The sequence below is a fragment of the Gymnoscopelus braueri genome, assembly GCF_963280865.1.
Source record: "Gymnoscopelus braueri genome assembly, chromosome: 4".
Lineage (NCBI taxonomy): Eukaryota > Metazoa > Chordata > Actinopteri > Myctophiformes > Myctophidae > Gymnoscopelus > Gymnoscopelus braueri.
The window spans coordinates 24,557,268-24,845,625 of NC_137605.1; the positions used below are offsets into that span (position 1 = coordinate 24,557,268).

Sequence of the window (288,358 nt, forward strand, 5' to 3'; positions counted from 1 at the left end):
AGCTACAAGTGAAATGCCTGCCAGGTGGGGCCAACCGCGATGCTTCTTACCTTTTGGTTGACGCCCGATGCGTTGAAAGCGTTGTGTCAAAACGCTGCAACAGGACGCTCCATCCCTTGCTCCCATAGAATGGACCGTGCCCTAACGGTGCATCCCAGAACATCTCTGTTGGGGTCTTGTCCAGTTATAAAGGACCATACTGCCATCAACACACATGTCATTGTCTATCCCTATTTTTGTCTTGTCGCATGCACGCACACACACAGACAGACAAACAAAAACATGTGTGTGTGTGTGTGTGTGTGTGTGTGTGTGTGTGTGTGTGTGTGTGTGTGTGTGTGTGTGTGTGTGTGTGTGTGTGTGTGTGTGTGTGTGTGTGTGTGTGTGTGTGTGTGTGTGTGTGTGTGTATATATATATACAAATACATACGCACGCACACACACACACACACACACACACACACACACACACACACACACACACACAGTATATAGTGATGGAACATTCTGTGAACTTGTGGATCTGCATTGTTTTATTATAACATGCCCATAATAGAGATACATGCTCAGTGCACACAGTACGAGGATGAATTGGTCTATAGTGAAATCATTTAAAAATAATCTCCAAAATAACCTCTTTTTACCCCTGACTGACATAGGAGCTACTAATTCACTGTCTGCACCAGCAGTGTGGAGAAGAGATCTTTGAGGTTAAAGAAGTCTTACCACTTTAGTCATCATAAAAGCCTCTACCTTTCTGTTTCAGTCAAACCCAGACACATATTTTGTTCCTTCCCAAAGAAGAATTGTTTAAAATAAATAATACAATTCAAAATATTATTCTCAAATCCACCGTGGTGCATCCGGCTTTGTCGAGTGTGTACACAAACACAATTGGCCCGTGTTCGGGGGAGTGAAGCCGGGCGGGGAGGGGGATAATTGTCACTGCACGTAATCCTACGGGACGTGGGACGAAGGCTCTACCTCCTCCCGGTGGGGGCTCCTCATTGGTAGGTGAGTCAGTAGGATACAACAGCAGTCTGTGTGGGGAGAAAAAAGGGGAAAAAATGAAAAATATATATTATGATTAGTATAATTCTTTAATGTCAGGAAGCACAACAAATCATGGAATGACTTGATGCATTTGAAATGCACAATTTTTACACATAACATGCACCATTCTGCTAAGAAAAATGTATACTAAATAAAATATGTGCATAGAGCTTGGTGCACAATTGTGCGGTATTAATGCATTTTGCGTTAATATGCAGCATGAATGCATGATTAGGTCTTCTGCAATTGAGGTCTTCCTCCCTCATTCTGACTTGATACTGCGTAGTGAGCATTTCAGCGTTCTCGCCCATCACCCTTCATATGCCGAAAGCATCAAAATGTATGCAGATCTCATTGCGGTTTGCACCACATGAAATACCTCCTGGTGGGCTGTTCTTTCAAGATGGCAGTGAATATCCTAAGATTGGCACTTTCCACTCATGAAAAGGTGAAGGGAGGGGGGGACAACTGGGGTGCTGATGGAATGCTAGAGTCTCAGGCACGTTCTTGGTTTCTTTCAGAAAAGCACCACACAGACGAGAGGCACGGCAATAGTACGGGCTTCAGAGCGGGGGTCGGTGGTTGGGGGGGACTCGAATTGTGCTGCTGCTGCATGTGTGCGACTGTGCGCTGATCCAGACGATGGGGAGGGATCGGATCAGGGAGAGAATTGGGAAAATCTCCTCAGTACATGTTAGCAGTTTCCCACTGAAAGGGCCTGGGGGCTGACAGAACTGCGTGCAATTTATTCTTGTCACAATGTATAACATATGCACAAGATGTAAAATGGATATGACAACAAAACCCAGCCGGTGGGCATGGGACGACTTGATGTTTTCATGTCACCTGAAACAGGGTTGGTGTACTAATAAATAACTTGTTTGGAAAGAAGTGTGCAACCTTTGGTAATTCATTAATGGTCTCTGCACCTTTATTATGCATGTGTGCTCTTCAGCTGAATAAAATAATTCTAATAGTGGAGAGGAATAGATTTTGAATTAACATTGTGGCAGGCAGCTGGAGTATACTGTATCTACTCTTGCTAAAAAACTAAAATTGGAGATGAAATTCCTTATTCTCTCCCTCGCTTCTTTAACATTGCCAGCGGCAGCACAAAAATCAATAACTCCAAAATAAGGCTGCTGTTCTTCCAAATCCACTATGATTACTCCCACGTCCCCCAATAACAACTGCAAACCCCGTCCTTATCCTGCATGGCCTCAGATACGCTGATACATCGTTCAGAATGACCCGCTCAGAATATGCACCCTCTCCAGAGACTGTAAGAGCCTGTGCTCTTTCTGTGGGGAAAAGTCTAACACGGTGAAAACATTGTTATCTACAATGCACCACACATCAATTTTTCCTCCACCTTCATGATAACATGATGTAACCCAAATGCGCAGTACTGTAAATCTTCCCGGGTATTGTTGGCTGTGGAGTATTCTCTGGCTGACTTTTTGCTTCCTTTATCAGGGGTCCCAGAGCAAAGCAATTGGCCAGGTCTCATTCCTAAGCTGTTTCAGCTGCACGGGTTTCAGAAGGATTGCAGAGGGCGTGGTTCCCATCTTGCAGACAGGCATATGCTGGCTGGCAACACTCGCACTGTGGGATTCTGGGAGGGATTGTTCTGGCAAGGAAAGGTGGCAGTAGTTCAAAGAATGTGGAGGAAAATCCTTCACACCTTTTTTGTTTTTCAACACCACATACAGTACATATGTCGAACATCAGCCTTTATATAAATCACAGCATTTGTGTGAAGAGATTCAATTCAAATGGGTGAAATATGGCTAAAAGTGATCTTTTGTTTGCTATATCATTTGATTCTCAAACTCTTTCTGCCTTTTCCCTACACCTACCCTGAATTCTGAATATCAATCATACCGCATTGGATTTCATGAGTTGCTCATGCGTTCATGCAATTCCTCTCTCCAATTTTTGGAAGGAGGAGTGCATTACTGTGATTAGCAGGTGGGCCTGAAATGTTGATAAATTGTAATTTGATTCAGGGAGATAATTTTGCGCTAATGCCTAATATTTAGTCGATCCAAAAAACAATGGACATTAATTTGCATCGTTATAACGGCTCTTGGCATGAAATGTTCTCATTACCCATTCCCATCCAATTTAACACCAGGGAAGGCACACAGAGAGAGCAGAAGAGAAATGACAAGAGAGAGAGAGTAAAGAAGGAAGACAGACAGCAGAAAAGAGAGTGTGTGTGTGTGTGTGTGTGTGTGTGTGTGTGTGTGTGTGTGTGTGTGTGTGTGTGTGTGTGTGTGTGTGTGTGTGTGTGTGTGTGTGTGTGTGTGTGTGTGTGTGTGTGTGTGTGTGTGTGTATCATGGCATGGGCAGAACAAACGTTTGAGGATTTGTATGTGGGACTGTGAATAAGGTATAAAAAAGACATGTGCCCTTGCTCACTAATGCCTGAGTTAGTATTTTGAGAGTTTTTAATTCGTTTCTCAGCTCTCTGCCATTTCAGACTATACATACAGAAGGAAGCATATTTGGTCCCTGTGTTTAACCACTTAAGCTCTACATACTTTGTTGTACGATGAATAGCAAAAATGGCCGATCTACAAGCTCATAGCGCATTTCTTATAGATCAGCTATTTCTGACAATTTTGAACGAAAAAATAATTATATACTTAGATATATAGATCATTTAAACTAATATATAATGTATATATAATTTGTTGAAATAATCTAAAATTGTTAGAAAATGTTTGAATTGATTTGATTTCTTTAAGTTTGCCTACATGCCCAAATGATGGAGGCCAGGTTGAAAGGGGAGTGGTTAATTATACTAACTACTAGACTAAGGCAGTGATTACATTGCATTGCATTTTAAGTTTTCTCATATCCATGACATCACATCAATCGAGGTTATTGTATATGTCATCAAAAGATAACTTAATGAGTAATATCCTGGACATAGTGTGCCTGACAACTGGAGTGCCTGGAAAATTATAGATGAATGATATTTTTGACATCCCGTATTCAAACAAAAACTATTTTTTAGAAGACAAAATAAATCATATTTGGATGTTCCTGAAAGGCGATGGGTTTGTCTCTATTCTCATCACAGGCTCATTTTCATATCCCATTTCATAGAGCTCACATTGGGACTTCTATCAAAGTCTCACCTGAAAGAAGAATAGCAAAAACTGTCATTTTTTCTTTCCTGCGAAGGTTTAAATTTAAGCACTGATCTAATGCATGTTTTGTGCCTGTCATACAAGTCATAATGTTTGGTTAGACAAGGAGAGCTTAGGAAATGATAGAGGACCTGTGTGATGTTTTTCCTGTGCATGCTAAATAAGAAAACAATAAACAAGCCTATAGGGGGTAGACTGAGAGACTGATAGGCATGCAGCTTTGATCACCCAACCAATAGAAGCTGCCACTTTCACTATGCTGCGCTTTATGCGTGTTTGTGTTTATGAAATTGCAATCGATTGTTTCAATTACATGCGCGGCTGGCCCAGGCCGTTGTCACAACTGACATGCTGCTGTGCTCTAAGCAAGCCCTTTTAAAATAATCATCTAATAAGTACACCTCTGTACAAAACTGAGCAAAGTTTCTTCTTTTACAGGCAATTGTCATAGCTTGTAATGTTACCTTGTAGCTTTCATTGTATCATGCTGCAGATGCTTGCTTTCCCAAATACACTTAGTTGCTGTCTGTGGCATTTGAAGCAGTTTGCAGATTGTGCTGAAATTATGGATGGGGAAATGTTTTTGATGTGTTTTCTCAGATGACGTTGAAATCCTGCTTAACCCTAACCCCAATTCCAAACATAATTAATGATTATGATATAATGAGAACTGTTACATATTGCTACCAAATATGTTTTGCTTTGTTTCTCGGCTGGTGCAGAGGATTACTGCCTCTGCACCTGTGTTTGAATACTGTATGCTGTGGGTGATACCTACCAAGGTTGATTTGATTTTAGTAAAAGGAATACGAGTAAAACAATCCAACAATATAACTTAAACCCAGGATATACACATACAAGTGTAATAAAACATGTTTCCAATGAAGTTAATCAGCTTATTAATGTGGCCTGTCTAAATATCAGATATGGCGAAACAAAATGTGAACTGACTGCACAGTCCATAAAATGCAGTCCTGTTCCCATTACACTGATCACCGTATTGTGAATTTTGCAGCTTCGTTCGGAAACTGCATACCTAACTTGATAGCTAAATATTGGACAAGGAGGCCATGCAGTTATTAAATTATCATGTCTTGCTCTCTAAAATGTAATAGAAAATGTAATCAGTGTCAGTGAGTGTAACCAACCAGGATACTGCATGGTGCCTCTTCAATGCAATGACAAAGCATTCTGCCTGTACACAAGCTCCAAAATGCCGGCAGCAGTTCATCCGACGTGGATAGCATGACCGAAACAGTGCACAGTGCACCATTCATTTAGCCCCTCTATCCAAGTGTCTTTCAAATGACAGATTACAGTTTGTCTTCTAAAAGTGTGAACTGAAATTCCATTGACTACACAAATCCCTGGTGTCTAATCCTTATAATTCCACCATATTGTATTGTCATTAGCCACTCACTGGCGGGTAAATACAAATCCCTTCACCTTTCACTTTGCAGTCCATGGATAATTACTGTATTCCCTCCTTAGAAGGGTTCCCATGGGAACAACAAACCAGCACATTTGAGCTAGACACGGTAATGTGGAAGCTACCTGTATACAGGAAGGAAGGAAGGCCTTGTACAGCTGTTCTGCTGCTGACAGCACAGACACAATGGTTAATTGGACCTTTGCAACACCAAGGTGGTAAAAAACTTAAATGCTTCGTATTTGAGCTGGAGCTGTGGTCTTTAGGGCTGCTCCCTTGTGGGGTTTATCGATCAAAATGGAGGATGCTCTTGTAACCAAAGCTCTACGGAGGCGATAATGGTGGCGGAAAGGAGCTTGAAAGTCGTTTATTACAAATCCATGGATTATAAAATGTGAAGTTGAGACAGTTTGAAAGCCAGGCAAATTAATGGTGTCAAAATGCCACAACCAAGAGGTTCACATCAGTCTGCACAGCAATGAACCAACAGCTGGGGCGCTTTAAGCCATACCGTGTAACTTTTTCAATTGAACAAAAGTTTTTTTGATATAATTACTTAACTTAGTTATACTGTAGTTATAATGAACTATTCCACATGTATGTGTTTTTTGACAACTTCTCTAAACACTATTACATAATACTTTTGTCTGGGATGTCGGCCCCCAGACACTCTTAATCTTATTATGTATTTTAGCGTTAATAAATACAGTTTCTGACTATGTGTTTTTGCGTTTCAAACTATCCTCGAGCGATAGGACCCCGCAGCATTCATTTCCCTTCCATATCGACAAACATTGTAATGACACGGAGCTACAAGGATGTGTCACCAAAATAAGACTACTGAAATGAATGTTACACAATATGGCTTTTAAAAATGACAATGAATGAAGTGACTATTTCTGAATCTTAAAATGTGGTTCTTTAAAAAGAAGGTTTACAATGAATGGAGATGGCACTCTATTCCTGCAGTGTTACATTCATGTTGGGTCATCCACTCATCCTGTCACAAGTGTCTGTCTTTTAAGGAAGTACTGTAGCAGCACTCAGTGGCACCACTTCCCAGAGGGCCTTCAAGGGACGGGACGCCGGGTGTCATTCCGAACAATAAGGGTTAATTAATTCCTATGAGAGAATGAGCGGCCCGATTTTATTTCAGAGGACCTTACGTAACAATGCAACAGAACCAAATAAGCTTAGAAGTGATGCTGATATTCTTCTGTGTAGCCCTAGGAGCACCGATGGGAACAATGTCTTCTTTCTAGAGGAAGCCAAAGTATTTCCTCAGCTCCGGTGGGACAATCTCACTCAATGATTTCAGTTCTCATTCTTTGATCTGCATTGCCATGCGTCTTTGTTTTTAGCTTTCCAAGAGGCTGTATCTCAGCCTATTTACAATACAATTTACTTTAGAGTGAAAAGGTGCAATGCTGTAAAGGGTAAGCAGGAATTCCAAAGCCCTATTTAATGAGGTATTTTTGCCTTGTGCCTTTATGTCAGACCATATACTGTAATTCCCTTTTTTATGATTTCAGTGGATTATTGTTTCAAACAGTGCCATTTTCTCACTGTAGGCATTTGAACAAAATGAACTCCATAATCGCCTTGAAATTTCACGGTGGTCCTCTGCTGAACGGAATCAACGTCAAACTGTAACCACATTGAAGCATGATAAACGGCTTGACGCAAGCATTAGGAGGCCCTTTGATGTACTTGGCTCCTTGCAGATAACATCACAAACATGATCCATCGTATATCGAGTCTGAGTGAGACTGACTCCTGTTACTCAATATATGCAAATGTCAGCCAGGCAAGGTTCACTTGTAGCGATTATCCATGTACAAGATCTTTGATTAAGCCGGTGCCTTGCTGTGTGGATTGATTGAGAGAGCAAGTTTCCGAGTGACCCTTTTCACTTCTTGTTACATTCCCATTACACCCCCCCCTCCTCCTTTAAACTCTCGCTGTCATTACTTCAGTGAGTGTGGTGGTCATTTTCCACTCTGTCTTCCACTCATGGAGAAATAATCGGTCAAGCATTAAATAGGTGTTAAATACTGATACAAGAGCGTACATCAAATTTCACGCCTCGTGATCAGCCTTATTTAAATATCCATAATACATCTAATGAATCCTCTGTAAATTATGTGTTTTCTATGTGTGTGTGTGCTAAATGTGACAACCTATCTGAGGCAGTGAGATACTGAATGTAGAACACAACATATTCACATCTAGCCCACTATTCCATGTATCTTTTTATGTAGCCTAATTAACCACGTAAACCTTTGTTGACTGCAAGTCTCCCAGGGGTCTATACAATTGGTCCCCTACTTTATTCGTTCCAAATCTTTTCACAGATCTACAAGCTCACAACAGCATCTGGTGAGCTTGTAGATCGTCTATTTTCACCAAATGTTCACCAATTATAGACTACTGATCACCTATTATGACATGCCTGATGCTTCAAATGGTTAAAATCAATATGAATAAGAAGATTATTGTTATAAAGCTCAGTCTGTTTCAGTTGGCACTATTTTTAAATGAATTGTCATCGCTTTAGAATTAGAATATGAATGGTCTTTAATGACTAAAACAATGTCTGCTGAACACAAGTGAGCAATAGAAAATATGAAAAAAGCCTACCTATAATAAAGGAAAACTAAATTCAACAATCAAGAGGTGGATCTACAGTTTTGCATTGGCCAAGATGTGTTTCTTCCATAAAAGCAATGGTGTTGGCTGTGGCTCATTATATAATGGACCAAAATGGGTTGAAAAGCAATCACACCTACGGGTGCTCCTTGAATCACACGTGTGACACAAGTCAGCTGAAGGACGTGCCCAACATGAAGCTGTGAGTGACATGCCGCGGGTAGGAGCGTGCTTCACTTCACACCCATCTGCTTCTATGATGATAGACAACACACACACACACACACACACACACACACACACACACACACACACACACACACACACACACACACACACACACACACACACACACACACACACACACACACACACACACACACATACTGTGTACACACACACACACACACACACACACACACACACACACACACATACTGTACACACACACACACACACACACACACACACACACACACACACACACACACACACACACACACACACACACACACCCCTCCACAGGGACAGCAGTTCCAGACACAAGCCATACAAGACATAAATGATCTATGGTGCCTGAGGAATACTATGTGTCACTGGGTTGCACCATGTTGACAGTGGACCCACCCCCTTCACAAACCTCTCTATTTCCCCCTTTTCTCCCTTTCTTATGAAACACAGCCCCACTGTGCTCCATAGCCGTCCTCTATGACTCTATCCGTATAGTGGTACAAGTACTAAGGGTATGCTGAATTCAGCAAATACTACCATCAGAGTTTGTCCACAGATTTTAGAAACAATACTAAACAAAAATTAACAGGGAGTTTCATAATTCAGGAAACAATGTAGTCTACAATACGCAAGTGAATACATTAACTCAAGGTTCCAGTTCAGCAGAGCAGTGCACTTTGTAACATAATTAAAAGTCGTCCAGGGGTAAGGAATGCTGCAGGGTACAATTACTTATAGCTGCCAATGTGATAACATGAAAGTCAGAGGATCACTGTATTGGACAAATTCAAGAACAATTTAAATTATGAGTTTAGGGTGGGTGGCAGAGTTGGCAATTTAGCAACTTTTTTGAATACCCTAGCAACGTTTGTTTCAAACAGTAGTTACTTTTTAAAACTAGACCCGTGCCCATTGGACAGCGGCCTACTCGGGAATGATGCAAGTCGGTAACGACCATTGTATCCATTGTCAGAGTACCATTGTACCCGTCTGTTTGTCAATATCCCTTTTATGGCCCTATGGCAATTTCGTTATCTGTTATCATCTGACTGTGTCCTTTTATGCTCATATTTGGAGTTACGTTGGGCATTCCCAATATGGAGTCCTGGCCAATGTATGACGTCAGTACTATGACGTCATATTGATGACATAAGGGTCCTCCATATATGGGGAATGGTGGATACATACACATACAGTAGCGCAGGTATCTATTTCATAGTACGCACAAGAACCACCCCGGGTGCATGTTCTGTGCGCACTATGTGTCCCATGACATGTGTGCAGTCACACATGCAGTCTACTCAGCGAGCGAGTTCATGCTATTCTTCCCCCACTAACGTTACCGATAGAGTACAACAACTCCATACTTCTGATTAGCTACCTACCACACATATCTATTTCAAAGACAACTTCCAAATTTTTTTTACCAGTCAACAGGTTTAAAACTTTAAAACTTGCCATCTACTGTACAACATACCACAGAGAAACGTGCAACTCATTAAACATAAAGCCAATGGATTCCCTCATTTAGCAATATCGTAATAATAACACCTAAACATAGTACCTATATGCAACAACAGCAGCACCAAACCAAGCTGCAACAATAAAAAAGCCAGATGAGAAAATCTAATATGAAAAATATATAATAAATATCAAATATTTATATTTATAAATATTATTATTTGAAGTTAATTCTGCATCTACCCATCATAGCATCAAACTCTTGCAGTTTAACGGCGTCCTCATCAATTCTCTTATCATGATTCATCAGCGCACGTCCACTCAGTGGATACAGACATCAATGACATTGTTGTCACAGATACAACCCACCAATACTAGACATGGCTATGACACAAGACAGGCTATGGGTGGTCAATTTACTTTGGCTTTAATACCTAGAACTAATGCACTTAAAAAAACAGTAATGTATAGAGCAGGAACATATTGGAATGGGCTACCACCACATATAATACGGATAGACAATAAATCAAGCTTCAAAAAGAAATTGAAGGAAGCCGTGATTAGTCAAACAGTTAGATTTAGTTAGTTGTTTAATGTTTGAATTATGATTAATTGTATATACTATTTTATTTAAAAAAAATTGAAATTATTTTTGTTTTGTTTAATTTCTTGATTTGCAAACTAAAAGGTGCTATACTATGTAATCATTTATAGAATTTGTGAAGATCAAAATCTTCAATCATTTTTTTTTTTGTTGTTTGTTTTTAACTATGCAATGGGAGAATTACATTGTATTATGTTTTAATTGTATTGTAAAGTGTGAATGTTTGGACCCCAGGAAGAATAGTCTTCACTGTGGTGAGGACTAATGGGGATCCGTAATAAACTAAACTAAACATCGTTAGGAGAATCTTCTTGACAGTAGTGTTTGTTTGGGTAGAACTCACAGAGTTCAATGGCAGGTGTATACCTGTTGTGCAGACTCCATAGTTCAAGCTCCACAATTGCACTGTCAACACAATGGGCATCAAAGCACCTTTATCTTCTGCATGCCACGCATGTAGCTGGGCTGGCTGCTTGGTTCTGTTGTAACGTTAATGTTGCTTGTGTTGCTCTCGACAAGATAACCACTGCTTGGTATAGATTGCTCTCCGTTTTTCAAAAGCCTGAAAATAGGTTACACAAATCACCAACTTCTCTATCAAGAACCAGAAATGTTGAATGACCTACAGGCTACAGTCACACATTTGCATGAGACGTGCCCTCACAACATGTTGCGTTGTGAGCTTGTAGATCGGTTATTATTGCAATTTTTTAAAACGCTTTGGGGAACCAAGTGAAATATACCCCCCCCCCCCCCCCCATCCTCCATTGATTATTTTTATTCAACTCGATTATCGATTAAAAAAAAAAAAGTTATCAATTGATTATTTCGATTAACAGCTTTTCAACATACTGTAATGCTTGAAGGTTGGATCTGTTACAGTAGCTCCCTTGCCGGTAAACAGTCATGGGAGGTGTCATGAGATTACCATGGCTGTTCTCCCGTGAGTGCTTGTTTGTATGCAAGCTTGATAGTCATGGTCAGTCACATGGTCCACAGAAGTTGCCAATGCATCTTCATTTGCGCTTATTACATTAACAATGGTAATTACTAGTACACAGGAATGCTGCAGACCGAGAACGTGACAGCCCGCTGTTTATCCAACATATGTACTTTTACGATGATAGTGAAGTTTGACCTGTGCCAAATGTCAGTGTCCTTCAAGCCATACATGAAGGAAAACCTCACTGCCATGTGATCTCATTACATAGCACAATGATGCTTTGTATGAATGGCAGCTCCATACCAAAGTGTTCCGCAATGGTTATATCATAATCCATCTACCATTAAACCAGAAAGTATCCATTCCAGATTAATAATATACATCAAATAGAGATTCTCACTGGCTCTGTGCACCATCCTGACACCTGTTTCCTGCCCGATGGCCATTTTTCACAGGCGTAGATTTTTTAATGGGCCATTGATTTGGCAGACGCGAACGAAAACAAAGTGGAAATGCATTCTTAACCATTTATAAGGTACTTTTGAGCCCACTAAGCTTGTCTGGGAAGGATGTTGCATATAATTAATTTCTCATTGTTTGTGTTAGACAGGGTCATTCAGGTTAATTGAGTCTTACTTCAAAATCCTGGCTGGGAGCCACGCATGCAGTCTTTACTGTATATCCATTTTAATTAATATAAAAGGAGTAGGCAGCCAGCCTTGCCAAGCCCTAATGATGGGCGAACGCTGTGTAAACAACAACAAAGGCTGGCCCTGTTCAACTGCATGGGTTATATTAGCCAACATATTGGCTAATCGGACTGTGGCTGTCACTGCCGTTCCCTTTTGGTCACTGACAGATAGGCTACTCGAGTGAACGGAGTGGGGGAGTGAAGATAACCTCCAAAACAAAGCCGTTGGGGTATTGGCTGCTTGAGTATTTGCTAGGCATGTCAGGAACTCAGGATAGGGGCCTGCTTTTGCTCTCTTTCGCTTTGAAGCACAGAACGGAATCTGCAGAGATAGTAAACACAAATTAAGGATGCTTTACACCAATGACTTTTTCTGTCAGTTTTCAAATAAAAACAGTAATTATCCATATCTTTTTGGTTCAGCAGCTTGTCGTCCTGTCAACTCCTCCTACTCCTGATACATTAGCTCCATGACACACCCAAACGCCCCTAAGAAGATACATATGGTGGAGGATTGGCAGCAGTACACTAATGTACATTAACTCCCTGATGTTTGGCTTGTGCTGTTTTTTTATTTCAGCACAGTACCAGTATAGGCTACTTTATTACATGAGCATCTGTCATTATGTGATAAGCCTTACTTCACAGTTCAGCCTAATTTTATATTTTTTTATTTTACACGTTTCCATTGTATCTGACAAATTCATTCATGTCCCTGCTTGCAGTAATGCATGGCTGGGTATTGTAATTTTAAGAATCATAATTGTGACAACTTTGTATCTGATTTAAAGATACAGTGTAAAGAAGTGGGTGACATAATGTTTTTCATTATTGTCTCTGCCAGGCCGAAAGGCATGGCGAGAGAGTATGTTTTGCACCCTGTCTGTCCGTCCTTCTGTCCGCCGTGTGTCATTGTCTCCACCAGGCCGAAAGGCATGGCGAGAGAGTATGTTTTGCACCCTGTCCGTCCGTCCGTCCGTGTGTGTGTGTGTGTGTGTGTGTGTGTGTGTGTGTGTGTGTGTGTGTGTCATTGTCTCCACCAAGCCGAAAGGCATGGCGAGAGAGCATGTTTTGCAAGCTGTCCGTCCGTCCGTCCGTCCGTCCGTCCGTCCGTCCGTCCGTCCGTCTGTGTGAGTGTCATTTTGACTGTGTACAGCTAATCTCCGGCACCGTTGTTTTGATCGCAGCGAAACTGTGCACACACACTCCCTGGATGCCAATTCAGAACCTCTGCCCCAAATTTTTCACATATATAGCGCCACCAGGAGGCCGCTTTTTGCTAAACAATTTTTTTGACAGTACTCCGTCTCCTACAGATTTTGTCCAAACATCACGCAAATCGGTACACAAAAAAGTGTATTTCAGATTTTTCATATTCCATCCTGATTGGCAAAAAATGTCTTCCAAAGTTTGTAGGTGTGCTCTGTTTTGAACAGAATGCCTCAAATCATGAACAAAGCATGCAATTTCCGCATTCCCACTAGGCCGAGGAATAAATGCCACTTAATTTTTTTAAGTGGCAAGGAAAAACCTTTGCCCTGCATTTTTTACATCTGCCTTTTATAGCGCCACCAGGAGTCCGACTTATGTAAAAAAAAAATATATTACTCCTTCAGATTTGATCAAAATTTCACGCAAATCGGTACACATGATCTCTATAGTCATATGATCAAGACCGATCTGTTATATTTTACATATCCCATCCTGATTGGCTAAGATTGACATCTAAAGTTTGCAGGAGTGGCTTGTTTTGGAAAAAAAATCTGCAAATCATGAAAGCAGTTCGATTTCGGTGAAACTTTGCAAGCACATTCGAACTATGTTGAGGAACAAATGCCACCCTTTTAACATTGCCCTATATAGCGCCACCAGGAGGCCAATTTTTGCAACACATTTTATTTTATATTATTCCCACAAATTGTGTCCAAACATCACAAATCGGTACACATTATCTCTATAGTCAAGTGATGAAAACGGATCCGTCCGATTTTTCATATTCCATCCTGATTGGCAAATTCCGAACATTGCTGGCCCACAATAACCTACCTGATCTGGTGGAGACCTGCTCCGAGGAGCACTTTTTCTAGTTTATAGTTTGTATTTTTTAGGAGGAGGATAGAGATAGAGGAAGAGCAAGGAGAAAAACACAGGGCAGAAACAGGTCAAACTATAAAAAGTGCTCCTCGGAGCACAGGTCTCCGCCAGGTGAGGTATAGGTTAGTGTGGGCCAGCAATGTTTGGAATTCGCCAATCAGGCTCGAATGTGAAAAATTGGACGGATCGGACCAGTCTTGATGACTTGACTAAAGATATAATATGTACCAATTTGCGTGATGTTTGGACAACATTTGTAGGAGTTATATAAAAAAAGTTGTTTAGCAAAATTCGGCCTCCTGGTGGTGCTATAATAGGGTGGCATTTGTTCCTCAATGTAATGCCAATGTCCGCAATCAGACGCTGCATTCATGATTTTGCATTTTGTTAAAAACGGGCCACTCCTGCCAACTTTAGATGTCAATCTTAGCCAATCAGGATGGAATATGAAAAATCAAACAAATTCGACTTGATCACATGACTATAGAGAGCATGTGTACCGATTTATGTGAAATTTGGATAAAATCTGAAGGAGTAGTATCCAAAAATGTGTTTTACATAAGTCGGCCTCCTGGTGGCGTTATAAAAGGCAGATGTTGAAATTGCAGGGCAAAGGTTTTTGCTTGGCCTCTAAGGAGTGCACATATAAAGCTTTACACAGATCGGTGCAGTTATACTGTAGGTAAAAACACAAATCGGCCTGTTATAGCGCCACCATGAGGTTGATTTAAAAAATGTCAAGTGTGATTTCTTCCTCAACCTAGTGAGAATGTGCGTGCAAAATTTCACGGAAATTACATGCTGTGTTCATGATTTGAGGCATTTTGTTCAAAGTGGCCTCCTGGTGGCGCTATAACAGGTCCATGTGAAAAACTTGGGGCAGAGGTTCTGCTCTGGCATCCAGGGAGTGTGTTTGCACAGTTTCTCTGCGATCAAGCCAGCAAATTAGCTGTCCACAGACGGAGGGGGCGACGGACGGACGGACGGACGGACGGACGGACGGACGGACGGACGGACGGACGGACGGACGGACAGGGTGAAAAACATAGTCTCGGCCATGCCTTACGGCCTGGCGGAGACAATAATCAAAAAGATTTACATCATAATCATGTAGTTGCTGGTATGTACAGTATGTGTGTTTATGTGTTAGGAAGATACTTTGAGAAAAACCTGCCCCGAAGACGGGCTACACCTTTTGGGTAAAAAAGGTCAACGGTCACAATGAAGGTCAAAGTCAAAATTGAGAACAGATGAGTGTATTTTTGTGAAACGGTCATTGTCACAATTAAGAGATGATGAAGAAGCGATGTTTGTGCAGGCAGGGTTTTCAGTGTTTTGGGTGACTTTGCAGCATGTTGTCCATTAAATAGTAAGTTATTCGGTGTACACATCACAGAGGGCCTGTCCTGGAAAATTTACAACACAGAGTCTGTGGCAAAGAAGGCGAGACAGCGGCTGTACCACCTCAGGCAGTTAAGGAAATTCAAGGTGTCACAGAAAGTCCTGAAGTCCTTCTACTCTGCTTCCCTCCAGAGCATCTTGACGGGGGCTATCACTGTATGGAAATAGCCATTTCTGGGATCTGCAAGTTTTACAGAAGGTGGTGCGTTCGGCTGAACGTACCACAGGGAGCTCCCTCCCGACCTGTCCCTGCTGGATATTTATAACATGCTTGAGTAGAGTAAGAAGGATATTACGAAGGACACGCACCACCCCTTTAACGGACTGTTTCTAATTATGCAGCCTGGCAAGCGTTTGAGGTGTCTATATCTATATCTATATATATATTATATATATAAAAGCCTCACTCACAACAAATACATCAGTCAACGGCTCCAATTCATTTTCAGTGCAGAGCACGCAAAATCTGACATTTGGTTGAATCCAACCAAATTGAAATTGGGTGAGTTCAATGGAACGCAGCCGGCTCCCCGTGAAGTATCATTCATAGTCGGACGTAAGGATACGTAACGAGCGCCGGCGCTCCTTACGTTGTCGTTTTTGTCTCCCCCTCCGTCACTTACGGCTCCAGGATTTCCTTCCGTGCAGTCGACATTCACCGTCAGGCCGACGTGCACGTTGACTGTAGTACCACTGGCGCCCGTTGGCAGTATAAGGGGGGAAAAGTTTCCCTCTGCCCCTCTTTCTCCACGTTGGTGGAAGTACTTGAGTAAATGTACTTAATTACAAAAATACCGTCGATCCATTGTCTGTGACAAAATGAACCCAGCCATTCCCTAAAGTTAAACACACACACACACACACACACACACACACACACACAAATAATATAGAGCACAGTGCAGTAGGGGTCGAAACTCACGTTTTGTAGACAACCATTGTTTTTGTCTAGTTTGTGGACAGCTCTGAAACTTTTATTGCGTTGTTTTGGCTAGATGCTACAATGGTAGCTTCATGTTGTTAGCTGCGCTGCGCTGTTGCCAGGTTTTGTGAGAGAAATAAGCAACCAGGTCTATGAAGACAAGCCCAAAAGAATCGACTATGCCACATCACATGAAAATAGCAGATCTACAATATATGTTTGTGAATCACTGGTTTAAATAATAATTGGCCCAAATAAGCAACTACATTTTAGAAACAAGCCCAAATAAAACCGCAACCACCAATACAAAATTGGTTGTTTGTTTACAAGCAACTTTACCGAAAAATAAGCCCAAAGTCGCTTATAATAAGCAGACATGGCAACATTATGGGTACGTACATAATCTCGCAACTGCCATCTAGTGGATGAATAGGTGTATTACGCCTGTACACTTTAAAATAAATAAAATAACCCCTAAATAACGTGAGCGACTATGCATGTGTCCGTAAAGAACGGACGGAATCCCTCACCCTGTGACGCACGTTTCAGACCCATCTAGGGACTTTGAACGGGCCTTGATCTGGTCAAACAATCAAAGTAGAACGTGTTCAAATATAATTCAAGCTTGTGTTTCTCACCTCAAATGTTTTCACACACATAATGTATGGTATTGTCTCTTGCACACCTACAAAGGCGACAGGTGCATAGGAGAAGACCAAACGAGGGCCCAATGCACTGAAAAAGAAAAAAACTCCTCTTCAAATACAATTAAAAGGTTTTGATGGGAAACAACCATGACAGTCCATGACAAACAAAACAAAACACGATAATAATAATAATAATAATAATAAACTTTATTTATATAGCACCTTTTTAAAGTGCTTAACAACGTAAAATCAAACAGTGAATCAAAGATCACAGACAATTACAACAATAAAAACAACACATAACAGTATCAGTGAGTATAGATGCACCGAATTTCTGCTGTTTAGGAGGTGAAGAAGGCCTTTCTATAAAAATGGGTCTTTAATTATGATTGAAAAATTGTGATGGAACTAGCAACCCTGAGGTCCAATGGGAGGCTGTTCCAGAGCCAAACAAAACAAAAACACAGCCCAAAGAGACATACTGCACCGCCCTCCAGCCAGATTATAGGGTAGTCTGATGTGTCTAGAAGATGTGTCATCAATGCATTTTGCCTTATTGTACATTCTACATGCTAAACTACCGCACTCCCCCCACAGCTGCTAAAGGTATTCCTCATGGAGCTTTATCTTTATCTCATTCCTTGTTGGTATTCCTTTGAATTCAATTGTTGTTGTTGTTGTTATTATTATTATTATTATTATTATTATTATTATTATTATTATTATTATTATTATTATTATTATTATTATTATTATTATTAATTATTATTTTGGTTTCGCTCCTGTCCTGCCGTTAGAACAGATTCTTGATTCTTGATAGTGGAAGAGTATTTTTTGTAAAGCAACCAAAACAGGTTGGCGGTTGGTATATGCAGTTTCATAAACCATTAATTAATCTAACCCATCATAACCTTTTCCACTAATGAACTAAGATTTCACTATCTCAAAATCTGCTGTCTGACACTGTTAAACATTTCAGTTCAATAAATCATACTTTAAACAAAGCAAACAGCAGAGCAAAAGTGTTTCATTAGGGTGTGCAGACTGCAGCCATGGTTTCAAACAGTAAGTACAGTATGTAAATGAGGTGACGTCACATCACCATCAGGTCAAACTCAAGGTGGTATCCCTGATGGCATTCTGATGACAGCCTGAGGGTGGTCAATTTCAGCAATGCATACACAGTCAAATCAGTGTTCATTCAACTCTGAGAGTGTACCAAGTGGTAGTGCTGTATTCAAGACCACCTAAAGCGAGACCGTGGGGTGTGAAAAGGGGGGGGGGGTCAAAACCGAATCAAGTCAATCATGTCCCTGACCAAATTATTGTTTTTCAATAGAAACATTTTAAATACAATAATACAAATAAGCATTTTATAATAAAAGGCAATCCCTTCAACTGAAACACTGCACTGTGTTAAACAGCTTAATACTGCTATATATAATACTGATAACTGACAAAATGACAACTAATACAAATATGTCTGTATTGAAACAAGCACAAAATAGATTACACATAAATTACTCAAATAATTAAGTCATCAATATCTAGTAGTTAAGCAATTTGAAAATGAACCAAAACTAAAATAGCACTCTTAGTAAATGTCTTACAGCTGCAGAAGCCAACTTTGGGGAATTGTAAAATAAAATAAAAGAAAAAGACCATTCTGAGTCCTCTGGTCCAAGAGGCAGAGAAGAGAATGAGACTATAAAAGTGTGGTCTTGAGAGCCACAGCCACTCTCAGAGTTAATGGACAAATGAACACTGAGGATTTGACTGTATATCACGAGCAAATATAAAGAGGAATGTAAAATAAATAGTGAAAATAGATCTACAAGCTCACATGTCATGACGCGAGCTTGTGGATAGGCTATTTTTTTTATTATATTTTATTATTATTTTTATTATCGTACAATAAAGTATACAGTATATAGGCAGGGGTTCCCAAAGGTGGGGACACTGACGTTGGGGTCGCGAATTTATTTTGGGTCATTATTATTATTATAATTTTTTTCAATAGAATGGATGAAATACAATCTAAAAATGATTACAAATAGTACATTTTACCATTTTAATACATTAGAAATGCGCACCGAACGTGCAAGTTTATGTGCATAAATTACTTCCAGGGTTAGGTTGGGTCGCGAGTCAATGGACGCATTATTTTGGGGTCGCAGGCTGAAAAGTTTGGGAACCCATGCTGTAAGGCATAAGCGGTTAATCAGTCCTGATTACTCCCTATATATAGGTGTTGAAGTGAGCTTACAATTACTCATTTTCAACCCATTGACCTTAGAGATCACTTTTGAATACAAAAAAATATTAGATTCGACACACATGTTTAACCTTGTTAGCGAATACATCCAAACATAACTTATATCACAAACCTAAAGACATGAATTACAACGATAGAGGTTCATGATGAGTCATACTATGAGATAAAAGGGTCGGAAGACTGTGACTGTTTTCCCCCCCCCTCTTTTTTTCCCCACAGAAGCACATAAATGATTCAACCATTGTAAGCTGGCATTCGATTGTTATCAAAGATAGATGGTAAGGATGATAAGGATGATAATAGTCATCTTGGAAAAGATAAATCAGGATGGTCAAGAATCTATTATTACCCTGTCTCCTTCTCATCTATAACCACTAGGCTTGAACCCCACGAGCAGTCATTTCCCCATCCCAAAGACTGCCTGGATGACTGATCAGGCTTGTGATTGTCTCCTCTCTCCCTCTCTGGGCACCACCACATACAGTACGTCAGTAGCAGGACATACATCTCGAGCCCCGCTCTCTAACTCTGGGCTAGAGCACACAGTCTGGAGCCACGGTAAATGTTGTGATCAGCGCCAGAATTGGGCCAATTCCTCATAACCTTGTCTGCACATGGCACCTGGCCTTGAATCATATACGAGTCTGGGGCAAGTGTTCAATTTGTCAGAAAAGCAGCAGTATTGCCCCCGTATAGCTGAAGAGGGTAAATCGACATTTAATTATCTGTGTCTGCCCACTAAAGCATCAAGGACGTTACAGCCCCAGTGTAATGGAGTTGCCATAAACTGTCATGACAACCATGTACAGTATGTACAAATAACGTTGTGGCTCGCCTGTGGAACCAATGCAATACAGACATTTAGAATAACATGCAATTTCAGGACACGGCTAACAGTGGACAGGTGCAGTGAAAAGGGTACTGTATGTTGAAATTGCTGAATTCAATTCCAAAGATCAAAAAAGTAATAAACAAAACAGAGCCACACAATGAAGTCAACAAAATGGAATATCAAAACATATTGTCTCTTTCTACAATACAGAACTTCTCCATCATTTAAAAAGTTTACTGTAGCCCTGTGATAAGACTTAAGATTTTGTTTGATAACTTTGTCATTAAAGAAGTGACTCTCTTCAAAGAGTGCTGAAAAAATACATCTTATTCATAAGCACATTAGACTTAGAGACAAGTTCCTATTGACCCTTTGTTGTGGGGGAGATGTTCGATCTTAATCATTATGTTCAAGCCTGGTGGCAGTGTCTTTTATATTCCTTTTGAAGCGAGAAGGAAAATCAATGTAGAAAATGTTTCGCATGATTCATTCAACATGTTGGATTGCACATCTTCTCCTGGCCAATCATAGGTGTAGATTATAGGCAGCCACTGAAAGGCATCTTGTTGGACATTGATTGTCTCTTCTTTCTCCTTTCATACCAGTTCTCGGAAAAGAAACAAAATGCACTGATCAATCGGCTCAACTAAGTACACCACTTGCCACATGTCTTCAGTTTTACAATGGGGACTTGATGTTTTCTGAACCATTACTTATGACAGACTTGCTACAAGCCATTGATCGCTGGAAGCTTGTAAATGTAACAGCAATCATTTCGCTGTGGGAAAAAAAGCTGAGTTGACCATGTCATCATGTTGCCAGCTTAAAAACAAGACTAGGTCAAAACCTAGTATATGGCTGGACTGTGCATTAAATGCCGTAGGGCGACAGATACAGTCAGTGATGTTCAGGTTTTAGTGGTATCCTCATAGAGGTTTGGCCAGTTTAATAGATCATCCAGGCTGACTGGAACCAAGGGTCGTAGATACAGCATGTACTCCATGGCCGCACATGTAGCAACGGCTGACCAATGGGGTAACTTCACCACTCAGGAAGAGATTAAAAAAAGGCAGCTTGAATTACCTTTTTAATTTACTAGAAAGTAGAGCTTGGACTGAGTGAATGCAAAATAAGGTATTTGGACAGGTAAAAATATACTCGGAAGACAATGCTCTTTCACCCTTGACCCTTTGTATTCGGTACTTGGCCCGGCGAGGCTATTATCTGGCAGTAACTCCTCCACGCCTCGCTTGATCAGGCTGGGTGATGTTAAATCAATCAACTGGACAGTTTTTACTACTGTTTGGACTGTTTTAGTACCATATTATAATGATTTTAGATGTCTATCTAAAAATGTCTAAACCACTTGGACCCCAGCATCCCTATTCTGGGGGGAACATTCGCCACAAATAAGCAGATCTACAAGTCCATACTAGGTCGCAAGCTTGTAGATCGGCTATTTTGGGCGAAGAGATTTGGTGTAGACAAAAAGCTTTAATAATATGTATATTCAAGTGCACATTTTCTTCGTATCATCCTGGACTGTATAATGTCAGTATAATGTCAGTTTCATGGACAGTATCATGGACAGTATCATGTCAGTATCATGTCAGTATCATGTCAGTATCATGATCAGTAGCATGGTCAGTAGCATGGTCAGTAGCATGGTCAGTGTCATGACAGGGATGTCAGGCCCTGTTACAGGGCTGGTAACATGGTAACATGGTTAGTAGCAGGACATACATCTTGGTCACCCTGAAGAAGGCAGCTTAGTCTGTCTGATAACCGAGCATAAGGTTAACACGAGAGGGGCCTGATGTGACAGGGCCTGAAACCATATATAATTGTACATAGGACCACAATGGAAACAAGCCCTCAGCGCTTTTTGTGTTATCCTTTTAGCATTATTGTATAACTGTACCTCTGTACTTTTTGCAAACTGTTAATACAGTATTCAATCAATCAAAACTTATCATTGTGACAGGCTTTTTTTGTTTCTCTCCTGGGGAAGTAGGGTATTAATAACATAATAATCTCATACAGTGGACAGTCCAGTTAATCTTATATTTGGAAATCAATTAGATGTTTTTGGAATGATCTAAGCAACACAATACACAAAAATACAGCTTGTAAACATTTTAATTGGTTGTATTTTATGATACCATTTTAGTACTGTATTATACGTTTTTTTAGACATCTATTTCTTCTTTGTTGTTTTGATGTAACACCTTAACTTTACCTCTGAATGAATAAAATACCTACTTACCTACCTAAATTATTATAGTCCAGATCATATTCTATACGCTCTCACATTAATCATGCTTTTTTTTGTTTACAGGCAAAAAGTAACTGCGAGTTACAACTGCTCCTTTTATTCAGCTGATACATTTTTGACAATCCTGCCAATAATGCACAAAGAGAGATTTGCACATTGTTGCTCCCACTAGTGGTTCAAATCTCCCATTTGTACTTGTCTTGGATATTACGGTTTACTGTACATATAAATGTTAACATGTGAGTTTAACCGCCCTCACTGCATCATTTAAAATGCTAGATATAGGGGTGTAAAATAACCAAACACATCTATAAAGTATAGCACTTAGACGCACAAACAATTCAGACCCACTTTGATTCACAAGCATCCCAAATTGTAGTGCTTCTGTGACTGTCCAGTGTACACTGTAAATTCCCGGGTATTAATTCGACTCTAATTTAAATCTGAGAGTGTACAAATGGAGCCAAATGGACCCACTGATTTGTAAACCCTGAGTTCAATTAAAGTTCCTATCTGAAACGTATTTAAAAAAATAACACCAATTAATAATGTAGAGCATGTTAATACAATATAGGCTACATCTGCAGTGGTTGGAGGTGATCTCCTTACTCTTCCACTGACAAAATAGACTCTGGTCTCGGGTAGGACATCTACTGGTTGACAAGTAGTACTGCCTGAAAGTCATAAGTGCAATATCTCCCCATGTCATACAAATATGTGGTAGAGAAGTTTGGTCTCCCACAAGGGAGACCATGGGTTTGAATCCCAGATAGGACATGAAACCTTTGAGTCCCTGTGTGTGGATTGCAGCTTTAACACTGAGGATTTTTCTGTGTATCTCTCTGTGTGATACAATGACTATACTGTGACTCACCTGCTCTAGACATTGATCAGCTTCACTGACCCATAGATTAGCCCAAGTGATTGAGAGCACAGTCACCCAGTCTCTGTATAGAGGGCACCCATATATACCCCCAACGTCTTGTTTGCTAGAGCTGTGTACATTTTGTATTTGAAAGAGCAGCAAGTCAATGAATCTCGATAATGCGAGAGCCGGGCCACATAACTCAAGTTGATAGTCCTTACATTGTGCCAAGAGGCCATAAATCTGCTCTGGGAGACATGAATATGCAGTGGCAGTCAGTTTGTCTTGTTCTTGCTTGCATGCCCCCTGATACACACAGTGTGTGTTTTTCTTTTTTGTCTTTCTCATTCCAAATAGGAAAATAAAACCAATGAGCCACGACACTGTCTCAGCGGCATTGATCTGTGCTCATTAACAACAAATAATTATAGCCTTACAAGGAATACAAAATGTTTAATGATTCCAAATCCTCACTAATTAAAATACATATTTTAAAGTTGTAGATATTTGGGGAATAGTCTTTTCCAGAATAGCCTACTTTCTCACATATCTGTTTCAGTAGTGAATGTTATGTCAATACAATTGCAATGAAAAATATATCAGGATACATTAAAGTCACATGTTATTATGCTAAGGGAACTAAAATGGATATATAATACATTAGCCTACTAGAATTCATAACTTGCAGAATTCATAATGGCTTTTTATGAAACACAAAATGGCACAAAATGCACAAAATGAATTCTATTGTTAAATGATTCCATATTTCCACTCACCACTTTCACTGCAGTGGTGGGGGAACTGTACCAGAGGAAAACACACCATAGCCTACATGGTATGATACAGTTAGGAGGTCTTAATGCATGCATTCACTGACACAGACAAAACACCCCCAATAATCGGAAGCCTGTTTTGTCAGTGACCCAAGCCAAGCCCCAGCTGACTCTTATTCCCCCCTTGGAAATAATTAATTCTATTGAGAGCCTGGTAGGCTACCTGCAGTTTATATATATATTTTTCCCCCTGTTGTTTAGTAGTGAACTGATAAACTGCGTGATACTTTGCAGCACAGGGATTTAAATAAAACATTACTAAACGCAATTGCACGATTTTCCTTAAGAATCTTAAATCATGCATTTTACAGTCTAAATGAAAGAATGGGGGGGGGGGGGGGGATAACATCTTACAGCAATAAGCAGCTCAGACTAGAAACTAAAAGCAGGACTCAGTTGGTCTAACTCAGTGGTTCTCAACTAGTGATCCCTGAGGCTTAATGATGGAGATGGACCCTTATAGACCCTTATAGATCTTTAACTTGAGACTGAGAGTGTAAAATGAAACCAAATGGACCATTTGGTTTGATTTACGCTTAATTTTATGCTGCTTTCATTTTACGCTTAAATTATTGTTAAACATAATGCATTAATTACTTAATTCACAAGAAGTCTACACAATTAGATAATGTAGAGGATTTGTTATTTTGATCAACCTGTCAGTGCCATATCTCTCCTATGGTACCGTACCACATAAACACAGCATGGAATTGTGGACAAAATCTCATCCAACAACAAGTCTTGGGTCTGAGGGGCTAAATCAATGTCATCAAATGGTGGTTCCGTGGCTCAAATGCCGAAGAAATAATGGACCTTGATATGAAAAACGGTTGAAAACCACTGGTCTAACTCCTTCTTGGACAGCTGTCAACGATGCGTAACGACGCGTGCCTCTGCCTCTAGTGGCACCGTGGTGAAGAAGGGGTGAGGGTCGTACTCATATTGCTCTGGACTGGACCTACCGCAATCTCCAATATCTCTAGATTGAATAATAATCCGACAAAGACCCACACTGGAGCAGGTTTGAGCATTCTGCAACAAACAGCTCCGTGCCATTGCCGTGCGCTATAGCAGAGAGAGAACGATTTATCTTCTCCAAGCATCTGATCTGCGACGGGAGCAGCTTTCGTTACCGGGGCTGATTGTTTTAACAAAACTTGCATTACGCACATGATGATTTGAGCGTGTGAAAGCATTAAGTTCAGGCATGCATTCTCTGGCATTTATTGTGTAAACGTGTCTTTTTGGGGGCAACTGTATAACGCTTCGAGGTGATCGCCAAAGTTCCGCAGGCGCAGTTCCTCTCCACAGTGGGTACGGAACGGGTTGTTGTGGTGGTGCACAGATAGCATCGACGGGTATAGGAGGAGGAGACGCTGGGACTCCTGCGGGTCTGATCGTTCGCAGGTGTATCAGTGATCCGCTTGTGACGGGACTGGAGCTTCATCCTGATCGAGCCGTTTTAAAAGACTTGACTGTCAGTGAGAGAGAAAAAAAAAAGAGAGAAAAAAAACACTGGGGGAGAGAATGTTGCACCAAGTACAATGAGAGCAAATTTGTCGCAGCTGACTCCAAAATCCACATATGACATCCGACGAAATCAAATTTGATGAGCAGTTCTGAATCGTCTTTGGAATTTTAAAAAAGTGGATCCCACGACTTTACAATCATGCGAAACACCACTTGGTTGTTGTCTCCGCGGAGTTCAATTTTGGAATACTGGACATCGCTCATTGCGTGTCTCTTTTGGATTCAGTACTCTTATGGGATGCCTAATGTTATTCGAATAGGTAAGTTATTCACATTTACACACACATTGTACGATTGTTCTTTAAAGTTGCATCCCATTCTTCTGCAATATAGTCCCCGTACGTGTGCGGCGCGGGAATGACTGGTACAAATTTCAATATTCCATTACCACTTTGCGCATAATTAGTATTTCACGTGAGTGGGAATCAAGATTAAGATGCACATGTGTTATAGTAATTTCTTTAGTCAATGAGCTCCACTCAGATGTGTGAAATACAGGTGTTTTAATTTGACCTCTGCATTATTGTTGCTTTCCATTTTCAGTCAACCATTTGTCTATTTGACTAAATATACTGCCGTTTCGTTTGTATACAACCAACACACTAGGACTATATTAGGCTTATTAGGCTATATCTCTCGAGAGTAGCCTGCAGGCCTATGTTCTTTTAAATCAGCATTAAAACCGCAATTAACAGGCACAGGAACGGATCAGCGACCTTCAGAAAGTTCTTAAATGTTACAAATGTGTCATTTTCCATGCGGACAAACAGGACAGCATCCGCAGAAATAGGATAAAGTAATGTAAAAGTGAGATAAAGTATAACAATTGCTGTCAAAACGCACAGATGCAATCAACAGGGTCACTTGTGACCACTTTCTGCATCCTTTTTTTTAACAGCCGTTTCTCTCTCATGTGAAAAATAAACACGTGGTCGGTAGATTCTGTCTTTTTTTTTTCTCCTTCAAATAACTGCGTGAGAGAACAATGTGAGAATTGTCATTCGTAGCCTGACGATGCGTTGAAACATTTGGTGCCACTGGGAGACAGGAGCAGAATTAGGATCAATACGTTTTTGTCTCGAGGCAAATCGTTTTTGACATTTGGCAGGGTGCCATGCAGGACAATTACTCACAATGGCATTGGCCCACATTAACATACACCCGTACAAATCCCAAAGTATAGGCTACAGCTGGGGAGATGTCTTATATTATTTGAAAATAAGGACCTAGTCTAGTGAATATTCTTCATTCACAAAATTATTCAGAGGGGAATGGACCAGCCAGCTGCTTCTTTCACTTAAGATCAGGAGCATCCCAGTTCCCACTGACATTTTGTACTCTTCATCATTAGGACATACTGTCAAGGCCAGGAGATGGTAATTGAAAAGGCATTGATTAAATTAAAATGTATTAGATTTCTGCTGAATAAACCACTATTTATTGTATTATCTTTACAGCCTGCATCAATACCTCTAATAGGCTATATGCAATACAAGAGAAATGTCAAGAAAAATATGTAGTTGTAGTTCTCTTCTCTATCGCACATCACCCTGTGATTGACTGCTTCACTCTGAAAAAGCTATGACTTCTCTGACCTTTGGTGATGTCTTAGGAACTGCATAAATGTCACCATGCTTTGTTTTGCAGTGATGTAAACTGAAAGGTTTTAGTCGAAGGGACATCTTTTCTTTTTCGTACAGCAGCAATGAAGACATGAGACAGAGTTTGACAGGCTTTAGTTTTGAAAATGGCAGAATGCTGAGACACATTTACCTTGAAATATTCTACAGTCACTGCTTTTTTTAAGAAACTGTCTTTTGGTGCAGTACAGGTTAGTCAGATTTATGTGTTCTTAAGATTTGTCTTTTTGACAACTGACTGCGGAGAGGGACATGTTAGAGCAGGCTGCTGGATTTGCCTTGATCTCTTGCACAAACAAATTCAAAGGCCCACTGAGGAATACATGTGCATATGATCTTCGAAAAAGCACAATATTTGTGTATGCACAAGAGCCCTTTTTGTGTAAAAATGTTTTTGCACCATTTGTCCTGTGTAGCTGAGAAGTGGACTCACAGGGATGCAATAATGCGTGAATCATCTTAGAATTTAAAATATCGATATGGATTGGATTGAAAAAAATAATTTCAAATTCAATTTCCTGTAAGCATGTAAATAATGCTCATAGCCTATATGAAAGTGCCTTGCAAGTAGTGTACAACCTTAATTTGTGTGAGTGCCAATTGTCACCAACAATGTGTTAAATTAGGAGGCATATTCTATTGATTTGTACAGCTATACCTATTTTTGTATGTATGTATTCAGTGGATATGTTTATGTATCTATTTGTTTAATTTGTATTATTTAAATAATGTATTTTCTTCCAACCTGGTACTCCAGGTACTGTGTGTGTGTGTGTGTGTGTGTGTGTGTGTGTGTGTGTGTGTGTGTGTGTGTGTGTGTGTGTGCGTGCGCGTGCGTGCGTGCGTGCGTGCGTGTGCGTGCGAGTGTGCGCTTGTGTGTGCGTGTGTGTGTGTGTGTGCACGTGTGCGCGTGTGTGCGCATGTGCTCCGTGTCACAGCAATAATGTTGACTCCAGCAGAGGGCTCCCTCATAGTCAGTGCAGTGTTTTGCCCAATGTAAAACCTTTACACTTGCTTACCAGCTCAAACAAACCAGTAACAATCACTGATGTGGGCGGTGGCTTTAGTTCAGCAGGATGCTCTTGTGTTTCGTCTGTGCTGTGGGACTGCACTCGGTTTAGGTATCCTAAAAGCAGTTCTCCAAGTACACCATCTGGGTAATGGTGGGTATCCAAGGTGGAGTTGATTTTAGTGATTTTACAGTGCACCGCTCCAAGTTGAGGCCAGATGGTCGATCAGACCTATTCTGCAAGCTTGAGTTTCAGAGGGAGAAAAAAAGGACTATTCCAACTGCACTTGTATCCACCCACCCGCTGTGGTTTTCCCTCTTAACTATCCTCTTTTCACACCTTTATTTTCCCTTGATGGTTTAAGGAGAGATGTTTGAAAACGCGCTGTCATTTCTCTGAGCCATTTCAGCAGATAATGCTGTTATATTATTAAAAATACTTACTGGTGTGCTCAAGTGCTCTGATTTGGCTTTCACTCACATGAGTGTGAGTATAGGTTCATTGTGATCCCTGTATTTAGACCATTGCTTTGTAGGGCTTCATACAGAAATGTACTGAAAAATCTGCCTATGATTTCAGTTATTTTTGCTACTTTGGCATGACACTGTCATGTGACAAAATCATATATAGAAGGGCATTCATTTATGAAAAAAGGTGAAATATGGAGATACAAGTTTTCTTCCCAACAGCGTTGGGAACAGTTACAATAAACAGTAAGAGTGACTATCAACTCTATGTTCTGCATACTCCCTGTGGATGGCTTTTTATTGGCAGATTTCATTACCATCCCCTCTACGCGTTGCTTTCTACTCCACCAGAAAGGAACTGAATGATATTGCTGTGAAATGAACCTGAAAACTCCCAAATGAAAAGATAAAGCAATTCAGCTTCTAGATTGGGTTACTATTCTTAACAGTACTACTCCATTATTTGTTACAATTACAGCACGACAGTTGGAATGCAATCAAGACAATCTCACAGAGTACTTTTTAGCATCACGCAGCCATGTAAAGTCACTTTCTATGTGTGAGGACTGGAGGACATGACAATCCAGAAATAATGCAAAATTGCTATCCAGACAGCGAGGTGCTATCACACACAGTACAGTACAATACAGTACAGTGATGACATTTCATCTAAGTTCTTTATTTGAATATTAATATATTCAAACATTGAAATATTCATAACAGCCGATAGTTATGCTATGTCTCTCTGCCATCTGTGAAATGATGAAACGAATCTATCGTTTCTTGTCCCTTTCCCTGTGATGGTATTCTCTGCCTGTTAGAGATTTATTTATTTATTTATTTTAGCTAATAATTTAAAACACTCAATCAGTGGCTGTTCATCAATCATATTTTCAAGTTGTTTCATTCTCCTCACTCCTCAGTTTGTAATAGCTGGTCACAACATTCTCATTCAGTCTCCTAAAAAGCTTTTGTAGTGGGTGGGTGCGGGGGGTGAAATAGGCTATCGCAGGGTTTCCCAAACATTTCTATACCAAGGACCCCCACATAGCCATAGCTTCTGGCTGTCACCCCCATTCCCCCCACACCCACACCCACACCCATTGTGAAATGTTTTTATTTAAAAACAATTATGAATATAATGAAAATAGACAATCTAGAAGCACAATGAAAATGTTGGATTAATATAAGATTTTGACATTAATGACATGCCCAAAACAGGGATGCCATGATTACATTGTTTAAACAGGCACCATAATGTCATGAATTGAATTTGATTGGATTTTGTTCCCCAATGATTTTTGTTTTCCTCTCCTTTCCTATTGCCCCCCCCCTGAAGCCTCCTGGCGGCCCTGGCCCCCGCTTTGAAAACCACTGGCCTATTGTTTCAGAGTAAGCCCTCAGCTGTGAGGTACTGATAGCTGGGCGAGATGTGAACTCTTGGAGGCTTCAGTAAGAGGAATCGGCCCGCGCTCACTGCTGTGTTGAAGACACACAGACCCACATCAGAGAGCTGCCTTCAACCCTGCAACATCACTAGGGATGGAGATGGGGAGAGGGAGAGAGAGAGAGAGAAGGCTAGAGAGAGAGAGACAGAGAGAGAGAGAGAGAGAGAAGGCTAGAGAGAAGGCTAGAGAGAGAGAGATGGAAGGAGGTTGAGAGGGAGAGGGAGAGACGTGATTAGCTCTCGCAGCAAACTGGAATGAGTGCACTCCCAAGTTGCACACTCCCTGAGATCAACCTCGTCTGGGTTTGTGCAAATGTCTGTCATCTAAAATGACAGAAATATTTCAGGACCACGACGATGCCGTAATTCTAAGAAGGTCAAACCCAGTGGCCGGGGGAGATGGTCTACAAGTGTTGCAATGAAAGACAACAACGGGGAGGTGCTACATTAAGAGTTGTATCATATTAAGATGAACATCAGTTGCTGAGTAGAGATGAATATTTCATTTTCATCTAAATTTAATCTATCCCCAGACGCTAGCAGCAAGCAGGGAGAAGAAGCCTGTCGGATAGGGGCTCGAGGCTGGGGAGTTGTCGTGGTGAATATGAACAAAGCCTGGGAGAGGTCGCAGAAGAATTGGATCCAGGGAGAGACTTCTTTGATGTGTAATTCCATTATCTCTGTTAGAGGAAGCAGAGATTGAAGGGGGAAGGAAACAGTGGTTGTTTTACCTGTGCTAACACACTCCCCTTCATCCAGTTGTATAAACATGTAGGCATAGAGCAGACTGGAAGGAAAGAGTAGTGTTGCTTAATGTTGCCCTTTTAGTCCAGGAGCTCAGTGCTTTCCAGTTTACATTCATGTCTTAAAATATCTTGAAGACAACACACACACACACACACACACACACACGCACACGCACACGCACACGCACACGCACACGCACACGCACACACACACACACACACACGAGATACACACATACAAGGGCATGTGCTCGCGTGTGTACGTACGTACGCACGCACGCACGCACGCACGCACGCACGCACGCACGCACGCACGCACGCACGCACGCACGCACGCACGCACGCACAGACATGTGCACACAGCCATACAAACCCATACTCCATCCGCTAACGTTTTCCAAAACATATGTCTGGTCTCACTGGGGCTCTTGTACACAATCCAATTCCATTCTCTCTGTCAGCACACTCGCCGCTCGTCATTAGCTTCAATCTAGCTGATGAGGAACGGCAGATGTTCGTTTGGTTCTGCAGAGGGCCTGTCTCTGTACGTGCCATTTTCTGTACTTGCCTGTCATCCTGTTTATACACAAAAGGAAGGAGCAACGCTCTTTTTGTAAAAAAAATACAGTACATGCTTCAGCTTTGACAAAATACTGTCTAGTTATGGCCAAAAAGTGATTTGTTCAACTGATTTTGATATCATATTAACTCATTTTGCTGCGGACCCCCTGGAACCCCCTCAAGGACCCCTGGGGGTCCCTGGACCCCACATTGAGAACCACTGCTATAATTAATGTGTAAAATGAAGCCAAGGCAAAGCGCGATAAATGTATAATGCGCCATAATGTCTGCTCATAATGCACTTGATTACTAACACTAATAAGACTTTACTGTACAAGGGAAAGCACAGGTACTTAGCTCCTTGTTCAGTCACACATAATAATGATCATCCGCTAATCCAAGCCACTAGGGGCTAATAGAAAGGATCTACCAACCGGCAAGATAATCCTATGACACAGCAGGTCCTGTATATAACCCAAGCTAGTTTAGCCTAGCGACCGCTCGCACACCAGATGGTGTTTTCACATCATACTACAAAGTGTGTGCTCTACAGCGAAAAGGTCTGCTGTAAGCATATGCTTCTGATAAACATTTGAATAAATAAGGTGGTGGTTGTCATATTTTGCATTTTTCTATTCTAGTGAATCCCAGTGAGGCAACAACTTTCTGTCACAGTCAATCTTTCCTACAGTAGGAATTTGATTTGCAGATACAGTATTAATTTTAGGCTATTGAGCAGCAGCAGTTGTTCTTCATAACTGTCTCAGTCGGTATGGTGCCTGGCAGTTTTTATAGCACTGCATAACTTTAAAAAAAGAAAAGTCTCTGAGAACAACAGCTTGATTGATTGGGTCCGCAATCTGTGTGTGAGTGCCCCCTGGGCCCCTGGGGACTCAATGTCATTATAGCAGGATGTGTGCTTTCCTGGATTTGACAGTGTTTTGAAATTCATGACTTGTCAATGTTAGCTATTTCCCCACGAATGTTTCTGTACCAAGGCACTGAATCAAATTTCATGCTCTAGCCATTTGTCTTTATTATGTGCCCTTGTCCTTTCCATTTGACTCTCCCATCTCAGGCTCCTCGGGGCTCTGCTGGAAAAGTCAAATAACATGAAAACAGTTGGAAAAGGGAACGCGCGATCACAGCTCATTTTACTTCCCCGGTCACGCTATAAATAGTTAATTAGAATGATCTTGTTGGAGGTAATTTGGCGGGTATTTGTTACGTTTCAGCAGGGGGGGGATTTGCTTTTCCAGATATACATAACGTATATGACAGAGTAGATACACAAAAATGCACACAAAGTGTTGCAGTGAGGGGGAGAGAGAGAGAGAGAGAGAAAGAAAGCAAGAAAGAAAGCGAGTGAGAGAAAGAGGGAGTGTGGTTGTGTAGATGAAGCTTGGGGGACTCTTATTTAGCTTGTTAATTAGCTTGAACCTTTTGATCCCAATTTTAAAAACCCGCCACGCTGCGAGCCTTTTGTGTGTTGCCCTAAACAAGATAAAACAGAGCTCTATTCCTGCACCTTTCAAACACCATGGCGTTCAAGGGAGCAGTGTTAGTCTTGCCATCCGCAAGACCTCATCCTTATCTATCCCCAGACACTGTGTGTAAACTTCGGCACCTTTGACACTGCTGTTACATGCAGTTGCACACATGCATTACAATAGCGAGACCTTTTCTTCTCACTGCTGTATAGTCATCAGGAATTTGACACTAGGTATCAGTGGCCATGCACAGGTTTAAAACCTATTTAGTCTCGGCCCCAGACAATGAGCAGAGGGGTGGGACCAATTCATTCTGCCCTTTTTTAATCAAGCTCTCATTGTTATAGGCGCACTGGAAATGTCAGGTCTCGGTCGTGCTCGGTGACTGTAAGGAGTGTGTGTGTGTGTGTGTGTGTGTGTGTGTGTGTGTGTGTGTGTGTGTGTGTGTGTGTGTGTGTGTGTGTGTGTGTGTGTGTGTGTGTGTGTGTGTGTGTGTGTGTGTGTGTGTGTGTGTGTGTGTGTGTGTGAGAGAGAGAGAGAGAGTGTGAGTGAGACACTGTCGATGTGTACGTGTCGGAGTCTATTTTTTGGTGTGCAGGCTTCTCCATGTATGCGTGCCAAGGGGTTATATAAGGGGACCTAGCTCAGAGTCCCAGGGTGCAGGGGTAGAGCAGGAGTTACTAATCTACAGTGAGGGAGTGGACGAGAGAATACCCACCTCCCTCCCCATAGAGACAATGAGAAGGACCAGATGAGACAAACATCCACAGGCTACAACCGCTGCAAATGAATGACTATCACCAGGACATATCGGGGGTCATTTCCACTACTCAGTGTTGATTTAACTCTGAGAGTGTACAAATGTAACAGAATGGACCCTAGGGGTCCATTTTGTTACATTTGTACAATCAGTATTACAGTACAAATGGATACATTAACATTAAGGATTGCACCATGGCATGTACATTCTGCCTCGCTCCTCTTTTTGTTTTGTTTTGCTTTGTTTTGTTCTTATCCTAGCAATAAGAGCTACACACTACACGGCATGGCAGCTGTGGAGAAACTCTCCACCCCAGTGTGCTTATCCCTGCGCTGATAGATACAGGCAGGCAGTGAGCCACCGTCAATTTATTTAACACAGCCAATACCCAGAAGATTCCACACAGCACTTCCTGCTGTGTGCAGACAGGAGGAGCCGGGGATGGTCCGCCTTGACTGACTGAATCTTTTACTTTCTGTCGATCTGCCGTCCAAACTGTCCTCCTGGGAGCACCGTGGCAAAACCACAGAGTGGACACTGTGAATCATCTACAGACAACTTGTCTGCATAGAATCAGGTTCGGATATATGGACTGCAAGATGGAGGTTCTCGTGGATGCAGTTGAGAAGGGAGAGTTGGATAGTGCATAGCTTGGGTAGCTCTAGAATTGAGTGGAGCTATTAGTGAGATAATGGTATGTATAAATTAGGCTATTTAGTGTGCAGACAGTAGAAGTATCCATTGTAGAAGTCCCACTTTCCACTGCATGCTTGGCGAAATACTGCTGCACATTTACTCCAGCTTTAAATGGAATGCATGAGAGAACGGAATAGTTCACCACAGAAAATGAAAATGTGTCTTTGTCCACATAATTCAAAAGGAGTTTGCTAGCAAAACATCTCAGCAGCTTTCTCCAAAACAACTGAACTGAAGACTTGAAGACTTTTAAAGTCAAGGACTTTAAAAGATAAAATAAATAAAATACCATGAAATTACTCCATTCACCTTGTGCAGCATAATCCAATACAAGTCTTGTATTGGAGGGGGGGGGGGAATCCCCCTTTTTCTAAAGGGTTCCCAGATTGACCGTAGTGTGACAGAAAATGTATATAAATTAACATTGTAGGTACATAACGAGCCTTGGACACAGCAACTGTGTCACGCATGTAGCACAACTCACGCCAGTAATGCAGTGAATGAAGCCAACCGTCTCATTATGGATAAAGCCTACAGGCAAACAGCATTCAAACAGGGCTGCATGGGCAATATATTAATCTTATATTGATATTGTGATATTAGACTATTGTCTGGGATTTGGGATATCCTAGTTTTACAGGCTGCATTACAGTAAAGTTATGTAATCTTCTAAACTTACCTGCCTGTTCTATAGCTGTTCTATTATTTGCCTTTACCCACTTAGTTATTATATAGGCATTAATGATGATTATTTATCAATATTTATTGTGAAAACCCTAATAATCATCCCTACAATATCATTTGGTCAACATATTTGACTTTGTCCATATCACCCAGCCCTATATCCAAATAAAGTTAAACAGTTGTCTGTCTTCCTGGAAATGTTTTCCACTGCCTTGTAATTTCCTAGTCATCTCTTTTTTATCAGCAACGCCTTTCATTTACATATGGAGACCAGGCCATTAGATTAAGAGTGAAACTCAACAGGGGTTTAGAATACAAAGCTTTTAAGTTAATATTTCCTTTCCGAGGGAAAACCAGGGTTTCCACTGTGTAGAAAGGACCAGCTAACCCAACGATTATGCATTCATGCTCTAATCAGCGACAATGTGAAATCATTTGGCTTCAGAATACTTTTGCCCTTTTGGTAATTTTAAAGGCCTGTCACTGTTGAATCGGTTGTGATCGAGAAAGCTGCAACAGCACAAAGATTTGCTCGTAAACTGCATGTGTGTTATGTTGATAAAGAACATTATCTGTGTTTTAAATGGAATGAAGGTTAATAGATAATGACATCATTTCCATTTTTCTCTTTTCAGCAGTGCCATGTCATTAGTCCGACGGCCCATTATTCCGACGTCCTGTTGCTCCGACTGGCCCCATTCCCTAACCCTAACCTCACACTAACCTAACGTTTGTTGGACTATTGAGACTAATGGGAGGTCCCCTATGAGCAGTCCCCCTTTTCAGCTATCTATAATCATAACAAATAGTCTGCAAACTAACTGCTCAATGACAGAGCTTTATGCTACAAAAAAAAATCTATTGTAATTTTCCAGGAAGAATTGGCGGCAGCACTTCTTTGGTCAGATTCAGGTTCAATCCATAAATCAAGGGAGATTCTTACATACTGTATGGCTGCCACCGTACTGACAGAAAGGTTGCAATATCCTTCATGTTATAGCCCTTCACATGGGGTTTGTGGAAGCTCACGTGTCAATGGCAAACATGAACGTGATTGACAGGGATGATAATGACCCCAGTGTTTGATTAGTCCATCGTCTAAGCAGCGGGTAGATGTTCCAAATCAATTCTCTATCACAGAGAGTTAATGAAGTATTAGACTGCTGGTTCTTTGGTAACCAAATCATGTTTTTCCATCACAAATGCTTAAGTATGTGTTGCTCGTCTTTCGTTTCCATGGCAGTTTTTATGTTCCTTTATTGTCATTATTATTATTATTTAGTTATTTGTGGTTGAAGGCTATACCTCCTATAACATCACTTATTTATTATGCCTTCTGTCCCTAAATTAGACTCAGGTATGTGTTTGTTTATATGTGCTTATTTAACCAGTCATCCTGAGGTTTTAAATCTCTTCTTGCCTGGCCAAGAAATACTGCAGAAGCAGCAGAAACTGATGTATAATAGTACTAGTATAGTTTCAGACATTATTAAAGCACACAAAACATCAATGTAGGATAATCTAATTTAATCTAATATGTCTAGTTGTACACATTATACACATGTTATTTCAAATGACTTGCATATGCCCCTCAGCATAATGCATCTTTCATCAAATCCATTTTAGGTGTTGCATTTTGTTCCTAGATGTAAATCCATTCTGGTTATGTCCTCCCAAAGACATATAAAATAAATAAATAAGCATTATTAAATAATAAATGAAGCATGTGCCGAATCCTCAGTATGGGTTATGTCCGGTAATATATAAACTTCAAACTGTCTTTCTAGTACAGTGAGTTTTGTTTGTAGGAATACAAATGAGTACAAATTATTGTAACAAAATATTGAATTAACAAGATATCTCCTCTCTTGGAGAGAAATGCTCAAACAATAAACAACCTCAGAGATGTACAGTATTGTGGATACAATCTCTCCAGAATGTATAGCTTTAGCAAATGGTGAACACTTGCAATTATCTGTACGTTTGTTAGGAATAGATAATCAAATACAACGTGCCGTTTTGTGTCAATCCACCCATGTCCAGTGCACCATGAGAAAGGCCAAACATTGGCTTCTCCCCAGCAGTTACGTCTAGACGTATAAGTCAATTAAGGAAATTTACAGAGCATCACAGTTTAGAAATGTCAATATTCTGTAGGAGATATATAGGTCACATGCTGTTGGTACAGAGGGGGAGCTGCCTTTCTTCTATTTTCCGGTGATCTTTTTTTGGTTATAAATACAGGCATATTTCAGTATTATTAGACTGCTACTGCATCTCTAAGCTTTGAATTTCTACCTTATGAGAGACTCCTACACTGTCTTACCTAGATGTTTCTTTGCTTTTATTTGGTTTAAACTATACAGAATAAAATGTTCTGATAATGTACACAACACAATAGATTAGCCATTAGTAACGAGATGTGTGGGTTTGCTTTGATTGATAGGCCTAAGAAAATATGACCACCAAAGTAGTGCCACACTTAAAATGATTGACAGCAAGCTGATGTCACTGAATTAATGTCCACTTAATGTCAATTTTACAATTCAAGTATTCAGCATACACTTACTACTTACTTATACACTTATCCAGAGCGACTTACAAAGTGCAAGAACGGAGTAAATGGCATGAACCCTAGTCAACAAACGACATGATACATGTTCAAGTAAGCAGAGTGCAAAGTAAGCTTATAAGAGCTACACAGGCAAACACCCTTAGAGTGGACCACAAATTGGACCAACAGAAAATGTTATTTTTGCTTTCACATTGTCAGTTATTTGACAAAGGACTCTGTTGTTTTTCTTATCAACTTCAGCTCTGATGGGGTCTCGGCCATCTTTCTGTTATTGTTCATTTTTATGGTTGGCACAGGCGGTCTATGGCAAACCTAGAGGTCTAAAATACAATGGCAAAGGGTGAAGCAAACCTGGAGCACTTTGTGTTCACAATAACTAAATCCCTATACTGAAACTTCCATCGTCACGTCCTCCACTCCCATCGTTTCCTTGCGCCGCCTCCGATCGAGGAGTTGAGGAGGAGAGGCAAGGACAGAGGAATCGATCAGGGTCGACTTAGCCAAATTCTAATACTCACATTTCCACCTCCTCATCTCCTCCATCCTCCATCCTCCAGATGGTTATGGTGTTATGATTAAATTGGTGACTTACCAACGCTCCTCGCTCACTGAAATGTCATTTTGAAGCGACATCAATTACTTATGACGTTAAACAGCTGGATCACTGGTAGCGGAAGGTATAGCTTATTGCTCAGATGTCATGCCGCGTTCTCTATAATGCTTATGACTTGAGCTGTTTGACATGCATTCTCTCCTAGATCCAGCCATGTTACACAACAAACTGCAGGATTGTGTAAAATGAAACCATTATTGAATGAAGTGAATATTACATTCTCAAATGTTTATAATGAAAGGTGCAAAATTGTGAAAAAGAACAGAGGAATACAAAGGGGGAATAGGCTACATTTTATTCATAAAAATAAAGACATGAACAGTGTGCAACAAACCACAACAAACTTGTAATAGTCTGTAGGACTGAAACTTTCAACTAAAATCTGTGGAATGAGACTGCTTCAGCAGCTTTGATCGCTGTTATTCAGAGATAGGATAGCACAAGCTACATTTTTGCATTATTAGTTATTAATACGAGCAGATCAAACGTTTCGGCGGCTCTAAATCATCCCTTTTAAGTCTGCGGCATGACACAGCTTTTGGATCCCATGAAGGGTACACTTCATGTTTTCTTGTTGATCCTCGCTCTCAGCTCCTCCAAAAGCAAATTAAAGGGTCTACACCATGAAAATCACTTTTTTCTTGGTTTTTTGTATTTTTTGGGGTCCCCAGTGTCTCTTGTACCCAAAAAAATGTTTTTTTTTAAAATTCAGTCATTCCTTCTCATTTCATGGATTTCCAGAATGGGCGTGTCTGAACAGGCGATCTCAGAATGGAAATGTTTATGATGTCACAAACATTATTGATGGCAAACCCAATGTTAAATGAAAAGTGCCCGAATCGCTCCGAAACTTTTTCTACCCCCCCTAAGTGGGGGTCTACGAACAAATACATCGGTCTCGGATTTTGGCTCCGCCCCCCGGAAGTGGGTGAAACAGGCACCTCAAACACTTGGTGGAATTGTTCAAAAATGTTCAAAGTGTTTTTTTTTCGATTTTGTATTTTTCTTAGATGCTTCTTTTTATGCAGAATTTTTCCATTTTTCCCCCTTTTTTTTAATAATTATTTTTAATATTTTTTTGTATTAACAGACAGAATTGCTCAGTAGCCCCCCCTGCCCAAAAGGACGTTTTGGTATTGCAGCTGAAAGCGCTGTATAAGCCAGAGACAATTGACTTGGGATGAGTATATCTGAGTGATGATTTAGGCTCAAACCTTTTGAAAAAGGTTTGAGGGACATACACCATATGATATTAAATATCAAATATCTTTTTTAAATTCATGGTGTAGCTCCTTTAAGCTTTGGGACGCAAACTATTTCTGGGTCATGCTGGAGGACGGAGGTGCCGAGAAGGCAGATACTTATGTTTATGTTTGTTCAGCTTTAACATGATCACAGGTTTAAAAAGACTGGTGCCATTAAAAACACTGAATTATTTATCTGATTACAATATAAAACTTCAATCTCAATAATCAAAAGTTCAGAATCTAAGATTTGGCGACCAGAGAACTCCTTCCTGAGGCGGGGTAGACAATTTCTGAAGTTGGACTTAAACAACTTCCTGGCTTTGGAAAAAGTTTTGGAATTTAGCCAATGTACTGGTTAAGCGAACCGCAACGCAGACTTGAAGCAGAATGTACTCTGACCACCTCCTGAGGAGGCCTGTGTATTGTTTGTTTCAGAGGCAGTTCTTTTGGAGTGCTCACATACTGTATGTGCGAAAAATAGCTGAGTCATGGTCTGAGCCACTTCAGAGGCTGAAAGTGTCCAAGTGTGAACTGAGTTTGGTTTGTTTAAAAAGGCTATAGGCTATGTTAAAACACCCTAAATAGCATACATAGCACTAGCAGATATTGCACCTGTACCTCTGCCATATATAGCTGAGCATGTACAAAAATAGGTAACAACACAGAAGGAAGAGGGCTAGGGGTGAGGTAAAGTATTTTCTGCGGTGGAACATTTTGGAGTGAGTCTACAGTCCTGAATGGGGGAGGGGGAGGGAGGGGGTGGGGTAGTGACTGTATCTCCTGAGTCACCGCCACCATGTCCTGCTCCAACACTGTCTCACCCCCAAAAGTCATATTGTGACTTATTGACCAAACGTTAACATGTGAATTGAAGGGGGGGGGGCACTATATGCCTTTTCGGGACTTCCGCACTCCAGGAAAAGTCCAGTTTTCGTCGTTTTTGACGGTTCGACAAAAAAAAACTGTTAAAACGATGGAGGCGAGTCGTCTCAGCCGGACGTGAGTCACGGGAGGCACCGCCGAGCTAGCTTAGGCGAGCGAGTCGCCGTGCCGAACATTGCGAAGTCCGCCTGAGCCGACTCAGCACTGTCCGAGTGGTGTCAATAGTGAGTAATATTCTTCCAGGAATAATCTGTCATACTGAAGATATAGAGCCTGGCCGATGCCTCATTTTTGGGCCTGATGACGACCCCAAATTTGGAGAGTCCTAGAAGACCACCGATTACCAATGTTTTTACTGATATTTAGAAGAACAGAAGAAAATCAGAGATGAGACAACACGACTGTCTTTCTGCTGGCATGAACCTCTCTCACTCTCTCACCCTCCTGACCGAAACCTGTTTATGCAACGAAGAATTGTAAAACATCACTTCATTGGGATATTCTTTTCAGGAGTAGGCTAAGATCACAGCAATAAGAGTAGATGAAGCAAAGTTCAAGTAGAGACTAGATCCTAGAGTATAGCTACAGTATGAACCCTTGACAGCAATGATGTTGGAAAGTACACACCATCCAAGTTTCCTCTTCACCTAAGTATTGTCTTTTTGATAAGACGGACAATAATAATAAATCCCTCTCTCTCTTTATCTCTCTCTCTCCCCAAAAAGGGCCTCGCAAAGCGCTTGTGGCAGCGAAAACCCGATACTTGTTGCCTATTACAAATCGTACCCTTTGATTGACTGTTGATATTGATATAACTGACACAAGGAAGACCTAAACATGTTAGCGTTCTTGATAAATAGAAGAATGTACATCTGAGCCTGTCTTGCATCTATTATTTTGAATTGCCTCTTTTTCCACTTGTTGTTTTTTGAATTAACAACCAAGACTTTGCGAATTAAAGAGAATTTGAATGACATCAATCAGTTCAGAAATACAGAATATAGTAAGAGCAGGATCAAGAGACCCAGGAATTACCGTGTTAGAAACAGATTATATTAAATCTACAAGCTCAATCTACAAGACCCACACGGTGAGTGTGTGTATCAGCTAATTGTGAAAAAAAATGTAAACTTTAGGACGCTAGGTGGAGAGTGGTTACAAATCAGCTTCATAATTGCTGATATCGATGTCAAATAATGGCCAGTGTATCGGCCAAACAATATATCGGTCTGGCTCTGCTACAGAGAAATTATAAAAGAAAATCGTTCTTCTGACTTTTTCTGATGGAGGCTAGCGGTCAATTAGCAGTCCATGCATGCTTTATTTCCAGTTGTTAATGCACATTCTGTGTCAATATTCTACTCAAGCAGTGGAGTCCTGCACACTACAGAGATCACAGGATGTGTGTGTGTGTGTGTGTGTGTGTGTGTGTGTGTGTGTGTGTGTGTGTGCGTGTGCGTGTGCGCGTGCGCTTGCGTGTGCGTGCGCGTGCGCGTGTGCGTGTCTCGTCTCGTCTCAGTGTGCGTGCGTCTCATTGTGCGTGCGTCTCATTGTGTCTGTGTGTTCTCTCCAGTCCAGATAATTAACTCAAAGAGTTTCTTAGCCGCTGTCAAACTCAAAAACGAGGCCAGAAGACGATATTACCTCCAATTATGGGCGTTAGCGTAACTGTGAAGTCTGGAGCTCTATCAAGCCGTCGGGCTGTCAGACGTTTGTTCATTTATTAATTAATTTACGCGTCACTTCATATTAGAAGTGCGGTGATGATAGACCAAGACCTCCCTTTCTCCCCCTCTGTCGTCCCCCTCCCCCTCCCCCTGCCTCCAGTCTCCAGTCCCCGTCTTCCCGAGACGAGCAATACCTCTTCGTTTGATGTTCTGGACGTTTTACACGGTGAAAGATAAGCTTTTGTTTGGATTTCATTCACTTTCGCTGTACTGTATTTCTCCCTTTCTGCTCGACGAAAGACGCCACCCATGTTAGACATGGGCTCATTGGGCTAATCCTTTTGCCGGGGTACAATGAGAGCTCCCTCCCTCTCACCTTCCTTGACCCATGGTCCCTCTGCCTCAGCTGCTCACTGTATAATGGGGATTACATTTCAATTTTCTAGATCAATCAGAGAATCTTATGAGCAAACTGGCAATTGAGCCCCATTCAATCCCACCCTGCACATTTCCAGCTCATTCATGACCATTTAAAGGATTTAAAGGCCTTGAATGAATCTCTCGTCGAGGCCTGTCCCACCCTCACCCGCCACCCCAGTCATCAGACACTAAAGTCATTCGGCCATTACAAACCATTCCAGACGATTGAAAAATGTTATACATATTCTTTTATGTCACCATTCCTCCTTATAACGAGTAATTTATTCATTTTTTTCGCCCTTTTAATTGCACCATTTCCTAACACACATTGCCTCCATCTGATGCTTCCTTGGAATTTTGCGTACCTTGATTTGTGAGAAATTATGCTGGGAGGGGGGAAAGAGAGAGGCAATGAATAACAGCACATGAAAATGGGCTAGTGATTGCCTTCCCTGGGTGGTAATCGAGAAAGGCTTGAGTGATCCCACCCGCAGATGGAGCCCCCTCCTTGGGGGTTGATTAGCTACGGAGCCCCGGAACTCAGACTGACATGCTGGCTGATCAGCCACCTGCCTCAGCCTGTCAGCGACCCATTGATTGCAGGGTGCTTCAGAATCACCCCCTGCCTTTTTGCTGCTTTAGTATCCAGGGTCTAGCAGGGGCTAGCATCCCATCATTACATGGTGGAATTGTCCCTGAAAGCCCCCCCCCCCCTCCCACACACACATCTTCTGAAAATGTATGTGATTTTTTTTCCCCCCACATAAAGCTAATGCACAATGAACAGGCCATCAAGCAAGTTTGAGTGCATTTGTGCAAGCACAGGTTTTTATACTATGAGGTACTATGAGGATGCTCTTTGAGACAGTGCTTTCAATGTATAGGCTATTCATCACACAGCTCTACCATTCTTACAGTGCCTTGCTGGTCTGGAATAAGAGCTGCAAATCACACCATGATGTCGGTTTTGGGTTTGAGAGAGTGTCTCGGAGACTCCACCGCACATACAATATTATGATAGGCCTATTGCATTGTATGAGCAGAGAACAGGGTTGAAATGGTACAGTAGTTGTCAGCCAATTGTGTGAGGCTGAGGAATGGATGTTAAAGACTGCTGTCTCGCTCTCCCTCTCTCTGTTCGGCTGCACCAGCATCTGAAAATGGGACCTTCTGTAATGACTTTTTTTTTTAGCAAGGCAATTGGAATGGAATATCCATAATGGCATTCACTATTTTGGTCGACAGACATGATTTAAATCATTCAGGAAGGGAGAGTTTTGGCACAGGTTATTTGTTCATATTGTTCATTGGGCAAACCACTGGATGAAAGCAATACATTGAATCACAGATTAAGTTAATTTTGCATTGGATTCTTCATCAGTTTGTGGTAACTCCTTGACTTGTGGTTATGCTGTAAGCGCTACTATGAGTGCCAAGCTAAAATATGTTGGTACTACTAGCTAGTACATCAAATGTAAATCAGACAAACAATTTAGCCCTATAATAATACAGTATGTGTCTTGACCCTGTGGGTAACTGCTATATTTACCATGGATCAGGATGTTATCTGTTATCCTACATCTGTTCATGTCAATAATGGGATATTGCTTTATTATTATTATTATTATTATTATTATTATTGTTTTAATTATTTCTGAAAAACTGTTTATGAATGGACATTTGTGCTTTATTCTTGAAATTGGGTTGGGAAATGAGAGGCTGTATTTTATGTTATTGACCCGAACCTCTGTTCTGGACTGAAATCATTGTACAGGCATTTAACATACAGAATCCCACTGTGATGGCTTAAAGGGGAATACCACTCATTTTCAACATTGAACTATGTCTTTAATACACCTTAGAGCTGTTGTGTGGAAATAAGAAAAACGTCTCCCCCCCCTTCTATGTTGCCTAGAACTGGATAATTGATTGAGGTCATGTGATCAGTGACAAATATACTCAGGGTGTACTTTTGTCTCCGCCCCCTCAGCCAAAAGTACACCCTGCGTATGTCACTGATCACATGACCTCAATCAATTATCCAGTTCTAGGCAACATAGGAGGGGGGGGGGACTTTTTTCTTATTTCCACACAACAGCTCTAAGGTGTATTAAAGACATAGTTCAATGTTGAAAATGAGTGGTATTCCCCTTTAACCGGTTATAGTAAGCCTTTGTACAACGGTATTGTACAAAAATAGCAAAAATAGCCAATCTGCAAGCTCACAAGGCACCGTGAGTTTGTAGATAAAAATCTAATTATTTCAAAATCCTTTGAACTTTTTTGAAATTGTTTGCCTTTTACAAGCCCAAAATAAGGCCGCCAGGTTGAGAGTGGTTAAAAACAGCAACACACGTTCAATTTCAAGCTGTTATCGTCCCCCCCCCAGAGAAAGTTGTTGTACAGTAAAGTAAAATGCATCACCTGGCTGCACTCAATAAGCAAGATAAACTGAAACATATTGGACAAAACCCCTACGTTTTATGTGGTACCACAAGCAGAAACCTGGCTCTGTGCTCGGCCTAGCAAGACAGTTATCTGCTGCCCCGCGGTCCATCCTTCTGCCTCGAGTCGGGGGCCCAGCAGGTCTGCCTTGGCCACGCACCCACCCACCACTGTCAGGCTTGTCCGCCAACCAGATAGCTGGGACATCCTCCAGTCACTCAGCCCAGCTGCAGGCCTTCGCTCAAGCAAGACTGCTCCCCCTCTGCTTTAAGTTGCTGTCAGGCAGGAACCTCTAACTGATCTCCATATTTGAACACACTTTTTTTGACTTAAGTATCAATACTGCAATGTAGAAATACTCAGTTACAAGTAAAAGTCCGGAATTAAAAATGTACTTTTGTAAAAGTACAAAAGTATTGGTATCAAAATGTACTCAAAGTACCAAAAGTAGAAAGTACTCATTATGCAGAATATTCGTTTCACAAGTTTTTAAATGTATAAAAATCTTTTGAAATAGCTGAAAAAGCTCACAATTTGACGCATTGTGAGCTTGTAGATCGTCTATTTTCAAATGGCCGAAATATAGCGCTGGAGTGGGTAATGTTTGTTTTGTAATAATAATGAAAATCTACAAAGTAACCAGTAAACTAGACCATACCCGTCTGGGGATATGAGCACCCAAAGTATGTGACAGTATATCAGGGATCGAAAGTGACACACAAACACCTGCTCATATACAGTTCCAAGACACACACACACCGTTGCGGACACACACACAAAACACCAGTAAACTGAGCACATGTGCTCCCATAGGCTGGGGGGCTGTAACCATGACGACCCATCGGCTGAGCTCAGAATGTCCGTCGTTTACAGCAAAACGCAAATAAACATGTTAAATTGTACCGAAGAGAAGAAGGGGCTCCCTCACGGTGTGCATATGCTAATGATGGCCATGTGCAAGTACAGAGCAATTGCTTAAGCCACTGAGGAGAACCAAGCAAGACTGATGACTTGATGACTGACTGACTTATGACTGACATTCCTAAAATTATAGTGTAGGATAAAGTTTTCAAATAATTGTAGCGGAGTAAAAGTACAATATTTGCCTCTGAGATGTAGTGGAGTAGAAGTAAAAGTACTGGAAATTGGAATTACTCCAGTAAAGTAAAAATACCTCAAAATTGTACTTAAGTACAGTATTTGAGTACATTTACTTAGTTACTTTACACCACTGCTAAACAGTGTCACACAGAAGTAGCAAACATGTACGATGTACAAGCTTGAGCTTGTAGATGGGCTATTTTTGTTATTTCTTTCATTTGAATCCTGAAAAGTAACAGTTTTGGACACATGAGTTTTCCACCCGACAGCAACGTTTTGCTCCTGAGAATCTCGATCTTGTGCTCACACAATATAGGGTCAAAACTCTGGGAGTGAGTCTTCTCTGTTCTTTGACGTGTGCACTTGCATTTAAATTGCCTGTCAGTTAAATAAATAAATAAACATTAAAGTGGCGACCGTGGTCACGTATAGCTTCATGTCTAGACTTTAGACTCACAAAACAGACTTTGGCTTGTTGTCAAGCATGCAGTGCTAAGTGCTTTATTTATTTTCTACACCCCATTGTCTTATTTCTCTATTTTCTCAAGGAAAAGTGTGGCGTCTGATACGGCTGGGGTTCAATGCCAGCGTTTCCCACCCCCTCTGGTCTTGCTCCTTTTTTAAATATATACTTTATAGTATATCGCCTGCATCTGCAGTGTTTTGCATACCCGTTGGAGTGTTGGTGATTTCAAACGTCTCTCAATGCCAAGGTTGCTGTGCGTGTTTACCAGACGTTCAAAAAGGGCAGCCTTCTCTCCCTGGTGTCTCATTGACGCGTGCTAGAGTGTCACAGCTGTCAGATGGAACGGGGCTCTCCATGTCAGACTTGTGTCGACTTATAGACTTACAGAGCGGGGAGTGGGGGAGGCTGTTCGAGGCCGGTTACTGTAAAAGGAATCCGCGATCATATTCAGGCGTGAACATTTACATAAGAAGTACGTGCTGCAGCAGACGAGAGGCATGTGGTGACATTACACATTTGTTCTGTGGAGAATGAGCGAAGGTGTACGGCATATGTCAAACGGGAGAGCCTGAGAGGAAATATTGGCTTTGTCAAGGGCCCAGGAAGAGTGCTGTAATCAGTTGGAAAATAGCATGCCTGTTCACGCCACCACTGCTGTGTGTGTGTGAGTGTGTGTGTGTGTGTGTGTGTGTGTGTGTGTGTGTGTGTGTGTGTGTGTGTGTGTGTGTGTGTGTGTGTGTGTGTGTGTGTGTGTGTGTGTGTGTGTGTGTGTGTGTGTGTGTGTGTCTTGATCTGAGATGAGACACAGCAAGACAGAGATAGTGTGGGTGAAAACATGTCACTTTTTGATATATAGGTTGTGGACCTTGAATATGCTTGTTTGTTGCTCTTGCAGTTGGCAGGTAATGGAGGCCGTGGTACTGGCATGCAGGCATGGATTTCACAGCCTTTGGTTTGAAGACTTTTAGTATTCCTTGGTGTAAAGAGCATCTTCGTACGCACGCACGCGCACACACACACACACACACACACACACACACACACACACACACACACACACACACACACACACACACACACACACACACACACACACACACACACACACACACACACACACACACAGCATAAGTGTATACAGTATGTGTATCTTGCTCAAAGTGTCCTTGAGCAATTGAATTGAATTGAATACTTTATTAACAGTTTGCAAAGACAAGCACAGGGAAGTACAGTTCAATACAAGGTCTGTTAAGAGGATTTTAAACCCAAGAAAGCACTATGGCTTGTTTCCATTGGGGTCCTTTGTACTCAATACTAATTGAATAGAAGTGGAAGAGTAGCAGAAAGGAAGCTTTCATTAGCTGCTTGTCCACACAGACAAGCAATATTCCTGTCCTTACCTCAAACCTGTTTGTACCTCAACCGTTATTATTGACTTGGGTCATGTCTTTTATCTTTTTTTATTTATTTAACTTTAACTTATTTTTTTACTCAAGGATTTATGACAAGGGGACACTGGTCTCTGCCACCTATACCTGAATAGTCAGCTAAGTTGAACTGCTTTCATGTGCCCCACCTTGTGTTGTGCTGACCAAAGCGTGGATATTCCACAGGGATACAAAGGATACAGAAAGAAATATTCTGCACGTAGAATTTAGCCTGTGTCAGTTACTCATGCTCAAATACAGCGGAACAACGATCGTGAATTCATCAAATAAGGTTGGGTCACCCTAGAACATTCCAGAATTATGTGGGCTATTGTACAAATCACAAGGGTTATTTATTTTATATATTTATTTATTCCTTTTTATAACTAACTCTCTTATCTTTCTGTTCCCTGTGGTAAGGATATAAACATATTATTGTGTGTATTTAAAATGTAATGGAAAATTACGCATACATACCTGTGTGAGGTGAATGCTGTATATGTCTCACTCATTCATGGTAATGCCTCCCTGGAGACAGCTCCACACTTTCATTCAAAGCAAAGCATGTCATTTTGTTGACAAGCTGTAGCTGGGTGCCTGTACATTCTGGTGACTGGAACGACATGTTGTTCTACATTCTTGGTCAACAACAGCCAAAGGCATGCCACTGATTCTGTCTCACTCGTGTGTTCCTTGTCAGACTCATCTTCCAGGAGGGTCTGCTGAAATGTAGATGACTTTGTCAAGGCAGCAAGGGCCGATGACAGATTTGAAAGAGAAACAGTTGCATGCGGTGGTACAGTAGCTGAAAGCCAGTTAAAGAGGGCAACAGAGATGGGTCGGAGAGAAGAGCTCCATCCCATGTTATATCATGTACCGATACTGTATACGCAGTTTAAGTTATAGGACCTCACTAATGTTCCTATGCCTCGTGTCCTTGGTCTGGAGGACCTGGAGCCAGTTGCACCACCTCACACTAAGTTTAAACTGAGTCTAGTTATAGCTTAAATGGCTTTTAAAAAGCCATTTAACCCATTTAGCCGGGAAAGTATCTGTGTCATTTTAGATTTCTTTCACAATTCAAAAATAGCAGATATACAAGCTCATAGCGCGGCATCGAGTGCCGCGCTATGAGCTTGTAGATCTACTTTTTTTTTTTTATGTGAAAATTTGTGCAAATCTTTAAATATATTTACAAAAATATATATATTCAAAGATTTGCACACATTTTCACGATTTTTCAAAAAATAGCAGATCTAGCCGCGCTATGAGCTTGTATATCTGCTATTTTTGAATATCTAAAATGACAGAGATGCGTCCCCGGATTGAAGGGGTTATGCTATAACTAGGTTTGAACTTAGTGTGAGGTGGTGCAACTGGCTCCTGTTTCTTATTTTACCAAAAAGATGGTTGTTGGGCAGATGGGCACACATGCTCTTTTTCAGCAAGGCTTGCAATGTTTCATCAGCAACTGGATGTAGTCTTCTACTTTTGGCCAACAATCGCCTCTACTACACATACGGAAGATGTTGGCCAAATATCATGCTCAAGGGCGGCTCAGACTTTCTGAAGGATTTGAACAGTGACCTCCTGGTCACAATGTGCTCTGCTAACCGGAGGCCACTGCTATACAGTATGCACACTTTGTCCCCTGATGTTTGTATGCTATAGAAATGCTGCAAAACAATGCAAAATAAAATGCCTGGTGGTCATTCTGCACATGATGACCTTGTCCCCCATGGAATGAAAAGCAGAAATTGCCGGGTTGTGACACCATGAAATCTCCTTAGCAACATGGAGACCAGTTATCAGCTGGGGTGGCTGTTGCCATGTGAGCATTATGATAAGCATGTCCGGAGGCTTGAGGAACCACATGGAACCTTCATGCCCACGTTTGTATTTAGTTTTATTTTTTTAGTTTTCCGTCTCATCTCAGTTCAAATTTTCTCATGATTCTTTCTAAAACTGGCTGCTTTTCTGTTCTGGTAGCAGTGTGCTAAAATGATCATGTGAACAAATGTATTACCAACTCACTGTAGGCTAGCCTTTCATGATTAGATACGATTGTTGGCATTTTTGAAAATCAAATAAAAAAAAGAGCCAGATATTTCTTTAAAATTGTAAGCTTGTAGAACTGCCATTTTTTGGACAATTTCTGATAATGTTAAATCTCTTGTCACACTATGTGTGGCACTCTATGGCTGACAGTATCTCAGCATGCTCAGGATACACATGATACTGTAAAAGCAGCAAACTGTTCAACTGTAAAGGTCAACAGAATAGACATTGAAATGCCAGGCATAATCATCTTTTGTCTTCTTTATTGGTTCCTTTCATTCCACGAAGCCACTGAAATAACGTTGCCCAGCTTTACTCAAGATGATCCACAATCATTTAGCATCGACTTCACATGAAAAGCCCATAGTAATAGTCATATTCCCCTGTGTACCATGCATTTAAGTTTCCTTTGTTCCAATCAGTTTGTCGCTGCTGTTTCCTCTTAGGTTCCCCTTAAATCATATAGTTAACAAGTGAACAAGCATAATGCTTTAAATCCTCGTTCATATCACCCTCTGGTCGTAATGGTTTTTGACAGTGTGTAATTGGAAGTCAGATGTCTGTAAATTCATTATCCAGTTTATGTTCTGCATTGGCCTCAAAGTGTCTTGATGGAAAGTCAAACTTGCCAAAAAAATTATTCTTGGAACACACACACACACACACATACACATACACACACGCACACGCACACACACACACACACACACACACACACACACACACACACACACACACACACACACACACACACACACACACACACACTCCCAATCTCACACACTATTAATGGGGAATGTGCCAGGTTTTATCTCTCCCTGTCTCTGTACATACAGTACAGTATAACAAACCCCCCCCCCCCCCCCACACACACACACACACACACACACACACACACACACACACACACACACACACACACACACACACACACACACACACACACACACACACACACACACACATTGGTGAATATGAGACAAACCATCCATTATAAAAGCTAGATTGGTTCTGCAGTGGCAAATATGGGCCCTGTTTAATTATCCCACCACCACCACGCATGCACGCATGCACGCATGCACGCAGTTCAGCCCCGTTACCTGGCCCAATGGCCCCCTTTTCATCATTTTCTTGTAAGGCATAGCCGACAACCTAATGTGAGAGGGCATGCGCAGCGTAAACCGTGGACAGGTTTTTGATATGCCAGTGTAATAGAGTAATTACCCCGCAGTGGGGAGCCGCATAAGGCCGCTAAACCAACACTCTGGTTCAACTATAAGGGTGGAGCCTTTTGAGGATCTAAAGGAATCTTCAGATATGGTATTTAATTTTTAATCAACAGCGTGCTTTGGCCTTCATGTTTTGTTAAGCATCTGGTAACCAATGGGCAGATTTTCACTCTCAGTTTTCATTTCCAGTGGAAAGCCTCGGCTATAGGGAACGCAACAGAATCTCTAGGCTGCTCACAGTCTGCGGCTGCAGCTGTATTGAAAGAGGATGATTAGCTTTAATGGTATGTAGGGAAGAGAAAAGCAATGAATAAATAAGAGGTCATACAGTGGCGCTATTCAAATCAGCCGCAGATTCAATTTGTCGATGAAATGGTAATAAGGAGGTCAGAGAGTGCAGGCAGAAAGTGCTGTGTGATTCTCCCCACCTGCCTGCAGTGCACCGTGCCAATTCATGTTTCATGCTGTGTAAAATACAGGCCAAGCCATTCTTTCTCTACCCCTGTAACCGTTCTGGCCTGCCATTAGGCTGGCCTTTTTTTTTTCAGCTAGTTTTTTCGAAATGATTCTTCCCCCCAAAGAGCACCCCCACTTCGAAAGTATTAACAGCGGGTATGACTGTTTCATGAATAATAGTCAAAATCCGATCAGCCATTCGACAAGTAGCCGCACAAGAATGTCGATTGGCTAAAGTGGCTGGATCATCTTTGTGATTTCTGCACAAAGATGGTTCTCTTCAAAGACCTAAAAAAAGTGTGTGAGTGAGAAAAGCAGTGTAAATGGCCCTCCTAATGACTCTCAGCAGGACTACCCCTTGTATCTTTTATGAGGCAGGAAGAAAGGCGCGCATCATTATACAGAGCCCATCTGAAATCCACCAGCAGCATGATGCTCAACAAAGAGAATCCCCTCCTGGCAAATCGGGCGTAATGGGACACATTAGCGTATCATTAGCCTGTTAGCGTGCCTGGAGGTCAGGCACTGGCTGCCATGTTCCTGCTGCTGCAAGAAAAAGAGCAGCTAAACACCAGATAAAACAGCAATGCAGACTTGTTTCTCATTTGTAGGTTTGAACTGTTTTCTCCTCGTACAGTTTAGTGTGGGGGCGATAATTGGGAGACACGTCCACGGCTGTTGTATGTCCAGACCCATCCTCCTACTCATCTTGAGTCGCCAGTATCCATCAATGCATCCATAGCATGCCGCCATCCATTGGATGAAAGCGTCGCAGCATCAAATGGCAAAATTGTCAGATATCTCTCAAAGTAAACACAGGCTCCTCAGTGTAAGAGCTTCTCCGCAGGAAGAATGATACACAAAAGCTAGGCAGTAAGGAATATATTTTTGAAGTAGCTCATGGTGTACAGTACACAGTTCTGCTTGGCCTATAGATAACATTACAATAAATTCTACTTTCTGTTAGGCCAGCCCCCTAAATCAGGAGCTCAACAGAGAAAAACAGTAATATAAAAGTATTGGTGGCCATGGTGCTCCTATAGGATCAGCAGGTCTCACTTTGCCCTGGTGAAGATCAGTAGGCCGAAACAAGTAGGTGTTTAGCCAGGCTGTAATAAAGGCTTTTAAGATTCACGTCCTCTCCTCCCGCTCTTTGAGTGGCTGGATCTCCCCCCCACCCACACAGTTTTCTTTAAACAAGTCGACAAATTGAAATTCTTGTTCAGCAATTCATAGGTTCTGGGTTTGTAGTGCGCCCCCCCCCCCCCCCATCCAGTTATTACACTGGCCCGGGGCTCAGTCCGAAGAAAGAGAAAAGAAAGAGACAAGAGAAAAACATAGGACAAGATAAAGAAGACTAGACTAGGACAACAAGACAACAATTGTGTCTAGTATGGAATGCTACAGGAAATAACAGGGGACACAGTGTCAGAGCAATGTTGAACGGCAACACCCTGAATTTCCCCCACGGGGATCAATAAAACTCTATCTATATACTAATATACAGCATGAAGGAGCACTAAAGGTCTTTTTGTCAGCAAGAGGGATGCAGATTGAGGCACGGGACGGGAGAGGAAGATGGATGGAAACCACGGCAACAGATGATGTGCAGATGGGTGGACAGTGCCAGAGATAGATGGTTATGGCTGGAGAGAGGTTCCTATACACAGAGAGAGAGAGAGAGAGAGAGAGAGAGAGAGAGAGAGAGAGAGAGAGAGAGAGAGAGAGAGAGAGAGAGAGAGAGAGAGAGAGGATGGGAGGAGGGGAGGGCGGCTGTCAGTGCAGCAGCCACCAACCACCATCTGTCACTGACTCTGTGAGTCTCTCATGATGGGGCCGCGCATTCCAAATATCATCAAATTGAACTTGCCTTCAAAACGATACGCACCACGAGAGGCATCATGGGCTACATTATATGGCGAAATGAATTCAGAAGAGCAAAACCAATAGGTTTCTGGGATACTGTGTTTCTATTTGCCAAGGAGTATAGCCCAAGAGGTCCTTCAATTGCCATGGAATAAATAGTGGTGCTTCAAAGTGCCGCTGTGTTATAACAGCATGGGTAGAGGGGGCGAGTTGGGATTCGTAAGGCTAACAAGTGCAAGGGCTAGTTAGTGGATAATGGGAATGTCTATGAGAGATGAGTATCAATTAAAGGCACTTAAGGTGCTAATGATCAGCAAAGGGATCCTAATGAGGAGATGTGAAGGTGGGATCACATTTCTCGGAGTCAAGTGCAGCAGTTGCTCTACACACCACACCATCAAGGTCATTTGACACTGTGATCAACTTTATCTATCACCGTTTCAAGGGGAAATAGAAGTGCTTTGCTATATAATGAGAGATGGAACAAAGCCCAGAAGTTTATCCCACTTTGTATCAGAAGTGAGATAGCAATTTGCATCTGAGTGCCTATCTTACATGTGCTGATGCCTTTCATGCCTTGTAGGAGCACGTTCATTAAGCGTGAGCAGATGACTTGTTGGTTTAAGTGGGATCTAGAATAGAGCTTTTTCATTACCTATTCCCAGGATCTCATACACAGTAAAACCCTGTTAATTTACCCATTTCTTAGAAATTGTACAAGATAATTGAATCAAATGGACCCTTACGAGTCCATTTGGTTCCATTTGCACGCTCTCAGAGTTAAATTAACGCTGAGGATTTTACTGTGTATGATAGAAAGATCTCATATAATTATGACTAAAGAATAGCAGACCTATATAAGCTCAAAGCGCGTCGCGTTTTGAGCTTACCGGTTGGCTATTTTCGGCGCGCGACTCGTGCGAAGAAGTATGAATCAGGCTTTAGTGTCCAGGGTAGGTTGAGCCCTGCTCGTCTGTGGCTGTATGACGCAGACGTGTGTGGACAGGTCAGGGTTGCGCTCTCAGTCAGCGCTTGCGGTTATTTGATCGTCTCCATAGAAGCCTCCTCACTCATGACCCCCATTACCCCACTTGGCGCCCGGGTCAGGCGAGCGTCTCGTCTAATAAAACGAACTTCCTGACAATCTCACACGAGGCCACAGAAGGACACAGAGAGCCAGAAAGAGGGTGCCCAACGCTCAACAATGGGAAACAATTCAAACAATTCAGTGGAAGGCCTATCACAATTATTACATTATCGCCTAATCGCGATTGTTTGAGATAATCGCGATTATTTTGCATAATCGTCATAATCGTTTCCATGTTGAAAAATGTTCATTAATTTTCAAATATTTTCCCAAAATGGCAGAAATGGCAGTCAGATCTGCAAGCTATTTCAACACGCCTTTTCTGGATCAGGGCCCACTTCAAAATCTCGAAAGGGGTCGCGGCCCACCCATCTGACCACTTTGCATGGCACCTGATAGAATAGTGATCAGATGGGTGGGCAGCGTGCATTTTCAGAGCATGTTTATTTTAATGATCAGTCAATCAGTTGTGTTCAAGCTTGGATCAAGGGAACTAACATAGTATGATTTACGTTCCTATTTATTGGTATCGCAATGAAAACAATTTTTCAAGGTTTTAATGAAAAAAATACAATGACATTTTTCACACACATTTTTCTTTATGTTAATGTTATATTATCATTAAAATGTATGAGTGTTTTGACAATTATATGGAGGCCCACTTGCATTATCCCAACCAGTATCCCAATCATCACAGATGACAGATTACCATCCTGCAATTGACATACTGTATAAATTATAATCATTTTGATTACTTCATCAAAGTAATGTATCCTGATTACATTTAATCACATTTAATTACATTACTTTCTAAATTAATGTTTTAAACAGTGTCCTCGTACAGTACGTGCAACACATATTGACAGGAGCACTGAAAGTTGTTTACTCTCAGGATTATTTTGCTCAAAGTTCTTTTGATGAAACATCAATGAAGGTTGTCCAACAAACACAGAGAACATTCCTGTCTGAGGACATCATATTTTCGAAGTTACCGCTACCCGCCTTGAAGTCTTTGCTGCCTGCATAAGCGCTTCCCTGACCTTTCCCTGCAAAGATACAGCAAGCACAAAAATGCGTAATGGCTTTTACATTAGCAGAGGGCACCATTAAACCCATTACTTGGCAGAAAGGGGGTTGTTCTAAAGTGCAGTAAGATTTGAACAGTGGTCTTTTCATATGTCTTGTTGGGCTATACTGCATTAGGCATTAACTAAATGATTCTGAATGAATAATTCAAGTGAGTCAATTGGCTTTTGTTTTGAGCAGCGCTGTAATAGAAGGCAGATTTATATCCTTTTTAGTCTTTAGTGTGATGAAGGGGTTCTTTAAAATGATTATTTTGTCTGATTGAATCATAGACAATGGACAACTCGGACAACTTGGCTGATGGAGCCTATATTATGTTCTCTATATGAGTCATTGATGGGCTTTTTAGCATTCAAGACGAGAAGGAATCGGTTCCTCCAGCTAATTCCTTCCCATCTCCTGCATCTTTTTTTCATGCAGTACCCAGAGGAACTGCCATGCTCGCAGCTTCTATCACGCATAAGACACCTGAGGTATTCCTTTTCTGAGCTGCAGTGTTCTGCGTCACCCAGCATGAAATATGGGGGCACAGTGGGTTCTGCCGGTCCCAGATAAGTGACATGCTGTCTTGTATGTGGAAAGACCTATGATGGAGGCGTATGTGACCACGGGTTAATTGTGTCCACGCAGGAATATGCCCTCCTCTATCGCTGGCTCTGATATGCCTGCATGTCACAGGCACACACACCTCGTACCCCAGAAGTAGGACAAAACGCAGAGAAATAATAATGACAGCAGGAAGACGTGGCTCCCCCTGTTGGCACAAGCAGAGTACTGTATCATCTGACCGAAGATCAGCGCTTCCACATAACGTCAAACTGTGTCCTGAGAAAAGGAAAAAACACAAAAAGAAAAAAAAAGGGAAATCAGGCAGTGATTTGTTGTGAATCATAATGATCACTATATCTTCCACTTCGTTTGTCTTGACAAAATAAAGTGGCAAGTGCAAATGTCTGTCATATGGCTGTTTTGGAACAGACGCAAGTCTCCACATGCCAGGCAGCACTGTGGTGATTGATGATGCATTATGTGTTAAAACTGTCCTTAGTGACAGCAAAATAATCCATCTAACATCCTTTGTATCATCCTAAACGTAGCCACATTATGTATTGCACTGGTTCTCAAAGTGGGGACCGGGGACCCCCAGGAGTCCTTGGGGGGGTTCCAGTGGGTCCCCAGCTAAATGACTGATAGGGAACCAAATGGACCCTTACGGGTTTGTACCAATGGAACCAGTATGTATACTCTCAGAGTTAAATTAATTAGATTTGGACTAGATTTGGATTTTACAGTTTACAGTTGGACTGTTCAACAACAACCCGGGTATCTGTGTATTGTGTCTGTTTGTATGTTGTTTTTAACCACTGCACAAATGAAGTTCCGAAAGGAAAATATAGTAATTTGATGTTTAAGAAAGAATGTATCAAACGGGGGTCCGTTGTCTAATGCATATCAAACTTCGGTCCTTGAAATTAAAAAGAGAATGAGAATCATTGGCTTGTGGAGTCCCAGAATCATGAGCAGGTTTGCTGTACTGCAGCCCTCCTGAATATGAACCTACTCCATGGCCCTCCTACAATGGGCTCTTAGGAGGCCTCCCTACAGTAGCACCCTCCCACACCTGCCACTGACAGGCTTTCCTTCGCCTGCTTCTCTTCTTCCTCCTCCCACTGGCAGCAGGGTGGGCGGTAATTAATTTCCACATTTAACTGGGAGGCAAAACGCTAGCGTCCTGGGACTCAGGCGCATGCCACTAGCCTGCATCCTGGATTCCAGGGATTAATATAATTAGCCCCCGGAAGAGTGGGCAAACAGATGGAGAGAGGAGATGGTGCACTGCGCAAAAAACCCAAGAATCCCTAGATATCGTTGCCCGAATATTACCAGATATGATGCAAATATGATGATATCCAAATGGGATACTCTCCGAACAGTATTTGAAATATATTTCATGGTCGGAGCATATCAACTACGGATGTGGGACCACTTTTATTCTTGATAGAATATGGAGTGTATCATCCCAGATACTGTATATTACCACATGCCATATTCGGGAAATAATTCTAATCAGTGTCTAAAATATCTCATCAGAAATGGACAGCTGTCATATGTGGAGATGATTAGTTACTCATATCCAATGTCAAGATATGACCACTATCCATATTTGAAGTCCAAACACCAGTTGCAGCTTATGTCAGGATATTGCATTGATACGATCTGTAACCATATTTGAAGTCCAAACACCACTTTCATTTTATGTCAGGATATTGTATCGATACGACCTGTAACCATATTTGAAGTACGACCTGTAACCATATTTGAAGTCCAAACACCACTTGCATTTTATGTCAGGATATTGTATCGATACGACCTGTAACCATATTTGAAGTACGACCTGTAACCATATTTGAAGTCCAAACACCACTTGCATTTTATGTCAGGATATTATATCGATATGACCTGTAACCATATTTGAAGTCCAAACACCACTTGCATTTTATGTCAGGATATTGTATCGATACGACCTGGAACCATATTTGAAGTCCTAACACCACTTGCATTTTATGTCAGGATATTGTATCGATACGACCTGTAACCATATTTGAAGTCCAAACATCACTTGCATATTATGTCAGGATATTGTATTGATACGACCTGTAACCATATTTGAAGTCCAAACACCACTTGCATATTATGTCAGGTTATTGTATTGATACGGCCTGTAACCATGGCCGATCTACTTTGAAGATAAATATTAAGCTAAAAATGACAACAAAAAATCACTTTCAAATGAGCAATATTTATTTTTTAACAGAGCTGGGGCCAAGACCTCCAAAACACACACACACCTCAAAACTCTTCTCCACACACACACCTCAAACTCTCTCTCTCTCCACACACGCACTTCCAAACTCCCTCTCCACAGAACTAGGAACAAGGTAGGAACGACGGGTCAAGATTGGGCAGAAGTCTCTGGAGAACTGAACTGACTTTTTAAACGGAACGGGGTGTGAGTGATGCTAAAAAAATATTAAAATAAACATCCACACACACACACACACACACACACACACACACTACCCTAAACTGTTCACAACTGTACTCCTAAAAACAGTATTAAAATAAAAACATCCACACACACCACCGTTAACTGTGCACAACTGTACTCCGAAGCTTTTGAAAGGGTGCATAAATGTTTCGTGTTCCAGTTCAGTTCCCCATAGCTTTGTTTGATTGGCTCAGCATCAGATTTGAACCAGAAACATAATGACACCTTCACGTGTTTCCAGTCCAAATCTGCCGCTAAGCCAATCAAACAAAGTAAACTGAACTGGAACCATTTATACTCCCTTCCAAAAGCTTAGGAGTCCAGTAGCCTATACACAAATCCACAGAGCGCTGCCCTGTAGGTGGCGCAGCTCCAGTGTCGCCTTCTTCCTTCTCACTCTCCTGCAGATAGTGATGCTTGCCCTCTGCAGCAGGGGGGTTTGTCTGGTGAAGAGTTCGTAGTTTGTGCGAACACGGTTGGACTTCGGCTCCACACACTTCCTTCGGTTTTCATCCAGGGCAGTTTGACATGAAGCCATTATTTTGGACAGCCGTCCGGCGCGCCACTTTGGTGAAGTTATTTTAAAGGCAGTCTTGTCTTCATCACTCTCGACAAAGTTCGCGTCCGCACCACTGAGGTAGTCCAAGTCCTCTCTCTCTCCTCCCTTCTGCCCAATCTTGACCCGTTTCTTGAAAAGCTGTGTAACAGATGAGAAGAGGAGGTTAGACTTTTAAAGCGATCAACAAAACTAAATAAGTAAATACAGTATGAGGGTTATATTATGGCTAGCTCTAGTCCCGAGCATTAGAAAGTTCTCGCTAACCTCTGGACCAGGAACAGTGCATTTTCCATTGACTGTAAAATGAACAGGTGTACATTATGACAAGGGCTCCCAAGCTTTTCAGGCTGTGACCCCCCTTCATAATATTTGAACTGGGGACCCCCCACCCTGACAAGCACTTGGAATTTTAGGAGTTGAGGCATTACATTTAGTTGACACGGTTCCACAGATAAATGTTGTGAAAATAGCTGATCTACAAACTCACAACTTGAGGACGTCCTCAGAGTTACTACAGGGGGTCCGCCAAATCTTTGTTTGATATGATTTTTTTTTTTTACATTAACCACTTGAACCCTAGCATCCCTTTTCTGAGGAGAACTTTAGCCAGAAAAAAGATCAGCAAAAGTTTATCTGAAACACAATTTTATACAATATAGAGGGGGTCCCTGCTTCAACTCTCTCTCAGCTTGGCCTGAAAACGTTGAAGACCCCTGCGTTAAACAGTATGTTGGTTTGTTTACTGTCGAATGAGAAAACAATGTTGCACTAAAGTAATTAAAAGGTCCCCGACCCCCAGTTTGGGAACCATTGAGAGTAGGATCACTACATTTGAGAAAACCTAAGTATGATTTTGATATTCACTGAAACAAGGCAGTTTTATGATGCTGAAAGCCTATTGTCTATGGTGGGAAGCCTTTTATAACCCCACCTTTTGTGTAAAATGCACTTTTTGGCCAGGAAATAAAACGTCCTGACAGAAAAGCTTTGATTCACTCAAGTGTGCCACCGATCTGGACTGGACAATAAAAAAATGCTATGACAGATCTGTAGAATAGGCTTAAAGGTAGGGTAAGTGATTTGCTTTGGTTAAAATAAGTGTTAAATAGCTCTATATTGTGATAGTACTCATTGCTATAGAGTGTTTGTTCAGTAACAGGAGTCTCCTTGTCTCTCCACCTCTTTATTAAACAGAAAATACATTTTCGTTTCAGTTCAATTTTATCCAACCAGGACAGAGAACTCAATCAGGATACAGATTAGGATACAGATTAAACAAGTGAAATGTGAAATGGAAGTGATGACACTAAGAAATGAGCAGACAAAATTGGAACTGGAACACTATACAAATTAAGCTAAAAAAATTGTACTTTCTCCTGATTGGCTGAGATTTTGACACCTACCGAAAAATGTATTTTCTGTTTATTAAAGAGCTGGAGAGACAGGGAGACATCTGTTACTGAAAAAACACTCTATAGCAATGATTACTATCAGAATATAGTATTTTAACCTTTTAACAAAATACTTTTAGTTTTAACCAAAAAATATCACTTACCCTACCTTTAAGATCAGAAACCCATGTTTTTGTTTTGGCGAGTAGTGAAACTAGTATATTGTTTATTTTTTACTACTAATATAGCTCTGGACCAGAGCTATATTATGGCAGCTACACAACCCAAGCTATAAACATTTGGACTGTATGACCCCTCTGCTTTGTCTCCTCCAGTGTATTTCTCAGTAATTACCACCTCACTGTTATATCCCTTACATAAAAAAGGTAATTGATAATTCACGTGATCAATAAAATGCAACAGTAATAGAGCAGGGCAATAACTCACCCGATCTTTCCTGCTGGTATGGGTCTTTATCCAGTTCCATCTTCTGAGCGGCTTTGATGTTCTCATAAGCCCTGTTGCAGGCTCCTAGTGAATGAAAATTACAACACAAATACCAAGTTATGAACTCTAAATGTATTATAGTAAGGCATCTCAAAAGGATAGTGATCACAGATAGTTTACATTTTGTCTGCTCAAAGAAATGAGCAGACAAAATGTAAACTGGCAAACAAAATGGGGGTACTCTCCTGATGAACATTTATTTTCTGTTTATTTGAGAGCAAGAAGAGACCCCTGTTATTTAGCAAACACTATAGAAATTACCATTTGAATAGAAAACTTACCTTTTTAACAAAAACAACAATATAACATTTTGCAATATTAGATGGTTAGTGTGCCATCTGTTATCTTTAACAGTGTCAAATCAACACTAATCTACAATGTAGGTATTTAGCAGACGCTTTTTATCCAGAGCGACTTGCAGTAAGCAAGGTAACGCATACATAGAAAATACCTCACGATCACAGGTAAGCAGCAGGTCATCCAATTGTTAAAATTACAAGCAATTTAAGGACATAAGTCCCCAAATTAACGTGATATCAGACTTACTTCTGACTAGGCTGGTGGTCCACTGGGGCTCTGAGTCGTGAATAGCCTGCATCACAGCCTGGGTCACCACCTCATTGTGAGCAGTACGGAAGCTGTGGAAAATCACACTTTTAAGATACCCCTCATTAAGCATAATATAATTTTTTTCCTAAAATGTTTATCCCACGATTTTGTAACCCCATTTTTTACACCCAGTGCCAATTGTCTATGTAATCCTGGGCACTACCTTCCCTCTGCCAACCTAGGGAGGCCAGGGCCGAGCTCATGCCTCCTTCAATGCATGAGAGCCAACTGACCTTCTTATCACCTGACAGGGGAGAGTTTCCCTGGTTGGACGTAGCGCGTGGAAGGAACACGTTATTCCAACCAGTTCCTTTCCCCTCCATCAGGCGCCCCTGGCCAGGGGGAGGCAGTATAGTGACCAGGATTACTGCATGTTTTTGTGAGGGTATCTACCCTAGGAGACACGGGGAGAACATGCAAACTCCACACAGAGAGGCCCTTTCGCCAACCCCACCTAGGGTATGGGCACTGATATTTTCAGCATAACATGATACAAAAGTGTTATGTTATTTCACAAACAGAGGCATTTCAGAGGTGGGGGGGGGGGGGGGGGGGGGGGTGGGAACATACCTGTCCTCCGGCTGGACCTGCCATCTCTCTCCGAGGCTTCTATAGATTTAACGGACGGTGGTCTGTAGGGACATTAATACAGTGGTGTCAGTCTAACTGTACTTTTCAGTTTTCAGATTTCACAATATTTGCCTATTTTTTACATAATATTTGGCCAATTTGGTATTAAAAGGTCTTAAATTCCTTAAATTGTAACTTTATAAATGTGCAGATACCCTGTATACTCTGTATGTTGGTGTGTTTACTGTTGAGTGAGAAAACAATGTTGCACATTAAGCTAATCATTTTAGATCGGCTATCGAGGTATTAAAAGGTCTTAAAAGTCCTTAAATTGTAACTTTATAAATGTGCAGGTACCCTGTATACAAATTTACTGTATGTTGGTTTCTTTACTGTCGAGTGAGAAAACAATGTTGCACTAAGGTAATCATCTGGGGACCCTCCAAATCATTTGGGGACCCCCAGTTTGGGAACCATTGCAAGTATGATCACTACACTTGAGTAAACATAAGTATGATTTTGATATTCGCTTAAACAAAGGCAGTTTCATGATGCTGAAAGCCTATTGTCTATGGTGGGAAGCCTCTCAGACCCCCACATTTTGTGTAAAATCCACTTTTTGGGAAGGAAATAAAATATGTCCACCAGACAGAGAATCTTTGATTCACTCAAGTGTGTTTATTCAAGTCCTGCATCACCCTGTTAGCGTATTTCTCAGTAATGACCACCTCACTGTTAATTATCCCTTACATAAAAAGCCAATTGATAATACACGTGATCAATCAAATGCAACAGTAATAGAGCAGGGCAATAACTCACCCGATCTGTCCTGCTGGTAAGGGTCTTCGTCTTTTTTATGTCCTCCGGTCCCGTCCAGCTCCATCTTTTCACTGCCTCCTAGTGAATGAAAATTACAACACAAATACCATGTTATGAACTCTAAGTGTATTATATTAAGACATCACATACATGCAGAGAGACAGTGTAGTGCCTCAGTAAAGTAGGATCACAGGTAAGCCAGGTCATCAAATTGTTAAAATCACAACCAATTTAAGGTCATATTACTACTCAGATTAACAGCCTGATATAAAACTTACTTTGGAGTTGGTGGAGGCTCAACTTTGGTGTCTGAAATCCTCTATTGTCTGGATCACAGCAGTTGTAACCTCCTCCTTATGAAGCGTTCGGAAGCTGAAGACAGACACACACACACACACACACGCACACGCACACGCACACGCACACACACACACACACACACACACAAACAGATGCATTTAAAAACCAAGACCAGACCAAGGTCAGTGGACAGTGGTGTCCAAGGCAATTATGTGCTGTGGAAGGCAGATAATGTTAATTATAATTGGATGCTTGGTCAAACATATCACTAATAATTTAGAAACAAATATAGTCTGGGAAAGCCAGACGATCAGAGATCTCTGCCTACTGACATGTCTGTGGTCATCTAAATTCAAAATGGTCACCATTATGTTAAATATAGGACTCAAGGCAGACTGTCTCACGATTATAAACATTTTGATATTGACCATTTGAGTACATACTGTACAGCTACCTTCACCAGTGGAATGCAAGTATGGATTAAAATTGTAAATACTAGTAGCCCACCAATTTGGAATGAGTAAAATTTTTCTCAAAATCTGCTGCCTTTTAAAATTGACATGTTTTGGGGGGTCTTTTTTGGATTGAGATGGTCCAGGGGCTGGGTCTGGCCCCCAGGCCCATGTAAAGACTACGCAATAAAGAGTGTATGATGGTACCAATAAATGGACTCAATTACGCCCCATCATAGGTGTGCGCTGGTGTCACACAAAAATAGTTGATCTACAAGTGATGCAACACATTGTGAGCTTGTAGACCAGCCATTTTTAATACAGGCACCTTGTGCAACAAAGTATAAACCAGGCTTTATGGTTCATTTGTATCTCTGAGTTAAATTGTGTATCAACGCGTTAATCTTTGTATACAGTCAAATAAATTATTATGACATGACATCACAGAAATGTAACAGATGCCTGTTAAGTTGCACTGACAAGACTATTCATTCATATTCACACTTGTAAATATACTCATAGTACTGAGTATATTCACTGCTGATGGTTTAACACAGCCACAATTGGCACAGTGTACAGTAGGCCACAATAATTTAGATTACATTAGTAAAGGTCAATTGTAATGGTATTTGCCTTATTTTCTCACTGTTTGCATTTGCCCAGATTATTACTATCTCTATTAATTACCTGTCTCTGCACCAAAAGGTAGACACAAACAAGAAATAGCATAAGAGATTGGATGACAGCTCATTTTGGTTAAAGGTAGGGTAAGTGATATTTTTGGGTTAAAACAAACAATTTGTAAGGTTAAAGTACTATATTGTGATAGTAATCATTGGTACTGTATAGCAGGGGTCTTCAACAGGGGGTCCTCAGAGTTACTACAGGGGGGCCAACACATGTTTGTGTGATAGGAACTTTTTTTTTTAACCTGTTGAAACCTAGAATTCCTTTTCTGAGGGGAACATTAGCCAAAAATAGCAGATCTACAAGCTTGTAGATCGGCATTTCGGTTTGGTTAACAGTTACTGAACAAAATCTCTATAGCAATGATTACTGTCACACAATATAGAGCTACTTAACACTGTTACTGAACAAACACTATAGCTACTATCACAATATAGAGCTATTTAACACTGTTACTGAACAAACACTCTATAGCAATGAGTACTATCACAATATAGAGCTATTTAACACTGTTACTGAACAAACACTCTATAGCAATGATTACTATCACAATATAGAGCTACTTAACACTGTTACTGAACAAACACTATAGCTACTATCACAATATAGAGCTATTTAACACTGTTACTGAACAAACACTCTATAGCAATGAGTACTATCACAATATAGAGCTATTTAACACTTATTTTAACCAAAGAAAATCACTTCCCCTATGCCTTTAATTAAGTAAAAATACACAGTAGATTATCAAAGTGGGGTCCAGGGAGGGACCACCAGAGGTTTCTGAGGGGGTTCCCTAGCTATATTAGTTAATATAGCATGAAAAAAACAGTTTAACCACCCTATTACATCAGCTATTTGAAAATAGCAGATCTACAAGCTCAGGTTGCAAATATTTTCAGAAGGGGGTCTGCAGCCAAATAGCCTCTATTTTGGATTTGGGGGTCCTTGACATGAAGGACCACTGCATTTTCATGAGAAAATATAAAAGCTGTGCATTACCTGTAATATTATCTCACTGCTCCAACCTCTGTGACTGTGCATGCCAAAAGTCTCCAAAAGTCTCCACAAATATATCAGCAGCTTGTAGAAACTTACTTTCTTGTCCAACAGTCACAGAGCCTGCATCCTGCATGAGAGTCACTGACTGCGCGCACTCAGAGTTCATTCAAGGTTCACTGCTGCTCCAATGAGTCAAGAGCCAATAGCTGCCTGCAACGTCATGGCACTTTAGCACACAGCCAATCGCATTTCGTTTTTTCAAACTGAAATTTGGCGGGCATGCACCCACAAAGCTAGCCTGGTAAACCCTCCCTCCGGAAATCTCTATTCTATTTGATTCCAGGAGTGAGTCTGGGCTGATCGCCCATTCTGCAATATTGGCTGCAGGCTGAGTTGGGCGGAAGTAATATCGTTGACTGACAACCCCTTCAGCCAATGATATTTTTTCCCCTTCAGCCAATCAGCAGTTCACCAGTCTAATGTGACGTCAACGGGACTTTTGAGACAGCCAAGCCCAAAATGGGTTGCCTTATTCGGGTACATGGGTGTCACTGCCCACCCCTACCGGTTCTCTAAATTTTTATTTTTAAATAGGCTTTGTCATGATTAATTGACCACATATATGAAGTTAAACAACTAAATTCTATCCAAACGATATCTTATAAGTAAATTCCGTGCCTCAAAATAGAAGTTAGAGAGCTTTTTGAAGTCAAAAAATCGCGGAGATTATAGCGGACAGAAAAAGATGGCTGCCGTTCGTGTTTTGGGCTCACTCGAACTCGCCACCTGATTGGCCAACTGTCGCTGTCAATCACAGAACGATGTGCGACGACGCTGATAGGCTCGGTTAGCTGGTAATTCCACTAGAAACCCCCACAATGGGCTATCAGGCCAGACTCACTCCTGGAATCAAATAGAATAGAGATTTCCGGAGGGAGGGTTTACCAGGCTACCACAAAGCAACAGACGTCTGCAATGCATTGTGGGACTTGTAGTTAATTTTGGAAGTGCTTTCCATTGACACGCTGTATGTGTCGTTTTTTTCAGAAACTACAACATGGCGTCTACATTCATTCACTGTTGATATGCAATATATTCAGTTAGTTTTGGCATTAAAATGTGTTTAAATCAGATTTCATTACAGCTGATCATTTGCTTATATAACCTGTCAATGAATATATGATGTCTGTTGTATGATGTCGTTTTTTTTAACTTATTTCAAGCATGATTATTTGTGTTAGGCATTGATGAATACAGTAAATTATGTTTAATATCTGGTTGCCATATATTGTTCCAATTTTTTAAGTATTTTACCCATATTTGCATATTTATTTAAAAGGATTTATTTATTTTTTTTCTGTGCCACTTTTCCCCAAAACAAGTGTATGTTGGGCTGATATATACACTGTAACAAGTTCTGTCACATCTATAATGTGAATTGTAGTTTTTTCATTACATTAATATATTCCGCATGTGTGTGCGTGTGCGTGCGTGCGTTTATCATTAAATGGGTGATAATTGCCCCCATTTCCATAGTCCCCCATAGATGTTTAACAATGACCATACCTGACAGCTGAGGTCAAGACCTTTGCATAGTTTAATCATGGAGTCTGGGTTCAAGACCCGAGGTCATTATTTCAAAGCAGTATGCTGCTAGTGCTGTATACTTTGTGCAACAAAATAACACCTTGTACAAGCGGCATGCACCTATTTTGTATGTTTGAAAAGCATCATACTGTGTACTCAACCACTGTATGTGTTTTGTTTACACACACTGTCTGTCTGTCTGTCTGTCTGTCTGTCTGTCTGTCTGTCTGTCTGTCTGTCTGTCTCGCCATTGCAGTCCCGAGTTTAGGCCTGCATTGGGGATTGTGTTCCATTACTCCCCCCACTAGAGGAATATAGGCCTATCCCTACTTGTCCTCTCAGTTTCTATCATTTCAGAATAGATACACTAGCCCTCCTATTTAGGATACAAAGCTAGTGTCCTCATGGAACTTATCAAGGAACTTTGATGTTCTTGCTAGAGGCCTTGATCACTTAGCATGGTCCTTACCAAGAGAGGGCCATAGACTCACTGATTATACACTGGTCTCGTTCACGTCCAAGATGATTAACTGAATGCTTACACTTACCTAATACCTACCATTAAATTCAAGAGAAACGCTGATAGAGTCCAATGTATGCCTTGATCAACATTCAGACTTCCCTAAATATAATGACAGCTTGCTGTCCCATAGCCAATTCAACTGCATACTTTCTGGGGGTCTTTAGTCTTTACCCAGAGATGTTCTGTTTTTATCCAGTTACCAGCAAAGCAGAATCATTTGCAATGCATACAGAAATAAGGACATGTACAAGCTTGCTGCCTCTGTGTTGTTTATGAAAGGTAAAAACAACAGATCTGCATGCTTAGCTTCCCTGGTAAGGATCCTTGGGCTCTGTGAGCCCCATCCCATTTTGACCCTACCTGTGAGACAGACTGTATCCACTTAAAGCTCTTGAGCTCGACCCATTGCATAACTTATACATCAGTTAAATATTTTACATAATATGAACCCAAGATAATTGTGACACACAAAGATATGCCATAGATGTAATCAGTACAGTACTAGTCCATACCCGGGGATGTGAGCACTGAAAGTATTTGCAGACTTTGGGTTATGCACTGCGTACACAGTATGCTTAGATCAACTAGGAGAGGAGGTTTCTCATTTGATCATGGCTGTGTGTAACAACTTGTCATTTACCTGACATTGAGTAGTCTTTACCATAACCTGACATTTCCAGACCAAAGGTCATATTTGGAACGCATATATGACACAAATAAGATGTAGCTGGAATCCTAGTATAATATACTATGTCCTCTGTAGGATACTGGGTCTATATTTGACTAGATATCATATGGCACATATCAACAAAACTCATTTGCATCAGCATTGGTCCGTATTCTGTAGAGAATCCAAGGAAATATACATTGTTATAAGTTAAGGATTCTGGACCTTTTCACTTAGTGATATGCTATGGATACTGTCAGTATTCTACACAAATTAATACGAATATCTTAATATTTTTGTATCAAAACATAATATGACAAGAATAACATATGTGTCATATGAAAAGGTTTTATATACCTCCCAAAGTCATATATTGAGTCAATATTTTATCAAATGTGGAGCCTACCGACAAAACTTCAAATATGTTCCAGAAATTATCCATATTCTCAAGATAATCAAGAAAATAGAAATCACCAGATTAAGATGTAACTGGTATTATTGGTATTTTGACATAATATATGTCCTCATGATGTATGTTGGGTTCACATTTGACCAGATACTCAGGATAAGTATCGGAAATGGTCCGTATTCTACAGAAAATCTAATGATATTTCTGGATAAATATTTTGGGATTTCACCTGGTAAAAATTACCAGATTCTGTCCATTTTCATGACCTATCAATATCAGGTAAAACTCTCACCCAAAACAGGCCCAATGGCAACATCTTTGGTATTATGTTATGACAAAGGGTGATGATATATGCTACAGATATTGCCATTATTCTACTCAAAATAGGGTATCAATATATTCCGGTATACTTAATTCTCTAGTGGCTCCAGAGTCAAGATATGACTTTAAGTGATATGAGCTTAACATAGACTGTATTTGTGACACATTCAGATATGCCATAGATTTGATCCGTATTCTAGAAAAAAAATTGTGCTCAGATATGTCCAGATAGGATATAAGGTGATATTTGGAACACACAGATGACACAAATAAGATGTAGCTGGTATCCTTATATAATATATGTCCTCATGAGGTATCTTGGGTTCATATTTGGCCAAATATGGCATATCAATAAACTCAGGATATGTATCAGAAATGTTCTGTATTCTACATAAAATCCAGTGACGTAGCCAATGAGATATTTTCGGATTCTGGCTCAATTTCCCCAGTATAAATCACCAGATTCTGTCAATTTTCATGACCTATCAATATCAGGTAAATATCTCACCCAAAACAGGCCCAATGGCAAAATCTTTGGTATTATGTTATATATGACAAAGGGTGATGATATATGCTACAGATATTGCCATTATTCTACTCAAAATAGGGTATCAATATATTCCGGTATACTTAATTCTCTAGTGGCTCCAGAGTCAAGATATGACTTTAAGTGATATGAGCTTAACATAGACTGTATTTGTGACACATTCAGATATGCCATAGATTTGATCCGTATTCTAGAAAAAAAAATTTGCTCAGATATGTCCAGATAGGATATAAGGTGATATTTGGAACACACAGATGACACAAATAAGATGTAGCTGGTATCCTTATATAATATATGTCCTCATGATGTATATTGGGTTCATATTTGACCAAATATGGCATATCAATAAACTCAGGATATGTATCAGAAATGTTCTGTATTCTACATAAAATCCAGTGACGTATCCAATGAGATATTTTCGGATTCAGGCCCTTTTTGCCCAGTATAAATCACCAGATTCTGTCCATTTTCATGACCTATCTATATCAGTTAAATATCTCACCCAAAACAGGTCCAATGGCAATATCTGTAGTAAATATGTTTTATATGACAAAAGATGATGATATATGCTACAGATATTGCCATTATTCTACTCGAAATAGGGTGTCATTATATTCCTATATACTGCGTTACGTCATATTCATACATTGTGTATGACAAGCAGATGAATATTTCATCCATATTTGTATGAATATGGCTTATGTCAACAAAACTTTCAATATGCATCGGAAATGGTCTGTATTCTTTAGTGGTTCCAGAGTAAAGATATGACTTTAAGTGATATATGAACTCAATATCTGACACATCCAGATATGCCATAGACTTAATCAGTATTCTAGAAGAATATTGTGAACAGATATATCCAGATATGATCTAAGGTCATTTACGGAACACATACATGACAAAATTAAAGTGTTGCTCATATCCTAGTACAATATATTATCTTCATGATGTATATTAGGTTAATATTTGCCCAGATATGTTGCATATCAACAAAACTCAGGATATGCATCAGAAATTTCCGTATTCTAGCGAGAATCAAAAAACTGATATTTGGGGATTCTGGCTCTTTTCGCCCAGTGGTGGCACCTTGTGGCCAGGGAGGATGATCCCCCCCGTTAGGTCCACGTGCTTACAGATGAAAAAGAGACTGTAAACAATAGTTTTCCACCCAAGAAATAGAGCATAGAAGAGCTCAGCCCAAACAGATTGCCAAATGGTTTTACCTCAGCATAATTCAGTGGTATGTTTCGTCTTTCATAGCCCAGCGATTTGGATAGATTTAAAACTGGCATTTCCATGTGGAGGAAAACGTTCTGTGCAAACTTGTTGGAACGCTGGAGAAAAACGCTGTGTTTGTGTGTGTGTGTGTGTGTGTGTGTGTGTGTGTGTGTGTGTGTGTGTGTGTGTGTGTGTGTGTGTGTGCGTGTGCGTGTGCGTGCGTGCGTGCGTGTGTGTGTGTGGTATGAAGAATTTGAGTAATAGATATTGTGAGGAGGACCATTTTCCTGGTTCTCACCAGAAATGTTTTAGTTATTATGGTTAATACAATTAGGAAGAAGTTAGTTATGCCTGATTTATACTTAGCTTCACATCAGTGACATGTACTGAAAATAGCCGATCTACAAGCTCACAAGTACAATGATACAAACATTTGAGAGCGTGCGTGCGTGTATGTGTTCTTGTGTGCAGTACACCCATGCAGAGGCAGTACGTGCTTGTGTGTTGGATGGTCAGACAGGCCCCATTTTGACAGCAGCTCAGCTCTTGCGGCCACTGCCCAGCCTCCAGAAGCCCTCAGTCGGTTAATGAAAAAGAGAGTGGACTTGTTGCAAGTCGGCGATGCAGAAAAGAGATTAACTTGGTCCGGGGCACCGGCACCGGCCCGACACAGAGTGGCAGCATCGCCGGCGGTGGGCGCGTGGAACAAGAAAGAGGAAGGCAGATGAGGAAGGAATTGAGGGTTGGGGGGGGGGGGTAGGTAGTTTGATGGCTGCGAGGTTGAGGTTGTGAATTCCTGTCAGTGTGTAAATATTAAGGCCCGCGCCTTTGGCTCTCAACTCTCCCTTAGCATCGCCGCATCATTGAGGACGTTAATGTTACAAGCCTCCGGACATGTGTACGCATTAACAATTTCCAGCACTGCCGCTGACTGACAGGTTTGACGGTTGCTTTATTTTCCGCTTCCCGTGGCCATACACAGTCAAATCCTCAGTGTTAGCTAACCACATGAACCTTACAGTATACCGTCCCTATTCAAGGGCAGATATTATAGATATAAAATAGAACTTAGCAAAAATAGCCAATCTGTTGTACAAGCTCTCAGCGCTGGGGTTACGTTGGGGTGTTGTGAGCTTGTAGATTGGCTAATTTCAGTGAAGGGATTTTTTGTAGAGGGAAAAAAGTACTTATATACTGGTCAACTGGTCAACCGAAGTATATGGTATACAACGACGCGTAACCACTTAACCACTTAAACCCTCTAGACTTAGTAAACTGGACCTGAGTTGGCACTGTACTTGGACCGCTTCCTTCCGTCTAGGCCTACGCTCTACACCAAAAATAGCCGATCTACAAGCTCACAACGTATGGCGTTGCGACACACGTTGTCAGCTTTTCTTTGGGCTAATATCCCTCCAGAATTTGGATGCTTAGGTTCAAGTGGTTAAGGTTTAAGTGGTTAAATCAACTCTGAGGGGAAAATGAGTGACAACGCTCCAGACTCGGTACACAGTGCACACAGTGCACAGTGGTGCACTATGTAGGGGGCCTGCGTTTGTTCACAGGACTGACTGGGTTAGCAGGAGGACTGAGACGTGCTTTTGACAGGTAAACAGCAGGTGTGAGTAAAAAAGGGAAACGCCTGTTTCTGCACAAAGTGGGTTGTGTCACTCAAAAGTGTTATCGATGCCTGGGGCTACTTTTTTTTTTTTGTACAAATAAATCTCTGCACCGTTAGTATACTGGTGGAATTTAAATGTGCTTGATGTGTGTGTGTGTGTGTGTGTGTGTGTGTGTGTGTGTGTGTGTGTGTGTGTGTGTGTGTGTGTGTGTGTTTGGCGAATTCCGAAAATTTTGTGTCCTACAATATCCTACCTGACCTGGCGGAGACCTCTGCTTCGAGGAGCACTTCTTCTAGTTTTATTTGAGTTCACATATTAAGATCACGCATTAAGATCAAAGCAGGTTGCTCTTAATACCAGGATTGTGGTATTAAGTTGATTCAAGAAGTCTTGTAGAAAGGATTAGTTATTTAAACTCACTTCCATTTTAGTGAATACATAGCTCCTTAACTTGCACAGCAATAACGAGCATTGCAAAGTATTATTTGCTAAGTGTGGGCTAAGAGCTGAGTGAGCATTTTACCATCTTTACTTTGTTCTGCAGTCGAGTGCTCTCTAAGGCAGAGAAAGTTTGCTTTCAAACAGTTAAGTTCATGGCTGGTGTTTAGGCTAAATGTGGGTCACCAGAAGGCTGGATATACAGTCTTGCTGAGCCAGCTTAATTGCTTTGTATCTCTTACTGTAAGGTCTGTAGGGTAACAGAAGAGAGATTTGCTGTACTTTACATTAAATGAATTTAAAAGAAAATGTGGTTGCACTTAATTGCACAACACATAAGGGATCCAGACGATGATTAAACATTTGTTGTGTCACACCTGTCGTAAATCTTCCAGGGACATGAGAAACACCGAACATATGCATCTTATTAACGTGCTCTCTAGCCCAAACCTTTTCATCTTTTGGGAAATCTAGCTAGCTACAGTATGCCACTACCCACAAAAAAATATTGGTTCTTTAGCATTTCTTCAGGGGTTCTTTTGTTTGGGTGAGGTGCTATAGCATCGCTGCCATACAAAGAACCTGTATGGTTCTTTAGACAATATCTACTGGTTATTCAGCTTAGTTTAGGGACTCTATTGGCTCTATAGCAACATTTCACAAATATGCACCTTTAAGATGGGTGCTAGTACCAAAAGAGGTTCCCCTATGATTACGTGCCAAAGAACCACTTTTAGTGTGTGGTTTAGCATCGTTTGTTTTCATAGTTTTGTTTTTTGTTTTTGCCTCAATAGCATCAACTGGTTAAAGCGAAGTTAAACCCCAAATAATTTCTCACCTTAAAGGTTTCATGACATTCATTCAAAATTACACCCCAAAGAACTTTGAGCATTCAGTGGATCTTTTGTGGTCTGGGGTTTTCTGAATAATTAGGCTAAAAAAGGTGCTGGGATTGGCCCCTGGACTTGATGTCACAGTCCATTAATCCCGCCCCCTCTCCTCCCCGTCCCTCCCCTATCCTTCTCCTTTGGGGGGGGGGGGGGGAGCAGAGGCGATGATTGACAGGCAAAATCCCTCAACAGCGACACCCGCAGGCAAATAGTTTTTCTTTCATTGCAGCTGACAAGCCCTCAGAATTCACACAGAGAAAAAAACCTGCCATGGCTCACTGGAGTGGATTTTTCAGTTAAAACCTTTTAATACACGTTTGAAGGACCATGATAAAGACTTTTAATGTTTTGTAAATCTGAATGTCATGAAACCTTCAACCAGTTTCTCCAAACAAGGAATAATTATGTCCAAATGACCTAGTAAGCAATAATTTAATCCTCCTTATCTCCAACGAATAAGAATTAATTTGCAGGCAAATATTACATGATGAATAATTAAATAACTCATCTCACAAGCCAAATTAATCATGAGGATTGATAGTGTGGATGGAACCTGTGATTAGAGTAGTATATTACTTGAGTCACTGGTGGCGCCCTCCACATTCAAAGGGGCAATTCCAAATCAGCGATGACATGATCTGACTGTCCCCAGTCACATACAAGTTATATAAACAAGCAGGGGATGTCAGTACGGCAGTGGGCCGAGTTATGATTGCACAGTCACTCAGCCTGTTAATTAAATCAGTTAACAGACTATGACAGTGTCTGAAACACTTTGCATCACACCAAATGAGTCATGAGTCATTCCTTCTTGATTCCAGACAATATAAAATAGGGCAGGTTCTTTTCACAGTAACCATGTTTCCATTACATGCAAATCTTTCAAATATCACAACAATACGTTTTATAACCTCAGCAGAAGCTAATCAAAATACATAGCTAATTAGAACAAACATTTAATGCTGACCACCTGAAAGCAAAGGAGATATAGCAGATAGTTCTTCAAGAAGTAATTATATTTGGGCAAATTATAACGCCTTCAATTCAACAAATGCTGGTGAAAATTAATTCAAACTAAAGAAGAGGACAAGGATTGATACAAATTTGGGGTCGTAGTTAACTCTCTCAGTGCCAAGCCCAGAGTTATCCCGAGTTTTAGGGTTATACCCTCAGTGCCAGAGCGAGAAATCCCGAGTAAAAAAAAAAAAAAAAAAAAAAAAGTATTTTTTTTAAAAGTGTTCAGAACCCAAGATATCATTATCTGAAGATTTGCAGCTCCATCCACTCTTTGTTTAACCTATAACTGAAAAAGGCTGTATCTCGCTTCCTAAGCACTTTTTTTTTACTTTTACTTTTAAAAGTTGGCACAGTTCGCAATAATTTTTTTATTTCATTGGCACTGAAAGATAACAAACCCAAATCCCAAACAAAATTGCATTGTTGTTATAACGACACTTTTGCAGAGTGAAATGTTGCGGGGGAGACAGTAATGTACTCCACACAGTAACATGTTAATGTATCCATTTGTTAATGTATCCACTCAAGTGACAACCACAGTTCACTGCCGTGTCTGAACTATTCATAATTTTTATTTGATAAGAAACTGTAATACACATGTAACTCATGTAATTTCTTTAGCACCAAAATTATCCACCCCATGAAAACTTGGTGTTTACATTTTGGGTAAAAAAAAGAAAACCAAAAAAGGAAGTGTGGATACGTGACTTGTGAGGCCTGCCTAATGTTTAGGATCACTGGTGCAGAACAATAATACCATTCAGACCAATTCCCTCACATCATAAATACATACAGTAAAGTACTGTAGCCTTGGGAACCAACGGTTCCCGAGCCATGTGACCCATAGTTCAGGATATCTCCTGTTTCTGTAGCGTGAGGCGGCTTGATGTACAAGTACATCCCCCAGCCATGATGTACAAGTACTGTACACCCCCTGGACATGACGCTAGTACGTTGCAGGGACTTACAGTACCTCCAATCCACCCTTTGATGCCAAGCAGTGAAGCATTGGGTCCCATTTTAATACTCTTTGGTGTGACCCGGCCAGGGAATTGAACCCCAACCTCCCAGGGAGGACACTCTAGCCACAAGGCCACTGAGCTACAATATAAAAGGGGTATTTATTTGTCCAAGCCTGTCCAAGGTAAATTACTCATTAGATACTCTCCTCACAAGGCTAAATGGCCCAGACATTCTCTCTCTGAATGCCGAAGCAGGTCCTTGTCACCATCCACTCCAAGGCTTTACAGTATCTGTGCTCTTTCAAGGACTGCCAGTGGAGTGGCTGTGACTAAGCCAGTGTCTTATGCAAGTCCTTGAGGAAACGAGTGTATCACAGCTCCCTGTGTGGTGGTACAGCACTCTCTGCCACCGCGACAGTCTCAGCTCTGTTTAGACCAAGCGTCACGCGTGCTTTGGTCTCTTGATCCCACAAGCACCCCTTGAGATCAGACTCATGGATTGAGTAGTTGGCCTCCTAGGTGGCTGCCCTTTATCGCAATGTTTTAGGTCAGCAGAGGAAACCCATTACACTTCTCCCCTCCCAACGTTTTTAGACCGGTGCAGAGCCCCACCAAATTGAAGGGAGTTCCCTAATGACCCAGCAAACCAGCGCACCAGGGACCATGCAGACCTCCATCAGTGGGACTCCAGCAGGGAGTTCATCATGCTTGTTCCCCAGGTGTCTGCTCTGTGTGTGTCTCCGTAGGTGTGTGCGTACATCCATGCAATGTTTGTGTGCGCATGCCTTTCTAAACAACTCCTGGCACACAGAGTATAAGCCTGTCACTGTGGAATAGAGGCTGAACCAATTTCGCTTAATCGTGGAAAATACTTTCGTTTAGCAACCCTGCACACTCATCAAAATCTATTTTGCATGAACTGGGCATGCCGCACTCTACCTTAGCTAAATAATGGAACGCAGAAATCTTTGGCGTTTTGATGTACAGTACAACAGCTGCTGTACAGTAGCCAAGCTTGAGCATGAGAAGGGGGGTAAAAAAAAAAGTGATTAAAAACATGATCTCGATTTGACACCGACCTACAGCGGTGAGGAGGCCAGCCATAAGTTGCAGTGTGTGCAGTTATTTTCGAAACCTGTAATAGTAAAACCCTCATAAGAAAAAGCTCTCAACAAACGAGGTGGTTTCAACGGGTAATGAACTTGTCAGCTTTGAGGCTTTGGTGTTTGCGGGCTTTGTCGTTTCTGTTATTATTCAATTCAGCACCTCGGTCGCTCTCTTCTCCCCCGAATGATTTCTCAAATGTTGCACTCGGCCGCTTGTTTTGCACCAGGAACACATTTTCTAGCTTCTCCCCTTGGACCTCAGGTATTGAATTGCCTCTCATTCAAAACAAATAATCTTCTCCCATAATGCCTTTGCGTTGTATTCCCCACAAATGTTAAGCAGCCAAAATGCCTTTATAGCGAGGGGGATTTACTTCTTTTTCAACAGCCCATCAATAGTGTTAAGCCCAATTTATACTCTATCGTACGACTGTGTCTTGTGCCGCATACAGTATAGCCAATCTGCAAGCTCACAACGTGTCACATCCACGGCACGTTGTGAGCTTGTAGATCTGCTATTTTCGGCACGCGACACCGTTGTGCGACAACATTTAAATTAAGCATTAGGGCCAGCCAGGTGAACGTGCTGAGACCTGACTGCACAAGAAGGTGAGATTACTGTGAGGTACCGTTTCACATCAGTCTGCAGCGATGGGAAGCAGCCTACTCAGATTTATTTTTACTTATAAAAGTAGCAATGCTGCAATGTACACAATCATCATTATCATCATTAACATCATCAACATCAATAATGTATACTTACAGTACCAAACGATGTCCGCAGTATGCAGAACGGACCATTTCACAATCATATTGTTGGATTGTAATTTGTAATGTGTTTATCACTTTAAAGTTGCAGCTAGTAGTATAGGTGGGGCTGATATTGATTACTTTATGTGCTGCTGCGTAGCTTAACCTATAATAGTACAGAATCATGTATCAGTTAATGTACTGTGTGTTAATAATTTAAATCTGCAGAATAACCAGGAACTAAAGTTGTCCAATAATTGTCAAATAAAAATTGGGGTTAAAGGTGTTCAGGTAGCATAAATTAGCCTACAGTGGGAGGAGCATGTACTGTAGATTACCACGGTTGTTTTGAAGTACCAAGATGAATGCACATGAAGTTATAAAGGAGTAATAATGCCCACAAACATGGTCAATAAAAGGTATCAATAGTGCAATTATTGAGATACTCAACGCTATGCTTATTGTCTGTTAAATCGTTTGCCATGCACTCTTTATGTTTTCAAGAACTATAAAAATCATGGAACGTTACTGCAGCTGGTACCATATGTTTCGCTTGCCTGGTCTGACTTTGGTTTGCATTGACCGAATTGGAATTTGCAGTCATTTTGAATGATACACAAAGGGGAGGGAGTGCCCCCCGAGCAATAAAATCCCTAACATAGACATTTTCATATCAATAACACCCTCTTATGTATGATGAATCCCATGCATAACCTGCAGATAGGGTGTTCTGCAGCCTGGCCTGACAAGAAAATCATTTCTCCGTAACGGATGGGTCACTGTTTCCACACCGCACTCCCGTACCCTCGGGTGACGCATGGAACGCGCCACGCAGCCCGTGATGGATAAGGTTGCACGCACGCTTTTGTGTTCTCTTTCCAATAAAGCCCTTTTCGATGACTGTCAGGGATTCGCATCGAGCAACTTTGCAAGCGACTCTGTGTCTGCATGTCGGGGATCGGAGAGAACAGTGCAGACAATTTATGCTGTGTAATGACGGAGACCACCCCCTTAGGGGAATAGGGTGGAGCGTGGGGGGGCATTCACAAGCCGCTAATATTGTTTTGATGGCCCCTCTACCTCGCTCTTCCTTTCTTCTTACCCTCACTCCATCCCTGCCATGTGCACTGTAAAATACTGAGAGAGTGAGAGTTACCCTTAACTTGCACCCTTAATGCATTGGTTCTCAAAGTGGGGTACGGGGACCCCCAGGGGTCCTTGGGGGGTTCCAGGGGGTCTCCATCAAATAGCATCACAATCATCTCTAGCCATTTATATGTTGGCTATTCAAACAATCTATTCAGATCTACGAGCTCAAAGCTTGTTCATCTGCTATTTTGAAAAATATTTGACACAAATCTTCTCTTCTAGGGGTCCCTGGCACAAAACACGCAACTCATGTCACTTCTCAATCATAAATATTTCAAATCAAACACCTTGTGAAATTGTCTCTTTTTTCTCCTCTGATCAAATGGTTATCTATTGACTGTAGTTATTTATCAAATGACTGTAGCAAGGAAAGGTCGATGTTGTGTTGCTGTGATTGCTAAAGTCATATTGTAGAATGTTGTACTTAGAGAAATGTTATATCGCCACAGTTTCATGGGAAATTGCAATAAAATGGAATGGAATTTTGTCCAATGAGGCGGCATGACTTTGGACTGTGTGTAATTATCGAGATTGTCCCAGTATATGGCTTGGTGACTTCAGTACAGTAGGCTTTCTCAAACTAATGCATTAGGACTGTCGTAACTGATGAAGTGACTTGAATTCTTGGAATGGGGCTGCAAAAGTTACAGGTCAGTTTAGGATAGGAGACCACTTAAGGATCCAGAGTGGGACTTTCAAAGTGGAAAGATGTTACAATATGTTACTGAAGCCAGCCTGAGTTATGTGCTTTACGGAGCCATGCATTTATGTGAATTAGACATAAATCTAATGAGTGTATCCTGAGAGATGAAGACGCTATAATGGAGCCTCGCCATCGCATATTTTCAAGGACAGATGATTGGTTGACAATGTGTGGGCGCATTTAATAAGGGGAAAACAAATAAAAGATCTGAATCATTTTCCATACAGCATTGCCTTAGACCTTCATCAGCGACTGTGTAATGAAACACACACTTAATGGGTTTGTTTAAAGTGGTCTAATGGTGTTCTTGGTCGGGGTCCAAAGATATTCAGGAAAGCAATACAAGAATAATTTAGACATTTAACGTTGGACTGTACATATTTTTGTCAAGGGCACTGATCTCATTAGCATTATTCCCATATGCCGTTGAGCGGCATGTCTTTGGAGGTACAGCTTTGTTTCCCAAAGACTTGCTTCTTTGATTGTGATTCCACTGGGCTCGGTGGTGCGGGGGGAAGTTGGCGCTATGAACAAAGATCAGTGATGAGACTCGATGCACCTGTCAGAGTTGACCAGATCAGGTAATGAGGAAAGTCCCTCAGGATGCTAACAAAGCCATTAAGCACTCATGTGTGAAACTGCTAGGAAGCCTGGCATGTTAAACCGTGGCAGAGCAAATTAAAATTCACTGCACATGACACTGAAATGTAAATATCCTGCCTTTGCGACGATGAGCTGGCCTCCTTCACCGTGCTCTAATCGGCTTTGAAAAGACGGTGCAAAGTGCTTAGGAATAATGCTTGTGTGTTGTGATAAAACAGCTGGCTTTTATTATAAACCTACAACAGTCAAGCCATGTTTGAAAAGGAACTAAAATATAAGCTTTGCACTTATTGTTCCCCATGCAGAGAATAAATGGTTCTCATTCTGGATGCAAGGTTGTTCTCGTACGATGTCGCTGTGTTATGCATTACCATCACCAAGAATACTCAGACAAATTCAGCAAATGATGTCTGTTCACAGTTTATTATAGCACATTGCTTTTGTAATTGTGATCAGGATGAGCTTAAAACTGCTTGTATGTGATCTAAAGTCACAGACAACTTCAAACCATGGCAGATTCACACAGGAAGCCTGCTTATTGTGACCGACAGAGCCTCCCTGCACAGTGACATAAGTCACCATGAAGATTGTGTTTTCAATAACAAAGGTCTGCTCTGAACAACTACACAGTATCACATTAAGCTTTGACAGCATTCAACAAGAACATGTGATGCTGGCTTCCAATCAGATAAATGTAACTAAAATTTGCAAACTACTTGACTCAGTCTCTTTTAAATGAGACTACTTTTTTATCATGCCGGCTTTTAAAAAGGTTTTAGAGCGCTATCTACATTGCTTTTCTTACGCTCCCGTCACACGAATGTAGAATTTGATTCAATAGGCCATCATTTAATGTCCACTGGCCAAAGGGCCCTTCATATTCATAGGAGCAGCTCTTTGGTGCTGATACCGGTGACGTTCATACCCCTCTACATGCCTTGAAGCAATAATCTCCCTCTTCTCACCACCAGAATGTTAGAAAATGGGGAGGGGGGAAAAATGAGCGCCTTGGGCCTCAATTCAGATGTGTTAAGATTGGTCGTGTTCCAGAAGGCTGTGAAGGCTCTCTCTCAGACACAGTGAAGTTAATTTCCATCTGAGTGCCTCTCCCGTCCCAGAAACTAGCCAGAGGGGTCCCGAATGATCTGCCCCGCACCTCCCCCCTCATTTGTCTACATTAACTTTGCATGTGTGCGGTCCCTTCCGCAATAACTGGGCCAGATTTATATTTAGCCCTGCCCGCAATAACATTGAGAAACAGGGTGACCCCTGTCTTTGTACACCCGTGTCAACCTCGGTGCGTTAAGGCACGCTCCTCCATTTCTGTGCTCTTTGGTAGACCTGGCTCCTTCGTAATGATCAGTTTTGATATAATTAATGTTTATATAATTCTTTGGCCTCATTGAGTTACACCCTATACTTGGTTTTCCTGTGTTGCACTCAATATAGCCCCCCACCACCCTTGTGTTTATTGCCTCTTACAAAAGCGAGACAAGAGATCATAAAAATAAACTAAGTTCCTCTTTTTTATTGCCCCTCTGGCAAAAGGACGCTAATTTCGGTGGGAGGGGGAGGATAATAGCACTGTCAAAGAGGTTTACACATGACTGAACTCAAACTGTTGTTCTAATTTCGTTTGGCATTAAAGCGACCCAGCAGATGTCAGAACTGCGTGATAATAAGGTGGCCTAAAATAAACAATACCGGTCCGTCTTTGTGTAGACTTTGAAGCAGCCTCCCGGCGGTAAACACACGCCTCGATATTAATTGCATCTTCACTCATAAAATCAATGTCAATTACATCCCACCAAGGCTTTGTGACCCGCAGTAGTTATCTATTATAGTGATCTCTGTTTTAAAGCCTATCTAGTACAGGAGTTCTCCTAGCCCACAGGATGAGTCAATTGGCGTGCAACAGGTTTTTGACACCAAAATTAAAAGGGTGCCCTTAATGAAAACGAAGCCCTTGAGCCAGCGATTGACCTATCATATAGAATATATGCACATAAAACTGTGTGGTTCAGCCCTGAGGCAGGGAGCTATTACCCTCCATGCCTTCACCTCACACTGTGCTCTTAAATGCTGCCGTTCCACTGACACTGGCCACCGTTCACTGGCTATTTATGTCACATAATGAAAGAATCAGAGCAACTGTTTGCTGAAGGTGACCACACTCCTCCAGTCTATTGGACTTTTTACTCATTCATATTTAGGCCAGTGCCATGTGTGTCATTGCTTGTCAGGTTGTTGTCTCCGCCAGGCCGAAAGGCATGGCGAGAGAGTATGTTTTACCCCCTGTCCGTCCGTCCGTCCGTGTGTCCTGTCCGTGTGTTAGCAGCTAATCTCCGGCACCGTTGGCCCGCTCGCTGCCAAACTGTGCACACACACTCCCTGGATGCCAATTCAGAACCTCTGCCCCAAATTTTACACATGGGCCTGTTATAGCGCCACCAGGAGGCCGATTTGTGCACAACCCATTTTTTTTACATTACTCCTACAGATTTTATCCAAACGTCATGCAAATTGGTACACAGTATCTCTATAGTCATGTAATCAACACGGATCTGTCCGATTTCCCATATTCCATCCTGATTGGCTAAGGTTGGCTTCCAAAGTTTGCAGGATTGGTCCATTTTGAACAAAATGCAGCTTGCAATTTCCGTGAAATTTCACACGCACATTCCCATTAGGCCGAGGAAGAAATGCCACCCATTTCACATTGGCCTGTTATAGCGCCACCAGCAGGTCTAATTTAGCAAAACAATTTTTTCTCACAAAATGCCTCAAATCATGAATGCAGTGTCCGATTGCCGTGAAAGGCCTAAGAAGAAAGGGCACCCTTTTCACATTGGCCTATTATAGCGCCACCAGTAGGCCACAATAACGTACCTGACCTGGTGGAGACCTTCTAGTTTATTTTGTTTCACTTTCCTTTCTGTTGTTATCTCCTCCAGGCTGAAGGCTAGATAATGTTTTCACCCCTGTGTGTGTGTGTGTGTGTGTGTGTGTGTGTGTGTGTGTGTGTGTGTGTGTGTGTGTGTGTGTGTGTGTGTGTGTGTGTGTTTTTGTGTGTGTGTGTGTGTGTGTGTGTGTGTGTGTGTGTGTGTGTGTGTGTGCGTGTGCGTGTGCGTGCGTGAGTCCGGAGCTTATTTTGCAAACTGCCGGAGAGATCATTGCCAAACTTTTCATACACGCAAAGGAAGACATTCAAACCAAACTTTGCAAATCAGCCTCATGGTGGTGTTATACCAGCCCGCTATATGTTTTGGCCTATAACTGTTGAACCATAGGACATGTTCATTCTTTCCAAGGGAAAGTGTAAGATTTTAGTTGTTTGTGCCGGTGAGGTAGGAAAACCTAGGGGGGCTTATGTGAGAACCTCACCGTTTACATTACATATACTTTGATTTGTTTAATATTAAAAGCAAAAAACGAACAAAAACAAAAAACCCTGCAGTGTATTAGGTACCAATGATCTCAGGAGTCAACCCCGAGTTGAAACCCACCCCAAGTTGTTGTTGTAGAAAAGCTATTTCCCCCATGTTACCTTTGTCTGCTATTTTTTTGTTTCCTCACTTTCAATTTCACGTGTTTATCCTGTATCCTGATTGGATGAAACTTGTATCCCGACCTGAAACTTAATTTTCTGTGCACAAAGAGCTGGAGAGATGGGGAGACCCCTGTTACTGTTTAGGATGACACAATTATGGCGTAAGCTCCCGGCTTCCCCTTTCCATTCATTTTGTCTAGGATTTTACAGTAAATTATTCTGGATATTTTCATTGTGTGACTTGCTTAGTGACTCGAAAACACGCAATAGATTATTCATTGAGAAATCTATTGGTCTTTGAACTTGATATCCTTTCCTTGGCCCTATCCATCTGGATAAACTTCCATTCGAGTTCCAATTCCCTGCAGGCTTCGATCCCGACTCACTTTAGGTTCTGACTTCACAGGCGGTTCTGCTGGGGCCATTTCTTTTACATACTGATAAGAGTCCTGAACAGTTACAGTTACCTCTATAGCAATGATTACTAGATATATATATTTAAAATAAAATAAGGTCTGCACACTGGCATAAATAAGCTGCAATTTCTATTGTATAGAGATATTTAACACTTATTGTATCAAACAGATATCTATACACTCCCCTTTAAAGATCCCTTAATTTTCTCCGCCAGGCCGAAAGGCATGGCGAGAGAGTATGTTTTGCCCCCTGTCCGTCCGTGTGTGTGTGTGTGTGTCTGTGAGTCCGTCCGTCATTCTGTCTGTGTACAGCTAATCTCCGTTTTGAACAAAATGCCTCAAATCATGAACACAGCATGCAATTTCCGTGGAATTTTGCACACACGTTCTTCACACACAAATTTTTCAAAATAGGCCGATTCGTGTTTTTACCTATAACTGCACCGATCTGTGTAAAACTCTGTATGCACACTCTCGAGAGGCCAAGGAAAAACCTTTGCCCTGCATTTTTCACATTTGCCTTTTATAGCGCCACCAGGAGGCCGACTTATGTAAAACACATTTTTCGATATTAAGCCTAAAGATGTTATCCAAATTTCATGCAAATCGGTACACATTATCTCTATAGTCAAGTGATCAAGATGGTTCCGTCCAATTTTTCATATTCCATCCTGATTGGCGAATTCCCATTGCTGGCCCACAATAAACCTGACCTGGCTGGTTATTTAATGTATCTTTCATGTCCCTCATATATTATATTTCTTTGTTCAATCACACAATTTCTGCATTGGCCTTTGTTAACAGATATGTCACTGATGGGGCGTTATAGAATTTGACAATCTCTAGGAACCAATTTGTGTTTTTTATCCAATTTGCTGAGACCCATGAAACCGCTTTGTGGTTTGTCTAATTTGCACATTTCACTCCCAGATCCTTTCTAGGGGTTGTTTGTGAAATCAGTGCTAAATAAATGGATATGCAATTATTGTGTAAGAGGCTGCATGCTTCATGTCAAATTATGTCTTTCTTTTTGTCAATGTTTGCTCATTTAACTTCAGGATGCATTTTGAATTTGACTGAAATCTCATTAGAAGCTGATATGGGTCACGAAAGGATCTGAGAGCTTTTTAAATAGACAATAATTTGACCTTCTATTTTTGAAGAAATTTAAAATGTATTTTTTGTTGTTATTGTTACCTTATTTTCTTTCTTTTCAATTGTCATTTTATGAAGTCGTTTAGACTGGGCACATAAGCTAAAATCCAATCATAATGTTTGATGGAGTAGGCGGATGAAAGATTCCCTTGCGGGTGGCGATATAAAATTAAGCCTCCATGCATTATTGAACTGACATAATGAAGCCTACTGTACCACAATTTCTTGACAATTCATACAGAAATGTAGATGAAGTACCCAAGGGTTTTTACATTGTTTGGCTGTGAAAACAGCAAAGAAACAATAAATCTGTCTCCAAACAGATGCATATACAGTAGATGCACAGTTCCATTAATGTTATTGAAAGTCTACATGCAAACTGCCTTTTTACAATCTCATAGTTCAGGCTTTTACAGTGTAAGAGCACTACCAAATATGAGTATGCACAGTTATTGTTCTCCTGAGAATCCTCCTTTCATGTTGCATTTGATGCTCACAGTATTGTGCAGTAACGCTTCATAAATCAGATGACATATTTCTTACAGTCCTCCCAAGTCCCAACATTAATTGTACAGTCATTTCCACGGTGCAATAATGACTGAGAGCTGGTGTGAGTTAAAGAAGCAAACTAAACATTATAGGGCATAGCAGTGGCGGCCATTTTCTGGTTCCACTTCAAAATAGTCAATGCATTTTTCCCATTGACATTTCCAAAAATATTTATATCAATTATTTTAAGCATAGAATCAAGCCATCCAGGGTCCTGGTGAATCATGACCATAAAACGTTTGATACTGTGTTTTTATTTTATTTTATATTTAATTATATGATATACTATATTTAATAAATACCCTTTGTTTTGCTGTTTTCAAAAAAGTTTTTTCACAGAATCAAACATTTTATGGTCATGATTCACCAGGACCCTGGATGGCTTGATTCTAGGCTTAAAATAATTGATATAGATATTTTTGGAAATGTCAATGGGAAAAATGCATTGACTATTTTGAAGTGGAACCAGAAAATGACCGCCACTGCTATGCCCTATACTGTGTAACACTAATTTTAGTTCAGTCAGACAACTCTTAGATTGGATTAGAATATATATTTATTAGCAAGCTTGAGCATGGAATAGAAAGCATGAGGAAGCATGGTTTGGCGTCAGGCCTCTGAATCCATTCATTCCCTGTAAGGATAACATTTTAATGAATGTTACATGCCAAATAGCATTTACAGGGAATGAATTAAACCCCCATGGGGATCTAGAAACAGAGCCTACAGGTGGATGCCGGGGAGGCGGGTGGGATGACTTTCATGGACAGCAGCAGGTAAGCAGCGAGCAGCGGTAGCAGATCTCAGCAAGCAGCAGCAGCAGCAGCAGTAACGACGCACGTCGGCTCAGCAAGACAGGGCAGCCAGAGTGAGCAGGTAACAGCACAGTACCTATAACCACCCGATCAGGAGGAAAGAGCATGTGACCTAGTCACCTGATCGGTTGCCCCAATCCCTTGAGTTGCCTGGCCTGAACTAGCTCCATAAACTGCGCCTCATTAGTCTTTTTGTCAACACCCCTTGTAGCGCCGTTGTTGTCATTACATCTATAGACCAGGTCAGAATGCTTGAATGTTTGTAAACAAACAGGTGTTTCCGGGTAGAATGTCTATGGACGTTTTCACTATATAAAACTAGAAAAAGGTTCTCCTCGGAGCACAGGTCTCCGCCAGGCCAGTAGTAGAAGTCAATCTTAGCCAATCAGGATGAAATATGAAAAATCGGACAGGTCTATCTTGATGAAATGACTAGATAATGTGTACCGATTTGCGTGATGTTTGGACAAAATCTGTAGGAGTAATAGCAAAAAGATGTTTTGCAAAAATTGGCCTCCTTGTGGTGCTATAACAGGCCAATGTGAAAATGGTGGCATTTCTTCCTTGGCCTAGTGGGAATGTGAGTGCAAAGTCTCACGGCAATCGGACACTGTGTTCATGATTTTGAAGCATTTTGTTCAAGACGGACTTCTCCTGCAAACTTTGGAAGATAATCTTAGATAGATAAATTGGACTGATCCGTCTTGATCACATGACTATATAGATAATGTGTACCGATGTGCATGATGTAGGTGTAATATAAACAATATGCCTCCTGGTGGCACTATAACAGGCCGATGTTCTGCTCTGGCCTCCAGGGAGTGTCTGTGCACAGTTTTACATTGATCGGGCCAACGGTTCAGGGGTTTAGCTGTACACAGACGGACACACACGCACGCCACGCACGCACGGAAGGACGGACGGACAGGGGTGAAAACATTGGCTCGGCCATGCCTTCGACCTGGCGGAGACAATAAAGTGTCCAGAACATTGGCTATGTATGTCTAGTCATGATGATTTGTCTATACAGAAGTACAGCTCCAAAAGGAATGCTGCAGGGTCCTATTGACTGAGGAAGTTTTTAAATGTTGTCAGAAACTGTATGTATTAACATCAAAAAACACATAAATACATTTACGTGTTTCCGATGCCAAGGTCATTGTGGCGTGAGTGGGGCAGAATGGAATGATTATTGTGAAAATTTTCCAAGTGAAAGATTATATAAAAAAAAAAAAAAAAAAAACCTCTTACAGCTCGGGTCACCCAAGTTCACCCCATAAATGCTAGAGTACTTGTGGTGAAGGAATTGGGTGAAAGCTGGAAGTGGGCCATGGATGTTCAAAATTCAGGTACCATCTAACCACTTGAGAATGTACTACAAGTACTCACACAAAATCCTATTCCATTGACAGGAGAGAGGAGGAGATTTCAGGCCAATTGTTGGTGTGATAAAGTGGCAAGACTTCTAAGAATTTTATTCTTAAAGGCATGGGGTATCGTTGAAGGAGGAAAGAAGCTGTGTTTGTTGTATACTGTGTCCATACAGTAAAGTCGGGTTAAGCAGGACCCAAATTCAAACTATTCATCTATGTTTTATTTATTTTACATATACTTCACATGCGATACTGTATTGTGCATAGAAAAGGGTCGTACAGGTATTATTGCCTCAAAAAGACATCACAAGGCAGAAAACTCCCCAATTTAGTCATTATGACAATTGATTCCTCCCCACACACATTTGTGTGTTGTCACTTCTGTTGTATCCTGCTGACTCACCTGCCAGTGAGGAGCCCCCACCGGGAGGACGTACAGCCTTCGTCCTAGTCCTCCTGCCCAACACTCACCCTCCCCACCCGGATTCCCTTCCCCGAACGCCAGCCAATTGACGCTTGACAAAGCCCGATAGACCATGAGGGATCCAAACCCACAACCACCGGCTTTGTTGGGCATGCAGGCACTTTACCGGCACTGCGCCACCCGAGCGCCCCTGATATGTATTCTTAAAGGTAGGGTAAGTGATTTGCGTTGGTTAAAATAATTGTTAAATAGCTCTATATTCTGATAGAACTCATTGCTATAGAGTGTTTGTTCAGTATTAGGAGTCTCCTTGTCTCTCCACCTCTTTATTAAACAGAAAATGCATTTTCGTTTCAGTTTCAGTTTCATTTCCAATTTTATCCAACCAGGACAGAGAACTCAATCAGGATACAGATTAAACAAGTGAAATTGGAAGTGATGACACTAAGAAATTAGCATGCAAAATTGGAACTGGAACACTATATAAATTAAGCTTAAAAATGGGTACTTTCTCCTGATTGGCTGAGATTTTGACACCTACCGAAAAAAATATTTTCTGTTTATTAAAGAGCTGGAGAGACAGGGAGACATCTGTTACTGAAAAAACACTCTATAGCAATGATTACTATCAGAATATAGTATTTTAACCTTTTAACAAAATACTTTTTGTTTTAACCCAAAAATATCACTTACCCTACCTTTAAAGGGATATTTCACTTTCAAAAAAACTTTTGGTCATATTATCGTCTACTCAGGCCTTTGTGAGCCCCCCAGACAGTTTATAAGTTGCTTGATTGATTATTTAGATATTTGATATTCATTTTATCAGACACGCCCCCTTCCTATACAAACCCATTGTAACTTCAAACTCCATTTTAACCATGTTATATTCATCAAAAACACCCGTCCTTGGTTCTGGTGACTCACCCTGCCCTCCTAATGCGTGAGGGGGCCGTGTTTTTCCGATTACATTTTTCATTTATTTTATTTTATTTTTTTATTGTATTTTGATTTTTTCATTTTCAATCTTTTTTTTTTTTAATAAATGAAAAATTTATTGAAAAAACACGGCCACCTCACGCATTAGGAGGGCAGGATGAGTCACCAGAACCAAGGACGGGTGTTTTTGATGAATCTAACATGGTCAAAATTAAGTTTGAAGTTACAGTGGGTTTGTATAGGAAGGGGGCGTGTCTGATAAAATGAATATCAGATATCTAAATTCTGAATCAAGCAACTTATAAACTGTCTGGGGGGCTCACAAAGGCCTGAGTAGACGATAAAATGACCAAATTTTTTTTTGAAAGTGAAATATCCCTTTAAGCTGTGTCTGTCTAGCATAGACAGTGTAGTGTGGCTGCTAAATGAGCTTCTAAGGGCTTAACCTGTGTTAATATGCATTTACTTTGTGTTAAGCACGATGTACTCAGCCACACACAGTCAGTCCCGCGACAAGGGGGGGACAACCGGGTCAATTGGCCTGGGCCCGGGGTCAATGGGGGACCCAAAAGGGCCCTGTAACCTGTAAATAATCTGCTGGAATAATTAGTCAAAAACACATTGGCTCACTTATCAAGCTTGCTCAGACCCAAAAAATGGGCGTACGCCGAGATCACAACCTATCGTAGCGCACAACCCGCTCAAATGTCACGTCTGGTCTCAGGGCTCGTAGGCTTAGGCTACACCAGTTTGTTCCATGGTAGACATGTGGTGCAGCATTGTGTGGCCAATCTGACAGGCAATTAAACATTATGCAGCAGACAATATTCACTTAAAATGATGTAATTGAACATCTCTTAAGTGGTTAAGTAAGTATCCCTAACATAAATAGTTAGTTGTAATTACAAGGGTCAAGGTGACATGATTACAAGCATTTAACAGCGAGGTATTAAAAACAATCTATTAGGTTGGATGCTTAATCAGTCACCCATTTAAACGGGAGCTTAAAGCTTTAACAGTTATTCAGATGTCTTGACATTGGCTTTATTAAGACCTATACAGCATAAGCGTTTGCGAGAGGATTTTCATTTTGCAAACAGCGACCTACGGACATCTCCAGGGCGCACGCACGGGACAGTCATATATAGGCTAATCGGTGCAGGGTGAAATTGATATTCAAAATGTATTCCGATCATAACATTTTGGTGTAATTTGTGTAGTTTGACAAAGATTATTCCCACATCATGATAGGCAGGCTATATGATAATCTCACTCGCAAACAATGTAGGAGTGCATGTTCCACAGTATGCCAAAAATACGCATGGCCAGGCCACGGTGGAATTTGTTCAGGCTTTACATAGATCAAAGGGGGACTCGACTGTGGGGTCGTGCACAATATTGTGCTTTAATATTATTGCATTAACGGGGTGCCATTGGAAGTTCTGAGGGAACCGTGGATATCGCAGTCCCAACACGGGACTTCACGACGGAGGGACGGGACGTCTGGACCTCATCACTTCTAAAATTATGTCTGGCAAGTAGGCTTAAAGGGCAAGACCACTTTGGTAGAGGTTTGGGTTGTGTATTTACCTTGCCATGATGTAACTCCAAAGGTGGACAAGAAATCAAAAATAATTGCTCCATTGATTAGAAATTGATAATTCAAAATATGCTCGTCATTGACTTACATTGTACGGTAAAACAGCTCTCAAAGTCACTCTTTTAGCACATAAACGAACACAAACAAAGTTGATTCAGACAATATAGAACATCACCAAACCCAATACTGTTTTTTTTTTAAATAAAAATGTTAACTTCCCGTTGATTTTGCTATTTTTATTAAGAAGAAAACCCGGACTGGATCCGTGGATCCGGATCCGGATCTTCAAATAGTAAAATCAGCAGGAAGTTGACATTTTTATTTAAAAAATAAACAGTACTGGGTTTGGTGATGTTCTATATTGTCTGAATTAGCTTTGATTGTGTTCGTTTACGTGCTAAAATAGTGATTTTGAGAGCTGTTTCAGCGTACAATGTAAGTCAATGAGGAGCATATTTTGAATTATCAATTTCTAATCAATGGAGCAATTATATTTGATTTCTTGTCCACCTTTGGAGTTACATCATGGCAAGGTAGCTACACAACCCAAACCTCTACCAAAGTGGTCTTGCCCTTTAACAGACAACGCACGTTTAGTCAAATATTTGTATTTATGTAATGCATGTTTCAGGTTTTCGTTTTATATTATAAATATTTTCAGAGTCAATGATGGCTAGAAGTTTGTGATTTACTAGTTGTATATTACGACTGTATCTTCACATCAGTGATTTTCTTCCACATTTGCATTGTTCTGATTTTTCAGTTTGTTCAACTGGACTGGACGCGCTTCTGAAAGAAGGGCGTGCTATGGGCGTGTTATTTAAATGACGGTCGGTTGCACTTCACCCCCAAATTGACTTTCTTTCTACACACCCCATGGAGACTCTAATTCATGGAGATATTTTTGTTTTTGTCGCATTCCTAAGCCAATAATTTGATGACCAGCGGCAGCTCCGGTAGTAGACTCTCCTACCGGAGACATTAGCATATTTCCGCCGGTCATCAAATTATTGGCTTAGGAATGCGTCAAAAACTAAAAATCAACATGAATTCAAGGCTTCATGGGGTGTGTAATTGATAGAAAATAAGATTTTTTTTGGGTGAACTATCGCTTTAAGCTGGTTTCTACGTTCGATTGATAAATGAGGGCCATTGTGAAACTTGATATAGCATTTATTTTGTAAGTCTCAAAAAACATGTATTTTTTAAATCTTCCCAATTGTCCTTGATATAGTGGTGGTCAAAAACAAATGTAATTCCCCCTCCCTGTTAAAAAAATGGTTTGTTCTGTCACATGACACTACTGTGGCTGGAAGCGAGCCAGTATTTCTTATATATTATTATTATTCTTATATTTTATGCAGGGTTCCTGCAGCCCATGAGCACTCAGTCCTTTGGAGATCATTTTGTCCTAGGCACGAGCAAGACATTCGGCACCACTGCACGCACACACGCACACGCACACACACGCACACGCACACACACACACACACACACACACACACACACACACACACACACACGCACACACACACACACACACACACACACACACACACACACACACACACACACACACACACACACACACACACACACACACACACACACTCACACTCACACTCACACACACATCTTATGCCTCCCAAAGCGGCTGTTGTGCATGCAAAGTGATGGGATTTTCTCCAGCTGCGAGCTACCTTTATGTCCCGCTGTGACAAGGTACGCATGCTGCAGGTCTGCTTCCCCTCAGCTACTGTTGTTTGTGGACAAAAGAGTACGGCAGTGGGTGAGGGGATGGATGGCAGCAGACACGGGTAAGCTGGCACAGCTTTAGGGCCCCCATCCACCTGGCGTCAGCCCCCATTGTCTCATTGTCATTCTCTCTCCATCTCTCTCTTTCTCTCTCTTTCTCTCCCTTTCTCTCTCCATCCCTCCTCTCTTTCCCTGGCAAACACATGGATTGAACTGGCTCTGAGGTGAGGCTTTGGAACGGTGGGAGGGTTTTTTACCTCAACGCTAACAATAGGCCACACAGAGGAGGCGGGGGAGGTGGGCATTTGTGTTGTGCATTGTGGGGGATAGTCCAGTGGAGGTTCGCATTGTGCACTGTTCCTGGAAGGGGATTTGTGGTTTGTGAAAGGGCACATGCTGCTCCACCGGGCTAATCAATTTTGTGTCCTCGCCCCGGTTGTCCCAGAAATTCTCCTCGTGCAACGCCTGGTGCCCCAGAGACCGTTTGCCTCGCTGGGGTCTCTGCTGGCGAGAAACAAGCCAACTTGTTATAACATCTAGATGGCCAGATGCACCTCCAACTCTCCTGGTTTCTATTCACGCTACAGCACACCCCTAGACGCCTAATCATGACCGAGGTGCCCTGCACGGTGCAGAGCACCGGCTCCACACCCTGCCAGATTATCCGGTGTGAATGTTTGAGAATGATAATGAGATCAAAACACCTCACTAAGCTGAGAAGAGAGGGTGGAGACCAGAGAGAGAGAGAGAGAGAGAGAGAGAGGGAGAGGGAGAGAGAGGGAGAGGGAGGGAGGCAGGGGAACTGGTGCAAGCAGGAGAGGGTGAGCGATAGATGCGATAAATTGCAGAAGCAGAACCACTTGAGCATAAAATTAGATTTTACAAATGTGTTGTTACCTGACAGTCCACTGACGGAGGAGATATCACAACATTATAGGGCTGCATGAGTACTACTAATCGCATCAAATAAATAAGAATTCCTCTCAGCTTTGATAGAGCTCGATGGAGATTCAATGTGGACAGTGAGTTGGAGGGGGGATAACATAATTAAAACAGCCATTCTCATTATGGACTTTAACATAAGAAGACCAAATTCAATTTATATGATAATATATTATGCTTTGTGGAAGCTTCGTCCATTATAACACATTTGTTTAAGCAGTGTTACACAGACGACACTCTGACAGTGAGCGGTGAGTTTAGATTTCACATTTTGAGACAATGAAACATTATGCCATGTCGGGGAATATGAGAGGTTGGCCAGCTTGTGAATTTCATTGGAAAAAGTCAATATTGCTTCCTCGATGGGAGTTATCCATTACTATTTTCCGGGTACAATTGCTAGCACCATGTAATTGTTTTGTGATTACAATCACACAAGCAATATGGTCTAGATAGAAATGCACTTATTGCATTATTTCAATACCACTGAGTATTAATGACTGCATTATAAAGTTTAGGCTTATATTCATGCTCACAATTAAGTATCAAGTAGTGCTTTATAATAACTGCGCAGGTGACGGTTCAGAGCTCAATTGCATTACCTGTGTTCAATAGTGGAAAGTAACTAAGTAAATTTACTATTTTTTAAATCTTTTGGACCTACTTTTAATTTACTTGGTTATTTCCATTGTTTGATACTTTGTACTTCTACTCCACTGTATCTCAGAGGCAAATATTGATGTCAATACCTTTGTACTTTCACTCAAGTAAAATGTTGTTTTATATTGTGGTATTGCTACTTTTACTAATATAACCATCACAGCATCTGTTACATAGGCACCTGTCAGTTGCTGAAACTGAAACTTGACCTTTACAGTACATTGAGGGATTGTGTATAGCAGCCAGATAGCCCTGCTATTAACTATCTGTACATACACGGAACTTCTTGTGGTGGACCCCTCTTCTTGGGGTCCACATAGGAACAACAACAACAACAACAACAACAACAACAACAACAACAACAACAACAACAACAACAACAACAACAACAACAACAACAACAACAAAACACACACACACACACACACACACACACACACACACACACACACACACACACACACACACACACACACACACACACACACACACACACACACACACACACACACACACACACACACATAAATAAATTAAATAATAGTAAGGAAATGTAAATCAAATAAAACAACAACAGAAAATAAGTTTAAGTGACTTATCACTGACTTGTCACATAAGACAAGAGAATTAGGTGACACAAATCTACACTTGCAGTTGCAGTAATATACACACAATCTTTGTACTAAGGTTAAGTACAACAGCGAACATGCTTCTTTAATACCGTAGATATGATTTCTTAATTAGCTAAGCAAAAAGAAAAGCCTGTATTTTCTGTTAGCCTTTTGTGATTTGAACTGGCATGGTTCCTGCTCTAAACGTACCAGTCCAAGATAAAGAAGCATTTCTAGCCTATACAGGTAATGGGAGAGTGAAGCGACCCATAATTGCATGCCTCATAGAGTAATTGTGTCTATTGCTGGTGCACATTAACCACTTGAGCTCTATAGCAACCCTATTCTGAGGGAAACCTTCAGCAAAAATAGCAGATCTACAAGCTCACTATTTTTTGGCAAAAAATATTTGGTGTAGAGGGGAAAAGAGTGGACCAAGTACAGAGCAGAGGTAATTCATGTCCAGTTTACCAAGTATAGAGGGTTTACGTGGTTAAATGAGAGAACAAGTACCCTGGTACCCTGCACGTATATTCCAGAAAAATGTGGAGAGGCTGCATTCTCTGCATTTAACCAAGATAGACTACCATGCAATTATGTGTACACAGTCTGACCTGTCAGAGGGAGAACAAATGAACGCAGTTCATTCTAATTAATGGATTGAACACATTTGAGGAAACATTTATTCACCATGTTATTAGTGGCTACGATGGATAGTTAAGTACACCGTCAAGACTATGCTGAAGATTGAGCGCCTGAGTTTGGATGATGAATGGAGACTCTCATTAAATCAGCCCACCAGAGGGATAGTACAGTATAGTGCTCAGGAACAGACGTCGAGAAAATAAATGTGTGTCTACCTGTAAGCACCCACTTCCCAGTGCGGATGTGTGGATATTTGATTCACTATAAATGTAAAGGATTTCAATCCAGAATGTTGTGTTTTGTTTTTTTGGTGGGAGCCTTTTTTTTTATGCAAACATCATCAGCAATACAGCTATTTGAAATGGAATCCATTTGGAATCTGACTGTGCTTTTTATCTGACAAATAAAGTGTTTTTTTTTAATGACCATCACATCTTACTGCAACTATCTTTGTTTGTTCTCAATTGATTTTAAGGACATATGAAACTGAAATCCCCAAGGGAATGCACTTCATACTGGAAATGTGACAGTTAAAATAAGTGATATGAGTTCTAAAAATGTTAGTTTTTTTTATTTAAGGACAAATAAACCTACAGTAGTGCAGTCCTGCTAAAAAAAGAGTACAAAGAAAAGTATGACAAAGAATGCAGAAAACTATACTACTGTTTAATCATGACATCAGCTAATTGCATTATTTTTTCATAATTGATTATGTTAGGCATTAGGTAAACTAAAATATATCATCAACTTTAATATATGGACACAGTAAGACACTTTCCCACATCAACTGGGCACTTATTAAGCATAATTACAATGTACACATTATGTGATGCAATTATAGAACAAGTGCAGGCATGTAATTAAGGGCAGTGGGAGTGCCATTGGATAATTCTTGTATTAAGCATACACAAGGATTTAATGACTGTTAAATAGTAATCATATTACTCATAACAGAGCCTATAAAATGCATCAATTTTGCATTTGACGCAACAAATATTTAAAATCTTTCCTGTTATCTCAATACAGTCTAGTGATTTGTCTTTTGATCATTTACGGCTATTATCAAGACAGTTTCCAATTTACATAGATTGTAGACTACACACCAGAGTAATTAACCAGAAATAGTAATTTCCTTTCATGCAAATTATCATTGATCAAAAGTACCGTAATGGGTTACTTTTCTGCTGTTGTTAGCCAATGCACATGGCACAATTTTCATTATAGGCAAAATAATGGTCTCAGTGCAACAATATTAGAATATAGCAGTCAGCCCACAGCGGGTTGTTGTTAACCGTAATTATCGAAGAAAATGTTCTTCCTGAAATTGGTTGCTTTTCCAAATGTTCATGATTGCTTTTTTTCGTGGGAGCTTTGTGCTGCTCATTGTTTGCTGCCATCATTGTGGAACTGTGAGTGTTTTTGCACATCCATGGAGAGGGGAATCTATTCAGTGGGAGATTGGGGATACTACCAGTGAAAAGAATGTACAAAAGAGCAACACTCAGAAATGCAGTGGGCGAGCCCACATGTATCCAAGAAGAGCATAATGAGATAGTCTCATATTGTTTAGGGCTTGGCACTGGTTTGTCTGGCAGCAAGGAGTGTGTCTGAACAAGCTCAATGTGTGGTGCATTGGGAGGCAAGTTTTCAGTAATCAACCGTTTCTCTCAGATTTATTCCCAAAGTACACTCCCTTACATACACTTGATGCATTACCCAAATTAAGACGTAATGCAGTGAAGACATGAAGCAGTAATTTCCACTACAAAAAATGTGACTGTTCCCCTTTACCTAACAATGATTTCTTGAACTTACTGGTGTTACTGCCATTGATATTTCTTGGCTGCTGCTTGGTTTGTTACCAGGATATTTCAAGGAAATGGCAACCACCTGGCCTCTGTTTTTTATTTTTTTTATATTTTTAAATTTGTTGGGCAAATCTCTTTGCCATTCTAAGGGATAATGTGCACTGCAGATTTTTTTTTCTTGCCCTGTATGCCCTGTCTTTATCAACATAATTTGTCGCGACCTTCCTGATCATTGGGCACATTGAAATGTTGTGCATTATTTTGACAACACAAAATCTGGACCAATGTCAGACAGTATGGAAAAGGGGAGGAGCAATGGCAGTGCACTGTGATGCATGCTGTAGCTCCAATCTATTGAGATTTTCCCGCTTGTCAAAAATGTGAGAAAATAGGAAATGCGAAATGACATTTTAACCACGTTAGGTGGTCTGAAAACATAATTGTATAGAAACAGAATAAAGACACAAAAAAAAACCTGTGGCCTAGTTCTTTAAGTATAATACAATATACCGGATACTGAACATTGGTAATGTTTGTAATCATTAGACAATCAAGGCAACTAAAGGCAAGTATAGGCAAGTATAACTAAATTGGTACAGTATATTTTTTCTTTACTAAACCCTAATCATCAGTGTCATTTTGTTTAAAGAACATACTGTACACCTTGCAAATTATTTCTATCAATCCCCAACAACCAGGGAGTTTCTGGCACTTTTTACGAAGTGGCTCTGCAGTACACACTGCAACAGCTTTTTTGATTGGCCAACCCAACCCATCGGCTTCACGGATTGGCCGAGCTCTGCGTAATGTTTGTGCCGCTGCGCCAATATAAGTGGTAGCGTGCACAATAGAACTCCTTTCTTATCAGGGCAATGCATGGAATGTCTGTACCTGTCTGTCTGGCTGTCTGTCTGTCTGTCTGTCTGCGGCTGCGTATGTCTCCCATTTCTGCACATGTACTGTACGTCATCGGTCGTATGGTAGTGGGTAACGCACTGGTAATCTGACAAGGGGTACAGCGAGTACTCTGACAGGTACAATGGGTAGTGCATAACCAAGCATTCCCAACTTGCATCGTTACCGACTTGCGTGGTCCCTGAGTAGTGAATATAAATGTAAACCCCCGCGAGAGTTAATGCCGCCGCTCTCTGTTGCAAGTTGGTGAATAAAGATGCTTGTATAATGAATACACACAGTCTGTGTTTGTTTCTCGATACCAAGAATGTAAAGAACAGACTTGAGTCCTTGGGAAGAATGAACTCGTCATGAGGCCAGAGGACATGTCTTTGTTGTGGTCACATGACCGCACACTGCAGCTCGCTGCTCTTATCAGCTGTACGAGTTTCAGTCATAACAGTGTGAATTCACATCTCTCAAAACCACTGTATTCATTCATGCGACACACATAATGGCAGGAGAAAACACAGCAGTGACTTAAATAAAATGTAGATGTCATGGACATCTACATTGAATAGGTTATTATAGCCTATCTTTTTCACTTTCTGCCTAATATAGCACATTGTATATGTGCATGGTAAAACCCACATTGCTTTTTCTTGACTTTTAAAAATAATCTCTGTCTCTGATTCTACATATATAGTATACAGTATCTAATGTTAATGTTTTATATAAACAAAAACAATAGAAATGTCATTGCAGCTCGGCCCTGGCCTCCCTACTGTGGGGGACTGGTGTAGCGCTGGTGTAGGGCTGGTGTAGCGCCCAGGATCCCTTAGGAAATTGGCACCGGGTGAAAAAAATGGGTTACAAACGGGATAAAAAAATTTAGAAAAAAAAAAGAAATGTCATTGCAAAAATATATACAGTACACCTAAATTACATCTTCAAAACAATCGCGGAAGAATAATTGGATACGAAAGAATATCCCAATATTGAAAGTTTTGTTTTAATCAAATGTTCATCATTCTGTACAGAATTAGGCCGATGTACTGTAAGCACATTCGTTGCTGTCGGGCAGAAACCTTGTATCTCCACATTTCAACTTTTTTTGTTTTTCTATAAACTAATGCCTTACATCGTCATACAAGAGTCAGAGTGTCATACAAAAGTAGAAAAAAAATTGATCTACAAGCTCACTGGATCAGCTATTTTCTCTATTTTGGAGAAAATAAAGTGAAAGTAATTAAGCCTGTGTGGGGGTTTATACATATTGAAACAATGAAAGGTATTAACAAGAGCTTGCATAATAACTAAATTGGATCCATTGGAAAATTGGTTATTTTGACCATTTCCTGAAAAGTTACGGTTTTGGATAGGGCCCTATCTTGCCTTACCCCTTATGCTTAAACTTACTAGCCATATTTTACTATTTTTTTAAACATTTTTAAATAGTTCAACTAGCCGATCTACATCGACACGTTGTGAGCTTGTAGATCAGCTATTTTAATTATTTTAAAATGTTTTTTTGCAAAAAAGTTTAGGGATAAGGGGTAAGCCGGCGCGCAAGATAGCGACGCCATAGTATATTGCTCATGACAGCAGTTCTCAATGAGGGTGTAACCAGCTAAATGATATATAGTTATTCTTTTCATCTATTACATGGACAACTAGAGAACATATACAAGAATAGCTCATTTGATCAGTTTCACTGTCTTTATATCTACAGTATAGACAGTAAAATAATTATAGACCAAATGACAGACCATATCGGACCAAGTCATTGTCATTAACGATAAAATGTTCTTAGAAGAGATAAAAAATCTTATCAGATGTGGGCCCTGTGGACTAATGCATATAAAATTGGGGGTCCTTGAAATTAAAAAAGTTAAAAGAATCACTGGCTTAGGGCACGTCAGGGGCATCGTTTTACATACAGTACTGAACAGGATAGAGGATTTGAATTTACGACACTATTAAGTGATGATGTCACGTTTGAAAATGGAAAAGTACAAGCAATCATGAAAAAAAGATTGACAGACAATTCTTAAATCTGTACTAGCGTCCATACTTACAGAGGTCAAAAGCAGCCATAGTAGAAAAATAAGAAGAATGTTATTGATTTAGTCTCTTTGCTCTTTAGATCAGTTTGATTTATATGGAGGCACAGTCTTTTTATTTCCTTTTTTTATTTTTATTTTGTAAGCTCATGATGCAAGATGTTGTCATAAGGAAACACATCTAGAAATACCAATGTCAGTGTGGTTCTGTGATATTGAAGTGTGCTGTTGTTTTTCTGTACAGTGTATGCTCATTTTCCTCACATCGGGGATGGAATTAGACAAGGAATCATAAATTAAGACTAACAGGGGAATTTCTTTCAGCGAACACCAATTCACAATCACAGCACATCTGTGGCTCATGTTCAGTCCGATGTTTTCTTGTCCCTTATGGGAAATCCATGCAGCTTACAGTACAGCAAGGTTAGGAGCATACATTGTGTGATATAATATGGAAAGAGCAGTGGCTTGGACAAGGAGTAGAGGGTTGGCAGGTTTTGTCTGTTACAGTTGAGCAAAATTAAAGGGATAATTCACCCTCAAAATGACTTTATCGATTAGTAACCCAATGGAGACTTGAATTCATGGATATCTTTTTGTTTTTGTCGCATTACTAAGGCAATAATTTGATGACCGGCAGCGTTTCCACTAGGAGACATAAAGAGTCTCCTTTGTGTGTCCTACCGGAACTGCTGCCTACCGGTCCACTGGTCATCAAATGATTGGCTTAAGAATGCGACAAAAAAATAATAAAATATATATATATATATATATATATATCCCTTTAATATCTGTAGTTCCCAAAACCTGTCAATTGAAAGGAAGTGGAAGCCAGATTTCACAAAAAGAGTGTAAAGGCCAGATATTCTGAACTTCGTGGGTCATTGTTTTGTGTGTACAGCAGTGATTTTCAACTTTTTTTGTCACCCAATGACACCCATCACATTCTAGAATTCTGAGTACAGGAGTGTACATATTTAACCATAAGTAACGCCCATATACTTTGTATATGCCTTCTACAAAAAAAAATCTGATCTACAAGCTCACAATGCATCACATTGGGACACGTTGTGAGCTTGCATCAGACCTGCTACTTTTTGACAAATGTTTACCCCTGAATAAGGTTCATATTGTTAATATTCACCAAGACATTCACCAACTCACATACAGTAGGCTGGCTAAAAAGACATACTGACCTGCTTCACTGTCAGTCAGTATGTACTGTATTTATCTAGCAGAGAAAACAAATCTCTCATTCTGACTCAGTGCAGAATGTTTCTTTAACATTTTGAAGACGCTGCAAAATCTCCTGTGCCTATATTGTTTGTGTTGAAGTATAGCCTAAAAATGTGGTTAATATTCCACTGCCTGCAGTGTTGCTACCTGCTGTATTGCATGTGACAATAAACTATGAACTATATATTTAGATCACGTTATACTTAAGTCCCTTACTTGGAATTGTATTTTATACTTTACTCTTTCTTATACCGTAAGGCACTGTAATGTTTTATTCAATATTTGCATCGGGTCACATTTGTCACTTGAGCAATGTACACTTATTAAAGGAATTGGTCTTGGCGAGGTCGATGCAGTACACCTAATAACAACATAATTATGAAATATTTACACAGCAAGTTCCCAAAAACATAAATAAATGTATAGATATAATCTATATGCAAAATACAATTCAGAGGTGTGTGTCTGAGAGAGGAGAAAGAGAGCGAGAGAGATATATAGAGAGTGTGTGTGTGTGTGTGTGTGTGTGTGTGTGTGTGTGTGTGTGTGTGTGTGTGTGTGTGTGTGTGTGTGTGTGTGTGTGTGTGTGTGTGTGTGTGTGTGTGTGTGTGTGTGTGTGTGTGTGTGTGTGTGTGTGAGAGAGAGAAAGTGTGCGTGTGTGTGAGAGAGAGAGAGAGAGAGAGAGAGAACATTTGTATGTGTGTGTACAAGAGAGAGAGAACATTTGTGTGTGTGAGAGAGAGAGAGAGAGAGAGAGAGAGAGAGAGAGAGAGAGAGAGAGAGAGAGAGAGAGAGAGAGAGAGAGAGAGAGAGAGAGAGAGAGAGAGAGAGAGAGAGAGAGAGAGAGAGAGAGAGAGAGAGAGAGAGAGAGAGAGAGAGAGAGAGAGAGAGAGAGAGAGAGAGAGAATATGCGTGTACCTTTGTGTGATTGAGTGCCTGTCTGAGGAGGAGAGGGTGGTGTAATGGTAGTCCCAGGGGCTAATAAGGGGCAGGGGGCTTGTTTGAGGGGGTAGGTAGTGGGAGTCCCAGTCCCAGAGGTCTGTCAGTGAGGGGCAGGGGACATGTTTGTGAGCTTCACTGCCTTGGGGATAAAGCTGTAGAAGAGGCATGAGGTACAGCAGTGGACACGACAGACCTGTGCCACTTGCTGGTTGGTAGTATTTGTCCAGGGTGAAGGGGGGTCAACGATTATCTTTCCCTCTTGCTTTCCAGTCCTGGAGTGATAACAGTAAGAGTAAGAACTTTAGAGTGCACACTGTACTTCCGCCGACACGATGCTGTTGTCAAGATACGCCATTTTCACATGAGTGATTATGTAAATTTGACCATGCCCTTGATCGTGACTTTGACCTTAACCTTCCAAAAGTTCATCTCGCCTAAAGTGAATCCATTCTTGATTACCATGACCTTCGACCCAAAAACATATCATCTCTTTGGGCTAACTTACCGATCATTCCCACCAAGTTTCAAGAAAATCAGCCCATTCTCTATAGTTACTGTATATGTTTCTAACAGATAAACAATGAGGCAAAAACATAACCCCAATCCAACTCTACTGGCAAAGGTAATAATAATAATATTATCTATTAGAATTGAAAACTCAAATGATTGACCTTGTACAGTCCTAGACCTTGTTCAGCCAAGCCTACAAGAACTGAATGCATACAATCTGTTATAAAGCTATAGTGACATAATAATACTTACCGGTATACTAATTAATGAACTGAATGATTGAAATAGCATTTGTGTGGGCTGCAGTATGAGCAGCAAATTATTACCTAGGTCTGTTTGGTCCTCGTGTTGCTGAGCTAAGTGAAGACTAGTTACAGGGCGCTCTGGAGTATTAGCAGCAATACATATTCATAACTTTGGCTGTGAAGAGAGTGTCACTCTATTACTGTCCCCCTAAGAATTTGTAATAGCTAAAGGTCAGAGAGATTTTCTTTCTTTTTTTCTTTTTTTTTACTGTTAGACATTGATTTTTCTTGCTTTTGACATAAAACAAAGCCAGCCACAGTGCGTGCCAGGCTGCATGCCAGAGTGCTTCTAATTTTCACATGCAAAGCCACACCATTTCTGCACGCCGAGTGTATGGGGAGGGTACAGTATCTGCATTCGATGCACTCCCATGTTATTCTGACAAACTGCAGCTTGTTGGTGTTTTGGCTACTGTTATGGGGAGTTAGTGGTTGTTCACCCTTTTGGTTAACCCATTAAGACCTGAGGCCGATTCAAACCTTTTCGAAATTCAAACACTTTCAAGATTTTTCAAAAATGTTGTGAGCTTGTAGATCAGCTATTTTTGAATAGCCAACGCAAAAATCTAAAATGACAGATGCTTTCCCGGTTTTAATGGGTTAAATGTTGTGGTCTACAAGATTAGCTGGGGGGAAAAGCAACAACTTTTTTTTTTTACATGCATACCGGTAGATCAACTATTTAAACCATAGCCTACAAGTTTCACTCTCTCTCAATTTCACTTTTATTTCCTTGTAGATACAAGATTGCCAGTGCAGTGCAGTTGATAATTTATGCATGTAGAAACATGAATATATATATCTATTTTTCCACTGAATCTCTTACACCAAACTTTGTCTTGTGAAGTAGTTTTCTAGATTGTATTCATAAAGATCACTATTTACATTTCCAGGCAAGGCAGTGGCAATTTAAAGTAGACTTACTCACTAGTAGACTAAATGCACCCTAGATTAACTGAAACATATTTTACATGCATAGTTTAACAGCTTCAATACAACTTTCATGAGTTGGCATTTCGTCAATGAGTTGGCTCTCCAAACACGCCTTTTCCAACATTACCATAAAGTGCTGGCCTAAAGTGAATATATTCCTTGATTTAGATTTTGTATTGGCTAATACATTTACAATGAGGATTCAAATAAACATGCTAAATCTAAATAGTCTAGAATTTGGACTAAGCAGTTACAATAAAATCTTTACAATCATCGCAATAGTAAACAGGCCTTTAAACATTACAGCAAATTTACAGAACATCACATGTGATTGTATTTGCATTAGATGGTTTTGTTTAACCTTTTGCAGTTGTGCAGATTCATTTGAATGGTTCTACTTTTTTCGCATGTGGATATGAATGTGTTTCAGGGTTTTGAGGGTGAGACAGCTTTTGAATGCGGCTGAAAGAGCCATCTCACAGAGGGACAAATTATGAAAACAGTTTGCCACAATTAGCAGCTGATGTTTCCATTGCGCTAGGACCTCGGAGACTAATTAAAGGCCTTTGTATTCTTGTCTATAGGAAACATGTTAATCGGAAGGCTATTGACGGCGGTTCACAAGAACAAGTCCTAAGTGTAAAGCCTAAAGTGCCTGAATTTGTGTGAACTGGTTGTGATGAATGGCATTCACTCTGATATAATAAAAAGGGAACTATGTTCCATGTTGTTTGCTGGCCCCATGCTATTAGAGTCAATTTCACAGGATGCTAAAATGAAATGCTTTTCCATTATTTGATGGAGTTGACTAATTCAGTGTACATAAGCCTTTGCCATTGTGCTTATGCCATTATTCTAAAAAGGGCAAAGCAAATTATACACAGCGATCTTTCCTCCCAAGGAACAGGTTCCCCCTGTTTATTAAATTTGCTAAAGTGCTCCCAAGCAATACGCATTTTATCCTCTTAACAGTCAAATGACTATATACTCCAGCAATTACTTAATGTACTCTAATGAGATTTTCCCCCCCATGAAACGGAAGGATTCATTTATTTTAATGTGACGCCGTCCACAGGGCACTTTAGGCATCACATCCCTCCACAATCCAGGGGCTCTGGAGTCATAAATAGTGAGATCAGCTTGGCTTTCTGAATTGCCACAGAGCAACAGAGGTGTGTGATCCCATCACCCAGTCACTGGGATCTCGTCTGGGGGGAGACTAGTGGGTCACAGGTGCAACTCCTGAGCTTAGCTAACTGTGCCTTCTCCAGCAGTATTGAAATATTAATGGGCAAATCTATTGATTGGAACCCTCCACTACTTTTTTCCAGTTTAAATTACACGCACGCACGCGCGCACACACACACACACACACACACACACACACACACACACACACACACACACACACACACACACACACACACACACACACACAATACAGTAGCAAATGACTGCAAACTCTTTTTTATCAATTCTCTTACAAAGATCCTGTATTTTCTTCTCTTTTTTTTACGCGCTCCCTGCTGTTTGCATTGCGATTTTTTATTAAATCGATTTAAATTGACACCAGTTTGAATCGATTGTAATCGATTTACCATAAATCATTACATGCCTAAAATGTACTAATCAACTAATAAAGTCTTGGTCAACTAAGAAAAAACTAAAAATTAGGATTTCAAATGGACACTTACAGATTTGCAACTCTGAGAGTGTACAAATGTGCAGGGGGTCCCCAGCTACATAAACGGGTCTGTAACTCAAACCAACACTGATGATTTTACTGTCAAAATGTGGGTCTCAGAGATCAAATATCATATCAAATGGGGGTCTGTGGCCTAATGCACATCAAACTTGGGGTCCTTGAAATTAAAAAGGTTGAGAATCACTGATCCATTTCACCAGTGTATAGTATTCTGTAAAGGGCCATCCATTCCTAATGATCTGTTTCATACTCTGATCAGATATACAGGAGTAGACTCTCTCTCTCTCTCTCTCTCTCTCTCTCTCTCTCTCTCTCTCTCTCTCTCTCTCTCTCTCTCTCTCTCTCTCTCTCTCTCTCTCTCTCTCTCTCTCACACACACACCCTTCATAGATTATGACTTCAAAGGTGATATCCCTGTTTGTACTGTAGCATTCGGCACAGCAGGTGTAATTAAAATGGCATTATATCTGCTTTTAGAAATGAACATGTAAAAGTGGTGTTTCAATACTCAATGATACTCTTCTCAGCAGAAACATGACTTTGTGTTTAGTTAGTAAAATCTTTCAAATAGTAAATAAATCAAATATTTTTTCCAAATTGTTTAACTTTTATGTCAGCAAAATGTATTATTACATTCAATTAGTTTAGCTTTCATGTCAGCAAAATTCATTATTAAATGAATGAGCCTACAATACCAAATTATGGTTATTTAATTTAGTTTTTTATCTCTTCAAATCCTCCTCCACTTCTGTATACACTGCAGAGTCCTCTTTGTTCATTTATCAAATTCTCTGATGTTGAAAGCATTGCAAGTTAAATCCTTTGCTTATTTGACCAGTTGTATTCCCATTGGCCCTATATTTAGTTGACCATTTTCCCATTGGCTGAATTATTATTATATTATATTCGCCAAAATACCAAACAGTTGTGAGCGTTTTGGTGAATGTCCCCCCCAGAACAGGGATGCAAGGGTTCAGAAGGTTTTATATGTTATCATGGGTCTTATATAATGTTCTTGTTTCTTTTCAGGGGGGATTTTTGAACAAACCGAAGGACCTGTTCCACTTGTCAGCGCAGAGGAGCTTGCTTTTAAATTTGCAGTCAATAACATAAACAGAAACAGGACTTTGTTGCCAAACACAACTTTAACATACGACATACAGAGGATTAATATCTACGACAGTTTTGAGGCTTCAAGGAAAGGTGAGTGTCTTGATCTGTGTTTCTTTAAAGATGGTGAATATGCTTCGGGGAAGGTTCTGGTCAGTGAAACATGTTTATTGTAGTTTGTAGTTCATTGTTGTGAAATGTTACTGTAATCAGTAACACAATAAATAATGTAATTTAATTATGCGGTTACGTAATTAATTCTTTATTACGTTGAATTGTGGATTACTTAATGTAACAGTGAATTGAAGCATTACACATACACATTACACATAATGAAATAGACATGTTTTGCGTTTGGAATGTGCTGGCTAATTTATTACAAGCAAGCAAAATTGGGTTGTGACAAAAAAAGGAATGTATTACACATTACTTGTTAATTGAAAAAGTAATGCATTACTTTACTGTGGAAAGTAATTTGTTACACTACTAGTTGCATTACTTTTGCATTACTCCACAGCATCCCAGAGCAATCACTGTGATTTTGCCTGAATGATTGCACGTGACGAATAAAAACTTGATCAATATAACATTAAACCTTACATGCCCTTATCAGCACAAATCCCTATCATAACAAGGACATGCACCATATATGTCTTTTATGCTCTTTTATACCATTGGTTCTCAAAGTGGGGTCCAGGGACCCCTATAGGTCCTTGGGGGTCCTTGGGGGTCCCCAGCAAAATGTGTTAATATAGCATCAGAATCATTTTAACCACTTTAACAATATGTTATACTTACAAGCTATGCAAGATATACAAGCTCATAGTGCGGCACCGAGGGCCGAGCTATGAGCTTTTAGATCTGCTATTTTTGAAAATCCCTGGCACAAAATATTTTTGAGATTGGGGGTCCGCAGCCAAAATAATCATTTTGGGGGTCCTTGACATGAAAAAGTTTGAGAACCACTGTTTTATACCACAAAGCCAACAGCCCAGAGTACAGAGTACTTTCAAGCAGGTCAATTAAGGTAGTACAGGCTATAACTGCATCAAAATAAAACTATCAATGTATAAAACAATATGGTCATCCTAACACCAGCTATAGTACAAATATCAAGCAGTATTCATGCCTTTAAGAAGAGGCTGAACAAACACCTCCTCAGTACAGTATGTGACTGTAATCCCATGAAGCTCAAGGACATTTAATCATCAAACATTCAGTTTATATATACCCCTGACTGAGTAGCTGCGCATCAGTGATAGGTTATTTGAATGCTATATTCATAAAGCCTGTATCTGCAAAAGCTTAATACAAAAAGTACTGTAAGTAGTGACATAATTGTTTGATTAGTAATGGTAATGTGATTACTGAATTTAGGAACAGTAATTCCTCAGCGCTTGGGCGGTGCAGGGTGACATTAGTCCATCTCGGCTGAGCTGAGTATATGAACACCATTGCCCGTTTTCAGGGGAGGGAAGCCGGGTGGGGATGGACGCTAGCGACTCCTATGGGCTGGGGTGGCGCCTATCAGTGGGGGTGTTGAACGGGAGGAGTAGGACGGAGGCGCTACGTCCTTCCGATGGGGGCTCCTCACTGGCAGGTGAGCCAGTAAAAATAGAAAAGGAACAGTAATTCATACTGCGTTACAGACAAATGTAATTTCATGTAAATTTCATGTAATTAAAGTAATGCGTTACTTTGTAATGTGTTACACACAACACTGCATGTATGATAATAATCCATATTTGCTTGTGGTCTTGGTAGGTTTGTGAGACATAGTATGCATCATGGTATTTTCCTGCTCACTACTCTCTGCCTTTTCTATTATACAATACTGGTTCCAAATGTCATTTCTTTTTTTATTGTAGCCATATAAACCTCCTTTGAGTTTGAAAGCTAGACATCTGAAGTGTGTGTGTGTGTGTGTGTGTGTGTGTGTGTGTGTGTGTGTGTGTGTGTGTGTGTGTGTGTGTGTGTGTGTGTGTGTGCGTGTGCAGGCGCGCGGGAAGTCCTTAATACCTAGGGGGGCTGTGCGTCGGGGGGGACTCCTCGCGCCCGTGCGTTTTTTTTGGTGATTTTTTGGGGGTTTTCTGTGTTTTTCCCCACACAAAAAGGCAGAAAGACAGTGCAAACACCAGGTTGAAGTTCATCCATGACCGTAACAGACTGCTATGATCCATAAAATATATATATATTATAAAAAATAAAATAAAATAAAACTTTTCTTTTTCTTTTTTTTTTTTCTTCCCATCACCAGGGGGGCTGCTCCCATCACCAGGGGGGCTGCAGCCCCCATAGCCCCCCCCTTCCCGCGCCACTGTGCGTGTGCGCGTGTGTGCGCGTGCGTGTGTGTGCCTGCGTGCATGTGTGTGTGCCTGCGTACATGTACTGTATGTGTGTGTGTGTGTGTGTGTGTGTGTGTGTGTGTGTGTGTGTGTGTGTGTGCGTGTGCGTGCAGCAAATCGGCAAATGTATATTGTTGAAAATGTAACATGCTAACATGCTTTCTCCTCTTACCATTCTAGCTTGTGACCAACTGTCATTAGGTGTAGTGGCAATATTTGGGCCCTCACATAGCTCATCGTCCAACGCCGTGCAGTCCATCTGCAACGCACTGGAGGTACCGCACATCCAAGTGCGATGGAAACATCACCCAATGGACAACAGGGACTCCTTTTATGCCAATTTATACCCAGATTATTCGTCGTTAAGTTATGGTATACTGGACCTGGTGCAGTACCTTAAATGGAAAACAGCCACCGTCGTATACGATGATAGCACAGGTGAAGGTTAATTTCCACTCTATCTATAAAGGAATTCATTACCGTATGTCCTGTATAAAAATCACAATATGTTTCCTGTGTACAATTGCTGGACATGGGGCGTATTAGTGTAAACTTTGTGCTGTTGTTTTCCCCTAAAGGTCTTATTAGACTACAGGAACTGATAATGGCCCCCTCCAGGTACAATATCAGACTGAAGATCCGCCAGCTACCGCTGGATTCACAGGACACCAGACCTCTCCTCAAGGAAATGAAGAGAGGACGAGAGTTCCGCATCATCTTCGACTGCAGCCATCACATGGCTGCACAAATTCTCAAACATGTGAGTACGACAGTGTCGCGTCCCGGAAATAGCCGATCTAAAAGCACACAATTAGGGGTGTGCCGATACACTAATTTCACCAAACGATACGATACGATATTTGGCTCACAACTTCGATACGATTTCGATACGATACGATACGCACTTTTTTTATTATGAAAATATATGGGGGAGAAAAAATGCAAACAAATAATTCTGTTTTTGCATTATTCAGACGCAAACTTGTAGCTTTTCAGCTACAATAGCCGTTTTGAATCCAAATAAGGCAATAGTGTGACACCTGACCCGAAAAAAACAACATGTTGTCACCCTTTTCACCTCGGGGCTGTTTGCATGCCTGATTATTAATATTGTAAAAAAAAAAAAAAAAAAAACTTTTTTTTTTTTTTTTTCAAAACGATTTTTTTTTTCTCCAAAACGATACATATCGTCACGAAAACGTATCGCGATATATCGCGGGACGATATATCGGCACACCCCTACACACAATGTGTCACAACATGTCACTTTGTGACCAAAGATAGCCGATCTATACAAGCTCACAACGCGTTCATAGCGCGTTGTGAGCTTACGGATCGGGTATTTTCGACACTGTCGTACGACGGCGTACTGTATAAATCAGGCTTGAGGTACAGTATGCGGTACGGACATCATAAAGACCTGTGCATGTAAAATGCAGCTTGCACACTCTGAGTGCTGCTTCTCAGATCTTCGCATGGCTGGATAGATGAAAGCGTGAGCGCCTCGGCACAGCTGTCAAACGACACCAATTTACTCATATCAGATCATCTGTTACCAAAAGTAACTACAGTCAGAGGACTTACATCAAAAAGAGTATCCGAGCACGGCCATATTGCTTAACAGGAGAGCTTGAAGGGTGTTTTGTTGTGACATTTGTTGTGTTTGCGGCTGTAATGGTTGGTGGAAGTTTATGAAAATTACAAGGTTGTATGGCAGTCATAATATGCGACTCCAGCATGTTAACTGTCCTTCACTGCCATTTAAGATAGAGAATAGACCGTTCCAGTGCTCTTTCCAAAATTAATATTGTGGCTCATAATGTTCTAAATTATTTTCCAGTGAAATGCCTTGTGATTTCTGCTTAAAATCTCTGTCTGGCTGAAGGCACAGTTTGCACAGTATTTGATTTACATTCTGAGGCTCAGGCAGTAATGACAGAATTTATCAGCTTACCCCACCAAAGCTGACCTGCAGGCCACTGCCACTTTATTACATCTTAACAAAAGAGCTATGCCTATCCACAGAAATAAATGGAAAATTGCAAGCATTTAATTTATGTTTTGACTGTGAGATGCGCTGTTGATCTACCACGCTGATGGAGTAAGGAGATAATGGATTTGGAAAGGTTTAGGCATGGTGCATCAAAAATTATCATGTCCTCGCAGGACTACTTTAGTACATTATTTTTGGAATGTTGTTGTGCCTTTTGACGGTGCTCCCAGTAAAATGTATTTAAAAAATATTAATTTAACCATAACTCGCTCAGAGAGCGTGCATATGTGTACAAATGTATGCCCCCTCAGAGTTAAATTAACATGGCGGATTTGACTGGGTATACAACCTGTCCTGGTCCTCGCTGTGTGACAGGATTACCCAGATGCAACAATCCCTCTGTCAAGTTTCATGCCTCCTGCAGGTGGAGAGGAAGGAAATGGGGAAAACATGGCAGTTCAGACAGACCTTCTGTTTGGAACATAATAGGAGCCATATCCCAGGTGTCTCTTAAAAGCACTGACCCCTTTTACAATGGTTCCATCCCAGTGGCTCTGTCACGTTTTTTTTAAGTGCCTCCGCCACCACTGGTGGAGTCAGGGACAGAAGGAGCTTGCTGAAATGAGGTTGATGTAGAACAGAACAGAACAGAACAGAATATAGACATGAAGAGTAGAATAGAATACCATGAAGGGTGACAAATGGCGTGTGTCTAATTAATTGCGCTATTAGGACAGAATTGTCATGATAATGTTTCAGTCAGCAACTGGCACTTTAATTTATGAGCACACCTGGTTACAATATGACAAATGGCACGACGTTTTAACGCCACATGGTTTCGGCCGACGTCGATAGATGAAGCAGAGAATTCACCTTTAAATCACAGGCTTTTTTACACAACCTTGGCTTTTCTTCCCAACAGATGGTACAATTAAATAGTCTATAGGAAACACTGCTGCCAGGGGAATGTGGTGCTTTTGAATGTAGATTGAGTGAAAGAAGTGGGGAAGGGGAAGGGGGGGGGGGGGGTTGGATATGGGACAAAGATTACCTCTCTCTGTTGATTGAAGGCTCCCCTTTCTCCTGGGAATACATCACATGGCCCAAGCCATTGCAAACCATTTAAATGCATAGAAAAAGCATCTACTGTATGTTGGTTGCTTAAAACCACAGCACAGATGCACACGGTGCCACCACAACAGGCAACTGCAGAGACTTCTCCAAAGAACAATATGCTGCGTTAGTCAATGCACTCATTATATTTACCTTTTTATGTATCCTCTTCCTGATGAAAGACCATTTTTGGATCTATGCCACGTTGTTTGTGATATTGATTCCAAATTGCCCCGACATTACAAAGTGACCTATTTCTCTAGTCTCCTCATTCATTCTCACCTTCCCTAACCATCTCTCTCTCTCTCTTTCCCTCCCTCCCTCTCTCTCTCTCCCTCCCTCCCTCTCTCTCTCTCTCTCTCTCTCTCTCTCTCTCTCTCTCTCTCTCTCTCTCTCTCTCTCTCTCTCTCTCTCTCTCTCTCTCTCTCTCTCTCTCTCTCTCTATCCCTCCTTCCAGGCCCAGACCATGGGGATGATGACAGAGTACTACCACTACATCTTCACCACACTGGTAATGCACCACGCCTCTTAATGCAAATCCATGCACACTTGTTCTCATCTCGCCACCGTTTGAGCAGTTGATGAATGGCGGCTAATTGCCAACAGCCTTTTGGATCCGGTCCATAATATCAATTTTGTTTGACAAACTGACAGTATAATGGAGTCTTCAGTGTAAACACTCTTCTCCCACGGTAAAGTCAACAGAAATCTTTGAAGAGGCAGATTAAAGGCAACAGATTGGATGTCAGCACTGAATGTCTCTTCTGAGTTTGAAAACTGCAAAAGAGAGAGAGCGAGAGAAAAACAAAATAGGTTTGAGAGCAGTGACAGAGATATATGACTGAACAGATTGATGTATTATTTTTTAAGTGAGGAGTAACAATTCCCAAATTACTCTGTGATTAAATTAAAGTATGGGATTTCAGACCGGATCTTTCATATACAGTATATCTAATTAATTTCTTTGCTATTTGTATTCTAATTCAAATGTGCGACTGTGTGTGTGTGTGTGTGTGTGTGTGTGTGTGTGTGTGTGTGTGTGTGTGTGTGTGCGTGTGTGCGTGTGTGCGTGTGTGTGTGTGTGTGTGTGTGTGTGTGTGTGTGTGTGTGTGTGTGTGTGTGTGTGTGTGTGTGTGGGGAGGTCATCTGAGTAACATGTCTAGATAGCTGTGTAAGAGCACTCATCTTCTCTCAAGTGTATGCTTTGTGGATAGCACAGCCATCAATCCCGGTGGAGCCCTGCACAAGGCTAATGACAACATAGATTCTGCCTATCTGGTGACAAAGGAGAGCAACAAGAATGAATACCTCCTTGAATCGTACTGCTCTAGACTCTCTCTCTCTCTCTCTCTCTCTCTCTCTCTCTCTCCTCCTCTCTCTGTCTCTTTGGCTCAGTCTCTACCTTTCACTCCCTCTCTCAGTGGACACGTCCAGTCTGTTGTGATAATATGATATGACATACAGGGCCAGGCATGACGTGTGCTATCGTTCACGCTCTGCAGCGTGGCGATGGCATTGTTCTGCCGTGCGTCGTATTCAAGTAGCACTACCAATGCCTTAATAGTGGAACCCAAAGACCTTTCCCCCTCTTGCCACACCGTGGCAGTGCAAGAAAAAAGAATGCACAATATTTATTGAAGGATTTCTTTTGAAACTATCATTTGATATCATGTTGCTGCAATGATCACATTTTTCATCATAAAGTCACAGCACTGTGGAATCCATCTAATGCTGCAATATACATTGTCACATTCACATTGATGGACACACTATTAAGGAGATTATACCTGCTGGCTTGATTTGATCCAAAATGATGAATACGTGCATGGTATAGGTGGCGATACAATTTCTCCCCCACCTAGATGGAATTTGGTGATGTCTGTGTTTTATCTTGGGAGGAGAGGGAAATGCCGACTTATTAGAGCGTGAAAAGGCAACGACAGGTAGAGAGGTACAGGGTAATAACATCCTTGTCCTCTGAAATGAGTCTGTCATACTGTAGCTTCAGCCTCGCCACCCTACAGGGTTATCTCCAGGAACCAAGGCTGAGAACTGTGATGTTTGGCACCTCTGTATCACTTGTTTATGCACTCAGAGATATATCGTGTACTCCCAGGGCACAGAGGGTCTCTAGAGTATAATGCAGAGGTGGGAGAATGCTAAAGTAGCACTGCTAAAAATGGAATTTGCTATTGCTATGGTATATGTGACTGAAGTCAGCAACTAGATGGCCATTGAAAACGCGCGTTAGTGTAATAACCCTGGTAATGCCGGGCAAGCTGATAATGCAGTGCTTCAGTGCCACGTTTCCTACTTGTCTAAAAGAGTAAATGGAACTGAGTAAAAGTAACTCATTACTACCCACCTCTGTGCAGGATGACCATCTCTGTGTTGGGTCACTTATTCAGAATATAATTCTCTGAAAGCCTGAAATGTGTTAATGGCACTGCAGATGTCAGGAATAATAATGCTACAGAAACTCCTGAAACTACTGCGAATTTTAATGTCACTGGGAATATTAGTGGCCTTCATTCATAAAAGAGAGTACTGCATTTTTAATGGGGAGGAGAGTTAAAATAACAACCTAAAAACACTTTGATAACTGGAGGCAAAGTGTGTGTCTTACATGTTCCCATTGACGCAGCGGTAACCCCACAGGATACAAATGAAATATCTATGTTCATCCAAATGTCTCTTTAGAGCCCCCTGGCCCATTGCGACGCGACATGTGTTGACATGCAACCTCATACTTCAGCTACAATCTCTGTCCCAGACATTATGGTGTCTCAGATTGAATTGATGTTTCCTTGCCAACGGGTTGTTAACAGTTGCATTATTAATGTGCTCCAGGAAAATCTCTTTTTCTTTTCCCTTTTAGACTATACATTTAATTTTATTCATTTTAGCGAGAGCAAGAGCATCGCAGATAAGGTCAGATGGACATATCTTTTACTTCTAGATTTATACTTTGATATACGATGGTGTCGTGAACCGAAAATAGCAGATCTACAAGCTCACAACACGTCTCATTGAAACGCATTGTGAGCCTGTAATATTCAGAGGACACCATCATACGAAGGGGTATAAGCACAAGTATTAGTTGTTCACATTTGATTTAACTTATAACAGCATATGTGCTGATGCTAAAAGGATGCCTGCTGCATTGTCCTCATCTTCTTACCGTACGTGACGCCAATGGAAAGCAAAGGTCACGGCAACAACTAATAAGACCCAATCCTGACAGAATAACTGAGAACCCATCCTTCTCTCTCTAAAGGACCTGATGGCCATCGACTTGGAGCCGTATCGCTTCTGTGGTGTCAACATGACCGGCTTCCGCATCCTCAACGTGGAGAACCCCCAGGTTGCCACCATCGTGGAGAAATGGTCCACGGAAAGGCAGCTACCACACAAACCAGATTCGGGTCTCCTGGAGGGCATCATGACGGTATGTTTTATTTATTTATTTATTTTATTAGCAACCTAGCAACATGGATTCTCCCTAGACAATATCAATACTGATGTGCATCCATGTTTTCAAGTGGGTTCAACATAGCCTCAGACTGTCCACAGAAGTAGGCTTTTGAATGAGAGTGTCACTCCCTCATGAACGTCATTTGTGCATTAGAGGAGTTAAAAGCAAGAGTGAGCCATAGACATATAAAGCTAGACGCCTCCTCTGGCTCTGAAGCGTCTGTATGGCGGGCGCGCTTCCGCTTCCTTGGGGGGCAGCTGGAAATTTCCGCGTGCGTCACAGAAGGGGCGTTCAGTAGGCCAATCAGAGGCAGGTGGGGGCGGGACAACTAGATTCTGACAAGTCCTGGAAAAGACGCGCTGTGATTGGCCAGTAGTCAACACGCTGTGATTGGCCAGTGCCCGTGCCCCCCGGAAATATGGCGGCCACCATACGAAACAGGTCGCTCCAACGAACTGCAGAGGCCAATGAGGTATCTAGGTTTCTATATCTATGGAGTGAGCCCCATCCAAGACGGAAATGGGAAGACTCACCATCTCCGGTTTACTTCCCATATCTGTGTGAAGTGGGCGGATGCCTTTTTAGGAGACAGGAAGCAGGTTGGATTTCAATGGGAGAGTGAACGTGAACACAGCTTATGAACCATTCTTTAGCTCCATGGTCCATGCTCCACCAGTAAACATTGGACGTTCGCGAGATTTGCCGTCGGACACCGGCGCCCACTTAGGAGACCATTTGTTGGATTTGTGTACCATGTCGCCTCTAGTGGCTCCAATCGGAATGGTGTATCTTCATAAATTAACCATCTTTGGCCCCATATCAATGAGTTTCCTGTTTAGCAGTGTTGCCATGTCTGCTTATAATAAGCAATTAGGGCCTTTTTTTAAAGTACTTTCTCATGTTTTTTAAACCAGTGGTTCCCAGATTTTTTCAGGTCAAGGACCCCCATCTGAAAATATGTGGTGCCAGGGACCCCCATACAAGATTTGCGTTGTTAAAATCTTTCAAAATGTTTTACTTTTTTCCCCAATATTTTTTTAAAATAGCAGATCTACAAGCTCATAGCGTGTCGTGATGTGACACATTGTGAGCTTGTTGATCTGCTATTTTCAAATAGCCGATGTAAAGTGCTAAAACTGAGCCTTGTTGCTTCTTTTGGGCTTGGTTTCATAGACCTGGCCGCTTGTTTCTTTTACAAAATCTGGCAACACACTGATTACCTACATTACACCTGCAGTAGCCAACTAGGGAGGAAGCACGCTGGGCAAGACCTGGGATGTTGGTTGTCTAGGAAGTTGACAACCGGAGATGGTTGAATTTGGCGGAAGTACCGCCCAAGGAAATGACGTTGATGCTTTACAAATCTGTTAACATTCTCTGTGAATGAAACGAGTGTTGTGATTGGTCAAAAAATATCGTTTCCGGGGGAAACGGAAATCCAGTCTACTCAGGACTTCCTAGACACTCGCTGCTTTAGGTCGTGACCAGGCTCTTCTTTTCGCAGATGAGGTTGGGACAGAGGCTAGGGAGGAAGTGAACAGATATTGAACTAGAAAAAGTGTTCCTCAGAGCACAGGTCTCCGCCAGGTCAGGTAGGTTATTATGGCCTCCTGGTGGCGCTATAATAGGCCAATGTGAAAAGGGTGCCACTTCTTCTTAGGCCTTGCACGGCAATCGGACACTGTATTCATGATTTGAGGCATTTTGTTCCAAAAATGTGTTTTGCTAAATTAGGCCTGCTGGTGGCGCTATAACAGGCCAATGTGAAAAGGGTGGCATTTCTTCCTCAGCCTAGTGGGAATGTGTGTGCAAACTTTCACGGAACTGCGTTCATGATTTTAGGCATTTTTGTTCAAACGGACCTATCCAGCAAACTTTGAAAGCCAATGTTAGCCAATTAGGATGGGATATGAAATATCGGACACTTCCGTCTTGATCACATGACTATAGAGATACTGTGTACCGATTTGCGTGATTTTTGGACAGAATCAGAAGGAGTAATAGCAGAAAAATGTTTTACAAAAGTCAGCCTCCTGGTGGCGCTCTAGAAGGCAGATGTGAAAAATGCATGGCAAAGGTTTATCCTCTAGGGAGAGTGCGTGCAAAGTTTCACGCAGATCGGTGCAGTTATAGGTAAAAACGTGAATCGGCCTGTTGTAGCGCCACCATGAGGCTGATTTGAAAATTTTAACCCATTGAGACCTGAAGCCGATTCTACATGTCTCCTAAATCCCAACATTATTCTGAAAAACGTATGTTTCTATATCAGTGGTGTTCAATCTTTTTCATGTCAAGGACCCCCAAAATGATATGTATTTGGCCACGGACCCCCATCAAAATATTGTGTTCCAGGGACCCCAGAAGCAAAGATTTGAGTTAAAAATGTTTGCTTTAAAAATATATATATTTAGATGATTTGCACACATTTTCACGATTTTTCAAAAATAGCAGATCTACAAGCTCATAGCGCGGCACTCGGTGCCGCGCTATGAGCTTGTATATCTGCTATTTTTGAATAGCCCAAAGTGTAAAATAATGCTTTTTAGCTCAAATCTAAAAATGACACAGTTCCAGGTCTTAATGGGTTAAGTGGCATTTGTTCTTCTGCCTAGTGGGAATACGCGTGCACAATTTTACGGAAATCGCATGCTGCGTTAATGATTTGAGGCATTTTGTTCAAAACGAACCAATCCTGTAAACTTTGGAAGCCAATCTTAGCCAATCAGGATGAAATATGGAAAATCGGACAGATCCGTGTTGATCACATGACTATAGAGATACTGTGTACCGATTTGCGTGATGTTTGGACAAAAATCTGCCTCCTGGTGCCGCTATAACAGACCAATCTGAAAAATTCGAGGCAGAGGTTTGGCTTCGGCATCCAGGGAGTGTGTTTGCACAATTCTGCAGCGGCCGGGCCAATAGTGCCGGAGATTAGCTGTTCACAGACAGACACACACACGGACGAACAAACGGACACGCGGACGGACGGACGGACGGACGGACGGACGGACGGACGGACGGACGGACGGACGGACGGACGGACGGACGGACGGACGGACGGACGGACGGACGGACGGACGGACGGACGGACGGACGGACGGACGGACGGACAGGGTGCAAAGCATACTCTCTTGCCATGCCTTTTGGCCTGGCGGAGACAATGAAGCAGCACATAGAGAAAAACTCAATGGAAGAGGCAATGGCAGCGCCCTGGAGAAAGCCAGGAATAAGGTAAATACCCACAGCCATCAGCTGAAATAACCTTTGCCCTTTATTCCAGACAGATGCAGCTCTGACCTATGATGCGGTCCACATTGTGTCCGTCTCCTACCAGCACGCACCACAAATGACCGTCAACTCACTGCAGTGCCACCGGCACAAGCCCTGGAGGTTCGGAGGGCGTTTCATGAGTTTCATCAAGGAGGTGATGCGAATGTGATCTTTTTGCCTAGTATCGTTCGTATTCAACCCTGTCTGTCTGTCTGTCTGTCTGTCTGTCTGTCTGTCTGTCTGTCTGTCTGTCTGTCTGTGGCCCGATTTATACTCAGTTGTATGACAGTGTCGCTGAAACCAGCCGATCTACAAGCTCCCAGAGATTTCCGTTTTTTATATCTTTTCAACTGGTCACAGAAAATGTATATCCGTTATGATCGCTTGTCTGACCGCGTGTAAATACACCCGGGCCGGTAGCAGTGTGCGTCGCTCAGAGAACAAACATTACAACCGCGACGTTCCCTTCTCTTCCAGCAGCACGTTGAAAATAACATGTCTCGTGAAATCCAGGGCAAAATAAGTAAACTCAAGATACAGCCGTTTCCATGTAAAATCTAAACAGGAAGTGGACGGAGGCGGAAATCTTCGGATGACGTTGTTTCCGGATCCTTGTGAGTTGAAAGTGAAAGTGATCACTCGGGTGATAGAGAACAGCGCGATCTTTTATAAAACCACTATAAAACAAAAACACGTCAAACACGTCATTGGCACCGAGGGCCTTTGGGAAAAACACGTCAATGGCACTGGATGAGTTAAGGCCAAAGATGGCAATTCCTGAAGCTAAAGCTTCTATAAAGCGCATGTGTGACCATGCCCTGATGAGGGGTAATTACAAACGAGATACAGCTGGGTGAGACAGAAACTAAACTAAGCAAACTAGAACAGGTAACATATTACACATAGACATATAAGACCTAGACAAGACAGACAGTGAGGCATAATTTTAACTGTGACAATACATCGCGAATATTATCAAGGCATGCCTCTAGGCAGAGATTTGCACTCTATTGAGTAAAAATCGTCCACACACACACGCAAAAGCCATGACAGACACGTCAAAGCAGTGCTGTTGTCGCCTTTGTATAATTCCCGGTATCCGTAACCTATTTTCCAGATGGCACTACTGTAACCATCTTTGAAAGCACACAACTTGTATAATCGGCTCTTATTCTGTTCAATATGAGACTCGAAGAGTGACTCAGAGCCGACAAATCGGGGTTTTGGAAAATAGTACTGCTGTGAGCAAGCACAGCCAAGCTCACAGAATTCAGTCTGACCGGGATAATTAAGTGTAGGAAGGGTTACCTCCAGCACCGAATGTAACTGCCGGATACTCCTCTGTTTGCCCAGCAGTAGGACAGCGAGCGAGTGTGTGTGTGTGTGTGTGTGTGTGTGTGTGTGTGTGTGTGTGTGTGTGTGTGTGTGTGTGTGTGTGTGTGTGTGTGTGTGTGTGTGTGTGTGTGTGTGTGTGTGTGTGTGTGTGTGTGTGTGTGTGCGTGCGTGCGTGCGTGCGTGCGTGTGTGTGTGCGCGTGTGTTTGTGTGTTTGTGTGTGTGTGTGTGTGTGTGCGTGTGTGCGTGCGTGCGTGCAAGCTTCAGTGCCTCTGCGTGTGCCTGTGTCTGCACGTGCATGTGTCTTTCTGTGGGGGTGGGTTTGCAGGGTATCAGGGGATGGTAATAGGGGGCAGTAATGTGTTTTCCCCCTCATGGGGAATCAGGCAAAGGAGATGGTTGTTAATTAACTCCATGGTCTGGAGGGAAAACGCGTTGGAGGCGTAAAATGTAATTAAATAAAAAGGGAAATACAGCCCTCGCTGATTGTGTTTGTGTTTTAGGTGTACGGGCGTGTGGGTGTGAGTTTATTTTCAGTGAGTGATAGGGTGTGTTATAGAATATGCGCTATGTTGGCTGGTTAGTTTTGTTGGACTATGTTTGCCCATGCTCATCTGCTCATTCACAATATGGTATCGTCGCTGTCAGGCAGAAACCTTGTATCTCCATAATTCAACTTTTTATGACTTTTTTGTTAATGCCCTACTCCTTTGTTCAACAGTGTCATGCTAAAGTATGCGACACGTGAGCTTGCAGATCAGTTATTTTTCTATTTATGAGGTGCCGGCCAACAGTAAAACACTATAGAAATCTAAGATTAGCCACACACTCCTAGCTGCCGATGCCAAATATTTATTAAGGACGAGAGAACAACAAAAAACTGTGTTTTGGATAGCGATGCTGTCCGATGACCCTGTAGAATGCAGCATCGCTGTCCGAAATGTTGGTGTATTACAGTTTTTTATTGTTCTCTAGTCCTCCTTAATGAATTGGCATCGGCAGCTACGAGTGTGCGGCTGCTCTTTGATGTATTTTATAAATATTTAACCAATGAAAAGTATCAACTATTGCTTACGACTAAATAATAACTACATTGGATGCATAGGAACCCCGGCGGTAAAGTAACGGTTTTGGACATACAAGGTTTGCCCTCCCGACAGCGACGATATTTAATATAAAAATGTGTTTAATATATAATATGATATTAGTATATATATATAATTTTTTTTTTTTTTTCAGTCCCATTGGGATGGTTTGACGGGCCGGCTGTCATTCAACAAGACTTCAGGCCTGCGCACAGACTTTGACCTGGACATCATCAGCTTAAAGGAGGATGGCCTTGAGAAGGTAAATCACCATTGAAGGGCTAGAGTGCCAGAACATCTATATTTTATGATGAACTTTTGGGTTGCCATAGCAGCGGTCCTCCCATCACACGTCGATCCCGAATCTGTCCCCTGTTGGTGTTGAAGTAGGTATTGTCATTTCAAGGCATCCCTGTGATGCAGTGGCGGACTTAACTGTAGGCAAGGTTAGGCGACCGCCTGGGGCCTCAAGAGTTAGGGGGCCTCATGAAAAAAATTAAATACATTTCTGTAGCCCTACTTTTAGCTTTTTAATGGATCCCATGTTAGTAAAGTCTGATAAAAGTATCAAACTCCCAAAATGCACCAGAATACTGGAAATTACATCTATTCTGTTAAAAAATTATCTGTGGAGGGGGTCTCATACTACCGTTCGCCTGGGGCCTCCTGATCCTTAAGTCCGCCCCTGCTGTGATGGACCTGCCATTATAGGCAACATGTCGCATTGTGACATGTTGTGAGCTTGTAGATCGGCTATTTTTGCTATTCATCGCACGACAAAGGGTATAGGGCGTAAGTGGTTAAGTGCACAGGTGTCTCACACATGCAAATCGCAATTTGCATTCATAAGCAAGTAGCCTTGGGAACCAATGGTTACTGAGCCATGTGGCCCATACTGTAGATAAGGAGCCTATTTACTGTTTCTGTAGCGTTAGGCAGCTTGATGTACAAGTACATCCCCCGGCCATGATGTACAAGTACACCCCCCTGGACATGATGCTAGTATGACGCAGGGACGTACCCCTTATACAACCCTTGATGCTGAGTGCCAAACAGGGAGGCATCAGGTGCCATTTGTATCGTCTTTGATATGACTCGGCTGGGGATTAAAACCTGACCTCCCAATCTCAGGGCGGACACTCTAACCACAAGACACTATGAGCTATGAGTTCATAGTTTAGTCAAAATAAATAGCTCTTATGTTTTGATTCAATCATTTTCAGTACAGACTGCCTTTATGATTGAGCGATGTAGTTTATTCCACAGAAGTGGCTCATGATGGGAAGATACTCTGCCACCTACGGATTGCTTAATTATCATAGAGGCACAGAGATAACCAACATCTGGGATCTGAGCGCACGCGGCGGAATGTAGGGTCTGATGAGGTCTGTTAGGTGAGATGGAGCAAACCCCATGAAGTGCTCTATATGTGATGCATATTCTATCTCAAATGAATGTATAAATTACAGCTGAATCGTTCATATTGTAAAATGTGTCTCTTAATCAAAGGTGTCAGAGTGCAAGATGATTACTTGAACTCTCTGACACTTGGTAGTAGAACACAAATCCCTACAGGCTGTAAGTGGACTAGTTCAGCGCTAAATCATTTTTGCGCTCAACACAAGTGGGGCTCCACTAACGGTAACACTTTTAACAGAATGAATAAAAACATGAAATATCGGAATGATGTGGCTTTTGATGCGCAGAACATAATGCAAATCTGACAGTATCATTTACCTCCTAACAAGGAAGCAAATTGGCCGTTTCAACATAAGCATAAGTTAGTGGTTCATAAAGCAAATTGGATTAGGGTACACATTAGGGTGTTAATTGCAGTCTCTTAATGGTAATTTGAGGTGATGCCTGAAATGCAGTTTGATGGTAATGGGGTGTATAAACACTTTTTTTTTCTTTTGCCAAAAAAGGGGGAGGGAAAAAAAAGGAAGTGCAAGGCTGGTAATGTAGAACTTATTTTATTATGTTGTCAGGGAGAGGACCCCGTGGACTATAACAGCTTTGTCTACTAGAGGTTTTTCATACATTATGCATACATCAAATAGGGATAAGTTCCATTATGACTCCCTCAAGCTCTCCCTAAAGGCTGACGACTATGATATCTAGGGCTTTTCAGCTTGTAATGATGCTGCGCAAGAATGGAGCTTGTGATACGGCTAATTCTTTTCCCTTGCACTGACATCCTGTCCTGAATGCTGCACGTACTGTATGTGAATTTGTCTCACAGCCATTTTGAAGTCTTTTTGATGGCGTGCATAATGTCTTGTCTTTTTTTGTCAAGTTCTACACTACACGCATGTATCCAGCTGTGCTCAGTGGATTGTTAGGATTTTGTGTATATCCATGGAATCGGCTTTTCCAGGCTATTTGAGCCTGGAAAAGATGTGGACATTTTCTGACTAATCCAGTGTAATTGAATATTAGCCCAAGTTTGAGCTCATCCTGGAATAATGAAGAGGTTTCCAGAGTAGCATTTTCACATGGCATACTCAGAGGGAGGGATGGAGTAGACATGGAGAGCTTTCCCTGTAGTCGCATGGGTAAATAACTTGAACATTGCTTCTGTGGCTAATCGTGTTTAATGAATTGAGTTAATTGTAATTGGGCACAATTAGAAAGAATGTTGCAAAGTGGATGGCATTTTACAGATATTTTTTAAATTCTCTCTCCTCGAGTCCTCTTTGGCAGTGTGACAAAGTGTAACTAATGTGTAAATTACAGCATATGCTTCTCGCTGGATAAGACAGGGAGGACATTATCAGGCATTTTTCATGCTGTCTGTTCTAGGCTTGTGTGTCTTTAAATGGATCCACCTCAAGCACAAGCCCTTGTGAATATTAAATGCTGTGTGTGTAGTTATGGAGGAGCAAAGGGGGGGAGATGGGTTGGAGAGAGATGGTTGGAGAGCTTCTCTTGCAAACGGAGATTGTTAGCGACAGCCACAGGACTATTTGTGGTAATGATATGTTCCAGAGTGTGTCTCTACAATATTCAGAGCTTTTTGCCCGAAGGCTGCTCTCATATATAACTCCCTTTATTTGTTCAGATCTCTTGGCTTATCTTAGTGCAATTACTCATAGCAAAACTTCTCCCACATTGTAATCCGGTCTTTTATGCCAGCAAACCCATGCTGTTTCAAAATTAATTGAAGCCATTTGTGTTTTGCTATACTCCTAGTCCTAAGGGCAGAACACTGCAAAGATACAAGACCTGAAATAGCCACGTGAACACACAAGGACGCCTATTGGGGTTGTTATTTTTAATTCAGTTGCGTTGGGATTTCTCTCGTCAAAAGCAGATTATGAAACAGTTTGAAGCTACACATGGCATTGCCAACAAAATCACATTGTACAACCACCAGACGTGCGCACGTGTACGGCGCGCCTCCGTCGGTGAAAACGAGTGCACCTTTTTCAATCTGACTGGTTTTCCAAATTCCAATCATACTGTAGCATACTGTACACAGGAACAGAACAGGTGCAGAGCATATTAATGAGTGAAGGAATGTTGGTCAAGGTGGATAAAGTGGGTTTTCAAGAGGTTTCTCAACCAGTAGTGTGCTACTACGCCCATAGCGCCTCTCGATTTTTTTGGCTTGTTAATACTGTACTTTCACTTGGACTGAAGGATGAACTGATTTTTAGGTGGTCAAAGAAGGTCACTGTGACAGTGGGACCTCACAAAACACGTTCATTAAATTCCTTCAAAGTTGACATATTCTATGAGTCTCGACAGACATGGATGACGGAGGCGTAAAACCGTGACGCAGTCTATCTTGTTGAATCAAATTTGAATTGACTGGAACTTACTAAGCTAGAGATTTGTTCCAGTAGGTTTCTTTTCACCAAGGTGCTGTTTTAGTTCAGTGATTTGGTTAAGACTTGTTAATTAAAACTGGTAAAATAGGTCTGAATTTGAAACTAGTTTGCCAATGAATATGCCAAGTATAAAGCAAGAGGACATACAGTAAGTATATCCTTTGTACATTTAAAAAATGAAAAAATCAGACCTGGAGGTATAAAGGTGACTCAGCCAATCAGCTAATCGTTGCTGTTGGGCAGAAACCTTTAATTGCCATATTTCAATTTTCATTTCATTTCATAATTTCTTTCATTTTGTAAATGAATGCCCTACTTTGTCATACTATAGTGTCACACGAAAGAAGCAAAAATAGCTGATCTGCAAGCTCACAACGCGTCGCATCCCAACACATTGCTTGTAGATCTGCAATGTTTTCTATTTTTTTAAATAATTTAGGTGAAAGTGAAAGTGGTTAAGTCTGTCTGTGGGGTTTACACATAATTGAACCAATAACAAGTATTAACAGTGCTTTTGACTAAATAATAACTACATTGGTTTCATTGAAACACAGGTTCTATTTTCCATTTCCTGAAAAGTATAACCATTTTGGACTTACAAGGTTTCTACCTGACACCGACAGTGATCCAACTGGGAGTGGGTGAGGAGAACACTTACTGTAGCTACTGTTCATGCCTTTCATGTTCGGCAGGTGGGGAAGTGGAGTCCAGTTGGAGGACTCAACATCACAGAAGTGCCTAAGCGCAAAGGGATGAACATCTCTGATTCCCTGGCTAACCGTTCCCTCGTCATCACCACCATCCTGGTATGTACAGTAGAACAGTTTTCATGTCAAGGAGTCAAGGACCCCCAAACTAATATGTTTTAGCCCCCATCTGAAAAAGATTTTGTGCCATGCAGGAACACAACATTTCCCCCCAAAAAAGATCTACAAGCTCACGTGAAACGTTGTGAGCTTGTAGATCAGCTATTTTCAAATAGCCGATGTACGTATACACTGTATGGTTAAAGTGGTTAAACTGATTTTGATGCTGTATTAAACAACTTTTGCTTTGGACCCTCTGGAAGCCGCTCAAGGGGCATCACTTTGAGAACCACAGTAGTAGAAGGTTTATAACACTTGCCGGAAAATACTGTGCATAACTGAATCAGGTTTTAGCACACAATTTTACTTAGCCTACGTTTTAAGTTTTGCAAAAACAAATTGTACTCAGCTATTATCATGCTATTCACCAAAAAGCTTTAAAAACTTTGGATGATATCTTATGGATAGGCTGTATATATATATTTTCCCTTGTGTTTTATGCAAAATACAAATTATGTGATGAAACCAAGGGGCAAACCCCCTGCGCTGGAATTGAAGCTTGATTGAATTGACATGCATTTAGTAAATTATGGTCCCAATAAATTAATGATAAAGTAGGGTATGTTTCTAGGGTTTCTATTGGTTCTACCGAGTGAAGACCCGCCCTCGCTGCGGTTGCAGCCAATAGCAGTCGTTTCCAGTAGCATTTTGAGACCAAAGATGGCATATTTCAATTCGCATTCGGCTTCAAAACGGTCTGTAGAAACCAATGGGGCTCGCTGTGTCCATATTTTTTTACAGTCTATGGATGAAACATCTATCAGGCAGAGGATATGTGTCAGATGTTCATAGAGAACATAGTCTGGGCTTGTCGAATTATCAATATTAATGATTAACCACTTGAACTCTAGCATCCCTATTCTGAGCTTGACATAATAAGCGAAAATAAGCGAACATATGAAGGTAATACCCCATTTACAAGCTCAAAATGTGTCGCAACATGTTAGTAGCTGTGTTTGGTGAAGAGATTTGGTGTAGAGGGGAAAAAAGGAGGGGAACAACCTACCTGTGGGGTACTCAGGTTAACGAAGTATATAGGGTTTAGGACAGAGCAAAATTAAAAAGGGGGAAGCAACGTGAGAGACTGCACTGTTCCACAGAATTTCATTAATTACATGTTAGGTTTGAAATAAACAGGTGCCCTCCCCCAGCACCCATATACATTCATTTGTAGATCCTGTTTTGTTTGTAGGCATACTTAAGGCTGTCACTGGAAGCTTGTAGATGGCTCGTTCTGGAGATATCAGGGAGGCGCTGACACAAATGGCCCCCGTAGGCCCCTTTTAGACAAACACAACAATGATAAACACCGTCATTATGCCTGGATTGGACCACTAGCCTGTTATTATTACTGAGTGAGGTTTCAAAAGGTATACAATTAATGCCTATCTGGTAGCAGCAGCCATTTTAATTCTGTCTCAAAGACAAGCAATGGAATGAGGATACGGGTGGGTTTGAACTGCTACTAAATAGGGCCTTAATAGGAAGTGCCATTGGATGTGGATATTCAATGAGTCTCGAGTATCACTGAGGTGTAGTGGTTCACCTACATTTTGCATAGCGCTAAAAGTTTCGAAATAGTATGAAAAGGACGTACTAAGTTTACGCACATTTTGTGATACCCCGCTGATGTGAGAGTCTTTTAGGAATCATCCGTTTTAGATCATAAAAACTGCAACCGAATTTCCAAAGAGACTTTTCTGCTCTCGTATTAATCTCTGCATTTTCATTCAGCTTAATGACATTGCATCAAACTGATTCCAGTGATGCATGAACAAGACGTCTGACAGTTTTATAGTGATAACATCTTAGAGGAGATTAAGACGCTTAATGTGTTTTTCTCTTTCACATTAATTGTTTGCACTCCATTGCCTGTAATGTCTCTGTACAGGCCCCCTCCACCCTCCTCTTTCTGTTATGTACGCCCATGCTGTGCGACTGTGCAGGGTAAAACCAGTGTAAAACTCTTTGATTTGAGTCCAAACCTTAGGGAATAGCAAGAATTGGAAGCCTGGAAACAGATGGTAATGGCTTTTTGCCTTACCATGCAAACTTTTTGATCACGTTAATTGGACAAGTTGAACAAAGTTTGCGGGGAAGCGCTCACTCTCTCTTTCCAAATACACTGTCATCAAGAATTCATCAGTTATTACTTATTTAAGAGGCTGTCCTAATTGTAATGTCCAACTGGCTTCATAATTGGGATGGCAAGCAATTAAAGATGCTATTCCCTTCACTTATGGCGGTTTTGGACATCCATATTATGTCTGGTTAAATACCACACTAGTACGCTAGCTCGTAAAAGCTATTCTTCAAAGGCATCTAACATCAAGACAATATCAGTACAAACTGTGTATTAAGTGATTTCCATATTATTTCCTCATAACATATTTTTGTATCAGTCCTTCTCTTCTTTGTCAACGAACCACCCCCCCCCCCCCCCCCCCCACCACCACCACCCCCGTTTCCCCATAAAAGAAAAAACTATTTTAATAAGACAGTGTCATGACTGCATATGTTCATGTATGAGTGCATCTTTACTTAGAGTAACATAAGCCATGGATGGGAAATACAAAGCAGAGGTCACCTTCACAAGAGAATGAATTACTCTGCCTCTAAGCAGAGTTTATAAATTATACGTCTAGCCATTGAAGGCAATAAATTGCATTATAGGCCATGCATAAATGGACCACCATGTGTTGAAATGCTCAATGGGATGCACAACTCTATTTGGCAGAAGGAAATGGTGACAGCCGCTGAATAAAGGAAATCATTTATAAGCTATATTCTTTCGTAGACATTGTCAGTGGCTTGGTTTTGGTGTCCCTTGTGAGTTCGGTGACAAGCGATGAAGACAACATCACAGTCATGCTCTGTTTCACTGCAGCATTCTGTTCCTAATCAAGCTTTTATATGACCCAAATTATGAGCATCCAGCCAGGATATTACAGCGCAGTAAAGACTGTCATCTCCCTGACCATAAACTGAACCGGCCTGTGCACTGACAGCATGGGTCAGTGGGCAGTTGAGCGTATGGGGGTTGACAGAGGCTTTAGTTGGCTCAACATGACAAACACATCAAAAACAATAGCACTCCCTTTCTGTGTGTATCCTCTTTGAAATCTTATCAAGCCTAGTATGGCATGTAGTCATTTGAGATACATTTTCACAACAAGAGATACAACTCGCATTGGAAGCAGCTCAGCTCTCCTTTTAGACATACATTTTTAGACGCTAATGTAAGAACAAAGCTAAGCACTCGTACATATTTTAACACGCTCTATAGCCACATGCCGAACTTAAATCTCCCTGTCGCTCCGTGTTAAATGCAACAGTGACTTTTCAGCTCAGATCACTTTGCCTCAATTAAGTTTTGCACGCCGAAACAAATTGAAAAAGCTGACCTCAACGTTGGTTTCCATTTGATGTTTCGTGTCTGTGCAGGAGGAGCCATACGTCATGCTTAAGAAGTCTGACAAGGCGCTGGTTGGCAACGACCGCTTCGAGGGCTTCTGCATCGACTTGCTGAAGGAGCTGGCTAACATCCTGGGCTTCGTGTACGAGATTCGCCTGGTGCCTGACGGGAAATATGGCTCACAGGATGAGAAGGGCCAGTGGAACGGGATGATCCGAGAGCTGATTGAACATGTGAGTCGTACTGTATTACAAATACCATGCTTTTATCACGCCCGTGACCTTGGGCCTTGTCCTTCATGCACCGTTGCCTAATACATTTACTACATCTACATTTCACTTTTGTAATCCCACGCAAAATTTTACGCAAACAGCTGTGAAAGATCTCATCTTAAGTGAACTGACGCAAAGATGCTATTGAACTGTGCAGGTTATGTCTTCCTCAGGCATAGACAGTGATAAAGATATGATTGAGTACAGGACATGTGGAGACAGCAAAGCTGTCAGTTACATTTACGGCACAACTCTGTCAAGGTTGGCTCCGAGTTACAAGTCTGTTGATGTCATTGATTGAGACACAAACCTCAGCTTTGATGAAAATAAAGAAATAACAATGAACAGGTAGGTACTGTATATTCTCAGTATGCAGCAGACCACATCAGCAATCATAATGTTGGCAGATAGTGAAAAATTACTGCGATAAAACAAAAAACGTCAAATGCCAGGAAACAGGCCTTGCATTGAAAGCAACAATGACAGTACTTGGCTGGCATTTCATAACAGTGCCTTTCATTGCCCTCCCTCTGTCCTCGGCCCTGTCGGGTCAGCACTGCACTCGGCTGGAAAAGTTGTAATAGCTTAAGTGGCATTTAGAGGAGAGTCTTATGGCATGAGTCAGTGGCTAGGTGCTGAGAAGGGTAGGAAAGGTGGGCTACCGCAGCAGCACTTTATCCCCCCCTACCCAAAGCTTTTTGCTAGATCTGTGCTGATAACGGTAACCTTGAGGGGGAACAAATGGATTACTGGAGGTAGAAAATGCTGGCAGGAAATGGAGATGCAGGCATTCATCATAAAATGGAGTAGACATATACAGGTACTTTGTATTCTTCTGTACTTTCAACTTAAAAGCTATGAGTGGTCAGAGGGGAGTCTGTCCTTAATAATTCAAGTAAAAACATAATAATCCTCAAAGAAATTAAGACTTGCTAGATGTAATTTTATTTTATCTTGTCTTATCGTATCGTATCGTATCGTATCGTATCGTATCGTATCGTATCGTATCGTATCGTATCGTATCGTATCCACACTTAACTGAGAGTGGACTTTAAATAATACAAAATTGTTGGTAATGTGCTATTAAAAAAATCACACCTAACCTTGAAATCTTTTCTTCACACACATTCATGTTAAGTGTCTTGTTCAAAGGCACATTGATCTATTTTTTAACAGAGAGTTTACTCTTCCTAGGAATAGTTTCAAAGGTATGCAGCTTTAGCCCTGCCCCCCTATTTATATGAGAGGGAGTGAACGCCCACAATTCAACGTCACAGCCCCATTTGAGCCAGAGACAGACAGACAGTCGGTTGTGTGCTCGTCGCTCCCAGCAGAGAGACAGAGAGAGACATGCAATTTGTTGTATTAGTGGCGCTATATAACTATGGGTTACTTACGTAACCCCGGTTTTATAAATTGCGAACGAACTGTTCATATATGGGAATCAGCGCCCTCTGGCGATGATACAGAAGCTTCACATTCACTCCCTCGGGCCAATTCCTATTGGTCCGGTGGGCCGTCAATCGCTTTCCGGAAGTCCCTACCCCCGAGGGTATAATAGGACCCGGAAAGCGGATGTCGTTCTCTTTCACACCAGCTTCCTTCTGCCGAGCAAAAAGAAGGGTGTTATTGTGAACAGTTCGTTCGCAATTTATAAAACCGGGGTTACGTAAGTAACCTATAGTTTTATTACATTGCTCTCTCACTGTTCACATATGGGAGACATAAACCCCATGAATGTATCCGCAAAATCAAGATACCCACAACCTGTACCAGGGCCCCGCCCCCCAGGGGGCGTGGCCCTCGGCACCCATGCGCCATCAGACCCACCGGGTCTGAGGCAAAGATCAGGAAATATAGTAGGGCCCTGACAGACCATAGTCTGCTCTAAGAACTAAAGGACAGGCATAGCCTGTCCATCTTAGTGGAGGGCCCTAACAGACCGAAGTCCGCCTTACTGAACTAAGGCCCAGACGTCGCCTATGACATACTAAGGCACAAGGGCATGAACAGATCCTACATCCGTTCCATGCACCTACCCACCCTCTGTTGGAAGCCACGCCCAGGACTGCGAGCGTCATGGAAGGCGCCGCCACGTCCAGGCTAGAAAAAAACAGCGAAAGTCGAAGAGACTGCCGACTCGCCGCCGTGTAGACGTCCTGAAGACACACTTCTGCAGAGGGCCCAGGACGTCAACACACCCCTAGTAGGCACAAGGGCATGAACAGACCCTACTTCTGTTCCATGCATCTACCCACCGCCAGGTGGAAGCCGCGCCCAGGACTGCGTGCGCCATGGAGGACGGCACCACGTCCAGGCTATAGAGAGCAGCGAAAGTCGAGGGAGACGACTAACTTGCTGCCGTGCAGGCGTCCTGAAAACCACACCTCTGCAGAGGGCCCAGGACGTCGAAACACCCCTAGTAGAGTGCGCTCTCAGGCCTCCAGGCACTGGGGCTCCGCTACTAGTGTACGCCAGGCGAATAGCATCCACAATCCACCGGGAAAGCGTTGACTTTGACACCGCCTTCCCCATGACCCGGGCCCCAAAGAACGAACAACTAGCTGGGTTGGTTCTGGGCCGCAGTCCTCCGGACATACACCCGCAGGGCTTTCACTGGACAGAGACAGTGCAGCCTCCGATCCTCCTCCGAGCAAAAGGAGGCGGGTGAAAAGCCACCAGCTCAGTAGGCTTAACCATCGCTAGGTGGTCTTGAGGACAAACGCCGGGTTGGGTTTGAAAACAACCCTACTGTCACCTCCAGTGAACCTCATGCACTCTGGACTCACCGAGAGGGCACGAATACCGCTCACCCGCTCCGCTGTCGTCAGCGCAACCAGGAGCACCGTCTTGAACGTGAGGAACTTTGGGTCCACCGTCTCCAACGGCTCAAAAGGAGGACGAGAGAGTGAGTCGAGCACCAGGACCAAGTCCCACGCGGGGAACAGGGACCTTGAGACAGGACGTGCACTCGGCGCACTTCATGAACTGGCCCACAAGGGGCTGATTTGTCGCGGTTTTCGCCTCGAAGCCAACATGGCTTGCTGAGATGGCCGCCAGGTACACTTAGATCGTGGAGAAAACGTTTCCCAGATCCAACCTATCCTGTAGGAAGATCAGGATGTCTGTGACCGAAGCCTGGAGCGGAACCACAGCCGGGGACCGTCCCAGACACCATTCCTCACACACGCCCTACTTTGTCCCGTAGAGAGACCTAGTGGAGTGTGCCCTAGCGGCCTGAATAGTATCCGCTAGTAGTGGGGAAAAAAATGTAATTTCAGTGAACAAACGATTTCGTTCACACTCACGCCAATGATCCGTTCAATTGACTCGTTCACGTTCTTGTTCAGCAGCCCCACTCTCTAATGTAAAAAACACCATCGCAGGAGCGTTTTAGTTTTCTACGTCGCACGTACAGCCCAACCTCCCGTCTTGTGTACAGGGGGAGGGGATGGGGGCATGCACGATAGTGTGAACGTAACCGTCTCAGAAAATGAAGGAGCTCATTCACGTTCAACGGAAAAGAACTAGTTATTCTTGAACGACTCAAACCTGAACGATACCTCACTGGTAGCCACTGCTCTAGGTCCAGTCGCAGTCAAGTTTTCCCTCTCACGGGCCAGACCCACAGTTCTAAGTCTGCGGGTCTGGGATGAAAGGTTTCGCCACCCGCCTGCTGTAGCGGGTCCCTGCATAGCGGGAGGGGCCAAGGCTGCTCGTAGAGGAGGGGAGCTATTTCCGACCTCCAAGAGCCCCATGCCGGAGCCACCAGCAATACCATCAAGCCTTGGAGTCTGATCCGTTCCGGAGTGGGGTGGATCAGTTCAGATCAGCGGAGGGCACGCAAAAAACTGTCCCCCCCGGCCATTTGTGCGCCAGGACGTCCAGGCCCAGCGGAGCCTGCTCACTCATCGAGAGGAACATCGAGCACTTCGCGTTCTCCTTCGAGGCAACTAGGTCTACCTGGGGCCGCCCGAACCTGACCCAGATCTGGTCCACGACCCCGGGGTGCAGAGACCAAACTGAATGAAACGTCTTACCTCTGGACAGAAGATCGGCTCCCCTGTTCAGAAGTCCAAGTACATGAGAGGTGCTGATTGATTCCAGGTGTGCATCGCACCACAGTATCAACCTCCTCGCCAGACTGTTAAAAGTAAGAGATCTCGGACCTCCTTGCTTGTTGATGCAGGCCATGGTCGTGGTATTGTCTGTCCTGACCGGAGCGTGACATCCACTGATGTGGGGCTCGAAGTGTTTCACTGCCAAAAAGACTGCCATCAACTCCAAGCAGTTGATGTATGCTGTCCTCGTGCTGCGGTCCCACAGACCCCTGGCCATCCGGCCCTCGAAGGTGGCGCCCCACTTTGTGAGGCTGGCATCGGTGGTGATCACCTTTCTTGAGATGATCCTCCCTACCGGACGATTGTTGGAGGGACTGCATGCATGCCGCAGACGTTGTCACACGGCGAAAACCCTGAGTGGGAGGGAGCCCATCCATCTCTGAGAAGGTCTCACGTGTAGCATGGAAAGGGAAATGGCCGAAGCCCTGAGCCCCTCCGCCCTCATGCAGACCTTGTACTGGACCTTGCGTCCCAGTCGAGACATGGCCAGACATCTTGGGGAGGAATCTATCCTCCCCTGAGACAGACGAGCTCTGAGAGAGACCGCATCCAGCACGATACCTATAAGGTAGCGTGATGGGACGGGGTGAGCACACACTTCACGCACTTCTCGAAGTGTAGCGTGAATCCCAGGGAGGTCAGGTGCGACACCACCAGTCTGGGGTGATGACATGCCTCCTAACGCGAGTCCGCACTCATCAACCAATTGTTCTATGTAGGTCGCGATGTGGACTCCCCTCTGTCTCAGAGGAGCTATCGCTTGAGTGCATTTCATGAACATCCTGGGACATTTCGAACGAGAGGACCAGGTACCCGTACACACGACCCTCGAACTCGAAGCGCAGGAATTTCCTGTGCGGCGGGTAGATAGGGATGTGGAGAAGGCCGTCCTTGAGATCTAGTGAGCTCCACCAGTCGCCCTGACGACGTTACTGAGCGCAGTAACACGTCAACATTCGAACTGGAAGGTTTTCAGATACCTGTTGAGCGCCCTTAGATCCATGATAGGACGTAGCCCCCCCCCCCCCCCCTTTCTTCATGACCAGGAAGTATCTCGAGTAGAAAACGATCCGGCTTTCTCCCGGTGACACTTCCCTTGAGTAATAGGGAGGCAGCCTCCTCTTGCAACGTCGCCGCCGCTTGACCACTCGCATGTAACAACAGTGCTCTGTTGGACATGGGTGGTCTGGTGGAAAAGCAGTATGTACCGCCACCTGACTAGTGGTGGGAAAAACAGTTCATTTCAGTGAACGAATGATTTCGTTTACGGCAATGATTCGTTCAAAGATCCGTTCAAAAGATTCGTTCAGACGATTCGTTCATTCACCATTTTGGATGGTGCCACGTGTTTGCCCACGGCCATTTTGTGTTTTGGCACATGTTTTCCAGCGGAGGCAGCCATTTTGGCCGCCTCCGCCGACAATACAACAACATTTGGGCCTAAATCTTACCTTAAGGCACTTTTTGGTGGACCAAGGAAAATGTTTACGTGACCCATGTAGCATGTGACGGTTTAGGCCCGTCACTATACCTACGTTCCGTCTAACGACCACCAACCGTTGGCTGGTGATCGTTGGCTCATTTTCATTTTGGCTGTAAATTTGTTGCAATTTTTGTTTCTTATTACACAAGCATTTGTCAAGAAAGAACATTCTGAGCAGCAACAATGTTCAAGTAAACTTGTACTCTGAAGGTGTGTGTGTGTGTGTGTGTGTGTGTGTGTGTGTGTGTGTATCGGAACTTCTCCCAGGGGCTAGGGGAGCGATCCTTCGCCGTCTCCGCTGGCTCCGGTGAAGATTTTGCTGTATTTCGTTGCGATTCTTTGTTTTCAATACACAAAATATTTGTCATGAAAAAACAGGTCGAGCAATAACAGCGGGGGCCACAGAAGTATGCACTTTCATGTAAACTTATACCCTGACATGTGTGTATGTGGCTGAACATCTTCCAGGGCTCGGTGAGTGGTCCTTTGCTGCGTCCTACCGGCTCCAGTGAAGATCTCCTCCTCTTCCTCGGTGTCCTGGACTCGGGCCAGTGACCACATTGTCCAGGCGCAAATCCCCCGTCTGGGAGGAGAGGGAATCGAGGGAGACCTCATCTCTCCCTCGGCGTCCTGGGACTGAGGCTCGTGGCCACACTATCCAGGTGCAAATCCCCCGTCTGGGCTGTTGCTGTCCGGTCGCGCTGCTCGCCTCTGGCAGCGGGTGGGGCGGAGGAAGACTGGGAAAAGCAAGCTGGACCTACCTGCCGGATCTGGGCATTCTTCTTGTCGTCGAGGCCTTTGAAGTTACGTGGTCAAGCCACCGTGCCCTTCCATGGGTGACACACAAACCGAGTACTCTACCAGCCCATTCTGTGGAGTACTTGTTGAGGAGAATGATCTCCTGTGTGAGGCGTCGCATCTCAGCTAGCGCTGGTGTAGCGGCGTCTCCGGTCTCGAGTTGTTGTTTTAAATACACAAACACTTTTGTCATGGAAAAAACATTTCGAGCCACAATAACCAAGGGAACAACGAGGCATGCACATTCAGGTAGAACTGTACGCTGATATGTGTGTGTGTGTGTGTGTGTGTGTGTGTGTGTGTCGCAGCTTCTCCCAGGGCTGGGGAGCCCAAGGGTAAGGTGGTGAGGGCTGAGGGTGGTGGTCCGCGGTGGCGCGTGCGTCATGGCGGACTGTGTGTCCCACTCATCCAGGAGCTGGAAGTAGGAACGGGTGCCGCATCAACGCCGGGGGGGGAGGGGGGAGATCCACGCTGGCTCCCCGGTTGCGGCGATCGGCAGTGGAGATCTCACGTCGAGACATTGTGTCGAAAGGAGGAGGCTAAAGCTAGGTTGGTCTAGGTTAGGCTAAGCTAACGAGCTAGCTGAGTTCAAGCTAAGCTGTTGTTTAGCGAACCTGAGGGAGCTAGCCTGGTTAGCTGTAGCGTCCGTCTGGGAAAGAAAACTGCGTCTTCCACGCCGGGAAGAGGACAGTGTGGAAAATTAGGGAGAGTAACGAGCTCCGGGGACTCTCGGTGGACTGAGAAACCGACTCGTCGCTTTCGAGATCGTCGAATTCCCGCAGAAACTCGAACTTGTAGAATGTAGATTTTGTGTAGCTCTGTGTTCACACAGGCAGAAGAAGCGAAAGAGAACGACATCCGCTTTCAATAGGAATTGGCCCGAGGGAGTGAATGTGAAGCTTCTGTATCATCGCCAGAGGGCGCTGATTCCCATATGTGAACAGTGAGAGAGCAATGTAATAAAACTATTTGCCAGCAGAGAGACAGAGAGAGACATGCAATTTGTTGTATTAGTGGCGCTATATAACTATTAGTGTTTAAGTAAATTAAATACAGCCTACTTATAAACTACCAAAAGTAACGCTCTCTCTCTGTAACGCGCTGGCTGTTTCTACAGGCTGCAGCGCCTAAATCCCCACCCCTCCCCCTCTCCCCCCTCTACACTCACTCACACACACACACACACACGCGGTGACGGTGCCACAGAGGCAGACGCAAGTGGAGGAGTAGCACTGGTCGTCAACGTTGTAAAACATAGAGGACTGGAATAATAACTGATCATCATACATCTCAAATATAGGTCTACTACTAGCCTTTGCTGCTGTTGTCATCTCAAATTGACCAGCCAAACTACAATTCACGATTTTAGAGAGTTGCTCCAACTTCCTTGGATTAGATCAGAGTGATCAGATGCGATGCGTTTTCAACACAAATGCGTACATTATTGCCAGTCAGCTGTGTAACACTAGCAGGTTAATGATGGCTCGTTGAGCCTGTATGCGCGTTTGACCACATAGCAATCAACAGCACTAATTAATGTCAGCTGTGTCTTGTCTGACATAAATTCACGATTTTAGAGAGTTGCTCCAACTTCCTTGGATTAGATCAGAGTGATCAGATGCGATGCGTTTTCAACACAAATGCGCACATTATTGCCAGTCAGTTGTGTAACACTAGCAGGTTAATGATGGCTCGTTGAGACTGTATGCGCGTTTGACCACATAGCAATCAACAGCACTAATTAATGTCAGCTGTGTCTTGTCTGTCGTGTGTGTGTGTGTGTGTGTGTGTGTGTGTGTGTGTGTGTGTGTGTATGTGTGTGTGTGTGTGTGTGTGTGTGTGTGTGTGTGTGTGTGTTTGTGTGTGTATGTGTATGTGTGTGTGTGTGTGTGTGTGTGTGTGTGTATATATATATATATATATATATATATATATATACACATTATTATTTTTTATTATTATTATTTATATTTATTATTTTTTACAAATCAAACCCTGCAAATACATACTATGTTGAGGACATGCATTTTAGTGCACACAATTCTTATTTGCATATCTGATTATCACATTCATGTTTTTAATTGACAGAATGTGTAGGAGGAGGGACTTAAATCACAATTAATCCACAAGTTAATTCAGTCACATGTATTTAATATTAAACATTTATTTATTTATTTATTTATTTATTTATTTATTTATTTATGTATTTATTTATTGAGTGAGAGAGGGAGAGGGATAGAGAAAGAGAGAGCGATACTACAGTATGTGTGAATATAACTTTAAGTATTTTTTAAGTATATGTTTTATATATTGACTAAATTACATTTTGCTTAGCATCATTCATTTTTAACTAGGGAGATGATCATCTATACTGGTACTGTCGCTGTTATTGCTTCTTAAAGCAGAAGCAAGCATGGATCACCCCTGCTGATAGTTAGCCGGTTCTATTTTGTGGTCCAGTGCTTCTCTTACCCCTGTCTGTCTAGATAAGCAGATCTTGATTCAGTAGACCTGAAACATAGACTTGAGGGCCTAAAGATAGCATGAGAGGCTGGGATGGCTATAGATTCCATATGAGAACCCACAAACAATCTTATCTCTCCCACTCAACAAGCAACTTTTTCTTCTTTTTACTTTTCTTTTCAGTCTGTGGTGGACGGTTTGCCATTCCTCTGTATTATTACATATACTCAGTATAATTATGTACTGCATATCTCTACATTACTATACATGTAGTACATACTTTACATAGGCTACAGTATACAGTACATGTACTGTTACTGTATGCAGTATGTTTGCTGTACTCTGTATACATGCCATATACAAAGAGACACAGACAAGGGCAAAATAAATAGCCCCTGTCAAAGTTATTTATCGGTTCGATTTGGTTTTTATAACTGCCTTTGATTAACCCCTAAAAAAATTCATTACCTCCCCATTGCAATGTGGACAAGCTAGCTGCAGAACAGTGCTATAGTGTACTGGTGTTAACTACCTCTACCCACAGGGTCACCTAATGTAGTTAGATAAGGTCTAAGAAAGACAACAGGCAAAACGGCAGCATCCTATAGTTGGTTTTAGCTGATAAAACAGTGTTAAATCACACGGCCCATGCATCCATCCTGTCAGCCCACATAAATCATAGTTTCATTACAGAATTACAAAAATGCCTGGCACATTTCTACAGTGGCACGTGACTTGTGTGTGTTTATTAAAAGCAGTTGTACTCCTTCATTCATCTTTGTAGGTCACCAAGACTTGTCAAGCAGGAGGAAATGTAGTGACAGAAACAAAGATCTCTGTTTATCTGTGTGTATGCGAGTGTGTGTGTGTGTGTGTGTGTGTGTGTGTGTGTGTGTGTGTGTGTGTGTGTGCGCGTGTGCGTATGCGCGTGTGTGTGCCTACGTGCGTGCGTGCACACTCATGTACGCTAATATACACATTCATGTGTGTTTTCATGGAATATAAAATTATGTTGTTTGTATTCAATATGTTTGCACATCCTTGTGTGTGAAGGAGGAATTCACATTTCTGTGTGCGAAAATATGTTTCTCACCTTATGAGAAAAACAGGATAGTGTTTTGTGGCAGTGTATGTGGCTTTACAAGAACAAAGCACATTATCCAATTAATAACATGTGTTGTTCTGTTTTCCTTAACATATGTTTTGGTATGAGCATGGTGGCAGCATGCCATTGATCACCCTTGGAAATATACCATTTCTGAATGAAATAGAATGAGGATGTACTGTGCTTAGTACAGTAGGCTACAGTTAATTCTGTATAAAATGCTTTGGCAACATGTATGCTACTGTACATGTATCATATATCGCCCCTTTGTTTTTCACTCCACAGAAACAAAGCCCACTGCAACGCCAAAGGGCATTGTGGGAAGGTGCTAAATGATGCAACAGACCCTGTTAAACTTGATTTAGTCACAATAGATGATCCCTTTAATCATGCCGTGATGCTAGCATTATCAGTGGACTTAACACATAATTTGTTTCTGCCATGGCAATTAATCTCTGCTTCGACACATAGGCTACACTGGAAGGCTACAGCCAGCCTACACACATACCTTGTCTATACAGAGTAGATATTCAAAAAGATAAGTCTAATGAATTGATTTATTGGTAGTCAGAGATTCACGTGTCTACAGCGCGTCTATGATATACTACAGCACCTGTTGGCAGGTAGGGGTCAGTAGGTACTCAGGGTGCTGGATTAAGTGAGGTGGGATTTTGACTAACATTTGGGCAGTGGTGAGTGTCTTAATGTTTTAGAAACACTCTAATTACATTATTAATATTCATCCCTGTGGAAGTGCCTTTGAGCAAACAGACATTGAACCTATTCTTGTAATTTCAGGTTCCAAATTCATAACAATTAACCACTATCCTATTCTATCTTCTTATCTATATTTGTATTCCTTTCTATAACTTCTTTGACCGGTGTGGCTATTTTTGCTATTTAAAAATAAAGGGGAAACATTTGTAAAATAGGGTTTAGTGGTTAAAGGTTCTATGACATTCATTTTCACTTAAATTTTTTTTAATGTTTTTTGGGGGGTTTTATGACCTCAATTACACCCAAAAAAACTGAACTTTGAACATTCAGTGGATTTTCTGTGGTCTGGGGTTTTCTGAATAATTAGGCTGAAAAGTAATCTGAGATTGGCCCTTGGATAGTGAAGTCACAGGCCATTAATCCCGCCCACTCCCCTCCTCGCCCCTCCCCTCCCCTATCCTTTCCTTTGGGGGGGGGGCGGAGCAGAGGTGATGATTGACAGGCAAAATCCCTCAACAGCGACACCCGCAGGCAAAGATTTATTTTTTCATTGCAATTGAAAAGGCTTTAGAAATGTGAGAGAAAAACACCTGCAATGGCTCACTAGAGTGGAATTTTCAGTTAAAACTTTGTATACACGTTTGAAGGACCATGACAAAGACTTTTAATGTGTTTAATGTGTGTAAAACTGAATGTCATGAAACCTTTAAAGTAATTTGTAGGGATGGCACCATATGACATTTCTGGGCCAATAATTGCGAACGCAGCGGCGCGCCTCCACGCAAGTGGAGCTTACTATGAAACCGTGCTTGGCTTGTGTGTCTGTCTGTGTGTCTGTGTGTCTGCGTGTCTGTGTGTCTGTGTGCACTGCCTATGTGCAGCTGTGTGCAGCCAAGTAAATGTCCAATATAGACGTACCATACATCAAATGAAAGGTCTTTGAAAACTGAACACACCTGTCAAGGTTGCGTTTAAGCCGCCCCTTCCCCCGGAAGCCACGCCCCGGAGAAGGCTTCTAAAAACTCCCCATTGAAACCCCATGTTAAATTAAAAGTGCCCGAATCGCTCCGAAACTTTTTCTACCCCCCCTAAGTCGGGGTCTACGAACAAATACTTCGGCCTCGGATTTTGGCTCCGCCCCCCGGAAGTGGGTGAAACAGGCACTTCAAACACTTTGTTGAATTGTTCAAAAACATTCAAAGTTTTTTTTGGGTGAATTTTTATTTTTCTAAGATGCTCCTTTTAACGCAGAATTTTTTGGTATTTTTTTTTTTTTAAACGCCTTAGTTTTCGAGCTGCGTTCGCTTACCGCGTTCGCGCGTCTTACTTGTGATAACTAATTGAATACAAATATCTGCCGATATCAATACCAATACTGTTTTTACCCACTGTCAACTTCAATGTTACCTATGTGATGAGAGTAAGCATACAGTAACTAATTTAGCAATATATACAAACAAAATTGTCGCATCACTGCTCTGCCAATGCAGGCATTATGTTCTCTACAAGTCCTTATGTTAGATTCACTTGTCATCACATGAAGGCTTACAGTATGGTATTCACATTTGCAGAGGGATAATGGGGCACGATCAAGAGCATTATGTAAACATTTGTTAGCCAATGACTCTGCTAAGAGACAGGGAATTGTCATGAATTGAATTGACATGAATTGTCGTATCTGTGAGCAATGTCATCTGAAACCTGTTCTCATCATTGCACCCCGAACGACCAAGAATGAGCAATAAATCCCACTAACGCTGAATGCATTCACATCAAGGCATTCAAGAGACAGACCTCTAGTTTTTATAGTTAACCTCTGTTGTGCAGACTGCATTCGTTGCAATTGTATGAATCCAGCAGGACGTAATCAGGTGAGGTGGTTTCAGAGGGAAAACGGCCCAAAGCTTACCATCTGCAGAACCAGATAACACAAAGCCATGTGGCACACAGCAGGGCACTATCAGTGCTATCTCGCCTGGGCCTGGTGGTGGATGTGCCTAAGCACAAAATGGCCATGCGGCATGTACATTAGCCCACTGTAGGGATCTCTGGCATGGCCTGGTGGTTGATCTTCCGCTTGAGTGGCAGCTTGGTTCAAAACAGCTCCAGTTGGCAATGGAGAAGAGGGTTAGCAGTGTGAGTTGTAAAAGAAATTAAATACTGTGATTAATGAGGTCACTGTGGATGCACCCTAGGACAAAATAGCTCTTGCATCTCCCTCTCTCTTCAGAGGATAATTTGTGCAAACCACTTAAAACCTATTTCTTACTTCGTCAATCGTCATACGACGGTGTTTTGTGAAAATAGCCAATCTGTGAGTTTGTAGATTGGCTATTTTTGCGAAACAAAATTGTGCAAAATAGGCAATCTAGCTTGAAAGTGGTTAAGCCACCACCATATTGACCATAGATGTAGGTACAGTAGTTGCACACACAGAACATGAATGTTTTCCGTCTGTCCTGTTTGCAGCTATGCAAGTGTTGTCATATTATTTGAATGGAATGATGATGGTACAAAAAAGGCTATACTTTGGATTAAAACAATAAATAAAAAAGGTAAACTTTACTACAACAAAATTATAATTCTATTTAAGTAAAATATGATCTTATACTGTACAGTGTATATCATATATTGTACACTGTATATTATAGGGCTGTCCCAAATAAATACATATTTTCAAGGTTTAAAATATTCTGCACATTGTCCAAGCAAATCCCCCAAATCTTTCTAAATGAATTGGTCAATAAATCAAATCAAGACTCTTTGTGGTGAGCCTTGATTTGAGCTCAGCACTTTGATAAATGGTAAATATTGTAAATCACATCCTGAGAGGCAATCGCATTGTCGAAAAAAGGGGAAAAGAAGCTCATATTGTTGGCATATTGTTTGTGTAAAATTTAGGACTCAAGAAAGTTGCATTGAAGTTGATAATTTATGTCATGATAAAATAATAAATATAATACAGTACTGTATAATATATCTTTAACTTAATGTTTTCGCTATGTCCATTTTGAGACAAGCCTTGCGTTAACTCAATGTCAAAGGGAAATAGATTGATCTTTATAAATAGTTCACCATCCTAGACACTGTTGCACCAGAACAATGTTGTTGTGAAAGAACACGCTTTGATTATCAACTATAAACTGTACTGATGTATTGTCTTTATGAGGAAATTAAAGTGATTTTGATTACATGCCAGGACATGACTGCAACATTCACATGTTCTCCCATTTTTTACATTTATTCAATCACTCTCATTGTATTAATTGGACAGTTGAGAATTAATTACTGACAGCACTGTGTGGTATGTACTGGAATGGGCAATATCAATAATATATTGAATATTTTACACAAACAATATCAATAGTTTATTGATATTGTCTTTTCTTGTTTTTTTAATCCCTTAGGGCTTAAAGTCGTATTAGGCAGGTCCAAAAAAAGCGATTTTTAGCAGCCTCTGCTGGTCATTACCGTCACTGCAGGTTGTTCGTTTATTCCTGCATTACCCAGAATTCCATTTGTTTTCACCGGAAGACGGAAGCGTTTCAAAAAGCGTTCTTTTAGTTGTTTTATACTATCTGCGGATCGTTTCTCTTAGCCAGTGGAGCATTAGTTACTGTGAGCTGTGTTTTATTTAGCTTTTGTTTTTCCATCTTCAAATCCTATAATGTCTTAAAAACAGTGTGAGATTCCTTTTTGTTATTAGCGCGGTAGTTCCTGGCCAAACAGGAAACCGGTGCGGTAGTTCCTGGCCAAACAGGAAATGACCCTGGCCACCGTTTCAATAGAAAATAGTTTATAAAAGGCTTTCGGGGGTGAAATTCATGGAGTAGGTGTTGTGAAACATTTGCCACTCACAAAAGATATACAATTTAACTTTAGTTTTTTTGAAAAAGTTACCCAGTATAACTTTAAGCCCTACTTTACATTTTCCAAAAAATAATAATCACCATTTAAAAAAAAATATCAAATATTTGAGCACTATTATTATTATCGTCATAATACGATATTATTGTCACAATATCAATATTAAGGTATTTGGTCCAAATGTTGCCCTAGTATGCCCTATACCCTCAAAGCAAATAGCATAGCAAACATTTACTGCTCTTCATTAGTGAACTGGTGTAAGAATGAGCCCTATGCCTCTCCCAATGCTCAGCGAGATGTAAGGAGGAGGAGAGAGAGAGAGAGAGAGAGGGACACTGGGCCAAACCCTTCTTTTGTGAGGTGCATCCTTTTCTCTTGGAGGGGGTATCCATGCGTGAACTCAGCAGCTGGTTTCATTAACCTCGAGTCCAACCCTGGTGTGGGGGAAGCGTATGTGTGTGTGTGGGTGTGTGTGTGTGTGTGTGGGTGTGTGTGTGTGTGTGGGGGGGGGGTAAATGGTGACCTTCTGAATATGCAGCCAGGGGACAGAGCTCAGCCGATGACAGATTTTTGGGTACAATGCCGATCCCGATTTTGAAGAGTCATAGACCACCGATTACCGATGTTTAAGAAAAAAAAATAGGTCACCTCGTTTGATTTTAGCCGATCTGGAACAGAAAACCTTCGCCTATAATGACATGCCCAAAATAGGGACGCCAGGCTGAAAGTGGTAGGAAAATCTGCACACATCGGCTGCATAATTGTCGATACTGATTATGTCAAAAATAATGGCCGCTATATCGGCTGTAGACCAATATATCAGGCAGGCTCAGACTCACAACACACTGTGAGCCTCTGCCATCCCTGTGTCTTCATTGGCATCTGAGGGAGAGCTATATTAGGCCCTTCTAGAGGCCCCAGGTAGCTGCTCAGCCTGCTCTGCACGTGCGACTGCATCCAATCTTGTCCGATTCATGGGAAACGTGACGTGTCTTCAAAATGATATCACTGAAGTGAATGATTATGTATGTTTTACAACCTGTGCAACAATGCTCACTGAGTGTGCCACTTGACACTTCTTTTTGTGTGTGTAATTACACCTACAGAATATTCTTTATAATTATGCATGTGTTTCCAGCAAGCACATTTCATTCTGATTGGAAGGTAGGAGAAAGTTGAGCAATTATATGATTTTGTTTTGTGTCTCCTACAGAGAGCTGACCTGTCTGTGGCTCCTCTTACCATCACCTACATGCGTGAGAAGGTCATTGATTTCTCCAAACCCTTCATGAGCATGGGCATCAGCATCCTGTACCGCAAACCCAACACCACCAACAACGGCTTCTTTTCCTTCCTCAACCCCATGACCCCTGACATCTGGGTCTATATTCTCCTGGCCTACTTAGGAGTCAGCTGTGTCCTGTTTGTCATTGCCAGGTAAGTCCATCATATATACATATGTCCATCAGAAACTAGTGTAATGATTTGAGAAAGCAGAAAAATACCTGGAATTTGTCTTCTGCATTTTATTATTGGAATTTGGAACTATAGGGATCACTGGGCAGGTAATGAGCAGTGCCCGAGGAGCAGAAGGAATCAAACCAGGAACATTCTGATTCCTACTGCCACCCCCAACAAATTCTATAGGAGTCAAACCTAGACTGTTCGGATCCGTAGTCAGTCTCATCAAGGTGTCATTTGGGGTCGCAGGAGATGGCAATTGCCACCACCAGCTAGTGATCGCGTTTAGCCTCACATTTATTGTATGTTTATTTTCTTGTCTGCAGCCATACATTCATTAGCCACTTTGGTGCCTCTGTTTCGGGCATGTCATTATTGGCGAGCATTTTCAAACTGTATTCATTTTTACTTTAATTGTTAATTGCAAAAATAGCAAAAGTAGCAGCTCAACAAGCTCAGTTGTGAGCTTGTAGATTGGCTATTTTCTGTATTTTTTGTAATAGGGCTTAACTTTATTTGTAATGCCACCCTCTACTTTTTTTTAATGATTTAATGATGTCTAAAGTCGTGAGTCAAACCAGGGGCATTATTATTATGTTGTGGACGCACTACCTACCAGCATGCCCCTGGGCTGGGCTCTTCTGTACCGCTCAGTGCTTTTGGCGTCTGCCCTGCAGAAAGCTTTAGCTGGTAGGTAGTGATCACGGCAGTTATGTCAGCATGGTCTCTCAGTGCAGCTCAGCAGTGGAAGGACGAATGAGAGTGAAAACATCAAATTAGATACCTGCCACCAAAGCTCTAGTAAATAGCTATAATAAACCATGAACTTCATGAAAGAAAAAGAAAACGTGCCAGTTTACTGGCTTCCTACGTGCCATGGATGGCCATTATCTGTTCTTCCTGGTGTTTCTCATGCAAAGTGGTACTTGAGGAAGCTGTAAGAAGCTAGGCTTTGAAAGGAGTCGTAGGTCTAAGAGCATACAGCTGCAATCCTCAACCCTCATACTTTGTCTTGAGAAGCATTTAGGAGTTGCGTTGTGTAAGTGCGAAATTACCACAAATTGGAATGTCATTTTATTGGAGACCAGCCTAGACAGCTGAAAAGCTGTTAGCCAAAGAATACATAATATTCATAATAGTTTCAAATAGAGATAGCTTACAGTGGAATCAGTTACTTTAGCTGGAGCAGATCTTTGCTGAACTTGGATACTATATCCACAAAAAGTTTTCTCAAGCATAATGTCGATCATACTGCAGAATAAAAAAAATTAAGAAACGTATACAATCTTTTACTTTTGTGTGTGTACCGTAGACATCTTTAAGTTCACAGTTGTATGTCAGTGAATGTGATGGTCAAAGTATCTACCAATGTTGTTTGCAAGCAGCATTATGAGAAAGAAAATAAGGAAAAACGAAAAGCTGCAGAACCTACTGTAATTTGTTCTTGTTATCAGTCTAGCCCATAAAACCAGGACTGTCTTAAAGGAAATAGCTACGGGAGAATAAATCTCTTTTGCTTCAGTCACTTCAATACATATACTGTAGGAGCTGGAGAATATAATACATTTGAAAAAGTTCAGAGATAAATACAGGCCATAAAGTGTAGATTAATGGAAGTCTTCTCCATGTTGATGTGGATGAGCACTTACGCTTCAGTAAGAGTGTAATGAAGGAAGTTTTCCCCCATGTATCCTTATCTGCTCATATAGCAAATAAACCAAGTTTCAATTTCAATTTTCTGCCTTTGGGTGTCTGCCTATCTACCCAAAACCGATGTTTTATATCCTCAATGCAGACTAGTGTATAATGAATTTAGTGGTGATACCTATTTTTAAGAGTATGACCTGGCCACTCTTGAGACTTCTCAAGGAGTGTTTCTCACACAAAAGTTGTTTGAGAACTTTGTGCAGGAACCTTGTGTGAAGTCTCAAGATATGAACACAAAGGTGGAATATTAATAATAAAAATAAATTGAAATCAGTTGGAAGTGTAGGAGTGGAAAGGATCGGCCACATCTGCATCAAGGTGTCGGCTAAAGGGGATCCATTTAACAAACACATTTAATGAACAATTAAACAACCGTAGCTCCTCTGATACCTGAAAATTATATTGAGAGACAAATGCATTGCAAAGATTAAGGGAAGCACACCAAGAGCAAAAGTGCATTTGAAATACTGTACTTTTATAATGTCTGCGATGTCTGATGGGTTAGCTGAAAATGAAAAAAGTTCCTCAAGTGTTGCAAGTTACGTATGCATGACACGCACCCACCAAACACCACCCGATTTCCCTATTATCCAATCCCTGTTCAGTGTAGTATGAATACAGGTCCAAACAACCATTACCCTTGATTTCACATCCCTCCTTACACCCTGCTCCCTCTGTGCCTCGATCTGCCACTTCCCGCTGTTCGAACCCTCACAGTCCAGCGGGGATGTTCGGCTCCATATCAGTCCCAGGCTTTGACTGCTCCCCTGCTGCATCACAGCCAAAAGGGAAGAAAGAACTATCCGTCTACTGCTGTTTCCCATTTTCTCAATAAAGGGAAGAATCTTGAACTAGTGAACCAAACTATTATAGTGTCTTACTAAAATAGGTTATTGACATATTACAACATTTCCATGCTATATCATTCTAATTCAGTTTATCTTTATGTCTTGTATAGTACATCAGTTACCGATGATTGCTACAATGATTGTTCCATGAGAATAGCCATTCAAGCATTCCCACTTTGAAAGACGCTGTTGTAGAGGATTACATTTTCTTAGCATTTCTGTCATAGAAAAGAAAGCATTTCACCAACTGTTCCCAATGTGCACTGGCACACTGGAAGAGCAATATATGGTATGTGACATAATTATTTTTAAGTAGATGCTACAGACTCCAAGGCTCCAAGTATCTTCAGGAAAAACACCCAGAATTATATTTAAATAATCATAAAATCGCATTTGAAAACATTTTGAAAATTAATTTCAAGAGGAAGAGCATTGACATTTAGCATGTTTTATCCAACCATCTGCCTCTTAAACTGACTTGTTTAATCTCTGTTAAAGAATTCATGGCATGTAGCAGCTTCAAAACGATTTCCACTAAATGGCAGAGCCTTGGAATATATATGGTTTATGGTGGCACGTGACTTTTCACTAGGCTCTTCATACCTACAGTATTATTCTCATATGAATGACATTTTGATATCTACTATCTCCAAAGTGGTATTTATCTTTTCCCATCATATTGCCACCTTTAACTACAAATACAATGTTTTTGTAGGATGTGTAGTGCGATATTTAAAGGGTAGGTTAGATCATTGGGATGATATCAAAACACGTTTAATGTGAACACATTTTGAAACTACAGTAGGACAAGTGACGAGATAAACAGCATATTTTCACACTTGTACTACTATTAGCTATTAGCTACTGTTATCTAATACGTCGAAATCAAATTATGTAGACTTATTTGGAAAAAAAATTAGATTCACTACTGCACAATTATTACATTGCACTTCCAACCAAATAAAATCAATATTTGTTTTCATGTTTAATCCTTTATTTGAATTATTTCATTTATTTTCTTTCTTTCTTTCATTATTATAATTGTTTTCTTTCAAAATTTCAGTTGTATCTCTCTACACTTGTAGAGAGATACATGTATCTGTCTTGTGTTTCTTGCCTGCTACGACACCTGAATTTCCCCATGGGGATCAATAAAGGTCTATCTATCTACTGTAGTTTTAGAGCTGAAATGGCTACATTGGTCTCCCATACTTCATGTGGTCTTTATAAGGAGGATATGGCATAATATGAATACATAAATACATACTAGGAAAAACTAGTTCAAGACTTGAGCCAGCCCAGCAGCAAGCCTTTGAACTTGCTAAGTTTTAGTCAATAACCACTTTATTAGTTATTATATTTAGTTAAGCTTATAGTTCCTTTTATCATGGCAACATGAACTTGCTGGGGCTGCATGTACTGTACAGTATGTTAGCTGTTGTCTGTCAACAGTAATCTGAAACAAAGAATCTATCTGCAATTCATTTGAAACCTGAATGTCTTTGATAATTAAATTGGAATGGTTTGAGCCATTTCCGTTTTACTGTGGTGAGCTTCAACAATGGAGAGTGACTCAGTCACTCAGTCACTAAGGGACTATCTAAGCTGCCCGCTGGCCCCAGGTTTAATAACATACTTTATGTACTGTGTTCTTGTATTTGCTTCGAAACACAATTCAATCTCTCTTCATGTTTGGCAGGTTCAGTCCATATGAATGGTACGATGCCCATCCCTGTAACCCCGGATCAGATGTGGTTGAAAACAATTTCACTCTCCTCAACAGCTTCTGGTTCGGAGTGGGTTCCTTAATGCAACAAGGTAAGAATGTGTGTAGACTACATTGGGATTGGATTGGCCATGGCTTTAAAATTGTGTGTGTGTGTGTGTGTGTGTGTGTGTGTGTGTGTGTGTGTGTGTGTGTGTGTGTGTGTGTGTGTGTGTGTGTGTGTGTGTGTGTGTGTGTGTGTGTGTGTGTGTGTGTGTGTGTGTGCGTGCGTGCGTGCGTGCGTGCGTGCGTGCGTGCGTGCGTGCGTGCGTGTGTTCAAAGAGAAAACACTCCTTCCTGCACAAAACAAACAAGATACTATCGAGAAATGTGTTGCACTTTATTTTAGAGACATTCGTGTATCAAAGTGTTATGTTTAAATGCAGAGGAGGTGAACCTCATTTCAAAACATTACCGACATGTATTTATATGTATCTCTTTATTAACACATTGACCGCCAGAGGTTAATCTCATAATGTACTCACCAGTGCCAACGTTTTATTGTTGTTTTTTGTTTTTTTCACGTCGCCATAGACGTCGTTAAAATCCTTAAGATTGATCTGTGCACTGTTTGTAAACATCGCGGACATCTCCCTGTGTCTACCAGTCCAAACCACGTGTCAAACGGGGCATCCATTGTTGAGTTAGAACGGTTTATGTTAAACAGTGATCAGCGAGGAGAAAAACTACAATCGAAGAAAATGGCGTTTCAGTGTAGACTTTAGAATGGGAGCCGGCGTGATCGTCAAAACCGGATCCCAAATAATTCTGTTTCCGGTGGTGTTACAATGAAATGTGCCGTACCGGAAAATTGAAAAAAAAAAAAAAATTCGAAAAAAAGGAAAAAGCACCACAGCCCGTAGGCTACGGGATCGGCGGTTAAGCGTTGGATTTAACGGCCCGTAGAACTACGGGCCCGGCGGTCAATGTGTTAATGCAGTTAGCTCACCAACTCATTGTGTGTCTCTGTCCATGGTGCTGAAATGGTCAGTCCCTCTCTCATTCCATCTCTCTGCTTATATTTGGGTACCATTGGAGATCTTGCAGGAGAAGGTGGTACTTTAAACTTTGCAGCGTGTAGGAGCAGGCAGTCAAAAATAAACTGCAGGCCGGACGGGAACACACACAATGTGGGAGCAGGGGCGGTAATGGTCCGAAAACCAGAGATAGCGGATACAGTAGTAGCGGGATTAAGAAAACATTCCCGCGCAAGGCTATAGTGCAGACCTCCCCCTTGCTTGTCAATAGTAATAAAATAAAATAAAAACAACACCCCACCCATTCCCTTTTCTCCCCTGCTGCTATATAACGCCCACCTTCTGTTTCTTTAACTGACAAGCCACCTGATTTTCATTCCTTGACTGCTTCATGAGACACTTGCCTGTCAAGCACAACTGGAGAGCTCAGCCTTACATGACAAAGGCAGTCTGTTGTCACCTTCCTGCTGTTTAAAAAAATTTGAGTAGGTGTCAAGCACTTGTCACAGATTGGCAGCTAAGGAGGAAAAACATTGCCACATTTGTTTCCCCCACAACGTAGTTGGCTGGCCCTGCTCAAGAGCTTTATGTGTGTCGGGAGGGAAAGGGTAAGTTGGGGAACATGTCTGACAAATGCCAGCTGTCAGCCACGCTGGAAGCGGCTGGTGTAAGTTTGACGTTTACACTGTCATACGGCTTGGGTTGAGGGTGACCCGTTGTGGGAGATTCATATCTCTCACTCATAGCACTTCTCTGAGTGCTGATTGTGGTAAATGTCACATGGACCTTGGTTGACACGATGTAGCCTTTTTGTTATACATAATTCTTATTCCACCGTTACTTAAGATTAGATATAACGTGTGGGGGCACGGTGGCGCAGTCGGTAGCGCTGTCGCCTCACAGCTAGAAGGTCCTGGGTTCGATTCCCGCAGGGGACGCTGTGGGCGCTGGGGGCGTGTCTTCTCCTCCGCATCATCAGTGCCCATACCCTAGGTGGGGTTGGCGAAAGGGCCTCTCTATGTGGAGTTTGCATGTTCTCCCCGTGTTCCCGAGGGTAGGTACCCTCACAAAAACATGCAGTAATCCTGGTCACTATACTGCCTCCCCCTGGCCAGCCGGGGCGCCTGATCGAGGGGAAAGGAACTGGTTGGAATAACGTGTTCCTTCCACGCGCTACGTCCAACCAGGGAAACTCTCCCCTGTCAGGTGACAAGAAGGTCAGTTGGCTCTCATGCATTGAAGGAGGCATGAGCTCGGCCCTGGCCTCCCTAGGTTGGCAGAGGGAAGGTAGTGCCCAGGATTACATAGACAATTGGCACTGGGTGTAAAAAATGGGGTTACAAAATCGTGGGATGAAAATGTAGATACAAAATTACAAAAATAAAATAATAAAAAATAAAAAATAAAATAAAAAGATTAGATATAACGTGACTTTCTGTGAGTTTTGTTTTATCACTGTAGTAATGGTATTGAGTGGGACTGGGGCTTTTATTTCGCTAATCTTGGCCAGCAAATTAAACACTTAAACCCTATATACTTTGTTGACCGGGGTTCCCTAGGGATCTTTCCTTGGCCCAGTCCTATTGCATAGCTACCTATCACTTCACAAACTGTATGATGTATTGTGTACCCATCTGGTTTTAATCACAGGACTGAAACAGCCCTCATCAAAGTAGTTAATGACCTTAAAATTAAAAACTGTGATTCAAACAGACCATCCATTTTAGTGTTGTTAGAGTGTGGCTTTTTATACTGATCATGATATATTAATTAATGAATAGACCTCAAAATTCTGCTGACCTATCTTGTTATTAACTGGTTTCCATCCTACTGTACCTAAAAGACAGGACTTTCTTGGAAATTTAATATCTGATGGAGTTAACATTTTCTATGCAGAAGGGTCATTACTTGGTCTGTTACCTTTTAATCTAATTTATATGCTCCCACGTGGTACCATGATACGACACTATAGGCTGTGTCCTACCATGTGTCCTACCATTTTTATGCTGATGATGCACAGTTGTGCATTTCCCTTTCACCAGATGACCTCAGTACTGTGAAAAGAAATAGCTAATTGCATTAGATTTCCCAATCTTTCTACAGTTGAAAAATATTATGCGTCGCAATTATTTTACATTAAACTTTTATTTTGGTAACCCCTCATTCATACAGGTTGATTTCATTTGCGCAGAAAAATCTACCTTGTTTTAAAAAATGATATTGTTGCTTCATCGCCTCATTGTGCTCTGTGTGCATGTTCTCATAACACAATTAGCAGTTTAAATTAATGTGAATTAATCGCATAAAATAAACACTCCTGGTGTATACAGACCTTCACTACCTAGAAACCAGTCAGAGGTCTCCTGACGGGTGCAATTTAGTCACTATGGCCCTACAGTACTTACCAGTTAGTAGGACCAGAGAGACATAGACATCACAATCACAATTAGTCCATGAGCCAGAGCCCCAAAATTGAGCAATGATTATCGAAAGAGTGGGCAAAACCAAACCTATATTAAATTGTTCATAGGGTCAATACGAGTAAATAAATATATGATAACCTTTCCACAGGAGCAGCTTTTTATCACACATTTTGTTATTTTCCCCATACGTACATGACAGGTCAAAAAATTAAATAAAATAAAAAAGAGCTATCATAATGAAACTTGATTACTTACGTGAAGACAATGATTTATCGTATTACAAGTTTTCTGAAATTGTATATTTAAATATGCAAATTAGGCATTAGGAAAATATGCCCACATTTGCATAACTTTCCAGAATCAACATTGGAACATTGGACAAAGCCAGAGTCAACATACTTATTTCATTTTGTTAAGATGTTGGAGTCAAAGGTTTTTAACGAGGGAATATTCAATATCTGGCTCAATTTTGGGGCTCTGGCTCATGGACTAAATGCATAATTTGCATATTTAAATATACAATTTCAGAAAACTTGTAATACGATAAATCATTGTCTTCATGTAAGTAATCAACTCAGGAAGTTTCATTATGATAACCTTTTTAAATTTTGTCATTTTTTTCACCTGTCTTGTACGTATGGGGAAAATAACAAAATGTGTGATAACCATGAAAAAGCTGCTCCTGTGGAGAGGTTATCATATATTTATTTACTCGTATTGACCCTATGAACAATTTAATATAGGTATGGTTTTGCCCACTCTTTCGATAATGAAATCTTGTCTGGCTCATGGACTAAATGGACAGACCAGATACATTGCTTAAAGGGACTACACCATGAATTTTAATGAAAAAAGGGACTACACCATGAAATTTTTTTTTTATTTATTTATATTTTTTACTTTTTCCACACAGAACCAGGAGATAACATGCATACAAATTGGCTCAATAGCGCCCCGTGCCAAACAGGACAATGTGGTATTGCAGGTGAAAGTGCTTTATAAGCCAGAGAGAAGTTAGTTGGAATGAGTATATCTGAGGCCTCATTTAGGCTCAAACCTTTTGAAAAACGTTTGAGGGACATAAACAATATGATATTAAATATTATTATTTATTTTTTTATTCATGGTGTAGATCCTTTAAGTGTTTTTGCATAAGTGCTCATTTTGAACATGAATTCTGAATTTTGAAGGTCTAGTACAGCGCTACTCAACCCGCGGGCCGCATGCGGCCCCAACGCAGTGTCTTGGCGGCCCCCTCATGGTCAAACCATGATTTTTTTAAGCACAGGATAAAAATATACATTTCCGTTCAAATATATGGGTTGCTCCATTTTTTTTTTTTTCAAAAACAAACATAAATTGTTACAGGTATAATGCATAGTTTTCTATGCATTTCGTTTTTTTTGGGGGGTTTGACCCCCATTTTTTTTCGGCCGCGCAGCTTTGCCGCACGCCCAGGGTAGGTGTCCCTTATTTCAATCTCTGGGAGTTGGCAACCCTAACCTTGCCATACCTTAGCTTTTGCTGAACTGATGCCACTGGACATACACACAAAATAAACAGGTACAGTGAAAATAATATGATGTCAAAATGTACATTTTCTTATAACAATAACAATGCGTAGTGTGTGTTACAAAATCGGAAAATCCAAAATAGGACCGTCATTTTTAGCTTGCGGCCCACTTTTGGTATTTTGCTGAGTGGGCCCTGAGCCATCTTAAGTTGAGTAGCCCTGGTCTAGTATGATAAAAACCAGTCAACACTGTTCTTTTTATTTTAACCGTAATTTGAGTCCTCTGTTAAAAACATTGCCACGATCTCTAGTTTTAGATCATTGGGCAAAGAGTTGAGTTTTTTCCCTCTTTAACTCTTTCACTGCCAGGAATTAATTAATTCATTCATCCGTCTCCGGTCCCCTTGCCAGCGAAAAAGGCGATTTTACTGTACCTTTGAACAATCATGGAATATTGTCCGTGACCTCCGTCCTCATGGGGGTGTCATGGTATAGGAAAACAAATATTGGCCGGTCGCGATCCTCCATTCCAGAGCTATGGCCGTTTGAATGTGGCTTGTTTTTTGAAAAACAGCAGAAAAACAACAGAAAGCCGAGACAAATTGACTTTTATAAATCCTTTAACATGAAAGGTTATTTTTTGTGATCACGTGATTTCTGGGTGTACTCTTCTGACTGACCAAATTAGGTCTTGTACATTGGAAGACAGTCACTCAGTCACCACATGCAGTTTATCTACTAGAGCGCTGATATTTAACAACCAGTCCAGTAAACAGAGGTGAAACATATTTTTGTTTGGTTGGGTGGAAAAAGTGGTAGTGGCTGTTTTTGCAATAATCCATTGTTGTTTTAATATGAAGCAAATTGAGTTTACATGTTATGAAATGTGCTATACAAATAAAATTGCTTTCTACCCATTCTCCTAAAAGTTGAATACAGTATAAGGAGTTTGGTTTTCTTTATTTCCTGATGCCTTCACTGCTAATTGATGGTACGAGTTACCAAACAAACCACTCTGAAATGTTTCAAGGAAGGTTCATGGAAGGATATTGCTCTCAAAAGAGTTCTGTACTTGCCTTGTACCCACTTCCACCCCCTCAAAGACACACCTAAGCAAACAAAGGCCAAGAATTTAGATAATGAAGTCAATTAGGGAAGAAAAAGAGTAATACAATCTTTAACCTCAATGTAACAAGACAAATTAAGGAGACTCCGAGAGAATCGTGGTGGATCTTTTCCTGTAAGGATAGCAAACGAGTTCTGCAATTCATTAAGCACAAAGGCTCAGCAGCGCTCCCGTGAAACAGCATGGTAGCTCTGCCAATTTGCCGCTGCAAACTGAAGCTAGGAGTGTAGCACCAGTGTGCCTTGAAGAAAACGATAGGGAGAAGAACAGAATGAGCTAGTTAGTAGCCTATATTATTCAGCTAAACAGGGACGATTCAATGTAGTAATTCTCACTACTGCTTAAGCTCGAGGGCTTCTCATATTTAGAAGGCTTCTAATCAGTTCTGTTTCATATTCCTCCCCAGTGCAATTTAGCTCACTGACGTCTTAGAGTTAACATGAGGTAACACATACTGTAATGGTGTTTGTTACTCATAGTTCTTCATTTGAGCAGAAAGTGAACGTTATAACGTACATTATGCCCTAAATTTACAGTTGTGTTCATGTAGAATTGAATTGAATGTTACATTTGTTTGTTTCTTTACAGGGTGATTCTGACTTTGTGTGGCACACATCTTGTGCTGCCATGCAACACAGGGTGCAAATATTTCCAGCGAGGTATATTTTGTCAGTGTCACACAAACAGACGCTGTGCTCGTCTGCCAAACACAGTGACAGCAACTGAGAAGGAAGCCATTTTCTTGACATGTTTAACCCATTTTGGGCGGGAACCCCAATTTGTAACTATACCTTTCAGGACGGGAACCCCTTTTGGAGCTCTTGTTGCTATGTACAGTATATAGCAACACACATTTGTTGTAATGTTTGAAAAAATATTAGAAGTTTTTCAGAAAACTTAGGTCAGGATTTAGAAGGTGTTTTTAGAATCAGCCTCAGGTCTAAATGGGTTAAAATGCAAATGGCCATGTTTGAGGACAGCCAAAACAATAAATCAATCTGCCAGCTTGTCTGTGGGAGGTTGATGTCACAGACACAAAGAATGTAAAAATAAGGAGGTGTAAAATGCAAACACACAAACACCTCATGTGCTTCAAATGTAATGCTAGGATTCTCAGTAGGCTCTCACAACAAACATACAGTACGTCCCATTATCTATTTGGGGTACATGATGAGGTACACTTGAGGTACAATTTAAAATTTCTGTGTGCAATAATGAAAACGGCTAAATGTTTATCTCTCTCTCTCTCTCTCTCTCTCTCTCTCTCTCTCTCTTTCTCTCTCTCTATCTCTCCCTCTCTCTCTCTCTCTCTCTCTCTCTCTCTCTCTCTCTCTCTCCTCCTCTCTGCAGCTGCAAACCATTTTTCTGAACAAATAAATATACCTTTTATTTATTTATTTTCCTAAGGAAATTAATAACCAGTAAGAGCCTCTAGTATTGTAAGGCATGACATTAGAGATCATGTTAAGTGTGGTTGTAATGGTTCTCATGGGGCATTCCTTCACTTTTTTCCAATACTGAAAAATTGGTAAGCTACATTAGATACGGAAGATTCTGCTCATTTCCTGTAATGAGAATAGTAATAGGGGACTTCTTAATGATGTTCCTGTATGGAATTTGTGCTCTGATATTACATCTATCTGTCATTTAATTCCCACATCCTTTAATAAAAATAAATAAATGCATTTGAAGCTAGGATAATTAAAAGTGTATTAGCTATGCGTATGCTATTACACCATCAGGCGTTGCTATAAGCATTGCAAAACTCATACAAAGTAAATTTACACTATTTGACAGAGTGAGCTTGATCCAGATATCAAACCTATTTTCCCTCTGAAAGCTTCATTCAATGTGTCTCTTTAAAGGCACTTTAATATGTTCACATATTTCCAGTCGGTGTCAAGGAGTATCTACTCACACTACAGTAGTGTCTGCAGTCAGTGAGATTGATGAGGTGTTTGTTGACTGAAACAGCATCCTTATCTTCGACCCTGAATGGACATTTATATTTCTTTGGCTCTATGGCTCTATTGGCACTATATGATTTTTCCCCCCTTCCTTTATGTGGGCATGTGTGCATTTATTACAGCATTCTAGTGCAGTGGCATATCGTGTTCCCTGTTGGCAACAGCATTTTTATTGAGTTTCCAGTTGTTCCAGTTCCTTTTTCTAGTGCGACCACAGATGGAGATCTGGCCTCCCTATCCCTAACGTCATAGTGAATCAAAGAATGACGCCGTCTACCCTTATTTGCAACCACACAGGGGCCTTTGTCAGACAGCAGAGGACAAATCCAATCAAATTTAGTAGGGGAGGTTAAAGAGTGGACCACTCTGGCCCCCCTTATGTAGGCTTGTTACCAGAATTGCCCTCATAAATCTTCTCAGTAAAGTAACCCAGTACACAGAGCACGAGGGTGGTTTAAAGGTTGACAGAGATGAGACATAAAGTAACTTTAACACCAGTCCCACAGACCCATTGTAAACATAGTCTGTCAATTTGCTCAACGAATTCTCAAAGTCAGGGCAGAGGTATGATTTGACTTGCTGCCTCTTACATTTGCATGTTATTTCATACAATACATGTAAGTACTGGACATGGTTTGTACCATGAATGCCCTTTGACCCGTACATTCAGTTTACTTGAAGATTTAAGAAATCATACAATATAGACATGCAGGGTTTGCCTGCGTTCAATGATACAGTATATGATTTTAAAAATAATAATATATAGATTATCTACTTTGGCCTAAATATTATAGTTGTGTTCTTGTTGGTTTTGCTATTCACTCTACTGAAAATGTTTTAGCTTTCAATATTAATATTTCATAGACCAGATACTACTACCCAGCACGTTGTGAGCTTCTACAAGCTCACAACGTGCTGGGTAGTAGTATCTGTCCATCCATTTTTCAGCGAAGATCAGTGTAGAGAGAAAAGAGGAGCGGACCTATTATAGAGCCTTGGGGGACCTTGGTCAATTAAGTGTATGGGGTTGATACAGTATGGCACTGGCACTGCACCAGGGGTGTCAATTGGGTATGGCAAGGTAGGGCAGGTACCATACCTTGGCAAAATATATATATATATATATTAAAATAAATCATGATTAGTAGCCTAATGCAGGTGTAAGACCATTGTGTTTGTATTGTGTTATAGGTGTAATGCATAGTTTTCTATGCATTTCGGGGGTTTTGACCCCCAATTTTTTTTCTGCCGCGCCGCCCAGGATACATGTCCCTTATTTCAATCTCTGGGAGTTGGCAACCCTAACCTTGCCATACCTTAGCTTTTGCTGAACTGACGCCACTGCACTGCATGCACCCATGACACTGATTTTGAATATTATATTCCCGCACACTGTCTTCACTTACAGCAGTAAGTTACAATGTAACTTGACTCAAAATTGTGGCAACGTTGAGCTGTGATATAACATTCATAACATTCCTTACACCACCTTATTTGACAACACATTGTGAAAACAGAGTGATGCCAGATATGAGAAAATAAAAACAAAACAAAGAATTGCAATTATGTCCACCTGCCAAAGCCACAGCCTCTGGCAGCTGCAGCCCACACTCACACACACGCATGTACACACATGTACCCACGCACGCATAATTATGCACGCGCACACACACACAAACACGTACAGAGCTGCTAATCAGTGAATGACTAGGATGTGGGATAAAGAGCAACGCCTGCTTCTCTACCACAGATAAATCTAAATTAGCAATGTCCTGCTGCTGCTGGTTTTGTAGTAATGAAGCATAAGACTTATGACCTGTCCATATTCCATATCTCATTCGCTTTGTGGGAAAATAATGTCCATCAACACTACACTTAAAAATCCAGCGATTTCAGTATTTATGCAGAAGCTGAAATTGTATATACTATATAGTATGGAATTGGATCGCAGCGCATGTGTCAGTTTTGGACACTCGCCATTCTGAGGAGTGTTGGGCTCTTTGAGACATGATTTGAATGTCAAGCAATTTACCAGATAGTGAAAACATGCATATAGCATACAGTGCAATATTGAACATAAAGTATAATTAGATCTGTCAAAGTTTTATACTACCCTGGTGTCCATATTTTGAGCATGTCATTAGGCTGTTCAAAAAAGCCTAGGCCTATTTTGCGTAATTTACACTCATCGTGTGCCAGTTTCACACATTCAAAGTAGCAAATCTACAAGCTCACATCGCAACACATTGTGAGATTGTAGATCGACTATTTCTGCCGCGTGACAGCGGCATCCAACAAAGTACTAAATATAGTATAAATCAGGTTGAAGATGTTTAGAGCTTGCTGAAGGTAATTATTTGAGAGATCATTTGAATGTCCCTCATTTGAGGCCTTTGTCAGATACCAATTCCTCAAGTCATGATTTTGGAGATTCCTAGACCACACCTTGACGATTATTTTAAATATAAAATGCACATAAAGTGAACATTATTTAACCGCTTGTAGATCGGCTATTTTTTTTACTTTTATTTCACCTATGATAATATCATAGGTGAAATCCTATATAAAAATTGTCTTAAGGGTGCTTCGATTCTACGGTGGTGCATCCGGCTTTGTCGTGAAGCGTCTACACGAACACAATTGGCCCATGTTCGAGGGAGGGAAGTCGGCGGGGAGGGGGATCATTTTCATTGCATGTACAGGCTGGGGAGGCACCTGTCAGCAGGGACTGTTGGGCGAGAGGAGTAGGACAAAAGCTCTACGTTCTCCCGGTGGGGGCTCCTCACTGGTAGGTGAGTCAGTAGGATACAACAGCAGTGACAACAAAGAAATGTGTGTGGGGGGGAATCAATTGGCATAATAATGAGGGGGGGAAAAAGAGGGAAAAGGAGGAGAGAAAAAAGGGAGGATAGGCGGGCGGACAACGTCATCACGCTCACTCAGCCATAACCATATAAGGAGTTCCCAATGCAGCTACGCCCAAATATGGAGTGCGTTTTCTAACCTTAATGTGTCGTCATGGCATCAGGTTCAAACAATCAGTCAGTTCCATCTATGGGTACAAAAGGGGGCATGCCCATACAGCATTATGGGCATATACTGATGACATGAAAGGGACAAGGACTGACAGACACGGAGATCTCCATAAATGGGCATATCAGTCGGACCGGCGGTGCGACGTAGCGTAGGTGTGCCGAACTCTAGATGTGATGTCCGCATAGCGGCCCGAACCTCTAGTAATGCAAATAGGAACACCAGGTTGAAAGTGGTAAAAAAAAATCTGCATGCAAGGCAGAAATCCTGTGTCAGATTTCAAAATGGCTCCAAATTAAAAAATTGTATTGACAATTTGGATGTGTGGCCTTCATCTGAATGAATCGCAGGCCATTATATGGCCAAAACCCAGATTAGAATGGCTGGGGGGGGGGGATATACCATAAAAACTGGTCAAACATTGGCCAAATTTTCAAATAATATAAGAAATGTTGAAAATAGCCGATCTACAAGCTTGTAGATCGGCTAAAGACGGAGATAAAGCAGCATTTAAAGCTGCATTGGGTGATATTTCTGATAGTCACAAGGCCTTTCATTGAGACATAACTCAACCGGCCAATATGTGCAGGCCCTCTGCCAAAGTTTCCTACTATGGCAGATTTTCCAGTGCAAGATGGCTTCTGTCTGTATTTCAGCTAAATGACATTTACAAAGATCAGTATCCATGCAAAAAGTAACAACCAATTAAATTCCTAGATACATTTCAACTACCTACTGTACCTTTTCAGTTGACATGATAACAAAAAAGCCTGTGGGTATCTAAGTTTGTTTCGCTTTGGCTGCCATAGGCTGTTGGGTGTGTTTGAAGTCTAATTGATAGACAGGGGATGGGGAGCCAGGGGAGGGTGCGACATAGGAGGGGGACAGCTGCCTTGTTTTCTGCATGTTTATCAGTATTGCACAATTAAAACCTGTTCTGGATACAATTTTTTTTAAGTTAGGTTAACATAATCTATGATGTATTTGTTTGTTTATACAGTACATGGATGCCAGGGAGCAGAACATACCAAGACTGATATATTGCATTTTAGAATCAAATCTGCTATCATAGTGCTGGCTAGCAGATGGAGTGAACAGTCTTGTCTCACATTTGCATTCCATCCAGGCTCAGAGCTGATGCCCAAAGCCTTGTCCACCAGGATCATCGGTGGGATCTGGTGGTTCTTCACCCTCATCATCATTTCCTCCTACACGGCTAATTTAGCTGCCTTCCTCACTGTGGAGAGAATGGATTCACCTGTGGACTCAGCCGATGACATCGCCAAGCAGACCAAGATTGAGTATGGTGTCGTCAAGGATGGTGCCACCATGACATTTTTTAAGGTACGACACAATACAATTTTTGTTTTTTAAAATTAACAAACAAGTAATTTTATGGAGGAAGAGTTTCATAATAATAATCTATTTCTGTTTATTTATTTTTACATACTATAAACAGCTACACAATTAGTTTGTCTTTTTAATTGTCCCCTTTCGGGCCTGGCGAGAGAATATGTTTTGCACCCTGTCCGTCCGTCCGTCCGTCCGTCCCTGTGTCCTGTCTGTGGACAGCTAATCTCCGGCACCGTTGGCCCGTTCGCTGCGAAACTGCGCACACACAATCCCTGGATGCCAATTCAGAACCTCTGCCCCAAAACTTTCAGATCAGCCTTTCATAAGGACAAAATGCCACTTGAAAATGTTCAAATTAGCCTCATGGTGGCGCTATAATAGGCCGATTGGCGTTTTTAACTACAACTGCACCGATCTGTGTGAAACTTTGCACGGACACTCCCTATAAACATTTGCCCTGCATTTTTCACATCTGCTTTTTAGCGCCACCAGGAGGCCGACTTCTGTGAAACACATTTTTGGATATTACTCCTTCAGATTCTGTCCAAAAATCATGCAAATTGGTACACAGTATCTCTATAGTCATGTGATCCTGACGGATCTATCCAATATTTCAAATTCTATCCTAATTGGTTAACTTTGGCTTCTAAAGTCTGCAGGATTGGTCCCTTTTTGAACAAAATGCCTTAACTCATGAATGCAGCGTGCAATTTCCATGAACTTTTGCACGCATATTCCCACTAGGCCGAGGAATAAATGCCCCCCTTTTCACATTGGCCTGTTATAGCGCCACCAGCAGGTCTAATTTAGCAAAACATATTTTTGGAACAAAATGCCTCAAATCATGAATGCAGTGCCTGCTTGCCGTGTAGGAAGGAATGGCACCCTTTTCACATTGGCCTATTATAGCGCCACCATAACCTGCCTGACATGGCGGAGACCTGTGCACTTTTTCCAGTTTAAAATGTTTTGTTATTTTGCACAAAGCGACGCAAGTACACACGCGTAATGGTGTTGTGTAGTAACGAACCGAGGCAAGATGTTGAATTATTACTTTACTTTTTTAGTTGACTTTTCTACAAACTCTCTATATAGTGTGATAGTACACTTTCCAAAGAGAAAGAATCAATATATATATATATATATATATATATATATATATATATATATATATATATATATATATAATATATACACACACACACACACACACACACACACACACACACACACACACACACATACACACACAGTTAGATCTTAATTCCCACAGCAAAAGCAAATTCTCCAGCTTCTCCACTTCTCCACTCTGTTTGATGTGTTCCTCCATAATGATTTTCTCATTCCAAAGTTTCAGCTTTTGCCTGCAGGGTCTATGCCTTTATTTTATTATTTTGCGTTTTGCCTCAGATGTTGCCGCTGTGGTGCTGAATAACACATGTAACAGAGTTACGGTCTCTCCCTGTGCAACAATGAAAACACAGAGCATTTTTACTCAAATGAGGGAAAGTCCATAGGTTTATGACACTGCAGTAGCTGGAGAGAATGGGGTTTTCATCCAGGGTAACTGACCCACTTTTTATACCAAAATACCGTACAGTATATAAATACAATTTTTGAATCAACTAAGGTCTCTTTCGAGGATTCCCCCGCATTGTAATCGGGCATGAAACCCTGTTGTTGACATTAATAGATAGTAAATTCCATTTGTGCACTGAAATTGCATTACAGAACAATAACGGCAGTACTGTTTAATATCACTATCACTAGAGTCTGTTTAGTAACATTGCACGACAGCATATGATATGTAGCCTAGTCATGCACAAGTGTATATTTAAATACCTGGAATATAACTTGCTACTCATATCCCATTATTAACTGTAAAGCACAGGGAATGCTGTTCTTTATCAGGACTGCAGTTCTGGAACTAGATACAAATAATCTCTTTGGCCTAAAGAGCTTCGATACGCTTTATAAAGTGTAAGCTCCGTCGTTCTTACTTCCATGATTAGCGGTTATGATTGCAACATTTTTAAAGGAGAGGAGACACCTTTTTCTACTTGACTCATCAGAGTCGCTATGCTCAAGTGGCTTCCGCTCCCTCTTGCCCTGATGGGGAGAATCAGGCTAACGAGCTCGACTCCAGCAGATGAAGGAAGTGACAGATGCTAAAAGAAGACAGGGGGTGGAATTCAGAAGTTTTGTCAAAATGATAGTGAGCTGAGGGCAATGTAGGTCACGTCCAGACAGTACACCAGAAAACCTGCTCACGATGCAATCACCTGCTTGCTTCTTTTGTTTTTCATGATAAAACATGTTATTATTATATTTCACATTTGAACCGGCGGCCTCCATTGGAAGTGCACTACGCATTAGACATGCATTGGGCACTATGCACAACAATGGAGGGCAGCTTAGAATAGTATCTTCTAGAATTCGAAATGCCTCATGGTCCTGAGACAGTAATTATCCAGGATTAGACATGGTGTGAATGTGACCCTCCTGTAAAATTGCATGAAATACCAAATGGCCTGATGCAAGACTAATGGAGAGAGACTCTATTATTACGGTCTCCCTTGTGCTTATTACGAGAATAGATGTTTTAATCCGTGATACTTTAATCCAGCGACTAAAAAATATCTTTTACAATTAATCGTGTAAATCTACTTGGATGCTGGAATAAAGGACCATTCAAGATTCTTCAAAGCCCAGCACTGTGATTTGACAGCTTTTTTTCCACCCAGACACTCACAAAATTCACATGTTTGTACAATCATTCTGCCGCAGAGGGAAGAAAGGAATAACAGGTGTTTAAGGTTAGCAGTATTTTCAGCACCTGTACACCGCACTATAAAGATGGAGAGTTATATTTCGTTCAAGGGTCAGCGCGTCACAGAGGAACTGTTTTTCTTTGTGTCAGGGCATTGTTTTATCCCCCCCCCCCCCCCCCCCCACCGTAACTGTAGCAAGGGAGATGAGATTCAAAGGCACTTCAAAAAGTTCTATTTCTGTCTCACACAGAAATCTAAGGTTTCTACCTTTGAGAAGATGTGGGCCTTTATGAGCAGTAAGCCTAGCACATCACTGGTGAAATCTATTGAAGATGGAATCCAGAGGGTGCTGAAGTCAGACTACGCACTGCTCATGGAGTCCACCACCATCGACTACATCACCAGGCGGAACTGTAACCTCACCCAGGTGGGAGGGATCATCGACAGCAAAGGCTATGGAATTGGCACTCCCCTGGGTAAGACCTGAACTACCATCAGTGATTACAATACACTTGTGTGGGACTGCCTACTAATAAGTTCAAGTGCTCGTCAATACCGACAACACTTGGTGGTTAGCGCGTGTGTGGTTGTGTGAGCGGGCGGTGTGCGTGTTATTAATTTCTCCTTATAAATTTTTCACCGCTTACTGTACTGCATGAACTCCCTTGGGTCATTGTGATGCAGGTTCTAGATTCACTGTAAACTGTCATCAGCATTTCTGAGATAATACACCCAAAGACCACTAACAATTAAATATTAATTACAAAACATCCTAAAAAAACATCCTAAAAAAAAAAAACATGAGGGAAGAAAGGAATAGAGACAAAGACATAACCATAAACAAACCCAATACGCCCATATATAGGCAGGACCACGGCCACGTCACTCTGACTCAGACATGAATATAAAAAAACCCGATACGCCCATTTAAAGGCATGTCACTTATGACTCAGACACGACCCTAAACAAACCTGATACGCCCATATTTAGGCATGTCACTATGACTCAGACATAACCGTAAACAAACCCAATACGCCCATAAATAGGCATATATGGAGATCCACTTGTCTTGAGCCACAGATCCGACCACTATGCCCATATATGGTCCCGTGCATGTAGGGGACCGACCGACTTCAAACTCGTGCACATTGGCAAGGACTAGAGGGAGTGCGGTCCCCGCCGTCGAGTCGTTCGGATATACGGTTCCAGAACCGCTGATCCGACCGATATAGGCAGATATGGATATCCAGTTGTCCATAACCGCCGATCCATGCCCATGCCCATATATGGGCATGCTAATATAGAGGGTATGGCCATATACTAATGACATCAGGGATCTCCATATATGGGCATAAAGGGGATAAGGACTGACAGATACAGAGATCTCCATATGTGGGCACAGAAGGTACACAGACGGATGGGTACAACGGGTACTCTGACAAAGACCCCACACTATGGAGACTCAGACATATCTGTCTGATCAGTGGCCCTCACTCAGACATATCTGTTGGATCAGCGGCCCTCACACTCTAGATGTGAGGGCCTATAAATATAGTCCATAACATGTGGTTCAATCCTTAGTACAAAACCTTCAAATAAAAAAGCAGGCGGAATTCAACCTGTACTCAGTAAAATCTTCAATGTTAATTTATCAATTTGTAACTGAGAGAGTACAAATATATTATACATAATTATATACCATGTATATGATTTATATACAAAATACCTTTTGTGAATGAACATAATTTTTTACCAATCTGTATGGCAGAGTATGTTAATACTATACAGTACATATGCAGTGGTTGGAGGTGGTCTGATAAATGTAAACCCTGTGGTTGGGTAGGACCACTACTGGTCTACGAGAGGTACTGTCTACTTGAAGCTCAATATCTCCCCTGTTCTGTCTTAGCTCAGTGGTAGAAATATTGTATCCTGCACAAGAGACCTGGCTTCAAATCCCAGGAAGGACATACATCTAAGCTTTACCTTAACCACTTGAACCCTATAGCATCCCTATTCTGGGGTGAACAATATTCAGTGTAGCCCGTGGGAACACGGTCAACTAAGTATAGGGTTTAAATCCCTTCCTTAGCTTTAACACTGAGGATTTTTTACTGTGTAGTAAAGCTGACCTGGCATTGTTTGCAGGCTCCCCATACAGAGACAAAATCACCATCGCCATCCTCAGCATCCACGAGGATGGGCGTCTGCACATGCTTAAGGAGAAGTGGTGGAGTGGGAGTAGTTGTCTGGATGAAGAGCGACATGAGACAGGGCCCTTGGGGATCCAGAACCTGGGTGGCATTTTCATAGTCCTGGCATCGGGCCTGGTACTCTCCGTGTTCGTGGCCATCGCCGAATTCGTCTACAAGCTGAGGAAGACGGCAGAACGTGAGCAGGTAGCTGTCCCTGTGAATTGCCCAATTTACACTGTGTGTTTTCACCCCACCTTCAATTTAGAGTTTGCGTAGGCCAAACTTCTCAATTAATCAGATTAGTTAATTCAGTGGTGGAAAATAACTCAGATTAGTTTTTCTTTAAGTAAAAGTAGTAGTTATTAAGTAATACTACAATGTAGAAATACTATGTTACAAGTAAAAGTATACTTACGGCACTGTAACAAACATACTGTAAAATTACTCATTATACATGACCCATTTAGTAATGCATTAAAGCTTACACTATGTGTAATAAAAAAATCTGTATGGTAGAGTATGTTAATACAATACAACTTAACATAACTGCAGTGGTTGTATTTGGTCTCCCTGCTCTATATATTGAGAAATATAGATCCTATGGTAGGGTATGACAGCAGAGTAAAATGTAGGCCTACAATATTTGCCTCTGAGATGTAGTGGGGTAGAAGTAAAAAGTATAAGAACATTTAAATAACATAAATTAAAAGTACTTTAAAATTGCTCTTAAGTACAGTACTAGAGTAAATTCACTCTCCACCACTGTGTTAATTGAATTACCCTTAAACCAGGATGAGCTTTTAGCTATGGAGTTGCTAACCACACTGATTTAGTTGTGACACTTACACACAGCCTCACACAGTTTGTGGCTTTTAGTTCAAACATGTAAAAGGATTTGCATGCCTTTGGCTAATCTCTAGGAGTACTTGGCTATAAGAACACAACATTTACTTATTTTAACACACATAATTGCAAATTGGAGCATAAAGAATTAATCCACTATTAGTCATCGCAGATGTCAGAGTTGCGTGAGCCCCTTTACTGTTACAAACCACCATTTTGAGCTATGCAGCTTAGCAGGCTGTTATGAGCGTGCCGTGCACATTATGTTGTGGGGGGAGAGTAGCTCACTCTGTCAGAGTAGTGCAGCAACAGCGAGCCATGCGTGGGCTGCATGTGGTGTGACTTGACATTGCTGACAGCCATGGATACACGCAAACACAGAAACACACTAAACAATAGGCACACACACACACACACACACACACACACACACACACACACACACACACACACACACACACACACACACACACACACACAATGAACTGTGACGTTCTAATTTGTTTTTCACATCTTGGACTGTCGACACTCTTCTGCTTGCCAGACCAATTTAAAACTAAGGCATTTACCCCCCCTTTCCCGTTCCCCACTGTCTTTCTGTTTGCCTGGCCTCCCCCCCTCCCCTCAACCCCCACTTATCGCCCAGAGGTCTTTGTGCAATGCCATGGTGGACGAGATCAGACTGTCGTTCACCTGCGAGAGGCGGGTGAAGCACAAGACCCAGCCGCCGCCAGGCGTGGTGAAGACGGATGCAGTGATCAACATGCACACCTACAACGACCGACGACTCCCGGGAAAGGACAACATGAGCTGCAGCACTGGGATGACCCCCGTGTTCCCCTGACAACAGTGTGTGCCCCCCAGGGAAAGGGCCTCCTGAGTCACGTGCAGGCGGTGTTGCCGGAGACCAGAGACAATGGCATAGATGGGATCACCAGGTTCACCCTGAACCACGACATGGGAACTCTGACAAAACACGGAACTCTGACAAGACACGGAACTCTGACGAAACACGGAACTCTGACGAAACACGGGCAAATCAGAATGACAGCATCAGCAACACAGGTATGACATCATCCGCCATGTAATCCAAACCACAGCTGGGGTGGGGGCTTTGGGGGGGATGGGTGGGCTGGGGAGGGGCTGAGGGGTACTGGAAGATCGGTCTCATTTGTGAAAAAGGAGCCAATATTCCCAAATAGTCAGTTTTCAAGTCTGATGTTTACGTGCGCAACACAAAAACCCAAGGGATTACAGCTGACTCAAGGAATCCTCAATCAATGACAAAGACACTGGAATTTTATTGGGAAACATGGACAAAAATAAGATAAAGGCTTTGTCAAGCATGGCAATAAATGACAGATTGACAAGGAGGACAAGCGGAAGCAGTTTTCATTGGAAATCAGTTTTGTCACACAGCACATCCAGTTCTTACCACATACCTTTTTCTATTGATTTACGCAAATGCCCGAATGGCCTTTGGCAGCAGAAAATAATGTTGCCTCAATATTGTCCAGACTCAAATAGGTGACAATGAGTCAGAAGCTACAGAAGAGAGTTTTTCGAATGCATGGCTTGGACTATGGGACGCCTATGTTATCCTGTAAGAATGTTTACACAGTACTTGCAGTATTGACATTGGTGGCCCATAGGAACAATCTTGAGCATTGAGCAATGGTGAATAGTGTTTTGCAGAAGAAATCTGATGTAATATACTATTGCAAACACAGAAGGGTTTGAAGGGGATTTAAGGTTTGGACATTTGTGTATGATAAAAGTTTCCATGTGTCCTACCATCTTGTTATTGTTATAGCATCCCAGGATGGGATTTTTATTTGAAAGCTCATCATCTCCGGGATTGCTTTTTACGTAGACCTACAGTATGTCAAAATGAGTTTCTTACCTGATTACATTTAAATCCAATTAATATATAAATAGCCAAAGATTTGCTCATTTAATAGAACAGTGTGGGCCAAGATGGGTCACGAATTGTTTTAGAGAGAGCGTTAATAGAGTGAGAGGACTCATATCGTACTCGTTGCAAAGTAAATTGTAGTGGTTTTAAATGGACCATTAAGGGTAAAGGATCTCACTTTACTTTACACTTTTTCCAATCATGCAGGGTAATATCTAGCGTAAATTGTAGTTGGCACTGAGTCATAACATTGTATTTGCATTTGCTCAATCAACCACCACTCCATGTATTGTAATACTGTTGTGCAGAAATGCAAAAATACTGTAACACTACAATACTGTAATCTAATTGAGGAATTTCCTGATTCCATTCTTTGCTTGGAACATGAATTTGGGACACGTCAACTTGACAAATGTGTAATCATGAATAATGTAATAAATACATAAACTCATTTACAAAGCTTTTTGAAAGGGCTTCATGGGTACAGTTTGTAAATAGCATGTTATTGTACTATTCAAACATGCATATTTTGATCTAGAAGGCACTAGACCAGGTTGTTTTTAGACTGAAAGTAATTATTTAGTTTGAAGCCCCACAATAAAACTTTGGGTAGACTGAATTGGCTTTGACTTATTTGTCAATCACCAAGGTCAAGGTGTGGATGTGTTTTTTTATTTTTATTATTGTTTTCCCATTTATGTCTTAGTTTAGTGGTGAATTTTGAGGCACAGAGACAAAGGGCAAGAGACTGTGACCTTAAGACTAAAGTGCCAATCTTAGGCTTGATTTATACTTAGCTGCACATACGTGTCACGCACCGAAAATAGCTGATCTTCAAGCCCACAATGCATCGCGCTGCAATGCGTCGTGAACTTGTAGATCTGATATTTTTGGTTAGCTAACCAACTAATTATAAAGCAGGCTTAACATGTCCCCATTGAACTAAATGTGGTGTTAGTCCATGTGCAGCTACAGCACCAGTGAATGTCCCTACTATTTAAACACAGTTCAGTTACTTCCAGAGATAAATGTAAAATAATATAGATAAGTCTTAAGAGACAACATCCGTGTTCACAGCCACCTACTTTGCTGGGGGACCTGATGAGCTTATTTCTATGGATACAATTCGCTTCATGCCATGCAGAGCTTCTGCATTGAACAAATGCATCACGGAGGCCCTAACTTAACAATGTTAATATCGTGTTTGATACGGAAGCACAGCGTTGCTGTGAATGGAAATATCCACTCCATTTTACTAAAACTGATCTACCGTAAATGTTTTTGGTGCCATACTTGTTCTTGCCTGATACTGAATTGGATGATGAACATTGAAAATTTGGCTTAAAGAAGAGACTTTTAGCTATGAGTAGCAAGTGACACCCTTTTTTTAAGTTTATGTTCATAATGTGCATTGAGATAGTGAGCCAATCAACTCTTGACTCGTACACATGCTAAAAGATACCGGGCTCAGTAGACATGAGACCAACATTTTCATTTGTGTGTCTTCATGCTGACTTTAACGCCTATTACCTGTAAGTGTATATCTTCAACAAATAGCTGTAGGAAGACACTGGGAAGTCTGTAAGCTGCCACTGTCTGGGTGATGAATGCAAAACCTCTGTGAGGTTTACACTGTTAATATGTCAAGGCAAATATCTGAGGTTCCAATTGAACAATATCAGTAACCTACTGTATGATCAAAGGAACCGTCAATCTGTAGGGAGTCATTGTATAAATGTTTATCAATTCCCTTCTGCAAAGTAGAGTATGTAGATAAAATGTGCAGGAGGAATAAAACATGTATTTTGCTAAATTTATACTGTTAAATACATACATTTTGTTCACAGTCAAATATGGTATAGATGCTATTTATTTGGTTACAGAAGTCACTTTGAACTTAATTTACCTGAAGTTCCACACACCCCTTGTTTATTTATTGAATAGCAATGGATTATATGATAGTATATTGAAATGTGATCATCATGAAGGGGAATATATATGTAAATCTTCTTTTATCTCACCTAATATATTTCTATGAGGTGAATATGACATTGTAATCTTGAGCTCCCCCAGACTTTAGATGAAACTCCCCTATAGAGTAGGGTTTATTTGATATAGCTGGATCTTTCCTTCTCTTGAAACCCCACTAGTCTGGCCTGAAGTATGACTGAGCCTTGACAAACTCTTATACTGTATTATTGTTTACCCTTGCGCTTAGCTTTTGATGCAGGTTGATTCAAAGACTCACATTTGCTTTCATTCCATGTCTGTAATGTGTGAAAATAATTGAAAGTCGATAAATGATTAGAAATAACAACAGGGTTTCGGATTTGGCTGATTCAATCAGTTTGGTTACTGGATATATACATCTTTTTATATATATATTTAAAAAAAAGAAAATAATGTGAATACTGTCATTTTACACAAAACTGTATGAAATGTGAGAGAAAAGTAATGCAAAATGTAAGCTACAGTACATAACCTGTGTTCCATTAGCAGTGTGTGGTATGAGTTTTGGTTTTCATACAGTCACAGCGATATGCCTTTTTACGTATAACTTTCTTTTGTGTTGCACAGCTTCTTTCATTTGGCAGAAAACCTCTCAAACAATACAATGAATATGTTGGTGGCAACCAGGGTTTTCTTTGTGGACATGCAGAATTTCTATGAATATAGTTTTTTGTAACGTTTTGTAAAAAAGAAAAAAGAACAATTTGTTTTCCTAGTAACTGTATGTGTTAAGAGAAGAACAGTAGAATTACCAACACTCAAGAGCAACATGGGGAAATTCAAAATACTACAGAGAAGCTATTGAATTATTTTCTTTTTAACACACTGTGAATAATTCAATTGTACAGTTTGCTGTATGGGTTATATGAAGTTTTAAATAAAAAAAATACAAACTATAATTTTTGTTGCGCTGCTGATTGATTCCGTGTTACAAACATTTCATGACGAAATAGTTTATATAAATCTCAATCAAATAATATTGTATAGTTAAAGAAGTTCATTAGTATGTATGAGCAAACTTGATCATTAAACATTTGCCAATTGTTGACTAATTATGTTGTCAATCACTGTTGTTTGTTTAAACAAACTAAAACACATAAGGCATAATGCTCACCAGGTGTGATATTTCATGCAAATTTTTTTTGTTATACAGTAACCGAAACTGTCCATGTCATGTTATGACTAGTGGCTGTTGTAATAATAATCGTTCAGAAGGTTAATTTGAAGCTAGATGTTAGATGCTAGATGTTAGCTAAATGTGTGGATCTTAAATTGCAATCACTTGTGTAACAGGTTAATATAGGTTATGAATTTCAGCATATAATTAATTTTCTACTTTTGGGTTTGAATGGGTCTGTGTGCATTTTGGACTGGAGTTGTGTGTGTGTGTGTGTGTGTGTGTGTGTGTGTGTGTGCGTGTGTGTGTGTGTGTGTGTGTGTGTGTGTGTGTGTGTGTGTGTGTGTGTGTGTGTGATTGAATTATTATGATAATGATTATATAAAAATAACGTGTTTAATTGAAAAGTTACACAATGACTTTTAAATGTTTCTTTTGAAATTATTTGTTTCTGAGTATTTACTGCGCAATGAAAGGATATATAGCCTTATACTGTATACAGCTAACTCACACCAACTCACGCCTGTTAATTTTAAACAAATTTAAGATAATTGATACTTCCAATGTTTATATTGGTTAAAATGGGTTTCTGGTTATTGAATGTCATGCTAATTGTCAAAGAAATTATTTGTAATTTTTCATATATTTCTATCCCATAGTTCTGATGCTTGACTATGTCATACTTAATCATTTATATGTGATATAGATATATATATATATATTGTGATTTTCTATTTTTGTGTTTTTGTCATGGAACCAGCTAATTCAGAGGGGAGTTACCGACAGGGAGGTTTACATCTATGTATGTGGGCATTGGCAGAAAGTGTTTTTTCAAAGATGAGTCTCAGACACCTGAGGTTTGTGAACGCCCAGGATTTGTGCAACGTGTGTCCTCGATTCCCCCCTGTGAACCGCAAACCTCACAGACAGTATCTCATGAACTCTTGAATACTCTCATTTGAGAGATTGCTCAGATTGGTTAGTCTATTTCAACCCAGCTTCAGGGTGACAATAGCGACAGTGAGTCTGTGTCGACAGAGGTCCATAAGTCAGAGAAAAGACCTTCTGGGTTGAACTTGTCTGGGGTACAACTTGTCATGCAGTCAGATGTTAAGGAGCCACACATTTTCAGGGGGGACAGACGTGATAAATGTTCTGTCACAGTCACAGAGTGGGTGGAAGTAGTTAGGATGTATCTTGTGAAAAGAAACACATCAACACACCAGCAGTCACAAGCAATATTAGCTAAGCTAATGGAATAGTCAAAGGATAATAGCGAAGGTCACATTACACCACAGCCTCTCACTTAAGCACAGACCTCCAAACTGATCTTTGACATCCGGAAACGTACGTACGTACTGTTACACTATGTCGCCCAATGTAAAAAACATTTTAAAAAATCATGCTACACTATGTCGTATTATGTAAAAACCATAAAAAATGCCATGCTACAGTACATTTTTTGTGATTCATATTGTACAGCCTTCAACTGAACTGTGACAAATTAACTAGAATATATCATTTTGTAAGTGAGAAAAAAAAAGAAAAAATCTTTTCAAGCTGACACAGCATGCATTCCTTACTAAAGAACCAGAGACCCAGTATTGCCTCCTGTCCTGAGTCCTGACTCTACAACAACAACAGAACACAACGTAGAATCACCATCAATAGGCCGAACACATGTTACATTTGCATACATATAACGTGAGTGAGTCAAAACAAATCAGCATCCGGTTCAGTACAGTGCAAATGTTGGCTCTAAACTTTTAATGAAACTATTAATGAGATTCACTCAGCTTTAGTTCAAATAATTGTCGTGATGTGTTCAAGATGTGATCTGAAGTTATCTAATTAAATAGAGTTAGACGTTGTCTCTGTGTTGGGTTTTAATGAGGTCTATTACCTGTTAGACTTGGAAAGAATACTGTACTGTTAGTGTTGGACTTAGTTAATTCAGTTTCAGAAAACTGCACACGCTACACTAGCTTGTTCTATTTTGTTGTAGTCGTAGTCATTAACATTAATACATCATTAGTGATTACTCATACTAAAGTCGTCCAAAATCCAACACTCTGCTCATTAATGGAGGAACGAGAACTTTGTTGCCATCTGGCATACAAATTCATCAGTGGGTGGAATGTCTTTTGGACATCATGTACCTGTGCTCATACGATGTGAATTGAGTGAACAGGGTAGGCTGCAAAAACACATTTTTTAATCTGCTTTTTGCAAGATGTCCAAGCCAAGCAGGTGGAGAAAGACCTTTGTTTCCTTTGGCAGGCATGCACAGTGTGCATGCGTGCATGCATGCGTGTGTGTGCACACGTACGTGTGTGTGTGTGTGTGTGTGTGTGTGTGTGTGTGTGTGTGTGTGTGTGTGTGTGTGTGTGTGTGTGTGTGTGTGTGTGTGTGTGTGTGTGTGTGTGTGTGTGTGTGTGTGTGTGTGTGTGTGTGTGTGTTGTTAATCTGTAGTGATCAGCTGCTGGCTAATGCATGGGACACCTTTGCCCTCTGCAGAGATGGATGTAGACCTTGTAAAAGACTCATCTGCAGTAGTTCCATGTGAGACTATGTGAGTGGTCACAGAGACACTCGTTTGTCTGTTTCTTGGGCATTACTCACCGTCAGCAACAGGAAAGGGTGTTGATGGACGCTTCTGTTTATCATAGTAATAATAAACAGGCCTGGAGCGCTCTGCCAGGCTTGATGTTTGATGTGAGGCCTTTTTTCTGTAAAACAAGTGCAATGACGTGCTATGGCTACTAAACTCCACATCTCTCATTAGAAACAATTAGTACTACTTAACCACTTAAACCACTTCCTTGAGCGGAGTCCCCCAGGGGGCCGCACTAGGTCGACATATTTTTTCACGATTTTTTTTATTTCAAATATCTTAATTGCAATGCATTGTGAGTTTGCTATTGTTGCAGAATGTTTCCCCCAGAATAGGAAAACTAGGGTTCAATTTGAAAAAAAAACAAGGAATAACTGTGTTTGCATGTGTGTTCACTTATGCTTCTTGCGCATGTGTGTGTGATCTGTATGCAAGCACAGGAGCACAGCGATCAGTGCATTTTAGCGGAGGAATGTGTGCCACGCCGTGTGAGCCAGCCAACAGACTGCGACAGAGAGAGATTAACCTTGCTGCCGTTGAGATGCCAGACGCGCGTGTTAAAAAAAGCAGGGGGGGAACCCCGGGCCATGGCGCTGAGGAGCAGCAGGCGCATAATGAGCGATGGGCAGGGGCCGGGCTCCTAATGGGAAGATTTATTATCTCTCACTATCAATTAATCCCTTCGGACAGACTGGGGCCAGCGAGAGCGCATCAGGAGTATGTAAAATAGAGAGAGAGAGAGAGAGAGAGAGAGAGAGAGAGAGAGAGAGAGAGAGAGAGAGAGAGAGAGAGAGAGTGAGAGAGAGAGAGAGAGAGAGAGAGAGAGAGAGATACAGAGATACAGAGAGAGAGAGACAGACAGACAGAGAGAGACAGACAGACAGAGAGAGAGATGTGAATGAGCAGTGGAGCAAAATGGAGAAAAAAAGGGCCAGGGTGAGAATATAGCGACGCCAAGGAGAATGAGGGAATGAAGACATTATAGTCTGTATACACAGTCAAATTCATGAGTGTTGATTTACGCCTTATGAACCCTGAAGGGTCCATTTGTTAACACTCAGGATTTAACTGTGTTTGCACACAGGATCGAGAGGACTACGGCGAAAGAGGACAGCTGCAGAGATGAGAGTGAGGGGTTAAAAGGGAATAATGTGAAAGTGAAGAAGGTGAAATGATAAATAATAAGGACTGGAACAAAAGAAAGACAATGCATGAAATAGAAATCGGGGGAAGAACAAAACAAAATGGGTGAAAGCGCAGCTGCAGATAAAGAGAAACCGAGATTTCTCTGGCAGACTGGGGGTGGGGCGGGTGTTGGGGGCATCAGACAAAGAGAAAAGCAACAACAAAACAACACAAGTTGCAGCATGTGAGTAATGCAATTATAGCTGAGCCACGAGTTTGAAACTTGTTGGAGTGATGGCACAGTGTTTTGGTAAACATTCTCTGTACTGTAAAGTAGGCCAAGGCATATATGGTATTTACACTTAATTATGAAGAAAGTCTTACAGTGACTGCTTGGACATTCAATTATACAGCTATTTGATGGATGTTAATGAAGCCAGTGTGTGTGTGTGTGTGTGTGTGTGTGTGTGTGTGTGTGTGTGTGTGTGTGTGTGTGTGTGTGTGTGTGTGTGTGTGTGTGTGTGTGTGTGTGTGTGTGTGTGTGTGTGTGTGTGTGTGTGTGTGTGTGTGTGCGCGCGTGCGTGCGTGCGTGTGTGTGCGCGTGTGTGTGTTGTGAAGTTCACTTACATTTCTGGGGTGACCTTTTAGAAAGGAAGGCTTTGCATGATGGAAAGTCTGTGTTTGATTTCCTCTAAATGGGCTTAAGTCAACGTTAACCCATAAACTATTTATTCAGAGTGGTTTTACAACTGTCACCTATGTTATGAATACCGTGTGCTATGAATATACAACATTATAAGGCAATCCACACAGCTGAAGCTCTCTCTCTACAATCTGAATTTAGATTTCCTTTCATGTGTCTGCTTGTGAATTGCATACTGTAAGCCGAATTTATACGTCGTTGTGCACCATTTTTTGTGCACCAAAAATAGCAGATCTACTAGCTCACACCGCGTTGCAGCGACACAATGCGCAACCAAGTATAAATCAGGCAGTATAGGTGAAACACACAGCCTAAAGTTGTTGACTCGTTGCTCTGACATCAAGCATTTCTGCCTTGGTGGAGGCTGCTTCTCTTCGCTCTGTTGCTCATGCGTGCCACTGGCAGTGTTCTGCTGTTCTCACTCTGATGGCACATGTCCAGAGCAGCCCTCTACTTGATGACCTTGACGCGGCTGTCAGCGGGTGATGTTCTGCTTGACTCTCCAGGGCGGTGCGCCGGAGCCCAGAGGCCATGCATCATCGACCCATTTGCGGGTGAGCGAATGCCCGACCCGTGCCGTTGCCCATCTCCATGGGCCCGTGGGGTGAGAGACCCATCTGAGCAGAAGCAGCACCAGAGGATTGGTTTGATGCAAGGGCCCGGTTTGTGCGCTGAACCGCGGCTGTGCACTGAACCTAGGCCACGGCTTTATCCTAGGAAATCAAGATACCCTTCAGTAATACTGGGATGGACAGGATATTTATACGCCTTGAATGATGCAGCTAAAACAGGACTGCTTCTTAAAAAAAAGAATTTGGTACCCCCTTCCATGTTAATGACATTAACTCTCACGTCCCTTTGTTGGGCATGCCATTACAGGAGAACATAATTTTTTTTAACAATCAAACATTTTCAAACAAATCATCTTTCAATGTTTTTTTTTTCAAAGTTTCTTGAAAATAGCAGATCAACAGGTACAAGCTCACAACGTGTTGCATCGCGATGCGTTTTAATGGCCGAAGTATACGATAGGAGTGGTTAAATACACAGAACAGAGAGTTCTTGGACAGTTAACTGTAAAGGATGAAATATTCTGTATATTAATGCATCTTGAAGCGATAGCTACAACAAAAGAGAAAATATTTTATTTGGAAATTCTGAGGACCGTCGGATTGAGAATTCAACAACCTAGTACTCTGACGTGCCTTTTAATCTTTAATGTCGCTCCTTTTATTTACTTATTTCACATTTGTAAGCATGGTGCCAGAGATGGAATATGTAGCTAATAGATGGTGGCTAAAACTGGCCAGCCCAATAACATTAGTAACGGTGAATAATTAATGAGTGTGTAATTACAGTACACCACGGTGCTCCAATGAAGAGGTCCCACTGAGGGACCACTCATGAATATTCCACCGGACCTAATGAGCTTGGCACTACATGTATCGCTCCCGCGCGGGGAGTCACCATATGGCAGGATGTTGGAATGAGAGAAAGCTATTGTTTATTCCAGACCCATCTCTTTCATTGCAAATCACTGACACTGCGCAGTATCAGAGCTCTAGCTTCAGATCAGCATGTCAACATGCCTGACTTCAGGTGAAATGGGATTGAGAGAGATGTTCCTCACCGCATACTGTACTGTACCCAGTGACCTGCTCTATCTCCGCATTGGCTTTGACCCCGGTAAATGAGTTGAATAAATGTAAGAATTGTGTAGGAATTCACAGATTGTCGTTACTTATGTATATAGTGTGTGCGTATATGTGTGTGTGTGTATATATATATATATATATATATATATATATATATATATATATATATATATATATATATATATATATATATATATATATATATTATAGTATATAATTTTATTCTATTTTATTTTATCAAACTTTTTGTCTCATTTTTTGTGGCAGGTTTTTTTTCTTTCTTTTTGCTTGCCATCAAACAAGAACTTCTCTTAGCTCCTTTTTACCTGAGGAGAAACTGTCAGTGTTTCATCCCAAGGTTGCTCGCCGCCTACAGTGAGGCTGTTTGATGTTTGCCCAGGACTACACGCAGCTCTGTTCCAGGAGAGGGGAAGAGGTTCCCCAGCAAATGATTCACTATTCTCGATCAAACCCCTTTCCCTACAATCTCCGAGCCCTCGACTTGGGCAGCGGCCAGCACATACACAATGTTTCTACACGTAAAAACCTCCCAAAAATCCACTCACTACAAACAAGTGATGGATGTGATGAAATATCAAGAGTATACGGAGACAATATGCACCCATAAAAGGTTTAACTTAGCCTTGGCCATTACAAGTGGATGGGCTTGTTCTGGCTTCTCTTTGCACAACTGCAGAACAAAGAGCCTGTATCGTTCTTTAGAGTTTCTCTAGTGGTTCTTCAGCGTAGTTTAGGCATCTCTAATGGTTCTACATGTATACGTTACAGTATACAGTACACAGTCTGTGTGTTGATTGTGTAATCATTCTATTCAATAGGTCACCACTTTTGTTGCGACAGTGACACACGGCTGACGGCATTGCTGGCTTGGTTTTGTATTCAATTAATTTGTCGCACTTGTGCGACATGGCAGAGATATTGAGAGAAGACAGAGAGGCTGTCCTTTAATACGGTCTCTGAACTATTCACATTATTTTTGTATTTGTTGGTGAAAGGAGAAGTATGAACTTCAATGCAAATGAGCCTATGCCAGTATGCCTTGGTGAAGCCCAGCATAGTTCCACAACACTGTGGCCACTCCCGTAGGCTGCACTCTTGATTTTGAGCTGTAAATGGGGTTAGGCGTATGTCATTCCCCGCAAAGGGGATTTATTGTCAGTAACGCAAAAGTAATCTAACAAGTTACTTTTGTCAGAAGAAGGTAAGAGAATACTTTTTAATGGCAGTAATCCTGTAACGTAACATCTTTTAAATGTAACGTTACCCAACACTGTCTATTACTGTCATGTAATGTTTATTTTGTGATATTTTGTGTGGCCCCCAGGAAGAGTAGCTAATGGGTTCCTAATAAACAATAAAGTAAATAAATGGCTTTGGCTTGGCTTTCGTCCACCTCTGTGTGTATCATAAAAAAAAGGTTTAGATAAGTAGTACAGGAAGTTTTATGGGAGTTCCATCTACTCCAATTAGTCTCTATTCTAGTTCTCTGGCGGAAAGCACAAATAATTGCTGCTTTTACCGTCGTTCATTTTGTCCCCTGACTGTCACTACACTACACAGTGATACACTTTGGTGATGTAAGCAGTCTCCGGCCCTCTCTCTCTCTCTCTCTCTCTCTCTCTCTCTCTCTCTCTCTCTCTCTCTCTCTCTCTCTCTCTCTCTCTCTCTCTCTCTCTCTCTCTCTACTCTCTCTCACACACACACACACACACACACACACACACACACACACACACACACACACACACACACACACACACACACACACACACACACACACACACACACACACACACACACACACGCACGCATGAGAGCACGTTATATGGCCTGTCCATGGGGAGGGAGCTGGAGGGTGTCTGTCTGGCTGAAGGGAGAGGTTTATGGGCTGTGAAGGCCAATTTGAGCAGCCTGCAGATGGGAGTCCAAAACTGGCATTCCTGTCACCTTCCTTCCTCGATTTCCATCACTCCGTATGAGAACCTTGAAGGAAACAAACAATATTGCTAATGAAACACAAGCCCCTGATCTGCCCTCGCAGGATATGGTAGTCCGTTTGTGGAGCCTAAGCTGCTCATTAATATTAAACACATAAGTGACAGTTGGGAAGACTTGGCACAGTGGTTTGGTTCCTCCGGTGGGCTTACCGTTTGTGGCTGGATTCTTTGTTTGAGTCCAAATGCATCTGTGGCCGATCTCTACTGTGAACAGTGCACAGTACAATCCTGAGTACTGTCACAGTGTAAAAAAAAGACTATGCTCAGGGTTATAATAACACTTTTTTACAGTGCATATGGACACAAAATGGACTCACTTTGAAAACCTGGTATCACGTGTGAACATTGTGTGAATGTTATAGAGGGACGGTTGATGTTATATGCATGAATTGCATTTAAACATTTATTTTCTTAGACAACCAGTATGTTTATTCTACCTCACATTATTTGCTGTTTCGCCGGTGGTCTTCCAACAATATTTTGATGTCTCTATTATATGGGTTTACATGGATTATTTCAAATCTCTTTGTGTTTGAGAACATTTGGTTTATGTGCAAATTAAACAAGGGCAGAGCATTTGGCAGGGCATCTCTCTTGACAGACAGTAAACCAACATCCATGAAACAGGACATCCGTCTCAAATATGCACTTGTAAACAAAGCCAAACACTTAATGTAGCAGTAAAATGCATCATTAAAACATTCACTGCTCACTATAAGTATTTATGACAGACAATGGCTAACTTTGGTCATGCTTGAATGACTGTAATAGCCACACAACACAAAATTGTTAATATGTTGCCACTGAAAATAATAATTTATGTCTCGTGCTCATCATGAACCTTTACGCCCTTTTCCCTATGAAGCTTTGTCAATGGCAGCTTGTGTCTCAGAAATTACAGTTCAATTTAAGGCGATGAATATAATGGCATAAACAGGATCGTTTGTCACTTTTCTCTTTGACATGGAGTTGGAAATGACTGGAACAAATCCCACACCTGCCATTAATTAGAGAGATGGTTCCTAACCTGAGGGAGCGCTCAAATGAACACTAAACCGTTTTTGAGGAGACATTTTTTTGGTGTTTCTTTGCAAAGGGAATTGCGATAGAAAGCCATTTCCTTCAGACTTTGCAACAAAAAGCCTGCGGTTTCAAGAGAGGATAGAGGACCCACACACACAAACCGACACCCTCCCCTCCGTCACGTTTCCTCGCCTTTGACTTCTCAAATAGAAATGGCCGTTAGGAAGTGCCGTTTGGCATGGAGCGTGTGGCACAGGCATCAGTGTCGGTTTGTGCCGTTGCATATGGGAAGTCCTTCAAAGTCAGCCGTTGTGCCGCAGGCAGCATTCTAATGAGGTCATCAATATCCTGCAACAGCTGCTCAAAAAGAGAGACCTCATCTGTTGAGCTCTAGCTCCACCAACGACTCTGCCCCAACCAAACAAACAGCTCCAAAATAATGAGCCAAGTTTGATGGAAACATTCACCAGGACATTACTTGACTGAACCATTTCTGTAGTTGTACATTTTTACACTCTCAGAGTTAAACGAACACTCCGGATTTGTGGTAGGACTCGTGCAGATTTAAGAATAAAAGTAAAAGCAAAAACTGGCTAATGAGGCTCGGAGTAAACAACACGGGGATGTGCTGTATTATTTTCCACAGTGTGGTTTATGTTTCTCTAAAATGTAGTTAGCCATATCCGGCAAATTGCACTGCTTTCTGATTGGTTGTTTTCCCGTGTAACATAAGAAAAGGCCACAGTGACCTTATATTTTTTAAATTGGAGACAAAAATTTGGATGGATGACTTCTGATCCTTGATTTTCTGTCGCATTAAGGCTGTGGTCGGATGTGCCACCTTGTACTGTATTGGTTTTCAGCATCACTCTAAGGTTGACCTCTCCTCCTCACCCCCCTCTCTCACTCAGTTGGAGAGGCTACACACTCATCTATTTGTGTGACATTTGCAGCGTGGCACCCGTAACCTATAAGAATATTCTTCTTATGGCTCTCTGGCTGTCTCAGGAGGAACAGGAACAGGAACAGTGACAGTAAGATCTTCCTCCCTCTCCCTATCCTATCCTACCCTTTCTCTCTCTCTCTCTCTCTCTCTCTCTCTCTCTCTCTCTCTCTCTCTCTCTCTCTCTCTCTCTCTCTCTCTCTCTCTCTCTCTCCCCCTCTCTCCCTCTCTCTCTCTCTCTCCCTCTCTCTCTCTCTCTCTCTCTCTCTCTCTCTCTCTCTCTCTCTCTCTCTCTCTCCCTCTCTCTCTCCCCCCCTCTCTCTCCCTCTCTCACACCATGTCTCACCACTAAATCTCTTCCACTGGCCAAACAAACAGGCCTGTTGTGGATTTAGAGGGGAGTTCTATCTTGTTTGGGCTCGGCAACACTGAGACACAGGTGCAACTCGGCTTGCCAGTAACAAACTCTCTGTCGACCAGCCCATTTTTAGGCCTATCTGGAGAATACTGTTCATGTTTCAGCTGTATGTAAATGCTGAACACATCGTTGTAGCATGATATGAATAGTCTACTGTCCACACTATATCTTGCGTGGCCCCCTTTGCATTGCACAGTATGTGCGGCCCCCAGTGCCTCTGTTCATGTGCGTTTATTTAATTGGCTGTACAGTTTACCCGTGAGTATTTATTTTCCTCTGTTTAACCCTTTTGTGCTTTTAATTTGCCTTTACACTGTTGGAGTTGAAGCAGCAATGATCCTTGAAAGGTGAATAGGCCCAGGACAGCTGTGGCATTGGGCAATTTGTGCAGTTGTGCTCTGTAGTTGTGCCAAGACAGCTCGCATGCAGAGATGACCTATGGAGGTGGTGGGAGGGATTTGGAAGAGGTTATATCTGAGGTTGTGAATGTGTAGGGCACACTAAGGATGCCACTACAGGTTCAACAGATGCTGCTGGCATGTTGCCATGTAGTCTCAGCTCGGATCTGGAGGCCAGCTAATTACTGGGGAAAAAATTAAACCCTCATCTGATACCAATGGCAGAACTAGCAAGAGTTCATAACAAATGGGCCTAGGCAATCATGCAGGACAGTTACGGGTAATTCTTTTTTACACTTTCAGAGTTGAATGAACACTCCCGATTTTACTGTACATGTATCTCTTTTGAACATTCAGTTCCTCACAAATCTGGAACTAACTGTGCTGTCGCTCCCGTCACTGACATTCAGACCCCCTGGATTCCATTATACAGTAACTCATCTGCAGGACTCACTATTAATCTCCAAGATTTAAACTTTATTTACTTACTGGAATCTATTTAGCACGGCCTGACCTTTTTTAAATGTGTATTAGTGTTATTGATAATTTCATTAACAAATTTCTGTAAACCACTTGTGTTCCCACACATTGGCCCCATTGATTGGTCTTCAGTGTCCTGTCACAAATGTCTCCTTTATTTAACTTGCACATTCATTTTACTATTCATGCTTTGTGCATTTTTGGCCTTTATGACCACTGCATCTACACAGTACAATGAAAACTCCAGTGCTCATTTATACATTTGTAACGGGCCCATTTGGTTACATTTGTAAAATCTAATTTGACAGTGCAGCTTCAGCTTATCGCTACTTTAGTTCAGTATAACCGATGTTCTGATGTTATTCAAATTGCACACTGCATGATTAATTAATGAACTAACTATTGATTAACTAATATGGAAGGATGACACCAGTGCTTTGAACAAGGAATACACCTGGATACAGGTCTGAAGTAAAAAAAAAAAAAGGTTGGTGAATAGCTTTGACATTGGAGACACTTGAGCAGGCAAAAAGTGGACATAACTCGCAGTCTGACCTCTCCTTGTCCTCTTGGTAACTTCAGCAATAGTTAACATCATAATGCTGCTATTTATGGCACCTGTTAAATAAGGCAATATCTCAGGATCGATTTAGCTGCCGCTCGCTCCCCCCCTTGGCTCCCTCTTCAACACATGGTGGATTTGATAACTCAAGCTCTATCGATTTTTCTATAAGCAAAAATAGTCTGCGCTGAGGCATAAACAAAAAGTGTCTGTTGTGTTTACCAGCTTCTGGAAGCCGTATTTTCATCTCCAACAACATCATATGATATTTGGTAAATGGAAGTTTATCCGTTCTATGCGGATTAGTATTTCGGTAATAAAAACACAGCAGGGAATTATAGTGAAATGTAAATCCATGTAATTCTAGATAGCATTTGTCAGTCAATTTACCGTAATAACAGTCTGGTCCTTGTATACCAGCTGTACATGATCAAAGCATGACACTGGAAAATAAGTCAGCCCTCCAACCGAAAGCCTACAGTAGTGCACTATATGTCATGCATCTTGTTGACAGGTTGCGGGACAATATGTTTTCGGACGTATGAAGCTGGTAGAATGTTGAAATGATATACTGCTAGATTGGAGACACAAATGAATACACACACAATCCTGCAGACATAAAAAGTTAATGGTATGGCAGCTGGAAAGGTCTTGAGGGAAGCAGGGAGTTGGGGGCGGGGGGGGGGGGGGGTGTTCTGGATGGAAGATAGAAAGAGAGCGACCATAACATTGAAATGGCAGATAGGGATCTGGCTTCCTGAGTTGTGGGGGGAGACTGACAGAGAGTAATGGATTTCTGTGCCTGGTGTGATTAAGAGGCTGTACTAAACCTGCGATAATGCGTTGATATCTGTGGGGAGCTGCCCGACGCTGGCTGATCGTAATCTGAGGACCGATCCAGGATAGTTGAGTAGCTATGCACCTCTCTGCAGCACTGAACTGGCCCCTACATACATGGCAGGCCTTGTTTTTATCATCTCCATCTCTAGCCATTGAAACAATACTATGGTGACCTGGTTAAAACCACGGGCCAGCATGTCTTATGCGCTACTTTCTTATTAATGGTAATGGATGGAGATTGAGAATGGAGAGCAAGAGGCACTCTTTAAGTAAGGCTGTTCATGATCGTCCTTTATCAAAAAACAAGGAACAAAAAGTTGAACAACCACTTCAAAAGCAAAACAAAAAACAAAGCAAAGTAGCACTCTTGGGGTAGCCTATGGAGGCTCCAGTGCATTAAGAACTGTGACATGGCCATTAGTTCTCACAGTGCTGTTGTGCATCTAAATTTTAATCTTAATCAATGTTCCGTGCTCTAATGAGAACACTGGTTTTTACACGCCTGTTGGCCTGCCAGTGCATGATGTACTAAACGTGATTAAGTTCTTATTAGCCTTTGCAAGGTGAGAACATGCCTCTGGTGCTATAACACAACAAGCCCACTACAACTCACCACAAACTACAGTTGAAACTGTGCGAGGATTATGACAATGAAACACATACGATTGCCTCCCATAAAGGAACGCCACTAGGTAATGAGCTGCCTGCGATAGTGAATTTAAAAAATAAACCACAGAGTAGGACCTGTTCACTACATTTACCTGAGAAATATAGCTCTTGTCAATTTATTCCATACTGTCATTACGACTTAACTGGTCCCATGGGAGTCTGTTTCGTTAGAAATAACAAGTCACTCCTCTCAACACCATATGTCCTGGGCTCCCCAGGGACGGTGCCTCCGGCTGCCCGGATTCCTTTCAGTATTAAAGCGGAAGAACGCCTGACAACTATACATTGTAGCACTGAGGCAGTACTGCAGGATCATTAGTGATTGCAACATGTTCATATTGTCTAAAAGGCTTTGATGTAGGGAAACCTTGTCATTATGGAAGGGTAGACATAGGACAGGAATAGGACCGACACCTGGCTTGTAGATTTACAAGGCAGGCATGCTTCTGCTTTTATATGCGATCAGCAGCTAGAACAACAAAAATAGAGAGATTGTGAGTGTAACCTTGCTTGGTATCCACAGAGGTCTTTTTGGTCAGATTTATATTGGACTGTGCGGCCTTACATAAAACATAATATAGATTTATCATGGCATACGCTATAGTCATTTCTTTTGATATTGCTTTTGCCCTATATATTAATGCTTCCATTACCATGATGGGACCTCAAATGTGCTCTGCAATCCTACAGATGGCACACCATGGAGAATCACTGTCAGTTTTGATTAGGGTTAATGTTGCAACACAGAGTTTATTTCCCCATGCAAAAAAAGTACATCTCTCAAACACATGCATAAAATGAGTCAGTCTGAAGGTAATAACCCCATCTGCCCCAAAGTAAGACCAGATAGATGAATGTAGGATTACATGTGTTTGTGAGACTGCTTTAGATGCATAGCCACGTGAGTGCAAAGATAACACCTAGAAAGATAAAAAAGATAAAACCCAGTCCGTTTGCATCACCTCTTTGAAAATGTGCAGTTTTCTTTTTCAGCAACAAGAAAGCATTGCTGCTCAGACTGAATGCATTTTTAATGCTACTTGATTGCTCTGTGTGTATTACAGGGGCATAAAGTGCAGGCTTAATACAGTACTACTGATTCCCAGTGTACTGACAGTTACAATATTAATTGGAATTAATTGCATAAATGAATACGAGAGCTCATTTGTTTTTTGTTTTTTTCACTCCCTCCTTTCTTATTATTGAATTAAACGATGCAATCCAATTAGTAAGTGTGCATTACCCTTTCTTGCTGTTTGATTAAGCAAGTAAAATATTAAGTCTGAGGCTCAGCCAAATTATGTTGCATTACAAATCCCTCAGATCATGCTTTTTCATTCATGTGCAAAGATATTCCACAGAATCCTCAGAACTACACTGTTGATACAGCACATAATTTCTATTAATTCCATTGCATTGGTTGACTATACTGTCTAAAATATTACCCTGTCCAACCACTTATATAATCTGTCTAATACAGATCCTTATAATGCAGATTAATGCCCTGTTTACGTATGTTCTTCCATATTTATGTTGATGAATTGAATAGAGAACCCCAATGGAAACAAGACCGCAAGGACTTTTTTGGTGTTATCCTTTTAGACCAAGTGTTTGACTGTACTCGTTTTGCATTTTTGTCTGATAAAATATTCAATCAATCAATATCCCATTCACGTTCACGGTTAACCGACTATGGCTGATGTGAATGGCACCAGTGTTGTTTCGTGGTGTTTTTTTCCCCCCTTTAGGAGGGTCCATCATGCAATCATCTGACATGGTTTCCAGAGAAAGAAGTTAAAGAACCCTTTCACTTTGTCCAGTTGTATTATTACCATGATGCCAATTCTGCCAGGGAACAACAGCAGATGTTGGAATGGGCAGAGTTTGTCATTACGTGGCTTCTGAAAAACATGGCAGGTGTCATTTGTAATTCTGTGACACACTGCAGCTGGCTCTCGGAGGAAGTGCTTCAGCATGAAAAGAAATCAAATATTTCTTTCTCCAACTATCTACCAGAGTGAATAAGTGCCAAAAAATACAAGTTCTCACCTCAGTTCACTCCACAACTATGACAAATGTCCCTCTTTGCAGGTCAGTGTGAATGCAGCGAGGTTTCCTTTCTCTTTTATCTAGTCTCTAGGGAGGGTCGGGACATTAACTTCACGGAGCGTGAAGTAGGTGACCGGCACTGTCATGTATCAATGAGACTTGGCAAGATTCCTGTGTTCCAAACAGTTTCAAATGGCAAGGGAAAGCGAGTGAGATGCTTGTCTGCTAGTCTGCTGTGGTGGTGCTGTTAGCAGAAATGTAAGTTTGGACTTGTCAGAGGGACTCAGAGACTCAGGAATAGGAATGTATGCTCTTAGTTACAGTAGAACGCTACTGGATGCTAAATGATTGAGTATAGGGTTTATAATTATTGTGTGATGGTATACAGCCCCCTCTCATTGTAAGTCGTGAGTGCACTATACTTGAGTACTTGTCCTCGATTCACTGCCCAGGCCCTTAATTGATCCATTGGTATAGAGTTTGACATAATGCTTTGTAACAAAACAAAACAAAAAACACCTTGCATAACTCAAAACCTAAGGGGATATCAGCAAGGGAAATGGGTACTCATATAACACTGGAATAGAGTGTGCACATATATCTGCAATAATCAACTGCAAATACAAGCAGCCGGCCCTTAATGGAACTCCTCACTGTATCGCTCATTGCAGTACACCAACCCCACCCCGCCCAGGCTTAGCAAGATTGAATGCACCATATGTTTATCTGGAGCTTTTTTACCCTGGTAAGTGGCACTGACGGCATGGTTTTGGCACTACCCTTGTCCTTCCCGTAATGCATATTTCCAAAAGCTAATTTAGGGCGTCACTTCCCAGAAATCATAGACAAAATGGACAGGCTTTTATTTGGTTGTTTGGATCAGTGCTGTTCTATTCACCAGAGGCTTCCTGTGTGTTACATAATGAGTATCCAAAGAGTCGTTAATGTATGTGCCCATGCTTACCCTACCTGTCCTCACAGGGTACTTTGTTTGCAATCAATCAGTGCCTGATTAATTAAAGGTTTGAAAGTTGACACAACAGGCGTGGTCACTGTGCCTCTGAACCACAATGTACTAAAACTGGCATCCTTCACCCCGTGCGGCGCCCTAATGTCAGCACACCTGGCTCTGATTGCCACACAGTGATATCCTTATCTCATCTAACCTTGTAAAGCTATCCCCTTGTCCTGCCTGAGCATACCCCCTCCATCACTATACCACCCCCTCCGGTTACCCTCCTGCTGCCGTGCGGCCATTTTTAGCCCCATAATTTCCTTGGCAGTAAGCCCCTGATGAGGTTGGTCAGGGATGAAGACTTCTATTAGCTCAAATGTTGTACATGAAGGGAACTGCAGACCCATGAAGCAGGGTCTTGTCACTCTCCCAGGTGAGCTCTTGCATGAAGAGCACAGCCTCCCTTTCCTGCCTCTGACAGATTTGCCTTAAAAGTTTCACCGCCTGAGGAAGGGAGGGGGTAAAAAAAATAAAAAGACAACTTAAGGGAAACTGCTGGGGTTTTCTCCTCCACATTTCCAGAGCTATAGTGAATCTGCTGTGTATTGAACCTGACTTCATTCTAAAAGAACACAAGCTGGGCTCAGTTAGACCGGAAAGCACTTAATTATGGTGAGGGTTATAGAAACGACTGTATATTGGCCATATACTCTGTCGAGAAACGGGGATGGTCCATATATTTTGAATAAGTACCATCATGTTATCTGGACATTTTCAAATGCTGACAGTAGTCCTCTAGGATGCAAAAACGTGTTTTATTTAGACTCATTCAGAGATTAGTTTCTTTTTTAGGTGAAGAGAAGCTCTCATTCCTCTTCCTTCACCATAGGTGTCTAGTATTTTCTGGATATTGCCTTCACATTTTACAGTCTCTCATTTCCTGCAAACCGTCTGGGATCTTTCAAGAGGCACTGACAGTTGTCGCTCAAACTGTCAGCCACATCCACATCCACTTGTATAGGCTTTTGGAAGAGTCATGGATTATTTTCCTGTCCTCTCATTCATTTATATAATATAAAAAAATGTGCTTGTGTCATTTTCCACTTTTATTAACAATAAAGCTCAATATTTTGTCCTGTTCTTATCCTGGCCACACTGTGACAAATTAGAAGCAACTTTGATTGATATGGCAATAAATGCACAATATTGAATAATGACCAGGATATACCCCCCATGGAAATTATGCTGGGGTTACTTTATCCTTGCAAATCTCCTCAGCATCGGCAGCACTTGGCTGGAGAATTGGCATGGTACATTTTCACTAAAACTCAAAAACTTGCTGGCTAATTATAGGGATGTGTTAACCACCCTTAAGTTAGCTTAGGAGGAATCTTCATGAAACACAAAACCCAAGGACATGGATATAAGAGCAAAGAGACACACACGGCTGAGGACAGATACCACAGTCTCATTGGCCTCTGATGCCGGATGCAATTAATCAACATGGTCTAAATGGACGGAAACCTTTGATGGGACTGAACTCAGCTAAAGCTTAATTTATGCTTTGTCACACGACCACCTCGTTTACCAAAAATTGCTGATTTGAAAGTGAAAGTCTGCAGTTAGGCCTAGGCTATTTGTTGAAAAACTAATTAAAGTTGTGTACACACTGGACACATGAAGCAATTTTTTGTGTACGACATGCACAAGTGAAGCGAAGAGGAAATTTGCTTTGGGTCCAGTGTGAACATGCCATAAGAGTAAAAAGTAAAAAGACCCTGCTAGCGCCACCCAGAGGCCATGCTGCTCCTTTCACCTAACTGGTGAACCACTAGCTAACATGGAGTCATTTAAATGGTTCACCCTGGATTATCCTCTGAGGAACATGAATGTGCCCTGACTGCCCTCCATTACTGTATCAGAATGTATGAACCCCAAATTGGTACCATGTTGTAGCATGCTTTATAATTGTATTTTTACATGTATGAATAAAAAATATAAATTTATACAACTTAATGATTTTTTGTACTACTATACCTTATTGCTTTTTGTTACAGCAATTAACTGTAATTAATGCAACTTTCTTTGTATTAACCCTTGTATATTATTTAGAATTGTCCAACAATACAATTCAAATAAATATATTGATTATGAATTAAATAAATTACATTCGGAACATATTATTTGGAGATGTATTCATTTATATTGTATACTGATATGCAAGCATTTGCTTATTGTCATGTTTCATGTCTCAACGCATTCTGACATATTCAGCCAGTGCATCCCTAGATGTAACACCCACGTAACTCTGATTGAACTCTTAAAATTTTCTTGATAACCTTCTCTGTTAAGTCAGCAGTATAACATCCCCAACGAGGGAGGAGGTAGTGTAAACAGCAGTGATTACAGCATGTTATCTGACCTGCCTTTTGACACTTGCATATCTGGGGCTGGTTTAAGAAGACAAATGCTGCCAGGCAATAAAGCTTACTTATTTCCCTTGGTCCCTGTGTTTACATTTTGAGGTTTGCCTTCAGAGCATGAGAGAGCAGTACGTTTTTCAGTTGTGTCAGTATTGAGAAAAAAGAAAAGCAGTAATTTAAGAATTGAAAATATTCAGTTTCAAATGCTTCATTGCACAACTAAATTGATGCCATGTCACCTTGCACAGATAATACATTCACTTATAGTTTGTATTATGCAATATTGCTATTGTCAATGTTTAAAGCTACACTCCATACGTTTTATGTTTGTTGCCTCACTTTCCTGATGGAGAGAGATAGTTGCAATGATGTCCGAACTACAATACAAATGGTGGCACATCAAGTCCAATCTGGAGTGCCGTCTGCTTAAAAAAAAGATTGACATTCTCAACCAGTAAGTGACACCGGGGTCAAAATGTCTCAATGGAAGAGGGGAGACCAACTAAAACCACTGCAGATGTGCTACAGTAGTTATATTGTATTGACATACTCTACCATTAAGATTGGTCTACCATTTTATTCATTCAAATTAGTCTCAGATTGTAGCTTTAATTTGATATATAGTATAAAGGCTTCCACACACGCATGCACACACACACGCACCCGCACACACATGTGCACGCACGCACGCAAGCATGCATACACTACTGTACTGTAGGCCTACTGTACACAACAAGGTATGTACCGACAACGTTTCACCTTTATAATAGGTTCAACTCATAAGTATGTCAACCTAGGCTTTAATGATAACAGAGGTAATGGACTGTTTAATCTGGCTTCGCTGCTAGGATGAATATTATGATTAAGAATATGACAGTGCCTATTCCACACCTTGAGATGGGGATTGTCACTCCTTCCCAGTCGCAATAATGAGGCAGATCGTTCGGATTACAGATGTTTATTAAACACCGTCAAACTGTCATAGAAAATAAACAAGCAAAGTAAACATATAACATAAACACCAAACCAAACCATAACGAGTAACAAAAAGAAAACAATAGAAAACAAATCACCTTTCTGGCTGCATGTAGGTATGAAAAGGAATGCACGGGGGGAAGAAGGGAGTCCAGGTTTCCCAACAAAACAACTGAAAATCATACGAACAACCAATGAATGAAACTTATAATGAAATTAGACAAAGAACCCAAAATTACAAATGAAAATACAAAACATGAACCGAAAACGCACCTTTAGATGTCACCGGCCAACACACGGAACAAACAATTCATGCCTCCGCTCTGCGGAGACACGACAAGACTGTAGCAGGAAGCGCAATACCCAGCCGTGTGGAAACACTTTCCAAAATAATGTTCCGGCAGGAAATGACGTAAATTGGCAACTTTATTACACAGAGAAAACAACAAAATAAAGTCAAAAGAAACATAGTGCGGCAGCCACACTCCCACCAAATCATGTGAAACACATGGATTTCATAACAAAAAAACAAATCAATCTTGACCGTGCCAAGTTTCTGCTTCCAGCATTACAACAATTTTATGTACAGGTCTATCCAAATAGACTGGGTTCGATCTTCGCTTTCCTTGGTCATCCAAGGTAGAGTCACAGATCAAAAGTTTCACCTTCCTGACCCTCCCATCAGGACTGGGGTAAACTTCTACAACTCGTGCCATTTTCCAACGATTTCGTGGTGATTTATCTTCCTGTAGAATGACAATGTCGTCGACTTTAGTATTCCGTCGGTCTTTCTGCCAGACTTGCCTCTGTTGTAAATTGAGGAGATACTCCCTTTTCCATCGAAACCAGAATTCATTGGCCAGAAACTGGACTTGACGCCATCGCTTGCGTAGATATACGTCTTGGCTGATGAACTGACCCGGAGGTGGCATGACAATGCTGGACTTCATCGTGAGTATGTGGTTGGGTGTTAAAGGCTCCAAACTCGTGGGATCATTCAAATGTTCTGTTGTGAGAGGTCTGCTATTCACGATTGCCATCGCCTCATAAAAGAAGGTCCTCAGTGACGTACTGTCCAGACGCTGGGACGACCGATCTAGAATGGCAGTTAAGACATTTCTCACTGTTAGAATCTGCCGCTCCCAGACTCCTCCCATATGACTGGAAGCTGGCACATTCATCAGAAATTCGCAGCCATATTCTTTCAGTTGTTCTTCATTGAGCCCTTTCATAGCCTCCATAAATTCTCCTCTTGCTCCAACAAAATTAGTCCCTTGGTCGCATCTTAATTGTCTGACATTTCCACGAATGGAAATCAGTGTTCTCAAAGCATTCATGAATGCGTCTGTAGTAAGGTCATCCAGCATCTCAATGTGAATTGCTCTACAGCACAGACAAGTAAACAGCAAGCCATATTTCTTCAATTCCTTTCTTGCTTCTTTCACATAGAAAGGCCCGAAACAGTCTATTCCACAATAAGTGAAGGGAGGGGTCGTCTCCACTCTTTCCAATGGTAGATCTGCCATTTTTGGCTCCTGAGTTGACCTCCTATACTTCCGGCATTTCGTGCACTTGTAAATATGAGAGGCAACAGCGTTGCTACATCCTGTTATCCAAATTCCGTTTGATCTTAATTCGTTCACAGTAAGTCCTCTTCCTTGATGATGTACCCTCTCATGATAATACTTGATAAGTAGTGCAGATATGTGACTTGTTCTAGGCAAAATAGCTGGATGCTTGACATGAGGGTGAAGACTTGACCTCGTCAACCGTCCTCCAACCCGTAGAACACCATCATCATCAATAAATGGATCCAAAGTGTGCAACTTGTTCCTCTTATCCTTAGGTTTAATCACCTTGCGGAGCTTGATACTGTCAAGTTCATTTTTGAATGCATCCTTCTGGGCCAACTTAATTATGAACAGCTCTGCTTCCTTATGTTGCTCAATACTTGTGGTTCCATCTTGACGTGGAGAACCCTTTAATTTCTGAGCATGGCGCCTTAAACATGCAATGGCCTTGACAGCCCTTTTCCAATCGGAGAACCTTTTGAGACGGTCCAAAATTGTCCTCACTTCCATTGCTTGTACATTGTACACTTGAGCCTTACGAAGTTCCGGATCATCAGTGACCTCTCCCACCATGATTTCTCCTTCTTGGGGTAGCTCTCTTTGCCATAGAAAGTCTGGGCCCGTAAACCAATTTGATGTTATGAGCTGATCTGCTGTTAAGCCTCTTGACGCATGATCTGCTGGATTAGAGTCTGTCGGAACAAAGTGCCACTGCTTTGGATCAGTTAAAGACTGGATTTTTTGTATTCTGTTGGCAACGAACACATGGAAACGCCGAGCGTCGTTATTCAGATAGCCAAGGACAACTTTGGAGTCTGTCCAAAAGTACTCTTGGAGGTTGTCCAACTCAAGCTCATTCCTGAGCATGGCGCTGATCCCTGCAGAAACAACTGCAGCAGATAACTCCAGCCTTGGTACAGTGGTTATCTTAGAGGGAGCAACACGTGCCTTTCCCATAACTAGAGAACAATGGATGTCCCCATGGATGTTAATGGCTCTAAGGTACGTGCATTCACCATACCCAACCACACTAGCGTCTGAAAAATGATGAAGCTCGTACTGATGGGCAGCAAAATCCGATGGAATGTAACATCGCTTGATCTTTACAGTAGACAGGGTCTTAAGATCTTGAAGCCATAACTCCCATTGACTTCTGAGGCTTTCTGGGAGTGGATCGTCCCAATTAAGTTTCTCTCTGCACATCTGTTGTAAGATCAGCTTGCCCAAGAGTATAAAAGGAGACAAGAACCCCAACGGATCAAAGATCGAGGCGACAGTCGAAAGTATGCCTCTTCTGGTCAGAGGGCCTGCTTGAATAGTGACCTTAAATTGAAAGTCATCGGAGGATAGACACCACTGAACCCCGAGAGCTCTCTCCATTAGTGGTTCTCCAAAATCCATTTCCAAGTTCTTAACACTTGCAGCACATTCTTCCTTAGGTATTGACTTTAACACATTGGTGCTGTTTGAAACAAACTTGTGTAGTCTTAGTTGACCTGTGCGACAAAGAGCTCTTGCTGATTGAATGAGCTTGACAGCTTCTGCTTCAGTTGGTACACTCAACAGTCCATCATCAACATAAAAGTTCCTCTGTATGAACTGGACAGTGGCTTGATCGAACTGCTCCTGACCTTCAGCGGCTAGGTGTTTAAGGCCGAAGTTGGCACAACCAGGTGAGGAAGCTGCCCCAAAAAGATGTACCTTCATACGAAAGACTGATGGTGGACATGTAAGATTGCCTTTCTCCCACCATAGGAATCTTAAATAATCCTGGTCTTCTTGTTTCACATGGAATTGGTGAAACATTCGCTCAACATCACACATGATGGCTATAGGACCCTTGCGAAATCTACAAAGGACTCCCACCAAGGAATTTGTGAGCTCTGGACCAGTCAGCAGATGGTCGTTCAAGGCTGTGTCTCGAAACCTTGCAGAGCAATCAAAGACCACACGTATTTTACCAGGCTTTTTTGGGTGATAAACCCCATGGTGAGGAATATACCAAGCAGGTAGACTCTGTAGCTCTTCTTCTGGGACCCTTTCAGCATCACCACGAGAGATAATGTCCTCCATAAAGGTCACATAATCGTCATAATATTTCTGGTTTCTCTTAAATTTCCGTTCCAAGCCAGAGAGACGTTGAAGTGCACAGACTTTATTATTTGGTAGATTCGGACGTTCCTTCTTAAAGGGCAAAGGCATTTCAAAATGGCCATCTGACTTGTGTTTGATTCCATCCTTCAACCTTGTCATGAAAAGCAGATCTTCTTGAGAAACCATCACATCTTCTCCACTCCTGTCGTTAAAATCAGACTCCAATACTTTGATGATGTCATTTGGGACAATCATTTCTTTGACTTGACTTCTGCAAACATAATGCACTTCCTCTTTAAGGTTAACTGTTGGGTTGATTTCAGGGATAACTTGTTTTACCATGATGCGATGACTTATCCCTATAGCATCTCCATAATACTCACAGGGTTTCCCATAGCCTATGACGCTCCATCCCAGATCAGTCCTTTGGGCAAACGGCTGCTTTCCTTCACCTTGCACAACTTCTCTGGGCATGAGAGCCCGTGGGCAATTGTAGCCAATTAGAAGTGCAATTTCACATTCCTGGTATGGTGCGATATGGTCTGCAAGATGATGTAAATGAGGCCAGGACTTGACTGTCTCAGGAGTTGGGATATGAGATTTCATTGCAGGAATAAATTCACGAGTGAATATTGTCGGTATTGTGACCTTGGTATCTGAGAAGAAACCCCTCACTTGGAGACCTGAGATTTTCTTACATGGTACTAGTGTACCCTTAGAGGACATGGTCGACAGCTTGATGTTAACAGGTTCGACGGAGGCCTTTAAAATATCTGCAACGTCTTCAAGGATAAAAGAAGAATCGCTCATAGTGTCGAGCATCGCATATACGAGCACTTCTTTATCGGCATGTTCTGATGTAGAAACATACACCGGTACAATGGATGATGTTTGAATGCTCGTTCCTTCTTGCACAACACGGTGTGATATCTTAGCGTTTGATTGACTTGGTGTTGCCTGTCCTTTATCCTCAGTGAAACTGAATTCCCTTTTGGGTTGTGGCTTCACACGATCTTCATCGTGAAGACAGGTAGGGTGGCGTCTGTTGCAAGTATCACATGTCAATCTGTCTCTGCATCCTCTTGATTGGTGCCCAGGTGTCAAGCAGGCAAAACAAAGCTTCTCTCTTTGCACATACTGCACTCTGTCAGCGAGTGACTTGGCTGAAAAATTGTGACAGTTGTGCAGTCCGTGTCCTTGTTTATTGCAGAGGAGACAGGTGTTCGATTGCCTTTCAAAGGTAGTGTTTGTGTTGAATGTTTTTGCCATTTGATCCCTGTATGAACCAGCAACTTGATTTCTGGATTTACTGTGTCCATCAGATTCAAGTTGTTTCAGTGCACTGTATGAAGTTATCGGGTTGCAGGCAATGCTGGATTCGAAATTGAGGTAAGTTACAAAATAACTGAAATTAGGAAACTGTCCATGTTGTAGCTGGTATGTTGTAGCTGCGCGATTCCATCCTGAAATTAGCCAATCTGGCAATTTGCTTGCAAGCCTTTGATTTTCCATAGCATCATCCAAGATCCTTAAATGTGTGTTGTGAGCAATAGCTGATTCACAACTCCTGAGAAAATCAGCAAATTTGCGCAGTTCCACTCCATCCTTCTGTATTATTTTTGGCCAACTGTGCAATTTATCCCGATATGCCTTCGCAATAATAAATGGATCTCCAAATCGCTCATCCAATACATTCCATGCAGAGAAATAGGAGTCCTCTGTGTCCATTAGAAAATATCCCTCTATAGCCTCCCTGGCTGCTCCTCCAATATATCTTTGCAGGAAATACATCTTTTCCACTGTTGGGACGTTTTTCCTTTCAATTAGAGTTTGAAATGATGTTTTCCATAGGTTATATTTTAATGGATCATTGGTGAAAACGTTGGGCTCCGGTATAGGTAGCCTATTAGATGTAATGGCTTCAGAGAGCACTTTAACCAGCTTTAGGATGTCATTTTCAGGTGCAATTGTGACCTCTTGTGATGATGGTTGGTATTGCACGTTACTTTCTGCAGAAATCAGAGGTTCACCATTTTCATTGTACACTGGGATATTTGCTTTAGCTGCACATAGCCTTTTTTGCCTTTCCAAACGATCTTGTTCCTTTTTTATTTCCTCCATAGCTCTTTTGTTTTTGAGGTCTTCTTCTTCAAGCTGGTTGAGCCGTCGCTGCTGCTTCTCCTGTTCGGCCATTATCCGTAGAAAAGCTTTTGTGGCTATAAATTCTGATGCAGTATTGTTGAGATCCTTAGGTTGAGTTTGCTGTGGAAATGTTCGATTCGAAGCCGGCAAGGATACGCTTGACGTGGCACTGCTGTCAAATATAGAGCTGACTTCTGGCCAGTCTAATAGCTCTTCCCCAGTTTGTTGAATCAATGTTTTCGCATTATGGACAAGATTTGATGTGACCTCATTACACTTGTCAATTCTACGACGAAAATTGTGTGTTGGAATTTCCATTTTTCGATATTCATTATACCTTTCATTTAGGTCTTTTAAATAATTTTCCAACGCATCAACATTATCTTGCAAGGTTTCAAGGGCAGCGTCATTAACAATACCCTTCTTTGTATTTTTAGCCTCGACCTTCCAGTGTTCGTAGACACGGTCAAATTTACCCAATAATGCATGTAATTTGTTGGCTTGAAAACCTTTCCCTTTCTCAGTTGGTCTGCGCTCTCTCTCTCCTCTACGAGGCTCCAGAGCCTGTTTCTCAGTATCTGTACCAGCATCTTTAACCACAATAGATGCCCTTGATTTGGATGGCCCCGATTCCTTTGATTGCAATGGTTCCATTTGTGTAATTGGCAATATAGGTTGTGCAGTTTCTTTTGGCTGTGACGGCCCTTTAGATGTCGGCAGTGACATTCTCAATATGACCCAAACACTTTACCAACAATATAAACCAAGCACTTATACCTTAAAATTCACCTAAACCATTTCAAGAGCCTCATAAACAAAGTGTTGAATGCGCAGGCATTTAATTAAACCAAAAAGAGCCATTTGGCAAATGCATAGACCAACCCATTGTCGACATGAATAAAGGACTGAAAGTGTTGCACTCAATGTGCCATTTGCATATGAATGTAAACGATGCGATTTTCCTCAGAAATGTCTCTTTAATGTCTCTTCCTTGCACCTCACAAAGTAGCCTCACAGTTCCTTTGGAACACCAGTGTAGTGTAGACTACTAACCTTTGTGCCTCTTTGATGACCAAGCGAAAACGTGTGTTGGCTGGTTGACGCGCACGCAATAGTGAGTAGTGTTTGTTGGGGGGGAGGGGGGGCGTGAAGTTGCCTCTGCACTGCAGCGTCTAGCTACGGACTAGCAGCGCTAGCGACGCCGCCACTTCATGCCGGTTCTGCTGCTGGGCGCCGCTCCACTGCCGCTGGTAGACACGCTGCCGCAGGCTGGTGGTGGTGATGGCCTGGACTCCCCGATGGATTATGCATAAAGTTTGACTGTCACTCCTTCCCAGTCGCAATAATGAGGCAGATCGTTCGGATTACAGATGTTTATTAAACACCGTCAAACTGTCATAGAAAATAAACAAGCAAAGTAAACATATAACATAAACACCAAACCAAACCATAACGAGTAACAAAAAGAAAACAATAGAAAACAAATCACCTTTCTGGCTGCATGTAGGTATGAAAAGGAATGCACGGGGGGAAGAAGGGAGTCCAGGTTTCCCAACAAAACAACTGAAAATCATACGAACAACCAATGAATGAAACTTATAATGAAATTAGACAAAGAACCCAAAATTACAAATGAAAATACAAAACATGAACCGAAAACGCACCTTTAGATGTCACCGGCCAACACACGGAACAAACAATTCATGCCTCCGCTCTGCGGAGACACGACAAGACTGTAGCAGGAAGCGCAATACCCAGCCGTGTGGAAACACTTTCCAAAATAATGTTCCGGCAGGAAATGACGTAAATTGGCAACTTTATTACACAGAGAAAACAACAAAATAAAGTCAAAAGAAACATAGTGCGGCAGCCACAGGGATGATTCTACATGTGGCGGTTGTCGCCTTGCGTTAAATGCTTGTTTCATCACTGTCAACGACAGATGTCTCGATCCCTTCTCCCGCCGCAAGCAGAGCTGCTGCAATGGAACCACGTCACAAATCGGCGTGACGCGACCGTGCAGTGAAAGGAGAAGTCGAAAGAAATATTTCTCGTAATGTATTTTCCATGAAGTCTATCATTCTTGATGTACGTGTTTATTCAGGAGCTACCATCCTTTGAAACATGTTCTCTCTCAATTTTGGTTTCACAGAAATGCCTCAGTCTAGAAAGGGGGTCATTTACCACGGGATCCCCTTAGAGTAATTCGTCCAGAAATGTGCCATTTAGTGCAATTCATCACCTAGTTTCTAGGGAGGTGCGTTGCTGCCAGCCATGAACACCATGGAGGGTTTCACCAAGGCCCTGCCATGAGTAGTGGTCATAAACTCTCAAGACAGACGTGTTGGCTCCGAAAATGTTAAAATGCTCCCAACAGCCTGTACTTCGGAAGCTCTGAATCTGAGCAGAAAATAAAGCAGATGCCCTGCCAGTACAGTCGCGTATATTATTCCTACAAGGAAAATTGGTGTATGCCTTGCTAGGTAGCTGCTTAGCATTTCCGTGAAGACAATTTTGTTATTGGTCGAATACCCTTCCGCTCTGAAGAGCAGATGACAGTTTCCTGTTTTTTTATGGGGCGGAATTAGCTACTGCTGCTGTGTAATCTGGGTCTGGATCCATGTGAGCATGTTGTGCACCACCACAGTGATGGAGGACAGAGGCTTCAGTGAACCCAGAGTTGGCCAATGTCGAATCATATAGATCACTCTGTTTGCACAGGGGGAGAAATCCATAAGCGTGACCCGGGAAACTTTAATCTCGGGATAAACTGAGACCAAGGCCATGTTTTGTTTGTTGAAGGTACATAGTGGGCTATACTATATAAATAAAATCAAAGAAAATAAAGAAAAGCGCAACAGCTCTCTCTCTCTCTCTCTCTCTCTCTCTGAGAGAGAGAGAGAGAGAGAGAGAGAGAGAGAGTACTGCTTGGAAATAATTATCTCTGATATTGCAGGTCTAAAAAAAAGTGCAGTTACAGTTATAGTGTGTAGTAATAATACATTATCCAAGATAGTTGCTAGATATGTTTGAATAGCGTGGTGTTCATTTATCATTGAAGCAGGTTGTAAAACACCCTGGCCAAGGGAGGTTAGCTGAGTCGTGAGTGTAAACAAGCCCCTCTTGTTTAGCGGGATGAACTCCCAGTGAAAGCTGACATGATGATGGAGGGAGCCCGGATGGAACCTTGTCCCCCGACTGCAGCACCCCACCCCCACCATAGCGGATGAGAGTGCCACCACTTTGTCCGTTAACATGAAAAAAAAAGGAGTGAGAGGTGAGCTGAGGACTGTAAAACAGGGTCAGAAGCAACTCCTTCAGAATTGCTCCACATCAAGACAGGAGAAGACACACAAGCTTGAGAGAGAGCACATTCACCGTGAGCAGGCAGTGAATGGAGCTCTGTCAATTTGCCAAAGCTTGGGTGATTAACATTTTTGAACTGTTGCACATCGAGGGCCCCCCAGCGGATGAATGGTCATTCTATCAGCCTCATTAGGGGGGCGGGGGTGGGGAACCCTATACAAGGATGCCAAGCACAAATTGCCCAGACCCAACTGAGAAGCGTGGCTAGGGCATTGGCAGGCCAAAGTAAACAGTGGCGACTTGGAGGAACCCCAAGTCAATACAATACAATAAACAGCATTCAGAGCCAAGATGAGGTTCGGATGGAGTAATGTGTGTCATGGTCTGAACCTGAGTATCACTGCAGTAAACAGCCACTGTTTGGCTGCTGCAGGACTGGAATGAATAAATCCATGGGCCAGCTAACCATCCTGCATGCTACACTGTAAGATTTGTGTACATTTCACTACATTAAACTAAACTGACACTCAAAATGTCAGTGATGCGCACACACTCATGTAAGCCAATATGTACCCACTCACAAATCATGTGTGAGTAGGTGTCCTGTCCATACATGTGTACATATACTGTATGTACGTTATGCTTAAAGACGCACTCCACACAAAATCATGTTTTTTTTGTTTTCAACATGTTTTTGAAGTTTGTCCATAAAACTCCTGGTGGTTTTGGCACTCTGCTTTTCTCTGAAGCATTTTATGGATTTTTACCTCTTTGTGAAAGCAGGTGTGCCAATGTAGCAACACATATGACAGCATTCTACCAACACATGCTGTTATTATTCTAAATGTTTGTACAGAAGAACACAACCTTTATTCTACCACTGCCTTTGTAACATTACTAGAAATTCGGGCCGCCCGAGTTCGACGCATACGTGCCACTGCCGATGTGACAGATATAGCCATATATGGAGATGTATGTGTCAGTCCTTGTCCCTTTAATGGCCATATGTGGAGATCTCTGTATTTGTCAGTACTTGTCCCTTTTATTCCCTATATATATATATATATATATATATATATATATATATATATATATATATATATATATATATATATATATATATATATATATATATATATATATATGTGTAGTACCCTGCATAATTGTTGTTACTTTGTGGACACTGTATAATGTTGTTTACATTTTGAGAACCCTGCTACATATGTGCTTACATTGTATTACTAATTCTTTTCAATCTATACTGCTGCTTGTTCAGGGAAGAAATGTTATTGGAGGATAGAGGTGTCTATCAAACTGAGCCAACCTACTGAGAAAGAGAGGGGGTGGGACTTAAAAAAGAGAAAGCAGGAAGTCACTGTGGTGTTGGGGAAAAAACAAGTGGACAAACAGGGACATTAAGTGTTTAAATACATTCGGATTTTGCATTTCAGTTAAGAGCCTCAGGGTTTGCATCAGTGTGGTTTTGTACCAGTTTAGTAAGGAGAAACGGGAGAGTTGTGTGTTCCAGTCAGATGTCTAGCACAACCAGTTGCTTACAGTGTAACTAATGCTAAGCTAAAGCATAAACAAACACAAGTTGAGCTGTCCACTAACACTTGTGACTGCAGGAGGAGAAGAGAGTGTATGGAGGATATTAATTTTTGCACCAAGTTTTGAGTGAGTATGAATACTACAGTATGTGAGAATTGATATAAAAGACATGGTTATAAAGGATAAAATGTTAAAGGTAGGGTAAGTGATTTGCGTTGGTTAAAATAATTGTTAAATAGCTCTATATTCTGATAGTACTCATTGCTATAGAGTGTTTGTTCAGTATTAGGAGTCTCCTTGTCTCTCCACCTCTTTATTAAACAGAAAATGCATTTTCGTTTCAGTTTCAGTTTCATTTCCAATTTTATCCAACCAGGACAGAGAACTCAATCAGGATACAGATTAAACAAGTGAAATTGGAAGTGATGACACTAAGAAATGAGCAGACAAAATTGGAACTGGAACACTATACAAATTAAGCTTAAAAATGGGTACTTTCTCCTGATTGGCTGGGATTTTCTGTTTATTAAAGAGCTGGAGAGACAGGGAGACATCTGTTACTGAAAAAACACTCTATAGCAATGATTACAATCAGAATATAGTATTTTAACCTTTTAACAAAATACTTTTTGTTTTAACCAAAAAATATCACTTACCCTACCTTTAATTAGTGTGTGGGTTTTCCTTTTGGATATAGTGTGCTTCAGGACATTGCTGCACCAGCTGTAGCAATAGAAGTGCTCAGAGCTTGCCACTGCATACAGAGGGTCCATGTGCACTACTCACCTGGTACTAGGAGTGTGGACACTGCAGCTCCTGCACAGGTTTTTTCTAAGGAACTGTGAGTACAGACCATAGTCTACCTAACTGTGAGGATTCTTTCTATGAGCTCCAACAGCGCGCCAACGATACTGGTTCCATAAACTGAGTCAAACAAACCCCGGGGTATTTTCTTTATTTGGTTTGGGGAATTATTGTATTTTATTTTGTTTTATTTTATCAGGGTCAGAAGGATTTTGAGGCAGGGTCAGTTCACATGTTGTGAAATAATAAGTACTATTCTCTTCGTTATAAAATTCAATTCTTGTGTTGGGTGATTCATGAGTAATGTGAGTTTTCTGGTGAATATATAAAATAATAGTATAGCTACAATAAGCTAACCGGGCCTCTTTGCACCTGAACCCAGTTATATGCATATGGCAGCTGCCATGTGACCCGCTTATTATAAGCGACTTTGGATTAGCAAGACTGGAGTCGATTTTCATAGACCTGGTTGCTTGTTTCTCTGGCTAAACCTGGCACCCAGCGTTGCCGTGTCCACTTATTATAAGCGACTTTGGCCTAGCAAGACCGGAGCAAGCTTTCATCGACCTGATTGCTTGTTTCTCGTGCAAAACTTGCCAACCCTGAAAACAGCAGAAGACCCATCGTCTTATGTTCTTTCTAAAGCGAGTCATTATAAGGCTGTAACGTGGTTAATAATGTCTTGTTTGGGATGTGTATGACACAAAATGTACAGACATATTAACCTGACTGGGGTGGCAATAAGGTGGGAATATGGACATGAGCACGATGGCTACGAAGACATAGTAAGTAGCAAATGTTTAAGTAGATATTAGCCATGTTGGCTAACTGTTGTTAGCAGTGTTTCTTTCCGGTGTGGTTCACAGGGGGCAGAATATTGTGGAAAGAAAATTAATATGCTCCAAAGAGCCAAATATATAGTGTACAATGAAAAGTAGACGAAACAAAGCCTAAACAAACAAATGACGTTGAGGCCAACGTTTTTTTTTCTTGTATAACATAGCTAAACAATCTAATAGGGAAGTTGATAACAGAACCGCCAGGAAACTCAGATTTTTGCGCATTGTATAATTAGATGCAAAACTAGGTTACTATATTTACTATATCGCCTTTCATTTTATATTATATTAAACATTTACATTTATATAAAAAATGTTTAGCCCTGGCCCGATCTTTGCTGCATGTCTCTCCCCATCTCTCTCTCCCTGTTTCCTGTCTCCATCTCCACTGTACACTATCAATTAAAGGCAGAAAAGCCCCAAAACATATCTTTAAAAAAATTAAATAATGTTTAGCCCTAATAAGGCATAATTCTAATAAGTCTAATATTGCCTCTTGCTATAGTGATACAGGGGTGTGAGGTAGATGTGTTGTGTTTAGGTTTAGTTTTTTGTTTTGTTTTGTTTTTCTTTGGGGAGGTGGGGATTTCTGCATGTTGATTCCAGGGGCGTGGCATATTGGCATAATTAATAGATCATGGAATTCTAAATGAGGGCAAAGACAGAGCCAAGCTTGAGGTGCTATAAAACTCGGCCCCATGCACATGACCATATGGGCACAGCGGTCGGATCAGTGGCTCTGGACAACCGGGTGGGGCGGCAGTGGATCAGGGGTAGAGTGGCCGGTAGAGCGGCCGGATGGCAGCCGTGAGGTTTCCAGTTCGATCCCGGGCTCCCCCACAGTTGGTGTCGAAGTGTCCTCGAGCAAGCTGCTGAACCCCTAATTGCTCCCGATGAGCATGGTTTCCTCCGCCATCGGTGTATGAATGTGTGTGTGAATGGGTGAATGAAATGCACAATCTATGTAAAGCGCTTTGTATAAAAGCGCTATATAAATGCACCATTTACCATTTACAACCGGATCTCCCATATATGCTTATATATGGGCATATCAGGTTAGTTTATGGTTATGTCTAAGTCATATAGGGCCCTGTTTTGCACGTCTTAAGTGCCAGGTCTTAAGACCTGGAGGCATGGCCAATGCTGTTTCACTATTTTGAGTGGCCAAACAGCATTGGCCACGCCTCCAGGTCTAAATTGTAAATTGGGAAATTTACAATATAATTCACTTTGTGGAATATATTCAATTCATTTCTTTGTCTTCACATATTTCTTTAAAATGAGAGGTAAATAACTGATCTACTGTAATTTTCAATATTTGCTAAATTATTAAATCAATGCATACTGTACATAGCCTATGTGTATGATGTTTAGTGAAGAATTGCACCTCTTTGCTTTGCGTATTTATCTCTGTTTTATTTGATCAACTCCGCTCTGATATTTATTTCTAGAGCCACACTTAACCCACGGCTCGACTCCTACAGTGTTGAATTAGTACATACTGCCAGTGCCTCCTGACATTTGTACTCAGTTAATCCTTTGCTTTTTCATTACTTATGGGTTGTAAACATGTTGCTGATACTTAATGGAAATGCTTACCAGTGCATGAAGCCAGTTTTACTTTGCTGACATTAGCATGCAGCAGTTTGATGTGGGGACACACAAGAGATACGTAGATAGATAAGTAGGCATCCTATACTACAATCGGCATACCTGCCCATGCGCGGACGTGCCTCTGCAGTTTGTTGCAAAAAACTGCGCACTGCGCATGCGTGGACGTGGAAGTGCCTCTGCACTTTGCGAGGGATCATCTTTCACTGTGCGACACACACACACACACACACACACACACACATGGACTACTGAACGCTTTTGTGGGTCTTTGCGAAATCCCGAAGTGGAGTTTTGATCATTGGAACGGTGATGCACGTCACCCGTTTGTGAAGTGGGTATTTTCAAACCCTGGAGTGGATTTAGGGAATGTCAGAGTGTTTGTGTTGGAGCGCCTCAGTGCGGCTGAAGAGTTCATGTGCAACCTCTTGCATGCGTGGCTGTGGCTTTACAGTTTTCCATTTTCCTTCGCCGTGTCTGTAGGTCTCCAGGGACCCCAAGGGTCTCCAGGGAACCCCCAAGGGAACTTCTAGTGGTCTACATAAGCTGGAAAACAGCTTATGTAGTCCCACTCCACAAAGGTGGTGACCGTAATGATCCCAATAACTATCGGCCAATTTCAAAACTGCCCTGTCTCTCAAAAATCCTGGAATCCATTGTAAATAACCAACTAAAACCATTCCTCACACAACAGTCAATTTTAAGTCCACATCAATCTGGCTTTAGAGCAAATCATAGCACTACATCAGCTGTTACCCTAGTCCTGGATCATTTAATTACTGGTTTAGACAAAAACAAACATGCTGCAGCTATTTTTATTGACCTTGCCAAAGCATTTGACACTGTACACCACTCCCTACTCTTAGATAGACTACTCGTCTCAGGCTTTGATAAGAACGCCTGCAGTTGGTTCGCAAATTATCTGTGTGGCAGACGTCAATGTGTGAAGTTGGGTGGTGGGCAGTCTGATTTCCTGCCGGTTAAATCCGGCGTACCACAGGGATCCATTCTAGGCCCTGTCCTGTTCACTATATATATTAATGATATTGTTTCCTCACTATGTGGCTGTCAAATCCATCTCTATGCTGACGACACAATTTTATACTGTACCGCTGACTCCCCTGTATTGGCCATAGAAAAATTACAACTCTCCTTTAACTCCCTACAACACTCCTTTACCAGTCTTAAACTAACACTTAACGACAATAAAACCAAATTCATGGTCTTCTCCAAATCCAAACACATAGACCACTCCAATCTCCTTATCACCACCACCAATGGATCATCAATTGAAAAAGTCACAGAATACAAATACCTTGGTATATGGCTGGACGACAAGCTTAATTTCAAACATCACATAAATAACCTTGTTGTAAAACTCCGTCAAAAGATTGGCTGCCTATATAGGAATAAAGCCAGCTTCCCCATGCTCTGTAGGAAAAGGATTATTGAAGCCACATTTCTATCGGTACTGGACTACGGAGATATAATCTACCGTCATGCAGCCGCCTCCACACTCAAGCCTCTGGACACAGTTTACCACTCAGCTCTGAGATTTATTACTGGTGATACCTACAACACATCATTGTGCCTTGTATGATAAAGTGGGCTGGTCTTCTCTGACTGAGAGACGCAATAGTCATTGGCATCTCTTTATTTATAAAGCCCTGGTTGGAAAATTACCATCTTATATCTCATCCATGCTACGTCTGAAACCTAATCACATTCTAACCCGCTCCAGCGATTGGCTAATCCTGTTGGCTCCTTTTGCCAATTCAGAACAGGGAAAGGCTGCTTTCAGCTTTGGTGCACCTGAGTCTTGGAACCTCTTGCAACAAGAGCTTAAATTGAATACCCTAGTATCTGTTTGCCATTTTAGGAATCTATATAATAACCGTGTCTTACCCATATGCAACTGTTTTAACTGATTGATGTTAACATGCAATTGTTTTAACGGTTTGTGTCAACTTTATTGTTTTTCTTGTTACTCTTATGTTATTTATGTGTGTAATCTCGGCATCATTGTAAATGAGGGTCTCCCTCAATTGATCTCTCCGAGATCAATTGAGGGATGCTTCATACTGCATTTATGCATTTTGATGTTTGTTAGGATCATTTCTGTGCCAGTCCTTAGTGCACAGGCTTATATTTTGATATTAAGGAAATAGGAAGTAGATAATTATATTCTGTTCTGTGCACGGTTCATTGGAATGGAAGGGTATTTTTAGAGGCAGGCTGGCAAGGTGAAGTGTTTACTCAAGCGTTTGTATGAATGGTTATGCTTTAGTTTTGAGCACCTGGATGCTCTTATGATGTGTTTTAAAGTGGATGAAGATGAAGAAGATGGAATATTGACATAATCCAGATGAATTATTGTTTTGTAAATGGACGACATCCACTCAAGACCCAGAAATAGTTACAAATGGATGGTTTGCGATGGATGAACTTCACTTAGAACTCATCTGTTGCTCCTGTATGTTGATGTGCCACAGAAATGTAACAATGTAGCTTTTGGCAAGCTACCCAGCATGAAGTGGTGGAAAAAGAAATTGCTGAATTACTTGAAAGCTACATTATTCTGAAAGTAGTGAGAAGTAGAGAAGTAGTAGAAGTAGACAACATTTCTGGCTGTTTTGTTTGTACTATGAAAAGGTATTTATACTTTTACTTTTATAACTTGTACTTTTGATACTTAAATACAATTTAACACCATATACTTTACTTGAGGACATATGAAGTGAGGTATATTTTCTTATGGGTGACTTACTCACCAAAGATTACATTTACCCGCATTTGGGTTCTTGTATCACTGTCTTGACTGCAAATGCAGTACTGGTGGGTTTTCATTTGGGACCCTGAGTGAGGGACATTCCTCCATTCTAAATAGTAGCCTAGATTTTATTCTTATTGGTTAATGGTTCATGAACCATTAATGTGCTTCGGTTAACGTTGTGAAAAACATTTAAAAATGTGTCATCCTGTACAACCAACCATCCAATAATAATTAGTTACATTTATTTTTACGTTGGAATATATCATGTGTTCCAGGGGCCACAAGATAGCTCCGCTGGGGCCGGATTTGGTCTGCGGGCTGCCAGTTGAATATCACTGCCATAGGGTATTATATTTTCCGATAACTGCTGATGCGTGTCCTCTTCGCCATTCTAAATTAATGCAAATAAATACAAGACTAGGTCAAAACCTACAGTATTATATGGCTGGACAACAATTGAAGTTATTTAAAACTAGACCATACTCGTTGGGGGATATGAGTACCCAAAATATGTGCAATGTGGGTAATGCGCTGTGCACAGAGTAGATAGTAGATCAGGGATGGAAAGTGACTTGGTACCTGCAACACTTGCAACACACACGCACGCACGTCCCGTCACGGAGCCACAGGCTAATGAACAGTTCCAACAGCCGGAGCCGTCCCTGGTCGCAAACACACACACACACGGACCCATGCTCGCCCCGTCGCCACGTCCTGGAACCACAGTCACAGTGAACACACACACGCGAACCCCCCCCCCCCACACACACACACACGGCCGGATCCGTACGTGCGCGTGTCCCGTCGCCGCATCCTGGACCCACAGTGCACACACACACACACAACCGTAATAATGTTTTCTTAGTGTTCTACACGGCCCGTAAATGAAAGTCCTTTATAAGTTTAAGCACATTGTCTGTGTGTGCTTGTGCCAGATGGCAACAGTCTAACAGAGTAGGTCTTTGGATTCTACGCATGCCATTTTGATCATTCATCCCATAGCTCGGGGGGCTGTAACCTAGGCGACGTCTGTAAGCATGGCGAGGATAGGCCCCATAGCCCGAATTATTTTACATAAAAACGCTAATAAACAGCTGACATTTGGGGAAAGTGAAAAACAGGCGTCGCTGGTCCGTGCACATGGTAATGGTTAATGGCTGTGTGCAAATGCAGATCAATTGCTCCAGCCACTGAGGAGAACTGGGCAGAAGAGATGTTGGGGACAAACCAATCTGGGAACCCATCGCCAAATAAAAAGGAAAAACAGCGCCCTCTGCTGTTTTTTACTTATTCACTTGGCTCTGGGACAAGCTCAACGGAGCACCCGTGCGCAAGGAAACGGGGGTTTTTGGTCTGCCTTCAGCGCTCCACTTCCGGTGGTGCGACTATGTTTTCATTCCCACTAACAATATTTCTCCACGGAACACTAATACCAATTCTCCCAAAGAACATGGATCGTTTTGGTTATAAGCCCACTTGTTTCTATGATGAAAGAGCAACTTAAAATGTTACTAACTTTCCGTGGTCTTGTCGGCTTCGAGGACGCTATTGTTAAATGAGTTTCGGCTTGTTTCTAGTGGGGAAGGAACGGCACACACGTAAATCCCGCCCACTACATTTGATTGGGTAAAGCGCGGCCTGCTTCCTGATCTAATAGCACGCCCACTTGTAACCAATGCGCACGGGTTGTCAACACAGCTACCGACAGATTCAAACGCAGAGCAGAATCTGTTCTTGAGAGATTAGGGACAAACAGACACATTCTTGGGGACAGACAGAGCTTTGTTTAATTATTGGAGGATATAGATAGATATTTTTTATTGTGTTATCCTCAACATTTACAGTGAATATGTATTTGCTGCAGTGTATGACCTGCTTTCCTGTGTCATCTTTGCTGTAGTCTATTGGGGAGGATAATAACAATTCAAGGGCTGGTGAAGAAGGCTGGCTCTGTAAATGGACTTAAAAGGGACATTGTGGAGGTGGTGGCGGAGGGGAGGATGAGGAGAAGGTTGGAGGCTATCCTCCTGATTAACCCTTCCCACACCTTCCACGCAGGGCTGGATTAAGAGCACAAAGGGCCATGGGGCTACACCTAATCAAAGGACCACATCAGAATTATCGTCATGTATTGTCATTTCATGTCTCACATGTTTTAAGTGAAAAGCTACGTAACTCAGTTTAGCCATAAAATGTTCTAGCCAATCAACATGTTGCTTCAGGGGCACAGAATGGAGAGGTGTATTGCTGGAATTGAGGACTAACACTAATCCGAGCTGAAAACACAGCAATTTTCAGAAGGAGGAGTTAGGTATACAGTAATTGATTAATAAACCATTTTTGACAAAATAACATGTAGATGCACAATTGCTGACATCATGATGACTGATGTCATACAGTGGCTACGAAGTACTCTAATAACGGTACTGCAATAAGTACTGCGACAACTGGTAGTGCACTAGAATATCACATTTTGGAGACATTGACAAGTCAATAACAACTGAATGTCAAGGCCAAGATCCAGGACAAGGAAGGCATTCCCCCTGACCAGCAGAGGCTGATCTTTGCTGGTAAGCAATTAGAAGATGGCCGGACCCTGTCTGACTACAACATCCAGAAAGAATCCACCCTCCACCTTGTCCTGCGTCTGAGGGGAGGAATGCAGATCTTTGTCAAGACCCTCACTGGCAAGACCATCACCCTCGAGGTTGAGCCAAGTGATAACATTGAGAATGTCAAGGCCAAGATCCAGGACAAGGAAGGCATTCCCCCTGACCAGCAGAGGCTGATCTTTGCTGGTAAGCAATTGGAAGATGGCCGGACCCTGTCTGACTACAACATCCAGAAAGAATCCACCCTCCACCTTGTCCTGCGTCTGAGGGGAGGAATGCAGATCTTTGTCAAGACCCTCACTGGCAAGACCATCACCCTCGAGGTTGAGCCAAGTGATAACATCGAAAATGTCAAGGCCAAGATCCAGGACAAGGAAGGCATTCCCCCTGACCAGCAGAGGCTGATCTTCGCTGGTAAGCAATTGGAAGATGGCCGCACCCTGTCTGACTACAACATCCAGAAAGAATCCACCCTCCATCTTGTCCTGCGACTGAGGGGAGGGCAGTAACTTAAAAGTAAAAATATCTAAATGGCTCAACGCCTAAATGCAGATTCGTGTTACGAATCCAACATGATGGGGCGTGAGAAAAGTTGTCAGGACCAACCTGATAATCAATAAAAATGACTAAATTGGGAGAATGTCTTTCTAATGAAATGAAAAACTTTATTGTAAGTTTCTGGTTTGCCTTGTGGGTGGACGGTAGACCATAGGTGGACATAAGAAATGTAACATGCCTATATGGAGACCATTTTAACAGTACATTTATAATAGGCCAAAAGACCAACTGTGTATGGAGATTTTGGCTTCATCTCCAAACCCTCCCCAACCCAACAGTGCAGTGGATATTGGGGAACATCCAAAAAAAATTAGAATTAACATAAGGGCAGGTGGGTGGCTTACCGAAATATGAGCACATACCGTGATATACGGTACCGTATCTGGTCTTCAAACTGGGGTCAGCTGCAGTAAGAACTACAATAGTCTTATTGATGGTATACACTCTTACTCTGTGACCCACCTAGGCACCCCTAAGAAATAAAAAAAATGGCTCTCAGAATCCAGCCCTACGTCCTTGTCGTGATGTGCCATTACACAAAAACGTGATATCCTACTGTAAAAACATACTGCTTTTCTAGCTCAAAGCGTCACATCACGTCACGTCAACAAAAGTGTGCATAACTGCGCACACGCTACACTACAATCAATATTTTAATAGTGCAAAATACAGCTAACTACTGTAGAAAAGTGAGTGCAGGCCAGAGCCCACACATTTTAGAAGTCACAGCCAATTGGAATGGAAATTGTAAAATCTGACAGATTACATCTTAATCACACCGAACTGTGTGTTTTGTCACTCATGTGTGTTTGTCAAATGCTGGATACTCATGTAAGGGGGTATTGGGCGTGGCCTATTGGGGAGTTGCATCATGTGGCAAGAAATCCAGGGTAAAAATAAATGTATTGTACTATGGTTCAAGAGTTATCAAGAGTTAAAATCTGGGGTGGAGGTTCCTCCTACTGGGAGTGTGGGTATGAAGTGTCACGCTGATAGGGCCAGCTAACCAATCTGGGAACCCATCGCCAAATAAAAAGGAAAAACAGCGCCCTCTGCTGTTTTTTACTTACAGTATTAATTTGGCTCTGGGCGGAGCTGAACGGACGACCCGCTCTCAGGGAAACCGGTGTTTTGGTCTGCCTTCAGCCTTTCACTTCCGGTGGTGCGACTATGTTTTCATTCCCACTAACAATATTTCTCCACGGAACACTAACACCATTTCTCCCAAAGAACATGGATCGTTTTGGTTATAAGCCCACTTGTTTCTATGATGAAAGAGCAATTTAAAATGTTACTAAACTTTTCGTGGTTTTGTCGGCTTCGAGGTCGCTATTGTTAAATGAGTTTCGGTTTGTTTCCAGTGGGGAACGAACGGCACACACGTAAATCCCGGCCACTACATTTGATTGGGTAAAGCGCGGCCTCCTTCCTGATCTGATGGCACGCCCACTTGTAGCCAATGTGCACGGGTTGTCAACACGGCTACCGATTCAAGCGCAGAGCAGAATCTGTTCTTGAGAGATTAGCTGCTAACAGACACATAGACACACAGACACACGGACGGATGGACGTACAGGAGCGAAAATGACATTTCTCCTGCCTTTGGCTGCCTGACCTGGCGAGGACAATAACTCATGTCTGTGATTTGGCAACTTCCCTGTGGTAGGCCTATGCTATGCACACTTTAAGCACCACGGATGGACTGCGAATGAGGGTCAAAGTTGACTGAAGAAAAAAAAATACATTTCAGTTGCAAAAGGCAAAGGCCACCTATGATTATATTCAATAATAAAGTAGACTATAAATAAAGTTATGTGCAGATAACGGCATAAATATTACAGGCAGTTAGTTGTTTAATGTTAGCTTACCTTTATTCAGTAGAGCTGCAATTACCTGGTTGTTGAACTGAAGGCTCTTTCTTTTTTTCCCCCTAGCTCCTGGGGGATGATGAATCTGCCACATATTCAACATCCCCCAATGCAAGTGAGACTTGTATGAGACATGAATGAGATTGTATGAGATTTGTTTGAGCCTGTAGCAATGAAACTGAAACATACAGTAACAAAGCCACCACCATTTAGAATTTGGATTTGTGCTTCCCCTCCTATATTTGGTATTTTGTCTCCTCGTCTCTCTTCAGTTAAAAATGATGATCTTGTTTGATAGACAAACATGTTTACCCCAGCTCAGGACACATTCATGGGTTTACTTGATCAGGAAGGTAAAAAAAAAGGATTATGCGGAGTCACATTAAAGGGAGCCGAGTGAAACCAACAAGGAGATTATCAGGAGCTGCCAGGCGCTTTTGGAATTGGCCCCTCTCTGATCGCTATCTCATTCGTCAAACGCGTGCTAATGCCTAAAACAAGCTTGGTTTAATCCAGATGATTCCTCCACAGGACTATAACTCCGGAAATTACTTATATTGACAGTTTGGCGAAGGAAGTTGAATGAGTTAAAGAGGTGCTTGAAATGGGCTGAAAAGGTTTTTGGACCATCATCTGCATACTCTAGGCCCTAATTGTCATTCTTTTGTTTCAGTCCCATGCAGCTCTGTTAGTACTGAATGCCAGCTCATCATTTTAAAATGTAAATGCTTCATGTATTAGCAATTATCAGTAACCTGGCGGCATTGGCGATTTTTAGGGGGGGCATGGGGGCCACTTGCCCCCCCTGGTGGCCGGACGATTATTATTATTATTTTTGGTACTTTTTTCCCCCACTTTTTTCTTTGCCAATATATGGCAAGTATATGCAGAATATATGCTGTGTATATGCCATATTCAGGTTCATATATGTGGATATATAGACGAATCCACAGACGCGCTGCCTGTAGCTGCCTGTAGGCGGCCATTGCTGCGGTGTCGCGTCCGCGGAGCGTTGACACCGCAGCAATGGCTGCGCGCAGGGCAGCACTCCGTGGATTCGTGTATAGGAAATATATGTCTCGTCTGTGTCCACATATATGCCACATGGAACTGCTCACAAAATGTAAGGAAACTTGAATTTGGGCCATTATATCTTCCCTTTAATAATACCAATCAGTAAGGTGTTTTATATCATTTTAATCGTTGATTCGTCACCTTTACAACGAGGTACAGCTTCTAAACATCGGGAATTCATGGAATGAGCAACACAGGAAAATGTGTGGGTAGCGCCGAACAAAAATGTGCCAAAATGGCCTGTTAGACTTTTCTGGTGGAATTCACTCTTGTTTTGTCTCTGTTCAGTTGGTATTCACCTTTGTTGCTTGGAGCATTTAAGATTGCACTCTCCCACAGTACTAAGGACAAAATAAGTGTAGCACCCCGGTACCGTGTTGAATGGAATAAACGGGGCGCTTGAGTTCGTTACCTTTTACTTTTTAACCCTGTATTTATAGAATAAACCACAAGGCTGAATAACTTCACAGTAGACCTATTTCAAATAATTCTCTCAGACAACACTTTAAATGTAAATCAAATTTACTTAGGGTTGTTGGTTGCACCGAATGTGTTTTACCCTTTTTTAAAGTTAACAAGAAATAAAAACATGAAATAGACATACAACAAATAATGATACAGAAGGTAAACCTTTGTTTAGAAAACCAGTAGGCCTTAGGCCTTTTAAACCTGATGGAATCCAATGAACTCTACCTAATGTAGAGTGAGAACCTCAATTGTTTCACACTTTAGGGTCAAAATCACACTTGACCGCTTAAATCAAATATCAAAACCCAACTCTCAAAATGTCCTTTAAGTTTCTTGGCAAAATCCCTATTACCTTACTTCAAACCAAAATGTCTTTCACTATTCCTCAATAGCAGATACAGATCAACTTAAATACACAGTGGGCCCACACACGTGCACGCACACATACACACAAAACAAAAACCGTTGCAGGCCTGATGGTGGTGATGGTGGAGCGATGGGGCGATGGGGCGATGGGTGACTGAGTCCTCAGTCCTTGTTGACAAACGAGCGCACAAAAGTCTTTACTCACAGTTCTTGTTCAGTTCTGTAGAATAGTTTGTGAGGTGATAATGTTTGTTAGGTGAAGCAAACAGCAGGAAGGTACAATCCTCATCAGGAATACTCTCCAAACAGTCCTTAAAAGTCAGCAATGGTGTCCTCGTGTTGAGCGACTAACTGACTTTTTCCCTCTCAGCACAAACACACTTTTACACTCACTTAAGACTTTTTATAACTCAAACATGTCATACAAACTGCTAGAAATAGGCACTGTGCCTCAGAGTAGCAGCAGGCTTCAACTTGGCTCCTAGTATAGTCCAACCTGTGTCAGGCCAAACACTCAGGTCATACAGGTGAATCTCTTTAGCAATCATCCCCCTCTTATATAATCTCTCTCCTCTCTCCACTCTTCCAATTGAGAAGTCCCCAATCAGCACACACCACTATATCATGCATCAAGACAAACACATCAATTACCTTGTTAACTAGCTAGTTTACTCTTTGCTCAGTAAACCCAGTAACACTGGCACACCTGTTTTACATCACTACTCGTTATTGGGTTTTTTCCACTGTCTCTCCAATGAATGTAACCTTTTAACACACCATGAAATGCATTTTTAAACATAAGTCTTTTACCAAAACCTATTTATTTAGAGATCTCTTTATGACGGACAACTATTTATTAAAGGCATACATTTGTAACTTAGTCAACTGTTTTAGAATGACTTAAACTAAATGTATTAGAATAGGGCTAAGGGCATGAACTAATCACTGGGCTACACCCTCCCCCTTCTTAGATTTTGATGTCCTCATCAAATGACATGGCACTAGCCCATTTGCAGCTTCTTCCTCTTCATTGTACAATCAGGACATCTTGCCATGGGGTGACACCACACAGTGTGACAAAGTCTGTCTGGATCCAAGTAGGTACTGCACTGTACAAGCGCTCCTTTACTCAGTATGGACCAGGATTGAGTGGAAGGTTGTCCCAACTCAGTATAACTGAAACGATCAACTGGTCTTCTCTCCCTCCGTGGGAGTCTCTGTGATGACTCTTCCGTCTCAACAGGTAACTGAGGGTTATCCATTCCTTCTTCCCCTTCTAGACTGATGTCCTCCACAGGGTCTAAGGGGACTGCACCAACTGTAGGTTCCACATCAGGGCCTATAGGTTGTATTGCCCTGGCATCTCCCATATCCTCATCCAGAGGAAGTGTAGCTTGAGACTCATCAATTACAGGACGGACCTCCTGAACAGGGGGTTCAGGTAGTGTCAAAGACTCATTCCCTGTCTCATGGTTTCCATCCATAACTCTTGGTTGCGACATGTCCATGTCCTCATCCTCCGAGTCTGATGATGTCATATCTGGTAACTCAGATCTCTCATCACTGTGTTCTGTCTGGGTCACTGGCTGTTTGCCATGTGACCTTGTCACAGACCTTTGAGCAGGCTCTGGTTCATCGGTGTCAACTGGGAGTCGAACCAAGTATCCAATTGGCAGCAGGTGATTTCGGTGGACTGTTTTCACCTTTCCAGTTCCTTTTTCCGGCTTTATGGTATAAACTGGTAGATTTGGCATCTTACTGACAACCACGTACGGCACAGGTTTCCACTTATCCTGCAACTTGTGTTTGCCGGTTGATCCAAAGTTTTGGAGCAAAACTCGATCTCCTTCTTCCAACACTTGATCTCGTACTCGTTTATTATGTTCTCTTTTGTTGGTTTTGAATGAAACTTGAAGAACTCTGTCTTCGAGGCAGTATCCATTCAAACTAGCGATGGCCACGACCGCTTCATCATGGTTAGTCATGGTGACGAAGCCAAAACCCCTGCACTTGTTGGTGTTGAGGTCTCGGATCACCTTGACATTGGTGACGGCACCAAAAGGCCCAAACATCTGCCACAGGATGTTGTCATCGGCATCTGGAGCCAGGTTGTAGACAAAGATGCACCAGCCAGTGTCTGCGTACACCGGGATCTTGATGCCAGCCGGACTGGTTACCCCATCAAGGGCCATGGGGGAGAACCCGCTGAAGCACTGTGCTTGCTGCACGAGGGGTCCTGGGTACCACAGATTGGGGGACTGGTACATCTGTGAGAGAAACACTTGGCTAGTCTTTTGACGGTGGTGGTTGGCAAACTTCACCGTGATTGGCTCGGTGGCACCGGGAGGCTTCTGGCAGTTCAGATCCTTGATAGCCTCCTCAGCTTCAACTCGCCGGTCAAAACGGATGAAGCCCACCCCTCTGGAGATGCCGGTCACCTGGTCCACTAGAAGGCGAGAGGTGATGATGCGTCCGTATTTGGAGAAAAGCTGCTCCAGTTCCTCCGGAGACAGGTTTTTTGGCAAGCCACTGACGTACAAGTTGGCATCTCTGATTGAGGCCGAGCTTGGACGGGCGTAGGAGACCTTAATGGTTTTGGGCTGAAGGCTCAGACCGTTTAAGATGTTGATGGCTTCCTCTGCATCTTTCGGGTCCACAAACTTCACAAACCCAAACCCTAGACTCTGTCCTGTCATCCAGTCCCTAACTACTTTACAGGACTCAAGTTCGCCGATGCTCCCGAATAAGCCCTTCAGCTCCTCATGGGTCATCTTCTGAGGCAGATAGTTGACAATCAGGTTTGTTTTTCTATCTTCTGTGATCCCCGTCTCTACAGGAGAGGAGCAGTTGCTGGTGCGGTTGCTTGTGTTGCTGCAAGCTGGGCCATTGTACATGGTTTTCATGGCAGCAACTACCTGCCCATTCCAAACTGACTCAGCAACCATGTCTAGTTTATTTCCTAGTTAAACTCTCTGTTTACTAGTTTTGTTTTCAGTAGAAAGGAAAATTATCCCAGCGGTGCCTCCATTTTATGTAGCACCCCGGTACCGTGTTGAATGGAATAAACGGGGCGCTTGAGTTCGTTACCTTTTACTTTTTAACCCTGTATTTATAGAATAAACCACAAGGCTGAATAACTTCACAGTAGACCTATTTCAAATAATTCTCTCAGACAACACTTTAAATGTAAATCAAATTTACTTAGGGTTGTTGGTTGCACCGAATGTGTTTTACCCTTTTTTAAAGTTAACAAGAAATAAAAACATGAAATAGACATACAACAAATAATGATACAGAAGGTAAACCTTTGTTTAGAAAACCAGTAGGCCTTAGGCCTTTTAAACCTGATGGAATCCAATGAACTCTACCTAATGTAGAGTGAGAACCTCAATTGTTTCACACTTTAGGGTCAAAATCACACTTGACCGCTTAAATCAAATATCAAAACCCAACTCTCAAAATGTCCTTTAAGTTTCTTGGCAAAATCCCTATTACCTTACTTCAAACCAAAATGTCTTTCACTATTCCTCAATAGCAGATACAGATCAACTTAAATACACAGTGGGCCCACACACGTGCACGCACACATACACACAAAACAAAAACCGTTGCAGGCCTGATGGTGGTGATGGTGGAGCGATGGGGCGATGGGTGACTGAGTCCTCAGTCCTTGTTGACAAACGAGCGCACAAAAGTCTTTACTCACAGTTCTTGTTCAGTTCTGTAGAATAGTTTGTGAGGTGATAATGTTTGTTAGGTGAAGCAAACAGCAGGAAGGTACAATCCTCATCAGGAATACTCTCCAAACAGTCCTTAAAAGTCAGCAATGGTGTCCTCGTGTTGAGCGACTAACTGACTTTTTCCCTCTCAGCACAAACACACTTTTACACTCACTTAAGACTTTTTATAACTCAAACATGTCATACAAACTGCTAGAAATAGGCACTGTGCCTCAGAGTAGCAGCAGGCTTCAACTTGGCTCCTAGTATAGTCCAACCTGTGTAAGGCCAAACACTCAGGTCATACAGGTGAATCTCTTTAGCAATCATCCCCCTCTTATATAATCTCTCTCCTCTCTCCACTCTTCCAATTGAGAAGTCCCCAATCAGCACACACCACTATATCATGCATCAAGACAAACACATCAATTACCTTGTTAACTAGCTAGTTTACTCTTTGCTCAGTAAACCCAGTAACACTGGCACACCTGTTTTACATCACTACTCGTTATTGGGTTTTTTCCACTGTCTCTCCAATGAATGTAACCTTTTAACACACCATGAAATGCATTTTTAAACATAAGTCTTTTACCAAAACCTATTTATTTAGAGATCTCTTTATGACGGACAACTATTTATTAAAGGCATACATTTGTAACTTAGTCAACTGTTTTAGAATGACTTAAACTAAATGTATTAGAATAGGGCTAAGGGCATGAACTAATCACTGGGCTACATAAGGATAAGAGAAAGAAACATGTTGGCCATACACTTCACTAATTTTACACTCAGTTTCAGGGTCCTCAGTGCGGCAAGAGTGAATAACCGGTCTTCCTGGGGTGTTGTCTTCTTGGGGCACCCACTTTTGGGTCGGTCTTTGACTTCACCAGTCTCACGGAACTTAGTCCTAAGTTTGGATATGGTACCAGGACTGACACCAAATGATGCTGCCACTCTGAATGCTGGAACACCAGCCGCAAGTTGCCCTATTGCACGGGCCCGATCCTGAAGGGACAAACGTGGCATCTTTCCACCAGTTTAGCTTTTTGGAGAATCCACAAACCCAACAACCTGCAGAAATCATGCTCAGGTGCTAATTTTAATTAGGCACACACCTGTGACTGGCACACACCTGAAGCCCATCGAATGTCTAACAGAAGCAGAAAAGTCTAACAGGCCATTTTGGCACATTTTTGTTCGGCGCTACCCACACGTTTGCCTGTGTTGCTCATTCCATGAATGCCAGATGCTTACAAGCTGTACCTCGTTGTAAAGGTGACTAATCACCGATAAAAATGATATATAACACTTTACTAATAAATATTAGTAAAGGGGAGATATAATGGCCCAAATTCAAGTTTCCTTACATTTTGTGAGCAGTTTATATATACTGTACATAGAGACATGCAGGTGGCCAATTTCGTATATGTCACATGTATGATAAACATATATGTTCATATATTTTCTTTGCCCCCCCTGGTGGCAGAGGCAAAAATGGCCTATGCCTGGCGGTGGTTACCCATGGGGTGAAAATTATTAATTAAAAAATTACTGCACAGTGAAACTGGTGATGTCATTCATATCGAGACTATGGAGGCAATGGAAAACACCCTGAAATAAAACCTGTAATAATGAAAACATAGTGTATAAAGTTGAAATAAGCATTTCAATTACCCATTTAAAGGGCAATGACATTGGATTTTAACCTAATTGTTCTATTGTGAGGCGGACATTTGAGAATTTGACATAATACCATGTGTCAAACCCCGCTCTGAATACAGATGAAAAATATCTGCTACATGAAACACATCGTTCTATAGGCAAAGGCCTTTGTCAGACTCTCAAGGAAATTTATTTTGTCTTTTGAAAGTATCCTCCAGTGTTTGCTTCTTCGACTACAGTCTTTGCCTGAACTGTGTGAAGTTGTTGTTATTAATTAGAATGTGCAAATGTCTTTGACTAACTGACTGCCTGAGTCTGTCAGTCAGTCACTGAATGATTAAGCTACACCATTGGACTGCTGGGTATCCTATAACACACTAGCCAATCACAGAAATTGTTACTCCAGGCTATGGGGATGTAGAGAAGTTGCAACCACACTAGTTGCATTAGAAGGTAAAAACGTTGGCATGTTAGCCGTCATGCCAAAGTGGGCCAAATACAAATATATGTAGTGCAGTCCCGATGTGTACCAAGCATACAACATTCTGCAGTAGCCTAATAGTTAGGGGTGACAATAACTAACAAAAATCAATGGCAGGTATTAGGCATACATTTGTAATAATATTATTACGACATGTTTTGTTTGAAATATTCCATTCCATTCCATTTTCTTTCAAGGTGTGACATGGGACCAGACAAGATGTCATATCTACTCTTATTTTCTGCTTTAATGTCATGTTCACATATATATACACAATTGTGAACATTAATACTGCAATCATGTACTGCTATCTGTGATGGTTTACGTTTATATCATATACTGTAATTTGCATTGCCAATTTGCCCAGCACACGCTGTTGTTCATAAACCTGCCTACAGTACATGCAGCCTGCACTCTGCTCAGTTCGTATACTTCATTTTCATACTGCATGTGTATTTATATTGTGTATTGTGCTTTTGGGTATTGTTATACTGCCCTGCATATGCCCTGCCCCTTTGGCCATCTGGTTTCATCATTATGTGTCTGTGTAGAGCTCTTTCAGATCGACTCGGGACTGCGCTAATTTTCTTGGGATAATAATCTTCTTCCAAACTGTGTTTTTGGCTGCAATGCTAAAATTGCCTCAGGGACAAATAAAGTGAATTAGAATGTGAGGATAATTAACCAGAATATGCACATTTAGAAACCATCGTAAACCTTGATTTTGCTGAAGACATAATGATGGTGCTCCTGGGCTGGTGCTTAACAGAATGTATAAATCAGAGAGAAATAAACACCAGTTCACACACTGCAGGGCTCCTGTACAGTAGCACAAGTTTAATGCACCATAAAGTGAGTGACGTTTCGGGAACGCAGACGGGCTCTCTTCATCTTGCCCACACCCTGTACAGTACATTACAAAAGAAAAAGAAAAAGCTGTGGGCAAAGACGCTGGCTCAAGCAGCTTTTTCAGCCTAATGTTGTTGTTATCCCTTTGGGTTTTGATGAGATGGCGAAGTGAACTGAGAGGCTGTCAACCTATGTCAACTGTTTCAGATGCACTCTGTTCTCTACAACAAAGTGTGAAATATTTATAACCCATTCGAGTACAGGCAAATATTACACAGCCTGTCATAGATCTGTCTTTCATATTTTAATAAATCAAAATGAGGGTGCTTTGGGAAGAAAAAAGAAAAACAGGTGCCAACTATACTGAGTGGTGTAACGCCTCATGTGTCTTGACTGTCAAGAATTTCATTCAAAACATAGTGATTCATTATAAAAGTACCATTTTCTTGTTTTAGAAATAATTTGATTAATGATGAAATTACTAATTTGTTCTACCACAAATGTTTTTCAAAGCAAATGGTTCATAAAGCAAAATCCTCGGAGCACAGGTCTCCGCCAGGTCAGGTACGTTATTGTGGCCTCCTGGTGGCGCTATAATAGGCCAATGTGAAAAGGGTGTCATTTCTTCTTAGGCCTTTTTACGGCAATCAGACACTGCATCAGACACTGCATTCATGATTTTGATTTTGTTCCAAAAATGTGTTTTGCTAAATTAGACCTGCTGGTGGCGCTATAACATGTGCAAAAGGTGCCATTTCTTCCTCGGCCTAGTGGGAATGTGCGTGTGAAATTTCACGGAAATCGCAAGCTGCGTTCATGATTTGAGGCATTTTGTTCAAAACGGACCAATCCTGCAAACTTTGGAAGCCAACCTTAGCCAATGAGGATGGAATATGGAAAATGGGACAGATCCGTGTTGATCACATGACTATAGAGATACTGTGTACCGATTTGCATGACGTTTGGATAAAATCTGTAGGAGTAAATGGGTTTTGCACAAATCGGCCTCCTGGTGGCGCTATAACAGGGCTATGTGAAAGATTTGGGGCAGAGGTTCTGAATTGGCATCCAGGGAGTGTGTGTGCACAGTTTCGGAGCGAGCGGGCCAACGGTGCCGGAGATTATCTGTTCACAGACGGACACACACACGGACACACACACACACGGACGGACGGACGGACGGACGGACAGGGGGCAAAACATACTCTCTCGCCATGCCTTTCGGCCTGGCGGAGACAATAACCTGGAGTCAGCAGAAAATTCTGCTTCATGCTAACTCATTCCACCAAACAGCCAATATGGTGTGTAAAGTATATCTCAGTATGCTATTGTCTTTGAAGATCATAAAAGCATTGATGTTTAAAGCATTTTTTCTTTTAACGAATCAATCTGTTGGAGTGTCATACATAGTCATTTAAGCTGATTTTGCCATAAAAATTGTTATTTCAAATTGTAATAAACTTTAAATAAAAAACATCACGTGGATGCACCTGGGACGTATCATCAGTGTTGTAGCCTGGGGTCGCAACATACACCCTCACCCAGGTGACCCAGCCGGGGTTGATCAAGCCCCGACTTACGTCCCAGTAGCTACCCACGGTCAGTCCTCTTAGGAAAAGACAGGGCCCCTGAGTCCGCTTCTCCGGAACTACTCTGCCGGGACCGGGGGAGGCTCTGGCACGTGGAGGGACTAGGCTCTGTGGATGGCCTCCTGTCCGGGCCCCTCCTTCGTCTCACCAGGTCCAGAACCTGTGCGTTGTACCAGACCCCCCCCCCCGCTCCAAACATTTAACTTTTCAGTTAAATGTTCTAGTAGTTCTAGTTCTCCATATTCTAGTAATCATTGCTATGGAGGTTTGTTCAGTAGCTCTTTAATAAACAGAAAATACATTTTCAGGTGGGTCACTAATCCAATTAGGAGAGAGAGACCATTTATCAGAGACCTGTGCTCTGAGGAGCACTTTTTCTAGTTTCTGTTTGAATGTGTTTGCTAAAAAGCTGGAGTCCTCTGTTAATACTATAGAACTGTATTTAATTCGTATTTAAAAGAGGAGAAACAATCACTAACACTCCATTTAAAACACAATTAAACTTTGTTATAGGTTTGGGTTGTGTAGTTAGTTACCTTACCATGATGTGACAAATATTGGAAAGATATCTTCAGTAGTACTGTAGCTCCCTTGATTAGAAATTGATCATTCAAAATATTCTCCCCTTTGATTTAGCATACATTGCACAGATAAACTGGTCTCAAAGTTACTCTTTTAGCACACAAACAAAAAGCAAACAAAGCATATTAAGCCAATTTATAACATTACAACATTTCAACTATCTGTTGATTTTACTATAGGAAGAAGATCACTGGATTCGCGGATCCGTTTCTGAATCTTCAAATAGTAAACTCGGCAAGAAGTTGACATTTGTATTTATGAAAAAGAAAGGGGAAAAAAGGCATTAACAGGTTAATGACTGCTGAATTGTACGAGGTGGTGGGGGCGTGTGCACTGTGCACATGGGGTGATCACTGCCTGCCTCCTGTGAATCGTTTTATTTGTATTTCTGTTTAATTTATTTTTATTTCGTTCTTTTTTTTTTTGTTATGAGGAGAAACCACTTTTGTTTGCATTGTTTTTTAAAAATTTAATTGTTTTATTAATATCTAATCAACGGAGCAACAATTGAAGATATCTCGCCAATTTGGAGTTACATCATGGCGAGATAACTAGTACACAACTCTAACCTCTACAAGAGTTTATTTGTGCTTTAAAGCAGTATTTGATCAATGAGTAAATTATTTTCTGAGAAAATTATTGAGTGTCTCTAATACTCTAGACTATTCACCTTTAGAATTTACATGCAGCTGAGTGGTGATCTGTTCTCATCATCCATTACAAGACACATGGCCTTATATAATGTACACAGAGCAGAGGGGGAAACCTGGTGGCATCAGCAGAACAGATGGGCCTGGTCGACAGGGTTTGGAACGTTAGCAAGGAATGATTTGCATAACATGTTTTAATGTCATAAATTACTGTGCCATCTGGAGACGAAATTGTAACTTTCTGATCATATGTTGCATGTTAGGTTTCAACTCTCAACAATGTCAGATATAGTATATACTATCTTTCACCTAAATATATATATATTTATATATATTACTTGCCATTGTGGGACTGATGACAGAAGGAGTTAACGCCTAAAACGACCTCACGACTGAAAGTTGGTTACTTTACCTGCTCATCAAAATGACATCTGGTGTTCCCAGTATAATGACAGATGGCTAGACTTGACACAGGAACAGATTCATGTAGTCACATCCAAAGTTTAAAAATTATAGTTCTGAGTAAATAATATCAATTTTAAGCATTAAGGTGACAACACTTACTGTAGACTTGATCACAGTCATAACTTATACATAATACGTACTACAGTAGTTAAAGAAACTTTTCCATTGTCACCTTTATTTCTTCCCCTCTGCTGACGTCTGCACATTCTCGTGCACATCAGTGCACACGTACAAACATGCTACATACTGTAAGCAGTACATATTTCCTTACCACAGTATATTGTATGAAAATATGTCAACTTGCACTTGAGTGTCTGCACATCAGAGCAAAGCCCTTTGGTTATTGTAATTATAAAGCAACAAATCAAAATAGAAACAGACGATGTGGCTGCCATTTTTCTCCCTGTGAATCTTTCCAAAGACTGCTGCTGAGGCAGCTTTTTTCTTGAGACAACAAGCCCCAGAGAATTGTGCGTGACTCAGCAAATATGAGAAATCTACATCAGGGGTAATGAACTGACTGAAATAGGAAAACAGGCTGCCATATGATGTTATGATGTATTACTTCCTGGGGATCTGATTTTAGTGTGGTGATTATCATGCTTTTGATTCCTCACGAGGTACGTGTCTAGTTGTTCAACAGATGTTTGTGGCCTGATGGACACAGATGCATGTGGTGTGGTTTAAAAAGAAAAAACTACAAATAAAAAGGATGAGAACAACATATGCTGTGGGCTTTTGAAGACCGACTTTATTGAAGGCGTGATGACCGATAACTCTAAATGTAACTTACGGCTTGCCGTTGCTGGTCAACTCTTTACTAGCACAGTAAAAGTGACAAGTGCAAACTGGCTGCATGGGGAGAGGGAGGCCAGTAAACTAGCGCTTGCTGAAACATTCATAAGATTGACATTCTATTCATTTCAGCTTTCAAAAACTGCCAGTCCCATTCCCATACCATGTGCGGCACAGAAAGAGAACAGTTACAGCTCACTAGAAGGTAAATGAAAAACACCTCTCTTGCAAATTTCCTTCTGATATTTCACTCAGCCAGGCTGTCATAGGTAAACTACAAAAGATCCTGAAATTCAATTTCAGCGTTGTCACGTTGGTTGAAAGAAAGCATTATTTCAGAGGGAAAATATACTGAACTCTAAATAGAATCTAACATTGCTACAGTCATTGAAGCCAGATTATGCAGCATTAAATCTGTATTGCTGTAGGGATACGTGTCATATTAAGTTAGGAGACGGAGGAAATGTATTGCTTGAGGTCGGCAGTCCCTCGCAAACATTTCATGCAGTTTTTCCATCTGGGGCTCAGAGAGAAAGCAGTGGCGTAGAGCTCAAGAGAAGACACAGCTCTCTCCATGGCCCCTGAGGCGTGTTGGCTGTCACTACTGTCATCCTCCAATCTTTGATTTGAACACATTTCAGAGATTAGCCCCAGTCTTTGCAAGGTTCATCATCAGTGTTTCTGTATAGTGGAAGTTTTTACATGTTTTGTTTCTTATAGACCAGAAAAAGATTATTATTATATCAAGACAATTTATTGCATTTGTGCTTTGCAATGTATTTAACATTCACATGCAGACGGTGGAGGAAATCAGGCAAGGCACCAACCTGCTCATTGGGAGCAGTTAAGGGTTCAGTGTCTTGCTCAAGGCACACAGATTGAACCTGCTCTACCTCCTGAGCCACTGCCACCCAATTTACATCATGTGTGATCACACATAGGCTTCATATACCATTTTAGACTTTCTTAGACTTTCTTTTTATTCTTTCTTTTAAATCTAGCTTTTACACAAGCATTAGGGGTTGTCTGCATAGTGTGTGCACATTTTTGTCTTTAGTTGGACCTCACAGAAGAGGTCAGGAGCCGTCAAATAATCATTTGGGGCTTGACCGTTACCTGTAGTAGGTCTATTTCAAGCCAATCAGCACATAGTTGAACAATAAGGGGCTTGGGGAGGCGGCATTTACACATAGAACTGGCCATCTGGTTGCTGTGTAAGGGATTTTGAGGAGATCACTCCCAGCCCTTGTGGCTGTGACCCCACAGTCCTTTGCCAACGGTCCGCTTGGTCTCCTTTGGCCTTTAGTTGAGAAAATGTAAGACATCAAGCATACAGTATATTTCCATGATCTTATCAGGAATGTACAGCACAATATAGTAGCTGCCATGGCAATCAAACCCTGCATGCTGGAGAACATTTGTCACTCAGTCTCAATTAGAAATGGCTAATTAGTATCAAGGTACTTGTGAGGGAGGAAGCGCTGAAGGCTCTCAGATTGGAAGGCAGCTGCACAATTGAGGAGCAATCAAATAGTGTGATTGCCATCATTTCAGTTGTTTGACAAAATTGGCAGACAATTAGGTACACATCATAAAAGCTGCAGTTTCTGAGCAAGAAGTGAAACTTTGCACCACTTTCCCTATGATTAAATCCTCACCATTGGTTATGCAAGCTTGTTGAGCATGTCGCTTTGTGTAAAACATGGATTTATATTTCCCTATGTACACGTTTTTCATGCATCATCATTTTCATTTACACATCTTTGGTGGTTAATGATATTAATTAGCCTGAGCTCATTGCGCTTAATTTAAAGTTGACATTGCTGCACATTTTATTGAATGGAGTTCCTCCAGGGACAACACACATACAGAGAATGTGGAGGGAAAAAAACATTCAGAAGCTAGTTGTTGTTTCGTACATACACCATGCAATCCATGTGAAGCCAACCCTATTAATCTCTGTCGCCTTGCCTGGGTCAGGCAGAGGACACAATCAGGCTAATAACAAAATTAGCCTTGATCAAATTACTTCTGCCACAGTGGTTAATGATATTGCAAAGTTTTGAGCCCCCTGGAGCCAACAACGCACATTTATGGGATGTTCTTTGTGCAGTTTAAGTTACAGTAAATTAATTTTCAAATAACAGACCATTAATGCTTGCATGTTTGAACACCCCTTTAGGCCTAATCTTTAAGCCCCCCCCCCCATAAAGCCAAAAGCCCAAACAATACACACACCTTGGACAGCAACAAATGACCTCAATGTCTTCATCATCATATATTCATTATTTACTTTTGCTAATTGCCTGCAGTGAAAACAGATAGTTGTGCATAAAAGTCTGCACGTAAGTGCCTGAACTATGTTTAACCTGAAGCTGACTCGCCCAAGGACAGGCAACTATAACAAAAGTTCCCCACCTGGGTGTTTGATCCTGGCATGGCATGGCATGGCCTGGCCTCACCTGTCCCTGAGGTCTCGCTTGCGGCCAGTCAGGCTTTCCAGCCACAGAGTTCAGTCTCTCTGTGGGAGCTCATGCTCATTGTGAGGTGACAGGGCGAGTTACATTGTTTGTGAAAGCTCTGGTCATTGTCACAACACATCTCTTCAAACAAGATGATGTGGGACAGGAATGCTTCTAACCTGGTCTAATGCTTCTAACCTGGTCTAATTCTGTGTGTGTGTGTGTGTGTGTGTGTGTGTGTGTGTGTGTGTGTGTGTGTGTGTGTGTGTGTGTGTGTGTGTGTGTGTGTGTGTGTGTGTGTGTGTGTGTGTGTGTGTGTGTGTGTGTGTGTGTGTGTGTGTGTGTGTGTGTGTGTGTCCTGAGGCTACCAAGTGAGCAGCAGTCAGGAAACATTATGTCAGAGACTGCGTGGCTAGAGGTGAGGCTGTTACATTACTGTGTTTGTCTGGAAAGGAGATTCTTCTGAAACAGAATATTTTTTTGATAATAAGCACAGGAAAGGTCCTCAGACTAAAGCATCTTGAAAGTATCTTAACCAGTACACCTTTTCCTAGCAGTAGTCATCAGTTTTACAACGCTGGTTGGGTTTAGAAATATGTATTATCTTTCAAAGAATATGCAAAAGTGATTACAGCAGTTTGCTGCTTGTCTAACAGACACTTCAAATGGAACGGCTCATTCAAATGGAGCAGCACTAACTCTCACATTGACGGGGTTGCAGCAACCTATAACCAGTGCTTGATCATCATGGTCAAGTCAAGATAAGATTTCAATATTTATTTAGTAAGGGAACTCAAAGCAGACAAAAAACAATAGCATTAGTAGTAAGTGTAATATTTTTCCAAAATAAACAGAAATAGCAGATCTACAACCAAGCTTGTAGATCGGCTATTTTCGAGCGACAATGATGTACCAGCGAAGTATAATGGTTAAATTTATATGAAACTGACAATGATATATGCAAATGTTTGACCTTTTCAGGAAGGTCACTTTTGCTTTGAGTCTAACTCAATATACATACAGTACTAATATGCTGGAGTAAAGCCTAATCAATATTACACCAGAATCGTCTGGCCCAAAACTACAATATGACGTCATTCAGAGGTTTGGGTGGGAGGGATCAGAACAAAATTTGGGTGTTCTGGAACTCTGAGATGTTGTGGTTACCCAAACTAGTTGGTTGGCTGAGACGTTGGTCAGACCAGCTTCAAGTTCATTCTGTCAGCACAGTAGTGAAGCGAGTGAAAAGCAACGATAGTTTGGAAGAGACACAAGCCAAATGCCAGGAGGTGCAAACACCTCTGAAATCTCTCTCTAGTGACCATTCATAAACATAATCTCGCTAGACAGGGAAAACCTAATTTACAAATTCCCCACTGGAGGGGCATGTGTTCCCAAAAGGCATTGCCCTATTTTCTTAAAAATAATTATCATGGTTTATTACCAATGAACATAGTTATGTTGATTTCTGCAATTTCTTCATAAGCATCTCAGCCGTATATACAAACAGGTTGACTTTTTACCAGCTTGCAAGCTGGTCTAAGAAGAGACTGACCTACTAGTCATCTATCTGTTTTACATATTCGCGACATGTTTTCAATCATTGGCTGTCCTTTAAGCCAATGGGGATACTTTCCCATACTCTGAACGGGCGGTCTCGTCCTCCCAAGCTGTGGTACTAGACACGCCTCTTGCCTCCATGGCTACTATACAAGCCTGCCGTCGGTTCAAATCGCTGTGACACAGAGTAATATATAGGACAAAATGTAAGTAAAGTACTTAGTTACTTTACACCTCTGCATACGAGCTGCGTAGTGTCCGTTCTGGCCTAGCAGTGTTGCCAGATTCTGCGAGAGAAATAAGCAACAGGTCAATTCAATTCAATTTTATTAAACACATACACGGCAAACACACACACACACACACACACACACACACACACACACACACACACACACACACACACAGAGAGAGAAAAAAGAAAGCAAGCTGGTATACATGACTGAGTCATGTCTTGTTTCTTTGTTCATTATCTAATCACCTTTGACTAGTAGTTTAGTTCATTGATTAGATGTTTAGCTTCAAAGTAGTATACTGTACACATAGTGAGGATGGGTAAGACCCGATTTTTGAAAAATGTGGACACGGCTCACAAAAGCGCCAATTTTTTTCTACATGCTCTCCATCACCATAGGTTTCATTTTGGAAGGGTAGCCACGTCATCAAGATGGCCATCTTGGATTGCAAAGATGGCCACCATGTAATATAAGTGCTAATATCTCGGCTTCCAAGCCACTTAGAATGTCAATCTTGGTGTCTAAATATACTTTTTCTGGGACAAGGAATGCAATAAAACTATAGGGAATATCAATAAGTGACTAATTCTGCCAATATTAGATAATTTGGTTGATTCTGGCCATATATGTATTACACAATTGTATTAAAATGTATGTGTCGGCTAGATTATGCACAACATATGGGTATGAGCTTTTTATCAAACTTTGACAGATCTGACTGTTGTTATCAATGGTGGAAAGTAACTAAGTACATTTACTTAAGTACCGTACTGGAATTTGAAAACTGAGGAATTTGTACTTTACTCGAGTATTTCCAATTTTCAATACTTTTACTTCTACTGCACTACAATTATTTGAAAACTTTAGTTACTAGTTACTTTTCAGATATAAATTATGATATTATGAAACATACATTAACCATTTTAGCCCTATTTTATACATAGGCTACACAAAAGACGTTCAAAGAGCAAACACTAGCACTTGTGCACGCCATCAGTGGGATGGGCAATCCGTTCCTAGATGATAGCCACGAGCTTGGACACACGAAATGTGATTGACGAGTCAGTGGTTAACACAGTCCGCACTGTGGAATCAGTGGGCAGAGAACAGTACGACAAGTACCATAAGACAGTGATCATGGACCGCACACACTCCATTCATGAGCCCATCAAAAATAACTCACTGCCTCTCTTCAGATGCCCAACACTCAAGATCAAGACCAAGCAGGCAGGGCAGATCTCAATGTTGAAGGATGATGTGGCACTCTTCAACCCGGTTAAATATAGCCATGCAACACAGAGAGGGGAACATGAGCACCTTCTTTAAACATGAAAACCATCCATACCCTCCCTCTCTATCTGACAGAGGGAAACTACGGCTGGGAAAGAAGTCAGATCTGCTAAATATTCTGACAGAAGACACAAGAAGAACCTCCAGCTACGTTTGATGTCAAAGTACTCGATGAAGCTGCTGTGGTGCACTTCCTGTCCACTACCAACATTACCACATTTGACGAATATGCCAGTTGTGTCTTTGTTCCCCACATCATGAAACACCTGGAGATCTCCAAAAGAGTTGATGTGGTCTGGGATACTTACATCACCAGCAGCATAAAAGAGTCAACAAGGGAGAAGCGAGGCAAAGGGATACAACGGAAGGTGGCTGGTCAGAACAAGCTGCCGGGGAATTGGTCAGATTTCCTGCGTGATCCTATAAACAAGCAGGAACTCTTTGCCTTTCTCTCTGGGAAGATTGCATCCACTACCTGGCCAGAGGGCAAGCTGGTCTTCATCACATCTGGCATCACAGTGGTTGGCACAGACACCAGCCACTCGATGCTGCCATGTAACCATGAAGAGGCCAACACCAGGATAGTGATTCACCTGCTTGATGCCCTGGAACATGGATGTTCTACCTGCTTGATACGCACTGTGGATACGGATGTTGTCGTTATCCTCATCGGCAAGTTCCATGCCCTGCTCGCCAAGTATCCAGCTGCAGACATCTGGGTTGCTTTTGGCACTGGCAAGGACTACACCTATGTTCATATAAACACGATCTGCCATGCTCTGGGCAAAGACAAGTCCACAGCACTTCCCGTCTTCCACTGTTACACAGGCTGTGACACAACATCAGCATTCTGCGGGAAAGGGAAGAAGTCAGCATGGGTGGCTTGGAATTCCTACCCTGAGGTCACCCAGGCCTACATGGCAGAAAATCCATACACTTCTGTGACCATAGATGCCCAACACTTTCAGCTTCTTGAGCGTTTCACAGTCATCATGTATGATAAGACGAGTGATTTGGAATCTGTCAATGAAGCACGACGAGAGTTGTTCTGCCAGAAGAACAAAACGATGGAACACATTCCACCAACGCAAGATTCACTGCTGCAGCACGTGAAGCGAGTTGCCTACCAGTCTGGGATCTGGGCCACATCTGAACTGGCCCAGCAGCCGACACCCAGTCCAGAAGGATGGGGATGGACATTGGATGACAACAACCAGGTCTGGCTTCCTGTGTGGAGCATTCTACAGATGGCGTCAAAAGCCTGCAATGAACTGGTCAAGTGCGGTTGTAAAAGAGGTTGTGGTGCAAGGTGCTCATGCAAGAAGGCACACTGGAATTGCACAGATCTTTGCAGTTATCAATGTGACAAATAATTTGAATGTTGTTATCCTTGAAAGTGAAGGTAATAATCTTCAATTCTCTTCATGCTCCATTTTTCAATGTGTCTGAAAATGATGTACATACATTGGCATAATCAACCAAATTATCTAATCTTGGCAGAATTAGTCACTTATTGATATTCCCTATAGTTTTATTGCATTCCTTGTCCCAGAAAATGTATATTTTGACACCAAGATTGACCTTCTAAGTGGCTTGGAAGCCGAGATATTGGCAATTATAGATATTACATGGTGGCCATCTTTGCAATCCAAGATGGCCGCCTTCTGCCATCTTGATGACGTGGCTACCCTTCCAAAATGAAACCTATGGTGATGGAGAGCATGTAGAAAAAATTTGGCGCTTTTGTGAGCCGTGTCCACATTTTTTTGTTAACAGCCCTCACTAACACAGTATGTGAAGAAAATAAACCAAAATACAAACCATTGAAAGACATGCACGGAAAATTACAGACGGAACTCAATTTTCATTTTGTTGTATTTATTTTTTGCCCTTGAATGACATAGCCAGGGAGGTGATCCTTCACAGTTGCAGGCCTTATGGTGTTTACAGCAGGATAGGTGATGATGTATGACTCGGCTAGTCAGGACGTGCGAGGTAATTAACAAATGATGTTTTGGCTAACAAAGCAGGGCCTCGATAGGGTTGCATTACTTTGGTGGCGCCCCACAGCTCGGCCGCTCACAAGGGTGCCGCTTTAACGGAGCTTGATGAATGGACTGTGACCCGGGCCGAGCAGGTGGACCCCACCAACACCCCCGTTCCTGACCCCTGCTGTCTAAAACACACTCCCTCCCACACACACACACACACACACACACACCCACACACACACACACACACACACACACACACACACACACACACACACACACACACACACACACACACACACACACACACACACACACACACACACACACACACACACACCTGAGCCTGCACGCACACACTTAATGTAAACAAGCATGCACACATACAGTATTATGTACACGGCACGCACACAAATGTGCACACACATGAGTTTGTAAGGAAACTGCATACAGTAAAATGTTAATTTATTAGACTCGGAGAGCATACACACGTAACCAAATGAACTCTTACAGGTCCATTTGGTTACATTTGTGCGCTCTCAGAGTTAAATTGATACTGAGGATTTTACTGTGTACAGCCTCAAGGTGAAAGATGGCAAAGAGGACACCAATTATCCTACAGACAGATGACTCGGGATGCGGGAGGCCTGATCATTTTTCCTGCCTTAGACTGAAACCCCTGCTGCTGTCGGCTGCTGAATGTTCCTCCCCTCCATCCACTGTCTTTATTCTGCCCACCTTAAAGGAACATTTACTAGCACACTGCTTAAATTTGGGGTTAAGTTGTGGGGCATAATTTCCCCCTCATGATCTGCAGATACCCCTGGATGCTACTGCACTATCCTGTTGAACACATTTCCAACTTCAGTGACTTCAACAGAAACGTCATCTGTGTGTATGTGCTGCTTGTACAGTAGCTTGTAGATCTGCCATTTTAACTATTCTTTTTGTACGACACTGTTGTGTGAGAAGGTATAAAATAGGGCTTAAGTGGTTAATTGATTTGTTGATAATTAAACCTGATTCTCGATTATTTGATTAATTGAAAACATAATCGATAGAATAATCGTTAAGAAAATGATCAATAGTTGCAGCCCTACAGTTGAACCTAAAGTAGATCATCAGGATTGAGTTTAACAGTTGAATGTAGCGCGAGCAATGTGTCGCTTACAGTATGCAGTACAGGGTTTTGTGTACCAAGAAGAGTGCCAGTGGGGTATGAGTAATTGTGGATATTGTGGAGCTTTTTAATTCGGACTGTGGCTTCCAGACTGCTTGTAAACACAGAAAGGCTGGCGTTCAAACAAAGCCCAGTAGATGATGGATTTTACATTTTTCTTTATCCATATGAAGGAAGGTCTCTGTGTAGGAACAATCCGGGAACAATAAAATTAGCTCAGCCAAGTAAAGTTTCTCAAGTTCACATACAGCATCATCATCAATCTTGAATTCTTGCTTCAAAGAATGCCAGGCACAGTTCAAAAACAAACAAGAGCATATGTGCATTTGCTGCAGCGCTTATTTTCAATACAGGAGTAGTTTCAAAGGCTGTTTTTATCCCTCGGTGCCTCGTGTTGGAATGAAAAATAAGTTTACAATTATACTTACAGTAACGACTGGGCAGTTGATACGGAGAAATATGTCCATAAAGCTCTCAGACAAAATGTTCTCTGATACTGCTGTGATCTCTCTTTCTTCCGTCTGTTTTGGAGTGCTTACTGTAAGTGGTGAAGAGATTCAAAACCGTAGGAGTATACCATCTGTGGCTATCCAAGGAAATCATTTGTAACGTAGCATCATTTAATTTTGCCACACAGCAAGGCAAATTGTTAGCAGACCTTTTAGTTTTTTCTTCAATGAAAATAGGGCTACAACTATTGATTATTTTGCTGCCATATCAGAGGAGAGATGAAAAATAATAGATTGTGACAATATTTACCTCCTTGATCTTGCATACAGTTCCTATTTTCCGGTGTAATCTGGGCAATACCACTGCACAGAAATTAGGCATTGTCATTGTTTTGACTGGGGGACTGAGGTAATAATATAGGCTATTCCAATCAAGTATAATAGATGAGACTCTTTTTATGTTCATCAGCCTTGCTGGGGGACCCGATGACACTTATTGCGATGGATGTCTTTTTTTTTTATGGACATCAGATAGCCAACGCATCAAACAAATTCATCACTCCTCTTCCATTATTTGACAATCGGTAAAACACAACATTGTGATGGAAATATCCATTTCCATGTTGTAGTCCTTCAAGCAGGGTGCCCCTCATAACCATTGCATATTACAATTTAACTCTATCTACCATCCGTCCAGACTTCTGTTATTTTACTATTCATGTTACCTATACCACTATTATAAGGAGGTACCTTATGTTTTGAGCACTTAGCTCAAACACATTTCCAGAGTGACGTACAGCATGTGCAACCATGGAACAAGCAGTACTGTAGGTAGGCCTAGTTGGAGCACAGAGCTGTAACATTAGAAGCAAAGGTAGTAGGTAGCAGAAGGGTTCATTTGCATTCCCTAACATAAATGGACAATCTTATTAAACATGTGTAAACAACATTAATCTATTTTGCATAATGTACAGACAATATGAGGAAACAATACAATGTGACCCGGGGAGTTAATCTACACAATAGCACGACAAGTTGCTTAGTCAATGAGAGATTTCAGAATAAATTAACATAGGAATTTCCCCCGAGGACTATTCTAATCAGAACATACTATCATTTCCTATTCCTGCTTAATGAATCATACGAATTATAGTCACATTATAAATGGCAAGTCTTTGCAGGGCTATTAGTTTGTTTCTTTAGGGGTCTAATAGAAGACATGCTTCATTTAGGACCCCGTAGTGTCCCGCAGCAATACAGAATGAATTGCATTATTTCCAACAGCTGCCATTTTCTGAACGATCTTATCAGAAGTGCAAACATAATGTGGCAGAGGAAGTTATTATTCCAGACCAGCCGTCTCAGACCCACTCCATAATAGCATTCATCTTTCTGAGTAGGTATTTTACTTCCAGCTTGCCGTCCTCCTCACACATTTCCAACACATTCTTTGCTTAATTATAAAGTTCTCCTCTGATGGATTCCATCTGTGGATGCGTTCCTGGTGAAGATTTATATACAGCAGAGGTTTGCCTTTAACTTTCATTTTAATGGTAATGCATCATGCTTTATTAATTCCCCCGTGTAAACCGTGTTTGGTGGGCTGCGTGTATAGCTGCCCGAATGCAATAACGGCTAGTTCAATACGTTGATTACATTTTGGGGGGAATCTCAAGAGGTGTCTGTGGAGATTTTACTGGGTGGAATAAATGTTTATTGTTTATTTATTTATCTTTATAATCATTATTTCTCTTACTTTTCTCATCTATATCCCATCCAATCATGTGAGTTGAGAGCAGGCCTGGGCAAATAAACCTTAAATATATCGAAACCGATATTTAGAACTGACTTAATCCTGCTCATATACTGTAGGTTAATCGAATAATCGAGACAAAGGTTTTAAAATAAAGCCTGTCTTGATTATGCACATAATAACCCTGTATTATACTTAGTTGTACAAATTGGTGGCGTACAAATTGTGAAAATAGCAATAATAAATTGTGAAAATTGTGAAAATAGATCTGCAATTTTCTCATTTTTTTATAATCATTCATTAATCGTAATCAAGGCAAAATGTTTGAAATAATTGTGATATTGACTTGAAGTCATATCGCCCAGCCCTAGTTGAGAGCTCCAATTTCTAGCAGGGCATCTCACACGGTGCGATCTGAGTGCTGCTCAAGTGCACCTGCCAGGCATTGTGTAATCAGGCAACACTCATCACCTATTTGCCCTTCAATCGTGTTTGTCATTGCAGCGCTGCAGCACTCCACCCAATCTAACCCCGCCCCCCCAAGTGCCACTGCTGTAGTCATCCTCTCTGGAGCATTTTGACAGATAAATTCCTCACTGCCCTGTCTGGTTGTGTCAGTGACTTGGACACTTTGGGAAAACAGAAACACCTATTCACGCTTACAATCAATAAACATTGCATTTGTAAATCCCCTCACACTGAGCTAATCTTTTGTGAAAGAAAATTCGGTTACATTGTAACCTTTGTTCTCTGAGTGACGAGACTATCTCTCCACCCAACATATTTCATTATGAATCATATTCTGAATTCCCAAAAAGAGGACACTGCGCGCATGCATGCTTTCCCAGCGCGTGCGCGCGGGCGAACATTTTCGTTTTCTTACCTTAATTCGGTTAAATCGATAAAAAAAAATGTACTCCATGAAGTGTAGATGTCGGAGTTTTTTTCAATGAATGACAGGCAGCGCGATGTATGTGCTGTCCAGTGTGTGTGTGTGAGTGTGTCTCAGCCTGTCAGCAGTGTTGCCAAGTCTCGTGAGATAAATAAGGAAACATACCTCCAAAAACAAGCCAGAAAAACAAGCCAAATCTTGTCCAGAAGTTGCGGTAAATAAGCGGACATGGCGACACTAGGATCCTGGTGTCTGGAAGTTTGCTCAGCAACTCATTGGCTCATTTACTCATGACACGACCAATGAGAGTTAGCGCTTTCATTGTTGCTAAGATACGTCCCCCCCTACTGATACAGCCCCCCAAAAGAGGACATGTCCTGACGTATGGTCACCTATCTAACAGGGCAGAGTGGGACCGACTCTGTCTCTGTACTCCATCTGTCTGCATGTCAAATAGAGGACATGGCTCAATCACCTGATTGAGATGTGCCTCTGAGAGAACCTTGGGGAAAAAGGCCGGGTTAGGGCGTAACACTACTTCTCCATCATCCGGCCTAGACCTGCAAAGCTCCTTCACAACCCAAAGAGGTAGCCCAGTCTTGGAGACCATCTGCCCAAGGCCATACTCACCTTCGTGACAGGGCCCAACAGTGACTACAAATCCTGTCCAAATGCTTCACCGCCCTGAGAAGGGTGCGAAGGGTGCAGCTCAATAGACTGACTGGCTGGTACGCCGATCAGGCCATAGGGTGGAATGCAGGGACCACCCAAGCATTGCCATGTAGAAAGCGGCAGCACCCCTCATGCGCCGACAGGGACATTCTTTTAGCTGACACAATTGCCAGCAAGAATGCTGTCACGAGAGAAGCCAATGCAGCCCAAAAGTGCCCATGGGCTCAAATGGCTCAGTACCACCCCCCGCGGGGGGACTGCTGGCCTACCATGCGAGGGACGAACCCTACGAGCACCTTTCTGCAACTGGGTACTTTTTGTGTTTCCCTTGTTTGGGACTGCGTGCCCCCCAGGAGAGTGCTGTAGGCAGCAAACAATCCCCCCAAGTCATGGTGGAACCCACTCAGTCCCCCCGAGTTGTCTTCCAGAAGAGCTGCTGTCCCGAGAGACAGCAAGAGGGGGCTGGGCTCCCAGAACCGTCAGGACTGAGGCATGGGCTTGGGGCGCCCCTGGCCGAGAGGAGCGACTCAACACCAGCTCTCTGAACTGCACCCTGCAGTGGATTATTTTGGCTGCCAACTCGTAGAAGAGCAGACTTTGATACTTTTGCTCTACACTTCTGCTAAGAAGACCCACATCTTGGACTGCTCGGTGGAGATCGCAAAATCTGTGTAATTACGCACACCTGGGCCTTATATACCCGTGCTTGCCAGTAGAACTGGTGTGTCTTAAAGAAATATCCACCTCACGGTCATTCCACATACATATGAAATATGTTGGGTGGAGAGATCTCGATACGATAGAGAACTAGTGAGTTGTTGGCATGAGGCCCACCAGACAACCATGTTCAGTCAGGTACAGTTCTTTTTCCTGTTCAAAATTGTTTATGAAATTCAGAATTGTTAAATTAATATAACTGAGGTGATGCCCAAGAGCAAGACTGGTCCTTATTATGCCAATGGCAGAATAATTGAGGAAAACCCAATAACATTGAACACTATGCTCTCAACCTCATGTCAGGGCAAAGACAGAAGTTAATAGTTTGTGTCTCTGTTCAGGTGAGCAGCACACTAGTGTTGGACCCATCAAGTCATTATTTTGATTTGTTCTTTTCATATCATATCGAATTCCACAATGATTTGTTGAGTTTGATTTATTTGTTCATTTTTGCCCATAACTAATGCATGCAAAGGGTTGTGGAATAAGGAATTAAATTTAGCTATGCACTCAGTATGTCTGTGTTTGGCCCAATGTGAACAAAAATGTATTGCTTTCATTTTAAATCATTTTAAACACTGGTCAAAGAACATTAAACGGTTTGTCAGTGTGCTTATCTGGTTGTGTGACGTGCCTTGACCTTATTTGACAAAGGTCTTATTAATTCAAAGATAGTGTTTATTCAAACCCTTGTACACCTGGCTCTCATTAACTTAAACACATTACATCAACATTTAAAACGGCTCCAGCTGGCCTCCCAGTGTGGAGGAAGAGGGCTTAGAACATGACGTATCTGACCATTCCTACTTTATATTTTCTAGAATAGAGGTAGTCAGAAATTAAGTATATATGGCAAATGTATAAAAAAAGACAATGTGAGACCAAGACTCCCAAACTTAATTTCCCCCCCTTTAATTACTTAAATTACTGCATATGCCTTATTACGTCATTTACGCCAGTAATTTGCAAGCACATACTGTACATGCACACACCGTTTCCTTATTCGCACTAGAACCAGACAAGATCAGCATCCTGCAAGTGACTAGATCCCAGTCTATAGTGAAGAGAGTGAAGAAACAGGACTGGATCTAGGGAGTGATTTGTGACATACCATACTCTGTGTGTGTGTGTGTGTGTGTGTGTGTGTGTGTGTGTGTGTGTGTGTGTGTGTGTGTGTGTGTGTGTGGGTGTGGGTGTGTGTGTGTCACAGGGAAATTGGCATTCCAGGGAAATCGAAAGGGGAGCGCTTGTTTTTTAGGCACGGGGCTGCGAGGCGGGGCTTTGATGCGAGGACGAGAAGGAGAACAACAAAATAGCAAACAGGAAGCCTCAGTGGCGCACTTCGATAATCATTGGACTCCCCATCCACCACCACTGGAAGTCTGGGTTTGACTCCCGCTTGGGACATTACTTTTTCAAACAACCGCGGACTACTTTTTTTCGCCGATAAAGTATAGTTTTGGACCATGACGGAGGCGCGCCGACTCAGCAGACCTTGAGGCCGAGGAGTCGCGCCCGAGCGCCTCCAGGCGCGAGTGCCCGCGACGACCGGCCGAATCAGCGCCGTCCGAGTTATGTACCGATAGGCACAGAATCGTAAATGATGTTGTGGGGACTGCGTCTGCCCCAACTGCCACTCACTGCACTAAAATAGCCCGCCAGCCTCGCCCCCTTGTGCTTCAACTGCATGGAATAAGGCTGTTCGCGGGTGTGTGTGTGTGTGTGTGCGCGTGCGCGCGTGTGTGCGTGCTCGTTTGTGCATGCGTGCGTGTGTGGTGTAGGGCTCATTTCTGGCTTGCATTGCCCTCTAGCGTTAGTTCTACAGAATTGCCTGGGGGGCGGTGAAACAAGCGCCTCCCTTTCAATTTCCCTGGAATGCCAATTTCCCTGTAACATATATATATATATGCATGCATGCACATAAATGAGAGGAAAATCTTCACAACATTATGCATCATCAAGCTCGCCTGCCGTGAATCGCTTCTGCACTCTGTTATATTGAGACATCTGCATTATCTTTGACATTCAGCTAAATTAAAATGCCTCAGTTTTTCACAGACTACAGACATACAGCAAATAAAAGGTAATTACTGCAAATGTTCTACTGATTTCCTAAAGACAGGACCGGATGATCGATGACGTATAATGTTGGAGAAGATTACCCTCTCTGTTCTAGTTGTGTGTGCGTAATTCTGGGCATAAAAATGTAATCATATAAATACAGTATATATTATTTATAAGTTGACTAGTATGTGAAAGACATTGTTAGGATAATTAAGTTGTGTCATTGTTTGCTTATGAGAAGATCACAATCACAATCGCTTCCTACAGTACATTCAGCCCTGTTTTGGCAAGGCATATATGCGATCATCCGAATATGGACATTTTGTGTCCTAGAATGGAATCATTTTTTTCTATGACAGCTAGACAACCCAAATTCAGAACAATCCAGGAAGAACCATCCTGGACCATTGGCAACCATACCTTATACGACCACCACACCGTTCCCACCTCATATTGATTAGACATGAGTGAATAATCAAGGTTGACAAAAAGCAAACTATTAAAAAAATGTGCTTCTTTTTTTTTACCAGTAGTTAGGAGATAACTATTTTATTTGATAAGTACCTCTTTTAACTGGAGTTTTTGCAAAGTGCTTTACTATAAACAGGAACAGTGGAGATATAATATAAGTACCTGAAAATGTTTATCATTATTATTACTATTACTATTATTATTACCTAATGCCCGTTGGGTACGATGTCCATTAGAAATGCATGCCCCTGCGATAATACCCGCTGTACCCGTTTTCAGAGTCAGAGTTTGTACATCACTCATGGGTCCACACGATACACACAGCTAGCTTTCAAGCTGATCGACTTCAGTCGATCAGTCGGACGGTTATCAAGATATGACACACACACACACACACACACACACACACACACACACACACACACACACACACACACACACACACACACACACACACAGTATCTCTGTCATGTGACATGATGACAGAGATACTCAGGATCTCTGTCAGGATGACAGAGATACTCAGTGATTGACTAAGATAGGAACCCACATTTCTACTTATAATAGCGACTATAACAATGAGGTGGCCCGACCACAGAGACAGAAGCACAACACCCAACCCAACCATCACATCAGTGCCCACCAGCGTGCCCCACAGAATCTTATTTATTCTGCTCTATAGACGGTACAGCCTGATGATGGACCCCTGAAATGCCAGTTATACCAGACAGAGACCTGCTTCATGCAAAGCCAGCAGAACTCACAGCCACAGACAAGCACAGGTGACGTGATCGGTCGGTCAGATCGTGGTTCTGGACAACCGGATCTCCATATATACCTATATCTCCATATGGACATCTGGTTTGATGACATTAGATGGCATCAGACATAATCTTTTTGATTACATCATCCTTATCTCCATACAGTATGGACATCTGGGGAGTCAGCAGTTCTGGACAACCGGATCTTACATGCCTGTATGGGCTTATTGGCCAGATTGGTAGTTCTGGACAACCGCTTATCTGACCGACTCCATGCCAGGCACTGCATTCCCTCGGGTCCTCGACAATGTGCGTGCTGAGTTTGAAGGCAGTCGGTCGGACGTTTCTCGGGATACATGAACTACAGATGCACATCGGATCGGCGGTTCTGGACAACCGCCTATATGACCGACTTGATGCAGGCTGGCCCATATGGCATATCGGTTGAGTTTTCTGTTCTGGACAACTGGATCTCCATATATACCTATATATGGGCATATGGGTCAAAACGGTGATGCTGGACAACCGCCTATCGGAACCACTCGACGCACTCGAGTAAGTCCTCGCCGTTTGACGTCAGTATTTGCATGACCATATATGGGCATAGCAGTCGGATCGGCAGTTCCGGACAACCGGGTCTCCATAGTATATGCTTATATGTGGGTATATTGGTCGGATCGGCGATGTAAGTCTGCAATTATGCAAGTTGGGAATGCATGCCCCACCCGGTTATGCAATACCTGTTGGACCGTCTGTCTTCCTGTGTTCCTTATTTGGAGATCTATGTATCTGTCTGTCTGTCTGTGTTCCTTTAATTCACATATACTGTATGGAGATCCCTGATCATCAGTATATGCCTATGGATGTAACGAAGAGGTCCTCCATTACTTATCTTTTGCTCTACTTTGCACATTTAAATTATTTTTCATATTGTAACCAGTATTTATTTAATTTATATTTGCACAGCATATGCACTTTTGTAATTTGCACAGTTATATATATATATATATATTTACACAGCAAAGAAAAAGCACAGTCATGATTTTAATTGGTTTATTGAAAGTATTAAACATGTGGGTTTGTTTCCTTGCCAGCTGAGATGGCCACTCAGCCTTGGACAGTGCCACCTGGGGAAACAAAGAAATGTTTGGTAATGATGGGGAAGTGCAATTGCAGTGCAGTACACATAAGAGAGTGCAATATGTTTTAGTGCAATATAAAGTAATGGCAGTATGTATGTGATGTTTGATTGTGCAATTTAATACTTACCTGTTTCTGTTCTGTCTGTTCCAGGGTGTTCAGGCTAATCCCGAGCGCCATAGTTTTGGGCTGGATCACAGTAGAATGGCAGAGGTGGGTTTTGTGTTGTGCATTGGAAGCTGCTATTGTTATATGGTTTATTTTGCAATAGTATGCATAAGTTATATTTATTTACCTGTGTAGTTGACATAGATGTCTAATGGAATGTGATGTGGGTTATGTGGGTGTAACAGAGAGATCTGTTACCCATGTTTGCACATTGTAATTGATTATTTGCATATTGACACTTTACACAGTTTGTGAAGTGTAATGGTGAAGTTTGATTGAATGCTTAACAGTACCTGTTGTGTGTTTCCATGCAGTATAATTGGACTGGACCATAGTCAGGATGGCAGAGGGGGGTTGTGATGTGTTTTGATAATTGCTAATAATATTTAGGTTGTACTGAGAAGTAATCAATACTTGTGTAGTTTATTAAGATTTTTTCATATAGTATGTGGGTTTATGTATTTATTGTATGCTCTGATTTAAAATACACCCCTTACAGTGGTATAGTCCAGGCTGGCTCATTAGCTCAGCTGAGCATAAAAAGCTGCCCCTTGCCAGTTGAGTAGAATCTTTGTGGAGGGAGAAGAGCTACATGTGATGTTCTTTTTGTATGTTCAATGGTAACTAAATACACATTCGGGTTAAACCCTACTCAAGGCCTCTGTACTGCTTCCAGCCTCAAGTCGGGCATTCTCACAGTGGGTTTTAGATTTGCTGCATGGTAGAGTCCACACTTAATTGACTCAGCTGAGTGTAAAAGGCTGCCAGATACAAACACACTCCATTTAGTTATGTGATAGGACATGGTGGAGCTGCATGCCGCCATGCCACCTTTTGCTTCTTATGCCATTTTTACATTTTGTAAACTTTTGGTGAATAAAGCACTTTTTGGTTGCACTCTACCAGTGACTCTGTGCTGACTTACAGCCGTGTATTGGGCCAGCCTTTACAAAAGGCTTGCCCATATCGGCGGTTCTGAACAACTGGATGTCCATATACATATGGGCCTATCGGTCGGATCGGAGAAAAAAAAGGAAAGGAAACAAACACAGAGAGCTACAATGACTCTTGAGATGTCCATTGAGAGTGACTTATTGCAGAAAGTGGATTTTACTGACCTTATCAAGGACTTTGTTGGACAGAAGTCAAGAAGAAGTCAGCTAAAGGTAGGCACCCTGTTTTTCAATGTGCTGCTGACAGTCAGATTGTTTGTGCTAAGCTGTGTATTCTAATTAGATGCTGGCTATTGGTTTCTGTTGTATTTATTGGAGCCAAAACGCTGGGTGGCAATGAATCATGACTTTTGGCTAGGGAACTGAAGGCTGATGTGAATCTATGTCTTGTGTTGTGGCTGCTGTTGAAGTTTTCGACTTGTGACAGGATGGCAATACCACTTGGTGTGTGTATTTCTCTTGGTCAATATTGCTCTCCTCTCTCTGTCTCTATGTCTGATATAATTATGGTCAAAATACAGAAATGCTGATTTAGAATTATCAAGTGCTCATAGCCCATCTATAATTCATATAAAAGTCAGACTGAAATCAAAGTGTAAATATGAAAATAATGCATACATGTCAAGTCAGGTTTACTCCCTCATGATTCCACAGGGGACAAAATGGTGAAATTCCCTGACTCTTAAATTAAATCAGCTGAACGCAGCTCATTCAGGCCTAAAGTCCATCTTTCATACGACGTTAACATACTCCCCTAGCTTTTCCTGTTATGTCAAATCTGAATGAAAATAACCACTAAATCTAATTTAAAACAATCCTAATTTTAAATGATTAAATGATTTTAAATAATGTGAAAAAAGACAAAAGGAAGTGACGAATGCACGTTTGAAAGCAGACGAAGTGAAGGATTACAGACATACTGTATGTTTAGTGAGTGAACTGGGAGTAACTGTTGTGTGCGGATGCTGTTTGTGGACTACAGTTTGGCATTCAACACAATAGTTCCTGCCAACCTCGACATGAAGCCCTGGGATCTCGGCCTGCACCTGGTTGTGCAGCTATAGATAATGGACTTCCTGTCGGACAGTCGACACGGCAGGCGGTGAGGATGGGCAGTGCCACATCATAACCACTGGCCCTCAACACGGGTTTGGTAAAAAAGGGTCTGGAAGTCGCCATGATTGGTTGGCCGTCCATTGGTTGTGATATTGCCCTGGCAACCAACAACAACCAATAAAACCCATGACTGTCCCTTCGGGCTATAGAATCTATCCTCCTGGAGATGGGATCCCTACTGACGGTCTCGTCAGCGATTTTTTTCCACAACATTCTGCCAGTAGCCCCTCCCTGTTTCACTCACTGACTGTATAGGCCAGAGAGGGAGGGAGAAAGACAGACGGACAGACACACACACACACACGCGCAACAAATACTCCCCCCCTTAATTAAAAACAGGTAATTATTTAATTTTGCCGTCTTATTCCCTTTACTTCATAACACATTACTTCAACGTGTGTGTGTGTGTGTGTGTGTGTGTGTGTGTGTGTGTGTGTGTGTGTGTGTGTGTGTGTGTGTGTGTGTGTGTGTGTGTGTGTGTGTGTGTGTGTGTGTGTGTGTGTGTGTGTGTGTGTGTGTGTGTGTGTGTGTGTGTGTGTGTGTGTGCCAGCCGTGTGTGTTCCCCACGCGGTCACATTAACGAGAGGCCAGTGTTTGTGTGTGAGAGAGACACGTGTGTTATATTACATTATTCATTCATTTCATTGATAAGATGGGCCTACAAATCATCCCTGTATATTATAACTCTTTATAACTTTTCCTCTGCTGTGTGTGTGTGTGCGCGTGCGTGGCTCTGCTATGCGCGCCTCGACTTTCTTTTTGTTGACGTCATAAGCATACCAAAACACTCGCCCCAAAACCCCGCCCTGGGCCAAATCCGGCGGTATTCACCTGGTATTCCTAAACGTAACCTCAGTAAACTATGCCTAAACCTAACCTTATTCCTAAACTTAACCTCAGTAAAACGGCACCAAAACCTAAATTATTCCTAAACTTAACCTCAGTGAAACTATGGCAAGAACTATGGCTAACCCTAAACTTATTTCTAACCTTATCCTCAGTAAAACGAATACAAGAACCGCTGGTCCGCAAAAAAAATGGGGGTGAGCATGTTTTGGTACTCCGGTTACCAATACAACCCCACACCCTAGCCAGCTGATCTTCTAACAGCATACATTTCGTTTACAAATGAGGGGCTAAGTACATATAATACTCCCCCCCCCCCCCCCCAATTACAGTACATTTAGGGCCCAATACAGCATTTTTGAGTACATTTAGGAGTCAATGACAGATGGCAGATTTTGCCATGGACATGTCCTCTAATTATAAGTGACATTGCCCTTGTTTTTCTGTGAAGGTGCTTGTAAAGACTGGTGGTTGCGGTTTGTCCCTGTTTCTAAAAGTTGTTGATATTTAGTATGAGTTACTGGTTGATATATTGATATATTTCACACACACTCTCATCATTGGATTAATATCCAATTATTTTCAAGCCATATACTAGGCATTGACCTACTCTTGCTTTTATCTCACACTTGCTTCAGTCTCACACAAAGCTAAATCAAATTGCAAATGTATAGTATTAGTATTTACTAATCAAGTAGATGGTTGCATAACACGATTACTTGATTCGTTTATTATAATACTCTACACATGCGCACGCGCGTGCACACACACACACACACACACACACACACACACACACACACACACACACACACCTCAGACACTAAAATGTGTCTTCCAGCTCCTCAGGCTGTAAGGGCCATCATCTCGGTGAAGAGCCATCACATTTCCCTATTAACCATAATAGCAAACTTTATTCCCCTCTCTTGTTTGTGGATCAAAGCGACCACTTGCTGACATAAATAGGACGGGATCAGGGCCTGATTACTTTAATAATACATGAGAAATCGAATGAGCATATTCAGCGTTTACCGCCTGTGCAGCGCTGAGTGTTGATTAAAGTTTGCCTGTTTGGCATTTGGATAATGAACAAACAATGTAGGGAAATGGCTACCATTAACCTTTCATCGTCCCCACTGAAATACTTCCTTTCCCCTGTTCTAAAAGGTCTATGGGATTAAATGTAAAAAAGTCTGGCACATATTCACCTACAGTACATTACCTTTGTGAAGAATACCCTATCAATAGGCTACATCTCATGGGACTATAATTAATAAGTTGGCCAATACTGTCAGGTGAAAGAAGTCATTCCTAACCATTGATTCCATGAATGAAATAACCTAATATGAAACTGCTTTTTATGTTGTGTAATTCACAAAAGTTTATTGGTTTGTTAGTTTGTAGTAAATTCCAAAATGTAGAATATGCACATCCCAGTGAAATGAGCACCATTTGCTTTGTACACAGCAGACAATACAATGTTAAAAAAGTAACACCTATTGCTCCCTTGAAGTATTTTATTAATTATATTTCGACAATAACTTGATTTCATCAGGCATTTGGATTAAGACAATAGCTTGATACAGTTGACAAAGACAAGTTATTGTCAAAACATTCTTAATTAAATACTTCAAGGGAGCATACAGTCTGTAGCAACGTTTCCTTACAATGCTTTATGAGCAGCCAGTCGGTTTTACTGCACTTTGTTGTACAAATAAATGTATTGCTTGTAGAATGAAAGCAAGCTTTTGTGTTGTGCTTGTGCTGTTTGTTCTCCCCATTTTAGACTTTTTGCAGGCCTAGATTTCATGGCGAACAGATAGCTAAACAGATGTCGTTCACAGTAATGGGGTGTCTGGGAAAAAGGTGTCTCCATGTCTTGCTGTGCATCCAAACTTGCAGTTTCCTGTTCAAAGGAAGGCCTTTGTTTTCCTTGGCACAAAGTTGGGCTTCCAGTGTGTCGCTCCGAATGCTCCAAATAGATGTTTATTGTAAGATCCAAGGTGCAACATAGTTTCTTTTTACAGAAAACGATCTTGCAAAAATAATCTAAATAAATGAAAGCAAATGCAGACATTAAAATCATTTATTCATTTACTTTCTATCGTTTCCCTATCTCTATACTATCACCCACTGTCTTCTTCCTTGCCATGCGGTGTTTGTTTGACCGAGAAAGTGTGACTGGAGAACGATGAAACCCGATTAGATGAGGAGAGAGTGCCGAGCTTTAGCTTTTTGAACTCAATATTACATCACTTTGCTTGGTGTGACACATCTTTCAACTTAGTACTCCTAGCTGATGAATGAGGGACAACAGCAACTACTTTGAGTGCATAAAAGCATCTGAGAGTAGCATTTGTCTTAATTATCCTGGGTAGAGCATTAACATTTATTAACTTGGAGTGCTTTTACCAGACACATGAAGGAAAGATATGCAGCGTGATGAGCTAAATGCGCTCCTGCCTTAGAGTGGTACTGGTTGTTAGAGCATAGATCACAGATACTGATTGACAGTGGCAAGAGATAAAAACTGGTAGGGTTTTTCCACTATGGTCCTTCATTCAAATTGTGTAGGCTATACCACCCTACAGAACAGTAACAGTATAGTTATGTGAATAATGATATTATAGTCAATTAGGATTCATGGTTAATATTTATTATAACATTTTTGCTGATAAGAACTTTGGTACTGACGAGGCCAGTGTTTGCAAGATTAGCTTCAGAGAACACAGACAGACAGACAGACAGACAGAGACAGACCCATTTCAAGACGGCTCACACATACTGTAGGCCTGTCACAATTATAACATAATCGTCTAATCGCAATTATTTGACATAATCGCAATTATTTTTGCATAATCGTCATAATCGAGATTCAAGATTTTCACCCATTTTTTTATGCTAAAAAAGCAGAAATAGCAGATCTACAAACTGCGTTGTGAGCTTGTAGCAATTATTTGAGTGACACTTAATCGTCAACTTAAATGTGTAACCATGACAGCCCTACTCACATATAGCCATGCCATGAATATTATTCTAAACCATTTGACCTTTAGTAGACATAGAAAAATTACGACTGTCTTTGTAAGGTAGTGCAGCTGAAGTAGGAATTGCAATACATCCCTGATAATGTAATGGATGGTTGGTAAAAAAAAATTATGGCATTCTGTCATGTTTTCATCTAATGGTTCAGCATATGGGGACACTAAATATGTGTGGGAATTGACACTAAGAAGTGCAAACTTGTTACTAAACACCCCTCATGAGCCACAATCTGTAAGATATATTGCACATGTCACAGGAAATGGTACTGTAGAGTAATCTCGACAAACAATCAAGGGGAATGTCTGAGTGAGGGAGGCTCCATGTCACACAGGAGGCCTGTATCACTCCTTCAGCATGCATGCTACATGCTAGTTCATAATCTTTTGATTGGGGAGGTTGGTAAAACCCAGAGTGGTGTAAAGAGAAAGTGGCGAGAACAACACGCAATTTCACAGCAATTTCCGTATCATGGAGCTTCTGTTAAGTTCCCGGAAGTTTGCAGTAAACACCAGCAGCGTAGAAGAGTTGCAGCAGTTGTGGTGCACTTTTAAAAGATAAGAAGTTTAAAGCAATTACCAACAGCAATATGCACGTTAACCAAATTAATATTAAAGTAATATTGGCATAAAAAACAAGGCAGGTAATAATAGTTGTTCACACTCAAATATTAGTGAATTTACATTTCTTTAAGAATTGTTGACTGTACAGTAACTGTACATTTCGGTGTGCTATATACATTTGGTACACCGATGCATTTATTGACTAGTAATCACCAACAATCTGTGTTATGTCTCTCTGTATAATGCATTCAAATGGCCAACCAGTGGACTTGATTGATTGATTCATGTGAGTGATGTGACGATCAAGTCTTTTGGGCCAGTTCCTGTTCTTTCATTTCAACCAATTAGAAGACGGTATGGGCGGTCCTTGGCAAAACACTGCCATAGACTGTATACGCAGTATTTTGGACTTCTATTGTCGCCATGCACTCTCTCTTCACACCTTGATTCTTGATAGTTTCAATCTTTCATGACTGTGGTGTGGATGATGGCTGATTTAAGCACCTGGCCTGAGTCAAACTAATTAGATGCACCTGTTGTGCATTTATGTCGGGCAGCAACTGTCGATTATCAAAAAAAATTCCACCTATAATGACATGCCCAATGTAGGGATTGATCATTAATTCATTATTTGTATTAAATTATTGATTCTCTCCCTAGTGGGTGATTACAAGCAGCAATGTGACGTCACGTTGGGAAGCAAATCAGACAGCCCTTCCAAGGTACACATTTTCAGAAATGCTGTACCAAGAAATAGGAGCACTCAAATTTATTTTTTCTACATCAGAGAACTTCCAAAAAAACACCAAAAACTAAGAAAAAGTGAAATTTCATTATATAGGCCCTTTATTATACTATGCTCTTTCATTAGTTAGAGTTGCTTGACATAACAAGCTTTCCTCCTTATATTTTGGCTCAGCTGAGAAGCTTTTGTTCCTTTGGGAGCGTGCAGATTTTGGGTCTGTATTCCCCACCGACTCTCCTATACTGAATGCCTTTATACTCTACATCTGATACCAGTCCCACTGTTTGATATAGAAAGAGCACATGAGCACACCGTGTGTGTGCCTACGCACACATGCATACACATGTGCCTACACACACACACACGCATGAGCATGCGCGCACGCACACACACACACACACACACACAAAACTTCACTTGCGTCTCTTTTCGCACACGTGCACCAGCCGAAGTTTGCTTGTATGTATTTTAAATGCATATTATAAGCAAATGATTTAAGGGAGGATGGTGTAAAAAAAGAACTTAAGTGTTGATTGTGATCCACTGGATTTATTAATTATCGCACAATTTGCAGTGGTTGTTAATGCATGGAATTTCTTTAGCTCTAATAAGCAGTCTAAATTAGCACAGACAGGCTTGTGAATGGAAGCTTTGGTGGAGATGACACATTGCTGCTCTGTCTCAAAGATGCGCACAGAGAATTATGAAATAATGGAAAAGTAGTTTAAAAGCAGTCATAATACACAATAGTTACTCTAAGAAATCAAAGATGACCTTGAACCTCCTACACAATGTTCCCATCTGGCAATAGTCAAACTCCTTACAAGGCTAACATGCAGTACACCATCCAGCATCTGGACAAATAGAATCTACAGTAGCACCACATCTGGAATATCACAAGCCACATTGTCACGCCTTACACCTTTCTTTTATTCCTATTTAAATCTTATTTGTACCTTGTTACTCTTCAGCTGCGCCACATTCCTTGTGCATGTATTTTCTTCCACATACGTTTTATAGTTCAAACTTTACCCAAATATGGAGATGACTAATGACGTACTGACGTCATAGATAGTTGATGTCATAGATTGCCATATGGAAGCCACGCCATTATTAGACCCGGTCTTGCCATCCATCCATTCATCCAGCCATCCATCCCGCAGGTGTACTGTATGAGTTTTCTTGTACACACATTTCCAGAATACAAATCCTTGTCTTTACTTTCGCAGAGTTTATATTGTGACTCAGTTGGAGTTGCATTGCTGATTTTGTTTTACTACCTGTGACCATACAGTACTCATTTGGTCGGTTGATTGGTCTGTCTGTCAGTGGAAATGTTCGAGTACAAACCGAGTGTTGGTTACAGCTTATCATGGATTATGTGGTTGTTTTGACAGGATTCTTTGAAGAGGCTTAAGGCCAGTAGTGGGCTATAATTAAATGTCAACTTGCTACAGTAAGTAATGATGTGGCAATGTCAACTGGGAGTTACAGTAGTATATTTAAAGGTACAATAGGGTAAGTGATATTCCTTTGTTAAAATACGTGTTAAATAACTATATATTCTGATAGTAATCAGTGCTATAGTGTTTGTTCAGTGACAGGGGTCTCCCTGTCTATCAGCTCTTTAATAACAGAAAATACATCAGCTCTATAAAAACAGAAAATACATTTTCAAGGCGGGCTACCAATTTTATCCAATCAGAAGAGAGAACTCGTAGGATAGACAAGTGAAATTGGAAGTGATGACACAAAGAAATGAGCAGACAAAATTGGAACTGGATCAATATAAAATTGAAGCTGATAAATAAACCCTCTCTCAGGGGTCTGTACTTGGGCCCTCTCATTTTTTCCCCTCTACAACAAACCTCTTCGGCAAAAAATACAATTTTACAATGCATTGCTATGCAAAGCATTGTGAGCTTGTAGATCTGCTATTTTTGCAAAATGTTCACCTATGTATTACGACATGCCCAGAATAGGGACACTAGGGTTCATGTGGTTAACTGTAAACAAGCGCCTTAAGTGGAGTCCTGACTTCTTGAGCCTGTCAGATCTTGAAACTCTGAGCTGTGATTTTGAATTAGTTCGCTTCATCGCCATTGCACCGATGAGATTGGCCTTGTCAGGATGAGGCCCGAGACGGGCATGGACTCAGTTAAAGGGTCTTGTCCCTTTGGGAGACTCCTCCGGCAGGGATGCTCTTTGGCGTTTCTTGGAGTGTCGTGGCGCATTAAGGATCCAGAGTGCATAAGTGAATAAGGGGGTTGGCACGGTAACCCCTGGCTAGCCAACGGCTTGAACACTTAATTAAGTCCTCACAGTTCCAATCACTATTCATTAATATCGAGGATTGCGGAGTTCCTGCTAAGAGAGCACATTAGAGAGAGCGTAGGCCTCTGTCAGAAGGGTTCCTTATGGATTCCACACTCAAACAGAGAGTGGCTTTGATTCTAGCTCATGTTCCAGATAAACGAAAAGGAAATTGTGTTAATGGAATTGCGCTCAACTGATCAGACAGACATGCGTGGGCAGTATTTGTTGTGACCAGATCAAATGATTACTGTTCATTTTGTATTTCATTTACACCACATAAATCCCCCTCCGGTCTATAAAGTGAGAACTTTGATTGCAGCTTTAAACTGCAACTACCAAAACCACAGACTACTGATGAACACCAAAGGAGGAAACCGTGTATGTTTCACTCTTCAGATATCACCAAAGTATTGTATTCTTACCCACATATGGAAAAAAAATCAAGTCTAAAGAGGACAGGTTTAAGATTGAATTGTATCTATTCCCTCCTAAGATACTGTATGACCTGAATAACATCAGAAAAAAAGTAAACTGTGAGTAAACTTTGCATTCCAAATTCCAAAGAAACATTGTTGTGATAAACGCTGCAATAAAGAGACTGGTTAGCACAGTATAATAAAGAAAAGTATTGCACACATTACTGGTACAAAATAATACAAGAATGAATAATAAAATTGTAAACATTGATTATGTTGAGTACACAATGTAGAGGGAAGTTTGCCATTTGTTTCTGACGTCAATAACCAATTAATGCCAATAATGTAAACAAGTTGTTTCACAGGGTACCAGGGATTAATCCAGTGTACTATAGTGCCTGCTGGGATCTGAAAATGAATTCACCAAACGCAGCAACTTGGTATGATCACTCTTTGGCCTGCTCCCGGGGAACCATGCTGCCTGTAGGCAAAAAGCCTGTACTGTCTATTGTCAAGTGCCAGTGTTTCATTATGTAGATCCCTTGATATGCAGTACCCCTTGCTCCAAGCACAGAAGCTCCATGTAAGCCATCCACTGACAGATGTTTCAGGGCTTTGCTGGTAGCAGTTGCTCTCCAGGTGGTTTTGCCTTTCCTGGTAGCAGTACACCACACCCACAGGTACACCACCGGGGTTGGACATGGGTTCTAGCACATCCACAGATCCTGTACTTGTAGTCCTTTATCCATTATATCCAGCATTACACCAGGTAGATGCGTGATGACATCTCACCTCATTGCACATACTGTATAGGCTACACAGTAGGGATGCCATTGCAGTCTTAGTAATGTTAATGCAAGCATTAGTCGACATGAATAGGGATAAAGAAGCATTGAGTTTGTAATATGTCATGGCTCAAAGCAACAATAAGGTTATCTATAAATAATACATTTTCTTGAATACTTCCATTGCTGAAGTGTCACAATTTGGACATGGCATGGCATATGGAATGGCATGGCATGATGACAGGTACTGTACTACATTTCAATAATACATTTTTAGTCATGTGGTAATAAAGACATTATCTTCAAAACAATCAGTAGCCCAGACAGACTTTAGTATCTGTAACCTGGACTGGTGTGTCACGATTGTACATCATACACTAAAATCTGTCTGTCCAGCAGAACAATCATGTTTGATAACATTGTTGAGTAGAAAAACAAGCATCAGCTTAATTGGTTTCAACAACAAGGGTAACATCAAAGTACTATGACTCATGGTTATTGTGGTAAACTACTACGATTAATCAATCTAGACGCTCAATTGATGCTGCAAATTAAATAAACAATGCATGCAGCACATACCGAGTGCTGTCACGTTGCAATATTTACATAACCGCTATTTTAGTGCTTAATTTATTCACTTAAATAAATCACATATTTTGTTCACGTTACCTGCTCTGTTTATGACGTTTTCATTGCTGGCTTGTTCACAACGATGCTGGATAAGTTACTTTGATATACGAGAGATGAGTAGTAGACCATGGGATATGAGAACGAGGGCTGTGGTTGGCACCAGTGATGGTTTCGCTGTAGCGAGACAGTAGAGAGGTTCACGGGGACTGGATGATGCAGGGTTGAGAACGGAGGACAGCAGGGGCAGAGACGGCAGCCTGCCTGATATGGAGCAAGGTGGAAGGGGGCCCACCGTAAGAAAATAAATGAGAGTGTGAGGAGCCAGTTTGGGATGGCTGGTTGACGGGTGAAACGGTAGTGGGAGGAAGGAATGTTTGTGTAGGGGGTAAAATGAGGGGGGTGCGCGTGGACCCCTCCTAGGGCCTCTACTATAGGGATGGTAGTGAGGCCTGCGGGCACAGGGATGTTGTGACAGACAAAACAGGAGGGAGGGGATCAGGCGTAGGGCGGGGGAAGAGAGAAATACGGTGCTGATTGGCATGAGGGCGGAGTTGTCATCAGCTTGATTGAAGACAGGTGAGTGATTGGCACAAGGGATGGAGTTGTCTTGACTGACGGGCAGAAGATTGGTACTAGGGGCAGAGTTGGCATCTGGCTGGGTTGGAGGCATGCAAGATTGTCATCAGGCTTGGTCTTTCCTCCTGAACTTCAGTTGTACCAACTTCATTTATTTCACGGGGAGTGACTCCCCACTTTTGTTAGAATGTCATCAGCTGACCATCTTTCATATTATTGTACAGTAACATTACAAGATCAGTCCCTCACTTTCTCTGTCATTATGTCGAGTCCTCAAAAAAAAAAACACTAGACTGAATCAAAATGATCTTATAGGTTTTAAGCAAAAGCATCACGATTGATTCTTCTGGAAAAAGATGTCAAGACTGAGGCATCTAAATGTTTCTGTGTATAGGAGATATAGTACGTGCCAGTGTGGTTGAAGTAGACAAATGACAGATTGCAGACCTTTCGGTGAGTGAAATTCGTTTTTTTTAATAGACAGATTATGTACTTTTGTGGGAGAAATGTAGGCTATGTGTGGCCTCAACAACAGTGCTGGCTTACTGGAAGGACTTTAGGTGTTGCAGCACAGGGCACCAACCTTGGGGGGCACCAAACCTCAGGGAGAAAGTGAAAGAAGACTCAGCTATCGCCGCAAGAGCGCTGAAATTTAGAAGCAAAGGCTGCTGAAGGAGTGCTAAAACGTTGAAACGTGTCGGTGAAGCAACAACTTTTCCCCCCACTGACAAAACGGTCCCGGGGGGCACCAAAACGGGTGGTAGGATCGGGCACCACGAAGGGTTAATCCGCCCCTGCTCAACAATGTCCTCCACCCCTTTATTCTTGTGGGAAATGACTCAAACAACTTAACCCATTGATACCTGGAACGCATCTGTGTCACTTTTAGATTTCTTTAGGCTATTCAAAAATAGCAGATATACAAGCTCATAGCGCGGCACCGAGTGCCGCGCTACGAGCTTGTAGATCTGCTATTTTTGAAAAATCGTGACATTTTTTTTTTTACCTTTTTTTTCCGAAAAACTGTTAGGATTTAGAAAATGTTTAGAAGCGGCCTCAGGTCTTAATGGGTTAAAATGCAATGAACTCTGGGGACAGGGTTCTGGGAGATTAGTGAGCGCAAGACATTTTATTACATTTAATTACAATTTTTGTTCTAAAACAATAGGGATTGCATCTGTTCATGTTCTACAGTTTCAGACTGATGAAGAATCATGATATAATTGTTGGGGATGGTTTAAACAAAAATAAATCAAATTGAGCCAGAGAGCAGACCTCATGTGCAACTCTATCGCCAGAGGAAAAGTGGTCAAACGTTCAATGACAACGTTTCTGAACCACTTTTTCAGGTACGTTGCATTTCAATGTTTAGGTTTATGGTTAGGTTTAGAGGTTAGGGTTGGGGTTAAGGTTAGGGTTTAGGGTTAGGTTTAGGGTTCGTTAGTATGCAACTGTAGCAGGGCGGTATGCATTAATATATAATATAGCCAACTACGCCACCTGGGGAGTTGCACCCCAGGAAATAATTATAATGTAAACCAACCACCTGAACATAGATTGCTCCTCACACAAGTTTGTTGTACCATTGATTATAAAAAGGCAGAAACAGTGTTTAGACAAAAGTACAAAAAGCTTTATTGTAACTATGACAGAGTAATATCATCAATAATAAAAGCAAGCAACATTTAATAGGCTAAAAACAAGGGAGCAATGCACATAATAATAAAACCTATTTGCCTATAGGGCCAGTGCTGGACAAATAGATTCATTTAACATTCAACTTGTATTAGGTGATATACATATATATATATATTATATCTTATATATTATAATAATGCCGTCTGTCGGCCTAGTCTCCCCAAAATAAACCAAACAAAATAAGCAATAACACAAACTAAACAATACTAAATAAACCAAAGGAATAAGCAAGGAGGCTGGCTGGGAGCCTGAGGTTGTGGACCGATGCGTCAGGAACGAGTACGTGAACCCGTATATGGGCATAAGCTCGGCTGAACCACACTGTTGCTCCACGACACCCGACCACTAGCCGTTTAGGAACGGGGGCAAGGGAGGGGAACCTCAAGTGGAGCATCAGTGAGAGAGCGTTGTTAATGCGTGGGGAATTCAAAAACAGCAAAGCAGCAGTTTGGTATCACGGTGCCTGAAACGACAAACGGCTGTGTCATTCTACCATTTATAATACTAATATTCATTAAGACAGGAGCAGAGAGAGACAAACAGTCACATACCGCGGTGCAGCAAAAGGCGGAAGCCACAATGGCCTGCCTGCAGCGGCGAACACCGGTAGGAGAAACTGTAGTAATAATAAAGGGCCATGTTATTATAGTGCCTGCCTGACATGAAATTAACTTGCTATACTGCGGAGAAGGAGGACCACCAACGTACCCTTTGTGCAGCGTGAAGCAGCACCGCACGTCCGGAGCGAAACACCAGTAGGTGGGAGACATGCACCGGGGCTACAGAGGGCAACAAACGGTCATGGTCAAGTTCACGACCATGTACCACGCAGCATAAAGCAAAGGGCATAAACAGCAAGATGGAGAGACATACCTGCGCTGATGCGCGACGACAACACAGGCGAGCCCCACAGGCCAGCCTGGACTGATAATAGACCGTGTGGAGAGACAGACAGCTAACTGTGTTTGGAGGTGCGTTGCTTTAATACTGTTGTCAATCAGCCCACTGATGAGTGGGCGGAGGATGGGCCGTGGGTAGAACCAACGCCCATCCTGCTACAATCCATCCCCCCCAATTGCATCGTCGGCCCGACGATGGCAAGTTACATCCAAACCCTGATTCCAGGGTCTATACAAGGCTGAGACAGCATTCGATGCCGAAACAGGAGTGGGGACCAGTCCTCTATCCACTGCCTGTGGAAGATGGAAAAGGTTGGAATGTTGGCCAGCTGTAGACCTTGAAGTTCGGCGTTTGACAGCCTCACCACTACTGGATCGGTCATCCGGTTGAGAGACCAGTGATCTAGAGAGTGGAAGTACTCTGTTGGACTCGACTAAGTCCACAGGCACGACCGCAGATGGTTCAAGCGCCGCCAGCACAATGGGGACCGAATCACCATCGTGAGATTCCCCATACTCTGGACTCATCTGTGGATCACCGTCTCCGTTACCGGATGGTTTGTCCAACCGAGGGACAGAGGATCCTGAAGGTAAGGCTATTAATACCGTAGGGTGCTCATTCAGATTAACAGGCCCAACCGAGGTGTAGTTTGGTTGGCCAGAAGGACGCAGGGGAGTCCCCGCTAGAAGTGGATCTGCAGGCAAAGCCAGATGGGACTGGGGCTTTGCTGAAGGAAGAACAAACCAGTCACCCTCGTTCTGGTCTTCGCCCACCAAGGGTGGTGACCTCTCGACCCGTTGGTCATTTAGGGAGGTCCTGACCGGAGACTCTCGCCCAACCCGTTGTTTGAGGGAGGTGCGATGAACATGCTTCACTCTGCTTGGTTCGCTTACCGGTGCCATGGTGTACATAGCGCTACCGGGCTTGGGAGCTCTGACTACCCTGCGGCCATGATGTGCTTCTCGGCAGTCTGCCGCAACCTTCAAACGGTCCCGGGCCCCCTCAAAAGCTATCTGAAGCCGGGTCTGATGTTCGATGACCCAGGCATTTACACTACCCGCTACCGGTTCCGGGACCCTCCCCAACAGGAAGTCCACAGGTAGACGCGGTTCTTGCCCGAACAGTAAGTAGTAAGGGGTCTCACCTGTGGCCTGATGGGGGGTGGAGTTATAGCAGAATAGCATCTGGGGAAGATAATCGACCCAGTCCCTCTTACGGAAAGAGGGCAGAGTGCGCAAGAGATTATCTAGAGTTCGATTGAAGCGCTCGCCCTGACCGTTACCAGCAGGGTGGTACGGAGTAGTGGAGGATCTTTCAATTCCATAAAGGCTACACAGCTGTTGGAATAGGGACGTGTCGAAATTTCGGCCCCAACTAGAATGGATGCGCCCAGGGACTCCTAATTTATAGAACCATTCTTTCACAAGGACCTGGGCAACAGTGGATGCCCGTTGATCCCTAATGGGGATGGCCAAAGTGTATTTACTAAACACATCGGTGATAACCAAAACATTCTCGACCCCTGTACGAGAATGCTCCAAGACGGTAAAGTCAATGGCCACAACCTCATTTGGCCGGGAAGCAAGTAAGGGACCCATGTAACTTCTGGTAGACGGTCGGGTGTCCTTTGTATGACCTGGCAATGCTGTAATGGTGGCCTGAGTAGCCAGATCTGCTGGCTCTGGTGGAACTGCTATCTGTACAGGGTAGAGGGGAACCCGTCGACCCCTACACTTCCTGGCTAAATGGCCGGGTTGCTGACACCTCCAGCATGTCACAGGACCAGCACGGGGGGGGCGACGAGCACTTGGCAAGAGAGCCACAACCTGCACTAGCTGGTTCAATTGATCCTGTTGCCATTTTAGCATCTCAGTTATGGCACCTAACTCTGAACCCTGCGGCGAGTCGCCGCTCGCCGGGTGTGCCCTGCCGTGAATCTCATACTGAGTACCATACGTCGATGGGATGGAATCGTTGCCACGTTTTGTACAAACGGGCCTGCCTGCTCGTTCCCAATGAACAGCTTCCTCCCTAATTTCCAGCAGAGTCATGGTGGGACGACAGCGTACCAGCTGCTTCAGCTCCCGTCGAAGGGCTCGGTCCATGACGTGCTCTGTAAATTGATCTCGCAACACAACCTCTGCATTAAACATGCTGGCTGGAGCCCGCTGTTTGACCTTCTCCATCAAGCTCATCAGAGCGAGAGAGAATTCTTGCAATGTCTCTCCATCCTGCTGTTTTCTGCTATAAAATGCCTCCTGTAAAACTACGTAGGACTGTGAACACCCATACAGGTCTTTTAGAATGCCAATGATGTTATTGGGATCCTCCCTCTCCGCAGCAGGGCGATATTTTATCTCCTCTCGTGCCTGTCCCTCTAGATGATCAAAGAGAAAGAAAGCCTGGTCTAAGGCTGAGAGATAGCGAGTGCGCATGCAAGCCTGTGCCTCCTCCACCCATTCATTTATACTTACACCAGACCTGCCACTGAAATATGGGCACTTTCTATCTCGCGGCACAAAGACCAATCTTCCTGGTGAAATAACCCTGGCCCCACCCAACGGGGCTACAGGAGAAGGTGGGACTGACACGTCAGAGGGAACTATACTAGTACCTGGCTGTGTATCTCTCTGCTCCTGTCTTAATGAACAACTATCTGCCCTTAGCTGAGCCACTAGCTCCCTGAGCTCCTGCAGCTCAGCCTCCATAGCAGGGACAGACAATTTCCACACTTACAACCAAATTGAAAACACGACCCAGGTACTGGAGTGGAAACCAGGGAGCCCGTTTGGCGACCAATGGGTCCTCTCACGTCCACTGATACCCACTGCTGCTTTGCTTTAAACACAAAAGAAATACAAGTTAACAAAAGGAAAAAAAAATACACTCCAGCACAACCACTCTCCCCACATACAGTTTGTTTTTAAACAGAACACTACTAATTGGCGAACAGTGAGAAAAAAAAAAATCTAAATAAAATAAATAAAACTAAACACGTCTCTGCCTTTAATCTGTACGTCCTGCCGACCCACGCCAATTTGTAGCAGGGCGGTATGCATTAATATATAATATAGCCAACTACGCCACCTGGGGAGTTGCACCCCAGGAAATAATTATAATGTAAACCAACCACCTGAACATAGATTGCTCCTCACACAAGTTCGTTGTACCATTGATTATAAAAAGGCAGAAACAGTGTTTAGACAAAAGTACAAAAAGCTTTATTGTAACTATGACAGAGTAATATCATCAATAATAAAAGCAAGCAACATTTAATAGGCTAAAAACAAGGGAGCAATGCACATAATAATAAAACCTATTTGCCTATAGGGCCAGTGCTGGACAAATAGATTCATTTAACATTCAACTTGTATTAGGTGATATACATATATATATATATTATATCTTATATATTATAATAATGCCGTCTGTCGGCCTAGTCTCCCCAAAATAAACCAAACAAAATAAGCAATAACACAAACTAAACAATACTAAATAAACCAAAGGAATAAGCAAGGAGGCTGGCTGGGAGCCTGAGGTTGTGGACCGATGCGTCAGGAACGAGTACGTGAACCCGTATATGGGCATAAGCTCGGCTGAACCACACTGTTGCTCCACGACACCCGACCACTAGCCGTTTAGGAACGGGGGCAAGGGAGGGGAACCTCAAGTGGAGCATCAGTGAGAGAGCGTTGTTAATGCGTGGGGAATTCAAAAACAGCAAAGCAGCAGTTTGGTATCACGGTGCCTGAAACGACAAACGGCTGTGTCATTCTACCATTTATAATACTAATATTCATTAAGACAGGAGCAGAGAGAGACAAACAGTCACATACCGCGGTGCAGCAAAAGGCGGAAGCCACAATGGCCTGCCTGCAGCGGCGAACACCGGTAGGAGAAACTGTAGTAATAATAAAGGGCCATGTTATTATAGTGCCTGCCTGACATGAAATTAACTTGCTATACTGCGGAGAAGGAGGACCACCAACGTACCCTTTGTGCAGCGTGAAGCAGCACCGCACGTCCGGAGCGAAACACCAGTAGGTGGGAGACATGCACCGGGGCTACAGAGGGCAACAAACGGTCATGGTCAAGTTCACGACCATGTACCACGCAGCATAAAGCAAAGGGCATAAACAGCAAGATGGAGAGACATACCTGCGCTGATGCGCGACGACAACACAGGCGAGCCCCACAGGCCAGCCTGGACTGATAATAGACCGTGTGGAGAGACAGACAGCTAACTGTGTTTGGAGGTGCGTTGCTTTAATACTGTTGTCAATCAGCCCACTGATGAGTGGGCGGAGGATGGGCCGTGGGTAGAACCAACGCCCATCCTGCTACACAACGTTAAATCAGCGATTGACTCTACATGGTTCTCATCTTTGTTTACAAAAAAATATTTTTGTAGCACTGATCTTCTACTTTTAAATGAAATGAAAATGCAAAAATGTTCAATGACACCCAATAATCAAGCAAGAAATAATCAATTATACAGGTATACAACCAGCATTCAGCCCCATAATAATTTTCTGTACTAATACAGACTGGCAGCAGTTGAAACTAAATAATTTGTCTGCATCTTGGTCACACGCTCACACTATTTGCCAATATTGATACAAATATCAAATTTATACAATAGCGAAATAACAAAGGACAGGCAGAGTGTGCGAACACAAAAACATTGCTTGGGTAATTCATGGCAGTTATATTGTACTGTATGTAGACAAATCCCTGTCATTGTTATTGTAGTTGTGTACAGTAAATTCCACCCAATACAGATAAAGGGATTACTGATGGTATATGTCAGATGGTACTGTCAGTGAACTGCAATCTGCATTCCCAGATGGTTGGATGAATGGATTGATTGATTGATTGATTGATTGATTTTAACCCTGCAACATAAAAAAAATATATAATTAGTTTGAGAAAACTGGAATACTGGATGTAGTTTACACAAACAACAAAGACTCATAGAGTACAAAACCACACCTCACCCCCACGTTGGTCTCTCAGATCATATCAGCAATGCTCATTCCAGCATACAAACCACTGCTGGGGAGAACACATCCAGACACAAAACAAATCAGTGTTTGGCCAGAGGGGAGGCCACGTCAGCTCTGTAGGACTCTGCTTTGAGGGCAAAGTCTTGAGCATTGTCAGTGAGGCGGCAACAAATTGTCATTACAGACAATATGAGGAATATGCTCCTACAGTGGCTGGGTACATCAACAAGTGCACCAAAATCATCACAATATGTTGCTATCAAAAGCCATGGTTCACAGGAGACATTTACAAGCTGCTGAAGACCTACAATGCTGCTTTTTTTTAAATATATTGTTGGGCCTTTTTCTGCCTTTATTGATGGTGGATAGTAGATATGTATGTAAGTATATGCTACTGACTGGGCCTGTTCAGCAGCAACAGTGAAACATCATACAGTATAGCCTATCTTACAGCTGTCAGACCGGTGCAATAACAACAATCTGTCTCTCAAGGTTGACAAAACAAAGGAGATGATTTTTTACAAGGTCCTACCTTGACCACTCCCCACTGAACATCAACAGCTCCACAGTGGAATGAGTAAAGTGCACCAAGTTTTTTCTTTGTTTAGCTTTCCTACTACTTTTTCAAAATGTATTTATTTCAAAAATGTTTCAAAACCAAAAAAAATAAAGTTTGAAATTTAGGGATGAAACCTGTTCTAACCTGTAGCTCTTTTTGAAATAGGGCATAACTGGTTGATTCATAATGTATTTTTGTAAGTATGGGTCCTGGGAAGACACCAAATTGCTGCTCTACTGGACCAGCAACATAAGCTCTCTGGCCAAGAGAGCTGGAGCTTGAAAAATATTCAAGAATTGAGGTGCTTGGCATGCTGTCAGCGTGCACAATAAATATGACACTGATCTGGTGACACTCGTGGTATGAGAGATTAGCTGCAGCCAGACAGACAGACGCACGTACGTGCACACAGGGGTGATTTTAAACACAGCTTGAATCCTTATTGTCTCCGCCAGGCCGAAAGGCATGGCTGAGACTATATTTTGCACCCTGTCTGTCCGTCCGTCCGCCCGTCCGTGTGTTCGTCCGTCCGTCCGTCCGTCCGTCCGTCCGTCCGTCCGTCCGTCCGTCCGTCCGTCCGTGTGTTCGTCCGTCCGTCCATCCGTCCGTCCGTCCGTCCATTTGTCCGTCTGTCTGCAAGCAGCTAATCTCCGGCACTGTTGGCCCAGTCGCTGCGAAACTGTGCACACACACTCCCTGGATGCCAAAGCTGAACCTCTGCCCGAATCTTTCAGATTGGCCTGTTATAATAGCACCACCAGGAGGCCGATTTTTACAAAACAATTTTTTTGATAGTACTTCTACAGATTTTGTCCAAAAATCACGCAAATCGGTACGCAGTATCTCTATAGTCATGTGATCAAGACGGATGTCTCCGATATTTCATATTCCATCCTAATTGGCTAACACTGGCTTCCAAAGTTTGCAGGATAGGTCAGTTTTGAACAAAATGCCTCAAAATCATGAACTCAGCGTGCCACCCTTTTTACATTGGCCTATTATAGTGCCACCAGGAGGCCACACCTGGCGGAGACCTGTGCTCCGAGGAGCACTTTTTCTAGTTTGTCAATGAACCTCTATCCATTAAGTTATAATTATATAAACTGTGAACTACTGGGTCAATTTAATGCTGGATTTGATTGAGGGAACATTGGGGGCAGGGGCGGACTGGCCATTTGGCATACCGGGCCGCTGGGTCAGTGGGCCGGTGGGCCACCCGAAGAAAATAAATAAATATATATATATATATATTTTTTTTTTTTTTGCTACCTTTTAGGATTATTACGGTCATTTCCAGGTCGCGCGGCCCAATTATTAGTTACGTTAATGTTTGGGCTGGGATGCTTTTCAGCTGGGGCGTAATTTACATAGGGTTGCTGGGTTAAAACAGTGTACGCGCCCCCCACCCCCCCCCTGATTGGGGGTGTTGATGAGGGTGGGTTGGGTGGGGGGTTATGCGGTGGGTATGGGGCTAGGACTTCAACTCTTGGTTTAGGCCCGTTGAAAACTCTAAAGCAGTTGTTCTCAAATATTTTCATGTCAAGGACCCCCAAATTGACATGCATTTGGCTGCAGACCCCCATCTGAAAATATTTTCTGCCAGGAATTATTCTTCAAGATTTATCAAAATGTTTCGAAAATAGCCAATCTACAAGCTCAAAATGGCCCGTAATGGGACACGTTGTGAGCTTGTAGATCGGCTATTTTCAAACAAAGTATAAAATAGGGTTAAAGTGGTTAAACTGTTCCTCGTTTGCTGTGGACCTCCTGGAACCTAAGATAATGTTGAAAATGGGTAAAGTGCACCTTTAATAATGACATTACAATGCTTACTATGCTGAGTGATGGTGATATTCACAGGACCAGAATTTATTTTTTGGGGGAAATTCTGTTCACTGAAAGATGTATGAAGCATAACAGAAAGAAATAGAAGGACATTGGCTCAAAGTGGTATCATCTCTGTTAAATATGTGATCAAGCATCAGTCAGGAACATAATCATCTCATGACTCACAGATAGAAGATACATCCGTCAGGTCAGATTCTAACCTGAGTACCACTTTAACCATTTCAACCCTATATACAGTACAGTACTCACTTGACTGGTGTCCGTCAGGCGTCTATGCTTGGTCTGCTCCTTTTATCCCCATTACACCAAATCTGGAAGCTGAAAATAGCCAATCAACAAGCTCGTAGATCTGTTATTTTTGCCAAATGTTCACGTCAGAATAGGGACGATTAATGTGGTTAATTATTAGCTTTGACTTGTTTGTTTTGAGTGATACTGTGCCAGCATGATTCGAGAGCTTGTGTTGGTTTATTTCAGAGACACATAGCATAGGCCTCATCAGAGAGGCTCTGTAGTGTGTCACCTTTCAAGTCATGTAACAACCTTGCATACTGTAGCACCAGTGCCTGAGGGATGTGCGCGTGCGTGCATAATGTGTGCTTGTGGGTGTGCACGCATACACAAACGTGTGAGGACTGAGCGAAAAAGTCACAGGTTAAAGCAGTGAAAAGACAAGCGTGAAAGACTAGCTTTTTGTTACACTTCGACGAACCAATTTCCTGAATCTATGGCAGCCAAACGACTCATCACTTCACTTATTCAGCACCTTGGCATATCTATAACGCATAGTAGGACCTGAAGAAATTGAGATTTTGTATCTGAGAGAATCAATAACCTCACATATACTGGCAACTCAACAGCTTGCAGTCAAAAACTCACAATTCATGCAGCCTCCACTCCACTGTAAATGGGAGTGATCAAAATGGCAAACGGTTTGATAACACAAGGAGCTGTTGTTAGGTGGGCTAAATTGAAAGGTTCCATCAAATGGAGGGTGCCTCATCAGTTCTGAATGATAATGACAACGGTGCCCCTCTCATAATAAGTCACAGCTTTATGTGGCAGACAGCTTCAGGAGCCCGGGCTGAAATTGAATTTGGTTCATTTCCTTTGGCTGTCTAATTCTTTTGTGCACTCTTTCCTTCAGCCTGGCATTGATTGTGGCTAAGAATCCAAAGGGCAACTATAGGCTTCCACATACGGAAATGCACGCATGAACGCACATGCATGCACGTGTACACACACACACACACACACACACACACACACACACACACACACACACACACACACACACACACACACACACACACACACACACACACACACACACACACACACACACACAGAGAGAGAGAGACACAGAGAGAGAGAGACTCAGACTTCTTCTGACATGCAAAAGTCAACCAAAGAGCATTGAGTCAGAACTACCTATTCCATCCTTAGACATGCTGACAGTGAGCGGTATTTTGATTCTACTTTGCTGATGGGAAATCAATAGCTGACTCCAGGTTAGATTAATGAATGGCATTGTGCTCTGCATGGCTCAGTGCCAACACAATTTCTCTCATCTTCATGCCCTCACACCATGTAAGTGCCAACAACTGCAATGACAAGTCTTGACAAATGACGCTTTTTTTTCATACTGTAGGTCATCACATATATGAGGGGTGGAAGTAAAAAAGTAATAAAAAATGCATTTGAATTGGAAAATGTTGATATATTGCCATGTAATGTGATAAATTCAAAGATAATCAGGTATTAAAGTGCCGATCATAAAACTAAGCCTGAATTTATGATTTATATATTCACTAATTTATCATGTGTCTTTCACACTGCCAAAATGCTTTTTATGATTTAACAGTTAGCAGCTGGTTAAATCTTAGTCAAAAGCTAAGCCCACAGACATTCACAAAAGTTTTCTACTCTTTAAAAAATAAATAAATATTGAGTCTGTGAACAGCTAATCTCTGGCATTGTTGGCCGGGTCGCTGTGAAACTGTGCACACACACTCCCTGGATGCCAAAGCAAACCTGTGGCCCGAATTGTTCAGATTGGCCTGTTATAGCGCCACCAGGAGGCCGATATTTGCTAAACAGATTTTGTCCAAACATCACGCAAATCGGTACACAGTATCACTATAGTCATGTGAACAACACGGATCTGTCCCATTTTGCGTTTGTTTTAAACAAAATGCCTCAAATCATCAACACAGCATGCAATTTACGTAAAATTTTGCACGCACATTCCCACAAAGCCGAGGAAGAAGTGCCACTCGGAAATGTTCACATCAATCTCATGGTGCTGCTATAACAGGCCGATTCGCGTTTTTACCTATAACTGCACGATCTGCGTGAAACTTTGCATGCACAATCCTTAGAGGCCAAGGAAAAACTTTTGCCCTGCATTTTTCACATCTGCCTTTTAGAGCGCCACCAGGAGGCTGACTTTTTTTTTTGCTATTACTCCTTCACATTCTGTCCAAAAATTGGCTAACATTGGCTTCCAAAGTTAGCAGGATAGGTCCCTTTTGAATAAAATGCCACAAATCAAATATCACGGATGATATCCGTGATATTTCGCACACACATTCCCACTAGGCCGAGGAGAAATGCCACCCTTTTCACATTGGCCTGTTATAGCGCAGGTCTAATTTAGCAAAACACATGTTTGGAACAAAATGTCTCAAATCCTGAATGCAGTGTCCGATTGCCGTGAAAGGCCTAAGAAGAAATGGCACCCTTTACACATTGACCTATTACAGCGCCACCAGAAGGCCACAAGAACCTACCTGACCTGGCGGAGACCTCTAGTTTTCTCCTTTTTTTCACATGTTTTATGTTCCTGTTGTTAACAGACATTTTGACCCTTTCTTCTTTTTTTTTTGCATATTTTGTGCATGTAAAAACCCTTCACATATACATAGAAAGGGGATAAATGTATCCGTATACATATCCTTTATGAGGGAACATAAACAAAATATATACTTAATACAAAAAAAAAAAAAAAAAAAAAATAACAACAAAAAAAGTTGTCTCTTGAGCCTCTTTTCTCATTGTATCCCCTTGCTCTGTATGTTATGTAAACAATGTATTCCAGTCATTTTTACTGTGTGGTCCTAAGCCTTCAAAATAATATGCATTAATAGCTAATTAGTGAGTTTTACTTTTGGCTCAGACCATCAGTCATGTCATGTTGACTCTAAGTTTTGGGACTCTCTTCACTGCCAGTAATCCTCACGATTTTTTCTTCACTTTTCAGAAAAGACAGCTGCTCAGGCGTTTAGCCCCAGATTAGCCCTACTGTCAATAATGATCACACTGAACAGAAAGGCAGCCATGATGTTCCAGCCAAGGATTTAATAGCACTTTGTTTAACATGTCTCAGAGGAGGGTGAAAATCCATATTTGAATGAGAACAAATAGTTCTAAGCCACTGGATGCACAGTTAATTTGTACAGTATGTGAGATTCTGGAAAAAGTCTATGTAGAAATGACATGTCAAGCCTAATCATAATATGTAACATTGTCAATAATTGTCTCCGCCAGGCAGGCCGAAAGGCATGGCGAGAGTATGTTTTGCCCCCTGTCCGTCCGTCCGTCCGTCCGTCCGTCCGTCCGTCCGTGTGTGTGTCCGTCTGTGAACAGCTAATCTCCCGCACCGTTGGCTTGATCGCAGTGAATCTGTGCACACACACTCCCTGGATGCCAATTCAGAACCTCTGCCCCAAAATTTTCACATGGGCCTGTTATAGCGCCACCAGGAGGCCGCTTTTTGCAAAACACATTTTTTGACAGTACTCCTACAGATTTTGTCCAAACATCATGCAAATTGGTACACAGTATCTCTATAGTCATTAAACGAAATCAGTTTTTCCGATTTTTTATACTGCATCCTGATTGGCTAAAAATGGCTTCCAAAGTTTAAAGGAATGCTCCGTTTTGAAAATAATGCCTCAAATCGTGAACACAGCATGCAATTTCCGTGAAACTTTGCACGCACATTCCCACTATGCAGAGGGAGAAATGCCACTTGAAAATTTTCAAATCGCCCTCATGGTGGCGCTATAACAGGCCGATTCATGTTTTTACCTATAACTGCACCGATCTGTGTAAAACTCTGTATGCGCACTCCCTAGAGGTCAAGGAAAAACCTTTGCACTGCATTTTTCACATTTGCCGTTTATAGCGCCACCAGGAGGCCGACTTATGTAAAACAAATTTATTTATATTACTACTTCCGATTTCATCAAAAATTCACGCAAATCGGTATACATGATCTCTATAGTCATGTGATCAAGGTGAATCTGTTTGATTTTTCATATTCCATCCTGAAAGGCTAAGATTCACATCTAAAGTTTGCAGTAGTGGCTTGTTTTGAACAAAATGCCGCAAATCATGAACGCAGCGCCCGATTGCGGTCAAACTTTGCACGTTGCGGAAGTTGCGGAACAAATGCCACCCTTTTAAGATTGGCTTGTTATAGCGCCACCAGCAGGTCTAATTTATCAAAACATTTGTTTTGAACAAAATGCATCAAATCATGAATGCACTGTCAGATTGCCGTGCAAGGCCTAAGAAGAAATGGCACCCTTTTCACATTGGCCTATTATAGCACCACCAGGAGGCCACAATAACCTACCTGACCTGGCGGAGACCTGTGCTCCGAGGAGCACTTTTTCTAGTTGTTAGTGAAAGAGAAGACAAAAATGCTGAACCCCTTGTAACTGGCTTCTACTTAATATAGCCTAGCCTCCAGTGATAAATGATTTAATCATTTATCACTAATACCCCAAAATGGAGTCTTGGATATAACCAAACCAGCTACACTATTACCAAAGCACAGAGGCCTGAAATTACTCCAGTGAAAAAGGGTATAGAAAATACATGCTTGAGAAGCCATACTGATATTTGTGCTAAAAGTTCTGACCCCACCTCTAATCAAAACAGAGTCAAACTTCTTATCACTTACTGATGTTGCCGGGAGTGAAAGGGAAAGGAAGTAAATTCCCACATTAATTGGGTCATACCTGAAGTGCAGTGGAGGCGTTTGTGGTGAAATCCCATACTCCTAAGAGTGTGTGTTAAGTTCAGATAAGCCTCTGCTGCATGGCTTCTCCATCTTATCTTGAGCCAGCAATAGGACTGTGAGATTGAATTATCTGGGAGGGGTTTGGGAGCAAGAGTTCAGGCATCCATAGGCTCTTAAAAGCAATTTGACAGTGCCACCCTAGTAGTAGTATGACATAAATAAATCAATAAATAGATAAAATAAATAAATAAATAACAATCCCTTCCTACTGTGTCAGTGGAAGCTGCCAAAACAAAGAGGAGACACTTGCTTAATACCCCGTAATTGACATCACATTACACATGAATATAAAATTACGAGAATGAAAACCATAGCACGTTTTTTTTTCTTTTTCTCCATCCCCTTTTCTTCAATCACTTCTCTCTTTGTCATTGTGATACAATGATGAAAGCATTTTGGCGTTATGGATGATTTATTGATTTGCTGTGATTGATTTTCTGTTGCTTTTCTGTCTCATCCCCTTTCACTTAATATCACTGTGTTGTCAGAATATCCATGCACCAGAGCCAATATACCGTATAGGGCAAATTCCTTCCAGTTCATCCTCCTGTACTAAAATTCACAATTCATGCAGACTTCCCTTCTGATTCTTATTATTTTTGTGGCGCTGCTCAAGATACTATCGGCTCTGGTTGTTGGCTAAATTGTTTTTATTGTTGGTTAAATTAAACAATGATATATCAAGAAAATATCCAAAATAATGATTTTTATTGTTTTGTGTACTATTCAAAACAATATGTTGTGAATGGGATAAAGATTAGGAACAGTAGTCTATTTGTTGGTGTTTTGATAAGTCATAGGGTTATCTGTGTTTTCCTTTGTTTACGTTTACCTACAAAAACAAAACCCTAAATGCTAATTATTCTAGGTGTTTACTTATGATGCTTACTCAGCACCACCATCCCTATTCATCTGGGCATGTCAAAATAGGTGAACATTTGGTAAAAATAGGCCAAAGTAAACATTCGTCGAAAATGGCTGATCGACAAGCTCACAGTGCATTGCAACACAACACGTTGTGAGCTTGTAGATGGTGTAGAGGGGAAAATGAGGGGCCCGAAGATAGAGTTCTCTGAGACTCTGGTCAATGGTTTAGTGGTCAAATGTGAATGGAAGCCACTTCATGATATCTGTGGTGTTTGATATTGCTCTAAGAGCAAACCTGTCTGCCAGGAAGTCAAAAGAAAAGCGCAAGGCAAGAAAAAGGTGCCCTACTATTTTGAAACGTAAAGATTATAGATCACAAAGTGAGAGGCTATGAAGTGTGAGCGAGGGAAAGGAAATTGAACCTCACTGCCACAGCACCAGTCAATCAGATAAATAAGGTTATAATCGAGTTTTTGCCTCTCACATGCATGATTCATTTCACATTGGCTTTATACCTCCTTTTTCTTGGGTGATTTTGTGCTTAGGACAAATTGTTGTGGATTCAGGAACATGGCGTGAATTTAATGTCCTTCTATCACCCATACTGAAGGTTTTAGCCCAAAGCTCTGCTGCTGTCGTCTCATGAAAGTAAGAGTCCAGTTCCGCCTTATGGATCACTCTTTCATCCTTTCTTTTGAACCTAGATTTCCATCAATACTTCACATGGCCACATACAGATCACTTCAATACAAAGACCATGGGTAAAGTACATTATTTGATGAAGTAGGCTAACCTTTAAAGAAAGTAATTCCAAAGAAAATGCAGCTGCAAAACACAACCCATACTACTGACATGCCGTATGTCATTTCACAATTTCCAAACACTGGTAGTACAGTATAAAGTGCAGGACTGTTATTATTGTATTCACTCATCTGTTCACAGAAATAGGCGAAAATACATCAAAAAGTATTTTGATACAAATTACAAATGCTGTGTCCAAAAACATATTACAACAACAATATTATCGTCGAAAGCTAGACAAGAACTATGGCATGAGACTGAATGCACAATCCTGCACAGAGCTGCCTCTACACCTGTTCTTCACAGACACCAGGATACTGACACCAGGATACCGACCAGGATACTGACACCAGGATACTGAGCCGGATACTGACCAGGAGACACATAGCATCACAAATAATCAAATATTAGGCTTGTCTGACCATTTATGGGTTATGTACAGTAATGTAGATCACAAAAGTAAACTAGCTTTAATAAGTAGGTCGGAGAAGCTTATTGTTGGTATCAGCCGAGAATCCCCGTTACAATGCAATAGACCCCTGGGAGATGGATTGCTGAGGTGGAGCGCCACACCTAGCATCAGCTCCCAGTACTTAGGTACCGTACGACTTGCCGCACTCAAGCCGTGCTCTCAGTGTATGAGTGCATGTGGTCAAAAGGCGAGAGCTCTACCGACTGAGCTACAATTTAAGACCCGCCCAACTCTGCCTCTCATTGTCTCCGCCAGGCCGAAAAGCATGGCCGAGACTATGTTTTGCACCCTGTCCGCCCGTCCATGTGTCCGTCCGTGTGTCCATCTGTCTGCGAGCAGCTACATCTCCGGCACCGTTGGCCCGGTCACAGCGAAACTGTGCACACACACTCCCTGGATGCCAATTCACATGGGCCTTTTATAGCGCCACCAGGAGGCCGATTTGTGCAAAATCATTTTTTTAAATATTACTCCTTCAGATTTTATCCAAACATCACGCAAATCGATACACAGTATCTCTATAGTCATGTGATCAACACTGATCTGTCCGATTTTCCATATTCCATCCTAAGATTGGCTAAGGTTGGCTTCCAAAGTTTGCAGGATTGGTCCGTTTTGAACAAAATGCCTCAAATCCTGAACGCAGCTTGTGATTTCCGTGAAATAGTGCATGCACATTCCCGCTAGGCTAAGGAAAAAATTTCACTTGAAATTTTTCAAATCGGCCTCATGGTGGTGCTATAACAGGCCGATTTGCGTTTTTAACTATAACTGCACCGATCTGCGTGAAACTTTGCACGCACACTCCTAGAGGCCAAGGAAAAACATCTGCCCTGCATTTTTCACATCTGCTTTTTACAGCGCCACCAGGAGGCCGACTTTTGTAAAACACATTTTTGGATATTACTCTTTCAGATTCTGTCCAAAATTGCAAATCGGTTTTCCATAGTTATGTGATGGATCTGTCCGATATTTCATATTCCATCCTAATTGGCTAACATTGGCTTCCAAAGCAGGATTGGTCACCAGGAGGTAGATTTTGCTAAACTTTTTTTTTTTTTTTTTTTTTTACAGTACTTCTACAGATTTTGTCCAAAGATCACACAAATCGGTACACAGTATCTCTATAGTCATTAAACGATTTTTCAGATTTTTCATATTCCATCCTGATTGGCTAAGATTGGCTTCCAAAGTGTGCCCCACAGCATGTGATTTCCGTGAAATTTTGCACTCACATTCCCACTAGGCAGAGAAAGAAATGCCACTTGAAAATGTTCAAATCAGCCTCATGGTGGCGCTATAACAGGCCGATTCGTGTTTTTTGCCTACAACTGCACCGATCTCTGTAAAACTGTAGCATCACTTGGAGACAACCCATGGTCACTTAAAATAAATAAATAAAAACGTGTGGAATACTTCCAAGCTAGTCTCAAATCTCTCAACGGTCAAGGGACATTGATAAGACAATCAGCTACATATAGTGAGCTAGCTTTGAAAGCTCTTATCAAGTTACATGGAAGGCTTTCTAAAAATAAAAATAAAGAATAAACATTTATACAAGTAGTGGGGTTCCCTGCTTCGTCTCACTCTCGGCTAAGGAGTCATTGACCTGAAAAAGTTTGAAGTCTCCTGGTCTAACCAATTGAAACAGTTTACAGCGACCAAACTCCTTGAAACTCTTATCACACTGTTTAAAGTGGAAAGGCTTTTTCTCCAGTGTGGATACACTGGTGTCTCCTCAGGTTACGGAACTCATTGAAACTCTTGTGACACTGTTTACAGTGGTATGGTTTTTCTCCAGTGTGGATTCGTAGGTGTGTCTTCAGGTTACTTAATTGACTGAAAGTCTTGTTGCACTGTTTACAGTGGTATGGTTTTTCTCCAGTGTGGATTCGTAGGTGTGTCTTCAGGTCACCTAATGTATTGAAAGTGTTGTTGCACTGTTTACAGAGGAAAGGTTTTTCTCCAGTGTGGATACGAAGGTGTGTCTTCAGGTTACCTAGCCAACTGAAACTCTTGTTGCACTGTTTACAGAGGAAAGGTTTTTCTCCAGTGTGGATGCGCTGGTGTATCCTGAGGTGATCTAACTGATTGAAACTCTTGTCACACTGTTGACAGTGGTAAGGTTTTTCTCCAGTGTGGATCAGCAGGTGTCTCTTCAGGTAATACAACTGACTGAAACTCTTGCCACACAGTTTACAGATGTAAGATGATGTCTTCCTTGTGTAAGTCCTCTGATGGGTCTTTACGTCTGGTTGAGTTAACGTCTTGGTAAACTTCTGATGACTGTAAGATGTTGGTTTGTCAGTGTTTCCTTGTTCATGGCCGGTTACACAGCTGGTGGTGATTTGCTGATCGGCTGCTGAGCGGATCTGTCCAGTCGTCATTTTGCAGTAGAGGTCGTGGCTCCTCTTCATGTGTTTACAGAGAGTTGTCATGGCAGATGTACACTTAGAACAAGATAACTGAGTAAGGTAATATTTGGACTCGCTCATTCCAGGAGTGGCTGTGTATCATCAAAGCTGCTTCTATGGACTGTGATGAAGACCGAAGTTGTAGGTTCTGCAGGGGCTTGCAAATGCGTCTTTATACTCTCTCTATCTTCTTATGTTCTCTATCTCTTTCTCTCAACACTCTTCGTCAGGACATATATTGGTCTCAGCGGGATGAAGTGTAAGTCTAAAGTTTCTTTATCTTTGGGTCTCAATGGTTTAGAAGTGGACGTCTGGGATGAAGTGGAAGTCTGCAGTAGTTTAACACTTTATACAACAACACCCATGTGTGCAAGCCGCCACCTTTCCATATTTGGGCAAGACTGATATCATCAATATTACATCATCACCATGACGGCAGAGATCAACATGAAAGCGGCGCTTTGAGCTTGTAGATCTGCTACTTTTGCTATTCTTGAATTTCAATCCTGAGAAGTAACAGTTTTGGACATAATGAGGTTTCCACCCGACAGAGAAGACATATTGCTATGAATGAATGAGACGCCACCTTTTGAAGAATATAACATAACAAACTAGAAAAAGTGCTCCTCGGAGCACAGGTCTCCGCCAGGTCAGGTAGGTTATTGTGGCCTCCTGGTGGCGCTATAATAGGCAATGTGAAAAGGGTGCCATTTCTTCTTAGGCCTTTCAATCGGACACTGCATTCACGATTTGAGACATTTAGTTCCAAAAATGTTTTGCTAAATTAGAACTGCTGGTGGCGCTATAACAGGCCAATATGAAAAGGGTGGCATTTCTTCCTCGGCCTAGTGGGAATGTGTGTGCAGAATCTCACGGAAACCGCATGCTGTGTTGATGATTTGAGGCATTTTGTTCAGAACAAACCAATCCTGCAAACTTTGGACGCCAATCTTAGCCAATCAGGATGGAATATGGAAAATCGGACAGATCCGTGTTGATCACATGACTATAGAAATACTGTGTACCGATTTGCGTGAGGTTTGGACAAAATCTGTAGGAATGATATCCAAAAATGTGTTTTGCACAAATCGGCCTCCTGGTGGCGCTATAACATGCCAATCTGAAAAAGTCGGGCAGAGGTTGGGCTTTGGCATCCAGGGAGTGCGTGTGCACAGTTTTGCAGCGGCCGGGCCAACGGTGCCGGATATTAGCTGTTCACAGACAGATACACGGACGGACGGACGGACAGACAGGGTGCAAAACATACTCTCTCGCCATGCCTTTCGGCCTGGCGAAGACAATAAGAAATGGAGTGAAAGAGTTGTAGTGCCTCCTGTAACAGATTGATTTTAAACTGTGGCCAAAACATTTCAGTCCAGATTTTACAATAATCAAAATGAAATGGCATAATGGCAAATAAGAATTAGTTTCTAGTCAGTAACAGTTGTGCTAGTGACATGATGACATGAGACACTATTTAACCCTTGTAGCTCTGCTATTTCAGCTACTTTTGTGTGATAGAGTAGCATGATGAACCCAAAAATACCCAAAAGCGTACCCAAAATACCCAAGATTACCCAGAAGTTTACCCACAATTACCCAAAAGTACCTCAAAGCACCCAAAAATACCCAAAAGCATACCCCAAAGTACCATAAAGTAACCAGAAATACCCAAAGGTATCCCAAAACTGTATGCGCACCTAGAGGCCAAGGAAAAACCTTTGCCCTGCATTTTCCGCATCTGCCTTTTATAGCGCCACCAGGAGGCCGACTTATTTTTTCACGCAAATCGGTACACATGATCTCTATAGTCATGTGATCAAGACGGATCCGTTTGATTTTTCATATCCCATCCTGAAGATTGACATCTAGTTTGCAGGAGTGGCCCGTTTCAACAAAATGCTGCAAATCATGAACATAGCGTACGATTGCGGTGAAACTTTTCACGCACATTCACACTACGTTGAGGAACAAATGCCACCCTTTTAACATTGCCCTATTATAGTGCCACCAGGAGGCAGATTTTTGCAAAACAATCTTTTTAATATTACTCCTACTAATTTTGTCCAAACATCACGCAAATCGTTACACATTATCTCTATAGTCAAGTGATCAAGATGGATATGTCCGATTTTGCTGATTGGCGAATTCCGAACATTGCTGGCCCACAATAACCTACTTGACCTGGCGGAGGGAGACCTGTGCTCCTAGGAGCACCTTTTTTAGTTACATTTTTTCCGTCCCAGCCAAAATGAATTTTAAAAAAATAGGCGTATTTAAGATGCATGTATTTAAAATACTGCCCGTCTCTGTCTGTTCATTCATAAAATGTTATTATACATTTAAATATTAAGGTTTTGCTATTGACAATCTCAACATTGCTGTTGATGAGTCAATGCTGATGGCTGACACATCACATTCCGGCAGATACCACTGATATTCTCAAGCAGTGGGAGGTGCAGGAGGGTCGCCTGGGTGGGAGAAAATAGAGTGTTTTCTCCTGGCACCCCAAGTCCACGGCAGTCACAGAGGTAGTTTGCTCACTGCCCCACGGACCACCTGCTGCCAAATCTGATTTAGTGCAGGGAAATATTTTCTCCCCAAGACCCTGCCTTCGGTTTAGAAGGCGAGGCCGCATGTTGTGAAACGAAGTAGGCCGCCAAACTAAACGGGTTGTCATTTGCCCTCACCGCACTGCTATTGATTTACTGCTCCTTGCTGCTGGTTTCCTGGAGGGGACCGCAAGCTCCTGAGAAGAAAAAAATAAAACAGTGGCTGCATGCTCCATCAAAGGGAAGGTTCCCCCCAAGCCAGACCTCCCATGAGGCACCGGTGCCAGCCCTCGGGCACCATCAGGGCCTGAATAAATGATCAACCAATACAGGAGCAATAACAGTAATTGAGTGGTGCTCAGTCTGCCATGGAATGTCAAGTCGACAGGTTAACAGAGTGTGTTGTACTACTGTATGTATTAGTCTGACTCTGTTGCTCATTGCTGCCAGCTCAAACCAATGATTTGATTAATCTCTTTTACCTTGGCAGTTACTCTTGTTGTAATAATTTTGCTGTACTATTCAAAATATAATGTCACAGTTTTTGACAAACACATTGCAATAAACATTACTTTTTGAGGTTTATATTAGCTTGAAGAATGGTGTTGAACTTCAGCACTGTTTTCACATCATTGCCCCAGCTGATGCAATGTTTCTGAATTCTTCTTCCGGTATTGTATTGTATGAGCAACAGGTGTCTGTTTAAAGGACTAATCATTTTTGACTGCTAGTTATCAAGAAGGCAAATAGAGACAATTTTGATTGAAAGTGCTTGTGTCACTGATTGGTTTAAATAGACTGCTCAGTGTGGGGCCTGCAAACCGGCACATACTCTCCGAGTGAGATCTGAAGCTCTGAGCCCTGCCTCAAACACCTGGAGCCTTTTCTGAGATTTCTTCATGATATTAAAGAGAACTTGTGCACACACTTTTTTTTCATCTGGCAAACTAAAAAGCACACGATAGTTTATGTATGAGATTTGGAGACTGGAGTAGCCTGTAATAAGATTACTTGAATGGGGAATACATAGCAGCATCAAAATGAATTGCTTTTGAGGTGTCTGCTGTCAAATTGCCTCCAACCTGTTCTCCTTTTGCATCTCTGGTGTGAACAGGCGTTTATTCAAATCAGAGTGGAAGGGTGGGGTGGGGGAGTGGGGCACTACCTTTAGCTGACAGCACAGGGAGTAGCATGTTCCTTATAAATGCGATGTCATTTCAAAACATTAGTCTCTCTTTACAAATAAAACACTTTCCTGTAACCACAAACCCTCTCACTATTTATGAGCAGTGTGGCAAGCGGATTGGAGCGCTGATGTTTGTTAATTATTGCGAAACCAGTTCCTAATGCAACGGTAATGTGATCTGCGTGTGTGATTAGCGCCGGTGGCCGAGATGCAGATTGGCTGCACATTGCATATGATCTGCCCATTATACGCTGCCAGTGCTGGTTATGGCAATAGACTTATAACAGCGCTACCTGATGTTGCTGCCCACTGAGACAGTGGGAGAAATCACATTCATTTACCAAGCTCCAATTAGCGCTGAGCCTGCATCATCATCAATTCACATACTAATCGTCCCATGCTGCCTGCATCGGGAGTACCACCATCTGCGTGTAGTTCCTCTACCTGATATGGAACCTTTTTTAAGGACCTGCAGAAGAGTGTGCTGCTACATGTCAGCTGCAGTGTCAGTGCACAGCACACATTCACAAGCTGGTGAAAATGGATACTCATGTGGATGCTCATTAATTAACACACCCTAAACCAGTGGTTCTCAAACCTCTCTCATTGTCTCCCGTGAGACAACCTGCAATAAACAAAAGATCATGAGTTAGTTTTTTCTCTATCAGTACTTTGTGCACAATACTTTTAACCACTTTCAACTTGGCATGCCTAATACTATTTTGGGCAAGTAATTATACTATAGGTGAATATTTTACATTTTAATTTACTATTTTATTCATTTTCACAAAATGGCAGCTATTTTCACTATGAATACAGGTGTGCCTTGAGATTTTGTGTTGCCCATTGGTGTGTCTTGGACACAATGAAAACTACTGCTCTGAACATGCTAAAGTCACAACAATTGATTTTAATGTCAATACCTAAATAAAAAGTTAGTTTTTCACACATGATTAACCACTTAAACCCTATATACTTTGGGTACCAGGGTCCCCCAGGGTTCAACACTTGTTGGTCCTCTCCTTTTTTCCCTCTGCACCAAATCCTGCTTAATTTCAGTTTGCATGATGTGTTTATTATTTACTGAAGGCCAGCATTGTATTATGAGAGTTTCATTACACAGTCAATATTCTACTCAAAACCTTACATATACATAAGACTACATAGTACTATACTATAGCTAAGGTCCCGGTTCTAGTCTGGTATATGGTAGAAATATGTCTATTTCTTGCTATATTTCAATAAAGGAAAGATCAAGTTGATGCAAACGGGATGCTTTATTGAATAAAAGCTACCACATTTTGGTGATTAGACTCCACTATCATTTAATTTGTATACGATTAATAGTAAGAGCTTTTAATAGAAGGGAACCCCTGGAGTCTAGCTGGTCTAGTAGCGGTGCAGATGAACCTTCTTCCCTCTCAACTCCAGACAAATGAGACTTTTAACAAGGTGGAGTTGGGGATGGAGGTGGGCTGCTCGTCGTTTGCTGAAAAGAGAATGACAGGATTAGAGGCAGTGATATTTAAAGACTGATATCTTCATTTATGCGACTGGCAGATTGGAAGATTCCGATTGGCTAGTAGAGCTCACACTTCAAGCTGTGAATGAAAGGAATTTTTGTGGAGAATTCTCAGGAAGATATGAAAGCGTCCCTCCTTATTGAACTTGCAGCTACTCTTTGTCAAGATCCCAGTTCACTGTTTGGGAATAAATCATGTGTCAGTTTAGAAACAATTTAATGTGCCACAGCTAAAATAAATGTTTTCATATATTTTTCTATGCTTTAAAGAATCAGACCAAAGCCTTGGCATTCATTTGCATAGGTTACTTGAGTAGTTCTGGCTGTGACTTTAGCCTTCAGTTTGTAATCGTGATATAAATTTGGTTTGTTTTTCTCAGCTAAGGTCATAGATGTGGGAGTTACAAGCCTTATTTATCTTTGCTAAGCTTCCTCTGCCTTCCTTTGTGCAAACACTCAAATGATGTACTGATACACCTTTGAAAACGGCAAAGGGGGTGGAAAACAGCACCGTCACACTCAAAGGGACAAGCTTAAACTAATTCCACTGTTTGGTTCCAGAACATTTACTTTTGATGCTGTGTGTAAGTTCACTCTAAATGCCTGTGATCACATTGGTCAATAAACTAAGGCTGCCCCCCAATGTCGGAGTAGACTCAAATACTCGCTTGGGAGGTTGGTATATCCGCATGTTTCAATATACGGATCCTACATAGTAAGTAAGTAAGTACGTACGTACGTACGTACGTACGTACGTACATAGTACATAGAAGGTAAAATATCAAGTAATAGTAATAATAGTAGGCCTACGGATAAAATAGAGGAATAGCAATAGAAAAATAATGTATAATGGAATGTCAGTGAAATGCATATATCTATCTATTATGTAAATTGTCACATGGTTAATGTTGCATTGCTATAGTGCCTTTATCCAAAGTACTTTACAATGTGCAATACTGTACATTACTGTACATCCTCTATGTACATCCTCATTATTGTCTGTATTCTGTAATCAGACCAATGATGGTGGTGTCATGACTGTCATCCACAAACTTCATAGCCTGATTATCAGACTGAAACGTGGAGCTTCAGTCAGCTCAGAGAGTGGGCGGGGTCTATGGTCTGGATCCAGGCTACAAACTTCATGCAGTTTGACCTGTGTGTGGCACTGGCCACACAGTTGTGAATAAACAGTGAGTACAGGAGGTTGCTGAGCACACATTGAGTCCCACTGTAGGCTTGGTGATGACCTTGCAGGGCACAATGGTGTTCTCTCATATGTGTTCCTCATGTGTTCCTTTTTGATCCGCTCCCATGTTCATTTGATTGTGTGTTAATGCAACATTGGGTCTCAAGTTTCAATAGGGTTAGGGTCTGTACATAAATGTTAGTTATGTAGTTGATTATTAATCTTGACTTTCTCATAGGGCCTCACTTTACGACATGTACTGTAATGTTTAATATTATGGTCAGTTTCACAAATATATTCATGGTTTGAAATAAGTAGCATTAATTAGCATGTGTGTGTGTGTGTGGGGGGGGGGGGTAGATTTACAGCCTAAAATTTCAAGTGATTTAGCAAAAGCAGATACAGCAAAAAAAGCAGAAATATTTGTCCTTTTTCTGTCCTTTCGAAGCCAACCTCACCAGTGTCCGATTTGACTCATGTCCGTTATCCCATGGACCGTCCTGTGAACGCATCATTAGGTTGATGGCAACGCAGTGACAACATTCAAGCTTCCAGAGATGTGTGTGTTTCAGGAAATCTATGGTCAAGTATGTTTCTGATAACATTTTTGTCCTGGGAAACAGAGTCTGATCCCACTCTCCATCCAATCATTCAGCTGTCTGCAAAGTAAAATGATTCAATACATCCAATAAGCTTTTCTCTTTCTTTTCATTTCTTTCATTTGAAGCAAGCTGTGTGCTGCCATCCCGGGTCAGTCAACCCCATTTCAAGTGGCTCTGCTTTCAATCTATACATTGGATTTTCACCGCAGTTCTTCCCTCAAAAACATCAGAAGCCCCAGTTGCAGAGATTTAGTCCAGAACACAAAAGAGAATAAATAAATCCTGTTCAATGATAAAGTGAACTTCTTTGTGTCAATAGGGATTATAGTAACAAAATTACATGAGTGATGTTGCAATTGAAGATCTGCGATTGAAGATTTTGCTGTGTGTAACTGGAAAACCTGAAGTCACTTTTGTGGAACTTTGCAATGTACAATGTAAGAAATTACAATTCATAAAGTGTGAAATAAATCTTAGTATCTTAGTTTGTCATCAAACTACTTTGACATTAACTTAGAGTTCACGGGTGAAAATAGATGCTTGTCGCATACAACACCACAGTACAAGGGTCCATTTGGTTTCATTTGTAAAATCTCTGACACATTTGTACACTCAGACTCAGGATTTTAAAGTGAAAACCTTACCTCTGCTTCGGATCAGGTCATCAAACATTAGGCCAGTATGAACAAAAGGTTGGAGGCACAATAACAGTATGTGCATTAGTACATGATTCATCCCTCCACTACGGTACCTCATTCAGTGAACATTACTGTCTACACTTTACACAGACTTGATGGGATCCTTTTTTCAGGGAGCAAATGCACTGCAGCATAGATCACGAACAAAAAGCCCATGTGAAAGGCCTTGATTAGCCGCCTGATTATTCCCTATTCAAATCATAGGGCTTAGTCTTCTAGTATGAATTGCACCATTAACCTTGAGATTGTGGAACATGCACTTGCAGGATGTTAGGCGTTGCAAATGCGATTATGTGCGCAAGTGACGTCACCAAATTAACTGTTACATGGTACTGATCATATGACTTTGACTTGTACAACTATTGATTTATTTTTGATCTCTTATGGTGAAGATATGGCACTCATGCCTGTGATCTTCATCACTGCTCAAAGACAATTATGAGGGTGAGAACTTGAGGGTATCAGAGGGTAATCCTTTTACCGGGCTCCCTCAGGGATTTCCATGTGGCTTGCCTGTTTGACGATATTGACTCCGGACACTCTTGTCTGGCCCCAAAATTACCTATTGATTTCCCCTTCTGACAGTTGTTGGGTGGAAACTTAATCATGACGACCTACATTGTAATATAAGGCACACTGGTGTTCAACGCCAGATGTTTGTTCCCCTTGATTTTGTTTCAGTGTCGTAATGGTATGCTGCTGCCACAAACATGGAAAATCAATACAAGTAGTGTTCTGGCACAGTTCTGTTTACAGGTCATTTAACTAGCAGTATAATGTGTGAAAGGGTCTCCATAATTAGCTTATAATGAAGCATTATGGGAGAACAGTTTTTTTATTTGTTCTCTGACGTCTGAATTGTACGCTAATATTTAATGGGCTGGGAGTGAACTGCTGTTGTAACTTATATCACTGATTAAAATGGTATTCTCTGTAATTCATGTAGATGTTTGTACAGGTTAAATTATTATCTTATATTATCTGTTCATTATTTAAGAAAAGAAAACACAATAAACTGACGTACGTAGCATGGAGGTCAACACACAGTTTTCATGTTGATGTGAATTAGGGTGAAAATTAAGCAGACAGCAGCTACAGTAGGCCTATGTGAGGAAATTCTCTCAAACTGGGTGCCGATTTAAGAGCTCTCTCAACTACCCACTGATGACATTAATATTCAGTGGATCCCCTATTGATGAAAACACCCCTTGGGTAAACAGTCATTAATGGAATTTATCTCTGTGTGAAATTGATGATCCTTATGCAACTTGACATATAACATACTGTACTATAATTGTTGGTGCTGTTCTGCATAATTTGTCTGGTTGTGAAATGCGGTAATCACCCTGTGATCAAAAGGTGGCCAAAAGGCCATATAACATGTATATGGTCTTTAAACACTGAAGTCTGAAGCTTACAATCAGTATGTGTATCTCTATCTAGTTCACATTTTGTGATTGGAAGAACTGATACTCTTGAGGGCCGAATCGGGAAAATCAAAGTCTTTAGGGATATCTGGGGTGAATCAATACAGTAGGTCAATCAATATGTGTGTGTGTGTGTGTGTGTGTGTGTGTGTGTGTGTGTGTGTGTGTGTGTGTGTGTGTGTGTGTGTGTGTGTGTGTGTGTGTGTGTGTGTGTGTGTGTGTGTGTGTGTGTGTGTGTGTGTGTGTGTGTGTGTGTGTGTGTGTGGAATTTGACTATAGACATTGTAAGGACAATCTTACTTACAAGATAAATGGTTCATTTGGTTTAAAAGTATTTTTCTTTTTTTAATATTATAGTTTAGTAATTAGGAAACAATTCAGGTTTGTGTTAGTATTATACAACAAGTAAGACACGCGAACGCTGGAAGCGAACGCAGCTCGAAAATATTGTGTATTTACGGACTTGTAATCCGTGTTATTTCACCGTGATGGGGAGAGAACATTGACTGTGTGTGTGTGTGTGTGTTCTGTTGTGCATTTTAATTCCTGCACTCTGGCGCCCTCTGGGGGCCAGAGTGCACAGTGCATGCACACAGACAGACGGACGGACACACACACAACCCGAGCACGGTTACATACAGTAGTAAGCTCCACTTGGTCGGAGGCGCGGCTTCGCCGCGCCTCCTTCCGCGTTCGCAATTAGACGTTAGCTTTAGGGGTTAGGGTAGGAGTTATGCCGGATTTATATTTAGTTATACGCACCAAATGGTGCAGATCCATATGCCTGTAGTTACTTGCTTTTACATAGGCTATTTTCAGTGAGGGACTGCCCATAAGTCCGACATCCCATTACTCCAACTACGTGGCTTCCGCGTGCGGTTAGTAATGGAGCAAGTCGGATCAACGGGCCGTCGGAATAATGCGCCGTCGGAACAATGACACGGCACCTTAGTGCCTCCTGAGCAGACTTACTTCAAAGTGTGTCCATAACATTTCACTCCATTTCAGTCCAGTTTTGATGTCAATATGTTCAAAAATGAAACAGTATAACAGCAAACAAGTATTGCTTTCTACTCAATAACAGTTCAGCTAGTCATGTTTTTGTTATTCAATTTGGTTTAACACTTTACACAGCTCAGCAGGCTCACACAAAGTTTGCTGCTGTTTTATCAGCGAACAACAGTAAAATAAATTCATGCATTTTCCACTTTCTCTCACGTACCCCATCATGTAGTACCTGTGGGTACCAAGGGGTACACGTTCCCCCATTTGAGAAACACTGCACTACTGTAGGCTATACCATGTTATTTTCAATCCAAGAGACAACTGCTGTATAGGAAGTTTGAACGTGTCGCTCCTGAGGCTAGCAATAAAAATAAAAGCCCTGTCAAGGTCATTCCACTAAGCACACCATTAAAGAATTACATCTACAGTATGTTCCATACTTTC

General features: G+C 41.7%; 2 protein-coding genes across 2 annotated transcripts; one reads left to right on the forward strand and one right to left on the reverse strand.

Moving 5' to 3' along the window:
- Window positions 1–26,035: 26,035 nt before the first annotated feature.
- grik3 (glutamate ionotropic receptor kainate type subunit 3) lies at window positions 26,036–169,926 on the forward strand (the record flags this gene model as incomplete). The annotated part of the gene is made up of 16 exons (XM_080426724.1): window positions 26,036–26,156; window positions 107,342–107,515; window positions 109,948–110,205; window positions 110,346–110,527; window positions 113,331–113,384; window positions 116,151–116,321; window positions 119,632–119,775; window positions 122,194–122,301; window positions 126,565–126,678; window positions 130,183–130,386; window positions 146,193–146,416; window positions 150,695–150,813; window positions 162,926–163,143; window positions 166,174–166,399; window positions 168,072–168,322; window positions 169,608–169,926. The coding sequence occupies 16 exons, from the start codon at window positions 26,036–26,038 to the stop codon at window positions 169,803–169,805; spliced, it is 2,766 nt and encodes a 921-aa protein (XP_080282850.1). The 3' UTR covers window positions 169,806–169,926.
- Window positions 169,927–218,491: 48,565 nt separating this feature from the next.
- Window positions 218,492–220,435, reverse strand: LOC308083531 (ELAV-like protein 2; the record flags this gene model as incomplete). Its single annotated transcript, XM_080425846.1, has 1 exon — window positions 218,492–220,435. The coding sequence occupies one exon, from the start codon at window positions 220,433–220,435 to the stop codon at window positions 218,492–218,494; it is 1,944 nt and encodes a 647-aa protein (XP_080281972.1).
- Window positions 220,436–288,358: the final 67,923 nt, after the last annotated feature.